At 42.9% G+C, this 288,358-nt stretch overlaps 9 protein-coding genes across 21 annotated transcripts; 6 read left to right on the forward strand and 3 right to left on the reverse strand.

The window, feature by feature from the left end:
- Positions 1-446: 446 nt before the first annotated feature.
- Positions 447-11,083, reverse strand: LOC139915225 (activin receptor type-2B-like). Of its 2 annotated transcripts, none has more exons than XM_071903752.2 (11): positions 11,032-11,083; positions 8,773-8,980; positions 7,581-7,684; positions 5,768-5,919; positions 4,753-4,896; positions 4,334-4,477; positions 3,207-3,355; positions 2,863-2,977; positions 2,184-2,322; positions 1,450-1,580; positions 447-641 (listed from the first exon to the last, which is right to left on the reverse strand). In XM_071903752.2, exons 1-11 carry the CDS (start codon positions 11,081-11,083, stop codon positions 447-449), a joined length of 1,533 nt encoding a protein of 510 aa, XP_071759853.1. The 2 variants fall into 2 exon arrangements, with proteins under 2 accessions (XP_071759853.1, XP_071759852.1); XM_071903751.2 differs by having other exon boundaries at positions 7,569-7,684.
- A 3,649-nt stretch (positions 11,084-14,732) lies between these two features.
- LOC139915232 (gamma-crystallin N-A-like) lies at positions 14,733-16,585 on the reverse strand. The gene is made up of 4 exons (XM_071903763.1): positions 16,565-16,585; positions 15,938-16,186; positions 15,257-15,402; positions 14,733-14,868 (listed from the first exon to the last, which is right to left on the reverse strand). The coding sequence occupies exons 1-4, from the start codon at positions 16,583-16,585 to the stop codon at positions 14,733-14,735; spliced, it is 552 nt and encodes a 183-aa protein (XP_071759864.1).
- Positions 16,586-20,853: 4,268 nt separating this feature from the next.
- ly97.3 (lymphocyte antigen 97, tandem duplicate 3) lies at positions 20,854-22,137 on the forward strand. Its single transcript, XM_071903749.1, has 3 exons — positions 20,854-20,902; positions 21,445-21,567; positions 22,031-22,137. Exons 1-3 carry the CDS (start codon positions 20,854-20,856, stop codon positions 22,135-22,137), a joined length of 279 nt encoding a protein of 92 aa, XP_071759850.1.
- A 171-nt stretch (positions 22,138-22,308) lies between these two features.
- On the reverse strand, positions 22,309-28,067 carry rheb (Ras homolog, mTORC1 binding). The gene is made up of 8 exons (XM_071903760.2): positions 27,780-28,067; positions 26,662-26,733; positions 25,634-25,701; positions 25,279-25,361; positions 25,089-25,145; positions 24,938-24,985; positions 23,974-24,055; positions 22,309-23,127 (listed from the first exon to the last, which is right to left on the reverse strand). Exons 1-8 carry the CDS (start codon positions 27,829-27,831, stop codon positions 23,035-23,037), a joined length of 555 nt encoding a protein of 184 aa, XP_071759861.1. The 5' UTR covers positions 27,832-28,067; the 3' UTR covers positions 22,309-23,034.
- Positions 28,068-36,079: 8,012 nt separating this feature from the next.
- LOC139915233 (uncharacterized) lies at positions 36,080-36,979 on the forward strand. 2 transcript variants are annotated; one of them, XM_071903765.2, is made up of 2 exons: positions 36,080-36,117; positions 36,148-36,979. In XM_071903765.2, the coding sequence occupies exons 1-2, from the start codon at positions 36,080-36,082 to the stop codon at positions 36,977-36,979; spliced, it is 870 nt and encodes a 289-aa protein (XP_071759866.1). The 2 variants fall into 2 exon arrangements, with proteins under 2 accessions (XP_071759866.1, XP_071759865.1); XM_071903764.2 differs by having other exon boundaries at positions 36,080-36,979.
- A 5,774-nt stretch (positions 36,980-42,753) lies between these two features.
- LOC139931005 (receptor-type tyrosine-protein phosphatase mu) lies at positions 42,754-184,180 on the forward strand. 11 transcript variants are annotated; one of them, XM_078287972.1, is made up of 36 exons: positions 42,754-42,826; positions 76,090-76,212; positions 86,627-86,901; positions 90,159-90,237; positions 91,845-91,960; positions 93,252-93,426; positions 100,499-100,792; positions 116,440-116,748; positions 118,511-118,620; positions 124,023-124,224; positions 125,083-125,185; positions 134,103-134,376; positions 136,889-136,925; positions 137,924-137,998; positions 139,629-139,764; positions 141,174-141,203; positions 149,179-149,396; positions 151,294-151,374; positions 152,291-152,317; positions 154,130-154,141; positions 155,397-155,590; positions 157,442-157,450; positions 160,328-160,415; positions 161,370-161,446; positions 164,707-164,743; positions 170,180-170,277; positions 172,692-172,808; positions 173,939-174,093; positions 174,696-174,831; positions 177,050-177,199; positions 178,024-178,197; positions 179,273-179,404; positions 181,787-181,912; positions 182,866-183,029; positions 183,366-183,501; positions 184,072-184,180. In XM_078287972.1, the coding sequence occupies exons 1-36, from the start codon at positions 42,754-42,756 to the stop codon at positions 184,123-184,125; spliced, it is 4,596 nt and encodes a 1,531-aa protein (XP_078144098.1). In that variant the 3' UTR covers positions 184,126-184,180. The 11 variants fall into 11 exon arrangements, with proteins under 11 accessions (XP_078144098.1, XP_078144097.1, XP_078144104.1 ...); XM_078287971.1 differs by lacking the exon at positions 157,442-157,450; XM_078287978.1 differs by lacking the exon at positions 42,754-42,826 and having other exon boundaries at positions 76,188-76,212; positions 149,179-149,336.
- Positions 184,181-206,721: 22,541 nt separating this feature from the next.
- On the forward strand, positions 206,722-208,311 carry LOC139930967 (transmembrane protein 200C-like). Its single transcript, XM_071924315.2, has one exon. It carries the CDS (start codon positions 206,722-206,724, stop codon positions 208,309-208,311), a length of 1,590 nt encoding a protein of 529 aa, XP_071780416.1.
- A 1,994-nt stretch (positions 208,312-210,305) lies between these two features.
- Positions 210,306-258,774, forward strand: LOC139931008 (band 4.1-like protein 3). Its single transcript, XM_078287953.1, has 28 exons — positions 210,306-210,374; positions 219,531-219,649; positions 225,774-225,973; positions 230,177-230,320; positions 235,277-235,381; positions 236,008-236,050; positions 236,166-236,241; positions 236,520-236,738; positions 238,353-238,440; positions 239,478-239,522; positions 240,173-240,325; positions 240,555-240,652; positions 241,277-241,452; positions 242,097-242,302; positions 242,823-243,407; positions 244,839-244,892; positions 245,412-245,447; positions 245,962-246,027; positions 247,131-247,316; positions 248,064-248,126; positions 248,666-249,352; positions 250,252-250,299; positions 250,516-250,586; positions 252,366-252,456; positions 253,027-253,125; positions 254,157-254,237; positions 254,681-254,796; positions 257,695-258,774. Exons 3-27 carry the CDS (start codon positions 225,785-225,787, stop codon positions 254,789-254,791), a joined length of 3,720 nt encoding a protein of 1,239 aa, XP_078144079.1. The 5' UTR covers positions 210,306-210,374; positions 219,531-219,649; positions 225,774-225,784; the 3' UTR covers positions 254,792-254,796; positions 257,695-258,774.
- Positions 258,775-261,387: 2,613 nt separating this feature from the next.
- LOC139930997 (zinc finger and BTB domain-containing protein 14-like) lies at positions 261,388-264,159 on the forward strand. Its single transcript, XM_071924360.2, has 2 exons — positions 261,388-261,479; positions 262,112-264,159. The coding sequence occupies exon 2, from the start codon at positions 262,135-262,137 to the stop codon at positions 263,305-263,307; it is 1,173 nt and encodes a 390-aa protein (XP_071780461.1). The 5' UTR covers positions 261,388-261,479; positions 262,112-262,134; the 3' UTR covers positions 263,308-264,159.
- The last annotated feature ends 24,199 nt before the right edge of the window (positions 264,160-288,358 follow it).

The raw sequence follows: 288,358 nt of genomic DNA on the forward strand, positions 1-288,358 counted from the left end.
CTCCGAGGTGTGCAGCGTGTCGTCCGAGGTCTGGAGCATGGTTCATTTCATTTGGCCGCAGACGATCATGACCAGATGGGAAAACAACAAAAACAACGACGACAACAACATATGAGGTAATAAAAAATAGACTAACGCAAAAGAAATACATGAGGTAATGACAGAATTTAAGATTTGACACGTGGGTGTTATCAGATGTGCCCATCGTATAGCTTATTACTACTTCTCCTTAACTACAGCAGATGGATGTGTTAGTAAGATCCGACTTAAAACACCGAAAACATGAAACAGAAAAACATAATACCAATATTGGGATAAAATAGCAGCTGCATTCAAGTTGCTAGTTTTTTTTTTTTTGTTTTGTTTTTAAATATTCACGGAGATCCGCTGAGTTTGGATTTGAAAAAGAAAAGTCAGGAGCTCGGGCGATGGATGGTGTCACCCGTTCAGGTACTGGACTCTTTGGGAGGTAGGTCCTCGTTGGTGAGCGACGTCACTATGGAGACGGGGCTGTCTGAGGTAGTGCTGTTGGTCGTCCTGGCGATCTGGCCGATGCGCTCCTCCACGCAGCCGGCCGACAGGCGGGCCTCCGCGTCGTGGTCCCAGCATTCCTCAATGGTCTCGCACATCTGGCCCAGACCCTGCAGCCACAAACAGGATGTTACACGAGAGCAAAAAACAAATATGCTATAAAATGTAAATGCTATAGACACCCAAGGGCCATTTGGGCACTTGTAGAGTGCAGCCAATTTACTACCGGTGCTACCAATACAAAGTTATTAAACATTACCACTGTTCCACTCTGTTGACGACAGAGACAGCCACATATTAAAAGTTAAGGCAAAATACTAAATAGACTAGATATTTAGACTTGGTTTACCGGCCTTTTAAAAATACATGGATGGGAATTGTCCATCTATGGTGGGTTTACAATTGTGGAAAAAGGAAATCCAATAAGATGCTGTACACTGATAAAAAAAGAAATCCAAAAGATGCAAAAAATAACTGACATTTATTTACAGAAAGTACAAAAAGTGCAAAAAAAAAAGTGCAAAAACTAGGCACCTTATGTAAATAAATGTCAGTCCTTTTTGGCATCATTTGGGCTTTTTTCCTATTTCTTCCTTTTTTCTCTTTAAAAAAATCAGTGTGTGAGTCCTTGTTAGATTCATTCTGTCTATCATTTTTTTAAACCCGTGCACCTATGATGTAGAAGACAAACCTACATCATAGGACTATTTAGTAGAGCCTACTTGCTCTATAGGCTTACAATAGTCAAGCTGCAGTTTAACCAGCTCTACACTGACAAAGACAAAATGTGGATCCACAGACAGAGGCACAGACCTCTGGCCTAGATCACCACAACTGTACACACTGGAAAAAAGGGGATGCTCGACATCCTGGCACTGCCGCCGTAAACACAGCAGCCATTCTTCCACTATTACTCACAGGATGTTTGAGCCAGCAGTCCTTGATGGCTGGACGCATCTTCTTGTGCACGACCACATCCTGCAGATCCTCCAGGGAGGGATGCTGGCCTATTTCATCCTCAAACGGCAGCATATATTCACCCACCGTGCCTGGAAGAAGGGCAGCAGCGCCAGCAGGATGGAAAGTGCATTAGGCAGCGATCGAGTCAAATAAGTGGTGCAGCATCAGGAGTTTGAAAAGACAAGGCAGCAAAAACAAAACTTACACTACCAGTCAAAAGTTTGGACACACCTGATTGAATGTACTATATTTTTCATTATCTTAAAGCCATTTTGATCTAAAGACTTGAAATGCTTGAAATGTGTTTTTTAGACAATTATAAATATTGAAGTTGATGCCTATGTATGAATTTCTTTCCAAAGCCTTTGCCTTTCCATCAAGGCAAAGGGCGGCTACTTTAAAGACTTTTTTGGTCACTGCATAATTCCATTTCTGCTATTTCATAGTTTTGATGTCTTTACTATTACTCTAAAATGTGAAAAATAGTAAAAATAAAGAAAAATGTGTGCCGAAACCATTGATTGGTAGTGTATTTTAACAGTAATTTCAACCCCACTGCTCTTTAAACTCGATTAAATGGCTTTCAAAAACAAAAACAGAAACAGAAACAGCCCTATGTTCATTAGATCAGCCTGACACAGAGTGACCTTTCACCTGTGGCCGAAGTGGCATTCCTGTGCCGTTTGACTCACCGTCCGTCTCTGTGCAGCGAGACACCAGCTCCCACAGCACCAGCCCCATGGCATACATGTCTATCCTCAGGAAGGAGTCTCGCTGGAAGTTGATGGCTCCCTCCAGCACCTCTGGAGCCATGTAACGCCTCGTACCCACCTGGCGGGACAAAGGAATCGACTCTATGTGAGTGTGTGTGCAAGAATGTTGTTTGTGGTCCAAAATTACCGCCCACCAAGCACCAAATGCCAGTAAAATCTGTCTGTTTCTCCACTGTCTGGATGGTTAATGAATGGTTCTGAGTTCTGTTGCATTTCATGATTAATTACAAACTTGATCCATAGCATAAGTAAGTGAGCAAGTTTTAATTGTTAATCTAGACACAAAATATCACTGGAAATGGGTACATTGATATATTTCTATGAAAATATATATTAATTATTTTGGCCAGTAAAACATATTCTAGGCAGGTAATTTATTTTAGTTTACAAGCCTTTGGCGCTGAGCCAAAAAGTTAACTTCAGACCCAGTGTGCAAGAAAATCTGTATACTGCCTGGCTGTGAATGAACAAAAACTGAAGTGATCGATACTGAAGTGAAAATGTGTTTTAGGGAACCAAGACCAAAACCACGACTGAGGTGACAGTGACCTGGCCCGCCTACGTAGAAGCTAAAACCAGAAGAGTGGGGAAACGATACCTGGCCGTGAGTATCTCCTGGAGGCTTTCCCGGCTCAAACCGCACAGCCAGCCCAAAGTCTCCGATGACCGCGCTCAGATCATCTCGAAGCATCACGTTCTTACTCTTGAAGTCCCTGGGAAATGAATGTCAGGACAAAGTGATTACACCGTCTCAATCATACAGAAGTTTAATCATTGGCGCTCGACTAAAACTCATTTTGCAATTTACATTTATTAGGCCATTAACTTCTAGGGTAAAATGACAAAATCAAGCACAGCCAGAAGAGGGCAGTACTAATTAAAGGTTTTAAAATTATAATCACAGGTTTTTAATATTCTGAGGACAAAAACAGGGAGGCCAACCTGTGTGCAATGGTGGGTTTGGGCCCCTCCCCCTTGTAGCTGGGGATATCCTCATGGAGGTAGGCCAAGCCGCGGGACATGGTCTCTGCTATGTGACACAGCTCACCCCAGGTCACAGGGTTGCCCTTCAGGTGGTCTGTCAGTGAGCCCTGCTCACACACAAACACAGCAGGACCGAGGATTAAGGATTGCATGAAAAACACGTGGCACAGAATGCGTGAAGGCACAGACGGTGATAAATGGGGCAGTTTTTTGAGCAACTCTCATGTTAATCAGTGCCCAAGGAGTTAACTAACGCAAACCCTGGGCATTGCTGCTTTAATCACACAGGAACAGGAGTAGATTTTTTTTTACCCAATGTGTCACTTTGTTGCCCAAAAGACTGTTTAGCATACCACCACTCTAACACATGGGGTGAAAGGCAATTTGGATCTAGTCTTCAGAGGATTAACCAAGTAAAAAGTTAAAACTAGATGCACTAACTATAACTGAGGAGTGTTGTGTGTCTGTGTAAATAAAGGCCAACCGCCATTAAAAGCCAGATAAAAAAAAAAATGGCAGAATTACCAGAAAGGAGTCTAAATTCATACAATATATATAGCCTAAACAATCATTAAAATAACTAAAATATCACAAAAACATATTACCAAAAAGAGACACTGCATGTAGTGGAACACGCTGACATGTTTATCATGTTGCCATGGATACAGCTACTGGCGTGAAAGCTTTGAAATTCATTACACAAACATAACTCCACTGCTTGGATCGCTATACAGCATTTGTCTTGTTTGTTAGCCAATACGTGACAGACAGCTTTTTTTAATTCACTGTTGTGGCTTTGGTAGTTTTTGTTTCACTCCAAACTTTTATGCATATGGAGTACTGTGAAACTGCGAAAATAAATAATAGCCTGTCTCCAATAAAGGCCTAGCTCACTTTAGGTGGAGGTAAATAAAATGCCCCAGCCATTATTGGAGATTTTCCAGCAAACCAGAACTTTTTTGGTCTATAATGTACAGCCCTACACCACACCATGAATGTATATACGGTTTGAATACAGGAACTGGGCAGCTATGATAAAGGGCTATATATATATATAAACAAACATGACTTGACTGTGCTCTCACCCTCTCATGAAACTCCATGATGAGCCACAGCTCCGTCTCCAGGTTGGTTCCATGTTTCTCTGCAGCGATGTAGCGCAGGATGTTTTCGTGTCGCATCCCAGGAGTCAAGAATATATCCCGCTCATTTTGCCACGACTGCTTGTCCTGCACACACAAACACACAACATAGAATCATGTTTACGTCATGTTTATTCATAAAGCACTTTTCATGTTTATTCATAAAGCACTTTTTTTTTTTAACAGGTTCATCATTAAGTGCTATATAGAGCAGCAAACACAAAGATAAAAATAGAATACAACTGATCGCAAATTCTGTGATATGAGGCTAGAGAGAGAGAGAGTGTGTGTATGTGTGTGTGTGTGTGTGTGTGTGTACTGTCTGCGCATGCAAGAGCAGAGAGTTGACAATGTTGGCACACCTGAATAGGGAAGATCTTCACAGCAACGTATTCGCTCATCAGCTGGGCTTTCCAAACACAACCGAAGCGCCCCCTAGCTTTGATCTCCAGCAGCTGCAGGGGCTTCAGACCCACCAGGGGGGATGGAGGAGCTGGACCAGGATCCTGAGAAAAAACAGTCACATCTCCAAGTTATACTTCTGCAAAATCTGTACAATGATTTCACAGTTTTAGAGCCTATATTACTACATTTTTATATAGGTTTGCTTAGGTAAGTATTAGAGTTTTACTGAGAACGATGGCTGTAAATTGAGTCATGAGAACTCTCGTTTTTACCTAGCATTTCTCAGTTTCTTCTTGCTGTGGGCTGTTTCTGATGTTGGCTATTTAGCAAATTAAGCTTTATCTACTTTTGCATTTAACATATATCACAGTGATTTGGTAAATGTTTTTATCTGAAGCACTTTACAATACCGTGAATGCATTTTTTGCATGGGTGGCATCAGTGGGAAAACCAAAATGGCTAAAATGTAAATTTAAAGTAATAATCCACAATATTTTCATGTAAATGTCTGTTTTGCTACTTTCTATCACTGATCAATAAAATACAAATGTGATTCAGCTTACACCCAGTTCATGAAAGCTTTTACATTTGATTCATTTGCTGTTCTAAACATCCAGTGTCAGGTAAGTCTTTCCAGGGAAAACAACTCGGGCGCACGCTCTGATGAGTTTTATGTTTCTGGCAGCAGCAAGAGAGTTTCTGTTTTTTTTAAATAAACAGAAGAAGAACTGGGTAGTTGGCATGAGTAGCGATAGCCACCATGGCTGAACAGACAAAGAAAAGTCTTGTACCTATAGAAACTCAAACTTCATCAGCAGAAAATCCAAGGAAAAGGATATCACAGTACTGCCTACACTGCTTGATCTCTGGGAAGTGCAGTGCAGAAACACCACCGAAATGACCACTTAGCACCAAAGATGTCGCAGATTACCACTTTAAATGAGAGTCAGACTGGTGTATGACCCTTCTCACCTCGCTCAGGTCTACATGGCCGTAGGGGGGTTTGCGGTGGCGGTACATCCACAGGGCGAGCACCAGGGCCAGGGACAGCACACAGAGCGGCAGCAGGGAGTACACCAGCACGTTGAGCAGGGACGGCACTCTGGGCGGAGGCCGGATTTTCACTGGCGAGGGAGAACAGAATAGTTAAGAGTCTCAATTTAATGACATTTAGGTTATTAGCAGCATTGCAATGTCTCTCACACATGGAATACGCAGGGAGGCCAGGGAGGGAGCGTGTCTTTTTAGGTCCAATACTGATACTCAACTTCCGTTCAAGTGACTCTAATGTGTCACTAAAAAGTCTACTGAGTTTCAGATGATTCTCACAATAGTGTGAAAAGTAGATATTCAGTGTCTGGGTTACTGTTAAATTGGGTTTAGGTTTAGAAATAGGCTCAGGGTCAGGGTCAGAGTTAGAGCTACATAGTCTGTATAGAAGTGACACTTTGTTGAACATCTACTTTTTGTCACCTGCTAGTTAGTGGAGAATCAAAATTGGACTATCCAAATAAAGTGTTAAAAATAATAATAAATATAGTCCAAATAAAGTATTTTGATACTTTAAAGAGGAGTTACCTTGGTCTCTACTTCATGTTCAGTGTTACCAAATGTTACAATACTACCAAGACCCAAAACGCACTAATGCAAATCTAATTCCAGTAAAAGTGCAAATTAGTGAGTCAATCATCTCATTTGTAATTTTTATAATTTGGATGTAATATATAGCCTTGATTCAATTTGGAGTTTTACGCTTTTTGTCTCAATTAAATAATCTAATAGTTCAAACTTGAACTGAGCAGGAGCCCGTATTCATAGCTGCGCCATCATCTTGGACAAAGCCATAATTGACTCGAACTAATAAATTCCTTCTGATTAGAGGAGCCGACTACGTGATCTTGACTTAATATGCCACCGGTGTGGCAGAACAGGCCACAGAAGAAAGGCTGCAAAAACACGGCAGTAACAGAAAGCGGCTTCAAGCTTCATTTCTGCACTGTGGGGGGAAACAACAAAGGCAGCCTTCATTTCTTATGTATATCAACGGGATCACGTAACATTGGCAGATTAATTTTTCTGTCAAAAAGGTAGCGGTTCAGGGCTGTTAGAAAATTACTTCCATTTACTCTTTTACATTCAGCAAATATCGCATTTAAGGCGCACGTCTTGCAGAATCTGTCACATCTTGTTAATCTTGCTGTCATGTAAAACCACGTCTTTAACAGTCGTTGACAGCTGAAGACAAATTTCTTGTTCTGCCCAGATGTTGAGGAGATCCTTGTTTAGGATCAGTCTAATTGGACTTTTTGCCATCATAACACATTAAAAGCCTAACTCACTTCACACAAACAAGCTTAAATCATAATCTACCAGCAAATAACGATCATACAACCTCCTCCTTTAAACCTATAGTTCTTTTTTCACTTTACCGCTGCAAATGACGAAACCGTTACGGTGATGGCTTTATTCTCTTCTATTCATATAGCTATATGGAGCTTTCAGGGAAATGCTACAATGTCTTGACACGGCCAATTAGACGACTTTTCAGAACCGCGGCTCTCATCCACACGAATCTAAATGGTAATGTTTTGCAACACTTACAGCAACGACTGCAACGTCTGTGAAAAAGGGGTCATGGCGTTGATCATAATGTGATGAACGCGATGGCTTCTACCGCTATATGCAAAGCCAAGCTCCACTCCTGCTAATTGGAGGGGAAGAGCAAAGGCCTATTTTTGCGTTGTATTGTATGACGGATGCGTTTGCCACTCACCTCGGTTGCCACTGCCAATCATGTCAGGAAGGTGGGTGAATCTCTCATTGCAGTAGTTGCCCTCGCAGCAGCAGAAGAAGACCTGAGGGTTTTCCTCCATGGAAACACACTCTTGCCTGTGACAATAGAAGACGCAGCTCCATTATTGCTTCATGATTGCTCTGATAACACACACACACACATACACATAATTATTTTACAAGAAACACAGAATTTTTAGGAAACATCATCTTTGGGAGCACCCAGTAAAAGGAGTCCTTTGAATTTGACTTTTCTTCACCAAACACACATTGGGACAAAAAAATAAACTACATTGGCTTATTAGCATTGTGGGCATTCCTTACTGAAACCAAGGGGCAAGACCAGCCAGATGTATGCAATATATTTTTAATAATAAACAATAGGACCTAAATAAGAGCATGATAAATCTAAATGTAAGGCACTTTATGCATTTGGTTCATTTAGCTTTCCATGCTGTAGAATTCAACTCGACCAATGAACCAGGTATCTTTCCTGTCTCTTCTGGCTATTCTCCTTCTACACCTGCCACTTCTCTGTTTTATATAAACCTTCTAGGGACAAAGCAATATTTGTCGCATCAATTCAACCCTTGCACTCCTTACTAAAATCACTGTATTACCTTGAAGCCTCAGAGAGTTTTACTCTCAGCAGGTCCTCAGGAAGGCCCAGGCAATATTAAATGACAGATCACACATACTATACAATGAATTCAACCTCCTCACGTCAGGTAGATGCTTTTTCCGGGACCCCAGTGAAAGATACATCAAAAGGAAAAATACCCATGTACCAGAAACAATAAAAACTTTATGAATCATGAGGTTTGTAACACTGGGTAACTGAATTATTATAATTTCAGCTATATGCATATGACTGCTGGCCTCTGCCTGTACTGAATTTTAATAGCACAAAAATGCAAATGACCGAATGTTAATCTGGTAATCTATCCTGTCTCTTCTCTGTTTGTTATGCAAGATGTTTATTCTTGCTTTTGAGGTTTGTTTACACTTCCTTTACATTGCCCCATGTGGGATACAAAAAGATCTATGGCACTGAACTGAAAGTGGGAACTGAAGCACACTTTTCTGTTGTACTACTCACTGCAAGTCGCTCTGGGTCTGTCAGCCAAAAGCCTAAAATATAAATGTAAATGCACAGTGGCAGTGACCCTGCTCGGTGACCCAACCTGTCATAACAGTTGAAGTCGTCCAGCCAGCAGCCTTTCTTCACCAGCTTGATGGTCCCTGAGGAGTTGAGCCAGGAGGCGTAACAGTGCAGCCGCTTGTCCTTCTCCCCCTCGCAGCGCTCGAAGCCGCTCTGGTTGGTCCTCTCCGTACGCCAGTTATCATTGTAGTACACACACTCCCGGGTCTCCGCTTCGCCCAGACTGTACCCTGAGACGGACAGGAGGACTCAATCAGCTCAACATCTTAATGAATTGAAAACTCAGCTGCGGATGCACAGACATATGGTGCAGGATCCGCTTGGTGCCACGAAGAAAAACATCTCCGAGCAGGGCTTCTATCATCAGTTTGGCGCGCGGCCAAGTTGGGGAGCCCTCTGTAGTAAAAGGGGGGTTCCTCTGGGCTAAGAAATTGTTCCTGAATGGCAGTTCAGCATAATCTCATTCACTACAAGATCAATTCGGAGCGTAACAACTAAATGGAGAAAAATGACGAGATTTAATTAGCTGGAGAAAAACAATGATATAGCCTGCACTATAGAAACACACCACACATTGGCATGCTACTTCTATAGATAAGGACTCTTGGATCCTCCTTGAGTAGGGCACATCTGGAAAGGCAGATAAGACGTTTGTCTTCTTTAAGGGCTTTTACTGTCATTTACATAGGGAAATAGTTTCTGCCTATTGAATGTTTTGGTAGCCGCAGCACTACCTAGTCGAAATGTAACAATAGCTGTCAATCTCCTAATGTTGCGGATGTCTTTATTCTAACGATTTTAATATTCCTCTAGGTGGATTTCATGTTGGACCATTGCTCCAGCAACAAGCATAATATACTGGTTTGATGAACATGTGGATGTCCTTCACAGTATCCCCTGGACATTCATGCCCAATCTTTGTTCACAGACAAAATAGTGCCTGTCTCTTTAAATCCCTGCCTATAGGAGGTTGCCCATCCCCCAGTGTTACCCCCACCCCACCCCCCAAAACCCATTACACACACACACACACACACAAATACATATATTTAGTTGTCCAACAGGATACAAAAGATTTCGTTATAGCATACAGACATGCATGCAATGACCCTACATGCTCGTTACTGAGGAAGGGAGTAGGAAGGTAGTAAGGACACACACACACACACACTGATGCTCGATGCTCCATTGAGCAGAGATGGCATTTCTGATATCTGTGGTCACATGATCCTGGAGGACTTTTACTACTAGATCATACCCCAACCCCCCTCCCTCTGTCACTTACTGAGGCTTACACCACAACAACATGGATTCTGGAGAAGCAGCTTACTATATATTCCTGCCCTAATCTATTAACCATAAAGGCATTAGCCCAGTGCAACTCCGCATACAACAAGGGACAGCTGTGCCTCAATGAAATTTGTATTGCAATTCGAGGAAATAGCAAAAGCATGTTGTGAGGGAGAGAAAGGACATATTGTTTCCACATACCTATTTAGCTATTATGGGGCAAAACTAAATGGGGAAAGAGGGTATTCATGCCAGGAAGGCACAATGAAATCTTCCATACGAGTTGTATAACCTGAAAAAATGCCAAACAAAAGAAAACAAACCTCATGCTCAATTTCACGTGGTACCAAGTCACAGGCTTAGAGCTGTGTGACAGTAACCTCAATTTGGGGTAAAGACCTGACTTCACGCAGCAACTGCTGTCTCTTCAAATCAAATATCATTAATTTTTGAAAATCCTTGAAGACGACAGTGTTTGTAAAGGCTCTTGTTCAGTCTGCAACCACAAACAAGAGTGCAGACCTGGGATGTAGCCTATAAGGTTTCAGGATGTTGATGCAGCTGCTGCCATCTATTCCTGCCACTGTTAAGAAAGACATGGGGGAACGCAACAGTTTCAATTTTGGACAAATTTTCCATTTGTCTAGTAAGCTGTTCGTAAGGACATGAACATGATACTTAATTTGAAAGTGACCAAAAAATATTGAGGACTATTTTCAAATAGTCTTTAGTATTTGAGTAGTCGAACTGGGGGTAAAACTGGGGTAAGGGCGATAATAGATACGAGAATATCCCGTTTCCAAACAGTTAAATGGTAGAATGGGTGTTAATAAACAACACAGCAAACAAAGTTTCACCACCAAAGAGCAGCAAACTCGTTCGCGGGTCCAAATTTCAAAAGCGAACAATTACACACAAAAAAAATGTGTTTGCCTCGGGATGAACGACTCGGAAAAACTGTTGCAATTTCAGACCAACAATAGCAGCTTACCTGCGCATAAAGTTCCCAGAAGAAGTGAACAAGTCAGCCATGAAAAAGACATGTTCCGTTTTAAATACAAGACAGAGATTTCCGCCTCTTTCCGTCGCGAACATTAAAACTCAGGTTGTCCAAAACATCAGTCCAGGATCAAAACGACCACAGGCCTCCGGTCCCTCCAGCAGCCTCACCACCACAACGCGTGTCAATAGCCGCGACGCTGCAACAATGTTGCAAGAAAAGATAGGAGCGATTAATTGGCTACGAGGCTGTTAGTCCGTTAATAGGTGCAGCATTTCGCATCGGAACTGAATCCAAAAACCGAATGGGAGTCTATTCCACCATCCGAGACGAAAGCTTAGGTCTCTTTTTTAAGGTTATTCACTTGAATAGTAGCACCGCTGCGTCGGGAGGTCGGTCGGGGTTTACATGCATGTTACTGATCTGTGTCCAAAATGGCTTCTAAATGGGGAATGGGCTGCAAACAGGGAAACCCGGATGTGTAAACACAAAGAGGGGAATTCAGGCAGCCAGCGAGTGACCTTAACACGACACTGGGGATACAGCTATGAAATGCCTTTATTTCAGCCCCGAATTGACTATAACCATACACGATGATAATATAAATGCTCTTAATAGACGACATAGGTGGTGTTTAGAGTAAGATGTGTGTTTGCACGTTTATTATTGTTCCAGTTCCAGCTGATATAACACTTGCACTTTCTGTGGTCAGAGTTGGTATTATAGTCTACCTTTCGGTTCGTATAATTTATCCCAGTCTTTAAATGCTACTTGCAGTTTCCCCACTGTGTTTATTCATGTGTGGTGTGAGTGCGGTGTGTTTAGCCACTTTTAACATGGTGTGTTTGTGAAATAATGTGTTCCTATAGGTTAGGATACTGTGAAAGCACTACTTTTCCCGCGGATGCTGTTAAGTAAAGAGCAGGCAGAGGTTGGTATTTTGGTTTATAGAATATCAACCAATATTAATGAAATCTATAATAAACTATAGGTTGAGGTAGGCTGACGGGTGTGATGTCACTTTGAAAAAAACAATATATTCCTTTTAGTTAGATGAATAATTGGACATTACTTGAACAAATAATTGCAAAGATTTTGGATGCAAATTGTTTTGCTATATGCATAAGTTGCAGTAGGCTAGATGACAGTATGTTAGACATCTCTTATGGCTCCACAAATAGCATGATAAATTTAGAGTTTTTTCATGGAAATAATCTTTTATGCAGTGGCAGAGCTAAAAATAGCTGACCCAATTTGACGTTATAGGATACAGTAAAAAATCATTTAAAATGTATTGGATGTAATGATTCACCTCACCTCCAGACAACGGTAAAAACACAATAAATCTCACATAGCAAAACCAAAATAGAACCAAACTCTGATGGTGCAAAATGCAACATTTTAAGCATTTTTATTCTTGTTGCAAAACAGGAACATTATGCCTGTGGAAAATTATCTCCAATTTAAAAATGTGCCAACATAAGATCCCTTTAATGTAGCCTTTTTGTTGAACAATGCCTCACTAATTTGATCTATAACTATATTTAGTGTTGCATTAATAATTCTCTGTTTTGTATCCAAAATATAAGGACTAGTCCAATTTACCCACAGGCTCAGCGTACCCACTCCTCCCAAACCCCCAAACCACAGACAATTCCTTTGAGGACTATTTTCATAAATTTATACAAGCTTGCTTTTTTTTCTGACAAATTGGGTAGTTATAATCTCTTTTGCAATCTCCTTAGTCAGTTAAAAAGACATAATTTACAGCATGTTATTGCAAATCATGACACAATAACCTATGGGCCCATTTATGAAATAGAATTGTTACCTAAAATAATTGACATGTTTTAGTTTAATTCATTTGTCTCATTGCACATAGTTTGCTTCATAGCAATGCAGAAAAAGAGTTTCACACATGAAGTCCTTTGTGAAAAATATGCACCATAACTCCTGTCATCACAGAAAATCAACAATGGCATGGCAATGTTAAAATGCCATTAAGCCTTAATTCCAGGTCCCTCTCTCCTTCATGGCTTTGACATTTAGACTAATGGCAAGTTGGTGACACCAAGCCAATCCATACAGCAAATGGCCCAGGAATAAGGTTAGGTATAGGTAATCGCTCTTAAACTAGTGCTGTAGAGCGTAACTCAAGACAAAGTATTTCCTCATTAAGCTATCCTATATTGACCCTGTAATTCAATAGAGGCTGTGAGGGAAACCGTGTAAAGATAGATGTGCTGTTGTCATGACAGTTGGAAGAGAAAGCACATGAGCGCTCGTTAAAGGTTCAACAGTCACGACCACGATGTGACATCCTCAGAAAACATGAAACAACAAAAAGCACAGGGGAAGTAATGTAGTGGCAAATAAAAAAGTGGGTAAACTACGATCTTATAGTCTGTTTTTAAAGCCCTATTTACTGAAATGTACACCAATTTGACACCACTTTCTATAATGCATACATATAGCTTACATAATACATATTACATACATATACATAATACATACATATGGCATGCATAATGCAATGAATTTATATTTAAAAAATGTATATAAGCTCAAAACGGTGAGCATTTATTTCACAAATAGAGAGGTGGGCAAACTGAATCTAGGTGCTTTGACCCTCCACTACATCTCTGCATAGGAGAAACCTAATGCCTCATAGATGGAGATACAGTAGTTGATTCAAAAATATTATCTCTGCTCTGTTTTCTTTTCATGTACAGTAGTATCTAAAGCATCCTGTTAAGATATTCTTTATGTGTGTGTGTGTGTGTGTGTGTGTGCTATAGCCATTGAAATTCCCCATCGGTATCATGCTGAAAACCCTGAGGTGAACATCATGATGTGGACTTCAGAGTAAAATAGATAAATGACACTAGGTGGTAGCAGCGCTCCCTGGGGCATGTGCACATATCTACCTGTGCAATATCTTTCTTTCTGTCTTGATTTATGTACTGTACATGTGGAGGGGACGTACAATTTCCATTGTTTATTGCTGACTGTGGCAAATGTTCACTTGCATGCGGGGAGGGTGATTTGGGGGTGGGGGAGGGGCACAGCGTTCATTGTGATTACTGTGTCATATGGTGATATGTCAATAGGTTGGGTGATTGTACAGCATGTTTATGTCGTTGTTAGCTTTTATTATAGCATTTTGTCATGTTGATTATCGTGTCCCCTGTTTGTTGCTGCTGTGACAATTTAATTTCCCTCCTGGATAAATAATATACTCATCTATTTATCTGGCTGTGTTCAGTTGTATCCAGAATCTAGAATATCTCTTGTACCTTGATAATGGATCCATTAGTATGAGGAAAAGCATGACACTTTTAAAGGTTCTGTAGTTATTGCATTCAATAGAAAGCAATGACCTGAATCATAGCCTTTAGCCATTTCTACAATGGACGTGGTAGCAGAGCAAGTTAAGAGATTTACACTCAGTGAGCATAAATGCAAATAAAAAATTGAATTTAGACTGAAAATAGTGTAATATCACTACTTTATTTCAGCCTTAAAATTATTCAGTACAACAATAAAACAACAAGCTTTGTAAAATATTTTCTTCATTTTTTATTATTTTACAGTTCCACGGAGTCAGTGTGAGGTTCCATGCCTAGTGTGTAAATGAACTTGGCAGTGTGGTGCGTTTCCTCTGTGAATGATCTGATCCTGTTCAACATGGTTTAAAAGTAGTTGGCCACCCTGCGGATGGACTGGATGTTGGGGTTCTCGGACTGCCACTCCATGTGGGAGCAGTAGTTTCCTCTCTCCACGATGTACATGCGCCCACGGAAGTTGGGCTCCTCATACATCGCCCAGCTGTTTGGCAGAGACACGGCAGGAGGGAAAAACAAAGCATTTACGAATATGTGCAATATCTACTGTAGGTTGGGGGTTAGAAGAAAGAGTGCTTTATAACAATATGACCTACATTGTATTAACAGTACACTGAACTCCAGATCTGACTGGGCTCTTATTGTATTTAAAAATAATTCTTAGTGTTTGTTTTGACCAACTTGAACACCAAGTGGGTGGGGTTTGCCACATTGGGACAAGTCAGATAGGGTCAGAAAAGTGTAACACATTGATGAAGTACAATAAGTTAAAATAGTCTAAACTTTCTGTCCCTTATGTGCTTCATGCTGCTTAAAACAAACACTAAGAACCCAATGGGACCTTTCAACCAGCTCGCTGCCCAGATACGTACGCTCCGTCTCCATAGACTCTGATGGAGTTGACGCAGTTCTTGGTCAGGCCGCGTCCCTGCAGGAACGGACAGTCGTCACACAGCTCCACGCACTGGCCGCTGAAGTTCGCCTCCTCGAACAGCTCCATCCTGTAGTGTTCTCCATGCTGGGGAGGAGAACGACACGAGCACGCGCTGAGTCATAGCAACAGCGATCACCTTCAGTCTCACTGGGAAGGACCAAGGCCTTTTTTACCTTGAGTGACAGGACCCATATTGTATGGCACGCTGCTCAAACACACATACCTATAGAATACTGAAGGTTGAATGCATGTGTGTAGAGGGATACATATAGGCCAGAGTCCATGTCCATACTATGTCTTGCACTGTCCTTTTACACTAGAGGTGTGGTCCTGTTGCCTTTGTACCGTGTGTGTCAAGATATAATGTGAAATCCAGGAAACTGCTAATATGTCTCTGCACTTCAAGGAAAAATCTTATGTGTTTAAGATACTTGGCAATTAAGTCGATTCTGATTCTGACTGAAAACAGATATGTGCAATGGGGACACCTACACACTCACGCACATACACACACACATGTAGACACACACACAATCCCTTATTTGCCAACCAAATGAAGTTAGTTTGCCTACCGTCAGTCCCAGGGGTCACACACACACACACACACATACACCCTTACCATCCTGATGGGCCTGCAGGAGCCCATGTGATCATTATGGGCGTTCCAGCGCTGGTACTCGGGGTACTCTCCGTGCTCCAGGATGTACTGCTGGCCCTTGAAGTCCGGGTGGTCGAAGCAGATGAAGGCGCCGCTCTCCACCCGGATGGAGTTCACCCTGTTCATGAAGCCGCGGTCCTGGAAGTTGTCGCAGTCACCGCAAATCTCCAGTTTCCTCCCCGTGAAACATTTTCCCTCGTAGAACACGATCTGTTTTTTGCCACAACAATGAAGATCGTATTGGGTTCCTATTTTGTCTCTTCTAACACGCCTTTGCCATTTGATTTTATTTGACACTACTTTGTACCTTTAAGGAAAGTGTGACACAAATATTTCTGACTGACAGAAGGCTGCAGATAGCCAGACAGCATTATAAATGAGAGTTATTACATGTTTACAGTGTATCACATGTTTCACAATAGTGCAATGAAGTACTGTACTATGAATAGTAGCTGTAAACCTACACTGAGGTCGGACCCGTCAGCTACAGCATTGTCATTGTATGAGGTATTTTGTTTGAGGTACACCTGCGTCGGTTTGGGAAGGCTGTACTGTATATGGCTGCATTGCACTCCTTGTGGTACTCACCTTTCCTGAGTACTGCGACATTTTCCAATGTTGGTTGTCCAAACTAGTCCCACTGTATAAGAGTGGAAAAATTTGGACACCCAGATATATATGGCCAATAGAGAGTGTGGCGGTATCGCGAGGCCGAGGCAACAAAAGCACAACAATGGGGGGTTTAGACGTTCTGCCACATGGACAGTTTCCCTTACATCTGGCAGTGCTGATATTGGAGTTTGGCTCAGGAGGGGGAAACAATAGAGTGGGAGAGATTTTGCTTTGATTGGGTTTTGAGAGTGGTGTTGGGTAGAGGTTGCAGAGTAATATTTGGGATGCGTCCAGACAAGGGGAGGTGAGGAAAAAAACAAACACAGTCCAGAGAGAGGGAAAGTTAAAGCAGAGTTGCAGCTGAGGTCAAAGGACATGAATGACCCCGTGGAAACAATGAATGGCTCTTAGTATGAGTTTGGCAAGTAACTGGGAAAATATAGAAATGATGAGGTGAGGGCCATCCATCTAGTCATCAATTTTCTAACTGCTTATGCGGTGGCAACAGAGCAAGCAGAGCAGCCAAGACTTTCTCTAGAGCAACTTCAAACAATATCGAACAATTTGAGTAAGTCTTGGCCCATCAAAAGCTATCAGCAACAGTTGCAACATCAAAGACCACCAGTTAAAGCCGGACAGGCGGAGCAGGACACAAGACAGATAAAACCTGTTTTTCAGGTATCATTCCAGCTCCACCTAACCGTGATCCATCCCTGCCCAAAAACTATAGGCCTATATCCAAGTTGCCTTTTATCTCAAAAATTTTAGAAAAAGTTGTTGCCAAACAGCTCACTGCTGTTCTGAATGCACACAACATTCTTGATAAGTTCCAGTCTGAAGCATTCCACTGAAACAGCTCTTCTCAGAGTCTCCAATGATATCATGATGTCTTCTGATGTGGGTGAATGCTCCGTTTTGGTGCTGCTGGATCTTAGCGCAGCTTTCGATACTGTAGATCACTGCATTCTGATCGAAAGGCTTAGGCAGTTTTTCTGTGTCGGTTGGTCCCTACATGTCTGCAACTGCTGCCCTATCCTGCGGTGTGCCCCAGGGTTCTATTTTGGGTCCTATCTTATTTGCTTTATATATGCTTCCCCTAGGACTGATTATTAGCAAATTTAAAGGTATTTCTTATCACTGCTACGCTGATGATATTCAGCTGTACATCTCTTTTAAGCCAGATAAGACTGTCTGTTTTGCATGATTGTCTGATTGTCATTAAGGACTGGATGGCCAACAACTTTCTACAGCTTAACACAGACAAGACTGAGGTTCTTATTATTGCTTCAGACAGTATCGTTTCCAAGGTTGCTCAGTGTATCGCGTCCCTTTCCTTAACTGTATGGTCTAACCTTAGAAATCTTGGTGTTATTTTTGATCAGGCTATGTACTTTGATCAACATACTAAGTCATTGTCCCGTACATGTTTTTTCCATCTTAGAAACATTGCCAAACTCAGGTCTGTTGTGTCACAAGCTGAGTTGGAGATGATTATTCATGCCTTTATATCATCCTGCCTGGACTACTGTAATTCCCTTTTCACCTGCCTCAGCAAGTCATCCCTGGACCGTCTACAAAAGGTCCAGAACGCTGCTGCAAGGCTGTTGACCAGGTCCAGCAGGACGTCTCACATCACACCCATCTTAGCTTCCTTACATTGGCTTCCCATCAAGTTTAGGATTCAGTTTAAGGTTCTTGTAATCACATATAGAGCCCTGCATGGTCAGGCACCTGTGTACATCTGCGACCTACTCCATCCCTACATTACCAGCAGGTCACTTAGGTCTTCTGACCAGGGCTTACTGGTTGTCCCTCGCTCTAGGCTCAAAACAAAAGGTGATAGAGCCTTTGAAATTGTGGCACCTAAACTGTGGAACGCTCTTCCACTGGACTTAAGATCTGCGGTCTCTGTTGACACTTTTAAAAAGCAGCTGAAGACTCATCTGTTCAGACTGGCCTTTGTCTAGCCTCTTGTGTCTGTATTTCTGTGTGTTTTTATGTCCTTTGTTTTTATGTTTTATTGTTTCTTACTATTTGATGGTCTTAATTTAACTATTTTACTCCTGTGAAGCATTTTGTGACTTTTCTTCCACTGGACTTAAGATCTGCGGTCTCTGTTGACACTTTTAAAAAGCAGCTGAAGACTCATCTGTTCAGACTGGCCTTTGTCTAGCCTCTTGTGTCTGTATTTCTGTGTGTTTTTATGTCCTTTGTTTTTATGTTTTATTGTTTCTTACTATTTGATGGTCTTAATTTAACTATTTTACTCCTGTGAAGCATTTTGTGACTTTTCTCTGTGAAAGGTGCTATATAAATAAACTTTACTTACTTACTTACTTACTTACTTACTTACCTCCTCCTCTCCCAGCGATAAAGAGCAACTATTTACAACAGTTCTACTTACAGCACTTGAGCAGATTTTTACAGTAATGCTTCATTTCTGAGTTACTTCTACCTGATTGCATTTTTTTTTTAGCTTTGGCGATGTAAGCTAAAACAGAGCCACCCCCCAAACCCTGGGCTGATAAAGATCCATCAAATGATCTGAGCAAGCGAGACATGTCTGCACTCTGGGAAAGACTCCTTTGATTTAGGAGGTTTGTCTCAGGTGTGTGGATTCAAAAATCATAGACAAAATAATGGAGAGAAGGTTCCCATTTTCCACCTTATATAAATAGATGTCAGTCCTTTTTTGCATCAGTTGGCCTCTGTTGGGATTTCTTCCTTTTTTATCAGTTTGTGACTTTCTTTTTTTCTTTATATCCAATTAATTGCAAGGGCCATTCCAAAGACATAATGCATTGATTTTCTAAGGGAAAAACACTCACAAATTCTTAATGATTTTTGCTCAAAAGTAATTACTGTAAGTCACCTGTTCTTATTCCTATACCTATAATGGACTTATGCCCTTGTGATTTCTGCTCTTGTTTCCTGTGTCCCCCCTCTGTAGGGCTTTGTTCTGTTTTTGTGACTGGCTCTGTGCCCCCCCATGTCTCTGTATTTGCTGGATGTTGTTTTCAATTGTTGTATGTGTACAGGCTGTGGAAACAAATTTCCTCTAAGAGGACAATAAAGAATCTATCTATCTATCTATCTATCTATCTATCTATCTATCTATCTATCTATCTATCTATCTATCAATCTATTCTTCCTATTTTTTTTGTATGTATTCTTAAGTAAAATTGCAATTGCATTAAAATACATTTCTATATTCTTTGCAGCACTTTTGTAACTGTTGCTGGTAGTTGATTTAGTGTCAGTCTGTCATTCTCTTTCAGTTAGTTTTACTTCAAGTGTTACTTACTTCAAGGTCTAGTCAATTCAGACTTGAGGCTTCACATACTGTATAGGCAGTGACTTGTGACAGCATATTCCAGTATAGTGCCAGTGTCACAGCTCGGTTAAAGAGTACTGACCCAAAGGTGTTAGCCCTCCTATGGGGCAGATATAATCCACCTAAAGCAAACATACCTTTGACTGCTCTCTTTCACAGACTCTTAAGATGTAAATCTCTCTAATTCACATCTTTATTTGAGTGTGTGACAAGAGCATACATTAACATTTACAATAGACATAAATTATAGAGGAGAATGGACAAAGGGTGTTCACCTGTTTGCATAATGCAGGACTTGTGCTTTGGGAAACTGCTACGTCTGAACACAGTGTACCCAGGGGGAGTGGGGTGCTAAGCATACACACTTAACAGATACACCGCTTCAGAGGAAGTTTCTGACAGGACAAAGTATGTGAGCAGGTATAAAAAGGGGGAAAGTCTGTGATTACATCCCATTTATCGACAGGGAACCTGAAAGGTATGTACACTTGAAGCATTGCTTCTCTTTGGTAATGTTGGTCACATTTTATTGTGTTCCTTTTTTATTGTCATTTGTGTTGTCTTATTCTTTTATTTGTATTTTGTTTGTTTTATAGCATTTTCAATGCTGTTTGAAATGAAATATTTTTTCATGATAATCAATACAATTTCATTATTAGCTGGAATTTGAACTATTTCCCCTTTTATCTGCTATTCAGTTTGTGCGTGTGCATGCTAATGAACTGTTGTTTTTGCTTAAAATTTCCATGACTCAAACTGAATTTCAAATCAGCTCTGAGGTACTCCCCTCATAGACTTTACAGTTGCATATCACACGGCAAAACACCATTCATATTGACATACCGCAAAGTCTGGAGTGGTGATAATACTCGCACATGTTGCCAAATCACTGCTTTTTCTCTCATGCCAGGTTGCAACACTGAACAGAACCATGAAGTTGTTGCTGTTGGCTTTGGCTGTTGCCCTCGTGTTTACAACTGGTGAGTCTGTCACTGATTCTCCAGTGAATAAACAGTAGCTGTTAACCCCTGGGCTGCTGTGCAACGGGAGCTCTGCTCTCTCCTTTAGTCGTCTGCATAGCAACTTACATCATCTCATCAGACCTGTGTCAAAAAGTCAAAGCCAGTTCTTTCCATTTTGCAACAGATGGGTGGGGTTTACTGCAGTAGGAGAAGTCCCATGAAGTTGTCAGTCACAGAAAAGTAAATTAAACTGACTTTCCTGTGATTGTCTAAACTTTATGGCAAGCATTGTATTGTGTTATGTGGTTACACCCACCCATTCAACACCTAAGTAGGCTAAAACAAACCATAAAGATGTTTGTAAACACTATTTGTCCCAGGTTAGAATTTAACACAGTCTAACACTGGATATGCATTGGCTGTGTCAAAAGCTTATTACACATGCTACAACATTGAAACTGGGTGGTGGTCAAAATGTAATCAGATCCACTGAAGCATCAAAGAAAAAAAACAACATTGACCAGAATGATTGTCCCATATAATGCTGTTTTCGTTCTTAGGTGAAGCCTTGAACTGTCACCGCTGCGTCCCCAGAAGGGCTGGAGGAGCCTGTGAGTTAAGTGTAGAGACCTGCAAACCAGAGAGGGATGGGTGTGCTGCTGTGAAGTTCCTCAGAGAACCACGTGAGTTTCACAACATACTCTGTTGAAGTCAGGATGGATCAAAAATCTAAATATTGAACTCCAGTTTAGGTTTGCATTTTGGATTGAGTGAATTGACCCCAGCCTTGATGCACGAACCACAGCAAAGTATAAACATCATCTTGGCTGTGTATCATAGTGGCATTAAAGAAAAGTGCATTTAAGTAAAGCATTCTACTATTTTGCATGGACACCTAGTCCATAATGTGATAAAACCAAGATATACATTTTATCTTATGAGTGACTAATTTCCCCTGAAATCCTGAATATCACTGACAAAACACTATCAGGACAGCTAATATGGAAAGTCAACTGTTTCTGAATGATTAATCATGTATGCATGTTAAAAAATAGACAGGTTCTACCACAGCGAGAGGTCACTTGGAGATTGAAGAGAGCAGGTTTTTGCTAAAAGCCAACCCATTTCCTTCTTTTCTCCTCTTAGATGGCCAATACCAGAAATGCATGGCTCTGTCAGACTGCCAGATGCTGCAGATGAACGCCTACATTGACATCAAGTGCTGTAATGATGACATGTGCAACACATTTTAAAATTTGCTAGTATATGTGTTTCCCTGGATAAAAAAAAAACAGTTTAAAAAAGAATCTGTGTGTGTTCCTAATGATCCGTAGTGATGTTTGGAAATGTGTTCTTACCGCCGACAAAAATCATGCATTGTCAGCCAATTACAGTGGGAGGAATAACACACACTCCAGCCCGCATTACATAACCACTTTTTGCTTTAATGATTACAATCAAAAACATTTGTACAACATTTTCAACATTAGAAAATGGATGCAGATTTTTGGCTGACAGAAACTGCTATGAAAACAAACTGAGGGACAGAGGAGTGGGTATTGCGTGGAGATGAAGTAGAAAAAGAGCTGTATATTTGAGGGGCCAAACAGCTGGTGATGTATCAGAAGAAACGTCCGTGTTTACTTAGCCATTTTCCGAGCATATGCATGGTAGATAATGACATTTCTCTTATCTCTTGTTGTTTCGACAGAGAGGGGGTCGTAGCCTATATGGGAACTGCATAATGAGAAGCTAGGATGCATACAGCCACTAATATCTCTGGCCTTAGATGCTGTAGTCATCATTACCTAGCACGATAAAACATTTTTTCTGATACACCCGAATGAATTTCTGTGTTTTGCATCAGTGCCGAGCACAGAGATGGCGGAGGGGTGGATTGTGGGTAATATCATACAGGGAATCACCACTCATCCTTTTTTTTTATCAAACGAACAGAGAAAAACAAGGATGACAAAAGGGAATAGGAAATACTGATAAATAACAGTGGAATCAGAGCCATAAATAGACAGTATTGGATATTTAGGACCCTGGGGGGGCGGTGGAGTCAGCTGAGGTGGAGGAGAACTGGCAGCTAGCCTTCAAGTAACGGGATATCCCAGTGCAGTGTCCTGTGTGTTGATTGGGCGGCTCTACATCATGGAGCAGGACGTCTTTCCTGGCTGCACGCCGCCGTCGATCTTCTCTGCCTCCAGGATCATCCTGCGGAAAACCTCCACGGCCGTCTGGGGGGGGGGGGGGGGGGGGGGGCGAACGAACGACACACACAAGACGCTGTGAGACGGCTCAACGTTTCAGAAGATACACAGAAACATACACTACACCCAGTGAGGCTACACCGTCTCTAGACACAACATGGAGACCGGATTGGGCTTACATGCATTCATATACAGTCATTCATGTTCAGTCACTCAAACGATAATCTTAACTTGCATTTAAACTAGATAGATGGATTGATAGATAGATAGATAGATAGATAGATAGATAGATGAGGAAGACTTTGTGAAATGATTAGCAGTATAGGATGCAGTACTGTATAGATAATAATACAATAGATAGATAAGCTATGATTCTTCTATGATACTTTTGAAATGTCGCATGTGATCTAAGTGTGTTTCCATCAGCTGGGTTGAAGAAAACACATCCACCAGAACATGGAAAGAGTGTTTGAAGAATTGACAGGACTGGGCAAGTTGCTATCGTTCCTTCGTGTCAGCTAATGTTGGCCATATTTTATGCTGTCTGACGACGGAAATAAAGAAAATCTACAGTGCCATATGACATATCTTGGAGGTTGTGATTTATTCAACATATGCGTTTCCATTGATATTTATTGGACTATTTTTTTTATCAACAGAAGTGAGCACAAATCTGATGTTTAGGCAATTTTAGCAAATTTTGCATCACATTTTCTAATTTGATGCATCATAATCTGCACAAAATTGAGATAGATAGATAGATAGATAGATAGATAGATAGATAGATAGATAGATAGATAGATAGATACTACCAAATATTACCAAGTGGATATGATCCCTGTACTAGAGGATTGTGGCTCTTATGGCTCTTACCTGGTTCTCTTTAGCGGAGGACTCCATGAAGGCAGCGTTCCAGGATTCAGCTAACGCTTTTCCCTCTTCACAACTGATTACTCTGAAAAACAGGGACGCCGGGCCACTCAGTCATGCTAAAAATGTACATAAATATTTCAGAGTATGGCCTGCAGTGTTGACTTTGACTAACCCATAGAGTTCAATTCCTAAAATTCAGTTATCACTTACAAACCGAATCATTGACTTGGTGCTGAGTATATTGTATTGTGAAGTGTATTTGCAGGGCTGCACAGACGCACAGAGACAGGTCAGAACATGCTAGCTTGCTACAAACTCTTTCCCCCGTCATCTCAAATATAAGCATCTATTCTGTGTTTTTATTTGCATGTCATGATGTCAGTCATATTGAGTTTTACATTTCTGCTATCAACAGACTGTAAAATGATTAGATGGTGATGCTAACAAATCTAAAGAGTGGAAGCAAAAAAAATTGGGAAAAAATCCACAGAATATGCATAGAAAGGGAATCTCAAAAAACATAGTCCAAGGCACTCTATCTCTTTCCAAAAGTTTAAAAAAAGCCATTATTGGTTACATGGCTAGGAATATTAAAAATATTGAACCAACATGCTGCCAGGAGGCCGTAACATGTTGGTTCAATATTTTCTTTCAGGCTTTTTAACTCTTGGAAAGAGATAGAGTGCCTTGGAGTGTTTTGGGGTTCTCTTTTGATTACCTTTCTATGCATATTCTGTGGATTTTTTTCCAGTTTTTCCAAAGAGCGCCTATCCTTCCCACACTGAGGACCCACTGCAGCACTCCTCACCTTCTGTATTTTTCTTTAAGTCTAAAGAGAGGTTGGTAGCATTGCTTGCGAGTTTGCTGCATCCTGTAAGTGCCCCGCTCGTGACCCATGTGTGCCTACAGCAAAGCTTTGTTTACATTACCGTATAATGTACAATGTGAGTGTGTTGCAACATACCGCTCCATATGTAGGTCGTTCTTGTTTCCGACCAACATAATTGGTACTCTGCGTTGGAAGGAAAATAAAAGGCACATTGTAGTTATGTATGATGATACTGTATCTTCGAATGCCCCTGAACAGCAAAATGGGAACAACAGGCAGTACTCACTGAACTTTCCCCACCATATCCAACAATTTTTCATGGATAACTTGTACAACTTCAAAACTGCAAAAGACAAGAGGAAGGCATCTTGTCAGCATTCAGGAATTTCATGCAGTCCAATCATTATATGGGAAGAGAACTGAAGAGTTATTCATTTGCTTTTAAAAAAAAAAAAAAAAGGAAAATAAAAAAGTACCTTTTATTAGATGTGACTGAGTAGACCAGAATGTAACCATTGATATCTATGGAGTAAGTCTGTGGGAAGATAGAATACTCATCCTGGAAAAGGAGAGAGAGTGTGGAAATTAGTAAGCAGTAAAATTAATGGAACAAAAAAAATCATATTGGCAAACTAAAGAATCATATTGGCAATTAAAGTAAAATGAAGACTTGCACTGCTGGCTCCATTAAGGCCTGCTCAACAGAATTAGCACCAGACTAACACAACAGGCTAATCTTTAAGTGCTAATGTTAATGTCATTAGATCTAACATGAGTCAAAGGACGAATGACTAAATGTGCGGTTAACAGGAATTTAGCATTGAGTCATACCTGTCCTGCTGTGTCTACCAGCTGGAGATGGTACTCTTGTCCGTTTATTGTGATCATTTTAGTGAACGCTGCAGGTAAGAGAGAAGACACATCAGAAATCCACTACTAGAAGATCTAAATTAAACATTCTTATAGATGGAGCTGGAGATTTCCTTTTCAATGAACGCTGACAAAAAAAGACAGAAAAGAAAGAGTCACGAGGCCTTGAATGCGGCCGATTGTATCCTCGTCACCCGTTTCCTCGTTTCAGTCTTGCAGATCTTTCTCAAGACATACAAGACACAACCGAGTGAGAGTTTTTTCCATGTTATGGATCCGTTTTGGGTTGCATGGTATCACTGAGTTCATTCAACACAGGAATGTCAATATCTGCCTGGAGATGGGTCATATTATCTACAGCGAGACTGAGGGATTGCTTCGCCTGCAGCATCTCGCCGAGAACGCTGACACTTCACTTTATGCTAACCATCCAGAGATTATTTATAGACACAGATACAGACCCCACACATGAAAAGTATACGGTGAGGTATGCGAGTGAACATGTTGGAGAAGAGACGCGGCCTACAGGTTAGGGAAGTTTAGACACGAATCCCTGGAGTGGCTGGGAGTATATGGGTGTAGGTTGATGAAAAACGTTTGCTCCAACTGCAAAAAACTACCTAAACTACTAAACTGAAGTGCCCTCGAGCAAGGCAGCCAACCCCTAACCGCTCCAGTAGAGCTGCTCAGTGGCAGAAAAGTAGAAGACTATGGATATGCTTTGTATATGAGCCTATATAAGCCTATATAGGCCTATATAGGCTCATATAGGTTAAAAAACGCTTTGAGTCTTTGGGGCTGAGGCTTGACCAACAGCATGATACCCAAACATGTTATTACACATGAATAACTGATAAAACACACAGTGGGCTAGATTTGTTGAGCAAGTAAAGTGTCAACAGATATTACAGCCTATACCTAACATTAACAATAGAAAACATTCAATTTTAAGATATTTGTATAGTTTGGATAACCAAATCTCCACTTACTGTTTTCTATCGTTGGGTCATAGGAGTCAACAAACTGGCCTTCCACAAACTGAATTGTCAAGGAGGACTTTCCTGCAAAATACATATGATTATTATACACATGGCTCTTGGATGTATGGAAAATCATTGCAAATGTGGAACTGAATTGTCAAATGCTGTGAGAGTTGAATAACGAGTTTCAGATGTGTGTGTATGGGGTCTCAGTCCTTCATTACACATCATCAGGTTCATCGTGTTCTGTGGCATATAGGCCTATTCAGCATCCAGGTGATACAAACCTATGGGATAATGGTCTAATAGCAACTGCATCTTCATTATGAAAAAGAATTATAGAAATCCTATAGTAACCATTCGGATACTAAACATATATCACAGCAAAACTTTAAATTAACACGCACATACTATAGATCAAAATAATGTATACCATGCAAAAATCCTAGGAATACCACTGGAGATTAAAAAATACTATACAGTACAATAAGATACTATTGAGTACCACAGAAAATGCAGGTCCCTATGTGAATATTAGCCTATAGTGATTTTTCGTTAGTGCTGGTATGCTGGCCAGGCCTCCAAGCGTGCTATCACCGTATGCCATCTTGGCATCCTGAACACGCATGCATTCATCGCATGCTAATTTTGCGTCCTTTCCTCCCGAAACGATCAAATAAAGTGTAATTGCATAAAAATGCGTCAAATGCGGTGTTCCTTTAGGCCTGATATGGCTGAACATGACATGGGTTAGGGGTGCGATTTCCTACTGGGGGTCACCCATGCCTGAAATGCAGCCTATGCACTGATGGAGCAGTATGGATAAAAGCGTCCACCCAAGGCCATACAGGTATAAAAATGTCCTTTACAAATGGCCCGTTGGTAGGCCGAGGTGTGTGCCAGAAACGGCAAGGCCACATCTCACCTGGTGGCGCTCATACGCTCTATTAAGATGTTGCGTGACAGATCCTACTCCCTATAATTTAAGTCTATTATAGGAGGCGTAAACCGCTCTCATAATGGGCTTAAAATGACCCGGAGGCCGCTGAAATCTAGCCCCTGCGTCGCATCCCGGGCCCCCCCGCCTATAGTGTCATTCCTGTGCGCGTCGTTTGATCGGGACTCACCTACGGATCTGTACCCGAGGATGGCGATTTTTCGTGATTTCGGCTGCGGCATATCTCGTACTGGTTATCGCATCTAGTCCTCGGGGTCTACCGCAACCTCCAACCGGAACGGCATCCAAATTCAAGGAGCACAGAGATTCGACATACAGCCTGGGACTGATAGCAGAAATCCCTATTTTTGTTAATGATTATAAGAAATTTGATGTCCACAGCGAGAAAAAAAATGCTATTTCAGGTCATATAAAAAAGCATGGAGTAGCCTATCTATAGTTCTATAATAACTGCGTCACTCCCCTTTGCAATGTAATGAATTAGTAATGACTGCTCCGTCCTGATTAGTTGCACGCGGAGCAAAGGCGGGGATTCTGGTCTCTTGTAAAACGGTGATTGGATGAAACAGCTGTTTGTCAAGCAGCAGTGCCCGGTCTCTGAAATGTGATTGGCTGTTACACATATTATGACGTGCTGGGTGGTCGGGGGCCGTGTCATTCATATCTTTAGGGTCAGGGAAACGGGCCAGGCTACTCGTCAGTGAAGACGTCATCAAATTTATATTTTACCTATATATTCCCCTTACTATAGTAGTCCTATAATGTCTTTTTGAAGGATGCAACACAAATATATCGTCAAAAGTATAACTCACTATATTCATATTATAGGAATATTATAGGAATGCTATAGTGATACTATAGGAGATTTTAAAAAAATGCCATAAAGTGCAATTAGGTCACTATAAACGCACTATTTAGTACCAGAGACACACCATAAGTTCCTATAGGTATAAGAATATTATAGTGCCATTTTATTTTATAATACCATATCATATTATAGTACCATAGGACCATATTATAGTAGGCTACCATAGGAGATTAAAAAAAAATAATACCGTAAGTAGGCTACAATAAACTCACTATTTGTTACTACAGATACACTATAAGTTCCTATAGGAATATTATAGAAATACTATACTGATGCCATAGGAGAAAAAAAAAATACCATGAAAAAAAAACATACCATAAAGTGCGATAAGATCAATATAAACGAACTCACTATTGAGTACCACGGACACACTATAAGTCCCTATTTGAATATTATAGGAAAATTATAGTAATACCAAAGGAGGGAAACAAATACAGTACAATAAGGTCACCATTAACTCATTCTTTAGTACCACAGTCACACTGTCAGTCCCTATAGGAAAATTATTATATAAGCCTATTACCATAGTAGATAAAAACAAAAGTACAATAAAGTCACCTTAAAGTCACTATTGAGCACCACAGACACAAAAAATCCCTACAGTAATATTATAGGAATTTTATAGAGGCACTGTAGGAGATTTAAATCAAAATGCATAAAATATGATAAGGTCACTTTAAACTCTCTATTGAGTACCACAGACACACTATACTGTAAAAGCCCTGTGGCAATCTCATAAGAATACTACAGTGATATCATATGAGAAAAAAAAAAAAGAAAAAAGAAAACAAAGTACAGATCACTCTCCTTCTGCTCTACTTCACATTGGCCAGTAGATGTCCCCACAACACCATTTATATCTTGCACAGGGCCTGCTTATATATACCTAAATACTCCATAAACTACTGTATGTTCCCTTGGATTCCACAATAACATCCCTATTTTCTTTTTGGGTTCAAACTCAATAAAACATATGCTAAACTGTGTCTAATTGCATACCAATATGATAAACTCTCTCAAAACCTCTAACCAAGGTTACCTCGATAACCTCATGCATACATAAACAAACACACTCCCATTGCGCCCATCCCTGATTATTTGAGACGATAGTGGTATTCCATTATAGACGCTAAAGTCCTCAGGTCTTAATATAACTGCGGTCTAAACCCAAACCTCAGGCATGCAACAATAGTAGAGGAACTTAGGCCACAATTAGTGGGTTAAGCCCACAGGCAGACACTGGAATCCCAGGCAGGCGTGACGAAGGGGGAGAGCTGATGAGAGGGAAACATGTCCTCATCGCCCAACAGACTTTCAATGAGCACCTAGAAATGAAGGGTTAAACTCTAAAATGTTCTGTATTTCTTTCTAGAAAAACAAATGCTGCTTGTGTATGTTAATCATTCTTCAATAGTTCAAAAATGTAAACAATTGTGTCCTGAAAAATGCATTTTGGAGGCAAAAGTCTTAAAAAAGCTGATAGTTTAAGATTTTTTTCATCCCGTGAATGTCACATTTTGGCACAAAACTCTTGAAATAATTATGTCCTTTGTCCAAAATAGCCCTAGGCCCACGGGTATCCAGTTTTATTGTCCCATGACCAATGAAATCCCCTGTTTCGCTGTCACGTCTTGGGCCATTACAAGTTAATCACAGAAATGTCCAACTCTCCGTCAGTAAGACCTAACTGTTTTGCTTCCACACACACTTCTGCTCAGCACCAGAGACCAGGGAATCACTGGTGTCAGCAATAAGTGATTTGTTCTGCATGACACCGGGTGTCAAAAAAAAGAAGAAAAAAAAAAAATAATTAAATAAAAAAAACGTAGAGTGAAATGGCTGAAGGGTGCCTGCAATTACTGGACACACACGCACACACACACACACACACACACACACATACGCACACACACACATACACAAATACACATTCACAGAGGCAAACACAACTGGGGGCACACACTCACACACGCACATGCACATTCTCTTTCTCTCTCTCTCTCTCTCTGTCTCTCTCTCTCTCTCTCTCCCTCTATATATATATATCTCCTCTCTCTCTCTCTCTCTCTCTCTCTATATATATATATATATATATATATATATATATATATCCTCTCTCTCTCTCTCTCTCTCTCTCTCTCCAGACACACTTACAGGAAATTATGATGACCAAGTATAGGTCACATTGGTAATACAGCCATGTTCTAGCCAGGGATTACAGTGTGCTGACATAGGCCAACAATAAATACCCCCTGCAAGAACAACAGGTGTCTGACAAGATTGTTTCACTTTAATAAAAGGCTTACGCAAGCCTTGGAGAAATAATACATTAAGCCCTTTTGGACATGTTGGCCTTTTTCTGCTTCATCCCTTGTGATTGGAAAATGTCTTTTTTTCTCCCCCAAATAATTAATTTCAGTGAATCTCGCATGCACCGGGAAAGAGACGTGTCAGAAAGGGATGATGCTTTGCGCAGTAGTTAATATCATGAGATCAATGTTCCCGTCATGAGCCATGTTGCAGAGAATATGCCCAAATATTCTCTTTAGATTTCCAGCCCTTAGTTCCTTCAGCTATGTGGGCTAGTGGACATGCAGCTGGAGCTCGTGTTTCTGAACCCGGGGTGTTTGGCACCGGCGCCAGTCTCTTTCAACTCACTGTGAAAGCACCCCTGGCTCTGTTAGTATGCCAGCCTGTGTGCCAGCAGAGCGAGTCGGCCACATCCTCCAGCTGGGCCCGCGCCACCAATGGGCACCTGGACCCACTCGCAAAAACCTCATGAAACGGAATGCATATTTAACTCAGTGGAATGCATTTGTGTGGCACCTTTCATCCGCGGGCTCCGAGTCTGTGTACCTGCGTGACGCCTGAAGGACACTCCAGTTCCACCTTTATCTCGCTCATCTTCATTCATCGGGCTTTTCACCTGCCTATGGGACGCGATGCAGCCGTTTTGACTGGCGGACTCACACTGCGGGCTGCGCCTCAGCCGTTGGACTGTGTCCAGAGTCACACAGGCCTGAAAGACAGCCATCGTTATCCAACTCTCACAAGGTGTCATTGTAGGAATCCAATGATTACCATATCAGCTCCACATGAAACATTTATGGCTTGTTGGCAGTGATGATCTGGCAAGCATCCTAATTTCTAGAACAGAGCTTATCAGATCCTTTTGTTTCGAGTTTTGGTGCCATGCACAGAAACATACTCAGTGCTGAAACTCCTGTGCTGTCACTTGCGGTCAAAATGAAAACTTTGCAATATGAATTTCTCCACCGCAACAGAAACACCACCGCACAACTCAAAACCTTTCAATAATTCAATCTCATTGTGGTCCCAAAACATTGCACAGTGTTCTCCTATATCTCATTATGATCGCAGTTTCCACCACAGTGCCAACTGTATTGTTTCTGTTAAGCAGTCAGTAGCCTATAGCAGTGGCAGTGTGCAGGTGAGACCCAGATAGGCTGCCCGGTGGTACTTCATCACCCTGCTTGTTGTTGTCACAGCCACAATTGGTTTGTGCTCTCATCTGCTGCCTCAGCAAAGTCAGGACTGATTTGGTCACTTTGGAGCCCAGTTAGCTTTGTTCACTGCACTTCCCCCTTGATTCCAGCCATCATTACAAATGGTGTCTTTATGCGGTGGAGTTAACCCGGATAGTGCTCTCCCCTGGGTGCCTTTATCATCTATTCATCATGTTGTCCCAGTTTATCTCAAGACGAATCTGGCTGCTGCACCACAGATCTAACTACAGATACCTGGAGTGTGGCCTATGGAGAGAGACTAGGAGATTAGGAGATACTCAATGGAGGTGTTTCAGTTACAGTTGATAAGGCTGTGAAAAAAATGTTTTAAGAAGGCGTAGAAGAGTTATGAAGTGGCGTTTGTGCTATTTTAGCAACAATTTATTCTCAAAGTAGGCTTGGATATAGTAAAACCTCCTTGGTATGATTTCCATGATGACAATTTGCACAACGAGCCACGGGCGAGCCAACTGTCTCCAACCTTGTGAATAAATGAACATTTGAAACATTGAAATGAAATGTTCTTGGCCTGGTATTCTTGCCTCAGAGCAGACTTGTTGGACACTCCCTCATATTTCCTCCTCGCTAATTTGCATTGCTGAGCAGATCTTTGTGTCACCTGGAGGTTTGAGCAGAGCAGCGTTGCAGCCAATTTCCAGATGGCGTTTCAAATGCGTGAGATATCCTCAATTTTTGACAAAATGCACGGCCACTTCCGCAGCCTCCATTAGCCGGGGGGTTGTGGACGCATGCACAAATGGAAGGTGGAAAGTGTCCAGTGGCGTGAATATTCACATCTGCACCTGCTGAATAATAGACGATTACCAGCTCAGGTGGCTCGGCATCCACCTCTGTTCACATGCTCTCCCCCATTTCATGGTGCTAATTTTGTCTGGAATACTCAATGGGCTTGCAAAATGCATATTTCTTGACACTCAGACCTGATCTTGTCTTGTATTCTGTCTAAAGAGGGAACAAAATCTTCAATAGGAGTGTTGGCTTCAGGGACTAATGTGTCTGAGATACAGACTCTAAAGAGCCTCAGGTCTTGGCAGGTTCTCCTTACATTTCAACAGGACAGAGACTCCTACGACAGAGTCTGTGGCAGCACGGCCCTATATCATCTGTCACTGCCTGAAGCCTCCGCAGTAATGAACAAGTAATAATGGTATATATCGTGAACTTGAGTCTCTAAAGGTAGCTCATCCAGAGTCATTATTGTGCCACATAACCAGATGAGCTTTTTCAAATGAGATCATTTTTGTCACCCAGAGGACTGGAGGGTGTTACTGTTCACAGAGTGAATAACTCATCCTCATTTGGTGCTAATGGGACTCCATATTAAGGTGTTGTGTGACTGCGAGAGGAATGGTAAACCCCATTTCCTTCTGATTTACACCTCAAGCTGTTGCCACACATCTGTTTCTCCGGTAGAGGAAGATCCGTTTGGAAAAAGCATGTACGGGATGAAAGAGAGGGATTTAATGATGATTCATGCCTCACAAGATGATGACAAAGTGTTAGACAATGGTATGTTATGGAGAGGTATGTCATGATGACATCTCTCTGTCACAGAAATGAGCATTATTCCCTCCGTCCATCCATCTATGTGTCCTCGCTGCCATCCCTCCCCCTCCCTCCCTCCCTCTGTCCATCCATCTCAGCTTCTCCAGGTATTTGCCATGCTACAGTTAACCCTTAATGAGGGATATGCATATGAAGCCAAGGTGTCTCTCCATATTTGACAGCATGCGTTCCAGGCCTCATGTTGGTTTCCACTCCAGGGGTGTGTTTGCACATAGGGGGGAATGCTCTGACGGTTACAGCCGAGGTGTCATTTTTCATGTAAATAGAGTATGGCAGGGCATAGCAGACTGCTGTTTGTGAAATTAGCCATGGCGCACACATAAACAAGATCAACAGTACAGCTTCTCGGATGAAAACTAAGTGCTGTATTTAAGATTCTATGATGAAGCGTTTGTAGCAAGTATATACAAGAAGTGTACCAGCCAGTACCTGCCAGCAGCCGGTTTCTATCAGCCAGCATCTAAGGTTACAGTGATATAAAGGTATTAACACTCACTAAAATATGTCCAGATGAGACATGCTGTACAAGCAGCTGCCTGAATGGGCAATACAGCCCTATCTCCAACGTCCAATTCAGCAAACACAAGACTCGACCTGTCATTCATAAATGCTGATCTAGCCTCGCTCAGTGCAGAGCCATTGAGTCCCCAGAGTTGGATATCACTGCTAACTGTCATCCAAGTACTTTGCTTGCTGGACTCGGACAAGAATGATGACTAAGGCTATACTCTAAGTCCTGGCCAGGCTCGGTGAGGCTGTCTAGGAAAATGGATCAAGTCCAAGGTCTATTTTACACCCCTCAAGGTATTAATGTGCTCACAGCTCACAAACGTGTACATTTATTAAAATGAGTTATGTGTCATTTTTGAAAAGTGAGGCCTCTTACAAAATGATTGATGCCATAAAATAAAAACAAATTACGATGCATTTTGAGGGATAGCAGGTCATTTCCGTCCTTGGTTGACAAAATGACAATTTTATTTACATGGTGGTTTATATTTTAGAGATAAATTTCAGATCATGATTTTTTTCACCCAAAGTCAATACGTAATGGTTTGGAATGAGAGTGTGCAATTAATCTTCATCACTCATTCAATTTGTTGGTCAGATCTAATCAACCTCACAGTTGCAAAGTCTGACTTTTAGCTGGTTAATTCAACAACAACAATGGAGCTATGATTTGAAGAAGTCACAGTAAACACTGAAACATTGTGAGACTTAAAAGAAGTTACTCTTAAGAACAAATTTAGGAACTTTAACATTTAGGAACAATTGTGTTAAGCGCTGGGGGATAAAAACAAAATTCTAAATGTAAATGTATGTATTCCTTTACATAATGACGGATGCTTTACTATAGGTCATGGATGAATGAGATGGAGATATTTGAAAGGTAGTAAAGCTTTCTAGGAACATGTTGGATGTGTTTCATGTCCTGTTGCACTTGAGATTAAGCCTGCAGCGGCTTAATCTCTTAATGTCTGTACATAACAGTTTCGCTAATACCTCTAAGAACTGTTTCTTTTTTGAGAAATGATTCAATGTTTTCATGGCTGACAGCTTGGTGCCATATTTAAGTTGAGACAAAAAAAAAACATGCACATAGGCACAGGCGCAGACACACACACACACATACACACACAAGTGGGGAGAGATTATGGTCAGCCAGAGATACATGAGGTGTTTAGTTGGTATGTTAAATATCCGAATAATTTTAAATGCAGAATTCAATACACTTACAAAGGATAACAGGTGTAGCTTACAACATATCCTCATATTAATGCTTCTCATGTACACTGTGTGTGTGTGTGTGTGTGTGTGTGTGCGCCTGCGTACACGTGTACTTGTGAATGTACGGGTGGATTCAAAAATGTATGTGTGCATGGCATGCGTATGTGTGGGTATGTGCGTCTGTGAGCATGTGTGTGCTTGTATATGGGCACATTGGTGTGTGTATGCGATTGTATGATTCTGGGTGTGTATGTGTGTCCATGCATTTGTGTGTAATGTATGTGGTGGGCTATGAGATCATGCCAGTGACATCAACTGATTGAGCTCACTCTGCATCCTATCCCCATGTGCTGCTCCTCCTATAGTGGGTGGGGGGCAGGGTGCTATCTGCGGCCTTGTAAAGTGACAGGACCAGCTGGGGAATGAAATCCAGTAAGACAGGCAGTTGGTCTGCGGGACACAGACCACGTTCCCCCCATAGTGCTCTGTTACAGCACACTGCAACACTGCTCTGCTAGAGGAAACCCACTCAGGATTCAGCCTGACCACTGCCAAACATCAGAAGCTCTACAACAACAACCAGATATCGCTCTGCCAGTGACACTGATCATGCTTTCAGTGGCTTGTTCAAGAACCCTGGAGATCAATCAGCAACCATTATCATTAGCGAACCTCTCCATGCTCCAAGTGTTGGTGATTCAGCTAATCGCATGCTGACATCTTTTTATAGCCGACAGAACCATCAGCACTGTGAGGACCATGGGCGGGAAGCAATCTCGTACTTTCTCCAAAGAAGAGTTGAACGAGGTGAGCGTGAGTCAAGGGAGGAGGAGTACCGGGAGAGACGACCACCCCAGCCTGTCCTCGGCCGCCGAGAGGATCCGCAGACACACCACCGTGCACTTTGGCTACAGCACCCTCAGCCTGGCCATGCGGGGGCTGGACGAGCCCCCCACCGAGCTGTGGGAGCTCAGAGAGCTGGATAAGCTAAACTTGTCCATGAACTGCCTGTGTTCTCTGCCCCCTGCCCTGGGAGCTCTAGACAATCTGGTAGTCCTCAACCTGTGGGGCAACAACCTGTCCAGCCTCCCTCCTGAGATCGGCCTCCTGAAGAAACTGCGCGTGCTCTTCGCCTACCGCAACCGTCTGAGCGAGGTCCCCGAGGAGCTGGGCTCCTGCACCCGCCTGGAGGTGCTCAGCCTGGCCAACAACCAGATCACAGGCCTCCCCGGCAGCTTGGCGGCCATGCGCAATCTGACCAAGCTCAACCTTAGCTACAACCGCATGCCGCACATCCCCACCTGCATCTACAGCATGAAGGGCCTGGTTTTCCTACACCTGGCCTGCAACCGACTGGAGACCATCGCGGACCAGATCCAGGACCTGGTCAACCTGAAGATCCTCATCGTGGAGGGAAACAGTATCCACACATTGCCTAAGACCCTGTGCTTCCTGGAGTCTCTGGAACTCCTTAATGTTGACTTCAATGACCTGCAGAGCGTGCCGGTGGAGATGTACCTGCTGAGCAAGCTGAGGAAGTTGGCCTGCCACCCACTGGATAAGGGACTCCATATCGTTCATAACCCCCTCCTTAAGCCCATTCAGGAGGTGCTGCAAGGAGGTCTCAGTGCCCTCTATAACTACCTCAGACCCTCGTGAGGGACACCTGCTGTGTGTGTGTGTGTGTGTGTGTGTGTGTGTGTGCGGGTGTGTGTGTGTGTCATAATATGTGATGTTGACACAATCTGGCTCTGGGCAGGTGGTAGTCACGCTGTGAGTCCTCTGTTGCCACAAGCTGACAAGATGCTATCACCCATTTCACCAAGACAGATGAACATTACTCAATATTAACATCACAGATGAGTATGTGTTATATGGGATTTTATGCTACACCATGTTTTGCATATCTTACAATATATGATCAATGATAATTTTATTATTTTAGAAAATGTAACATGAACTGTTGGTTATAAACAAACAAATATTAAGCGCCATGTCATGTTCAAAGTCATTTGTTAATCCACAGCAAAGGGTAAGGACAAGTCATTCAACTCACTCACAAATTCACAGGTCTACATTTGGGGGCCGATTACTGGCCAGTTGGTCTTGCTTGGCCCCTGGCAGTGAGGGGTATATGGGCTAAGTTCAGTTACAGCTCACCACTCTCTCTGTTGCAGCCAGGTCATGGGGATCAGGTGTGGAAAGTCAATGGAAAGAACAGTGGTGGGGGGCTTCAGATCTGCAACAGAACAGGGCCTTAGTCTCTGATTAAATGTTCCACTCCATCACATCGGAGCAATGCTGCTGGGTGGCAGCTCCTCTGAGGTTGTCATTGAAACGCCACCGATTTGAAACAGCAATGACAGGAGCTTTCTATGCTCGACATGCTCGACTTACAATTTCTCCACACAATAGTGTAAATGTAGACAGATCATTCAAATCAAACTTATGCGTGTTCAATTGCTTGCAAAAGTGGCCAATTTGCACCTGCGCTGACTGCGGCACCCAGAGTATTGTACCAAAATGCATAAAAAATAAAGCTGAATGGCAAATTCAGTAGAATACCCATGTTAACCCTTTAACTACTGTCATCCTGTCCCTGACTATAGGTTAGGGTTAGCCAGTTTAAGACTGTAGTTCTACTGAGCAAATTCCAGGTGTTAATGTGTGAAACTGTAAGGGTGTTGCTGAAAAATAACATGCATCTTCAGCAAACCTTTAAATGGATAAATACAGACAAATAAATGGATAAATAAAGATAAATAACTGGATATAAAATGGTTAAAAAAAAAAAGCATATATATATTAAAGTTTTTGCTTAATGACCCAGTTTCACACAAAGAAAATGGATAGACACAGTGCAAAATCGCACACCGACATCCTGTAGTGCTGGTTCAGCCGGTTCAAGACTTGAAGAACTCAGTTGTGAATGAGATATCATTCGATTAACCACTTTGACCCCTCACACAGCTGCAGTCATATCTGTTCTAGTGAATCTGGCTCTCAGTGAATAATTAGGATTCCACTATACATACTGTATATATAATATTCCTCTCACGGATAATCAAGTTACATTAACCCTCTCATCTTCCTATATCACTTCTCTGTAGTCATTGCTGTACAGAAGAAGATTTATTATGAATGGGGAATGATTAATCTCACACTTAAGTCTTGTTCCCTACAATCACACAACCTTTGTTCCATACAATATTGGTGAGAAAAGAAAGGTTTTCACTGTAAAGGTTGCTTGGTCAATTCCCTGGAAAATCTGGACTTTGTATTCCTCCAACAATTACTGCCGAGGTTTAATCAAGGCACTTCATCCTCAGCTGCTCCACTAGGTCAGCTCAGTAGCCTGCAGTAGTGCTGGGCAGATCCCCAGTGTAAATGTGTGTGTAACCCTAAATTCCTCTGTAACTACATCCCCATGTTGTTGCTGTAAATAAGTTTTCAGTCAACCTGGCTGCTCTAATAAGGGCGAATGAAGGTTGCATGTATCTCGTCACCTTAGAGAAGGTCATACACTTCAGGAGCCACACACAGGAAGGACTATGGATGACATAGAAAAGGCAAAAAAACGACCTCTGTTGGTATGTTCATGGTATTACATCCAAAATGTATGCTGAACTATCCAAGGATTTTCTCTCCCTCTCTCTCTCTCTCTGTGTCTCTCTCTCTCACACACACACACGCACACACACACACAACCCACACATTCATGATAGATGAACCGCTACTGAATAGGTCTTTGTCCTAGATAGTGATCATGGGACATGTTGTCAAGTAAAACCCCTATAAAGATATTGCCTCAGTCTGAGTCAGATGACCTGAATTCAGGTATTAGTGTCCTGCGGTGACGTTACTGGGCGTACAGTAACAATACGATGACTTTGTCTCCATGTGGATCACATGTAAGGTCAAGTCAACTAGTAAATTAAAACGCCCTTGTTATTCAAACACACAACGTGATGTTTGGGGACCAATTAAGAGATGCAAGATTTTTTGTGTACAGTCAAGAGAGAAAAAAAAAAAACACACGTTAACCACTATGACAATTAATTAAAATGATGCTTTGCTGGCTGGCAATCAACCTCATTGCAATGAATGGTGTTCACTCAGCTGGTGGTCAACTATACACTGGGGACGGGCGATGAGTGCAGCTAGCAGGCTATCGTGGGCCTAAGTTGATGTGAAGTATTTGTTGATGCTGTTTAATTGTGTTTCCTGTGGGCGCTGACATTGTTCAGATAACTTTGCTTTACAATGAGGCGCTGCACAAGGTGTAACAATTGGGTGAACACAGATTGGCACCCCTGTTCTCCAATTAAAGGTATTTTGCATTCATAAACCAGAGTGTAGAAAACAGTGTAGCATCACTAACAGCCAGTGACTTCCCGTAATGAAAGACTGCTAATCAATCTCATATTGAGCTTTTGACAATCAAGGCACGGGATAATCACAATGGAATTAAATGACAAAATCACTGTTGTCTGGCAGCCACACGAGGAGAGGTTTAATAAGTCTTTCTTGGGAGTGCAGTTGGAATTCTGTGATTTATTCAATCACGCTGAGACTCACCACATAGCGTGAGATGACTGGCATTTATTGACAAACAGCATGATACTGCCACTTATGCCAATTACTACAAAGTGTTATTTTACTCATCTTTCCAGTGTTTAATGGATTTCGGCTGTCCCTGAGGGGAGAAATATGGAGGAGAATAGATTTGCTGCAGGCCAACAGTTACTTCCTCTGCCGCACGACGAAATGTCAATATCAACTGTTCAATAACTCAAGGTGTTTTTCAGAAATCAACAGTAGTGAGTCACAGCATCCAAAGGCCACCATCATATTCTCTGTGCCCAAAAAAATATAATCTTTTGATCCTATCCTGCCGTCAATTTTGGAAGCACCTTGTCCAATCAGTGTAATGTCATGGCTTTTCTATGTCTTGTTTTCACAGCTCTATAAAAGTAAGCTCCCTAAAGGTTACTGGGTAAAAAAATGAAAATAAAAAAATAAAAAGTGGCAGCCCAACATGGGCCATGTTGTTTTCGCTGTCGCCATTCACTAGGAGGAGGACATCATTATGATATATTTGTAAAACATAACATAGGGCTATCTTTATGTACAACCACTGCAAACCACCCCTCATTCATATAAACACACACAACCACACACACACACACACGCACACACAAACACATTCAATCTTTCTCTCTCTGGGCATTTGTGAGTGTAAACAACGATGCTATCCATCCTTCCATCCTTCCATCCATCCATCTATCTGTCCAGTCAGAGCGGTTTACATTTACTCCAGTTCCCATGACAGCTTTACTCACACTGGTATTCATGCATTCCTGGCAACATAATTGTTATGGCCAAGACAATACCTAAATACCACAAAGAGACGCGTGACGTTTCTCAACCATGCTTCACCCATTGTGAAAACAACAACAACAACCAAAGAAAAACTAGAGCCTCATCCTTGACAACAGGAGGTCATTTTGAGGCTAAAAGTAGACCCATGTCAATCTCACTGCATTTTAATTAGGGATGGAAACTGCTGTTACAAGTGAAATTGCCATGTGTGTTTATGCATACTATAACAATAAGGGACTGACATTGGTTGACTTTGTCATTAGTTTGTTCACCACCCCTCTATTTGATATCGCTGTGAGACTATCCTGGTATTGTTTGCTCTTGCTGAGTCTCAGATGTGCTGTAGACTCATTTCAAACAAATATTTGCATATATATAAAAGCAAGGCGTGTCATTATTGATTCATCAGAAGTTAATAAAAAAATGTGTTTGATGATGCGGCCCTGTTTTTGCCGTGTCAACTAATGAGGCTCTCTTGAATGTCAGCCTGGTTCCCTGTTAATAGGATCAATGCATGAATTTGATCAGAGAGGACGCACAAGGTGAACTTTGATTAGGACTCCAGCAGGCAAAAGTTGGAAGGATACATGACTAAACTGAAAATCGAGATAAACTGATTCAATACTGGGTATATGGAAAGACTCAAATAAGAACAGTGACTTGGCTGATGTATGGCACTTGACTGAGTAATAATATGTCATGAAGCATGAAGACTGGGTGTCAAGCCGAGGGTGAAAATGCTTTATTTAGAGTGCTGGCAGGGTGGTCTAGTGGTTAGGATCTGGATTTGAGCCTTTGAGTGGCAAGTATCTGCCCTGCTGAAGTGTCCTTGAGCAAGACACTAAACCCTACTGACCCTACACTCTGACCTCCCTGGATCTTGGCGAACAAAAAGGGAATTTACCTACAGGAATCAATGTTATTTTATTACATTCTGGGAACATGTAGGACATGTAGTCAAGGGTTATCCAAATTTGTACTTGGGAAAAAGAGTTCAGCCACCTTTAAAGGCTGACATAAATCTGAATGACATAAACTCACAGTATCACATTGAGTTAGCATCAACTTGATGTTAGTTATATGAAGATATGGTTTGAAGTTATGTCTTTAAAAAAGCTCTTAAATGGTATGAAGATGTAGGGTCTTTAAAATAAATGAATACATAAATGAAAAATATAGCTGATTTTGGTTCATATTGGTGACTGAATATCTACCCCTGCTGTAGGTAATGCTGTAGGTTTTTATTTATCACAATATCACTGATGACTGATGAGACTGGTTGTAAAATAATAATGACAAAAAATTATAATACTAATACAAAGGCAGCCCACAGATTCTTGCATGTATCAATCTGATGTTAGTAAGTTAGTTATAGTTAGTGTTAGTTTGGGTCTTAAAAAGCTGAAATCAATGGTTTTCTAAAAACAGCTGATTTTGGTTCATATTGGTGGTTGAACATCTTATCATGATCACCATCTGGAGGTCACAGTTTTTATTTACCACTATATTACCACTATAATAAGAAAATTGATGACTGTTTTGGGTTAATAGGTGGAAAAAAAAATACAAAAGGCAACCCACAGGTTGTCTCATGGCCCGAGTTAGGCTGCGTCTCTATACCTAAATTCAATTTCCATACTCCCAAAACTGGCCAAATAAATTGCAATTAAGTCACGGAGGCAGGAGGAGGGGAAAAGCTCTTCAGTGTCGCCTCTCAGTCGGGGCCCACATGCGCCCTCTACCGGACAGACAGAGCGCACACAGCCGCTGCTCCTGGAGCTGCTGGACCACTCAAACAATCCACGCGTAATTCAGGAATCAGGACTCACTCACATTCCTCCTCCAAGTCTGGAGCAAGTCGGCAAGGAGCAGCAGTGTCGGCGACAGTGTCCTCTCACCCCGACAGCACGCACAGGGAAGGAGGGCAGGGCGCAGACTTAGATATAACACTTCTATCCTAAAAAGTAGAGGTAGGATTCAACTTGTAAATAGAAGAAGAGTTGCCAGTTAACCCCGCGGCTGGGGGTTAACGCTACGACGGCGCTGCCGACATGGATAAAGTTATCAATTGCTTGTTTGCTGCAATAACCCTGCTGCTGTCCGTCCGAGGGGAAGTTTATAAAGGTAAGGATTACCTGAAAATGTTTGGCACGTATATGCGCAGTCTTATTTTATGCCACAGCCGGGGATGTAGTGGATGGTAAAGCCGCCTAAACTCAGTTTGCCCACCTTTTCATTTGCGGAATAGAGTTTATTCATCTGTTTTTTAGGGCTGACATGAATCTGTGTGATGTAAATTCATAATACATATAATAGTTACTAGTGTCAAACTGCTGTAAGTTATATGAAGACGGCGTTCTTTAAAGGAAAAGCTTAAGTTCATGTTTTCTGGAAATATAATTGAGTTTTGGTGGTTGTTCGCTTTGTGATGATCACCGGCTGAAGGTCATAGCTTAATCGCCTTTTATTTCCCGCTGCATTACTGGCCATATTGCCATTCATCAGTAGTTTGTGTCTCACCTTTGGGAGTCTCACGGCGCTGCCGCGCGCCACGGCCAGGTGCGCCGTGGCACCGGGGCACCGACTGGTTTGTATGCCAAGCTTCGACCACGAGTGGAGACAGTTCCGTGTTTGTGTCTAACTTTATCTTGATAAGTTGCTGTCTAATGTGATTAACCTCAAGGGATTCACTCACCGTGGGCTGTCGGTTATACGGTGGTAAGCCTGTATTGGTCCGACCGTCATTATTTTGCCCTGAACTCTATTTGAACTTCATTTGAGTCCCAGTGACCAACTAGTTATTTACTACATTCACCTAAAAGTAAAGTTCCCAATATAATATGCCGTGGATTTATTTCTGGTGCGCATCAGAATCATCTTTGCCAGTCCAAGCTTTCGGTCTTTTTCAACCAATTAGGAAAACCATTTGTAGCTTATATGGATAATGCCATATGCCATAAATGCCATACACCTCTATAATATATAAGTACTGGACTAGGCTATGCACTTTACTTGCATATTGTCTCATTAGTCACTTCACTGAAAGAATTGACGCACAGGTTATTGTATTTTTTTTTTAATAGAATTTGCATTGTGTGTGGCCGTGTCCAGGTTCAAAAAGTTGTGAATTTAAATATTAAAGAGTTCATCTTTAATATTTAAATGCAATTTAGTCTTTCAAACCCTCATTGTTTTGAATGGAAATGTTTCACTTGTATATTCACGTGTATATTTTTAGAGGAGAACGCATGCATTAGGATGGCAGTGAAAAGTGTTTTATTATTGTTGTTATTATTATTGTGTTTATTTTTACATTTGAATCTATGCTTTTGCGTTCTACTTCAAATTTGATGGATTGATTGTTTCACTATCTGGTTGGTTGCTGTCGTTGCAAACTTTCCCTCATAGATAGGAACACAGTAATCTGTCTACTTAAATTAATGATATGCATTGCCACTCAATTACAGTATTCAATGCTATGACAGAACATTAAGTTACCTGGTAGTTAGAGTTATTAGAGTGAAATAATGGCTTTGCAGTCATCTACAATGTAATGGCCATAGATTGCCTGGGGGGACTTTACATAGTCTAAATCAATTCCTAAAAGGGGTCATTTCAGCTGCCTGGGCGATGGCATTATCTTGGTGTAAAGAGGGGCATTAGCCTATGTTCATGCCAATCAATACCTGAATAGACAGTGAATGTCCAGTCTGAGGTCGATGCTGTATTGCCAATACCATAAAAAACTGCATTCAAAAATCTCATAAAATATAGAATTGACTGGCTGTTTGTAGAAGGCGATGATTTCTTTTTCTGCTACTTAGACTGTGAGGTTAAGTTATAATGTGATGTGAGGTTTCAGTTAGTTGGGTGCTTTGGATTCAGCAGACCGTAGGTGCATTTCTCAGAGAGCCTGCTGGGGGCAGCATGGTACACTTATAATGTGATGCCTGGATTATGAAGTTAAACTGCTGAGAGTGGAAGAGCACAAGTCAGATACATGGATCAGAATTCAGATGCAGTATGGAAAGTATGTTTGCCTCTGTCTGTGTTGTGACAGAATTTCATTTACATTGCCTCTCCATATTTTGATCACAACTGTGGTTTAACCAAACAACTAAGCTACTTAAAAACTTGATTTTTATTTGATTTATGTTATCTAGGTTAGTCCTACTCACATTAAGGACCTCTTTTACAGGGGAGAACTGGCTGAGACAGCAGAGTCAAGCAGAACATGAATAAAAAACATTTCACAATAAATGAATAGTTTAATAGTTCAACTAGTCGGAGTCATACAGCAGAGTATTAATGCCATAAGGCGATTTTAGTGATTGAGAACTCTCTTACCCTGAAGCTCAAAGTATTCCCAGTCCATTTTTGTGGGAGGTTTATCAGTCTTGCCCGCTGGCAACCTTAGGATTGGGAGATTTATTGGAGTGGGTTGCACTGCGAGCTCCCAGTGGTGCTGAAACTATCGATAAATGTGGTCCTAATTGCATGAGTGTGTGTGTAAATATGTAAACCAGGAAGAAATCAATTGGATGTGTTTTAGTCTCCCCGGCTAGGTGACGGATTAGCCACACATGGCTGGAGAGGTAGAGGCTAAATATGAGACTCCAGCCATCATTTATTATGGAGAACATGTGATAACAGCTCAAGTGATGATTAGATCAGAGAAGCAACCGGAGTATCAGTCAACTTCGATACTCAACATCCTGCAGTGTTCACCCTCTGACTTTACAACCTCAATTGGATCATAGTGATCATCTTTTAATTTAAACAAAAAGAATAACACTGACTCCATAAGCATCAGTTTCATCTCCTCCCTTTGTGAACTTGCCTATGCACCTGCGTATCTGTTCACACTGGCATGCTAGAGATGAACTGTTCTTTTATTCTTTTCCCCCGTTGGACTCACAACGCCCACTGGGTGCTCTAAGTTCAGAAACCAAGTAAAAACAACACTATAAATCACTTGTTGTGTATGGCCAGCGCTTGTGTTTTCTACATTATGAGGACAGTGTTTTTTTCTGGCACGCCTGGCCTTTGATATCTATACTCTGTCTTTTGACCGAGCACATTAAATTCCAGGGAGCAGTGCGCTTTGTTATGTTTACCACCTTCTCCAACAGCCATAAAACCTGCCTTGTTTTCTGATAGGGGTTAGCCGTGTGTTGAGAATAATGCCCGTGCTCCGAGTGTAGAGCTGTACTTTGTCATTGCAGAGTGACTGCCGCTGATAGCGTCCTGGTTGACCGATCCTGATTGCCATCCAAGCTGTGACTAAGGAGTAAAACAACGCGTTGTCTGCTTGGGAAGATAAACAGCACTTCATTTGAAGTCTGGCAATAATTTAGATAGTTTTTCACTCATGAAATGTTTCTTTTTTCTTTTTTTTTTTTACCCCAGCTGACTCAGATTTAATAGAGACTTTCCCGAAAGGTGTCTTGAAGGGTGGCAGTTTCCTTTGTGTGAGCCAGTGGAGAATGAAATTAAATATGCATGTGATTTTTTTTTTTTTTTTTTTTTAAAGATGGCTTCAACCACGTTGGGAAAAAAGCTTCTCGGTGATTGATGATAGTACAAAGCAGAAATTGAGGTGTCTACGTTCTCCTGTAACTTTGCTTTCAGACGCTTTTTTATTATGATGATAATGAAGGCGGTGGAAACCCATGGATTTACTGAACCTGTTCAAACATTGTGTTACATGTAAAGTGTGACTTCCTGGGGATGGGTTGGCTGAGCTTGTCAGCAGAGCTGTCTCGGACTGATCATTGCTATTAGACATAGGGATGTGTCACTTTGAGTACTAAACTTGAAGAATTGGCAAATATCAAGTGCTGATCTGAACTCAACAACACAGACTGAGACCATTAGTGTGGAGTCACTAGATAAAAATGACTGGAATATTATCCATTTTTCACCATTAGAGAGGTCTAACACTTCTGTGTGTGAAAAAGGCAGAAATTGAAGTCACTTTGATCTCATTTCTAATGTGTTACATGCCTTTTGGTACAGGATTTTAGTATTTGGGAAATTCTTGACCAATACAGATACTCTATTTTAACATGGTATCTTCCCAGTATCTGATGCTAGTATTGGTATCTGCGCATCTTTGTCCTACACCTAATGATAGACAACAGTGCTAGTCAAAAAGGAAAAATCCATCCTAAAACACTTTAACACTGTTAAAAAAACAGCTATTGTCGATGAACCTTGCATTTCGGGGTCCATTTTGTTGTTTGGTGGTGTGTTTCTCTTATTCCTGTGGACAGCTGGCCAAACGTAGATGACATGACGTCACGTTGAGATATTTCCAGTGCAGCAACAATGGAGTATGATAGCAAAAACAAATTTGAGCTAGCTGTCCACCATTTTGCTCTGATGTTCAACAATCATACAGAAAGAAATCCATCGCAGAAGAGATAGAGATCCAATTTTTTTTCACCAACTATACCCTCAATAGACCAGAATGCAATGCAGCCACAAGACGTGTTGCTCCTACTATACTATCATCCTCACCTACGCATAAAACCAACAGCTGAATGCAACAAGTTCAGGTCCGTTCTCTGGGGGTTGTTAAAAGTCATTCTGGGACACGTAGGAAATCACTAACTGAAGCAGAAATAGAAAAGGAAGGTTGAGGGAAAGTGGGTGAAAATGTGAAAAAGTAAATTACAACACTTCATCACAAAGTAACTCCTGGAATGCATTTAACATCACAGATTTATGATACATGGCAGCGTAAGAGTATCTGAGGGTGGATTTGTCCTTTAATTCAGACAGAGAACAGCACAACTTGAGCCTGAGCAGCCAATAGTCTGGACATTGAATCAGACTTGGCTCCGTCCCATTCCAAGATTGAAACATGATGTGGACGCCATTGGCACAGTTGGTAAATAACACTCACCAGAACGTCAGCTGACATGGCTATTCTGTTACACAACACCAGGACATATTAACCCATGAGGCATCAGTGGGTTTACATCAGGGATGAATCAGTATGATTTCTATAGACGGGTAATTTCTTGTTCTAACTTTTTTTCTCCTCATGTGCCTTTTTTAATCACTTGCCTTATTGTATTCTATCATAGTGCAAAATAAACTAAAAACGAATAGAAGCAGTGTTACAGGTAGGCCTATGTGTTGGCCTATCACAAGCATCTTTAAGCAAAAGAAAGAGTAAAATCTCAGAATGTGAAGTCTACCAATACGGTTCATCATCTTCATATCCCCTGAGTGCCACTCCACATTCAATCATTAGCTGTTGATTTGCAAGTGATTTTATTTACATTCTTGAGAGGCGGTAATAGTTTGAAGTTCATTCTCGAGGCGGCTGATGTGGCGATGTTATCTGGGAGCTCTCCAGCGGAATGGTAATTGGCCTTGAGATGTGACTGTGTGAAGGATGCTGGACAAACAGAGATGCTCTAATTATACACAGCTCCTTCTTCAAATGAAGAGGATAAAAGCTAATGAATCGCACACAGGCCAGCACAGGGGCTGCCTAATGAAGAGAGAGTGAGAGACAGAGAGGGAAGTGTTTGTAAGGGAGAAAGAGAGAAGGAGTTAGAGAGAGAGAGAGAGGGAGAGAGAGAGACAGAGAGAGAGAGACAGAGAGAGAGAGAGACAGAGAGAGAGAGCTTGTTGGCCATGCACGAACAATTCTGTGATCTCATCACCATGTAAAAAAAAAAAAGAAAAAAAAAAACTTGGTAGAAAAACAACAACTTGTTATGCAGCGGATCATGTTTACAGAAGTCTGCATTCATTGTAGGTGGCTGAGAGAGTCCAGGCGCTCAGGAAAATTTCACTAATTAATGCTCCAAGGGTCTCAATTGTTATTAAAGTTGACGAGAAGGAGGAGGGGAAGAGGGGAGGAGTAGGAGAAGCGGTTGAAATCAGGACATTAAGGTGCGGCTGTTCACTTGATGGTTAGGCCCACACTCCGAATACCAGGGTGGGTGAAATAAAATAAAATATTATCTTGGATGATACAGCTGAGAATGAAATCTTTAGCATTAAGCCATGCCTAGCAGTTGCACCAATGGTTTTACATTCTGACTTGACTGAATTGACTGAATTAACACTGCACACACACACACCTCACTTATCTTGGAAACTGTCCGTTCTATCAGCTGGTTTCTATTCAGTTGTGTAGCCTATAACCCAGGGGTTATAATGTGAATTGAAATTGATTCTGATAGCGCACACTTTGATTGTGGTTCAGGTGAGCGCAGCCTTGACCTGAGCGCCTTGAAGCTTAATTTCAACTCTGTCAGATCAGCCTGGCACCGCGGCTTTGATGCCGGAGTAACGTACTTGAAAAACTGCCATTTGTGCCCCACGCAGGGCGAAGTTTCTCCTATAATTTCTTGAATAAGTTGAGTCGCCTCCTTCACGGGACAAATGCACTTGCAGACTTGGAAGGAGAGCCTTTTTCATGCCAAAAAGCTGTCTGCGTAGGCTGCTCGCACAACTGGTGGCAGTGTAGGTGGTGGCAGTGGGGGGGCTGCTGCTGTTTCACCTTGTCTCCTGTTATTTATTAGGCTCCTGTCAATGCTCAGGCAGTAGGCAGGTGTACATCCTTCCTCCTCCCCCCACCCAGGCCTTATGAGTATAACCAGGGGCGAAATTCTCCATTACTGTCAGTCTGAATCTGTCGCCGTCACATTAGCGCACGTCATGGAGTCATTAATGCATTAGGCCTTGTTTGAGCGCCAGTTATTTGCATTGGCTTTTACACTGTCTATTTGCCCTCGTGCTAAAAGCTGCCTGGGTTGAACCTATTGACCATTTAACTGTTCAATAATGATGCAATCCCTGAGGATGAATTAGGCCACAATGGTTCTGTTGAATGATGGTTATTTAGAGAGAAAAACATTATCCATCATATTTCATTGCTGAGATACATCACCACCTGAGATGTATAGGAACAAGTATAACACAATTAAAAAGAAATTATTATTATCATTATTATTATTTGTATTATTATTATTACTATTATTATTATTATTATCATCACAATTCTTATTATGATTATTGTTATCATTATTATTATTATGATATCTATTTTTATCCAGAGACACCCCTCTAGCATATGATCTTACCATTAACAGTGGAGTACACTGTTCTCCCCCCTTCTCCTCCACTTCTTCCTCCCAAAGCAGAATGTACCTGATTATGCTCCTATCGGTCACACTCTGGCGCCTATTTGGAGGCTGTTATCTGCTTGCGGTGGAGACTCCTCGGGGAAGCATACAGCCGATAAGAGACTGTTGTTCTGTAAACAGCCCTCTGACCTCCTCAGGCTGGGCTTGGCTCCTTTTCAAATGGGCCTCTTTTGTATTGCCCCTAAGCCCAAACCTCCGCGTGACTAATTCCCCAGGGGGGAGGTTTAATGGCATTACTGTACGCACTGCACCACGCAGGGTGGTCACATTGGAGCTGTCAGGGCCTGGTGGGAGGGGGGGGAGGATGAGACGGGGGAGGCACAACGCTGGAGAAAGGATGTGCTGTTTTCTCCTTCGCTCAACGTTCGGAAAATCGGGAAGATAATGTGGATGACCCCTTTATGCACCTAAACCAGAAGCAGCTTGGAGGGAATGGAGATATCTCTGCTGTGATGATACAGTGGTATCTTCCTTCAAAGTGTATCAAGTTTTTAACTTTTAACCTTGTAGCAGATGCTGTATCGTTTCATCTGAATCATATTCTCACCACAGTCCACTAACTCACTGAAATCTGACATGAGCCAAGTCCATTAGTAGTTCTTCTGGGGACAACTTGGCTAACTGCTGGACCGTCACACTACCAATGACCATCAGTGGGCACCGCTGATACCAACTCTCTCAGTTTCTAATACAGGCCTTGTTTAATGTGCCAGTGTGCTACTGCAAACAATGCATTGAAAATCAGTAGCCAAGGGCTGTACTGCGGTGCAGTGTTGTATTAAATCAGTCTGGTGTTAAACACTGCTTCATCTGTGTGGCTATTGAGACACACAGCTGCAGGGCCTGTGTTAAAGACAGAGCAAACACAAAACAATAACTGGAAAAGATGATGCTTGGCTTGAAGCTTGACTCTCACCCTGTAATCAGAGTTTGCCACACGCTAAAGAAATTACAGGGCACAGGAGTCATTAGAACTGTGAGCACAGCTCAGCGTCGCAAACGGAAACAAGGTTGAAAACACATGTTTTCGGGATAATGCACATCTGAATAAACAAAACGGTGAAAATCTGACATGTTGATTGTAATGATAGTACACTGCCGGCCGGGGGATATATTCAGTTGGATGTGATGTCTCAGAGACTTATTGCTGTCAGGGCAAAAGAGGGAGTAATTAATGTGGAAGGCCTGTAGCGTTAGTTGCTTTTTCAACAACATTATCATCAGTCCCAGTGCCTCAGCATCGCATCACTATCATGTCAAATAGTCTTCTGCACTAGCACTCCAACAACAAGTTAGAACAAAATTAAATAGACATGTTTGGTTGTCTAAGTTAATAAACAATCATATTCGAGTTGTTGTTTTTCGCCTGGAAAGCAGTTTGTGTCCAGTTACTTTATGTCTCTCTGCACATTATAGCCTCAAGAGCTACAACCTAAAACGCATTGAACACAGGCATAACTGTAAGTGGTGATGTGAATATATTTGTTCAGCTTGAATATCATTACCCACTGCTGAAGCGATGGTTTGACTAAAATGCAAACATATCTTTTTTTCCCTGTCCTACTAAGTCTCTGAGCAAGTCCCAGGGCTGACTGAGGATTTCCCTATTGCCCTTGCCAGATCTGAGTGGGGCATTATTCATAATAGGATCCCAGCTGAAGGTAAACAGCAGCTCCGGATACACAGAGAGAGGCAGGGCCAAGAAAAAAACAAAAAAAACACACATTCATCCTCGGCAACTGGATTCTCATGAAAAAATGTATTTTGTGAATTCCCCTATTTTTGTTGTCTTGTTGGTAAACCAAACTTAAACATCTCTTTATCTCTTTTATTGTTGGCTGCCTGTCATGGTTTTAGCTATTTCCACTTTAACATACTTGTCCCTCTCCGCTGTCAGCAGATTGTTAAAATGGTAATTAATATCTTTTGTAATGCTAACAGGCATAAAGAAAGACTGGTTGCACCATTAGTGAGTTAGCTGTGGTGATATATTGTCACATTCACCTCGATAATGCTAAATTAAGCAATCTAAATGTATTACAAACCATGCAAGGAAACATGCACACTTAACTACACTTAAGTGAATGTTTATTCGACAAATTAACATATTGCACATTTAAGAACTTTGTCGAATACTTGTCTAATGAAATAGGAACTAAAAGTGACTGTCTCACATCTCTTGTTTATTTCCAAAGTAAATAATGCCAGGGCTTGTCAGCTGCCGCATTTTTCTTTGCCATGCACTCATCATATTCAATGACCTGGTTGTATTTCAAGTGATGAAACAAATTGCTCGTGTTCACTTTCAGAGTTGGCGCTGTTTTCCAACAGTGTTTGCACTTAACTTTGCTATAATCTGCATCACATTTGCTGAAGCCAAAATATGCCAAAATGACCGATGTAGAATCTTTTTTCAGTAGCAGGTTGTCACTTATGATAATTCTCGCTAGTGTCTACAGTCAGGAATCGTAGGATACTGAGGCTATTTTATTTTATTTTTTTTAAACAGCCCCGGATGTGACTATATATTATAGTTTTTCTCAAGAGCACAGCACAAACAATGTGGAAAAACTTTTACTGAACTGTGAGAGATCCATAACGTCGGTATCTGTGAGTTTTCGGTATACCGCCCAGTCCCACCCTGCAAGTCCCTGGACAGCCTGTGTGGCTCATCTCAGCAGCTCCACAGGCTTATTTAGTCACTGGGAAGTTGAGGCAGCATCAAACAGCGGAGATCAGGATTGCGGTGGCTTGGTGAGGCAGAGGCACACAGGCTGGGTCCAGAGGATGAATAATTCACTCCCACGAGCCCAGACTTCTTGCCGTGAGACTAATATTCAGCAGCACCTGTGTGTCTAAAAAACCTCCCCCTCCGCCCCACCAGGTTCCTCTCCCCGGGGGAAACCTCACCCCGCTATCACCCCGGCTGTGCATTCTCCAGAGTGTCAGGATAGCGTCGGCGTGGCTGGAATGCAAGGCTGAGATGACAGATTGAACAGAGGAAACGTAGTTCGGCGTACAGTAGACCGCTGAGCGACTGGTGTCACAAATACTGAGGGAAAGTTTGAACACAATGCACACGCTGCTGCAGCTCACCTGCAGGTTGCCTGAGTTTTCAAATTATAAATATCGCTTCTCTGTCAGGTTTGTCAAGTGATTGTTTGCAGTGAGCTGCTAGCAGTCAGGTGTCACATTGTTATGATGTTATTGTTGTATGCGTAACAATGGCATATTGGCATGGCTGCTGTGATTGTGGTTTGACTGAAGTTTGACATCGCCACGCTGAATGTACTCCTCCTACCTCTGCCAGTTGTTTCCCCTCATCCTATCATTCCAACTTTCATCATTCAGCCTTCATTTCTATAATTATCTGAACAAAAGACACTCATGACTGCACAAAGACATAACAAGCATTGACAGATTGACTGTATCCAAGCATGAGTGTGTGTAGGCGTATGCGCACAAATACACGTGTGCATGCTTGTATTCATGGACTGCGCTTAGAGTGTGTGTGTGTGTGTCTGAGTGTGCACACTTTCTATCTGTGTGTATGTGTTTGCGCACACATGCCTGTGTGTATCCTGCGTGTGCATACCCAGTGTCTGTGTCTTGTGTGTGTGTGCTGTGTGTGTGTGTGTGTGTTTCCACCTTGTCCCTGTGTGTCAGGTAGTGGACCCATCTCAGGCTTATTATCAGGGATGTGACAGAAGGCGGCAGGCAGCAGCGGCGACGCCTTAATGAAACCTGGGCCCTGGCTAATTGGTGACACCGTGGCGCTGGGGAATGAGAGAGGCAGTAACCAGACTGGCAGGACGAACAGAGAGGACAGCAGGTCCGGCCCTCACACCGGTGAATTAAGCCCGTCATGTTCATTTGTAGAAGACACAGGAGGAGGGAACACCCACACTCTTCTTATCAAAATCCTGCAAAATGCAAACTCCCCGCTGATAGACCAAAGATAGCCCCCGTAACACCATTTTCTCCTCAATGGGTTTTTCCTTTTCAATCTTCTCCTTTTTCATTAGACCCTGTCAGTTCTTTCTCCTTTGCACTCACTTTCAAAGACCCAAGTTTTGCTGCGCTGAACTTTACCCCCTTGTCTTTAACCTCACCATGTCATGGTGCGTGGTTAGTAGGTGGTATTCAGCACTTCAGGGGAGAACTGGAATCAGCGGGGGGCATGCACTTAAGCAACAAAACCAAGTGGATTTTGTATTTGTAACAAAAGCCAATAGGCCTTAAGCTGGGACTGGATGGAAATGCCTGAGGTTGTCAGTAGTTCTGCCTGCCTGGCCTTGGGCCGGCTGTCTGACCCCTCCGCCTCACAGAGGAGGCAGCATGGCTCCCCGAGGTGCTCCAGGGCTCCAGGGCTCCATCCGGGGTGTCAGAGCTGACCTTTCACTGCTGGTGGGAGGGGCGATGTGCAGCTAGCCGCTATCTGCCATGCCCCCGGTAGTGTTTAATGCCTCAACATGGACCACTGGGGCCTACCCGAATGCTATCTTTGAATAATTGCAAATGAGGTTTAGTTGTGTTGCTCAGTTTGTCTAATATTGATAATGATGACTGCTGCTCGCCTCATTTATTTCTATCACCGATCATTATCTGTCACTGAAACTCAGAATCATCTCAGCCACCTCCAGTTTCATTGTGAAGAATGGCTTACTTAGAATGTCCATATGGTCAGCAATTCATTTACTAAAAGAACAAGTAAAGCAATTGCATGGCAGCTTAAGAAAAATTCAATCCTGAGGCTAAAAGGTGTCCAAATCCGTTTCTACCCGCCATCTTCATTTTCACTGGCTCACATCTGAGGCTGAGCGCGTTCATCCCAGATGATCAGGATGAAAGATCTGGATGGGGTGACGGTGTTGTTTTAGACCCTACATGTAATGACCTGATCAAACATCCTCCGTACACATGGGCTGACAAACATCACAACGAATCAGATTCCCTTCCACCTCACTTCTCTCCTTCTGACTCTCGTGACAGATCTAGCCCAAGTCTGTGATCTGGCTGTCCTCGACTACATGGGGAGATCAAAGAAGGCAAAAACATTTACATAAGAGATTATGTATGAGTTTTAATTAGTGCTGCCTCTGCAATGACAACAAAAAAAGATATGTGATTTTTGCATCATATGGCTAGAAGATGAAACGAAGGTGGAGTGATATTTATAATAACCAGGTCTCAGCTTTAGTGTCACATTTTTAATTGGAGAAATCCCTAAAGATCGTCCAACTTTTCCAGGAGCACCTGACTCCAAAAGATAGATTAGGATTAGTCTTATTAATTTTTGCTAATGCATTCATACACATTCATTTTCTCCAGGATAATTACATGTTTTGCTTTGATGGCTGGCCTCCTAATTCCGTATGCCCAAGTGTACTGCTGCAACCCCAGTAGTGCATATCTCTTCCACACCACCCCCAACTCCATCCTATACAAATTAGGTTACTTCACCCTCCTAATTCTTCTCAAAAGTATGTGTAGTTGTCATATTACATCAAGGTACTGCATTATAATGATTTAGAATGAATGCTGCAAGATTATCGCTATAGGGAAAAAGATGGATTTCTGCTATAGTCTTTACAGTTACCATGCTACAGTAGGTTATCATGTTTATTGCATGTGGAGAATTATTCTGGAGATGTGTCAATTGACAAGGCTGTGAGAGAAATCTTTTTAATAAGTCTGTCTGTGCTATACAGCATGTCATTAGAGGCAATTTCCCTGCCACAAAGAGGGTCAGCAGAGGGGTCACATTGTTTTGTGTGCTCATTGGACGATTATCTGGAATCTGGGGGAAAAAAAGACAATTTTTGAAATTTCATTCTAATCATTCTAAGTAGCTTGGCGAGGTGGAAGTTCATCTTGCATACTTGTGAAAGGGTACGTTTTTCAGAGATTAAATAGGACGCCCTCGGATGTGCGCACCTTATCTCACCCTAATACACTAGCACACACACTACTGAGCAGTCACAGTAGCGAGGCATAGAGGCTTATCCTCTTGTGGGAGGAGCTGACATTTACTCTGAAAACTCACCTTTGGTTTCTGCCTGTGGATTTATGATATCACTCTTATCTAGATTCCATCGCAATTTTTCATTACTGTTGTACTCTAGCAGTGCAGCTCGTGTGACTTTCTGTCATGCCCTGTAAGATTTGCCTTCACACAATTAAGATTGAGTTGTCTGAATAGTTTGGTCTTGCATCGGTGATGCGTCTTGAAATGTAAGTAATTTGTAATCATAGCAAAGATATGCATTGACATTTGGATGTGTGCATTAGGTCTGCATCGTGGCCTCATGCGATGATGTTGGACTGGATGCCAGACAGTCTTCTGGCTGCAGTGGTGGAACGTTCAAACACTGTGCTTAATTAATGTTTCGCCCGAGTTGCTCCAATTCTGTCAATCCCTAATTCCAGGAGGGATATTATCCTTTGCCCGTTAATAAGTTTTTAAACATCTTTTCAATTTACTTGGGAATATGTAGAGATTTGCTTAACATGTTTAATATATCTACACCACTGCTCTCTTAGGAAAAAGTCAACAGCAGCTGTCTCGTCAGGCGTGATTTGCGAAGGAAATTTTCTTAGCCATGAATCTCATTTCCCCTCATTTGTGTTCTCAAATCAAAAGGACTAAGGAACTTAGTCCTTATAGTTACAACTTGCTTTAACCAATTAGCTACATGGGGGTCTGAAAGCAAATTTGGTGCAGTGGAGAGCCATTCACCTGACCTAGCTCTGGGTTCTTATTTGTTTAAATGTCATGTAAAAAAGCCCCAGCTGTAGACAGGCTGTATTCCACCCCAGTGGGCATGCATGATGTTAATGCCCCCTAATATCTGGCAGCACACTGTCTGATACTCAGAATAATGAGGAAAACACTTGAAACCCGGATAATCTCTCAAAACATGCATGCTCTGCCCCGAAATTAGACAGATCACATTTCGTTGTTTTTTGGTGGCAGCCCTGGGCCAAACAAGTGATTTTTGGTGTCCAATCAACACATCAGCGCCACCATGAAAAAAAGCCACCATGGGAGCCCTTAATTACGAATTTGACCAGGGAGACCTCTGAAATGACACTAGGCCTCGCAAACAGGCAACAATAATAAAATCCATCTCTCTTGCCATTAACAACCCTAGAACACCGGGCTTCACTTCACACTGCTTTCAGTGAAGGAGGAAATTGAACACTAGCCAAGTTTGTCAACGCTATCAGCAACTTTTGCAGATAGCCAATTAATGTTTAGGGGTTCTTTTCAATTCTAAAAATGTTGGTTTATAAAATAGTGAAATTGGCTGTTGGATTTTAGAATCCATCAGTCACTGTGGCCGTTGGACAAAAAGGTTAGTCTCCTGCGCTGCATTCAATTGGATGTACCAACAATGCTACATTCACTTTTAGGGATGGGACGATATATATCGAAATTCAATATATCGCAATACAAAAATGTGACTATACTTATCATGGGGCAGAAAAATGAGTTGCGATATTATCTCCATTTTATTCTGCTGTAGTAATCACAAATGAGACGGCTTGCCTATCACTGTTTCACAAACTCTCCACTGAAATTATATTATTTGTACTTTCTAATGACATTTTTAAATTGTTGTTTACATTCTAGCAAGCCAATGCCATTGCTAGAACATAATCCTGCACAGTCATACTTTGTTGTCGTGGAACTTTTATTTACTTTTATTACATCGTATCGTGGTTGTATCGAATCGTGAACCCTATATCAAGCATATCCTCCCATCCCCATTCACTTTCCTATAGCTGCAGGTGAACTATAGGTTGCAGGTCCTATAGAGCTGATACCAGCAAGGATCCTGTGGCAGAAAAAAACAAAACAAGTTGTAGCCCACTGGTGCTCCCTGCATGTTCTCCTCACGCTGACGGTGCCGTCGCCCCAGGACACGGCGTGGGCCTCCGGAGGCAGGGCGTCTCCGGCGCGCAGACAGATCTGCGGAGACAGGGAACACTTGGGCAGACAGACACCTCGCCCGGGCGCCTGCTGCCATTTAACAGTCTCCCCCTGCTTTGAACTGACATTTCTGTTTTACCTTCTCTCGTCCGACTCATCGCCCCTGCTTTGCCGCTGCCGCTGTTGACTTGTCTACAGGAAAAAAAACATGGGGATCTAGGTGTGAGCGGGGAGAGGGGAGGCTTATTCCCAAGGACAAACAGAACCTATACCACATGTGGCACAGAGTATATCTGTCTTTGAATTGTCCTTCCTCGGCAGCCAACCGGACTTGGCAACACCATACTGTGGTAAGAGGGATACTGGCCTGCACCCGAGGGAGAGTGGTGAGGCTGATGAGCTCCCTGCGGCCGGGCCAGGTGCTTCTGCCGGAGTCAGAGAGGCGGTGTGGAGTGGCGGTACCACAGGAGGGATGTTTGACATGATAACATAGCCTGCCGACTCCTCGTTCCCTCGCCACCCGGCAGCACGACCACACAGCTTAATCCTCCTTCCACGAGGGCAGAGCTGAAACGCTCGCTCCCCTCCTCTCTCAATCCTCTGTCAAAACAAGGGGGTTTTGTCAGCCATAAGGGTGTTGCATCCCTCTCAGTCCCTGCCAACGGAAGCGCTATTACTGCCTGCCAATGCCCCGGGAAAAAAAAAAAAACCCAATATGCATATTATTCTAATACCAGCCGTCAGCGCCTGGAATTACTCGGCATGATAGCATAATGAATGCAGTGCCTTGTAGGTTTCTACATAAAGCTGTTTTGCCACTTGGATGAATAATTCATACTAGCCCAGAGGCAATAAATCAGCCAGGCAAGAACTAAGAAAATTAGCTACCAATTAGTGTTTATTTATGGTGATAGTCGTTTTTTATTCTCAGTCTTAGCACCGAAAATATATATATGCAAAGTAAAGTTTTGGTGACCTCTCTGACATTGGGAGTACAAATGAAGAGAGAGAAGGGGGGAACAGGAGGAAGAGGAGAAGAGGGTTTGACTGTAGGATGAATCAGACGACCCCCGCTCCTCTCTCTCTCAGCGGGGTTATTGGACTCTGTGACGCCTGGCTCACCCAGCTTCCAGACACATAGTATCAGAGTCAGCCTCTCAAAGCAGATTGATCACATCTCTCCGCAAATGATGTAAAGGGGACTTTGTTGACTGAAGGGATGCGACGTGAGGTTTGATGCTGCCGCTGGTGAGCTAAACCTCTGTCTCCTTGGAGCGAGCGCCCCCCCCCCCCCCCCCCCCCCCCCCCCCCCACCTCCACCACCCACCCCCACCTCCACCTCCACCACCCCCGGCTGTTCCCTACCCCGGCACACTGGCAGCCTGCCCACGTACATTGGTAGTCGTTAGTTGTCGCTGGAGCGAAGCGACATGTCGCTCTGATTCGCAGGCCCTGTTGTTGAAAGTGATCGCTCCTGCCAAGGAGAAACCCTCACCACGGATAAATGGACACTGAACAGCATGTGAACAGAGAGATAAAAATGGCAGAGAGAAAATAAACTAGTCAGCCTCGGAGTCCAGCCGGGCTTCTCAATACCAGAATCTTTGTGGCTGGTGAGCTTTGCAGAGCGGCTGTCAGAGAGAGAGGGAGATTTGGTACAGATGGGTTTGCTGAACTCCTCTTCACTCTTGATTTCCCATTTATTTCTCCTTTATGTTGATATTTGAAAAATAAAGATTTGCCTAAAGTTGAATCCATCACTCTTACAGTGTGTAAAATGCATTAAGTTTGAAAACTCTTACTATTCGGTTTCTCAAGGTCAATGAGCACACAAGATATCTCCAGCCAATGCAATGAAAGACAAACAGACATGAGTGAAGGGTGGGTTTTATAAGAATCAGACAAGCTGTCGACAGGAGGATAAGAAAAAAAAAAACACACACTGCCAAAGATTCATAAGGATAACTCTCCAGCGTCTACGCCCTCCTTTTCTTCCTTTGTAAAGCTTTGATTGTGAGGAAATATGCTGCTGTGGATGTCTCGTCTAAAGCGCCTTTCATAAGCTCCAAATGTGGAGTCCCAGAGCTGCAATGAGACAGACATTGTGTTGGCCATAAGATAAGGTAGGCCAGGTGACAGACAATGTCTTAGCTACCCAGAGGCGCTTCCTCCGACTTGTGGGATAAGCACTGTTCATGTCAAGCCATTTACTTTCGTTTTTACATGAATAGGCTTAAAAGAATAGAGACTCCTTTAAAGAATCCTTAGCGCAGTTTAGCTGAAAGGGAATTGGAAGAAGATGAATTTGGGAGTTGTATTCACTATATATACCTAGACCTACCACCCACTGTGGCTGACAGCCAAAGTGAATTGGTGTCACAGCTGTAGAAAGTTGAATGCAAATGCGGTGGGATATGTTAAGGCTGCTGTCCAGTTGAATATCTTGCACTGTCCCTTTGCACTGTATGTGAGATCCTGTTGTCCATGCACAAAGTCTGTCAGTGTGTTCCTGCTCTCCAAGTTGTAAACGGCTACGTTTACGCACACAAAGGATTCCTTTCTTAAAGTCACACTGAAATGAAAAATGACTTTTCTGCCTTTTTAGCTCATTCTAACTGTCATACCATAGCCCTATTTGACAATTTATGCCAAAAAGATGAAAAAAATATATATATTTTATTGTGTTTTTACATAAAAATCTCATTACTTTTACTTCCTGGAAAACAGAAAATCTTTAGTGGTGACTTCATCGTTAACCAGGAGGCGTACATAAAAATTCCAACCAACAGTCGTACCCCTCCGATCAAAGAAAACTGCCTTTCTCTCCCTAACTGTACTGATACCCCATTGGTTTACACGTTTGAATGATCCCTCCCCATCTGTTTTTGGGTCATCGCAAGTAAACATCATAACTTGGTTAGAATAACCTGGTTAAGCTCATTATAAGAAACCCAGTTAAAATGCCTGGCTTTCTCCTATATTAATCAGGTTACTGTGACATGTAAACATCAGAAAATTTAGACTCGCACAGCATCATGGTTACATTTCGATGTCAACAAAAAAAACATGCAGACAAGCAATAGTTTGTATTCCTATTACTGTAGTGATCTTCATTTCCTTCTCCTGTATTGGAAGCAGTGTCAGTTAAGGGGTTTAGCTGGCAGCTGCACCTTTTCATACTTTTTTTTCGTGGCAGACTGTTCTATCTACAGGACACCACAGGTAGACAGGGATATTCTGTTAATTGGTTTATTTATGGCAACAGGGAGACTCAATTGCAGGGTATCAAAGGCTCATGTAAACAGCTTAACCCAAATAAGACCTTAACCGGTGTATGGCCAGTAGCCAGGTTACTATGTTGCTGCACCGACGTCGCCGAGACAAATTGCTGTGCATTTATTGTACCTGGTGATTAAAGTAATTCTTATTCTGATCTTGACCTCTTTGAATCGCATCCGTCCTGTTTTAGCTATTTGCTGTCGGATTTGGTTTCTCACTTCAGCTGCAGTAAAGTTGTCGACTGATTTCAACGTCCCCGTGTCATCTTCCATGCTATGGAGATGATGTGATTCTGTTATGAGTCATGAATTACTGTGCTATCATGGCTTCTCCTGAAACTCCAGGGAGGACAGCACTTGTCACAAGCCATTGTGGTTTGTTCCATCAGTCTGATGTCTAAGTGCCTATGTTGTATCTCAGCCAGTAATTAGCCGCAGCCCTACAACCCGAATAACGCAATTATATCTGTGGGTGTTACTTTTCTCCACACCCACAGCAATAATGAATGAACTACAGGTTAATGAAATGTGTGTGTGAAATGGAAGATGCCTCTTGAAAAGTTTCACACATCTAATTCATCAAGAGCCGAAGCCTGAGGCACAATCCACGAAAACGATCCAGTACTAAATTTCCCGCTTACTGTGCAACTTCTCACCTTAATCATTAGAGAATGAAAGCTTGTGAATGTCAAAATGACGCACCGCTTGTTAATTTTATGCACAAGATGGATAATACATGTTCTGTATGTGTGTATCTTTTGGAAATACAGCTGACTGCCCACATTTTCTTCTCGAGGAGCAAATGCTTTTCCAGCCTCCTGTTATCATCATATTCTGATTTGTCGTGTAGAAGCCTTGGGAAGTTTGCCAACTTCCAATCTGTTAAATGAGTTTGCGCGACTTTGTATTGTTTGTTTGCGTATGCATATGATTTATCCCAAGTGCCAGAGCTTTAGTTAAAAGTTTCCGATGTTTGTGCTTCGCAGAATCCATATTTGTATTTGGAATAAGTGCCGTTTTAATTGCCGTAGATGCAAATTCAGCGGCTTTCGCAGTCGGCAGCCTTTTTTTTCCTAATGGCAGGTCAGCGTACAGATGGTCATAGTGTAAACTTCCATGTCAGCCCTTCACTTAAACATCTGGATGTCCAAGTTGAATCCATAGTGACCCTAGCTGACCATATTTTCTGTAATCAATATGGATACTTCATGTTGACATATGGTCGTGTGCTACTTAAAAGGTTCCTCATTACTCTATGTATGATTGGGAAACAACTTCCCCGTTTTCTTCCAGTCTCCGTCTTGAGTCAAAAGTCAATGTTAAAAATTGGTTCACAACTCATTATGCAGAAGTGTACGGAGGAAATTGTGAAAGCATCTCTCTTACCATTCTCTCGCTTTACTCATGTAAGGCCTTCTGAAGATTACCATCACTACTGTGTACCTGTGAAAGGTACATAGCAATACCTTTCTGTTGACATATTTAATTTTCCCTATTCGTAACTTACCAGTCTATGAGAAGGGGAAACTGAGTCAGACAACTCCCAAATTGGATCAAATGAAAGCATGAGACAGACCATTGCAGGCATTGTTTTTAGCAGGACTACTATACTTTTTTGCCTGCTTGCCTGTCATCACAATTAATTTCACATTCATCTAAAAATGAGGAAAATCCTGTGCATTGTGTCATTAGCTAAGCCCTTTTTTGTGCTGCTTTGTATTTCTTCGAAGACGATGCCCTGTGGTCGATTCTTCACTAGACCTGGAGCTGGCAGCTAGCAGCTTTGGAGAGAGGGGGAAATCCCCATCCACCCCCCACCCCTCTCTCTCTGTCTCTCTCTCTCTCTTTCTCCCTCTCGCTCTGTCGCTCTCTCTCTCTCTCACTAATCTCACATTGCCTGGAGGTACTTCAATGTGTTTTGCAGTGTAGTTCAATTTAGTGAACTATGCATCAATGAAATTCCATCAAATGGATCATTTCTTTCACCATTCTGGATTAGCCTATTTGATGTAAACTTATCTGAACCTAGCTGTTACACTATGATAAAAAAAATGCAAAAACGGCGCAGTAGTGTAGAGAAACTCTGCAGGTGAGGAAGGAAAGGGTATGGAACGATATTGATAAAATATGGACTAAAGCAACTCTTCTAGAATAACAAGCTACAAATCCAAACCATGTTTGTTTTTATTTCTTCTGTCACGAACTAGTCACGAAGGATTTGTAAGTTGTTTTCCTAAAAGAATTGCCTCGATCCACATGTTATAAAAAATGTATTCATACTAGCCCAGAGAAAAAATATTTTTTATCCTCTCGTGTACAAAATTCATGACAGTCATAGTCCATTCTCCCAATAAAGCCCTGCAGCATTTGCATTCTGGTCATGTTGATGTCAATGACATTTCTGAGACCATGTCAAAATAGCCTAAACATGGCAGTGAGCGCTGCAGTGTTGGGGTGTGAAAGAAGGCTTTGGCAGCTCTCCTTGTTTCATGATTGATTTAGCTCTTCCGGCCAAACCAATATAGGCCCAAAGGCCTGGGGGATGGTCAAGCAGACCAGGCGGCTCAAAGTGATGTTTGACTGGATGAGACATTTTCCTGAAATGTTAGAGTATTATGAGTATCATGACCTTTGTGGTCATTCAAATAATAACACCTTTTAGAAAGACCTCAGGGATCAGACAGATAGATTGACAGACATCACTGTTTTTAGGAATGACTAGCCTCAAGTTACTATGAAAAAAAGTTAATCCCAACAACTTTTCTGATGTAGTTCAGTCAAACTGTTTCAGCGTACACTTTTTTTTGGAACTGCTCCTTACTTGGGAAAATAACAACAACAAAAACAAGTGACAGTTCAAGCTGAAATAACTTAACAGTATTAAATATAAAGGTATTAAGTGACTGGAATTATAATGTCTGATTACACATTTTCATACAGCCAATTCTTTTAATCAGGTCTATGGTTGCTTTGCCTGCAGAAATCTATCAATGCTGGTTAGTCAACTAGATACACAATAGTGCATAATAATGGATATTGAGTCCTATACTGCATTTATTCACAAGATAATTTTCATGACATGTTGATCTGGTTCTATATTAATTTCACACAAACATGCCTATTGACTCACACAAGGTAGCTGGTTTACCTAGAAATTATAAAATAAATCATTTTAGTAATTTTCACAGTTTGGCAGACTGCACGCATGGCAGATTTTTAGTTATACATAGGTTACATTTCTCAGAGGAAGAGCTGCTCTGGAGGCAGAAATAACCTCAGTGGTTGAGTTAAACCTCAGTGAACGGAGCCAAAGAACCACAGTTTTTCTGGCTAAGTAATATTAGACCGAAACCCAGTGAAAGAAGCAAGAGGTAAGAGAGGAGAACGCTTATGAAGTTAATCACTCTTACTAATAACATAAAATACAATCTAACTGTATGTGTAAGTTGCAAAAACAGTCTGTCTAGGTTAGCTAGTTAGGCTAGATGTCCTTCGAAGTTCAAATGGTCATGCCATGGTCATGAATGAATGAAAAATAAGTAATTGCCATTTTTATATATATATATATATATATATATATATATATATATTTTGACCAGAGTTCCTTCTGTGCCATTCAAGTTTTCCAGTTAGATAACATGCGCTCTGAAAAACTGTGGTTCTTAACTCAACCAATAAGATTATTTCTGCTTCTAAGTAAAACCCCATTCTACACATTCAGTGCGCAGGGTTCAACTAAAACGGCTTTCTCTTAGCCTGACTTCCATTCACATTGGTCATCCTCCATCTTAAATCCCTTCTTCCTGTGCACCTAGAATGTCCTGGCTGTCTTTCTCTATATGGGTGTTTGTCACACTATTAATGAAAAACCCTACAGTGTAACGAGAGATCACAGAGGCGCTCTGCTTCAGAAGTTTTTGTGCTCCAGCCTAATCCCAGTGACCATTCAGCTGGATGCTACAGTAGCTAGACCATAGTATTGTCTTGCAGGGACACAACAGAAGGCTGCCAAGGTTGGAGCACCAAAATCTCCCAAGACAGCACCCTGCAGGAGCTAGACAGCCAACCAAGACCCTATAATGAAACAGAGGTTCCACTAGACTCTGTGATGTGTGAGGTTATGATAGGACAGTCAGTGGTAAAAAAAATAGGTCAAGAGCCTTTATACAATAATTGGATTTAATAATTCAAAATATTAATGAGGCATTAAGCGTCCTCTGTGAATTCTTTTGTTTCCTTGAAGACTTATTCATGCCACTTGACTGTTTGAATTGAGAACAAACCAGGTGAAAAGTGTAATTTGTCTTGTGGTCTTCTGTCACTCAGAGGTGAACTGAACATATTTTCTTATTGTGTTAAAAGTAGGTTAGCGACACAGAGCGCCGTACAGAGTAGATATTTTCACTGTTTTAACGTATTTGAAAGGTAAGATATGGTTTTTCTCCATACTGTAGTTGTGAGTAATTAGATTAGTCTTAATATTTTTCAACATAGATATTACCAGGGTGGAAAATTAGCACCAGCCAGATGCCGCTGTTAGTACATCACCAGACGCTTCCGCAGGCAACCGACCATCATTTAGAGGTTTAGATTCTATTCTAAAAATCTATATGAGTTTGGCGGGTGAATTATGGGCTATACAAGCAATTGTGGCTTGTGGACAAAACAATTTTCTACCCTGAACACTATACTGTTAACTGATGTCTTATTCCTACATCGCAGCCGTAGATTAGAAACAGCCTCACTGTCAAATACTCACTGATACTGGGCAACTTTTTGAGGCACTGGAGATGGACTGTAATGCCAGTTGCAGAAATGCCCATTGGTAACTGGGACAAAATTAATGTGGATAACGTAATGAGCTACATGGGAGAAAAGTATCATGGGAAAATACTGCTGGTGATCGTTGTTGGCAAAATTGTCCATCTACATTGTGTTAAAATGTCACCGGTGTGTCATAGCTGTAAGAACTGAGGAGGCTGTAATAAAACACGATAAGACATGAGTATGAATGCAGGAGCCATGCAACCTGTTTGGGATTTACAGTGACCAGTCTGCACACTCTCCTGTTGCCGAGCACAACAAGACCTCGGCATACACAGTGATTTTTAAAGTGGGCTTATATGCCTCTGCCTTCCACATCCGCTCCCCCTGACCCAGGAGGATTAAGTCTGGCCACAGGGTTTTCTTTCAGGTAGCTGATTTATGGGGCTTCAACATAGAAACAAAGGGTCTGAATGTGTTTGAAGTGTGCAGGGGAAGACCCTAAGACAGCTCTTTGAAAAAGCTCCCTCTGGGATTGAAATCTTTTCAGCCACACCTGTCAAGGCAACACTCAGATCCACACGGTAACCTTTCACCTGGGCCGTGCTCCACCTTCCTCCTGTGTGCTGCCTGTCCGTCCACCGGCCAGAAAAGCCATGCTCGACACAGCTGTGTGTGGTCAGGAATTATATTAAATGTACTGCAGATTGGATCGATGATAAGTCATGGCATGAAAGCAAAGTAATGATATTTCATCGAGCTGATAATTCTGCCTGAATGTACAAGCCTTGTGGCCTAGATTTCCTCCTCTTCTCAAGAGGGATTGATCCAACCTTTCTTCTATTCTTCTACATTTTCTAATTAGCTTTAGTGATTTCCTAATACTTTGACATTCAACCTTGAATTATTCCCTCCTCTACACATAAAAACAACCATTTGTTCCAGATCTGGAAAACCAACAAAGCATGTTAATGTTCTTGTTTATTCCATGATCAAACATAATCATTCTCTCCTCTGGAGGCGAACTCTCTTTGGGCTAATTTCTGGCATTGTTACTTGCGTGTTTGACAAATTAGACTCTGGGAAACTGAGGGAGAAAAGGGGGGAAAGCTACCGATACTGACATTAGCATTTCATCCCGTCTTTGTTACATGGTTCAGGCAGAAATCAAAGGCTTGTTGACTTAGCAGGTTTTGGAAGGATTGAAGGGGTTCAATCTAAAGGGTCATCCACTGTTGGATGGGGATGCTGTTTTCTATTGCAGTGAGCCAGGGGTTTTCATCATCGAGCACAGGCTGGGCTTTTTTCCTCTTCCTCTTTCAGAGGGCTCTCTGTCCAGGTGTGGATCTATTTTCCGAGGGAAACCAGGGAGTTTTCTCCTCTTACTGTCTTTCATTGAGCCTTTTTCATTTGTAGCTCAGGCCAGGTGGCCCATCACACCTGATCGAATGTGATACCAAGCCGGAGGAAGTTTTATTTCCAGCCTCGTAATATTGAGCTGGAACCTTGTTGTGAATCAATATGCTGGGTACCAATTCCACTGTAAACCATCATCATGGGTTGAGTCGGTGGGCTGGGTAAAGTTCAACAGTCTAGCAGACTGTATGGAGGGCATCCACACATGGTGAGAAAATTATATTTAGTAGAAATATCTATGCAGACTTAAGGTGTTTAAATTTATATTTTACTAGTAAAGCCTTAAAATTTGCACAGCTTTCCCTCAATCCAGTCACCAAAATGCATTTCCTCCTCAGTCACCATGGTCTGATACTGTGGTGGAAACATGGTTTTAACTTTTGTAACAAATAAACAGTGATTTTAATAGAGCGCCTTTTGTGCTCAGTCACCATATCATTTCTAGAGTATGTTGAACACAGGAAAATGGAGGGCCAAACAAGCCTATTTCACTCTGCCATTCAGTGTATCAACAGGCATTAAGCTGAATAGGAAACAGCCTAATTCTCTCTCTCTCTCTCTCTGGAGGGCAGAGGCAGCGAGACAGACAGCAGCTCTCTGCGGATAAAGAGAGGAATGATGATGCTGGGAACAATGGGAGGAGAGCCATTGTTAACCAGCCTTGTTGCTGTCAAGCCAGAGTCAGGATGCGCCTAAGCCGCCGCTCTGCAAACTAAACACTCCACTTACCGCTCGCTCGGCCTCCTCATACATTTACATGAGCACAGCAGGTGGTTGTCCTCAGTCTCCCAATCAGATTAAATCCGATCTTCAGCATTTGGAGGCTCTCCTGCTTTCTTTGGGTGTAAAAGAGCAATAGCCCACCCTCCCTTCTCCGAGCTGCATGATTTGAGTCCGGCCTTAACCTTCCTGAAGAGTTTTAGCAAGCTGCAATTCAAAATGGACCTCGACAAAATGAAAAATTAACATAGTGCTTGGTGTTATCTCCACAGGATCTGTCTATGCAGCCAGACCTTAAGTCCTCATTTTTATTACTTAGAGAATGATGACAATAAGGATCATCCATGTCTCTGAGTTGGATTCCATATTCATCTTAATTGGTGCCTGGCAGGTTGTACAAAATGGAGATGGATTTGAAGTCATTTACTGGAAGTTCTTGACAGGCACAGTGGAAGAAAACGTCAAGAGCCTTGTGCTGGCATACATCGCTTGAAAATCATCTGTCAAAATTTAGCATATCTAAGGAGAAGACTGCCTGTCATCTTCCATGTACATCTAACCATGCACAAGGGTGGGTTTGATCAGGAACTATGCTGTACTCCTGCTGTAAAACACATTCATCACGTCGATATTTGGTTGACAAGATAATAAGATGCCCGGCTAAGGCAAAGGTGTTCTTTAATGAGAGGGTTTGAGCTAAACATAGTGCCAGGGGTTGTTTTATACTAAATCTGTGTGCTATATTTTTAAACCAAAAATATTCATAGGTTCATACATTCTGCATCATCAGACATATTCCACCATCATACCTTAAAAATCTTATGTTGTCTTTCTGTCCTGTTTTTATACTGTCACACTGGATGTGGTTAGTCGGTTTTGCAAAACATTGCTGACAAGTGCATGGCTCAGCTAGGCAGATTATCAGTGGAAATCTCCACTCCAACTTCTTTATTTCCCCTTGAATCAATGTGGGGAACAGCAAGACGTGATTGATAATGATATTGAGATTGATTGTCTAAATCCCTTCCCAGAGTTCAAAGTCCCCAAACAGACAGTATATATACATGCAATTCAGTGCAGAGATAGGACTTGGCAGGAGCTGCCAATAGATAAGTGAAATAGGGCCAGAGTGAAAAGGCCTATCAGTCCCTAAGGGGCTTAGCTGCAGGATTCTGAAGCTCCAAACTGGCCGTGGTAGAGGGAGATAGTCGACATTGGTTTTAAATTACCCGAGATTGCCTTGTGGTTTCAGTCTTGGGGGATGCCAGCAGACAAGATGTTTGTTAAAACAAGTGCAGCCATTGAGGCAGATTGGGGCGAAGAGCAGACCTGCGATTTCCTCGCCAGACAGAACAGGTTGGAAGGCTGGTAATTGCAGAATTGGCAGAGGGGCTAAGGAGGTCTTGCAGCAATGATATCTGCCACAGGGACTGAAGCAATGCTGATGCTGGAAAGGGCTTGGTTCTCCCTGGGAGGGCAGTATCTAATGTCATACAAGCTACAGCGCACACCACACTAATGGCTCTGTTGTTCATTTGCCTACTATTGCCACTTGGCCTTTGTAACTTGCTCTCAAAATTACCGGTCTTGACTGCTAGATAATTATGCAATAATTACCATTATATAGGAGCATCCTGGTGTCTCAGTTGGCTAAGGTTCACACCATGTACCTGCAAAGTCCTGGGTTCAAATCCTGCCGCATGTCATCCCCCCTCTCTCTCCCAATCTTTCCTTTCTCTCTCCACTATGCCCTGTCAAATAAAGGCAACAATGCCCAAAATAATCTTTAACAGAAAAATTACCATCATATATCTTTGTGATCCACTGAGTCAAGCACTATTAAGTTCTGTTGGTAGCAGGTCAGTGTCAGTGCATTTCCCCATTAGATATTAACCATGTTTCCCTCCTTTTTTTTTAGTAATGAAGACAGTGAAATGAGGAACAATTTTTATTGCAGCTTTACAGATAATGGGTCCCATAAAAATGGGCACAAAAATAAAAGGGGCGCTCAACTGTAATCTTGAAAATAAGCAAGAAAGCTGTAAAACATGGTGGGAGGGAGCAATGTCAATTACAACCTCACCATGAAGCTGTATTTTTAACACTGACACTGTTGAGGATCAGCTTGTTCAAAAACACCCTTTTTCACTTTCTTATAATGCTTTAGCAGACAGAGATCTATTTTTTCAATATTCTGTTTTTCCCTCACAATCCCACCCAGGCTCATTCATTGGCATCCAGGGCCCTGTGTATATAGCACTCCACTCCCAGTGCCAAACTTTCACACACACATACACACACACGCACACACACAGCTTTTAATGCTGAAAGTTTACTTTTGTTACAGGTGCAATAACAAAAGGCCTTTTAAGTCTGACTTGAAAATCTTTAGGAGAAATTGGCTCCAGCATTGAGGGGTTGAGGTATTGATTCTGGCCTCTGGCTCAGTCCAGTAAAAGATGGATAGATTTCTTTGAAATGCACTCTGCGTGAGAATATAAAGACCATTGTGTGTTCTCACTCAGGAATAAATTGTTTAATGACATATCTAGGGCCACCTTTTTAGCTTCAAGCTGCCTGTTTCTCTTGAAAGGGGGATGTTGACAGGGTGGAGCACATTCATCTCCACTCCCAGACTCCCCACACCTCATAGAAGCTTTTATTGAAAGTTAAATCTCCTTCAGAGAGTTGGCAGTGTCTCGTTGGGATATCTATTTCAGCAGCTGTCGAGGCTGATTATATGTGGGTTGTGCCACACGCTGGCACAGATATAAACCTCCTACAGAGAGAAAGACTATTATGATGCTATTGATTGATTTGTTCATCTGCATGCATGTGTTCAATCTCTTGATTGAGAAATACCCATTTGTATGGATGCCATTCAACATATGATCGGTGATAATTTTTTTATTCGTGGCATTAATGGTGGAGTCACACTACAGTTATTTCAGGAAAGCTTCTAGTATCACATAATTTCAGTATAACAAGATGCTTTCATATTTCCCCGAGGACAGTTCAGTTCATCCTAGCACTGACACTATATCAGGTCAATAGCAAGTTATAATGGTTATTGGAGGATTTCCCAAGACTAAAATCGTATACCAAGAGCCATGTAACATGTAAGGAGTCAAAGGAATACTTGATTTACTGCTTGTTCATACATATGCTAGATCTCTCTAATGGAGAAAAATGGATTATATCTCAGTATTTTTGTGACCCTGTTTTAATGGCCAAAATTGCAATGAATGGGACTGTGTTGGCTGATATTTAAAGTTCAGTATTCGGAATCAGTATTGGCAGTGAAAAAGCGGTATTGGTCTTTCAGTGATTATTCCCTACTGTCCTGTTTAGCCAGAAACAAGAGAGAGAGTTCGTCCCACCCCCTAACCTCCGATGTCAGATCCATAGAGAATCAATTGGAAAAGATAGAAGAGCTTACTATGAGACTGCATAGGGTGGTTTTATGTGGATATACTGTAGGTGCATGTTCTCATGTAGAACATTTTATTATAATTACATTCTTACAAATGATGTCTCCTTTTCCTTATCAATTTCTGTCTTTTTCCCATGGCGCAACCGAGGGCATCACAAGCCAAATTCAGGTCAGGCAGTCAGGTAACTCTAGTGAGATGTGGCTTCACCATCATGACCTGTGTGTGCAGTCAACATCATCAGCGTGGTAGCAGTAGCTGTAGCTCCCGGCTCCAAAAAGCTTTGTTTTGTGAAAGCGGAGGACTTTGTTGAAACTTTTATGGTGGCGTGCACATGATACTAAGCCCAAGGACACTCAGTGTAAGTTTAAGCTACCAAGGACACGGAGCTTTTGATGTATTAAAAGGCGCATCAACCGGTGAGTAACTGAGTATCCAGTTGCATGAAAAACATTAGGTGTTAAACTTGTCCCTTTAGGCAAATAATTCCCGGTTTGTTTAGGAGCGTTGCACGAAGGCCCTAAAATGATCTCCTCAGCTAAGAGCTTGTATTTAGTGTTCACAGTAGTTTCAGCTGTAATACAGTTGAGTCCCTCGTTACCGTGGCAACCGCTCTAGCGTCCCTTTGGGGCTATACAAAACTCCCCTTGCAATTTCATCAAAGTTTATGTTTTTGTGACACCAAACCATGTCATAGATACTTATTTCATGTAGACTAGTATCATTTTTGTGTACTAGAAACGGACTGGCTGCAAGCTAGCTAATGGGGAAATGCATTGAACAAGCTGCTAGCTTGGTGGATTTCAGTCTTGCCAACAAGAACACCTAAAGCCTCCTACACATAAAACATCATTTTCTTTGACTGTAATATTAATTAATTTCAAAATAATTGCAATACAAAAATGGCACAGATACTTATGATGGAGGCCCCTTAACATTTAAGGAAAGGAAATTCCCTTAAGTGCAACCCATCAGCAATAATATAAGGATGACTTAAGGATCTTTATCGGCAGATGTATCTAAGGGTATTCCCTGAGGGGGGAGATAAGTGGGTTTTGTGCACCTCACTTGAGTTTACGGTTAACCTTAAAGAGAACTTAAGGTATAAAACTTAACTAAGAGTTTTTGTGCATCCGGGCACAAACTTCTAACTAGTTCTCGTTAACGGTGAGTTGGATAAAGATCTTTGGGACACTAGTAATGACATATCCATCTAGCGTCCCTTTGGGGCTAACGAGCCCCACTCTCAGCTGTTAATTTACATACATCCATGTCTAAGTGACATTAGTGGCATTATTTAACCGATAACCGTGTCATGATGCTTGAGTGCATTGGATTGAATTGAACACACGCGCCGTGGGTCTGTACAGGATCTGTGCTTGTTTTTAGTCTTGGCTCTGTGGTTTCTTGCTTTGGGATAATGTGGTTCATGTTCACAAATATGGATTGAACAGTATTAGGCCAACAGAATAGCATATTTGCATTCTTAGGTTGAGTGGTATTCCTCGTTAATCTCCTGTTTGAATGTTTTCGTAGCCTCCATCTGAAAATATATTAAATCCAAACTGAACAGTGGATTTTGCCTAATGTCTTTGGTGTTTTAAATGAGCTGAGCAACAAGAGAATCATTAATAGAGTAGAAGTGTTGATGATGTCTATGTGAAGTCTTGACGGGTGGAGGAAGTTTCAAACTGAGACCTCACCTCTCTCTCACTCTCCTGAGTTATTATTAAACACAGAGTTGACATTTAAAAAATTAAACCCCTCAAAATTAAACGAGGAATGGGCTCCGCTTTGTGCTTATTCTTTTTGATGGCTTTTCCCTTCAACGTTTCAAATTCTCCCTTCACCCCCATCACCCACTGACTCTGAATACATTTCTCTCCTCGGCAATGCCATCTATTTGAATATCAAACACCAATAAAAGCCACCTCTTTGGATTTGTTTGAGCTCCACCATGCTGTGAGAGGGAGGTGGGCGGCACGGGGGGAAGGATCTTGGAACTATTGAGTCCAAATATTGATGGAACTAAGCCAGTCCCTGTGACGCCAGAGCCAAAGATTCATGTAAATTTTCTCCATGTTACATCTTTGCAACACACACATTTCTATTTATTTATCCAGAGAAGGTTGACTGAGCGTACATGCTTTTTTCTCAGCTTTCTCCCCACATTCACACCAGGGAGCTGCCCAGTACAACCTTAGTTTCCTACTGTTGAACAGCTCCAGTTGGGGGTTAAGTGCCTTGCTCAAGGCCATGTCGGTGGTAGCTGATGAGGGTTTCTCATTCACTTTCCCCACCCAGAGTTTCTCAGCTGGCCTGGGAATAAACCGCTAAGCTTCCAGTCACAGGCCCACTGCTCCAACCTCTAAGATACTGCTGCCTCACGTCTAATCAAACATTCAGCATTAAATCACTGTTTTCATATGCTGCTGTAGGTGGATCCATGCAAGTTGAGGACAGTCTCAGCGGAATGAATGAAGAACTAATGTACAAAAAAAACTGATGAGATGGGCAATGATGAGCCAGTGGGAAAAAAAATATTTTCTGTAAGACATGGAGGTTCAAAGGGTAAAGAGTAAACATTTTAGACATGTCAAAATAATGTAAAGAGGTAGAGATTCTGTACAAACCCACTGTGCATTTGTGATTTTCATGGTGGAAATGTAAGAATAACATTGCAGTGGTTTTTTTTTTGTTTTTTGGGGGGGATTTTGCAAAGGCTTTACAGCAATAACAAATTGCTAGATGTGGAGTTATGTTTACATCAGCTATTGTTTGCTAGCTAGCTCCACATGTTTTGCAAGCTGCAGCTAGCTAGCTAAAAACAATTTCAAAACACACAGGGTTGAGAGTAATTATAAAAAAGAGATTTTTCCTCAGATATTGACATGAGTAATAAAAGGTAGAGTAGGCCTAAAGAGAGCAGTTCTTTCTGAATACATTAAGCGTATTGTAGGAGTTAGCTAAAGAGGTATGAAGATTGAGAGTGAAGGTTACATTTCACAACAGTCAAATTTTTACTTCCTTTATTACATACCTCTCAATAAATAACATATCATTTTCATTTAATGATTTTGTCAAGTGTTATAAACTGACACTTGATGGTGATACTGACGTGGGAATCTGTATTCTGAATTCTCCATAGTGATGATTACTGTGATGTGGCAACAGTGTCCTGGCATGCTTCAGTGAATGCCATTTGTGAATGAAAGCAAGAACTTCAGCATCACATTCTGAAAATTGCATTTGTGTGGAAGGAAACATCATTTACTATCAATTACCAGCCTCACAGCGAAGGCTCCTGCATACATAGTGGCAGGAATGGAGAAAAAGGATAGAAAGGTAACTGGATGATGTTGCGGGTGATTGACTCTCCGTCTGAGAGACTGGCATTCGCTGCTGTCGCCCACACATACAATCCTAACCAGTCACAGCTCTGGGTTCAGTGAAGTGTTAGCTACAAGCCAATGAATTTCCAGACAAGATCTTAACAAATCCTCAACCTTTTACCAATGTAATGATATATTGGCAATGGCTCCCCTCTCTATGTCCACCCCCTCAAAAACAGACAAAGCAGCAAATATATCATTAGCAGCTGCCCTATGGAGCTGGATATTAATTATCTTGTGTTCTCCTCGTTTGGCCACTCATTTGCACATGTACTGTAAATGTCACCACAGAGATAAATGGGAAAACAAAGACCCCAGCTCATAGCCTTTATGCGGCAGAATGTCACAGGGAGCTTGTAAGAGATGAGATATTGGTTTTGGCCTGGCATAGATTCTGGCTCAAAGGACGTTCCCGGAGGCAATAAAATCTGTATGTCATCTGTGCTTAGAGACTTATTACGGAATGTGCAAACAAATTGTTACAGTTTCAAAATTTGGAATTTCTTTTTTGTAAGATAGTAATGTGGAGTCTGTTATCAACAATGAACCAGTGTGATCCTGAATCTTCAACAGCATAAAATCATTTTATACAGTACTCCTTTAAGTCATCTGAAAGGATCTCCTGTGGTGTAAAAGCCACCTCAGAGCTTTTTTTCCCCCCTCAGTATGGACTCCTTTCCCGCCAGATATTGTTCTGACATGCCTTTCTTAGATTTATGAGTAGATTGAAAAGCACTTTGGGGGGGAAAAAAGCTCAACTTTCACATTCTCCGCATGGCCTTTAAGGTGTGAGGAATAAAGGGGTATTTGTATTAATCGATCACACGCCAAGCCTAGTTGAAGCCCGGCCCTAATGGTTGCTTGCTGTCATTTTGCTAGCAGCTTGTAAAAAGGATTAGAGCAGCTCTGTGGAGTAAGGGCCCATGAACAGCAAAGTTCTGTGGCCGGCAAAGAAAATAAATCAATTTATCCTAGATGGTGGTGCAGTTTGGGAACATAATGCCTAACGATGATGGAGTTTGGACACTTCATACTTGTCATTGTGAAATTGGACTGCCGTGTTGCTAATGACGGTAATGTATGTTGTGCCTCGCCTGCTACAGTAATCCTTCACTCTGTCTCACTTAAATGCATCTCATTGTCTGGCATATTGCATTATGAATACCGCCGGTAAAAAAAAAAAAAGGGGGGAGAATGTAATTTATGTGTTCATTCATTTGGGCACCAAGTTAATGGAAAAGCTGTATAACAATATAAATTTCTTCCTTTTGTCACAGGCGATTGTAACTTTGAGAAGCCGCTGGCGGCGTGCGGGTACAGCCAAGGCAGAGAAGATGACCTTGACTGGGAGCAGGCCAACACCAGAGAGAAGCCTTCATCAGATCCTTGGATGCCCTCAGGTAAGGAAGGTGACACCGGCTCGGCGGAGAGGAGAAATGACGACTCCATCGCCATACTGAGAGAGAATAGCTCATTGCAATAGTCTGCCCATTTCATGCTGTCAATGCTGTGTTGAAAGCAGTATGTTGCACTGAAAGATTCTCTCACATGGAAGGATTTTTGTAGAGCTAAACAATTCATCTAAAAAAAAAAAAAATCGAAATCGCAACATGAACTTTTGCAGTTTTCAAATTGTAGAGGCTGCAATTAATTGCTTAAGAGAGAGAAGCGTCCAAAATTGATTTCTGAACAATGTGTTTTAGAGCTCCAGGTAACCTTTGGTCCATGAATCAAGTACAATATTGGTGAAAACCTTTCATCAAACTCAAACTCAGTAAATCCTGTAAACTGACTTCAATTTTTTTTTAACAAAATCACTTTTCTTTAAACAGTTTTAAAGTTCTAAAAAATGTAGGCCTATGACAAGAAAAACATGATGATATGAATCGCAGTTTAAATCGCAATTGCAATATTCTGTCAAATAATCGGAATTAGATTTTTTTGTCAATATCTTTAAGCCCTCATTTTTGTCACAGGATATTATTTTCTAAACGGGAAGTTCCTACTTGTTAGAAAAGCATTTAAGCCAATAAAGGAACAATCTATCAAACTTAGACCCGCATCATACAACCTAGTATTAGAGACTAATTATTATTGATTTAACTTTATGTATTTTTTTTACTACTATGTAATCTTGAACATTATTAGCACATACTTTAAAGAGACAGTTCTATTTACACATTCTTCTCTCGAGTTCCAACACTATTTCCTTCTCTTTTGTCATTGATGTGGGATGTTGATAAAGTGTCGTTCCACATCAATATCCGCCTCACAGGTGACAACAGCACGAATTGAGACAAAAGCGACAGGAGCGCATTGGATATCAAAATACTCAAATCCATTTTAATTAAGGAATTCTTTCCATCAGCCACATATTGGAATTCATTAAAATGCTTTCCCCGCATTTTGTGTCTGCCGCACACAATTTGTCTCTTTAATGTTCCATTGATCGCTTTTCATTTGATTTGAAATGAGGAGATATCGCCGCCACCGAGCTGAAGGCACCTAAGGAATTAGACTAATGGAACGGCGCTTTTTTTCATGTTATAACAAAGGTAGCGTTGCAAACTAATGGATATTGTTTTCCTCTCCTATCTGACGCCTAATCTCACAAAGGCTGCATCACAGATAGATTGCGCTGGGCCCCCCCAGTGACAGAGCGGGAATTAATTAGCAGGCCCTCACTAATTTTAAGCAGCCGGTGCCCAGACCTGTTTGTGTGTGTGTCAGGGTGTGTGTTGAACCGCCCCGGAGAAATTACCTGCCATGGAGGGGGAAGTGTCTACTTTTTCCATTGCAATTGATTTATGTCGGGACACATGGAGGCTGGACAAAGGTTACAGCGGAATCTGGAAAAGCCTTGACCTACAAATTAACACCTCGCGCATGGTCTAAATTTAACATATCTGATTAAAATCCCATGTCTGGTTAAAAGGCGTCCCTGATTGTGCTTCCAGTCTGAGTACACTTCAGATAGGCTTGTTTTCTACCTGTGCATCTTGAATTGCGGGTAATTAACAGGTTGCAGCTCTTTCTCCATTTCTCAGCGTGAGCACTCACCCTGCCATACAAAATTGTAATCTCTCCTCTTTGACCGCGTTGAAAGGGATGTGAAATGTAGTGCACTTGACGGATGAAATTGTTTTAGGACTACCAGAGAGGGGGTTGATGGGTAGAAATGCATTTAGGTGAAAGCCACACCGCTGGAAAAGCTATCTCACCTCTGATTGCCGTCTCACTCTCAACCTGTACTTATGAATCTCCACAAAACGACCTTATCATGCTCACAGAACAGATTGTTATCCTACCTGGTGTGCCGGGATGGAAATGGAATTAGAGTGGCCACCGAACAGAAGGCATTACCAACTCAAACACGTTTAAAAGCAGTTGTACACACTATCTATCCAAATAGTGTTGTTTACCTCAAACAGAATATATGATCTGCACGATTATTAAAACCTCTTCTGCCCTGGCTGAATTCTCATAGTAAATCATTGAACTAGATAGAAGTTTAAACATCTAGCTCCCACATTAATTCAAATTTTAGCTATCAGCTAACTCTGTCAATCGACTGCTATAAAAAAAGCTCATCAACGTTCATTAAAAAGTTGGACTAACTGACTTTGATTGAATCATCAGTTAATCATTATCAGATGTAAAAAAAAAAATTTGCTGTGTTCATTATGGAATAATATAATTTGAAGTTTTATTCAAAGATCACAATAAAGTTAAGACATGAAAGCTGCACATTATCTATTATCTGTATCTAATAAGATACATCAAAGTCTTGTGAAACCAAGAGGAAGCATCCTGAATTAAGGTGGTTGTCACTGTGGTAGATTGGTGAAAAGTTATGTGCACCAGTGAGTCTAATGTAGAACTTGACATGTTGTGTGTGTGTGGAGCTCAGTGAGGACTCTCCTTCATCCTACCAGCTCATACTGCAACCAAAGACCAAACTGGCCCGCTTCCATCCCAACATGTAAATAAAAGAGTACCGAAACGCAAAAGAGGAATGAAACGCAATGAGGAAAACGAGCCCCGTGGCCACATGAAGGAGAGGAGACAAACTCAAGCAGGGCCTGAAACTCTGGGTTGTTTACGAGGATCCGCTCCCTACCTAATTGCTACGTCTGGACAGAGAGTAGCCTTGTTTATCCCGCCGCTCGGCTCTGATTGCATGCTTTGGCTCCTTTAGGGTGGCTCAGCCCAGTTCTGAGACTCTGCACGTCTGCTTGGGCACACCCCAGTATGTTCCCTCTCCCAAGCCAACTGGAGACACCCCCGGCAGAACTGTCACTGTCAGTCCCATCAATACCAACAAGCCTCATCTGTCCTGGATCTCGACAATAAAACCGTCTCAGCCAAGACGACACTCACTCAGCCTTGGAGACTGGAGTTGGACTCCGTTCCCCACTTCTGTTGAAAAGAATCAGACGTTGGGCTGGATTGCGCATTATTTGAAGAGAAAATTGCCACACTTGAATCGAAGACATTTGTATCATGTCAGCTAGAATGGACTGGCAGGCTGTTGAAAAGCGCGTTTTCGATATTCTACCCTCCTCTCTGTTGTTAAAAAGTTCCCCAGTGCAGCGCGGCGGTCTGGGAGAAGAATGGATGAGGTTGACTTGATGGGGAAGTTTGCAGTGTTGTGCTGCGGGGGGGCGTCCAGATGCCATTAAAAAGGAAGCTGTTTTTAGTGAGCCCCAGCTGGTGCAGAGGCTGCCTCCTCTCTGATGGTGTCATGGATGTTGCCAGCAGTAGGCTGCTGCTCCCTGGCTTTCCCCAGAGACTCGTTCTGGGGAATAATGGCAAGAGGAGGAGAATGAAGGTCCTCTAACTGAGATTAATTAGGGTTTTTGTATTATGCTAAGCACAATAGCAAACTCAGCTCCAGCTGAATGGCTTATTGTTTTATTCTTAATGTCTGCCTCTAAATATGTGGAGGGAAAGGAATTGCATGTGTTTTGTCTCACTGTTGCTCAGTGTCTTTGTTTTGATTGCTTGCCCTTGGTCGATAACGACACTTAGACAATAGTGAAGGATTGACAGAATGAGGTTCTTCTCTCATTCTGGTCCTTTCTTGTCACATGTTCATAATGCGTTCATGCAAATGCAACTCACTCTTGAACCCAGAAGGGTATCATTCTCACTGTGTGGCCAATGCATATGGATAAGACGGATCATTTTAAAAGACAGAACGTTCCCCTATGTTTACCGTGTCATCAGGAGGTAACGTCGTACCTGGGCCACTGATGTTGTTTACGCGCGGCTCAAACAAAAGAAGAGAAGGATAGCCACTTAAAATGTGCGAGGAGAGAACACCCACTGACTGAAGGACGTCAGAAATTTAATCAGAATTTAAATCACATCAGCAAAAGATGAGATTTGCTGTCGATGGGGTGGAGGAGGGAGGGGTCTGTGATGTGAAAATAAGCTAATTGCTTCTGAGGCATTCCCAACTTTGTGCGAAACTCGCAGCTCGCATGGTGTTGGCAAGGTCGCGAGGTTAAGGAGAAACCCCATTATATGATTAAGGGACAAAACAGAACAGCAAATTACCTCGTCTGATCAATTCGAGAATTAATTCCTGGGGGCGACAGTCTGAGATTTCCAATTTAGCATGTTTGTAGGGTGAGGATGCATTGTGCGCTGGTCTGACCAAATAGGATTGCACCCGTTACTATAAACAGGATTATGACGGCACGCTGTACTGTCATGATGGAGGACATATTTGCATACTGTATTTCACATTAGTGTGCATGGTATGTACCATTACAGCTAATGATCTAGCCAAGTGACTCACGTGAACAGTCTCTGTGGTTGTGTAATGTGTTTGTTGCAGGCAAATGGCTCATAAAGAGAATATTGCTATGGAGTGCCAATAGTATATTAAGATGACATATTAAGCCATTAAGAATTGCCGCTGATTGACGCCCGGCAACAAAGGATGTTGGAACATAATAAGGGTCACCTGCTGTTCCACCTGACTAAAGGGACTGGGCAGGAACGTGTTCAGCATGATGGATGGTTTTCGGGGTGAATCTGCTCGACATTGTCAAAGAAACCTGCCAGAACCTTCATATGGAAAGCCCAAACTTATTCAGTGTTATTTTATCAGGCCCCTTTCATGTTTCAAAGGACACAGGGAAAGTTCTGGAAAATTGAGTGGAGGCCACGGCTGTTCACATTAACAGCCTAACCCTCACAGCGAGAGCATTTTTGATTGGTGGCAGAAAGTGAGAATAGCCCTGTCTTCATTGACATTTCCGAAGCGGCTGCCGTGCTTTTCTGCGGGTGTGACCTCTGTGAATTTTATTAGCAAATGAGACCTGGAGGGTTTGGGTTTAAAGAGCGCCCCTTCATTCTGATTTCCCCCACATAATGATTTTCACAGAGTTCAGGACCTGAATGGAGGAGAAATAATGAGCACTAGTCATTATTGCAAATTATATCCTCTACTCAGACCATCACTCAACTCATAATGAATCTAAATACCTCCAACCTATAGACTTTGATGATTAGGATTAGACAGTTCCCTATTCGTATGAGCTAAATTACAAGAGACTATATTCCCATTTAGAATATTTTCCTCCCTTTTTATGAATACGAATTGAGGGAAAAAAGGAAACATACAATTGCAGCCATTTAACCAGCTCAAGGCATTTTGCTACATCTTGCCTTCTCCTGCCTGAAAAAGCACCGTAGAAACCAGTCTAACCAATTCACAGTGCGGTGCATTTTATTTGGTTGCTTTGTATATGTGATAGCTTTTTGTCATGCATTCCATGGGTCTTGAGAGAACATCACACAAACAACTAAACACACCGGAGGCTGCTTAGTCCTTTCAGAGTACTGGTGTTCACTCTTCCCAGTCTGACAACCTACAGACCAACAAAGGGGTATGAATGCAGTAGGAAAGGTTTAACAAGGTTCATCTACCACTTGTTGTTTCAGGTCACTGTTTGTTCTCTCTCTGCCTCTCCATTTATGCTCAACCCTCCTCCTGCTTGCCACACTGACTTTAAGTGTATTCAACTTGACAAAATGTAATCTTAAGAAAGATTAAGACAGAATCTATTTTAGGAAATAATGAAAATAATGAAAACATCACTACAGGTCAAGGATTCAGTCTTGCCTATTGAAGAGCAATCACTTGTAAATGGATTATTGTCTTCCGACAGATTATGCTCATTACTTGTTGCCTGTGCCTCAGGGTAATGTTTGTGTAGTTATGCTTCCTGCTCTCAAAAATGAGTTTCAATTTGCAAGACTCAGTGCTTTGGTAGACATGCAGGGGTTTGCCAAGAGTGGCACGGAAACCTAATGTCAAAGGATCTCCTTGCTATTTCTCTTATTGGAAGAGGTTAGCTGCTAGAAACTACCAAATGAAATTGCGTTTGTGTTGTCACATGAGACATTTAGTTTGTGATTGATCACCAATTTGCCACCGGGCCTCTACTCTGAGATGCCACTTTGAAAAATCTCTTAGCGGAGTGAATCCTCAGGAGGGAACTTCTCTGCCCATCACACATGACCAAAGTGTGAACAATTCCCAACTGGCCTGCCAGTACGAGTGAGTTGATGGGGCAAAGGATTAACTTGATTGAAGCCTTCTTTTGGAGTATGTCCATGGTGTTCTCTGTACGGCCTGTAATACCATTAAAGCCACTAAGGCTGTTATTTCGGATTACTTGATCACCAGCTGAACCTGTACATTTGTGGGTTTACACTGCTAGGTAAAGCCATTTTCATACTAGAAGGCACTTAGTAGAGCGCATTTAGACTTTCGGAGAAAATAGCGTGTGATTGCCATGATGTTTACGAGGCGAACTGAAAGTGCCGATGTCGGACTTTCCCACCAGCACATAACATACAGTAGTATAATAGTTATGGCTAAAAAATGAAAATCGTCTAATGGCAGAAATCCTAGACCCGGATCACCAAAAGCAACTGATCCTTGGGCCAAGAACTGTGTATCCACCAAATTTCAGCCAAATCAGCCATAACTTTTTGAGATATCTTGCTAATAAACAGACAAACAGGGGTGAAAAACATAGTGTGGTGGTGCCACACAAATCCATTGTCCTTATCTAGGGCAGGTGCTGGACCGAACAGAAGTCCAATTAACAGGTAAAGAATGGTCCGCACACTGCAGGGCTTCCTTAAATTCTTTTAATGCACCAGAGAAGTGATTTCAAGCACAGTCACTCTTCATCAGACTAGGGGTGGAAACATAACCTCTGTCTTCCCACTTCATTGGTAGAAGTAATACGTTTTGGGAATACCACATTCACTGCAAAATCAGAAAAAGTGATAATTTATAACAACTTCTCTGTAACAGTGGAACGGCTGGTTTATGGTTTATGGCTTCAGCCAACAACCAGTTTATCAATTAATGATGTTTTCTGTGTTAAATCCCTCATGTATACAGTTTCATTGTTAATAAATTGTAAAATATTGTATTCAAATCAAAGTCATACGTTACTATTTCAGCAGCATGCCACTAATTTCTGAAGAACAGTAACATGAATGCATGTAGCATCCGGAGCAGGGACACTCAATCTTTTGCTAATTCATTTTTCATACCAGCCTCCATGTTCTCTATGTTCAGCCATCATTGTAATGGAAGGTGAAAGTGGCCTACATTGGAATAATAATAAATCTGTTCTTCTGAATACCTCAGACAGTAGTAGAGCACTGGCCTTTATGGAGTTGCACTGACAGGCCTCAAGTGTGCAGAGAGCTCTCTATTTTTAATTGGTCCTGAACATGCCATTGTTAAGGCACTAGAGATAGAGAAAGAGGAAGAAAGAGGGAAAACACCCCTGTGCATCACTAGCACATTAGCACAGCACTAACACAATGTCATTATAATTTGCTCTTAGACTAGTTGGCTAATTAGCTTGTCGTGGTGCAGCAGGTCCTGCAGAGTATGTGGTCATTAGCCTTGAAGAGCATAGAAACTGAATGACAGTCAGCGTTCTCCTGTCATCTGCTTCAGTTCTGTTAGAGAGTGACAATGGCAGCATGATGAGGCGGCACAGTGTCACTTGAAATATTGTATTCTCCTTATGTTTTCTGGTGGTCGATAATGAGGAGAGAAGAGACTTTTTCCTCTTGTTGTGTTTGGCTTCACTGACCTAAAACAAGACAATTTGTAGTCTTTGAATTCAGTGACAAGCATTCAGGAGTCTCATTGCTACAGAGCTGCAGCCAGCCTGTCTGGACAGATTAGAGAAGTCATGTCTTAATATTTACATTTGTATTTCCGACGAGTAATTCCAAATTAATATTAACAGCCACTACAGTACATTAAGCCTTATCAAACAAGAAGTGACTTCTTACACAGTGTACCTATTGTTTTATTAATATTTCATTAACATAATGGTAAAAATGTACAAATGCTGCTTGAGGGATCTGAGATTTTCATCTCTAATTACCGACAGAGAGCACGACTGTGCATAAATGTCCTGTGCAGCATTGTCACAATGTGACTTTTTCAAATGAATAGTAAGCAACCTGTTTTAATCATAGAGGAAAGCAGTGGCGCCGGCATCTTTGTCTTTGTAACATGAGCTTCAATTGAACAATTCATCAACTGATTATTAGTGCTGGTTCGCATCACACCAAGGGTTGTTGATGCCTCTAAGGGGGAAAAACAAAATGTTGTGGGCACCTGAGCAGATGGTTGAGTGTTATTGAGGAGACCTCAAAGCCCTCATATGGAGCCGCCTGATTGAAGTTGGACAAACAAGTGCCTCAAAGTCAGTTCTCCTCCTGCCCTTCTTCATGTATCATACACAACCTCCTGCATATCCTCAAAAATAATTAGCGTGAATCACACTTGCATCAGAGACAGATTGAAAGTGAATAATACATTAAAAAGCACTGGAAGAACAGCAGTATCGTGGATTGTTGTTCACAACAGTGAATCAGAACACAGTGATCATGCGGTGTCCTGCATGAAAATCTGTAACCCAGAAAAGGCCACAATCATACATAGCTAATCACAACTTTCAACAGTGCCTTTTATACATTGCTGTAAGCACAGGGAGTTATGACACTCACATGATTCAAATGCTGTTAAGATCCTGCAAAACAACAACTAGCTACTACCTGACAAACAAAGCCAAGGAGCCTGACTCAGTGTCATCACAACCCAGTGCTCCACCTCCTCCTCCTCCTCTGCTCCTTCTCCTCCTGTTTCATTCTGTAAACATGACAGACCCCCCACTCGTTATCTGAAGCTGGAGACAGATGGAATTGGTGCGTGTTACAAGTGCAGCACAACAAGACAAGTGGGCAAGCTCATTGACGGAACAAATAGGGTTCTGTGAGAGGTTGTTTGGCTGCCGCACTCCGGGACCAAGCCCGCTGTGTAGCTGACGTTATTCACCCTGTTTAACACCGTATCTCGGTGAATCACCATACGTTAAATTTAGTGACAAGCACCTTTCTCCATTGCAGCTCAGCTCAGCCTCATGCGCAGGCGAGCAGAGCTTTTTACTTGCAGGTCGTTTGTTTCACCTCCAACCAAAATGTGCCGTCTAATCATCGCGACTTGTCGTACTTTCAAAGAAATTTCAACATCAACTCTTTTTGGCAGTGTCTCACATGCTGTTACGGTTTGTGCCATCTCATCGCTGAGCCAATCTAAATAGGATGATGACAAATAGAAAGTTCTGTGTCTCATTGAAAGCTTGCCAATAATATAATAATTCCCACTCATGTTTTATTGGCAAGAGGGGAAAGAATTAGATTAACCTTTAATATTGAATCCAAATGATAAAATCTAAATGGGTCTTGCTTGGCAAATTTATTTTAACTTATTGATTTCTCATCATCTCCCTCCCCTCTGTCATTGAGGAAAAACATTATTCTCAAACATCCAGCATTTTAGGATTTGTCTTTGCTCCTTCTTTGTATTTTGATGAACGATTATGATTAGAGAATGTCTATCCATCCAGAGATAAGGGCAATTCCACTTAGAGGGTCACAAGACTTCTCAGTGCTAATGGGAAAGGTCTCAACCCAGTCATTATTTACCGTCTTTCTGCACACTCTCATAAGATTATCCTTTTCATTTAAAACTTCTAATAAACACCTGGTCTCCAGTAAGAAGCTGATACTTGCCAAGGATATCTTCCTATTCAGCAAATAGCCACCTGTCTCTAATAACCAACTGAGCCAAGAAGTTATTGAAGCTGTGCTGCCAGATATAAAACAGCATCAGAGAATATATCAGACAGCATAATTTTACTGAATTTTTATTTTGTTGGCAAATTATTGCAGCTCCTAATAATGAAATATGTGACTCATGAAATATGTGCAGGTATTAATACAATATTTTACCATTAATTTGTGTTCTTAAAATACCACATAAAGCTTTGACATCTTACTTTAATGTTCATGTAAAATATATAATATATATTGATTTTGGTCCTTGAAACAAATAAACAATTGGGCTGCTAATACAATTTTTTAACCTGGGAGAAATAGCATTTGTAAACACCTTTTACCATTTATTTTAGCCTACTGAGGTGCCAGGTAGATGGGTTTGCTACTGTACATTGGATAATACAGTGTATAATGAGTACAGACAATCAGAGGAAGTATTTGAAAGTCATTTCGGTATGTTTTACTATGATTGTAAATCTACCTGACTCTCAGTTGTCATGGTGTGATAAAACCTTCCCATCTGGTACTCCAACCAGATTAACGCAAACAATTATTTGAACTACTATTTGACCCAGGTCTGATAAACAGTCATTTAAATGTTATTTTGTTATAATCATCTCCCCCGTGTTGCAGGCTCAGCTTTCATGATGGTGAACACGTCAGGACGCTTTGCAGGGCAGAAGGCCCTGCTGCTGACGCCCCAGCTGAAGGAGAACGACACCCACTGCGTCATCTTCCACTACTACATGGGAGGCCGAGACAGCAGCCACCCGGGCCAGCTCAACGTCTACATCAAAGAAAACAACAGTCCCCTGGGCATGCCCGTCTGGAACGTGTCTGGTCCCGCCACTCGGACCTGGGGACAGGTGGAGCTGGCCATCAGCACCTACTGGCCCAACTTCTACCAGGTGAGGAGACTTACTCTGAATCCAGCTCTCCCTCGCATATTGTCAAATGTAGGCTGCTCATTGTTGGGAGCCCACCCTCTCTAGTTCATCAGCCGATGCCATTATTGCCTGTACACTGGGAGGAGCAGGACGAATTTATTATTCGAGAAAGTCCAAACAGCCGCACAATGGCCCATTCAAAACTCCCAGGATTATTGATTTCTGGGGCTACCTCGGTATCCATGGTAATCTGTTCTCTCTCCCTCTCGTCTGAGCCGGTTCTCTTTTTCAATCCTGAAACTCATTTTCACTTACCAATGCACATGACTGCTGGCCAGGGCAGGGTGATTTCACACTTGCCTGGCTATTAGTCTTCGCCGGGCTTGTTCCAAGAGCCCACCAAATGTTAATTGATGCAGAGAGACCCCTTAACCTCCCAACGGGAGCTGGTCCCCCGGTGAATTATTTCATTATGGCCAGGCTGGCTGGTCCACAGTGGAGCTGAGGGGAGTCCTCCTGCCTGCTCATCACAGCCACCCTGATAACTTAGTTAACAAGGAACACTGCTGAGCTTCTCACCGCTGAATGCAACACAGGAGCCGGCCCTCTGCCTCCTTAATGAGGGCCACACGGACAAAAGAAACAGAAAAGAGGAAGGCAGCAGCTGAGGACAGACTGTGCTGCAACTACCAGCAATAGTCACCGCTCACTGTTGACATGATGGTGACCCCTGTATGACATAATGAAGTCTGGCCAATGTTTACTGTTTGGCTGAAGTCACTTTCAGATGGAAGAAGTCTGCCAGTAGTAGTGCTAGTAGCAGTTTCTTTCTAGGAAATGCTTGTTATGATCTAGATTTGAACTCAAATCCATAGAAAGAGCTGTAGAGACAGCAACATCTTACTTGACAAACACTGCTAAGCTTACCATTGTTTGGTTTTTAGCAGTGAATTGGGGAGACTCTGTAAATACTGCAGCATGCAGACAAAATCACCTAAATGTGAGAATTTTGGCATTCTGTTGGTAGCAGCAGCTATCAATTTTCTATCCTTTTTTTTTCAAACATGTTTTTGCCTTTTATCACGGAATTCAGCGGCATTTAATTAATTTTCCAGAGCATTTTTGCCCCTAGCCCCTGTTATGTTCCTATCCTGGAATGCATCAGGGCCAAACAGATGCATCACATCCTCGCACACATCTTTACCCATTTGTGAGTCCCTCATCTATTGTTGTGACATTCGAAAATGTGCGGCAGTTCTGAAGCATTTATTTGAATGCAGCTCTTTGGGTTTGAACCCAAAATGAAGTATAATACTTCTCAATGTGTTTGGGGAAATCCCCAGCATCTGTTGCCTTTCAAGCCCCAGTGGAAGGTCTGTCTCCGTTTATAATTGTTCCAGGCCCAAACTGACAACATGGGGAAACTTGTGAGGATGCTAATGATCTTTGCACCACTCTCTCAGTCAAGAAAAGAAAGAGCAATCCTTGAAATTGTCGCTAATTAGCAACATGGCACTAATTATAGGTATCTTTAATTGCATGGTAACCTAAGCAATTGTCAAAGGGAAGCCACCTGATACTTGGAAATTATTTTTTAATTACCGGTTAGGCTTTTTTAGTCGTCATGAGCCTTTGAGCCTTTGATAATTACTCTGCTGTCAGGTCATCCCTAAAACTTTTAATTGAGATTGTCATGCTTTTCCAAAACCGCTGAACATCATGCAAAACACTATAATTTTCACTAAATGGTATGTTGAATCTATAGCTCTTCTACATATTTTATGGGAAATATGTACTTTGTGCCCAAGATGGAAATCCATTATTTATGTGATATGCAGGAGCACCAACAAGAGAGAAAAACCCAAATGTCCTCATCCATCTTGATTTCGATACAGTAGAGCCTATGGCAGAACAAATCAATCCTGCTGTAATGTAGTACTTAGCAAAGTCCCTTAGAGATAGCCAGTCAGGTGATGTAGACGTTGAATGCTGGGTTCACTGTCTGCCACTCTGACAAATGAGGACAGTGAACTTTCCTGTGACATCAACTGCTTTTGTCCCCTGTGAATTTTTTCACTCTGCGGGTCAGGCCCAATTATGCACTGCACTATCATTGATGTTGGAATCAATTATATCATAGCTATTAGCCAGGCTGACTGATGTCTGTTGCACAAACAAAAGATTTCAATTAGAGAGTGGGGGCCAGTTCATTTGTCTGGTGGCGATATATGGAGTGGTTGGCCTTTTAATTTCCTTTAAATTAGCCTGTAATGAGGCCATAATTGGCACCCAAGACATTCACTTTCATATTTCATGAGACAAAAAAAGAAATTTATAATTAGAGAGCCTTATCTGAAGGCATCCTGCTTCCCTGATGACAATGTAGCTATCTCCGCCTCCACATTCCTAGGCTACAAAAGGAATCCCAGAGATGTGTGTGTGTGTGTGTGTGTGTGTGTGTGTGTGTGTGTGTGTGTAGCCTAGCTACGGCTAGCAGAGCAGGACATACGTTTCTGGGTGATGCTGTAAATGGAATACACCCATTAATATATACCATCCACTGGAAGATATAGGTTATATTTAGGGAATAATGGCATGTCAAACATGTGTAGTGTGTGTATGTGGTGATATGGGTCTCTGCACCACACCCTGGGTTTGGGAAGGACTGGCATTCCGTTTCCCTTTTTATCACACTGCAGACCAGGGAGCACATAACTCTGACATTCTGCCGGGACACGCCTCGCTGTCAGGGCTTAGGACATTTGTTTTGCTAGAGAACTTGGCCCTTAAAATAGGGTCATGTTAGTCTACACAGCACAGTTGTACTTGATTTTCGGTTTTCCGTTGTCAAAGATAGTGGCAAACACACCTGCCAAGTAATACTAGACACAGAGCAACTGTGAAATGTTGAATATGCAACAACAGTCCCTTTTCATGGAAATGATACCCTCTTTAAAGAAGCATTAGTTGCATTAATCATTGCTGTGATGTGTAGGTGTCTGACCCAGCGGTTCACATGGTGCTAAGTCCATGTGCTAATAGTCATAAGGCTCAAACCTGATTTAACACTTGCATGTCATAACACCTATCAACTGTGACATATTGTGGAAATAATGTCAGTGGCCTGCAGCATTGTAACCAGCTGCAGCCCAGCTAACAGTGGGTGGCATTAGCAAAAGCCGGACTTCATTGCACACGGGGGCAGCCTCTCCGGAGTGCCATTTGAAGACATGTGTCCATTTATCATTGCTGTTATGAGTCTCCTCTCTCCTCCTCAGATTGTGTTTGAAGTGGTAACCTCAGGGCAACGCGGCTTGCTGGCCATCAAAGATGTCGTGGTCCAGGGCCACCAGTGCAGTAAGTCCTTTTTCCTTCACCATAAAAAAATATCATCAAACAGTCATTGTCCTTTTCCTGACACCCTTCCAAATATCAATATCGTTGTTCTTTCCAAGGTGACAAGCCAGCTAGTCAAACAGGCCTTTGCAGAGTATAGTACAGTCAATCCAAAGTGTAAACCCTCCTCCTACCTCCCTTAAGATTTATAACAATGGAGTTGACACACTAAAGTCTGCTCAGGATATACTGCCGGAGTAGCTGTGTTAAATCTGTCCTTTGAGAGATGGGAAACATAGCGAAAGAGAAGAAAAAAAATGGGACGAAAAACAAATAGTGCCGCACAGTATGCTGCTGCCCGCCTTTGGATTCCACTATTTTTCTCCTCCCTTAAGGATATTCAGTACAGCATCTCATCTCTCAGATGCTTGGAGTTCTGCTACCCTCGCTGAATATAAGCACCAGCACTTCAGAGTGCATCGCAGAGCTAATGAACATAATCACTAGCGTATTTATAATTCTCCTGCTTTGCCTTTTGGAAAAGGCTGCTGCTGTGGGAGTACAAGCAGAAGGGCTCTTCAGGACTCTACATGTCTATGCTTTTGAGTACTTACATTCATGTTAGCCCATATGGCTCCTTAAGTCTATACTAGGAGGTTTCACACTCTGCAATCTAAGTCTGAATCAATATCATACGGCTTTTCATCAATTGATTAATACTCCTCCTAACTGAAATATCAAGGTCTGATTGTTAGACGCTAATGACCTGGTAACCATTTGAAAGCAGCTGAATTCCTACAAATGTTATGTCAATGAGATGGATTTATATGGCAATAGGCGCTGCATATAAATGTATTTGAGTAAATCAATGAAGACTAGCGACGTGATCAATGTTTAAATGTGTAAAAGTGCGAGTGGATCAATAACTCTCTGAGTGGCGATTGGGTTTCTTTGAGTGATAAGCAAGGTGATCAGAGCAACGCCTCGGTGGAAGACAGCCAATTCATTTTCTATTTATACGACCGTGTGGAAAATGTAGCTCAAAGGTGTGATTATGACACTGGGTGGTCTGCCTCTCCTTCCATCATTAAAAAAGACATTAGTGATGAGAAAAATAGGTTTGTCTCTTTTGGCATTGAATGGATTGACAGGACAAAGTTATAAAAGAGGTGTAGTTCAAAGGCATGGTTATGAAATATTAAGTAGAAGTGAAAGTCTTGATGATGAAAGTGATACAATTAGCTGTTGCCAAGTCTTTAGAGATTTGGTTATGTTTCGAATCAAGGTCGCTCCATTGAATTGCCCTATTTTTTCCATGCAGAATAGGGGTACTAATCAAAAATGCTCCACATAAGTTACTTTTTGTGGCTATCCCAACCAGTGAATGAACTGATAATGAGCACACTTAGAAAAGAGCATAATGCTTTTTGAAGAGTCCCCTCAATCCATGAAAGGATCCAGTTAAGAGACAGCAGAAAATGGATTTTGTTAGGTGCAAGTTCACCTTCTTGTGTCTCATGTTTCAAAGAATGGGCTAGAAGACTGATTCCTATTCATAATAGCTCCTTTGTAGCACAATCTCATGTAAACTTCCATGCCTCTGATAACTATTTGCCTTTATTTCTTAGTGAACACGCCTCACTTCCTGACTATAAAGGGAGTGGAGGTCAACGCTGGACAGACTGCGTCTTTTCACTGCACCGTCAACGGACGCAAGAGGGACAACTTCCACCTCTGGCTTCAGGTGAGAGTCATTTTTTTACCCTCCTCCTCAAATCCTTTTACCTGTGAGTATATTCTGCTGAATTTCCCCACAGCCGGGAAATTCTCTTTTTTGCGTCGGGTCAGCATCAGAACTTGGCTCCGGGAGATTCAGTGTCTTGCTCAAGAACTCTTCAGTAAGGTGGATGCTCGCTGTCAAAGGGGGCTTGAAGGGTCGAAGGGTGGCTTCCCTAATCGCTACACCACCCTGCTTCTCTAAACAGACCCTAACGTTGTTTGAACATGACACCTTCTGATCTGGAGTCAGACGCACTACTGCTGTGCCGACAGGTCTATGAAGCTATGCAAATCTAAGCCTTATTTGAATGGGAAACAGGAAACGTAGCATCTGCAATTATTCTAATCAGCCATGCTAAAAACATTTGATCAACCTCTGGCTTAAGGGGATAACAACTTTTTCCCTCCCTTGAATGGTCTCCAAATCATTCAACTGTATGAAAATCCTTTAAGCAGCCTTTTATCAAAGCGAAATAAATCATTTTAGGAATTCAAGCGAACACATGCATGCGTTGCTTTCTAGCGCCTCAGCGTTGAGGTCTCGCCAGATTTCCAGAGGCCTCTGCATCTGGGAGGCGGGGCATTACAGTTGTTTCAGATCACCGCAGTATGGTCTTAACCTATATAGATGTTGGCTCTGTGGATGCTGTGCACTATATCCGGCACGACTAAGCTGCACAGCAGTCTTGGATTGACCTTGTTCTGAGCAGCGAAGGTAGTGCATCTGGCAGACATAACCCTGCCGGCTCTGCTGCTAAGCACACTGTCACACGTGTGATCAGTGGGAGCATGACGCCGGGTAAAGGTCTTCTGCCAGGTACTCCATCATTTTAACAAACACGTCCTCATTAGCACAGGAGCTGGAAAACAAACATTAAGTGAAGTCCCCCGATGACAGTAATGAAGAAATATTTCTAATGAACAAATGTCCCCCATCTGCCTGCTGTGAGGGGTGACAGCTGGGGAGAGCCCACTGTGTGTGTGCGTGTGTGTGCGAGCGTGCGCGTTGTTTGTGTGTGTGCGTGTGTGTGTGTGTGTGTGTGATAAATGTATTCCTACCGTCAGCCACCGATGGGACACAAACAGACAAACACGCACACACAAACACACACACATACACACGTAAACAAGAACAGACAACAAGTACAAACACACACTTGCCCACAGTTTCTGAAACACACAAGGTCAAGCCACTTTGCTAATTAAACCTTTCCATTTTGGAGGCTCACTCGTGTGTTTGTCTCTGTTCCAAACAGGGCATCGGTGGACGGGAGGCCCCGATGAAAGCCACTAAACCTTGGAACAACCGACGCTTCATAGGCACTTTCGACGTGGAGAACACAACCAAGGGCGACTCGGGCCGCTACCGCTGCATAGTCCACTCAGACAAAGGGGTTGGAGTGTCCAATTATGGGGAACTAACCATAAAACGTGAGTATCGCTCCCCGAGCAGAGCAACATAAACGCGGCGTATCTGAGCGAGCGCAACGCAGGCAGCAGGAATGTTTTCTTCCCGCATGACCTCCATGCATACAACAAAGTCAACGGGAGATAAACAGGAAATGCTGTGTTTTCCTGGATGAAAATGTCCTCAAAGGCGATACTAAAAATACTAGCTTTTTTATGTTGATTTGTTACCCAGAGGACTTTAATACTTCCCCTGTAAAGGCTGCCCTTGACCGCGCACAATCCAACCTAAAAGAGCACAAAGGCAGGAGGCACCAGGGTTTACAGTAACCTCACTGATATTTCACTCCTGCAGTCATTTGATATGAATTTATGGAGTCGTCTGAAACTAAATCCTGCAAGGCCTCACTTTCCTATAGCCCTATAGCCCGGTAATGGCCTTCTATATTTCTTCACCTCAATTTTCTCCCTGCGCTCTCAATTGAATTTACTGCCCTGTTTTTTTTTTTGTCTCCCAGCTTTATGTGATTGATAGGTTTAATCCTGGCTGTCCAGATCGAGGTCTGTCAATCATGTGCGAATGGCCGGGCCCAGACACAGCGGAGTGGAGAGAGAGATAAAGTCTCTCTGCCCGAGTGTATCAGTGGGTTTCAGTGGTGTACTCAAAGAAAATTTACTGACACACTGGAAGCACTCAAAGCCACACTCGTGCATAAATTCAGCAACACAAACACTCGCACGTTCTTGTACACACACACACATACTCGCCAGCCAGCAATATGTTTGCTGATTGCTGCTTTCGATGTGTCAGTAGATATGTTTTACACAAGACAAACCAGTAAAGTGTAAAGTGCCTGCGTCATAAATATTTCACATACAGTAATTTTCGAGATTTAGGCATATATCATATCTTCGCTCTCTGTATCCTGTTTTGAATTCCGCAGAGATTTCACACCTCAATGACTTCAGCATAAGCCAACTTGTCAGAGAAAGAAAAGAGGCGTTTTCACGGTCATAAGTGTCACACATAAAAGGCCGATATCTCCTCTTATTGTACCAGTCGTAAAACAAGTGCTTAACCCCCCTAGTAATGCCTTCAAGTCGTAAATCCTCCTTAAATGTGTATTCACCACGTCCGTGACTCGTTTTTGGAGGAGTGACCACGGAGTAATTCTGTGGATTATGAGCCTGCTACAGTCCCGCTCCAACCCCCCCCCCCCCCCCCTCACCCCACCCCTCATTACCATACACTGCCTTTGCTTCAACATGAGGAGAGTGAATGCTTGATTATCCCGGATAATCACTTCTGCCTTTTCATGCCAATGTTCACTCAGATTTATGTGCCTGCGCGGAAGTGCACCGCGCGTACTTGCAGAGCGCCATACGGATCGGCCCGCCGTAGCCCCTTTCCCGCGTGCGCCCCCCCCCCCCCCGTGATGGGCTCTCCTGTAGTGCGGCCAGTGGTTCTGAAAGGGGGATAATTACTCCCCGTCTAAGTGCTGGCTGTTTCTCGGGCCTGGCCGGAATCACCTGGAGCTGCCGAGCGAGTCCCGAGCTCCGGCGTGGCATTCTGGGCCGCGCCGCTAACTGGAGGCTGATGTGGCGCGGCCGTGTCAGCGCTAATGAGAATAGCCGCTGAAAAATCGAAGGCGGCCCGGTCGAGCTCGTCATTTTCCCGTGGCCCACCCTTTCTCATATCAGCAGCGGATCAATTCTTTACTCGCAGCAGCCCAATTAGGAGAGTGGACGGCGTAATGAGGACCTCTTGCATCTTAACAAGAGAGGCTCAGTGGATGTTATGGAAGAATGAAAGAGGTCTACAGCTGACTAACAACAGGACAGAGTGGCATTTCTGATGATTGCTGCCTGTGTGGTGGATGGAAATGGGTGGCAAGATTAAATGTGTGTAGGTGTGTGTGTGAGTGTGTGTGTGTGCATGTGCATACGATTCTGTAAGCGTGTTAATGTATGTGTGTGTGCTACATGTGTGTATGTATGTTGGTCATTGTGTATATTGTGTGTCTGTCGTTGGCCATTGAGTGCGTGTGCATGCCAGTGTGTTTGTCTGTGTGTGTGTGTGTGTGTATGCTCAGGCAATTCTATAAGCGCGTTAATGTATGTGCTACATGTGTGTATGTTGGTCATTATGGTGTGTGTCATTGGGCACTGGGTGTGTGTGCATGCCAGTGTGTTTGTCATTATGTGTGTGTGTGTGTGTGCGTGTGTGTGTGTGTGTGTGTGTGTGTTCTGGCAGGCAGGTGCAGTGGTGGAGTAGGACACAGCTGTCTGCAGGCCGTCTGGCTGTCTGGTCAACATCATGACAGCAGCTGCTCGCTGACCCTTGCGTACGGCTGCCACTCTCATCTGCGCGCTGTCACCCATCTCCAGCGTGTCCGCGGCCCCTTCCAGCGCCCCGCTGCCGCAAAGCCGCCTCGCGAGGCTTAAACAGTGGGAAATGAGTTGTTAATATCCCAAAGTGTTCCAGCACTTGGGCGTATTTCACACCGGTAATCCGTTATTTTCAGCGCGTCTGCTATGGTTGTTGAACAGAGGATTACTGCACCTACAGGAGTTATTTCATCAGCGTAAGCCGCTGTTGCTTTTCTCCAGCAGTAACTTTTCAAAGTTAAATGAAACACTTATTGCCGTAATACATCATGCTGCTTAGTCTTAGTCCTATTGTTACGTAAATGGACCCAAGTGATATCAGCAGAAAAGGGTTTGCATGGCGGCGATGGTCCGTGTGTTACAGTGCATGAAAAAGCACGTACTCATGCACATGTTCTCCATGTTCTCCACTGTACATGAGGATTGATCAGATGCCTGTAGAGCTCTTGCTTGTTACATTTCTGTCAAATCCCACTAACATCCCACTAGTGACACAGACTCTATGGCAGTCAATAGATCTTCTCATAACACGAGTGAAAACTAGTTGGCTGGACTTTGCCTTGTGTTGCCAAAGCTCCTTATCCTGCGAACCAGTCATACTGTCTGAGTCACCAGTTAGATCCCTGTCATGCACTGACGGACATTTGGTCCTGTGTGTCAGAACAAGTGTCATCATAGACTGTGATGGCCAGTTTGTTGATCTGGTAACAACCCACATCACACTGGCCTCCTTTGAGGTTTAGACTGGGTATTGATTTGAACAATTTTTGATACGGATTCACATACTCAGGTTCCTTAATTGTACTTTTTATAAACTTCTTTGTTCAATAAAATGACTTTTATTATGCAGCGGAATAAATTACATCCACTCTTGAAATTGTACATGCCATCTGCTCTCCGCTTGTGTTCCTCAAAAAAATGGCCCATAAAATACAAGAAAGTTCTCTTTGTGAGAAACCAACATTGTGAAACTTTTTTGATATCTTTCAGTGCCATTTCATGCTTTAAAATATTGGTACCAGACATCATTACCATACCAATAGCTTTTTGTTTTTGATACACAGCCATACTGTGAGTGACGCTATTAGAAAGCAGCCTGTGCTGTCTTCTGTTGTTTAAATGAAACTGAGCATATTGCCACTTAACTTAGTTAAATCCCTTTTTAAGACATAACCACTGTTGAGAATGGAGGGTGGACAATAAAGGGGCCACCCAGATTAAATTAAAGGACCATCAAAACAAGCCCATGGGAGAAACCCACATTTTGGATCACCTCATTCTACTGTCTGGCTCCTACTTGCCAACTGGTGGACTGCGTGCATGTCCAGGAGAAGACCTGCTGGATAAGCTGGTTCGCTTTAGGTGATGTTTGACAGCGACACTGGAAGCTTGGATTAGAGGGAGTTTAGGGACCTGTGACGGAGGTCACCCTGGGGTAACCATCTGCTTAGCTAGCCACCAATTCTCTGTAGGACACCTCAGCCTGCTCCTAATACGCCTGGAGACCTCTCTCTCTCTCTCCATGACAACTCCATGAGAAGCAGCCAGGCGACTAATGGCATTATTCTGTTACATGCGTGTGCTCATTAGAGCTACTCACCGTGGCCTCTGGGACGTGTAACTATTGTAGTACGTGACAAGGGTAGATTCCTAAGCGGTGCCTTGGCTGCGGGTCATACCTCGCTGTTGACGATAGCTGTTTTTCGGTTGCACCAGGAGACGGCGTTTAAAGCACGAAACGCATGACGGTGATAGTGGAGGGGGCTAAAAAATCATTGTTTCCCCTACCACTTAATAGAGCAGCCATCTAAAAGAATTTCATGAATTGTAGTTTCAATGGAGTCCTTGTTGAGTCCTTTACACCCTGCTAAGAGTGTACAGTCCTCATACATCAAGTAAACTCTTATACAGAATGATGTAACTTGTCTGTAACAAACAGAATAGTACAGCTGCCCGATGTTGAGACAACAAGCATTCATTTAGCACCAAATAATTCACAAATCTGGGATTGTCACTGCAGGTACAGCATGTTCTACAGCATGTGTGCACCACATAGACATCACGCATGACAAAGTAGTTCATGTAAATATTGCTGAAATACTCAGGTATTCAGGGAACTTGTTTTGTTGTCACTTTGTCAGTGGTAACTGCTAAATTTAGGACTTGTAGAATGTAGCATTTTATTTGCACCTTGAATTAAGCATATTCAGGTAAAAACGACAACAACATGGAATACATGAATAGGTTAATTCTTAATGTTACTTCATAGCCTTTCAGGAGACCTTGCATATTGTTTAGCAAATCATTATGTGGCCCTCAATATGTGATTTGTAATATGTGTATCTTGAAAACCATAACCGTAACGTTATGCTATTATAAACTTTAAGGTCCCGAAAGAAACACCTCCCTAAAATGTTTCTGCAGGCCCCCTTACCTGCTTCAAAATAATAATATCCTGAAAATATTCCACAGTTGGAATAACTTGTCTGTGACATTTCAAGAGGCCTCATTAAACCAGAAAGAGCATAGGGTTTAAGCAAGAATAGACAAATATTGGCGACATAACAGATAAAAGGTCACCTGGGTTTCAGTGAACTCCTATTTCATCTGAAAGAGATAAACTTATATTGAAATGAAAGAACTGGAGATTATTTCTCCAGCAAATCGGAAGCATATACAGCTTGAAGGTTCATAAGGGTCCAGAAATGGATTCATTCCAACAAGTTATATATTCATTTTGGAGAAAAAATCTTATAAGCCAAGGACTTCAGTTACCTACTATCCTTTAAAAAGTATGATAGTTCATTTAAATGTTGTGTTATTAGTCATTTCATAAAGCCCCTTTCAGACGTCTTGAAGCTTGTGTTGTGGAGAGATATAATAGGCAGTCGATCTACGGCAGGCAGTCGTTTTTTGGCACAACACTTATTGGCGGCTTTGAGTTCTGTGAGAAAGGGTCAGACCAGCGTGTGAAAAGGAGAAAGTGTGAAAGGAGAACTTTAAAAAGCCGTCCTTCTTACGTGGTATACTTGTTATGAAGTGTTACGCTATATTGTGAAGATAACCAATCAGAAACTACCATATGTCATTGCATATATCTACTCATGCCCATAGAGCCGGTCCTGTTGAAGACTCCTTTTTGCGTGATATAGAGCTGAAATGACTTGTCGATTAAACGATTAGTCGATTGACAGAAAATTAATCGATTATAATTCTGATAATCGATTAATTGTTTTAGTCATTTATCAAATAAAGATACCAAAACATTTGCTATGCTAAGATTTACTTGCTTTTCTCTGTTCTGTGTTTATATCATTACAAAATGAATACTTTGGGTGTTTTGGCTGCTGGTCAGACTAAGTAAGTAATTTTAAGAATCACTTTGGGCTCTGGTAACTTATTATGGGCATTTATCATTATTTATTTTTACATTTTATAGGCTAAATGATTAATTCGATTAGTCTAAAAAATAATCAATAGATTAATTGATAATGTATGTAATCGTTAGTTGCAGCCCTAGCATGATATGTTCTCCTGGCAGTTTTTAGAAGACTGGTCTAGTAGATGTAAGTATAGCTTCTGCTGTCGTAGCGCACTAAAAATATTAAAAACATAAACAGAACTTCAACGTCAGTGGCATCTTTAACAGCTGATCAGTGTCAACAAATGCTTATACGTGTCTTGTGCATTGCGTTGCTTAGCAACAAAGGCAGTAGGGATTGTGTGTGAAAGGGTACAAGCTGGTAAATTGATGGCTTACTAAAGGCAGTGTGAATGGATTTAGCAATTGCTAATAACACACCTTTGTGTGCGTCTGAAGGGGCTTTAAGAGTCACTTTTCTTGTTCCTTATTGGTCCAAGGGGTGCCTGCATCATTCATGGGAGACAACATGTTTACTGTTGCCTTGTTTTTGAACAGGACTTAAGATCGGTTTAGTGATAATTTTATCGGTTGTCATTTTAGAGATTAGTGCACATAGAATGACTTTGTTCTTCACAAGGAGAATAAAAACTCCCATCCCAATCCAGCAGCAGGTGCTAGACAGGTCCAGCCAGTTGTCCATCACTTACTTGATAGCAATGCAGTGCATGTGAGTACCAAGATTACTGTAAACCAGTTCTCCATTCAGACAAGACAGATGACAACGACAGTAGTTGTCAATTACCAGAGGCTGTACTGTAGCTGTCCTCTGATTAAAATCAATATGTTGTTCAAGGGGCCAATACATTCGCCAAGGTCCAGGTGGCTTCATTTACACCTCCGTTAACTGCTGCAGTCGCTTTCAAAATGCGGTTGATTACATGACTCTGGCAGTTTACTGTTGATGATGAGATATTCCCATTGACCAAGTTGGAACTATTGATTCTTATGTGGTTCTTCTGAAATACCTTGCTTATTGGAAAACATAAAGACATTGTTCATGTGCTTGAAGGGGATTCGGCTTTGGTTGATTGTTTACAAGAGCAAATTGATCTTGAGCACTTATTTGCTCAATACTACCATTCATTCACAGGAAGTGTTATGTGGGAACCTGAGCGCTTTATAAACAAATCAAAGATACGCCATTGTACTCTGTTTGCTATTGTACAGTGAACACTTTACAAAGGCATTTCACCATAATAGTATGGTGATAATGTCCATTTAAAAAATAACAGGCTGTTTTCATCTAACTTCAAACAATAACGGTTTTCTGCTTGTTTTCGGCAGAGCCCCCCGTGCCGATCGCCCCGCCCCAGCTGACTGCAGTCGGCGCCACCTACCTGTGGATCCAGCTGAACGCCAACTCCATCAACGGGGACGGCCCCATCATCGACAGGGAGGTGGAGTACCGCACCGTGTCGGGCACCATGTACGACCTGCAGCCCGTAGACAAGACCACCCACAAGATCGGCCACCTGGACCCAGACACCGAGTACGAGATCAGCGTTCTGCTGACGAGGCCTCTGGAGGGCGGCACCGGAGCGCCCGGACCCCCGCTCAGGGCCAGGACCAGATGTGCTGGTGAGTCAAACGTGCAATTTACATATAACGCTCATGGGATTTTTACGAAATGATATAGTACGTGGTTTATTCAGGTGTCATGCGCTCTACTGTGGTCCATACGCACCATGCTGTACACTACCAGTCAAAAGTTTGGACACACACATTTTTCTTTATTTTTACTTATTTCATATATATTTTAGAATAATAGTAAAGACTATGAAATAACACAAATGGAATTATGCAGTGACCAAAAAAATGTTAAACAAATCAAAACTGTCTTTCTTTAAAGTAGCCGCCCTTTGCCTTGATGGAAAGGCAAAGGCTTTGGAAAGAAATTCATACATAAGCATCAACTTCACTATTTATATTTGTCTAAGAAACACATTTCAAGCATTTAAGCATAAGCCTTTAGATCAAAATGGCTTTAAGATACTGTAAAATATAGTACATTCAATCAGGTGTGTCCAAACAAACTAAGGTATCATACAAACAAAGTTCCCCAGCCTTTGCAGATTAACTGCTCCACATACACAGAATCTACCTTTTCTGAGACATGTCATTCAGTCATTCACCTATTCACTCATTCATTTTCTTTACCCGCTTATTCCTGTTCAGGGTCACGGGAGGCTGGAGCCTATCCCAGCATGCACTGGGCAGAAGTCAGGGAAACACAGGCTGGCATAACCTGTCTGTGACATTTCAAGAGGAAATGTCACAGACAGGTTGCCAGTCTGTCACGCGGCACGACACTGATGGACAATCACTTACATTCACATTCATCCCTCTGGCCAATGTAGAGTCCCCCATCCATCTGACTTGCGTGTCTTTGGACTGTGGGAGGAAACCGGCGCACCCGCAGGAAAACCATGCAAACACAAGAGAACATGCAAACTCTAGAGACATAGATCCCACTGTGGGGAATCTCTTAATCACTGAAACACAGCAAGTTTTACCGTGCACAGAACAAAGCACAGTCACATTTCTGCTGACATAGAGCAGGATGCATCGGTACCAAACAGAAACGTACAGTAAATAGCCATCAGTGCCTATATTGCTGGGAAGTTTCATTATGTTCTTTCTAAAGCCTTGCTGCATTAGGAACAAATAACTGCCAGTGCACAACTGCCCGACATTTATCATTGCCATTTTACTTGGGCACTTCTTTTGCTATTGCAGACAAGGCCCTCAGTGTTTTTGATTAATAGGTCTTCATTAAAGTTTTTGGCATTTGGACATTAAAAAGTCACTGAGCACCTGGAACAATTAAAACGTGTGCATACCTCTTAAGCATTATAGGTTCAAGAAAAATGCATACACCTGCAAACTGCATAAAGAATAGCAAGTTTAGGTAAACTCTCGTAACTCCCCTTGTTATTTTGAACAGCTGTGTGTGACAACAATAACTGATATGATTTATAGTTAGTTCCAGACCCAGTTAGAGCTGAAATCTGCACTGCCACATGGTTAACTCTGTAACTACTTGTTTATTCAGCTTAATTCTTATTTTAAAGGCCCAGCAAGCCTCTAATTCATCAGCAACACAGATTGATATCATGTTTGAAGCGCAGCGGCACTTTATATTTGGATGATTATATTGCTTCTTTACTGTGGGCATTACGGACTCACACATGTACATAAACACTTTGAGAACGCCTAATGATATTGTACAAATTGCCCTTCTCAGAACATTAACCAGCTAAATTCCCATGCTGTACTGGGATGCCAACTCGGAGAACAAAACAAACCTAGCCTCAGCATTTTCCCAGGCTAATGCTATTTGGTGTCCAGAGAAGTGCTGATGAAAATGGGATTTTTCTCCCCTCCTTACCAAGGGTGTAACCCCCCTCCCCACTGTGAAGGTCGTGGGCTTATTCATTTTTAGTCTGGCTGATAGGGATGGATGGCGCTACCTGTTCAGCCTTCAGAGCCGGGCCTGGCTTCTGCGGGGGTCCTGCCCCTCGGCCGCCCCGCCGGTCCCAGTCAGGGAGATTGATGGCGCCGGCTCCTGAAGTGTGTTTGAGGAAGCAGCTCTTGATCTTGTCCGGCTCTCTGCTGGTCGTTCCCACTGACAGGCCGGGCCTCAGCAGAGCTCCTAATTGAACGGTTAAGACTCACAGGGCTGTGCGATACATCACTGTGGATACAGACAGGCCCACAGACTCGCTCTCCCTCTGCCTGCACTGCTGTCTCAAGGCTCTAATGAAAATGTGTGGCCACTTTGGAGCACTGTCTCGCACATAATTATTCATAGCCATGTCTTGGTCACTTCGCAAACTGAGCAGTGTTTCTGATGACAAAGGATGTTTTAATTCAATCTTTTGTAAAATGGGGAATGTATAATGCAAGGACGCTAGCAATTGAATTGAGATGCAAGAGGAAGAAAGGGCCAGCCTTGAATGGTTTTCTTTCCCATGAAGCACTTCCATTACTTTCCTATTGAACATCAAAATAATGTCTTATCCAAGGCTCTATGATTGCTTTTGGGTGCTATTTGTGTGTCTCAAGGGCTTGCGGAATGATTCAGAAGACATTTTGCTCCTGTGTCCCCATGTCCCCATGTCTTTGGACTGTTTTCCCCTTTTCCCATTCTCCAAAATTACTCGCTAAACATTTTGTTGGGCTGAGAGGAAACAGAAAAGAGTAACTGCGCTCTTCATCCTTGTGAATTTGTGTCTGCGTCAAGTTGTTTACCACTTCGGCGTCCTCCACGCTCAGTAAGTGCTGCTTGAAGGAGGCCACTGCATTATCAGGTGGTGCCCTAGGATCACAGCAGGGGGCAAAGCATTTCAGCAACACTATTGAAAGACCGTCTCACACAGAGAAGCCATTTCCAGCCCACTCTAGGAAGGCAGATAAGCCGGCCTTAAACAAGTATACACCTCTGCAGAGTTTGACTGTTGAATAGACCTGTGTGAAAACACATTTGCAAATGATTTTTAAGTTTTTGTTGTTGTTGATGATTTGTTTGATGTGCTCAGAGTTTAGACAATCACAGAGCAGTGATTTTTAAGTCAATTTAGCATCATTTTTTAACTAAACTGACAACTCATCTCACAGTGAGTTGTCCAGATGTGGTAAACCCCCATCGCCCCCATGTGCTCCAAGCAGGTTAAAGCAAACAATCAAATAAGCTAAAAAATATTTCCAAATTGATCTATTGGACGCTCGTCTGCTGTTTACAATTTCTTTTGCCACCTCAACAGTGACTTATCAATCTCCTCCATTCCAAAGCAGAACTGTGTTGATTTCTAAAAACATGTGATGTCTATTCCGGCTTACTAAGGTCCACGCGTGGCCTGTGTTGGTCTGCAGACAGTTTCATACTAGTGTCCTGGGTAGAAGAACATTCTGTCCTGTGTGCCTCATCTCCACCCTCTGGCCCTCGCTGTCCCGTTGGCTGTGCAGCACTTTATAAATGGATGCATGATGATGTCCATGCTGGGTCCAAACACCTGCTCAGAGCCCGGTCTCTGCCAGCCCCACGTCTCCATCTATAAGTTGTCTCCATCTGCGCTCCAGCACCACGTGGGAGTAGTCTCATCTGTTTGTTTTACTTTGCCGTTCTGTTGCGCTCAGTGCTATTAAACACAGGGGAACCAGCGTTAATCAGGGATCAGCCCTCGCTTAAACACTCGTTTAGAACTGGGGAGAGTAGGGAGGAGCTGAGCAATTACGTTCACCCACACCAAGGTTGGTATTTGCATTTAGCCTCTCGGTTTATTTGTGAAAGACCAAGCATGTTTGGATGAGGCGAATGAGAACGAGGTCAGTGCCTGGCAACATGGACAAGGTAGCAGTGGGCAGGTTTGAAGTTGCAATCCGAAGCCAAATCAGAATCGCTTTGTTCACCAAGTACAATAATTTGTCTCGGCATTGGCACAGATACATATTGACAACTTAAAGGATACTTCTGACCACAGTGAATCTTAAGCCCATTTTCCAGCATGTCCTCTCTTCATTCTAAGATTCTGGAGTTTTACATGCTGTTAGTGAAACATTTATCATGTTACTAATTCCCCTATCTCTAGATAGCATTCAGTTTCATTCAACTCTAAACAATGTCAAAACAAAATTTCTGATATGGCAAACTAAAAGTAGAAACGTAATCCATGGAGGAGATGCTTGCTTTTACAAAATTTTTGCTAGGCCTCACCTAATGAAGCATTAAACAAACACTGTTTTGTGAATGAAAATTAGTTGCTATGCAAGTACCTTTGAATGTTTTTGAAATCACTCACCTTCAGAAAGCCCCCATTGCAAGAATGGGGCAAGAGTAGGCTTGTCTATGGCATTAGGTGAAAAACATTAGAACAAGGAAGTCAGCAAAACACTGGAGCAGCATACTGTAGCTGTATCACTGAAACAATGTCAGAATTTGAAAATATAAAATAAGACGGCACTCACCAAACACTAACATCTTTAGTCTTCAACATATAGACAAACAAATCAGTTGGACCTAATTATAATAAAGAGCTTGTTTTTTATTCGCTTTCAAAATGTAAAAAATATAGGTAAAATGTAGGACATCCACAAAATCCATCTAGCTACAGATTACCAGGAAAAATAAAAAACAGGTGTTTCATGAAGGAAAGAGGGCACTCTGGAAAATTGGCACAACATTCACCATTTAAAGGGTTCCTCAGTACATCCTGTTTCACTGACAGCAGGAGGTTGGAGCTGCAGAAGGAAGTGTAGGGAACGACCAGCCATGCACTGGTGCAGTGTACCATGAGGAAGTTCATCTGAATACAATGAGATGCATGAACTAAATTATGAAATAATCTCCAGACGTTGAAAAGTTTGGGAATCATGCACAAACTTTGAAAAACTATGTACAAATGTTTTTCAGTCCTGGTTTTATGTAGTTGTAGAACCACAATCATTTCTCATCATGACATTTGCTGTGAAGAACAGTCTAAATTTATAGAGAAATGTGGCCTAGTTAATACTCATGTTTCCCAGACAGAGCATTTTGAACACCAACCAAAATCTTCAAATCTTGTCAAGAAATCATGGTCTGAAAAAATGATAGAAATTTGAGGTGGAAAATTTGTAGGAACCCTGTTATATGAGCATGTGGGCATGATGGTCACATGGATAGAGTGCTAAGCCGTACAATTTTTTTATTTTCATTTTTTCATTTCGCCTTTATTTATTCAGGGAGGGCCAGTTGAGAGCAAGCTCTATTTCAATGACGATCTGATTACAAGAACATATAGCATATAACTACACACAGCTTAAAACAACTTAATGCGCACATAAGACACAAGTTACAACTGACAAATAAGACGACAGACATCAGCTCATAGGGCACATGTACATTCAGAATGCATAGTATCATACAGAAGACGTTTAAAACGATCAAATGGAATCAAGCTATTCAATTTTAGCAAGTTCTGCAGGCTATTCCACTTATGTGGGGCATAATAATCAAATGCAATTTTCCCTAATTCTGTGCTGACACGAGGAATGTTTAAAACCAGTTAATCTTGTGCACGAGTGTGGTACGTACATGTTTTGTAATTCAAAAAACTGGTAAGATAACCAGGTAATTTATTGAGAAATGCTTTGTAGATAAACAGAATGCAGTGCTGCTCCCTTCTCAAAGCCAATGAAGGCCAACCTACTTTCTGGTATAAATTGCAGTGATGTGTTCTGAATCCATCCCCAGTTATAAATCTAAGGGCAGAATGATAAACTGCATCAAGAGGCTTTAGTGTAGAGGCAGCAGTATGCATATAAATGACGTCCCCATAATCTAAAGTTGATAAAAATGATGCTTGAACAATCTGTTTTCTACAGTTGTGAGTAAAGCATGCTTTATTTCTATAAAATAATGCTATTTTTGTTTTCAATTTCTTAGTAAGTTCAACGATAGGCATTTTAAAAGACAACTTGTCATCTACCCAGATGCCCAGGTACTTGTATGAAGATACTTTTTCAATTGGTGTCCCACTAATAGTAGTAATGATTCCATCAGTTAGCATAGTAGTCGGTTTTCTTGAGAATAACATGTATTTTGTCTTGTCAGAATTTAACATTAGTTTAAGGTCAATAAGAGCTCTTTGAATGATACAGAAATCCGATTGTAAGTTTTGAAGAGCTTGATCAACAGAGGGGGCAGCTGAGTAGATAACTGTATCATCCGCATAGAGGTGAATTGTGCTGTTTGCAACTTCAGCACCACAATCATTTATAAAAAGTGTAAATAAAATAGGCCCCAAAATGGAACCCTGAGGAACCCCTTTACTGAAACATAAGAAGTCGGACTGATAACCGTCAGCCACAACAGCTTGTAATCTACCTGCTAAATAATCCTCAAACCATTTGCAGGACTTTTCATCAAATCCAATAGCTTCTAGACGCTTTAAAAGTATGAAATCGTCAACAGTATCAAAGGCCTTTGATAGGTCAATAAAAAGGACAACACAATCCAGTTTATTATCTAGGGCATGAGCAATATCATTCACAACCTTAGAAGCAGCTGACATGGTGCTATGACCAGGTCTGAAACCAGACAGCCACCAGCCACCTAAAAGCCAACTTTTTTCACCAGATCTATCATCTCTTTTAAACCTTACAAAGCAAGGAATAATGGTGAGACTGATTTAGGTAAGTTAATGTCATTCCTCTCTTTCTGCCATAGTTCAGCTGTCAAAGAGGGCTTTGAAAAGTGCAATCTACAGTATAAAAGACCTTTTCTGCTATGTATTTTTAGTTTGTCAAGAAATGTTACACTCTGATAGACAAGGAGTTAGACTTAATGACCTGTTAAAAAGGACAATTGCATTTTATTAACAAAAAAAACAGAATAATGAACCGCTGGCTCCAATACCAGGCTTTAACTGCTTTTTTCTTTAGCTTCATGCATTTTTAGAAGATGAATTGCTTCACAAAGGTCTTATCCTTTATGACGGTTGCTTTTTTTTGGGCCAAGGCTGAGATTGAGCACATCTGTCTCTGTGTTTTAAAAGGAAAGGAAATTGTTTGCTGGGTTTGACGTTTCTAATTAATGCTATTGTTGCCTTGAGGTATGAATAGAAAGCCACTTCACCTCACCATCTCAGATAACATTGGTCTGGTCTGGCACCAACAATTGTTAGCAGTCATGTGACCTATAGGGTTTGTATATTGTGTGTGGCAAGGTGAATGAGAAGCCTTGGTTTGAGGCACATTGAATTTGTGTTCTTTTGTCAGCCATAGAAAACAGGGTAGATTGAGTTTGTGTTGTGCAGGAAGGTTATGGGAGCACCACAATAAAAACCTGTTTATCACAGGGAGTTGGAAGTAGAATGGCGAATTGTGTTCTTCTCAAGGACACGTCTTCAAACAACTGCTGTTGCAAGGGAGAGAGGGAGAGGGTGAGAGGGAGAGAGAGCCTCTGCATTTATAGCTTTCATTATTATTATTTCCCACATCTCCATCACTCCATCTATCTATTCCCCAAACACCATGGAATTGAGGCTCTCAGAACAGATGTGCACAAACGATACTCTAGTGACATCTACATAAACTAAAAATCTCCTCCTACCTCTTCAACTCCTCACAAACAATTATCATTGTGGTTGTTTGTAACCTCAACTCCCAAACCCCAAGAGAATGTCAAATAGCGGTAGTTTAGTCATGCTTGGCAAGCTACTTTTTTCTCCTGTTTTTAAATTTGAACCGAAATGCTTTTCAAGGTCTTTAAATGTTGCTATTCTCTGTGTTTAATTATTCATGGTCTATCTGGTGTAATTTTTGTCACAGATTTTCTCCATCCTTTTGCTGAATTATAGATGTCCCATTCCCCTTGCCAGGCGTCCAGGAAGCACTCATTCAGTCTGGTTGTATAACTCTAACTGAAGAACATTTCTGCGTCTCCTCCTCAACTAAAGGACAGGAATGTCAGGAGTCTGGGATTTATTCCCTGTATTCACCCACCTGGATAGCTAGATCTTAGATCTCATATATCTCCTAAGTAGGTGGCTCAGAAAATGCAGCCACCATTTCACAAAGTCAAGCACTTCACTTTGATTTACACTCAGGGTAACACCCTGAGTCGAGTGCGACACATGCAGGCTTTTTGGCGACAAATGACAATGGCGCACGGGCCATCTGGGGAGCGGTGAAGTTGAAGAATCACCTTGGTAACCTCCCACTGCTCTTGTAGAGATTGCGTCCCTGTCGGTAAATGAGGGCTCGTGTTCCTCCTGTTTGTCAGCCCTAACCACAGGCGTTTTCCCCAGGAACCTCAACACAGAAGACTGAGCGTGGTCTCGAAGTGGAGATGGGTGTGTGGGCGTATGTGTGTGTGTGTGTGTTGGGATTGGAGGGGGGAGGGGGGGGGGGGGGTCATTCTACCTGTCACTCTGACCCCAATCACCGCACAGCATATTGGTGGAAACAAAATGAAAGATCGATTTTCCCAGTTCCACCTCCTCCGCCTCTGCTGTCTTCTCCCCATCAGCTGGCTGTCCATTTGTTTTCATCCGGACGGAGGACTGGCTCTTACCTTCACCTTTTGCCCCTGGGAGACACTTGCCATGTCTGTTCTTTTAATCTTTCTAAATGGTCAGCAGTGGAAAAGACTGCCCTACTACTACATTTTATTCACTATTATTTATTTATGCAAATTATTTACATATTATTTATTTATGCATACTATTTCCAGTTATTTATAGGATTTTTTTGGATACTGCAATCCGCGACTGGGGCTTTTAAAAATGACTTGCAACTGCATGTGTCAGAAATATGTAGGCAAGTGAAAAATAGCATATTTGCTATTGTAGAGGAGCCTCCAGAAATGGAAATATCACCTAAAGTACTTGAAAATTATACCCTGTAGCACAGTACTTGAGTAAATGTATTTAGTTCCTCTCCACCCCTCTGAACAGAACCATCATGATGGATGTCCTGTACAACCCCTTTTAGCAGTGAGCTTTAAGATGCTGCTGCTGCCCAGCATGTCGCAAAAGATGATGAGAGAAAGTCATGCGCTAACCATGATTAATTCATGAAATCACTGATTCCATGCGAACATATATATGGATTATCTGGCTGGCTAGCAGATGCATCACTAATGACTGGTGCCATACCATGCTGCCCTACTTTTTGTGTGTTTTAAAAGTCAATGGTCATGACTAGGGTTTAGCCATTTAGGCCATTTTGTTGCCACTCCATCATTCCGCCTGAGCTTGCCTCCTCGCTAGACGTTTTCTGTGACTGGGCGGGTTGATTTTCCCTGAACCAATCACTAGTGACTGACATATCCAGCCCCTCTGATGTTATTTTCAGTGACACTGATACTGAGCGTATTTAAAAATATCACCTTTGCGAAGACAATATGTTGGTGAAGAGGGTGATTTCAACAAATATTATTCTGCGGAAACGCCAATGAAAAAACGCTGCATGAACGATTCAAATTTTAGTCCCGCCTGCAAAGGCTCTGATTGGCTCGATTGTTTCTCGGAGCGAGAACAAGCCGTTGACTAGAGCAACACCAGACTCTCTGAATCGCTCGACAAAATCTGAAGAGTGGGCGGGACACGATTCAGGAGTCTGGAGCCAGGCTAGGGTTTAGATTTAATATCAATCAAAATTATACACAGTAAATGATAAACACTTTGAAGTAATTTTTCTCAGTTTCACTACTCACACAGTTACTGCTCTTTGGCTGTGTAGGGCAGCATCTAATGGCCTGCAGCAATGTCGATCATGAACAAAGACAAGCACTGACTTGGTCTGACTTGATAGTCTGAAGTCAGGTCATGTATCAACCTTTCCTACTGGTAGAGTGTGTCTTACTATCTCTCCCACTCTCTCTCTCTCTCTCTCCCTTTCTATCCAGTGCTGTGTAGGTATTCACCCATTCATCTCCACCCCTCCAGCTTCGGGGGGTTCATCAGACAAGGTGGCAGCCCGGCTCAGACTCGCCCGGCCCAGCCCAAGGCTCATTCTGCGGTTTCAATTCGATACAGCGCGTTGCGGGCCTCTCCGCCCCCCCATCCTCACCCATCGTGGCAGTCTCATTAATCACGGGGCCCATAAAGAAGGACTTGATAGAGTGAGGGGCGACCACCACCATTCAATAAATCCTTCTGATTATCCACGCCTCCAAGGTGTATGGGCAAGTGTGTGTGTGTGTGTTCTGCGCGTGTGGGCGTGCGGCTGTGACTTTGTAATGGGTATAGAGGGTGTTGTTGGAACACACAGGTCCATATACTGTGCCTTAAAGCGCTATCAATTATAACATGTGTACACGTGTCAACCACAAGGACTGGCTTGACTTGTTGCACGAGGGTCGTCATTTGATAGGGATGAAAAACCTTGGCACTACCACCCTTTCTCTTTGCTTTCTTTCTCTGCCCCCCCTCTCAACACACACACACACACACACACACACACATTGCCTCTGTCTCTCCCTCTCCGCCCCCTCCCTCCCTCCTCCCTCCCTTCCTCCAGAGGATTGCATAGAGGAGCACTCTAGGAGGGTGATGGAGCTTTGATTGTCGGTTATCAAAAGCTATCATTACGGCTCGCCTCTGCGCGATATGAAAATGATTTCATAAGTGTAAAACCCATGTCATTACCTCAATGGCCTTAGCGCTATCACCGAGATGTAATAGAAAGAGGCAAACAAATGTGCTCCCCTCCCAGCCCGCCCAGCTCAAACAGAACAGAGTGAATAACACACAGCAATAGAGAGATAAGTGACGGCAATGCCGGGCCTCGCTGCCAAGAATGGAACATTTTACATGAAAACACCCCTTCCGACCGGGATCTAATCTTCGCTGTTGTCATGTTGTTATGGTACTGTCTGCGGAGACGGCGCCTGCGTGTGACAAGCCCGCGCTGACATTCACATTCTCCGGCAGAGCATCCGACAGTCTACATGCCATGCTATGAAGTCGAGGCTTTTCTCTTTTTTTTCTCATCTCCCAACAACAAACGCTCCCCCTCCTCCTCCTCAACCTGAGCGCTGTTTCATCCTGATTAGATAGCGAGCGAGCTTAGGAGCCACATTGAGTTGACGGGGTTTCTAATCATTGGGGAAGTAGTCTTTTCCCCCTCCCGGTGCTGTTGGCTGAGGAGGGAGATGGAAGTCTTTGCCAACACCGGGCTTTTCTGCTCTTAATCGATGTGTATCTGATAAAGATCCCGGGCTCTCCGAATGACTCGCACGCTGCAAGCCTGAGGAAGATCTGATAAGTGAATCATTCTTCTGTACATGTAGTCGGCGAGATGCTGAGGCTCCAGACATGTGCTGGGCATGTGCATGGACACTCTTTCACTCACATAAGCCCGTAAACACTCCCCTGCACTGGAAAACACATATTTTACCCACGCACACACACACACACACACACTTGTCTCTCAGTAAAGTGGCTGTGCTCCAGACATGCCCAATTTGTTTCCTTTCATCCAGGACTAATGTCTCTCTCTACCCAGGGGCTAAGTGCACCATTTGAAGCCCCCTCTAGGACAGGAGGCTGCAACATGGGGTTATTTGTTGCTTTTCTCATGTTTGGGGAAATCATGTTATCAATTTGGATGCAAAAGGTTGGATGCAGGCCCCATTCAAATTAACAGGAGGCAATAATGTTCTGATAATTTCAAAAACATTATTTAAATGTCAAGCCATAATAATAAAAAACCCACTAATAGTTCTATGTAAATGTCAAATTCAAATTATTCAATTACATTGGCAAGTGTGGGGCAGGTAATAATTTGTCCACTGCTTGGAATACCAATCTAGCGCTCACTTGAGCTCATTCTTTGTGCCCTGGCATAAGATAGACCTCAGTAATTTCCTGCTCCAAGGGATGCTTTCATAGCCATTATTATAACTCTATTCCACTAGAAATATCTGCCATACTGGGAAGATATTACAGTCATATTTCCAGTACTTTCACCCCAGTCTAGTCTTCAGTGTGTGATAGCTTGTGCAAATTGTAAAAAAAAAAAAAAAATGGTATGGATTTCAAGAGATAGCCCCGTTATTCCTTGTTGTGATTTGTGCTTGTGCTTATGATATTGAGCCTCTTACTGCTCGGTCAATAAACCTAACCTAGCAGTCACAGTAGACTGGAGTAATAGGCTCATCTCATCAGCTGTCATTCACAGGCCTATGGGCCCATTTGAAAATGGCCGCATAGCTTCCCCCTACACACGAAAGGATTTATAAGGCATATCAGCCATTCAGTGCAACCCGTTCATTTCAGATTAAGGAGGGGTGAGGATGGGGTGTTTTTTTTTTCTTCTTTCTTTTCTTCAAAGTCAACCTTGACCCACTCTGCCAGGCTCTGAAATGCATGAGGCACCTTGTTGTTGATGCAAACAGATGATGTCATTCTGAGTCATGGAGTACGAGTTGTGATTGGGCGCCCGCCACAGATCCTCACATTTTACTGCCTCCCTCAGACAGCTGGCGTTTGCACCACAGGGAGCCAATGGGGCAACAAACAATTAGCCTTTTCTCAACTAAACTCCAGGGAGAGGCTATAGAATAGTCGTAAGGGCTCTCTACCAAATGGCCAGAACTCTTTTATGGTTTATAGGATCTTCACTGTCTTACTGTTGGCACCCTAGTGTTGGAAAAAACTGTGCAATGTGCTTAACGTGTGCCAACACAAGACCAAAAACCTACAAATTACTGTTTAAATTTGTGTATGACTGCATTATTGTTTCCTCTTATTCCGTTTTCTTCTTCTTCATGTGGTATGGACTTTTTCTCTGCACAATGACATTTTCCACAAGAGAAACTCATTCTTGTTGGCATCTCCCCATTGGCCAGAGTTAGAGTGCAGTGGACATTATCTGTGGCGTTCCACAAAGATGGGAGTGTGACATTCTCCTTGAACGCTCCAGAAATGAGACTTTCTCCCAGCCACTCGTGCACGTCTGCTTGAAATTCACACTTTAGTGCATTTGTCACTTTGCGAGCGTCTGGTTTAATTTGATTTCTGTGCCTGGCCACCCTGCAATTCTCTGTGCTTTTAGTGTAACCGTTGCTTACTGAGTGCGGCCAACAGATAGTTCCGCAAATAAAGGGGTTTAAACTTCTATTTTCTGGATGGCTTTCCCAAAACTGCAAGTGATTTAAAGAGGCCTATTTTTCCTCCATCAGCTCCTCCCGTTTCTGTTTTAGAATCTCTTTTTTGGCTGATAAAACTGTTTAAAAGGATGGCCCTTTGTGCCAGTTGTACATCTATCAGAGTAGCTTGCTAGTAGGGGGGATTTGGCTTTCTCATTGTTAACATTCATGCTGAATATTTGATTCTACAGCCGTTCCCTTTGAAGGTTGCAGATGTGTTAGATGCCAATGTCTGGAAGTTCACAAGGATTAACATTTTTCTTGACTTTTAACAATTATTGGAGGGCAATGCCGCTAGGAGACCATTTTTCAATGATGGCATGCAAATTCAAAGGAGGTACTCCTACACAGCATCACTAAAAGGTTTTTCAAAGAATCTTTAGAGGTTTTATATTGTGTTAGTAACTGAAAGCTGATGGACAACTCATTGCTTTTCCAAGGATTTTTAGTATTTTGTCCAATTCTGTTTCTTTAAGTTAGACTTAGCCATAAATGATTTTTAAACAGAATTGAATAACCAATTTCCCTCCTTGTGGGAAGATGTTTTCCAGTTTCCACTAATACTTTCTCATTTGACGTCCTCTGTGCATACCTCATGTATACTACACATTGATACCCCTTCCCCCATCTGTCTTCAATGGCTCTCTCTCTGCCTCCTTTGGGCTCTCCTAATGCTATTTCATCTGCTCTATTAAAGCACAGGAGAGATCACATCCGTCATTTCTCCTTGTGAAATCTGTGAAAAGTGCTCCATCTTTCATTCAACGAGCAGCCGCCTGTCTCTTCTCACTCTTTCGCTTTTTGCCTTACTCTCTCTTACTTGCTCAGGCTTCAGTCATGTCATGTGTCATGACCTAATTTACTGAAAACCATTGATTTCAATGAAGTAGCTTGAATTGTGCCTGCAAGAATTCTCATGTAGATTTTGATGAATTTGACATCATTATTCAGTGGATTTCCACTGGAGAAAGGAACAAAAATAAAAAAACATCTGTATGCCATATAGTTATACTGGGCATCACGTTAAAAGGTTGCCAAGGTGCTTAATACTTTTCTCTTTTCAGACAGTGTTGTTGTTCATAGATTCTTCTTTGCTGCGTGCTTGTTTGTTATGTCCATTGTACAGTCTGTAGAAATGAACAACATGCCGGAGCTCGAGTCCAGTCTCCCCTCATGCACCTCCAGAATGTTAAACATGGCTGCCGCCGCTGCCTCCGAATTGCTGGACTGTGTCTCCCGGGGAACGGGGAAATTGAGCCCTGGCTGTTCCTAATAGGTGGTAAAGTGTTAAGTTCCAGAGAAATGGACTGCGAATTTAACCTGGAATGGAAATTGATCCCATTACCTTGTGCTCGGCTTGCTCTCGTCCCGTAGGAAAGGAAAGAGAGAGAGAGAGAGAGCGAGAGAGAGAGAGGGGAAATAGTAGAAGGGGAAAGTAGAGAGACGAGATGGGGAGACAGAGAGAGCGGGAAACAGAGATGGGGAAGCCGAGGGAGACGAGATGGACAGAGAGAGAGGAAATAGAGAAGTGGGATGGAAGAAAAAAGATGGAGAGAGAGAGGAGCTGGGCGAGAGAGAGAGAGAGAGAAAGAGAGAGAGAGAGAGGGGAAATGGAGAGAGTAGGAGAGAAAAGGCGGGGAGACACAGAGTGTATGTGATTAGAGGTGATAGGATGGCGGTGGGGGTTGTGTCCTGCCTGGATGGACAGGCTGGCCGACTCTGTATCAGTGTGGAGCTAATAGCCGGCCGCCACTGGGCGAGATGGAAAAGGAAGAGGGGAAGGTAGAAGGAGCAGCAGAATGGCACGCTCTGAAGGGATGATATACCTCCCGCCGAGGGTTTCCACCAGCAGGCCGGCCGTGTCTCGGTGTGTGCAGCTGCTGCGAGGCCAAGTTGGCGATGGTGATAGCATGTGGCAAGCTTCACTGTCAGACTGTTGCTTTGAAAGTCTAAAATACTATCTGGAAATATTAACTCCAAAGAGAGAAAGAAAAGTATTTTACTTTGGAAAAAGATGTATTGACAGGGTCTCTGGGGTCATGGAAAATCTGGTAATGGATTTTCCATGACCCCCAGAAACCCCGTCACTGTATTCTACAGTGTGTGCCCCGGCATGAAATAGACCTCAGTCATTTCCTGCCCCAAGGGACGGTTGCATAGTCATTATTATAACTCTATTATAACTCTATGTATATTTTATGTGGTCAGGTGTCTAATGGAAATGGAAATGATAAACAAAATACAAGAAAATCCAGGTTATATGAATCCCAAGTGACAGTTGTAGCTGATCAAAACAAGACCTTGGACATTTAAATCAGCTTTTCAATTGTACTATATGTCATGGAATAGTCGCAGAAAAAACAAGGAATTTGCTTTGCAAAAATGTGTTGAAACTCTGTGTCGAATAAATGGGCAAGAAAATGTGTTATCTGTTCAATGAGATGCATTTGTCGTTGACAGTCACTACATGCTGTTCCACAGACTTCAGCTCAGTTTATTAAAACAATCTTGCACTACCTAGCGCTCCGTACGGCCTAATTGATTTTCGTTATGTATGCTCACGCTCCCCTCTCTCTGCCCGTCCCACCAGAGCCCATGCACGGCCCTCGGAGGCTGGAAGTGGTGGACATCCAGTCCAAGCAGGTGACGGTGCGCTGGGAGCCTCTGGGCTACAATGTCACCCGCTGCCACAGCTACAACCTGACGGTGCAGTACCGCTCCAGGGTGGCCGGCAAGGAGGAGACCCGCGAGGAAGTGTGCTACGACACCCAGAGCCGCGACCCCCAGCACACCATCCACAACCTGACGCCCTTCACCAACCTCAGTGTCAAGCTGGTGCTGCGCAACCCAGAGGGGGTCAAGGAGAGCACGGAGCTCGAGGTTCAGACGGATGAAGACGGTAAGCGCAATGCAGGGTTTCTCCTCATACACGTCTGGGAAGTATGGAACAGTGCTTTGACAAATACTAGGTCTTTGAACCCTAACCCTAACCCCAAGAATAGAGACTAAATAAATCAAAAAATCAAAAAAACAAAGAAATAACAAAATCAAAGAAAACAATTGTGAGTAAACTTTGAAAAAGTCTGGAAATTGACTTTATCACACTGCAAATTGCATGCCTTGGAGAGAGAGTATAATATTTCATATTCTATAATAGTATTAACATATAATCAGAGGTGTAAAGTAAATAAGAACCAAATTGCAATATTTCAACCTTGATCTACTTCACATAAAACAAAGTTTTGTGAAGTAGAATGGTGACATCAAGCTTATGAAAAGGTTTATAAATGGTTTACAATAACTAAATAATAATAAATGGACTACAATAAGCATCAAGTGGCATCAGGTGACCCCAAGCCAGTCAAATAAGCATTTAATATGAAGTCATTATAATCCAGACAGGAAACTTTTTCATCTCCAGTAGCAGTAACAGTGGCTGGTGGATTGCAAAATTCAAGAACCACTTCTTTATTTTACCAGACAAATTGCTTTTTCAAACAGAAAAGAGAGCGGCTGGTCACTCACTCTACCACAACCACAAATAACTAACATTGATCTGATGGGCGGTGTTAATTTCCCACCCTGATAACAAACTGCTTGCACTACGGAAGGGGCTGGGATCATCCAAATATTTTTCAGAAGAGCAGAGGAGTCAGAAAAGCAAACCTCTGTTTCCTGTGGTTGTTTCACCTCCTTCAAAGATGAAAGATCTACTGCGTTGCCTCAGCAGACACAGGAAATGAACTCCACAGAAGTCTCAAGGAACCCTGGCCGCCAGATAACAAACAGGCTCAGCTGACGAAAAGAGAGTCTTGTCATGTCTGGCTCAGATATTTCTGGTTGGAAACTTGAAAGAGGCAACTGTTTCCCACTATCTGACTGCTGTATGTGTGTGTGTGTGTGTGTGTGTGTGTATGTGTGTGTGTGTGTCTGAGAATCTATGAGTGTTTAAGGTCCCGTGGGAACAAGTGTACAGACAGGGTGAAGCTGTAGTTGTATTCTTTAAGATAAATCCTCTTTGTGAAAAAAAACAAAAAACCATCTCCATATCATTCTGTTTCGCTTACAAAATGAAAGCAATTCACATGAGGGGTTAAAGGACCAGATCTCTTTGGCAGTATCTCAAGTACAAGTAAACATTGCAGAGAGATTGAGATTCCCACTATTTCCCATGGGGTTGTCAGTTCATCTCAGCCACTTTGTTTGCAATACATTTTTATCTGTGAGCAAAGTGTTCTGTTTGGCTCCGAAACCTGTGTATCACCAAGCGTTGTTTTTGAGTGACAATGACTTGAAATAATAATCACACAGATTCATATTAAGATGTGTTTTACTTTGGCTCAAGGCCATTTGTTTTGGTCCTTGGAAAGCATTGTTTTGTCTGATGGTTATATGCACATCAAGAATAAACAATAGAAAAGAATAAAGCAGCTCACTATAGGAACTCCATTCATAAAACTTATATTGACTTGACGAACATCCACATCAGATGGAAATTATTGTCAATAAAGGTGCTCCAGTGGAAGTCCTGGTGTGCAGGCTTCTTTTTTTTTTTTTTTTTTTTACTATTTTCTAACTTTAAATTTATTGGCTGCCACCATCACGACTGCCGTACCACTACCAGTGTTGGGAAACAAATGTGTGTGATGCGTTTCCCACAGTGCCGGGGGCCGTTCCTCTGGAGTCTATTCAAGGCAGCGCGTATGAGGAGAAGATCATCCTGAAGTGGAGAGAGCCGGCGCAGACCTATGGGATCATCACTCAGTACGAGGTAAGAGACAGCGTTAGGAAAAGGCCGTGATATTAGAGATATTGATCACTCTTTAGAGTCGTAAACACTCCAATATTAAGCTATTTTTTTCTCCTCCAATGTTAGGCTATAGAATCCTGCTATATTGCCTGTGTCAACAGTTGGAAGTCTTAAGGTGGTGAACTTTTTTGTGCAACTGTGATGAGTACAGTAGTAGTATTATTCCTTTATTTGCATGGGTACACCTTATCGCCAGAAACCCTTCAAATAGATTTTTGACCCTGTGAATCACTGGAGTGCTGCCCATCTGCATTGCCCAAATAATTGCCTAGCGTACCGCCACCCTCACTGTGCGCTCACACTGCGAGCACCTTGGTTGATGCCTCGCTCCGTCCTGACCAGCTGTGGGCGGTGCGAGAGGAAACGCATCTATGCAGCTACACAGATTTGAACAGGCAAATCATGCATTTTCCCTGCTTTGGTATTGCCTTTCATAACATTACATTGATTTGATGAGTTAACATAGGTAGCTATCAAACGTAGCTATCAAATGCTAATTACAGTTACATTAATAAAAAATAAACAGAAAAAACTCAATAACTATATTTCAGAGCTTACTATTAACTCCAATGATGGATGCAACCATTTTTCAAGCATCGTTTTTGAACATCTATTCCTGCAATCTTTCAAATAGATCTTGTCCATTTTGCACTTGTCAGGCATAGCTATTGTTCATGAAGCAAAATCACACTGGCAGGGAAACAGGGAAATGCGGAAATATGATTGGCTGTTGACGGCCAAGGACCGCGTAAAGTTCAGCTGTGGCCAATTTCTCTCAGCTGATAAGCTTGTTGACCGTCCACACGTGCTGCTTGTTGCTCCCAGTGTGAACACGGGGTCAGATTGACAAGGGAATGTGGATGGGAAACACTCGACTGCAAGCTATCGTCCATCCTCTGTCCTTCGACACGTGTTCGACCTCTGAAGAAAATTCCATCTCCGAAACACCTAGAACGCATATCACGATTCAACAGTGAGCGAATGTTGACACACGGATCCACACGGCCTTCGCCAGTCGTGTCTGTGAGCTGTATTGAGTCTTGAATAATAGAAACAGTCTCCACACTCACAATATATGTACACATTCATCTTAACCAGCTTTAAGTGGAGAAGTAATCCTCCAACCTTTCCCCCAGATTGATTCTCCTCTGTTGATTCTCCCTTTTGTCGCCATTTGCCCATGCTTGGTATTTTGACTAGGTTAGCAATCATTGACAGGGCTGTTTCTCATATGAGGAGAGCAGATTGAATAGTAAAAGCAATACAATCAGGGCGGCCGCATAGGTCGCTCCATCCACTGCCATACCATCAGGTGAGTGAGGCGAATGAAATATGAAATAGATATTCTCTCGGCGGCACAGAGACATTTCAATCATAGCAGGAAAGACCCTTCCTTCGCCCAGTGTCAGAATCGTAACGAGCCTATATTTATTCAACTGTGTGGAGTGTAGTGCTGTGTCCTGTGCACAGCTGTAGCACTTAGAGGTGCTGGCAAAGTGCAGCAAAACAATGTCCATAAAAACTGTAGGTTTACCGCACACGTAATCACTCTTAGACGGATGTGTTTCAGCTGTTTATCTCTTTAATATTTCATGATACAAGTAAAACCATGCGGAGCGAGCGCCGTCTTTTGCATTGCTGCTTCGTCAGGTTCGCTCATATTTATGTTGAACCAAATGTGTTTCACTTCATAACATACCCACTCCAGGCAATTATATTCATATGCTGTAGCAATTAACTCTCCCACTCCGTCTCTGGAAAAAGACTTAAGAGTATAGTAATGTCTTGTTAAAGCGAGCAACGAAGGTCTCCAAGGATCCTGGTATTCCCTGATTTTAATACAAACCATCATTATAGATTTTCCAGCATCACCTAGAATCAGAACTCGTATTTAAGAGTGAGGTAGAATAATAATATTCAGATCACCCTGGCTGTGTGTCTGCTTCTGCAGGGGGATGGAGGAGGAAAGGGTAGCAAGCCGGCAGCTCGCTCCGGGTGTCTTCCTCTCACACCTCTACGGTCTGGCTCTCTGGTTCAGGAAAGCAACACGCCATGTATTCTGTCGGTATTCCCCAGACGTTGCTTCCTTTAAGTCAGGACCTCGCTTTGATTTGACACTATCAAAGGGCTCAAAGTGAAATACGTCTGACAAGCCCTGATATCAAAAGAGATTTCAGCTCCATTCCTTTCTGACCAAGATCTGTGACTGTGTCATTTCGTTGGCAACTCCTGAGCCAACTTCTGTTTAAAGGACATACCTTTTCCACGGAATCCCTTTTCATCAGCCATATCTAGCAATGTGAACGCATTGTGAAGTATGAACAATCAAAACTATTATTGTAGAGTTGCATTGTGTTTATATCAGTGATGTAGTGGTAAATAACAAAAGGTGGGTAAACCATGACCTCCAGTCAGTGATCATAACAAGGCCGGCGGTAGCTATGGAACGTGCGTCTTGCCCACCCAATCAAAAGTTAAGAAAATTGTTTTTTTTTGTTCAGCTAATGGAAAAATAGCACAGAAAATACCAGTACCGTTTCTAACTTCTGATTGGGTGGGCAGCCTACAGCCCGCTTCCAAAGTCGCCCACTGCCCCCCCCCCCTTCTCGTCGTGTTCAGGCACAAACACACAGAGCTCTGAAGCAGACCCGTCCGCTGCAGAGTGTGTGGCCGTATTCACACCAAATCATATGGAATCAGGCGTTGCGGCACTTCCTGCAGGGTTGTGCGGAGGTGTGCGGGAGTGTGGGCGTGTTTATTTGTGCTTTAGAACGTAACCGCTGTGAAACAATCAGAAAATAACGTTTTATTTCTCTGATTCACCGGCTTTCTCGCTACCACCGCTCCCTCTCTTCATTCACTCTCTAGCTCGCTCGACCACCGCTGCTCTCTCTCTCTCTCTCTCTCTCAATTTAATTCAATTCAATTCAATAGGCTGTATTGGCATGACATTTGGTGATCTTGGCCCATGAGAAATCAATAACAAATACCTTAGACATGGATGAATTTGTTAGAATTTTTGCCAAGGGAAACAGGAGACTGATGTTGTAGATAGATAGATAGATAGATAGATGGATGGATGGATGGATGGATGGATGGATGGATGGATGGATAGTTAGATAGATAGATAGATAGATAGATAGATAGATAGATAGATAGATAGATAGATAAAAAGAAATAAAGAAATGGATATATGACTGATATACTGTACATATGGATTTTCAGGTTGCTGTTGGATGTACCTAACAAAGTGAAAAAAAAGAGAAAAAAAAGTTTTATAAAATGTTCTGATTTTGCCCTGTTGGATTATATCTATATATATATATATATAGATATAGTTACATTGAAGTTTGAGTATAGGCTTGAGTTAGTTGATTTAGTTGTTTTCTTTGTCACTTTTCAGTTTGAGTTTGAATAAGACTACCTTCTATTTTTGTAAATATTGGCTATGGTGAGAAGTCTCACTGGATTAGGTTCTAATTGTATTTGAGAACTAAGCTCATCCAATGAAAAGAAATGTTATGGAGTTGATTATGTTAAAATTTGGATGAAGGAATTTTTTTATTTTAGGGTAAATCAATCTGCCCTCCACTGACTCAAATCATAGGGTATCAGCAAACTTAGAAATGCTGCTTCACTACCTCCCAATTTCCCTGATTCAAATTGTTCTTTATAAATTCGAATAGAATACTACTTTATTAATCCCCATGGGGAAATTAATCTTCTGCACTTAACCCATCCAAACACCCCATACACAAACACACAGCCATAAACTGGAGAGGCCTGAGGGCACGATGGCAGGAGCTTGCATCTGATCTTGACTCTGACAACCCTCCGGTTGCCAGCTGTCATTTTGCCAGATTTTTGTGCCATCTGGCCAGGGATTCGAACCGGCAACCTTCGGACTACTAGTCTGCTTCTCTAACCTCTGGGCTACCTACCGCCCAAGTTGCCCACCTATTATTTCTACCAGCCCACCCTAATATAGCAGGCTAAAACCGGCCCTGGGTCATAATAAGGCAGACAGCCACTATTATAAACAAAAATTAACTATATTTTCAGAAAAGCATTAATTAAAGCTTATTTCCCATCAAAAGACACTGTCCTTATATAACCTACAAGAGTTTGAAACCATTTAGTATGAAGTATACTATGAATTTAGATTATGGAGATTTATGTCAGTCTAAAAAGCTGTGTAAATTGTATTCTGCAAATAGAAAGGTGGGTAATCTGAATTTGGGTGGGTTTATGCTCCACTCCATCCCTGGTTTATATGATTCACAGTAATTCTGCATTGTATTTTATGACAGGAAAGTGTGAGTTTATGGCGCTCTCAAGCTATCTTGTTCTTTCAGTAACATTTATTTTGATTTGACAAGTGAAGGTATTGGAGAGATCAGTACTTTTTTTTAATTTGTATTTTATGCACGCGTCCTTATTTGTGACGCTTCATACTGTAAGGTACATATCTCTCATATAGAAAAATGTGAACTGAAATGAGTAAAAATCCTTAATATGTCAGCTCGATTTATAGTTACAAAGCGAGCCCAAATTCATTTCCACAATTAATCTCCTATTATTTTTGCCGTCAGTTCCATTATAATTGTAAAAACTTGTCCATGTGCCCAGTGTTGACAAGTCATTTCAAATTCCTCTCCCTGAAATGTTATGATATAGGATTTGGCATCACAGACTCATTTCACAGACAAAGACTAAATGAGAAGGCCTCGAAGCATTTCAAAACTTGATGGACACAAATTATGCAGCACTCCAAACTCCCTTTGTGTTCCTTAATTGGAATTATAATGGAGGCTTTCCGTTACAAGCAGAGGCATTTTCTTAAAGTGGGACTTTATAGATATTCAAAATGGATATTAGCAAAAACACTCACCTTAATGCTTCCCTCCAGAGCTCCTGTGTTTATTAATGGGGAAGGAATAGATTAACTGTTTTTTCTCTCTCCATGAAACCACAAGCTTGCATTGCATTGTGTTTAAAAAAAAAAAAAATCACCTCTGTTTATTCAGCGGATTCCCTTGATGAGGAATATTAAGGAGCTCATACGTGAAGTTACACAAAATAAGACGTTTTTTTAAAGATTGCATAATTTTGGGCATTTTGGGTTTATTGGGCAGTACACAGCGGTCAGAGACAGGAAAGCTGGAATAAGCTGCAACATGAGTGGGATGCAAAACTGTGACATGCGAGTACAGTAAACCACATGCTTTTTAGCTTGCCGAGCCACTTGGACGCATCCGACATAAAACGTTTTTATCCTATGAATACAAAATGCATGTCAGTGGAGAGCTGAACGCAGCTGTACCAGGGGCTACAATCAAAATATTGATTTTCTCCCAACCTAGATCTCCTACAAGGCGGTGAGCTCCTTTGACCCCGAGCTGGACCTCTCCAACCAGAGTGGGAAGGTGCTGAAGCCGGGCAACGAGACCACCCACATGTTCACCGGCCTCTACCCGGGCTCTACCTACTCCTTCACCCTGCGCGCCAGCACAGCCAAGGGCTACGGTCCCCCTGTCATCACCCAGTTCACCACCAAGATTTCAGGTCAGCGCGGTCAACAGCACGGCCAGTCAGATTGTGTGGATGATGTCTGATTAATAGCGTACCACTTTACCACAGCTGCAGGAAATATGATTGCTTATCGTTCAGACCTGGGTCAGATAGCACCGGCAGATAATTCTTAGTGTTTGTTTTAATCTGCATGGAGTACTAGATGTGTGGGATTTTATGCAGGTTCGTTTGGATCGCATTGATTTTCAAATACGTTCTTGTGATAGTCTAAACTCATTCTTAAAGTCACCATGAAATGAACTCCCATTACTTTTACTTCCTAGAAAACAGAGTATCTTTAATGCTGACCTCATGCTGCACCAACAGGCATAAATATACATTTCTAACCAATAAAGCCATCAGCTTTTTAAACAATCACGCCCCTCCGCACCCCTCCCATCAAATAAAATCGCCTTTCTCTCCCTGACTCATATTCCGTTGGTTTAGACTTTTGAATGATCCCTCACTGCATTATATCACACCTATATCCCTAAACCAGATGGGTGTTTTGGTGAATTCACTTCAGTGTTATTCATTCAGAGTATTATAGTAGTTTTAGCCTTTTAGCCATCTGATTGGAGGCATTCGAACTGTGCCTATAATTCCCATAAACCACAGCTAGCTGTGCTTAATGAAAAGTGGGATTGATTATAACCAGGAGGCTAGTTAGCATTTTCTTGCTATCTCCTGCATTTTATTCTGATATATGTACACTACTTTGAAGATTTTTCTTTTTCAGCCAGACATTATGGATACTTTGGTGGTGACGGTAAATAATTCACAGTAAAGTATCCCCCGCTGCAGTATTATTTCTATTAGTAAAACAGCTTTCCCACTTGGCGTCCTATCCAGCTCCCTCCATGCCGGCTTATGACCAGGAGACTTCTCTCAACCAGACCGACAGCACAGTCACCGTCCTGCTGAAGCCTGCCCAGAGCAGGGGTGCACCTGTGAGGTAGGCTTTAACATTAAAGACACACACACACACACACACACACACATGCACAGAAACAAACTACAAACAACAAAACAGCATATTAAAACACTGGGAACCACCATCAATAGCAGGCAATTATCAAAGAGCATGTTTTTATCAATACACCACCCTTAAGGAAAGTTGCCGTGGATTTCAGTACCTTTCTGTACATATCTCATTTTCTGAACTTTATTTGTTTGTGGATTTTGATCCCGTGAAGCCTTTGAAGACGAGAACAAAGCGCGGTGGAGACGAGGCTAGCTTCGGGATCTCTTGCCTTTACATGTCTTTTATGTAGCGGGCTGCTCACCCCGAGCCACCGCGGGCTTCTGGGGAACGGAGGAATTCTGCCCGCTTGATGGTGCATTTATTAGTCATTATTAGGCAAGCTGCACAACTGTTCAGCTTAAACACCAAATCGTTGGACGCAAGTCCAACATTTTGGTTCACCCCAAGCCACCACGGGCCTCTGGGAAACTCTGAATTCTGCTTGCTTGATCATTTCTTTGTCAGCCCTTAGATGTGTGTAAAGTTTTCTTTTGGCTGAGCAGCCCTGATTTAAAGGAAAACAGTTCTTTTGACGTCTTCAGTTTTCTTCCACTAGCACCAAAGACTTTCCTTTCCATCCATGTTTTATGGCACCTAAAGTATGTTGTGCCCTCAGGCTTTTGTGTGATGTGTTATGATTTTCGTTCCAAAATTAGATATTTCCAATTTGAAATATGTGACGCCAACTTGAATGATTGATAGCGACACATTAGCATCAAAGCAAGTTGAAGTAATAAGGTAAGTCATTCAGGTAATTGCCGTCCAATTTTAGAGCTGTTGAATGATAAACCTCAGGTCATGTTTTCTTTCAAAATGAGCATACAGTATCATGTGTCGGAGAACAAATCTTCATATTTTCCCATCATGTGAAGCATAACAGGACTTGTGCTAAATGTCTGTCCTATGAGTTGTATTAATTCGGATCCTTGGCCTATTACAGCATGTACCTTCCTCCAGAGAAACCCTGGGAGAGTGGGTTGACTTGTTCATCTGAGGAGGGATAAACAGTGGAGCTTGCTGTAAAACTCAATTTTACACTATCAACTCATCTGAGTCCTTTAAAGATTACAGCCTGGAGATCTTTAGTCAGGCTTGTCAGCTCATGTTTACCGTATGTGCAGCTGCCTAGATTAATGCCCCAGCGCCAAACGGAGAGGCCTGAGCAAAAAAGACAGAGTGATCTGTTTTTAATCTTCTCGCAGGTACGATTCAGAAGGCCTTACTGAGTCTGCCATTCTTTCACTGGGCTAATTACAAAGCGCTAATTATAATTAACAGAGCGCCGTGAATCAGAGCTTCCATTAATTAGCATGCTGGGTTCCTCTTTTGTTTACCGTTGGAAGGCATGCTCACCCCTGTACCAGATGAAAGACTGAGATTTGTCTTTGGAGATATAAACTTCCGTTTGAGCCCCACTTCATTCTATTTGACTGAGCTGAGATGTAACTGCGTGCTAATGCTTTACAACATAATCCTAAATATGGCTATTGTCATCTAATTAGCTTTACACAGGGATACAGAAATATCACACTCAGTTTTATGGTGCTTGTTAATCAAGAAATAACATGTTTTGATATGGAAATGTAGTATTTGGAGGAGCATATATGTATAGTGAGTCTCTTAAAAGTAATCCATTAAAACAATTTATCACCATTCATCAATGCAATTCAACACATGGCATAACTACGCCTCAAAACTAATTGAGTCATGCTTTGATCACAGCAGAGCCTCCCCGCATTCAAACTTTGGGGGTTTTCAGGTACACATTTCTTTTTCCACTTTCTCGCCTCTTTTAAATCTCTCAGGACATGAAGGCCAGTACGCCGCCTTCATGTGTGCACCCGATGTCTCCAAAATATGAATTGCAAAAGAAAGGAGGTGGTGGAGGGCAGCAAACAGGAGAGATTATGATGCAGGCCCAAAACGAGATACTGGCAGGCTTTTGAAGGTGTTTTCCACCTCCACCTCAAGTGACACCCGAAGCCTTTGAAACTTTAAGGTGACTATAAAGTAGCTCCTATTCACACGAGTTGAGTCAGTCAGTCTGTTGGGATCTGCTGTCTGGCCAATAATGATAATTTTAGGCATCTGAATTTCCCAAGCTCAAAAAATAACAACGTTCTCTAATCTCTTTTGGGTTGGAGCGTTGTGATGCATGACTAAGTTGACATTTTCACTTTAGGCACATATGAGGAGTTCTTTTCCAAAATGCTATATATCCATTTTGGAAATAACAGTACCTGAAGTTCATCATTCAACATCTTTGAAAGATAGCTGATGGGGTAAATTGCAAGACTTAGACAAGACTAAAAGACTTAAATTACATGCTGGCCTGTAAAAAGCACCATCATTTGTTTTAATTTTGTGCTTCCAATCATTTTGCAACAGTTGGTGTCACTTTTTTAGAGTGGTGGATATCTCATTTTGGAATGGAACTTGTTATGAAATCTCTTTTAAAATCCCTATGAAATAGGGCATTTGACAAGGGAGAACAGTGATCCACAGTGCTACAGAGGAGGGTAGCACAGCAGCATGGAGCTTGATTTGATAACGCAATCTTGCACACTGATTGGGTTTGGGAGGTAATATAGCTCCAGACGTTTGAATTTCAAATAGCAGATGTTTTGCTGTAATACAGGAAGGGGAGCACACATCAAACGATAGCATCGGCTCATGAAAAAAGCAACACTCGATACCACAAATGTCAGTTTCACTTCAGCATGCTGCAAGGCAGTCATATATTAGATATATCTAGCTAGACCTTGTCACTGCTGAAGGAGGCAGTCAATTTTTTCATATTTGTGTAATTGCTAATCTGTATAACATTTCCAACTTGGATTTGGCTACTAATCTCTGGGGACGACACGCGTAGCCGGGAACAATTTTTACCAGAGGGGACACTGTTCCTTTAAGAGGATTAGTGATCTGTCTATCAGTCATGTCGTGTTAAACTAATGTTTGCAATGGCCCCTCATCAGGGCCAGGAGACGCCTCCTCACTCCGTAGCATCAAAATAAATGTTTACATGCCTCTCCGGAAATAAATGATTTGAGATGCTTTCCTTATCATTCACACCACCAAATCAGCCCTTTTCTCTTTTCTGCCATAACCTTTGCCTTGGGCAAGCTCACACACATGCACATAAACAGAAAAAGCTATGAAATACCCCAGTTTCCGGCCTCGTAGGTAGCATATTGAGGAAAGTGAGTTCCAATGTAGTTTCTACCCTGTAGCGTCAGATTATCTTTACTCAGCCGTGGCCTGAAATCAGTTAAGTGATTTTCTACAGTCCCAAAATAAGCACTAACTTTCTTTGATCACGGCATAGCAGACACTAATAGCTGTGCATAAACGTGACACATCTCAATGCATTTTACGATTTAATGGCAAATGTAATCTATGGCACCGTCTAATTTGTTTGCTTTAATGGTTTATGGACACCAGGGAAAGATAAAGAGTGAGAAGACAGGAGCACAGAGGGAGGATGCTGGGTCAGGAGAAGTGCGTTACTTACAACCCCTCTTAAATCAGACAGATATAGGGCCACCATAGCACCGCACACCGGTTCAATAACGTGAACGAGCAGCTAGGTGAACCGATTAACATTAAAGAGAGAGAGAGAGATAGAGAGAGAGAGAGAGAGGACACAGTGATTGAAATGCTCCCCATACCCCTTCCTTCATCTGCTCAAACAGCCCGGAGTTCTTCCCCTATCAGCCCACATGAAAAATAAATCTGAGTTTCAGGTCACAATCCAGTCGATTCCAAGTCAATCCGCCATAATTGGTTGGCGTCACATGGCGGCAGGGCTGAAATCTATCGGGCAGCAAGGCTGGAGGAGGCCTAATTGGTGTCAGCTCAGGTTGCAGCGCTACTGCAGGAATACAGGTCTGCCCTGCTGGCCCCTCTGGCAGACCACTTTTAACAGCTTATTCCATTCTTCTCATACACCTTTTCCCTTTACTCCTCTCTCTCCTTCTCTTTCCATCCTCTGCTCAGCGAGAGCTGCTGAGGATTTCAGCAGTTTTGGAATTAACCGCAATTATGGATCTTTCATAGAGGCGCATGGTGTGAGCGGTGGGATTCCTCTCCTGAGGTCTCCTTTTAATCTGATATCTGTGTGTTTGTGAAGGTTGGTGGGCTGTTAGCAGGATGAGGAGCTAACACTGAGCTCAGGCCAACATCACTCTGCCTAGCAACATTGCTATACATGGCTGCAGAACATTGCTAATGGAACAAGCTTTGCTGTGCTGGGTATATTTATTACAACACACAGATGAATTATCATTAAAGTGAAATGGACGTAACTTGTGATGTGGATGGTATTAGATCACATGAAACATCAACTATTTTTTATTTTTTATTTTTTTAATTTTATGAAGAATGTGTGTTCTTGTGATCATGTCATTGTTGTTCATCTGTTGTTTGTTTTTTTTGTTGCTCATTCATGTTATGCTAAATCAAGCATGTGACTAAATGACTCTGGTCTGTCAAAATGACTCATAATGTAAATTGTGAACTCAGCATGAGGTGACAAGGTGTCAGCTGCTCAAAGGCACATTAACATGACAGCAGTAATTACACAAAAATAATCATGGCAATTTCAAATAGCCAACATTAAACTCATCAGTCAGTTTTGCATTGTATGAGCAGTTGACGTGAAAACATATTTCTCAAAAGATTGTGGAACTATACCTCTTTCATATTTATATTTCATAGGCATACATCGACTTACTGTACAGCAGAAGTATGTTTTAAGTGAAACCGGTAAAAGTGGATATCATTGTCTCTAACACTTACAAAGATGAACAAAACATTTTTGTTGAATTGCAAATTCGTTGTGAGCTAGGTGTTGTTACTTGCTGCAGTGAATATTGGGTGGAAGAGAAGCAGTATTTTAGATTTCCACATTACAAGAGTGCCTCAGCCTTGGAGCCTCATAGCCTTTGGCACTTGGTATTTTGCCTGAGGAAAGGAAACCAGTCCTATTCATACTGTGTCTATCATTAAGTCATGGCACAGCCACATCATCATATCATAAGGAGCCACCCAGGGGAAGGCAGCTTTTGTTCCTATTTCACTATCTGCAGATTGATTTGGAATATCAAGTACCAATATGGGCGAACTATAAAAGAGTGTACACAGCTACAGCAGAGCAAAAAGTAGCTGATTGGAAGTTTTGTTACCCAGCTGTAGTTAGGCCTAGTTTATTATGTCCATAACTCATACTGGTCATACAGTATAAAAATAGACATTGTCACTTCTTCTTATGTTATATCCTAAAAGATGATATTGTTATTGCCATGCTCACAAAGCATGCATTTTAGTATATCTGCATGATTCAAAATACTTTTTACATATTTAATAAACTGTTCAAACCTGATGGGTAAGTGGGATTGACAGGAGATATCATTGTAAATCCTGAATTGTCCCATCATGTAACTCACATCAGAGATCTATTTTGGCTTCAGTTTCCATCCTGCCTCATCGCTCATTTCTCGGCCGTTCGGCAGCTACTTAAGTGGCTCCGGTGTACCGACTCCGCCTGCCCTTTGACCTCTCTTCTCAATAGGGGACAGTAATTAAGGGCTGATTTCTCCTACAGACTCTCAGCAGGATTAAATATTTCATCACCTCCCATCCCAGCACTAAATAGGAGAGCTCTGAGGAATTGGGACACACCCACTAAGAGCAAAGGGGGATTCTCTAATGACACAGCGAGCACCTTATGATAAACTATAGGGTTAAAGAGCACATGCTGTACACACAAGGGGACACTTAATCATCCAACACCAACCACCCGTAACAATTGATCATCTCCAGGGCTGTTTTGTATCGCGACGATGGCTAAAGACTATACCCACGATGGTGCTGGTTTTTTTGGCAAAGATTTTTTTCTACTTTCTGTTTTAATAATGAGGACTGAGGGAGAAAGGCCAAGGAAGGCCGTGTTCTTAATGCAGGCTTCTGTAATTTAATCAGCTATATTTATATACACCGCATATTCTATTCCCAGATAACCTTTTCATATAGCTCCAGACAAATCCAGAATTTATTACAGATTAGCCAATTCAAAGGTCAGATTACCATTAGTCAACATTCATCTCCATGGTCGGGTTGTTGCACGTGTCAGCAGCTCACAGTCAGGCATGGGATCTGAATCATGTGCAAGTCATGCTTTTAAACACAGATTCTTGTAAAATATACTGAACAAATACAATACTAGAATACAAAAATATACTGAGATATAAACGCAATATGCAACAATTTTAAAGATGTGACCTGGTTTCACTTCGTATAAGAAAATCATTCAATTGAAAGAAATTCTGGGCAAAGGAGAAACGCTCAGCAACAGCGATGTTATGCAAAGTGCAAACAAAGTTATGCACAAGATTTGAGAGAAATAAATCATTTCATGGAAAAATTATGGGATATTTTAAACATCTCTTGCAACATGGGACTAAAACTTTACATGTTGTATTTATATTTATATTCACTATAGATATATTTTGACTCTGCTTCCATGTATTAGGGAATTACCTTTTACTGCATTGTGCGAAAAGAGAATAACAAAAGAAAGCCAGTCGGCCATGCTTAGGTGTGGTGTGACATTGTGAGGACTGTGAGGCTGTTGTGGTCTGTGCTTGGGAGTTGGGGGATAGCTTCTTAGATCGTTAGGGGCGACTTGGCATCGAGCGGACACATCAGTTAAGGCCTATCCCATCCTGCCTCGGTCATCCAAGCTCCCTGTCCTGCCAGACCTTACCCAATGCTTATTTTTCACACTTGTAATTCAAGATATCATATAATATGATGTGTAGTATTATGTGGAATGAAACAAATGTAAAATTTAGTCATTAATTCAGTCATTCATTTGTAAACAAACCATCTAACAATTATGAGGAAAAAATTGTGCTGAGTGCTAAAATCCAAAATAAGAAAAAAACAGATTACTTTCAAACATTTTGAGAGTCCTGTGCTCGTTCCATGCTTCACTGATGAGATTGCACGACATGTGAACAGACAACACTGTCTCATATTAGTAACAAGTAAGTAAAATAAGTAATAAGTAATGATGGTGCTTTTAACATCCCATCTCTGTTATCTCTTGGCAGTACAGCCTCCTGCCAAGCCGTATCTAATGCTCATTTTTATATTAATAATATAGTAAAACTAATCTCATGTGGGATGGACCAACATGTTTCACGGCATAAATATTTAAAAAAATATGCATTCATTAATTCATTCATTGAGTACTGTATCTTTCCTGCACCCTGTCACTGTGATAATTACTTGTTGTTTGCATGACTCTTTTGCAAACGAACAGAACACTAGTCTCCAATCATGGCTGGTTATTCTCCATGGCAGCTGTAAACAGCCTCTTTGTCAGTCAGTGACTCAATAGATTTAACAGGTGGATGCGAGGTGCATACTAACATGAGGGTCTATAAGACAGCCAGTCTCCCCCTCCAGCTAAGTGACCGGCTCAGAGACAATGTCATCTCTGTCAGAAGCACAGAGGGCTGCAGTTTTGATCTAGCTAAACACTAGGCTCGGATGGAGAGGAAATGGAAAGAACCGTTGACCTTTTGAGTTGTTGAATAATGAAAAAGCAAATAACGTCAGGCCCTGTCCTGTGTCACTGCTCATTTCTCTTGCACTGTATTTTTTCCTATTTACTGCTTGGATTAAAAAAAAAAAAAAAATCATAGAGGGTTTATTTGTTCATTTTAAACAAATGCATAATTTTTGACCACTGTTCAGATATACATGTGTAATGTGGGAATGTTGCATAATTAAGTCACTTCAAAACATCTTTTTCGGTTTTATTTTCTTTTTAAGTAATAACATTTTGAGTTTTAGTCCGTTTTAGTGAGCTCCTTTTGTCAGCAAGCACTTGTGAAATTATGGGTACTGTACTGCTCCTATAAAAACTGCTTGTCCCAATGTTCCTCAGGCTAATGGGTGCTGCTTGCTACAAGCTAACAAACAAGCTTGCAGCTAGCGCTAACCATTTGCAGTTAGGAAGGCTAACAATGCTAATTGTTTGGCCAGGAGAAATCACAGGCAAGTTTCAACATGTCAGGTATTATGTTAAGTAGGCTACATAGGACTTTTTTAGACAGTAATGCCAGTTCCCATCACTGACTCTGTAGAGAGGTTGTGCTAAAAGGGAAAAACATGCTAGGTGGCTACATATTCGCACACAATCCCCCAATGTGTCTATGTAAAATGTGTCCTCAGATGAGCACATATATTTTAAAATATCAGGAACTATATTCATTAATAATGTATCCTGGGATTATCTCAAAATATACTCTAATTTATTGTAAAAATGTGTAATTTATCATGGGATAAGATACATTTAGATATATTTGATGTCAAATATATTTCTTTACATAAATGCACGTAAATGCATGTAGAGCATTTGTGGCCATTTTGTAATATTAGCATACATTTCCACTATGTGTAGGCTACATTGTACATAGCCTACTGTATGTACGTGCATAGCTATAGTTCCATATATGTCAATACCTAGCATATATGTTGTTATAATGTATACAAATCGAATTTTGCACATGTGACATATTTTTTTATTGTTGGTTAACCAAATCTGAACATCAATTTTGTTTTCTTGCTTGCTTGTCATGATATTAGCAATGTATCCACTGTCACCAGACTGTAGAATGGCATAAGCAATAATCATAACAGGCATCAATATGAACTGGTGCATTGCCCGCAAGTTAGCGGTGCCCCACAAGCACCTGGTTGGCCCGTGTGTGTCTGCCATAGGTGTCTGCTAATGACTGCTCTTGAGGAAATCTCTCCCTGTGTTGTGTGTTTGCAGTGCGTACCAGGTGGTGGTGGAGGAGGAACGTCCTCGCAGAGCGCGAGGCACAGCCGAGATCCTGCGCTGCTACCCAGTTCCCATTCACTTCCAGAACGCCACGCTCCTGAACTCCCAGTACTACTTCACTGCTCAGTTCCCCGCCGCGGGCATCCACTCGCCCCAGCCCTTCACTGTGGGGGACAACAAGACCTACAATGGCTACTGGAACGCTCCTCTGCTGCCCCAGAAGAGCTACAGCATCTATTACCAGGCTGTCAGCACAGCCAACGGGGTGGGTGCCTCTGAGGTTTTTCATTTTATTTATGCTATTTTATTTAATGCTGCACTATAGGCAGCTTTGTACGTTGGTGGCTCCAAATGGCAGCAAGAGGTTACTGAAAAATTTGGCTGGTCTGTTATTGCTTTATATCAAAGGATACCAAAGGGAGGCAAAATATCAAGAACTAATCATGCATTCAGTGTGTTGAGGCAACTTCTTTGCCAACGTTCCCTTATAATAAACGTCTCCCAAAAAGTTAGTGTGGTGCAGCCTTTAGAATCATAATTAATCCAGTTATGTAGGGCATTGTTATTATTAGTATTATTAGGGGATTATTATTTCATTTAAATTAACAATTTACTGTGACATGTCGTGTGTTGTGTGGCTTGCAGTACAATGCCGTACTAATGAGTATATGCAGCACAGTTAACACAAATACAGTGTCTCAACTGAGCAACTAGATAATTTAATTGCCATAGTTGAGAAAATGACTATGCAGGCACTAATTAGTGTACTTCATTTAATGAACTACAGACACAGTGATCAGAAAAATACATTCAACTTAAAATTGAATGTGGATAGTGAAAGTAGACTTATTTTCAGCACAGTCAAAGCACCTCCTTTTAAAGCATGTGCACATCCACTTTAAAGTGCACATCAAACAACGCTAAATATTATGTTGGGCTTAAGAATGAATGACAGATTGACTGACTAGCTGCCTGGCTAAAGTGACTGAAGTGACTGAGTACAGAACTCCCTGAGCCCAGAGTATACACTAGCTGCTCGCACACACACATGCACGGCGGCGCGCACGTGCACGTGGCCTCTGATAGATGTGGCAGCGCTCTGGTGGGGCGCACCAGCGGCACTGTCTGCACTCTAATAGGCTGCAGCAGGGCCGGGCTTGGAATGCAGAGCCCTATGCCGTGACATGTTCTCCCCCTCCATTATCCCGGCCCTGTTGGCCTGCCTTTTCCAATGGAGCTTTATGCCAAATGCCAGGCAACGCTTTGATCAACTGCATTTAAGAGAGGAGGTCGTCCCGGCGGCGGGGAAGTGTGGGAGGCAGGCAACAACAACAGGGTTGCCGATCGTTCAGGTCGCAGCCTCTGTCATCAAGTGGCACTTGGCGAGGCCCTCCCTCCACGGAGCCGCAGCAGACAGTTCAATGGCGACTTCAAGAGCCCCTCCGATTGTGGTCCTGAATGAGAATCACCGTAAACAGGCTCCTTCAGCAACACCGGCACGTCTTTAAGGAGGCAATAGAAATAACACGTTAGGCAGGACTGAATACAATTAAAGAGTTCGCTCTTGAGAGGAAAGCACGTCAGTCTGAAACTTTTCAGGGTGAATTGGCGAGCGGTAAGAACTGGCTGATAGTACTCTTCCTTGAACAAACAAAATAAAAGAACATTGAGAGTCTCTTGTTGGCACGGTATAGACCTCCATCTCTGTGATAGACAGTTCTGACATTATTTTTTATATTCGGTGTTTTGATTTACAGTAGCTAAATGCACTCTCTCTCATTAAGCCATCACTGTCAATGGATACGGCAAGCTTTAATTAACGTCTAATGATGTGGGAGTGATTTGTTTGGACCTCTTAAACAAAATTAGCACTTAGGGAAGGTGAGTACCATCCATACCTAGTATTTTTTATTTTTTTAGTTCTCTATTCAAATAAAAGTCTGATATGACTTCTTGTAATGTCGTTGTTAACAAAAGGTCCATCTGACAGCTTAAAAGCCGCAGTACTGTGGATGCACATGCACCCGGGACCACGTGATGGCTATGATGTTTTTTTCTCTCTCTCTCTCTCTCCTCTCTTCATTATGCCTCTCATGGCCTCCAAACGCTCTATCTCTACATTCTGTTCTCATTGCTCATTGGACAGCTTGGTGAGGTCAAACACAGGGACACAGCACTCATGTCTTTTGTGTTCTATTACTCATTACCTCCCTGTTCCTCTCTCTGCCTCCTTTTCACAAGACCATTGTTGGCGGCAAACTTCTGCCAACAGCGAGTGCAGTGTTTTTTTTTTTTGTTTTGTTTGTTTTTTTCACATTGTTGAAGGCTGTTTGATATTTTTTTGTTATTGTTGAGCTGAAACTCTCCATTGCATATTCAGAAAGGCTCCCTGACGTGTCATTTTGGAGCGCAGCATGCTGTGTTGGTGTCGCTGTCACAGGGCTCTGGTTCCTCCACAGTGGCTGAACACCTTGAGCCGCAGGCTGCCGACAGATCAGCGTTGGCTGACAAATCAGCAGCTCAACGCCACTAATCTGTGCTGCGGTCTCTCTCGCCTCTTTCGTTTTGTGTCACAGTCGTTGAGCTCAACAGACGATAGGGGACAGCGTGGAACTGACCAGGGTGTTTTGGTGTAACCATGGGTTCTTAGATGGGTGTTGTTGGCGTACGTGCACGTGTGTTTGTGTGTGTTTGTGTATGTGTCATATTAATCTCTGACCCTCTTCTTTTTTCTTTCTCTCTCTCTCCTTCCTCCTTTTATTTATCTGTTTGTACAGGAGACCAAAATCGACTGTGTTCGAGTAGCCACCAAAGGTAGGAGTAGACGGTTTAAGTTAGATTAAGTGTGGTCCAATGAGGACATTTGCCAAACACCACATAAATCAATGCAGCTGTGTATCTTCCTAACATCACCTGCACAAGATTTCTGAGAACTAACAAAATTAACATGTTTTTAAATGAGGGACACCGGAACAGATACACACACACAATCACGTCAGCCCCACCCTCTATTAAGTACCACAGTGGAAATAAGACCGTTAGCCTTATCATATTACCTTTTGGAGATGTTTTGAAAGACAAAAATGTGCCATATAGTCTCTGGTAAGGAGAGGTATATTCCAGATATTGTGTTCACATCACATCAGTCAATAGATTGATGAGGAACAGTTGTTATTTCACGACTCAGACAGAGCCTGTGTGCCCAGCGAGGGCCGTGGGCACTTAGTTATGCTGCCTGTATGTCCTGCTCCAGACATTAAGGGTGAAGCAGCCTAAGCACTATTGATCCGGGAGCAGAATTGATAAGGCCAGAGGGAACCCTAGTCACACTCTGTTCTGGGCCGTGGGAGGTCCTATCACATGCCCCGACAATCTCATATATTGTGGAGTCACATGCAGCTCCACTATGGATTTCCTGTGGACTCCAGATATCTCCATCTGCATGGCTCAATAGGACGAAGTCAAATAGCACATACTAGAAGAATAAGGCTTCTGAGTCATTTATCACCTGAACTGGGACACGATGCTCGATACATTGTAATGCACTGCATCAGGCTCACAAAGATATGAACTTGTATTGTGTGAAACTGTTGCACTTTCTAACAACTTGATAATGCTCTCTAATACTGTAATGGGTCTCTTTCTGTGCTTCAATGTTGCATGATGATGGGAACTGTTTGTAAAGCTGTTTTCAGCTTCAGTGTGGCCTCTCTCTCTCTCTCTCTCTCTCTCTCTCTCTCTCTCTCTCTCTCTCTCTCTCTCTTCTTTCTCTCTCTACTGCATGCCATCCTGGATCCACTGACTATACTCAGCTGCCATACTCGTGACTCAGCTCACAACCCCCTACATCCGCATCGCCCCAGCGGCCGGGGACAACCAACTAACAGGTCAGACCCTTAGCTCTCCGCACATTCTCCGACCATCTCAATTATTCTCTCCACAACTTGGTTTACCTACTACATGTTTAGTGTAAGGGCCATACTGAAGTTTCCCCAAGGGGAAAAAAAAAGGAATGGGATTATTGCATGCGCGTGGTTTTGTTTGTTGTCTTGCCGTTGCATACAATCAGTGTGATTAAATCAAAGAGTTGCAGACATTGTCTTCTACCTTTTGATGCATCTTCTCAGCATTACTGTACATGAAAGACCTGTTTGAGGTGCGATCGTCATTTGATGTGTCAGTGTTGGAGATTTGTGACAGGAGTTAATCCCCTTTCATGAATATTTCTCATTATTTCTGGGAGATTAAGTGTCGGTTGCTGCAGTTGTGACAACTGTAAACACACTAAGGGATGGTGAAGTGCTCATCGTGTAGATCTGGTGAATTTTCTTGAGTGTAGCATCGTCTTAGAATATGCTCACTATTAAAATTCTGTTCAGTTTCTATTTGTTGTGTAGTCACTGTATGAATCGCTTTTCATCCCCGGTTCTCTCAGGCTAGAATGGAAAATATTGACTTGTGGCAGTGAACATACAAAACTCTCAACAAATAGGGATTTCTCACCCCCAGCGTCTCTGTAAGATTAGCCTGTAACAGTGTCTATATGGAGACGAAATCAGCTCTATCTGTCCAGACGTGATTGTTAATATGTCATCCGGTCTTGAATTCCTCTGCCACTCTGCCTTAAACACTTATATCTAAATAGAGGCCTGGTGGTTGATAACAGCACGGCAGAGCAAGAACAATATGTCACAACCAGCCCGGGATGGATATTTACCTTTTGATAGGGAGGGAAAATGGCAACACTGAGGAGAGGAGGAAGCCCAGTCTAACAGATTTGTCTGACATAACAATTTGTCATTCTAAATTTACCCCTGGTGACAAGGAATAATGGTGTTGTTCAGGTGGACAGTTGTGATTCCAGCAACGTTCCCCTCCTCAGAGTGCTTCTTATCACTTTCCAGGGAGCAGACGCTGTTAAAACAAGCTGCTTTCTTCCTTCTCCCTCTCTCTGTGTCTCCCGTTGTTGGCTATCTCCTCCTGAGCTGATATTTAATGTTTTGGTTATTTCGGGCTGTTTTATCTCCTTGGGTATTATCTTTCCCGCCTTGCAACCTACATTTTTCTGCAGCCCAGCAACCATTTGCCCCAAACATGATTAACCAAGGGTAAAGATGGTGCGTACTTATCTCCCACAGTACAGCCTGGTCCACAGAGCGTCCACTAAGTCCACTAAGGACGGAGCTGAAGGTGGAGTCCCGAGGGCAATAGGGAGTCACTTTCTCAGAGAATAAACATCGTAATTGCTCTGAACCACTACATCTGTATTGATATTTACGGCCCACAGAATACCTATATATTGATAATCAGCTTAAGTCTTCCATAAAGCTCAATCAAATCAATGAGAGTCAATACTGAACGCAACATAGATGTGTACTCTATGTGATGAATAACTGTTTTGGTTCATGTAGAACAATAGCGGACAGGTATTAGCTTTGACTCATGGCCCGTTGTATTATATTAATTCTACTTTTCTGGATTCTTTATATCTCTGTATGTGCTGTGATGTGTTTTCAGGAGCAGCCACTCACAAGCCTGACGCGGTGGAGCCAGAGAAACAAACGGACCACACAGTGAAGATCGCTGGGGTCATCGCCGGCATCCTCCTCTTCGTCATCATTTTCTTAGGAGTGGTACTCCTCATGAAGAAAAGGTAAGCCATTTTGGTACTACTCGAAATAATACTGCAGATTTGTGGAAGAGGTTGAAGTAACTTGCCCAGTGTTCACAGATAAGTAGTTTCTTTTTCATCATTTTGTATATTTCTCCCTCAAACGGTAGTATTGTCAGTGTCATAGTAAATAATTAATTTGATTATGTTGATACGCTCCATTAAGGCTGTTTACAGCCATGAAATACAGTGTGCCATGAAAAATTAATCCGTTTCCACGGCACCCTCAAACAAACGCACTGCGCTTCCAATGACATTGGAATGGGAATAGGAAAATGTTTTTGAGGCCTGTGGTACGGAGGAAGGCGGGGAGGAGATAAGAAAGAAAATATGATGAAAGGCTCAAAGGGAAAGAGGATGACCGTGTAGCTGGAGGCTAAGTTTACATTAGCCCTGGACCCCATACTGGAGAAAGGTCCTCAGTACATCTCCCAGCAATCAAGGGAGCTAAAGCTCAGCAAATATCAACCCCCCTTTGTCCACAGCAAGGACTGAAATAACACAATGTCAGTTTCTGTGCGTTTACTCAGGATTACTTTCGTGGGCGCAAGCTTACTTCCTTCAATATCTCAATTGAAAAGAGAGTGGACAAGAAAATACCTTGACAACATTTTCCAGTAAAACTTTATTAGTTGTACTTCTCACAATACTTTCTCCTCCTCTGATGTTAGATTGCTTGGCTTGCATTGGAGAGTTAAGGTCAATAGAGTAGATGAAGCTGAGTGGGAAGGCATAGTTGCCTGGTAATATAATCATTATGCTCCCTGTTTATTTTTGACAGTATTATAAGTATTCTCCATTTTCTACAGCAAGCCCTGTCTGTGTAGCACAATGATCAGTGGGCGGGTGTGATAATCAGCACACTGAGACAGTAGAAGTAATAGAATTGTTTTCAATTTGCCTTAATCAAACAAGAGAGGGAGATGACTTCATTGGTTATATTTGGTGTAATGTACTGTTTCAGACAGGGAATAAGAGTTGTGCTTAGACGTTCACACCACTCATTTAGCGTCAACCTTGGAGGTCAGATATGGTAATTTTTATATCTGTATAAAATGACATGTTCATAAAAGGGATGTAATGCCAGCGAGGTTGTGAACGGTGCCTCTGAATTGCCATTACATACTGTAGACCAGCTCGATATTGATAATATTTGAATGCAAAGTTAAAGAGTGTTTCTACTGTACAGAGGCCCCAAAGCATGACATGACTCCAAGCGATCACCTTTGCCCTCACGATCACTAGTTTACCTCCACGTATGCCACCATATCTGATTTTGTTCATTTCTACTCTTTTTTCAAACATTAATATATTTTTACTTTTTCTTTCCTTTTCATTCCATCCCCTCCCCTCCTCCACTGCTTAAATCCTACCACCACCCCACTCGGCAGAAGAACCTATCACTCCTACACTTACTACCTGTAAGTAACCACTTTGTGTAATGTTAGTGCCATGCTTCTCACCCACACACTGAGTGTTTCCCATGCATGCAAAGAGCCATGTCATCCTCCTCCTGCCCAGAGCTATTACAGAGGCCCATTGTAATCTCTGCCGGAGGAACGGAGGACGCCACTCCAATGTATCTCCACATGATGAGCACATCTTACTGTATGTCATATTGGCACGACTTCTGAGGAAAGGCAGACAAACTTGTAGCACAGAACCGCCCCCGTAACAGGAAAACTACTACTGAGATGTTACGGCAGACATCATTCCTGCCATGAGTTTGTTTATCAAATCATGAACTAAACTGCCTTAATGATAGCATGGCTGCCAAAATCATCTTGTGGAAGGGGGGGGGGGGAAATCAATGCTGCAGCTACTGCATTTTTACTGAGTGTGAATTTTTCATATCGCCTCCAATGATTTCATCTCTGTTGACTTGTCAGAGTTAGACTTTTTGAAGTGCCTATCACAATGCGATCAATGCTTTAGTTTTACTGAGGACCTGAATGAGCAAGTGCTATATATTTCACAGCTTATTGTATATCATTGGATATGCTCTGCAGATGCCTAAATTACAACTAATAACTTCATATTTGCTGTAATGCTATATGAGATTAACTACATTTATAGGTATTGCATTGAAAATTAAGCATGAGCTAATATGTTGACGTTACCAATTTGGCTCCAAATGCATGTGATGATTCTTAGCCTTTCTTCCACTCCCACCCATGCCCCACTCTCCATCCTCATCAAGCCATCTCAGCCCTCATGCTTTTTCTTCCCTTTTTCTCACGCATGGTTTTTGGGTTATTGCACGTCAATCCCATTCATGCAATGGTGATGGTGGAGTTGTGTCCTTAGCTGACAAGACTTTTGCATCACTATTGAACTAGATGATGTGATTACAGAATTGCCATTGTTCTATTTAGATGTCTCCTGCATTATAAAACAATAGCCCTGGCGCCGCCTTATGCATTCTTAGCAAATATTGCCGATTATTCCGAATCTGCACCTCTGAATGGTAAAGAAGCTTATTCTGCGGCTCTGCCTTCCTTGCTGTAGCTCATAGGCTGCATACTGTACAGTCTTTGTGACGGATGCCGGCTAATCTGTCTTGAGATGACTGTGATCAGAGGATACAATGGAGCCTGCCTCACATCAAAGAACATCTCAGAATACACCTTGAGATAATACTACTCTGAATACTCTGCATGTCACTCACATTGGATCTCAGCTGTCTTGAATGAAAAGCCCCAATGACTTAGAGGAGTGGTGCCATCAAAGCTCTGCATACACACGGTGAGGCAGGGCTAAGCAGGAAAAGATGAGATTGTCAGAGAGCCAAATCTAAATTTCTGTTTTGTATTTTTGTTATGTCAAGTTGTACATATGTTGCTGTCTTGCTGTTTATGCTAACAGGCATAAAGGGAAGCTGGTGGAAACGTTTGCCATGTAGTTGTACCCCATAAGTGCCAAGATGGCTTGTGTGTATGATGTTAGGATTTGAAAGGAAGGGAAGCGTGGGGGGGGCTGACGATAACCTAGTGGTGACTCCTCTCTAGTGTTGACAAGATAGCAACATAAGATAATACATAGTGAGATAAGTTGAAACTTTAATGATCCCTGTGGGGAACCTGGGCCATTGTAGCAGCAAATAGTAATAGGATACACTAAAGAAATATAGCAGAGCAAATGGGGATTATGTAAACAAATGAAAATAGTGTGGATTACAGCATTAAGAGGGTGTGCAGAATAGCAGCAGTAGTAGCAGTAGAATATACTGAGACAAAATATATAGAAATACATATGAAATATATAACAAATGAGAGAAATGTGAGACTATGAAGAAAGAGAGTGTGGACCATGGATATGTACAGCGTGTAAGCATGTAGACGTGGATTGTAAAACCCTATACATCTTTCAAATATGTATTCATTTTACAAATATAGATAACATGTACAGAACATTTGGATACGTATGTCAATTACTAGCTGTCAACCTTAAAAAAAACAGAGACGCCATATGTATACAGAAAAAGTGACAATGTGCTCAGAACATAATTGTGAATGGATTTAGCATATGTACAGAAGAAATGTCAAGAGATATGTACTGACTCAAATGCAAAGAATGTACCAACCTATGTACAGTGTATCATATACGTAATTATATACATAAATACTGAAACATGTGAACTGTGCATGCAAATGCCATGTAGATTAGTTCAGAGTGTAGGAATGCGAAGGTAGTCCAAGATATTTTGTATAGAGAGTTCAGGCTTCCTGCTTCAGCCGCCTCCTAGTTCGGTGAGACTGGGGCCGTTTGGACAGGAAGAATTGTGCAATCTGATGGTGGTCAGTGCAAAAGAGCACCTAAAAGAGCTCTTTGTTTGCACCTTTGAGTGCTGAGGCGGCGGCTGAAGACGTTTTGTTGCTGCATCAATCATTAGTCCTCATTCTCTCCTCTGGTACTGCCTCTCTGCTACACCTTTTCACCAGCATGTATACCCAGTATATTCTATATACCCAAAATGTATATGACCAAATAAGTTATGGATTGTATCCTTAAGAGGCTTCACTCTGGAGGGTTCAGCGTAGTGTTCATCTGCAATACTTACAACAGCCTTGTTGACAGCCTCGGAATCGCGACACCTCCATGATTGATGAATCCCATTAATGCTCTCATGCATTCATCAAATAAGTCTTTTAAAGGCAGGAGAACATCCCATGGCCGCCAAAATATGCACTTTAGGTGTGTTGCCAGAGGTGGCTGCCGGAGCTCGCACAACATCAGTCAGAGAGCTCATTAGGGATGCGGTAACATGTGTGATCAAATATGTGGACGTCCTTTAATCAGGTGGTCATACCGGCCGCTGTGCCTACCGCTGCTGCCGGGGACCAGGCAGGGATCAATGGGCGGGGGGCAGGGGTTGTGATTGGGTCTGTATCCCCAGGAGAGCTGGATTCATCCATCAAGCAGCAGGCATGTTAAATAGAAACACACTCATCACTATCTGACTTGTCAATCATGCTAAGTACTCCCCAATCCTCATGTATGTTATGTTACTGTATAGGTTTCTATAATATTAACCAATGTAGTTTTTTCATCATATAAGATAAGAGAAGATGAGATGAAACTGTAATGATCCCTGTGGAGAAATTGGACTGTTAAGCAACATAAGCAACCGATAATTTCAACACCAGAACATGTTAACTAGAAATGTAGGAATGAATACATGAAAAGGTATGGATTACAGCGGATTAAGAGATGTAACAGGCAAATAGTGGGTTTACCCTAGATACCAATAGACAATTGTGATGGACCCATGCAGGTTGCCAAGCAAATCTAGAAAATTACCTTTGGAGGTTCTGTACTGAGGATTGGATGGGAGGTCATGTTAACAGAAATTCAGACAGGTCAGACAGTGTTGTCAGATGTCATCAGCAATCCTTGTCATTGATACTCAATAGGATAACTCATTCAGAACTGCAGAGTAGGATTAGACCGGTATATCAGACTAATATTGGCCTTTTATTAGGCCATCAGCTATCAGCCAATCATATTGTCACTGCCGATATGATTGACAACAGATAAAGTACATGAAAACTGTCTGCAAATACTGCAATGGGATTTTATTTTCTTTGCACATTTTATGCATTCATTTATTTGTTCAATTATGTTCTTTGTTCAATTATGTTTTCTTTGGCTTAATGTATCCCAGACTGTCCAGTGGAGCGTTTTAGTGTCCCATGATGGTCTAAATGCTGTTTCAGAGGCTTTTCCACTCCACTCCAAGAATAAAATGCTAGGGGGAAAACTGAATACTATTGTCGAATTTAAAAAAGTTAAATATTAGCACCAAATATCGCCTATCAGTGACTTCAGTCTAAAAAGAGATCGTATTATATCGGCCCTCAAAAACCCATTTTAGTCAACCCCTATTCCAGAGTGACATATGCCATTTAAATCTTCCATTTGGTGAACGCTTCTATCCAAAGTGCCTTACAGTATGATGAGTGCATATATTGTTTTCCACCAGTGGCCCCAATGGGAAACAAACCCCTAACCCTGGCAGTGTTAGTGCCATAATTTACCCAATGTTCTTGTAATGTGAGCCAGGAAGAGTAGCAGAGGAAAGTCACTCTACAGTAAATAGTGGCAGCCACTGTTAACATTTAGCAACAAAAGGAGGTTATTCTTTTTCATTTCATTAATTACATTGTTTTCACTCTAGATTACACTATATGCAATGGGATACAAGTTAAGGTTTCCTTTTTCGTTGTTTAGTATTTCTCTATTATTTCTACTACACCCTCCACACACACACACACACACACACACACACACACACACATCATCATCATCATCCGCGTCTTGATAAATGTTACATTTCATAATCACCTCCATTCCACCCGTGTCAGAATGTGAGGCCTACTAAACGTACCATGTATAACACAATGTGCTCAGGGCAAACACCTTCATTAAACCTTACAAGTCAGCCTGAACATGCAGCAAGAATCACATTAATTGGTACAAGCCATGCACATTTTTGCACCTACAAGCTCTGCATTCTGATGAGGACGGGGAAAGAGGAGCTCGAGCAAGGCAAAGAGATGCCGCGCTCTGAATGTTGAAGTTTTGAATGCAGTCACGGCCCAGTTGCACTCTTGAAATGCATGTGTCATTTTCAACACATCTGTGTGTCATGTTTTGGGACACATGTCATCAACGACATACTTTAATAACTACACATGCTGACACAACATGCCATTGCTGTAGTGGAAAACCATATAAATGCAAGTTTTGGTGTGTGCTTCTTTTCATATGTGAATTGAAAGATGGCATGGGATGGCAGGTTAAAATACATTACATTTTAACGTTATGTTTTAATCAGAAGTACTCTAAATGTAATTATAGTTGGTAATTAATCACAGATAAAAAAAATAAAAATAGAGTATAATAACTTGGTCAATATGTATTACAGCTTACCAGGACCAAAGACCAATTCATAGTAGTTCTTCTCACGCTGTCAAACTGCAAAATTCAGAGGCATTACACCCAACAAAATATATTTAGGTTACTATATACACTGTACTGTCTATCCGGTCTTTTCCAAAACTGATATCAACCATTTGAAAAATGGTAACACCTATCATGACAAAATGATAGGTAGCATAAAAGTAATATTAAATATTACTGACATTGTTAGCTCTCTGGAGCCTTTTTCTACCAAAATACTAATACCCCCTCTGTGAGAGCATGGCAGTCCCCCTTTTCAGTCTTGTCTGTCTACGGGATCAAGGCTCCTCATGTTGCTGCTGTTTTTGTGTACAATTAATTCCCATCTTTGGTAGATAAGGAGCCAATGAACAGTGTTCTCAAGGATGCTCTTTATTTTATTGTTTGTTAAAAAAAAATAAAAAACACAAGATGTTGACAGAAGGAATGAGGCCATCGGGTCAGCAGATGTACTGCCACTGAATAGTGTTGTACCTCACTGAATAGAGTCTGCATTCAAATATACTTCCTTTTGGTTTTGTGGAGGCTGGATGATAAACAGGATGGATTGATTGAAGGACGGGTGGACGGATGGATGGATAGATGGACAACAACTAGAGAGAGAAGAAGAAGTTTGAAATGAGAGACAATGCAAACAACTACTGAAATTCCCCCACTGGGTTAATCAAAGACGCTTCTGTTGCCCCTCCCAGCTGGTTGTCAGTCATTCATCTAACACACACACACACGCACACACACACACTGTGGATGTGTGTGAATCGTCTAATGAAGCCTCCTTTGTCCCAGTGTCACAAGGTTTAGGTTGAGCTCCGGCGCTGAAATGAGGCCCACCATGCTGAGCTTGAGGTTTTGAAGCTCTTGTTTTAGAAGTTGCAGCAGCGTCACCTCCCACAGAACAGACATTCTGGCAAACACGCACAGACACACAATCCCTACAGCTTCCTTTTTGTTGTAGCTGAACTAGTAGAGTTAGGAGCTCGGCTCACGCGGATCCTAGATATGCCACGGCTGTCATGTACTGAACTGCAGACAATCCCTCTAATGAGAGTTGCCTGATATAGTTACCTGGAGTGTTAGCTCTGTCTTTTACGTCTACAAACACCTCTTCCATCTGTCTGTCTTCTCCCCTTCATATGCACATCCACAGTGTGACATCCAGTGCCGTTCAGAGAAATTTGTGATTTTATTGTCGGGCACGCCTGCAAGCAATCAGCCCTATAAATTGGTAGTGGAATCTTTCCGTGTGTGCAGCATTACGCTAACTATCGACTAATATGATAAATGGTCACATTCATCAACACGCACAAACACTCATACTGTACACACGCTTGCACTGTCTCTCTCAGCACATCAGACCCTGTAATACAGCCATCTATCATTACATTTTCCCTTACAAATGAGGAGAGAATAGCATGCCAATTAATCTTCATCTAACACCCACGGTGCCTAGCAAACATCCCCGTGTTGGTGGTGCTTTCCTCGCGTTGGCGCTGGTGTCTGCACAGCCCAGTTTATCTCCAACACTACTGCTTCAACTGTTCCACAGACCAGGAAAGCAGAAAACCAAGTCTTACCAGACCCAGAAATAAGAACCCTGATAAGTATTAAAACCTGGATTAAAGTGGTTTCAAATGGGCTTCTCCATGAGTGCACACAGTGCAGACCCAATCTTAATATTGCCTGGGGTACATACAGCTCCCTCTCCCTCCTCCCTCCTCCCTCTCCCTATTGCAATATGAAGCTATAACAAAAAAATAGAGACAAGATTGCCATTTTGTTCCCGGCTCTAATTGCAGATTAAAGACAAAAAGCGGGTCCAGCAGATGAAAATGTCACTACTTTGTCACTTGGCTTTCTGAAGAACGGTTCCACTATTAGCCTCACGTCGCGGCCTTCAGAGCAAATGACTGTTCGAAGGCAGCGGGGGCCTGTTGCCATATGGCACGAGACAGCGACAAAATTGAATAAACAGAGGAGATTTGCGAAAACAAAGCAGCAGGAGTGCGTCATTAGACCGCAGTTGTCCGTGAGAGAGACTGCAATTCAAATAGGCAGAGGGGTCACACAGAGAGTAACAAAGTGGTGGGATCAGTGTGAAGGCTGCCATAGTTAATTCTTACACCGCTCACTCCCCTCCAGCTACAGAGCAGCTAGACATCAGCTACGGCTATAGCTACAGTATGTTCCCTCTCAAGCTGTTTGCCATTTGTCAGCCGTACAACTTCTCGGGAAATATGAGGGTTTAACTCCTCAGAATAATGATGTGATGGTTTATTAATCGCCGTAGGGAAATTCTCTTTTCCGATTGGCTCCTTCCACAGGGAGGTCGGAGGTCAGGCTCAGCTGCAGAACAGCAGTCCTGGAGCTGGTAGGGATTCAGTGCCTTGCTCAAGGACATATGCACACGCAAGGACGCAAGGATGTGTGTGTGTGTGTGTGTGTGTGTGTGTGCGTGTGTGTGTGTGTGTGTGTGTGTGTGTGCCTGCATGCCTGTCTTTGTTTCTTGCGCAATGCTTTAATGTCGTTTGACCAAGCACAGATCACTCGTTTGGTTCCAGCACATTAACTCAAAGTAGGTCAATAAAAGCAGGTTGACTGTTTTAGTTCACTGTTCAAACTCTTGATTCCTCCGCCCCCAAATACTACGGCTAATTTTAAATCATCGGGGCCACTGATGTATTTGGGTTACGGTGTCACACCTTTCCACATTCTCAAGGAATTCTATATCTCACCGCTCGGAAACGCATCCCGCAACCTAATTATACAATGTGACCAGAATCCTCATGTGTCCCACATAATGCGCTGTCAGACATCTCAATCTCATTACAGGTATGAGTCATCCCTACCAGCATCATATCAGATCTGTTTCAGGCGCAGTCATTCTTGTTCTTTTGTTCTTTTGTTTTCTTTTCGGTTTCTTTTCCCCCAATGAAGGAAGTTGGCCAAGAAGCGCAAAGAGACGCTGAACAGCACCCGCCAGGAGATGACAGTGATGGTCAACTCCATGGACAAGAGCTACACGGAGCAGGGGACCAACTGTGACGAGGCGCTGTCCTTCATGGACACGCACAACCACACACTGAACACCCGCAGCGAATGTGCGCTGACGCTCAACGGCCGCAGCGAGTGCACCCTCACTCTCAATGGCAGAGGTAAGATGGCGTGGCCCCGCGTCGGACTACATGCTTTATGGAGTAACACACCGAGCATGTCTGGGGTGCTCTGCTGTTTCACTAGAGCGTTTAATCTTTTAGTTTGCTTTGTTTGGACAGGTGAGAACAATGCCATTCGAACCAAATAACGCCTGAAAATAAAGGTCTCAGTCTTTTTGCAAGGGAACTGTACTGCGGTTGGTTAGGGGTGAGAGCCTAATCTGAGCCAACTACAAGAAACGACCCCAAAACATGTTCTTAACTGATATGAACACCATTGATAAATCCATTATGCTTAGTTAAAGTTACAAGTACTGAAATTGGATTTGTCTTGACTCCCCCTCCTCCACCAAAACCTCTAACCTGGCAGGATGACAGGTTACCAAAACTCTGTCAAATAAACAGGCAACTTGTAAGTCCATTTTACTTTTGCTTACAAGCCCCGTTTCACTTGTAATTGGGCAGAGTGAACCTAAACGAATCAAATACAAAAATGCAACAAAGTAAACTTTTTCGCTATAGTTCGGACAAAAGAAAACAAACTGTAAGTGTGATCGCACCTTAGTAACCTTGAAAAACTTGTTCTTTTTCAACTGATGAGTTCCCACATCCAGTTGCATATATTGGTGTTGAAAGGGGATTTTTCAAGTGAGGACTGTTATTTTTTTGTCTCTTTGTTCTTTTGTTGGGTTTCTTTCTGTGTTCTGACCAAGACTTTTTTCAGTCCATGCAATGATTTGACGGCAATTTTTGTAGCTTCTGCTAGTGTAAGTCAATAGGGAACCAATTTCTCTCAAAGTCAAATTTGAGTCTTTCCAAACAGTTCTATTCACTGAAATGTAAAACTACATAGAACTGTATGAAAAGACTTTGATATGATTTTGAGAAAAAATTGTATAATTTTCCATTCACTTCTTCTACAAGAGATTCATCCTCCTTCACCAGCCCTCAAGGGTTTGTTCTACCCTTTTTACACATTCCTTTTTTTCCTTCGTTTCTCTAATTGATTTTTGTGTTAAATGAACTAAAACTAAACTTACATCAGCAATAATAATAATTTACTATCATGGAGCTGTTGCTGATATCTGCACTGCAGTTGTTCAGCTGTGTGAACATTCGTGTGAACGCTTTCTGGATAGCATGACGGGAGTCTCGTGCCGTGATCAATAATCTTGGTTTCTTGAAATCCCAAGCCTGCCCTCCAAGCTTATCAGTGAGCATTAACACTCTGAGAAGCCTAGACTCAACCCCATTATATTTCCAATTCATGGAGGAAGCATAGATGTCCTCTGGAGCGCTAACCTATTCATTTTCTCCATCCCAGGTTAAACTTAATGCTTTGTTGATGGACAGCTTGGCTAAATCTGCATCCGGGGCTTGACCTGGTATAATCCCAGTCAAAACCAAGAGATTACACCTCCGCAGCAGCTTCTGTCTCCCCGCCCCTGCAGGGGACGAGCCCCAAAGATGCTCTGACCTTGATTAACTGTCTGTTAGCGTGGATGTTTAAATCTGGCCTTATGTCTGTCAAATGTTTTAAATGCATTACCTTTTCCTCTGCCTATCGGTGCGATGTCTTAAATACTGTGTCTAAGCCCTCTCTCTCCCTGACCTTGTATAACTATCAATAGCGTCATTTTGATTTAAAACATCTTAGCTGACACATTGCGGTCCGTCTGAACATGCACGACTAACTCAGACCGTGTTAGCAAGGTCGTTGGCTCTGTCGACTCTGCATGAGGAGCCTTTATCCCATATTCTATTGAGAGACCAAGTGACCGCCAAGTGGTAACACAGACACTGACTGCATTGTGCCTTTGAGTGCTCCGTTGGCTAACAGCGCAACTAGACTAGACTATTGATGCCTTGTGTTCTTTTCTTTTTTTTCCACCTCTAGCCGGGTCCTCACCCTCTTCCTTCACACTGCCTAAAGCCAATACTCTCAGTACATCCATTCCCACCAACTCCTACTACCCAGGTAAACACGTTTCCTCACACTAATCCTGTATGTCAACATAGAGCTTATAACCAGCGATGTAGAGTTAAATGAAGAGGTGTGCAAACTCCTGTCAGTGATCACTAGAAGGCGAACAACCATCAAGGTAAATTAAAAGATAATATTTTCAAATACTCATAAATTTAGTTGTTTTTTTAAAAGACCCCTTTTTCATGTAAATTACATCATACTGGTACTACTTACTAAAATGTGTGCCACGAATTTACATCATAGAGATTAAATACCAGCTTAAAACGGTCGGTGGGGAAACTCTATTTCACAAATGAAAAGGTAGATAAACTGAGTTTACACACCGCTACATCCCTGGTTATAACTGACTTATTTCAGTCAGGCAAGATAGAATTTATTTGTTCAGTTAGGACTACAAACTTTTCCAAACTATATCTATAATTATATGTCTTAAATTATAAGATTGCAGCCCATTGATTGTGTGTTTCCCTTCAGTTCAATAGTGAAATGTACTGTATGTTTACTCTTACTCTCTGATGTTTTAATGTTTCTTATTTATTATGCATTTGGCATCTTTCCTCATTCGCATTAGTTGGTTTTTCTGGTCAGTCAGCAAAGTCAAAAATGTTTGAAAGTACTTATCAAGAGTGGGGGTTTTTTTTCATCCTAATTTAAAGTTAAGATTTGACATAAAGTCTCCAGTGAGGTGAAGTTTAGAGTCAAAGTGAGTTAGATTTATATTCAGCTTTTTTTTTGGTGAATTTCATAACGAGTTTCTGGCTTTGTTGCTTGGCCAGAAACAACCAAATAGTAAACATTATTTTGTTGTTATTATTGTTATTTTTTGTGGAGTTTTCTTGGCTTCTTTTATTTACTGCAATTCTCTTTCCTCCTCCAACCTCTGCACTTGTTATGGGGGTATGAGCAGATCCCTTTGTGCCAACCGCTATCTTAGGTGAGACACATCTTCTTTTCCCATTGCTGTTGATTATTTATCCTTTTTTCAACACTATAGAAAATGACATGAGTACATTACGTTCATGAGATGGCTATTTGAAGAATTAACTGTGAGGACAAACAAGCACAGATTGTTTCCCATTTTGGTTTGGTTGGCTCTTTTACTGAAGACGGCTTCCTCACCTTCATACCTGCCTGCTGCTTCTCTCCCCTCCCCCTCTTCCTCCTCCTCCTCTTCCTCCTCCTCCTCTTCTCCCCCCCCCCTCCCCCCCTCCCCTTCTTCTTCCTCCCCGTCCAACGAGGGGCTCTCCTGGGCTGAGGCTGGCTTCACTCCATCCCATCCGCATTGCGTGTCGTGCGTGTGATGTCACATACGTGTTTGACCTCTCATATGCATGGACAGACATGTGGACTGGATGTGGGGGAGTGTCTAGGGGGGCAATGGGGGCCAAGTTCGCCCCAGCGCCACGGCTACAGTGTGCTACAGCTATAGCGTCTGCACTGAGACACAAACAGAAATCAAACACAGACAAACGGCGTGAGAGGGAGACAGAAAACGCTCTCTCTTAGCCCCCCATCTCCAAAATTGTAAAAACGGGATGTGTTCGGTCTGAACGTCTAAAGTCTAGCATTAGCTGTGCTGCCCTCCCCTCCCTCCCCTCTCTCCTCACTACGCATTTAACTCCCCTCCCTCCCTCCAAAACAACAACCTTTTCTATTATTCTTTTTAATGTCGCTCCCCCCTGCCTTTGGCTAACTGCTACTGACCTACTTGTTTTTGTTTTGGTTTTGCCAGTGTTTACTCATCCTGTTCAGTGATAAAAAAGAATAATAAAGAGCATTTTGTTTTTCCGTTAATTATTACTGGCCTTTGTTGAACATGCAGAGCGGCCCAAAGTGCATCATCTTGTATCAGCCGATGCTTTTCTAGCAGAGGAACACATAGCTAGCTACTAAGTGGGGCACTAGCACTGTGATAATTAAAAACTCAAGGCCAAGAAGAAAGGCAATAAGCAACACAACTCCAGTTTCACCACAAGCACCATAACCACATTTATAAGTATAGAATATACTATTAAGTCTTATTTTTTCTCATTAGTGCAACATAAAGCAGTGTCTTTCATCATTACTGTTGTGACAGCTGCTTATGTTAGTTCCAGATTTAATGAACCATGGAACAATTAACATGAAATTAAGGCAGCCAGAAAAGGTTACATGCTTTCAGTTGTGACATATTCAGTCACAACGTTGTCTCATCAGTTGAGGTTAATGATCAAAACTGATTAGATCAGTGAGGATATGTAACGTTTTTGATTTCATCACAGGCTCATTTTTATATTGTTTGAGAAATACAGGTGTCACCACTTCTAGCACATGCAAATATAATTATGCCAATTAGAGAAAGAAATTCAAAATGTCAGAGATGCACCAAAATAATTGAAATCAACACCAGAATATGAAAGTCACAAATCTGAAACAATTACGGCTTGTTCCAAAGATGATCAGTATTTCACCATTATTTTCTCCCTTGAAATCCATGACTTTCTTGTTTTGTTCTTTTTACTTTTGTCTTGCGCTGTTGAAATTGCCCCATCCATCCACTCAACATCCCCCCCCCCCCCCCTGACTAGGCTTTCTACCTAGACACTTTGGACTGAGAAGGCATGTGATCTTGCCCTTTAGCTTAGCTCTAAACCACTCTACTGTAACAGGTTCTCATGCTGTATTGTTGCTTATCCCCTCTCTCCTCTCTCTTCTCCTCTCTTTCTCTTCACATACTTAACCTCTTATGTATCTGCTATCTAAAAAGTGCCCATTAATGGTAAGTTTTCCCAAGTGGGCCCTGGGTTGGGGGAAGGAGGTGGTGTTTTTGCTCAGAAAGCAGGCCGACAGTGAGAGGCTGCTTCTGACATGGACATTATGACATTATTGCATGGCCAGTGGACATGTTAGCATCTCACCACCCTCCGTGCCGTGCCACCAAGCCATTAGCTTAGCATGATCACAGTACAGTGCCCCATCGCAGCATCACCCCATGCATTCTCCTCCCATCTCCGCTTCCCTCCTGGGTTGGTTTCTTTAGGTTTCTTCTTTTTTTTTTTTTCATTTTCCGGGGAGGCGGGTTGGCGGGGTGGGGGTTGAATCCACGCTGTGTCTGTGTGATGCTTCTGACGGTGCCTGCTGCGACATGCTCACTGTGGCCCACCGCACCCCCTCACATCCTCCTCCTCCATGTTTCTGGACACCCTCCATCGTCCGCTGGCGCCCCACAGCATCTGTGCCTCATCTCTGCCACTGACTGGATTACAGTATGAAAGAGCTGGAATGGATTCTGACTCTCAGTAGGAGACGTAGCCAAAAATCAGCATACTGTATCGCCACTAAAAAGTAAACTTGTTGTTTTACAGCCTCTTCATGTATAATTTTTATGAGCACTCTCTATACTGTTTCTCGCAGTTGAGGGCCACTCTGACACACTTTTTCGCTTACAGTGCACTTTTTTTCCTGATGGTAGCCATATTGAGCCCCAGTGCTGTAAGTGCTATACTTTAAGGGCTTAGTTCTGTAAGGGCTATAGGATGCCATATCAAATGTTCTCCAGCCACACTTTGAGACAGATGGACCTGAACCTTCCCACCACATGACTCATCCTATTACTCAATGATGTTGTGTTGTTGTGACCATCCATAACAAACAGATTACTACTTGAGAGTTGTTTACCGCCATGTGTCAATCTGGAGGGTGGTGACATAATGCTTAACAGTAAATGAGATAACACGTGCCATCTGTGGACGGCAGCAGTTATAACTGAGATTTGAACTGGCGTAACGTTCTTATCCATGAGCGACAACATGATAGCAAGGCCTCCAGCTGCATATATGAAAACTGTATATGAGTAAATAAATCAACTGTCATAAAAAACTGTGAACATTTACTGCTTCAAGCATTATGTCACCCGTATGACACTGGCACACACATCTTATAACAATCTGTTGATAAGTCGAGCGCCACTAGATCGTACCTCTCCGTGCTGACCTGCCTTTGCTCCGGCCCGTCCCTGTGTTTGTGTCCCACAGATGAGAGCCAGAACATGGGCAGCGACACCAGCAGCCTGGTGCAGTCCCACACCCACTCCCTGAGGAAGCGGGAGCCGGTGGACGTGCCGTACCAGACGGGCCAGCTGCACCCGGCGATCCGCGTGGCCGACCTCCTGCAGCACATCACCCAGATGAAGTGCGCCGAGGGCTACGGCTTCAAGGAGGAGTACGAGGTAGGACGCATCCCCCCGCCACCGTCAGCTGTCATCCCCACTGTAGAGGTTGTGAACACAAATAAAGCCTGGGGAGAGACTCGAAACATCTCCATGGAGATTCTTCATTGGAAATGTTTATCAGTCTAATACTAGGCTTCATCTGTGTCATGGTGCAAAGCCCCATGTCTGTCTCTCACTCTCTCGCTCTCTCTCTCTCTCTTTCTCTGTCTGTCTCTCTCTGTCTCTCTCTCTCTCTGTCTCTGTCTCTGTCTCTCTCTCTCTCTCTCTGTTTCGCACAGCACAGCAGAACTGTTTTGTTTCTCCCCAGATGCACTTTTATGATAAATTGTTAATGTACCCTGTCTCAGTGTGTTTACGGTGTGATTTGTTTTGTTGTTCATCTGTTCCTTGTTGTTTGTAGCGATTGTGCATTTGCGCTTGTATTGTGTGTGTGTGTGTGTGCGTGCGTGCGTGTCAAGTCACGCTGTCCCAGGTCCCCTTGGAGACTTAGACGTATAGATGTGCTAGACTGACGTGAAATGCATCAGCTTAAAAGTTAAGCGCAAAAAAGTGTGAGGAGCGGCTAGCTGTGCATTAGTTCTGTCCCCTTCTTTATCTGAATCAGGTCCGATTAAGCTCCGGCGGTGGCGGCCCGCTGCTCTCTTAAGAAGACTGTTGTCACACAACAGCATCCGTAATCTGACACCATGCCTCTCGCTGACACCCAAACAAAAGATTTCGCCTCGGCAGAGCATCACTCTCATTTCCTCTCATTAGGGCAAGAGGCTGGCAGGGCTTGGCGGCGCTCCAGCCTCCTCTCACTGTCCCTGAGCACCAAACCAGCCAGCCAGCCTGCCAGCCTGCCACCATCACCGCTGCAGCACTCTGCACTCATCTCACCCAGACGCCACATTAAAACAGACTGGCTTCAAGCTATACTTTTTAAGTTTTTTTTTTTGTTTTTTTTCATGTCTCATCCGTTCTCTCATCACTTAACAATCGTTCTATCTGGCGTCACATTATCTTCTTTATCACTGATACTATCATCAATTCTTTGTTGCTTTTGTTTAACTTACATCATATATCTTTCTTCATCATCTTTCCCTATCCTCATCTTTTCTTTTTCATCCTCTGTTATTGACTTGCATCACATCTCTTTCTTCACCCTTTCTCCCTCCTTCTTACTATTCTTTGCATTCCTTATGCACTCTCATGTTTCTCTTGCTTCATCTTTTTCTCTACAATTTACTTATCTATACGTCAATCATGCTTCCTTGCTTTTCTTTTCTGTCTCTCTCCCCCATCTCCTTGCCTACTCAGTTTTAATGCGTGGGCCACATTTATCAGTAATTAACTCCCTGCCTCCTCCCTCATGAGTGAGGAGCTAAAAAATGTAGCCTCCCATCGCTACCTGCAGCATCAGATCATTGAGGAGCTGGAGTGCTTTGGGCTGCCCTCCGGGCCTAATCCATTATGGATAAAGGTGTTTTGGGCTCATGCGGCCGGCACTGCATGGATGCATAACAGTCAATCAAAAGAAGCGCGCCAGAGTGAACGATTGGCCCCTGTCCCTACCCTGCTGTCACCTAGCTGTCCACATCCCGCTTCAGTAAAGGCCTGTGGGATGCTTGAAGTGTGCAACGGAGCTCATTCTCACTTGGCTAGAGCGATTCATTTGTATGTTGTGTTCCGATGCTGTCTTCTCTATATCAATCTGTCTTAAGGTTAATGCCCTTTTTAACCGTTTTTCATTTTTTTTTACTTAATGAGATTGGAGCCTAGTGCACCTCTAAACCTGTTGACTTACACTGTACTATATCTCTCTCTGACCCATGCTTCTTGTTATTCTGTACGTTAACTTTGGATCAGATAAACGAGGTAAGCCAATACTTTTGGTTATTTGTGAGTTTTCTAGACGTGTAGATGATATCACTTTTGAGAAAAAAAAAAAAATCCAGACAGATTGATGGTGCTTGTTGGCTGTTTTTTTAAGGCCCTGTGGGATTACAACATCTCACTTAGATGATCTAGTCTGAAAAGGGCATTTACCAGCAGAAGTTATGCAATGTTACCAAAGCATTTGACAGTGCACAGATGTTCATGTCTGAAACAGAGACACCGTAACAGTTATCCACAGTCTTTTGTTGAACTACTGTCATGGCAAGGTCCTGAGACATTCATCCTCTTACCCTTGAGAATGTGACTGTGAAATGTTTTCCATATCGGGCATTGTGTCTTAACACACAGAGATGCACAGTACTCCACTTAATGCTGATGTTGCTTTACAAAGCTTTTCCAAAGCATACTCTCTAGCCAATCAGTGGAATTTCAAAATAAGAGCCAGAATAACAATGAGTTGTAAAATTCATATCATTTTGGAAGTAAGATAACTACAAAATGTGAGGAGTGGGTCAACAAATGTTTTAGCATGTATAATGATTTCATAACATGAGCATGGCATAACTCTTGTTGATAATGTAATTTGGACTACCAATGAGTTGAAGTGACTGGTAATTGGAAAACAATTGCTTTACCATAAAATAGGATGCTGCACATCACAAATTATCATCTGAAGTCACATTGTATGCTTTGTAAAAGCTTTCTAAAGCCACATTTGATATGAACCATGACAGTAAGTATTTGCATGTCCAAATTGTTCTGCACGTGTCACACAGTTTGAGTGAGCGAGCAGGGACTTTGTTTTACGAACAGGAAGCGGAAAACAAAAGTTTTGGGGCCACAGAGTTTTAACTGCATCTTGTTTATCATTGTGTTTGACTTTTTTTTCCAACTTCTTTTGTGTGAAGAGAAATGTGTTGCATCTAATGTGAAAAATTCTGAAATAACCAATTCCAGCAGCTCTTCGGAAACCACAAATGAACACTAGTCAATTTGAATGAGCCTCCTTTTCTCACATGGTGAATGATTAATTAATTCAGAGAAAGCTCACTAAATAATTCTGCTTCTTTGTGTTGCCATCCCTTTTTTTACTTTGCCATGGTGTGTATGTTCAAGTGCTCTTTTGCTGCTTTATGTAGGTTTTCCCATAGTGACTGTATGCAAAGAAAGTACTATGCGCTTCTGCAATTACCCACAAAGAAAAGACGGAATAGAAAAACTAAGTTGTGACTGGGATATTGCAAATAGCCTGCAATTAAAAATATTCTATCGCTGGCTGTAGACCACAGGGAATTTGAAGATGGTGAAAAACTAGCCGCAGATGCATTGTTTTGATCCATCACTTTGGGCTAATTCTGCCTCCTCATCAGGCTTTTCCCCCCAAAATGAGATAACCACTCTCACAGAATGATTTTTGACATGAAGTAAATCACATCATAGACCTTTGCTACAAAACAGTTATGTTTTTGGAGGTATTCATTATATTTCAAAGTTGCCTGATGAATTTCAGTTAGCAATTTTTTTTCCAGTATGTGGCATTTTAGAATGAAACCCTTCACATAATCCCCGCCTCTCCGAACACTAACTACTTTGTCATCATCATATTTTGTTATTCTGCATTCAGGATCCAAACAGTTGTGAGGAATGAGACTATTGTATCTCAGACAGGCAGGGTCATTCAGTTTAAGAAAGAACTATTATGAAGTTGCCAGGTAACGCCTTTCAGCTTGAAGATGATTTGTCTTCAGGTGCTTGATATTAGACCTGTATCCTTCAGAGTGACAGTGAGAATGACATTGGCCGGCGCATTTTCCCAAGACATACTGCCGGGGGAGGAGAGGCCCATACAATCCATCTCCGAGACACATTTCCATCTTTACTGAATGGAGGGGACATATTTTTAGTATATTAAAGCTGTTTCTCAGTGAAATCGCTAATCCTTAAGACTTAATACACAGAAGTATGTCCTTGTGTGCTGTCTGAAAGGCCTCCATTTGCTAGACAAACGGCCCGCCGCCTGCATAGTGCAGGGATGAATGACAGCAACAAGAACCGAAACATTGATGATTGAGGACTTTGCATCTTGCTTAGTCCTTAACAATCTGGCTCACTGCACAAAAAGGAACTCTCCTGACTAATTGCTTAACATCCACTGATGTTCTTGAATCTGTATTTACAGATGGTCACTTGGTCTGAATTCTAATGTATTAGTTGACTTTTTCAAATGTGCATTAGCTGATTACCAAAAAACCAGAACAATAACATGTTTTTGTCCAGGCTAGTCTGCTCGGAGCCGCCCCGCCCCGCCCCTGCTGAACAGCGGCGGACTGGCAGTGGAGATGTATTTTCATAATTTGGCTTAATTGTGCCTGGTGTGCCATCAGAATGGAAATCTCCCCAGCGAGAGATGATAAATATTTCATGAGGGTAATCTGAGCGGAGCGGTTTTGATCTGCAGACGATGAGCTGGCTTTATTTTTCCCCGCGCCGAGCTGAGTGAGTCCTTCAGATGAGGCAGACAGACAGCCGCTGTGGTGGCTCCGCCCCGGCAGAGCGGCGCAGGGGGAGCGGTTTGAGCGTGACACCCGCCGCCTCTGCCCTAATGGCACTCGCTGTTTGACACAGCTCTCAGGGACGCGCCATCCTCCCCGTGTTTCATGTCTAATAATGATGTGGATATATCTCTCTCTCTCTCTCTCTGTCCTCCTTTCTATTGCCAATGTTCCCTTCCTTTTTTGTAGAGCTGAAAGAGAAGACTGTGTTCTTTAGCCTGGTTATCATTTAGAGCGCTCACACATGACACCATATTTCATCTCCCCTCTCTCTGTTCTCTGTTTTCTCTTCCTCTCGTTTCAGAGCTTTTTTGAAGGACAGTCTGCACCGTGGGACTCGGCCAAGAAGGATGAGAACCGCATGAAGAACCGATATGGGAATATTATTGCATGTGTGTACAAAGCACCTCCTCAGCGCTCATGAATCTTTGTGTGCCATTCCCATTCTTCTGGCTGATTTATTGGCCAGGCTTGTGACTCTGGATAGCTATAAGCTGCTCAAACAGAGTTTTATCATCAGCCGACGAGAGCGACTTTGACCTTTCCACGCTACTTTTATCTTCATCTTAATACAGCGTCTTCTCGGTTCTGAGAAACAGGCAATACAGCATATGGCACCTAACATGTAGCCTCACCTCCTTGTTTCTGAAAGTGTTGAATTTGATTTCACTATTAATTCGTATTATCTGTACAAGCTCAAGCTGAGCAGCAATGCAAACATTCTAATTAACGCTGACTAGGGACTTCATTTCATCCCCTCCTCCTACTTTTATCGCTGCTGTCACAGAAAAAAACCTTGCAGATCCAGTTTTTGTGATTTTCATGTTATTACTTTAACTGAAGGTTTTCATGCTTCTATGTAGGTCGAGCAAGTTTCACAACCCTAAGGCCTATGAAAGCATGGTTTTCCTACAAAAACATTTCAAAAATGTGTCTGGCAATCAATGTTTTTTAATAATTCCTCATGAACTTTTTTAGATTTTTCGAAGGTTTTAAAACTGACAGCAGTGCTATGTTGTTTGTCATATAGGCTCAGCTCCATACTCAGTCAGACCTTCATCAGCCATGTTTACTTTCTAAATCTTCACTTTCTGTTGTAGTGTGATGCCAATCTGGCCATGCTTCCTCTCCTCCATCACGCCTCTCTCCATCTCCCCTTCTCTCTCTGTCTGTCTATCTGTCACACTCTCTCTCCTTCTCTCTTTGTCCCTCTGTTCACATGTCTGCCTCTGTCCCTTTCTCTCTGTCTTCCCCTCGCTCCGTCTCTCTGTCCCGTTCCCTCTCCCTGTGCCCTCGTTAATATGATTAATTCAACGCTGGTTTCTTCTTCTCTGCCTCTCTTCCAGATGATCACTCCCGTGTCAGGCTGCAGGCCCTGGAGGGGGAACAGAGCTCCGATTACATTAATGCAAATTATGTTGATGTAAGTACACACACCAGCCAGCGCCACCAACGCAAAGGTCACTGCGCTCCCTCTCGGGGAGAGAGAGGGCGCTGGTGCCGCCGTCGCAGGGGGCCTGAGGGGCAAAGCAGCCCCCTCTCCCTGCCCATCACATGCACACACACACACACACACACACAGACAAAAACACACATACACACACACAATGCCTTTATTTTCAACTTTAGAGGGCTGCTGTATTGCTCTATTCATTGGATATATTAAGAGGAATGAAGATCAGAGGCTGACAGCGCTGGGGATAGAGGAAAGGCAAACCAGCGCAAAGGGGAAACTGAGGTTATAGTTTTGGACTTTGCTTTGAAAAACAGGATGAACACACAGTCTGAAAACCAAAAATGACTCGCAGAATAGAAAGGAGAGAAATTGCTTGGATGATTAATTAGTGTAGTTATTGAGATGGGTAAAATTCAAGCAAGAAGACAAGATACTCAGTACAGTATGTAGGCTTGCATATCACAAATAGTATCAAAGTCAAAAACTATTAGTGTGGCTACTCTAATTCTTCTGTTGCTGTTTGTACTTACATCACTAGTATTTTGTCAACCTTTATCTATCAGATGAAAGTTTTCAGCATCCCTCTGCTTCACATTCACATAGTTACACACAATCACAACAGGCATCTGCCCACTCAGCAGCTCCACTGACAGACTAGTGAATCAAACTTACCACAGCGCTTACATACAGTAAGTACATACACCTACCGTACCTATACAGTAAGTAAAAGTCATTAAAAAGTGGCGTGAGACATGCTCCCCACTGAAAAACAGATCTGACTCACTTAGCTCACACAATATGGAATCTCCTTATCTGACCTGATTTGCTGTTAATAACAGTGTTAGTAGCAGGATGTGACCAATCACAGCAGCTCATTGGCCTCTTTTAGCAGATGCTTCCGCTCCGTGTGTAATGGTCTGGCGATGTACCTGACTCCCTAAGTGGCTTTCTGCTCAGGAGAGCTCTCTCTCTCTCTCTCTGTCTCCCATCTTCTCTCCCCCCCCCCCCCCCCCCCCCCCGCCCCTCTATAATGTGGTAATTTGTAATCTCTTGTTACGCCTTCAAACGTAAATTCATAATGCAAGGTGTGCCACGGCAAATGCAGGGGGCTTAAATTATTTACCTCTCCCGCTATTCAGTTTATGGCCCATTATGCTGTGAGAAGGAGTGCTGCAGAGAAGACTCTCACAATAGAGGGGGCCCCATTATAAGATAAGAATATACGCATATTAAAGAGGGCCTTGATTGAAAAGGATTTCCACCGCTCTGCCAGCTTCATTGGAAAAGTACTTAGTAGAAATGCAGGCAGATGGGTAATGATGTTTTTGCTCTTCAGAAAGCTTTTTAACCCATCTAAAAGCTTGTCCTGCCTAATAAACTCTTATGTATAGAACATTTCCCACAATGTTTGTTATTGTACTCTATTATTCTGCCGATTATTTCCAGTCATGTAAGAATAAGCAGAGCCAGTTGGGTATGTTTCCTTTCTCCGCAGCTGATTGAGTTTTCTCATAAGCTGTTAGAAGGCAGGGAAATGTAGTGTAATGGCCTGTTGTTTTGTGACTGTGCATGTAGGGCACATGGAGGGCTGCTAGGGCTGTGTGCTGTATCCTGAGTAGAGGCAGTAGACTAGACTTGTCAACACAGAAATCAAGTCACTCAGGTAGCCCAGATTTGCGAAAGTGGGCTATCTAACGATATGCAAACCAAATGAATACGAATACATGCCCACAGGCAAAAACATGTCGTGCTGCATATTTCAGAGATCCTACACCCCACTGTTATTAGAAAGAATTAATGTAACTTATCACTGCATGAAGCGAGCAGAATACAAAGAGCATACCGCAGTGTGCACATACTTAGTTCCTCTTTAGTAACTTATACATCCCTCGTCTCAACGCATGTTCAATTATTAATTTCAACATTGTCTTTACTCCATTTCTCTCTTTACGTTTATCATGAAGACACGTTCTTACCTGGTGTAACGTCCCTATAAAAAGGAGCGGGTCCGTTTATAGTAAGCACTTCCCAGCTGACAGTCACTGTCAGGGCCCCCCTTTCCTTCTGTCTCTCCCTCTCTAATCCGATGGTGTATTGGGCCTCCACTTTGCTTGACAGAACATACATGAAAGCACAAACAAATCTCTTCCTCAGTCCAGAGATAAAGAAGTCATTAAAAATGGAGGACAGTTGAATAGCTGAAGGAGCCCGGTGGATGAGAGAGAGCGAGAGAGGCAGAGGGAGAGAGAGGAAAATATCCTTTGTGTCTTTCTCCCTTCATTGGAGAAGCGTTAATCACAGTCCAAGTTAAATTGAATATGAGCGAGATAAGGGGAGCGGCAAGGAGGGGGGGGGGGGAGACAATCAAGGAGAGGCAGGGCCGGGGAAGAGCCTTTAAGTCCTAATGTTTTGTTTCCTGCCTCATATCTCCGGAGAGAAGACAAGGAATTGGACAAATAAAACTTGAAGGGATTAGAGTAATCCACAAGACTAGGGGCCTATTGTGAAGATCAGTGCTGCTAGTTGTATCTTGGGGATTATCAACACTTTGGCTGCTTACTCCAGAGGTGTGCTGCATATGGAGTGTGTGTGTGTGTGTGTGTGTCGGAGAGTGTTTACGCACACTGTATCCATTGGCAGCCATCGCAAGCCCTCCATCCCGCGTCTCCCCCTCTCAGACGGCGAAGTAAAGAGCTGAATGGGTGTACAGTAACACAAAACAAGCAGTTTTTCAAACAGCTGGCTGCCTGAACATTTTCACGTGCCTGAAAACGGAGCAGAATACAAATTTCCCAAACAATTCCTCTCGGGGTGGAGCAGAAGGGGTGCATGCAGAAAACGGGGGGACTTCTGAGACGGAAACAGCTGTTAACTGTAGGCATGCATACCCCAGGTCTCAGTTTAAATGTTTTATATGCGAAGTTGATGTGAAGTCTTTGAGCAGCGGCGATGTATGGGTATTGTTCGTTTGTGTATGTGTGTGTGTGTGCGCGTGTGGATTTGTGTGCATGCGCGTACGTGCGTGGGCATTCTGTGCGTGTCGTGTCGGCATGCACGAGTATGTTTTCGTATTTAAGGGTCAGCCTCCATTGTCAGAAAACAGACTAATATCAAACTCTCCTTGTGGTTTCTTAGAGGAAGAACCGCCGCAGCAGGCTGTCTTTAGTGAGTAGGAGGAAAGTCAAGTGATTCTCACATTCTCTTCTCTGGTTTTTTTTGCTTTTCAGGGCTACCACAGGCCAAATCACTACATCGCTACTCAAGGTAAGAATAAAACTTTCTAAAATTGTGGGGCGCTCTTGGTTGGAAATGTGTGGGCGGTGTGAATTTAAGGCTATCTGTCTGTTTGTTTGGAAATGAATGTGTGTGCAGGTGTGCGCAAATATCTCTCCGTACATCCCCATCGTTGTTTACATACGCTCTTGCAAACTACTCTTTGATGCTCAGTCAAGTGTGTGTTCAGGGAATCTGGTATCGTTCAGTGCACAAACACACACACACACACGCAGACACACACACATGCACACCTCTTAGCAAGCAGAGCAGCACTCTCTCGCTCCCTCACTCTCTTTTCCTCTCTCTCTCTCTCTCTCTCCCTCTCTCTCCTCTCCTTCCATCGGTGGTGTGGGAGCGATTAATCAGTCAGTCGGGGAGAAAGCTGAATAAATAAATGGATTAGCTGACATGTACAGGCACATTTTGTCACTGTGTTAATCTGGCCGGCAGATTCGCAGGGCGAGGAGCACTTACCGTGACCCCAGAGGTTAAGTCTGATTGATGGTTAATTGTTATGAATTTTGCGTCGAGAGCCTCACTCCCACACAACAGGGCTGCTTGCATGGGGATTTTGCGCGCCGCTTTAGGAAAAAAAAAAAAAAAAAAAGCAGTGGAGAAAAAAAAGGGAAGAGGCGTTTTTTGCGAAGAGGCCTTAATGGATTCACAATCTGCTTTGGCGGAGCTGGGAGTTGCATAATTACCTGTTTATTAGAGCATCGCCTCTCTTCCTCAGTGTCTCAATTAAAACAACCCTCTGTTTGCTCTTACTTCAGTAAGAGATAGCATACCAATCAGGCGGCGGCTCAGTTCGTCTGGCTGTCTGTATGCATTGCATGTGGTGTATACCGCCTTGTGCTGACCACCGAGTCAAACGCTCAGCCTAAGCCGTCTCAAATGGCGGCTTTCTCCGGCGGGTCCTCATTGTGCAAAAACAAGCAGCTGGATTATTAGGACTTCTATAATTGTCCTAGTCATTAAGAGCATCCCATATTTCTTCATTTTAAAATATGCATATGGAGAGCAGCAGTCAAAGAAATATTGCAAACGGAAACCCTCTCTTAGATGAAAAGCTTGAGAAGCTGTGCGCGTTTCCATTCAAGTTAATTAGCCCCTGTTTTCTCATTGAGTTTGCATAATAAGCCCTCACTTTACATCGACTGTATCGGGAACATGATAAGGACTTGCAGTGGGTAGAGCCATCCAGGAAGAAGAGGTGTGTGTGCGCGTGTGTGTGTGCGTGTGTGTGTGCGCGTGTGTTTGTGTGAAACATCTGTATTCTCCCGGAGAGCAGGTCCTTTTATAATTCATCATCATCCTCGGCAGACTGACAGGAAGGAAGGCTCAGTCTGCTGACACTGAGGCAGAGAGCAGCCAGAGATGATAGGAGCGCCAGACACAGACCTGTCTCTCTCAGTCAGACAAACTGCATACAGTAGCACCTGAAAAGTGCACCTGGGCATTGGCACAGTTGCTGAAAATGAGGAAGTAGTCTTTTTCCCCAGTAAAGTTTTTTAGCGAGTGACACTTCCACTAAAGCCCACTGGGACCAACGGCAGCTCAGGAAATGATGAGGCCCGCAATAGTGCTGGATAAGCTAAAAAATCTTTGTCATAAATTGGGGGAGGGGGTGCTCAATATGGCAGACGACGTGTGGGATAACGTTGTGCCCGTTCTCTTACGCTATAAACTACAATGACACTCATTAGTTTCTGGTTTATTGACGAGTCCCTTTGCTCTGTCAAGGTGACGACGGCAGGTAGAACAGCTGTCACTCCATAAAAGCCTCATCACCCGAGCTCTGCTCCTCATTATGTAGGTCATTCTCTCATCCAGGGCTTTTTGCTGCAGGAATGCAACAACCGACTGTTATTAATTCACCAGCACCCAACTGTAGCTCACCTACTAAGCTGATTGAGAGCGTGCGGCTCACGCAGCCCTCCCGGTTTTACCGCCTCGGCTCGGTCCGTTTCATGTCCTGCGGATCGTTCAGGTGCAGATCAGACATGAGCTTCTTCCTGGTGGAGGCTGTGGATTACATTGAGGTGGGTGTACAAACGCCTCCGAAAACTCCCCTGTATCCTCCTGGTGATGTGGAAAATATTCATGACACAGGAAAAGGCTCAATTTCATCAAGCTACCCCCTCCTCCGATCCTTCCTGCTCCCCCCCACCCCCACAAGTGCCAAATGTCACCGGCAGCGCACCGGTTTTATAATTTACAGGTAACATCTCTAAGCCCACCGGGGGAGAGGAAGAGAGAGAGAGAGAGAGAGAGAGCAAATCAATGATGAGTGAGTGTACATAATGCCGGAGTCTGCTCCATGTAATATTAATGGGCAAGGCAAGAGAGGAACGTAGCCTGTGTGTGTGTTTGTGTGTGAGTGTGTGTGTGAGTGTGTGTGTGTGTGTGTGTGTACCCACACGTGCCACACGTTGATCAGGAGTTTTGCGGCGTTGCTGGCTTGGGGATTTCTACAGCTGTCACACTCCTTGCTTCTGAGGAGGAACAGGCCTAGTCCCAAAACACAGTGTCGGCAGCAGCAGCATTAGCTCTCTGACAGCTGGATGTGAAGCTCCTAGTGGTGTTCTTCTCCTCTGAAGTGCCTCCTCCAAACTCCTCCAACTAGGCTCGGCGCACGCAGCACTGCAGACGTCGCTCTCACCTTGCGGTTAGATCCCGCAGCCGAGCTCTCAAACCGCTTTCCAGTTACTAATCTGCGGCTAAAGCGTTTGAGACCGTAAAGCACGCTCTCTGAAAAGCTCTTTATCGAGATTACTTGTGTGTTTGAGGCACGCTTTTTAGCATCTAGAGTGCTTGATTTGTGGCTAGATCCCTCTTTGATAAGTATCGCACTTCCTCGTGTCTCTCACCCCAAGTTCAGCAAAATCCCTCGACCAAGCTCTAAATCACTTCCACATGAAAGCCGCCAAACTAGGCTCTTTTTAAGATTTCAAATACCCTTTTTATTACCCTGTTAGATTGTTCTTCCATACTTATTTGATAAGTACAAATACTTTCTTCCTTGTGTCTGTCAATACAAGCTGAGCGCTGCCCAGCATCTCCTCCTCACCTATTTTTCTATCCTTAAATGCATATGGAATCATAACTTGGCTCCCTCTGGCTTGGCAGGAGCCTCCCATTGGATGGTTTACCATACAATGCCAAGTGTTATTGTGTTACTTAAGTCCTACACACCAGCTGTCCCGCCTGCCCAGACTCCTTCTTCCAAACTTCTCCACGGTGCGTCTCCTCCCCCGGGGACGAGTGTAGGAGGTAGCCGAGTGGGCGGTTCAATCAGGTTGGGTGCTTATTGGAGAGACCGCAGGAGATTGGAATTGGAGATTGAGTTCTTACAGTTGAAATCGAGGCCCACCACATGCAAAGCAAAGGAAACGTGAGAATCCAGGTGGAGGATATTGAGGAGTTTCATTCCAAATTTACTATATATCCATTTTGGGGTGGAAAAAAAGTCACCTGAAGTTTATTTCTCCATATTTCAAAAAAATACAAATGATCATACCCTCTGAAATGTTATTGTTTTCGAAGCAAAGTTTGTACAGATGAAGTAGAGAGACACACCATATGCAAACGCAGGCAGCGGAAACATGAGGATGGAGATGGCGTTTCGTTTCAAACCACTTTATATCCGTTTTGAGGAATAAAATGTCCTCCTGAGTTTCATTACACAGTTTTTTCAAAAATGTGTAATTTAAAAGTGATTTAAGCAATACATCACGAGAGGCTTTACTTCACAGTGATTTTAGAACAGCCAAGAAGCGTTAGGCTCAGCGCAAAGCGGGTCAAGTGGCTTATTGTTTTAGAAAACGGTGGCAAGATAAGATAAGATAAGATGAGATAAGATAAGATAACATTTTATTGATCCTCATGGGGAAATTAGGTGATTGCAGCAGACAAGGTGGTGCCGAGAAAAGTAGCAAAACTGGTGTCCACTAGCTCGGCGGCATTGTAATAAAAAAAATAATTCAATATATAAATAAATAAATAAACAATATAATAATAATTTCATAAGAAGTAGAATAAGAAATGTTTTCCTTCCGCCAAGCAGTGTCGTTCTCGAACCGGTATGAGTGCTGATTTTCATATTAATATTTAACTTAACTGTTATGTGGTCAAAGTTATTTATTGGATATTTTACAACAGCTTTGAACGTGACTCAGCCAATCAGAACTGAGGACTGGAAATATCAATTTTATAATATTTGTTTTAAAATGTTGCCATTTTCTAAGCAAAGGTCTCAAGACAACCGGTACCTTCAGTACTATTCAAGAGTTTTATTTAAATTACATCAATCGTTTTGTCAAAGTGGCCGTCAAATATTTTTAAATGGCGGATATCTCAGTATTGAATTAAACAGGTAACATCATAACTGAGATAGAGACTCACCACACAGTTGTCCGACAAAAACCATGTACCTACGAAAAGCAGATAATTCAGGAATAAAGAAAAGAATGCTTATTTTCTCATTGACGCCCATGGATAACAGGTTTTTTAACAGGTTTCTTAATGTTTTTTAACAGCCTAAGGGTCACATAAATGACAAACAAGGAAAGAAAAACACCAGTATTACTATTAAGTTTGTGTGTGCTTCTGCTTCTCTGTGTGTGTGTGTGTGTGTGTGTGTGTGTGTGTGTGTGTGTGTGTGTGTGTGTGTCAGTTTGAGTCCCTCTGCCTAATTCGGCGTGGCTCCAGGTAATTCACATTAACGACGTAGAATGCACAACTATCGAGATTTGCATTCACTAATTAATTTGTCAGAAGTAATTTTTTCTTTTTCCACTTGGCGCTTGATTAAAACCAATATTAATAATTTGAATTAACCAGAATAATAATTGAATTCCTATCAATTCACAATTATTGCTCAGTGAAGTTTTAAATATGGGACGGATTGAATGGGTCTCTGCTCATTTATTTTGATGTTCACCAGCCATATTCGGCTCTGCTTTGCTGGGAAGGCTGGTGCTGAGCAGATGAGGAGTAGTAGTAATTATAGTGAGCTTTGCGGCACACACACACACACACACACACACACAGAGGCACAAGCTATGGCCTCATCTTTAAATTTGTACTGTCTTGTTTTCATCTCTATTTAAGTCCTTTGTTGTAGAGTAAGCACGAAGCGACGAACCTGTTTTGTATAAAACACGACAAATAAATCTGACTTGACATGTTTTTCAATGCTCGATCCAAGGAGGAAAAATGGTGGGGAAAACGCTCCATAAACTGCATTGTTACTGTACGACCATAATACCTCCAAATCCCCTCTGTTTATATTGTGGGTAAGCTGATCTGACTCTCTCTCAATTTCTCTCTCTCTCTCTCTCTCTCTCTCTCTCTCTCTCTCTCTCTCTCTCTCTCTCTGTCTCTCTCTCTCTCTCTCTCTCTCTCTCTCTCTCTCTCTGTCAGGACCCATGCAGGAGACGGTCTTTGACTTCTGGAGGATGGTCTGGCAGGAGAACACAGCAGCCATCGTCATGGTGACCAACCTGGTGGAAGTGGGCAGGGTGGGTATTAATTAGAAGTTCACTCTAACTACAGATCTCGGATCAGATTACCTTGCCCCCAGTCGCATCGCTGTCAGACTGACAGCCGAACGGTCTGATTGCGTCTAGAGGCAGATCGGGCCAATTCTAGTTAGTTTGTGCGTGTGTGTGTGTTGGAGTATACATGCACAGATGTGTGTGTGTGTGTGTGTGTGTGTGTGTGTTCGGCACTGACTCAGTGAGGCATGGGTCTCGTGTGCCGGCAGCTCTTTCTCCATCTATCTGATCAGTGAGAAGTGAGAAGAAACTGATTGATGGCCTTCATTACCACAGAGGCATCCAGGCGACTGACTACTGTTTCATCTGAGTGGGTCTATAACAGGAGATTATACACCGCTCTAGCCGCCAGCTTCCACCAGGCTCCCCCGAGCAGAAACATCTCTTAATGTTGTCCTCGTTGGACATAGAAGGGCTGTTGTTATTGAGTAGAGAGGGGGGTTCATAATGTTCAAGCTAATGACAGGGCCTTGGCTTCTTCCCTCACTACGGTATGTGGCCTGACTAGAAAAAGCCCTACTTCAGTCCTAATTTGTTCCACTTAACTCGCACTGTAGTTCCTCCTGGTTAGGTTATAATCAAGAGAAAATGAAGGTCTTACGCACAGTGTAATGCTTTGACCGCCGAGGGATTTCTCTACGAATCTTAAACACATTCGCACAGAAAGCCCCTTAAACACCGGCACTCCTTGATTTCGCTGATGTGCATTTTTGGGGGGCTTAAATGTAGCAGAGCTGATAATGATTCATGGGCCCATCTCTAGGCACCTCATTAGGCCGTTCCTCCACAGTAGCTGAGCCCGCCCCGCCCCGCCCCACACCTTCTCCACACCTGCTTAGCTGCGATGCCGTCCTCAGCGGGCCCGGGCCCCCAAACCGTCTGTTATATGATCCTTGTCCAATGGCGGGCGGTAGGCACAGTTGGTCACAGTGACGGTGGCTCCACAGAGGGCCCCATAAAATCACTCCGCCATATCACAGCGGGCCATCTGCTCGGCTCAGCCGCTGATGAACTCTGGGAAATCCTGGCACACACACAGACGCGCACACACACACACACACGCAGCCTCCGTCCCGCCGGTTGCGCACACAGGGGCGGCGCTCGGCACACTTTGATGTACGAGAGGTTTGGATTGGGAGGTGGTGTGCCGACGTGATGAGGTGATGTGTGTGCATCTTTCCATCCATTTTGTCCGTATGAGCGAATGATTGTGAGTACTGTATACACACACATTCATGAGCGTGTCCATGCAAAAGAACATCTGTGTGTACGCCGGCATAATTTAGCCCAAAGGCTAATTCCCCCCAAACCAGGCGCCTGATTCAGAGTGATCTAATAAGGTAATGGCTTTTGCCTAATTCAATCTGGCTGGAAGCGGACGGTGGATTTGTGATTGTCATCGGGGATTAGTCATCAGGGGTGTGAGAGAGAGGGACCTGAAGTCCCCCCTCTGTCTGTGTCACTCCACAAACCCAAATCTCATTTCACTCCTAATCAGAGCATAGACTCCAGAAATGAAAATTGAATCTAGCTGTGGCTGATGTCGCGTTTATCCCTCATCAAAAATTATCATTCTCTGATATACCTCCGTGATCTCAATCGCTATTATCACCCTTACTCCCTCAGTATCAACAGTTTAATTGAACGGGGGGGAAGGAGGAGGAGGAGGGGGGCGGGGGGTAATTTTGCACTCTGATGATACCTAATACAAGTAATATTTCCAGTGGGGTGTTTTAGATTTCTGTTGGGAAATCTGTTTTAAACAGCTGATGGTTTATCATTTCATATCATTATTGGATTGTCATTATATCTCCCTCATCAAATTGTAGTACACTATTTTTTTTATGTTTTGTCCTATTTCTTCGCACTGACAGACAGAACTTAAGGTGGAGAAATCTTACAGCCCCAAGGTGCCTATTCTATTCTGTTCATGTTCCTGTTCTCTCTAGCAGTCTGGAGTTCAGTACAGTCTACCTTTAGACTCATTTTCACATTATCGATGTGCGAATGAAAAAGCAATAATGTGGGAATGAGCTCTCCATCGATACATAAGATTCCCATTTACAGCAGCTCCTTGACCGGGGGCCGAAACTAATACGAAGCGAACCTCATTTTGACTTGAAAGAAATGCTTTAGAAACTGAAATATCAGGTGGAAAATGGGAGGTAATGTTATGTGACAATTTTGTTTATTGGAAAAAATGGAGCCCTACCCATTTAGGTTGCAAACTTGAAACTAACTTGCGTGAGTGTGTGCACTGGAACAAACAATGTTGTGCGTGTGTGCCCAAGTATTCACGCACGTGTGTATATAAATACAGTTATCACTTCTATTACATACACGTGCGGTTACAGATGGCTTGCTTGTGTCACTCCCAGGTGAAGTGCTGTAAGTACTGGCCCGACGACACCGAGATCTACAGAGACATCAAGGTGACGCTGATAGAGACGCAGCTGCTGTCAGAGTACGTCATCAGGACCTTCGCCGTGGAGAAGGTACGATTTTTTAACCTTTTACTTTACCCAGGAGAGACTTGAAGAGCATTCATACTTCTTCACAGTCAGACATTCAGACCTCAGCTGGTGGCAATGAGCTGCTCCACTGAGGAAGTTAAGGTTAAGTTAAGAGACCAGTTGCTGAGCAGCGCTGGGGAAAGTTACTTTTACAAGTAATTAGTTGCTTTACTTTGTTACTTACTGTAAAAAGCAACTAGTAAAAGTCATTTTCAAAGTGTCTTTATTAAAAGTAACTCATTAGGGTACTTTTGTGTTTCCCCCTTCAAAAACATGCTTTAGCAATATGTCTTGTGCTGCCAAGTGTGTTGTTTATCATTGTCTTAAAATGCAATGCAAGACTGTTGCATTGTCAGTATCATTTATATCAAGCAGACTTAATTTTTTTTCAATTAGGAGCAGATTTTACAGGATTTTTTCTTTTTTTCTTTAACTATACACTAATAAAACACAAAACAATATGAAAGAAAATTAAAAGTAACAACATTCTTATTCTAAAAAGTAACTAATAATGGATTACAAGAATTGAAAAAGTAACACGTTACCCTCACCAAAGGGGAGTACGTCTTGTTCGCTTCCCCCACTAAAAGTTTTCCTGCCAGAAGAGGAAGTGACCCTCTAACCAGAAGGCTTTAACTTCAAATATCCTGTGATGGATACAGTCGGTCATTTACATTACGATCTCACTTTAGGCATTTCACTCACACTCCTGACAATCCAGCAGGCAGTAAGTCCAACTGTAGAATAAGCTTTAAATCCTAGTTCTCCAACATTGCAAGCAGTACAAGGGTCAAAGCCGCAGTGCCAACACAATAGATGTAACATGTTGTATTCCTGCGTCTCTACAGGGATCACACATGACAGAGAAGCGCTAGGTAAAGAAAATGTTCACGGTGGCTTTGCACATCCCGTTTGCCTAGAGATAACGGAATCTTTGTTCAACCCATCCTCTATTCTGTCCATGAAGTGTGTATTTATATTCAATCCAACGCCGTGTTTGCCTTCGAGGGAACTCTCACCTCGCCTATGCACTGAATCCTCCGTCTTCTCGCCACATCCCGCCCGTCCTCCGCTGTGCTTTGTGTGTCTAACATGATGACTCTGTTCCTCAGAGAGGGGCTCATGAGATACGGGAGATCCGACAGTTTCACTTCACGGGCTGGCCGGACCACGGCGTGCCCTACCACGCCACGGGCCTGCTGGGCTTCATTAGGAGAGTCAAGTCCAAGACCCTGACCAACGCCGGGCCCATGGTGGTTCACTGCAGGTCGGCGTGCGCTGGCATCGACCAGTTTCATACTTGTACTTTCTTTTGCTACTTTTATCCTGTCGTCCTTTCTCTGCAAAGATCTTTGAAACCTTGTTAAGGAAAAGTGCTATAGAAATAAAATGTATTGTTAGTCCACATATTATTACATATTATTCCACTCTGTTTCACTAGCCAATGTACAGTATATAGTCTATATAGTGGTCAGTATTCTGGAGGCAAGCCAGAATGTCAACATATCAGTCTATGCAAAGGACAATGCTAGTTCATTTGATATTTGTTTGTGGATCTCAGTGTGTGTAGTCGAAAATCCTTTTGTAGTCCAAAGTCCTTTTGCTCTTAAATTGTGGTTATTAGAAGAGAAACAAAAGCGTATCTTAAATAAATGTATCTTAAAAAACAAATGTCATCCTAGTTATAAATATTAAAAGATTGAACTTGATCATAGGAATAACACCTGTGCAATATATTTTATCATTTAAGTATGCTGTGGTTAAATCTTAAATTTCAAATGTCCTTTTCCCAGTAAAACCAAAGGTCTCTGTTGCCCCTCTGAGTTTTCTAATCTGCGTCTCTGACTGGTCTCTTATTGGCTCCTGCAGTGCCGGTGCTGGCCGGACAGGCTGCTTCATCGTCATCGACATCATGCTGGACATGGCGGAGCGAGAGGGAGTGGTGGACATTTACAACTGTGTGAGAGAGCTGCGCTCACGGAGGGTCAACATGGTCCAGACAGAGGTACGGCAGAGCTGTCCTGCCTCAGCTTCAGAGACTCATCAGTAAAATATGGGAGACTGAGGATTCAGCTTGACAGGCTGTTAGCATCAAAAGTGGATTAAATAGTATCTGCAAGTAATTCTTTATGTAAACCCCACCTATCTGCTGCTCCAAATAGATTAAAACAAACGCTAAGAATTACTTGCAAAGTAAGGAGCTCTATTCCAAAACACCATATATCATTTGTGGGAAATAAAATCATTACCAGACGTTTATTATTTTATATTTCTACAACACAGAGGATGCAGGCTGTGAAAGTTTAATTATTTTGTCAATCAATGAGTTGCCTACTATCCTTTAAATAGCAACATAATTAGCTTTAATTTTTTGCCATCAATCATTTTTTCAAGTCTAAGGTCAAGTGGCACATTTTTCAAGTGGTGGATATCTGGCAGGTATCTCATTTTGGAATTAAACTCTTCAGATGCTATTTGACCCATCTCTGGTGGGTGTGAAGCAAGTAATTTTTAGCGTTTGTTTTAAGCTGCTTGAAGCACCAGATGAGTGGTGTTTATATATACAGTAGAGATCTCCAGAATTCATCTCAGGAGCAGGTTTTATTGTACATGATCTGGTGTAGTCATTCATGCCACTTATACATTTTTAATGATCATTTCTCACAAAAGGTGTTTATTGAAGAGCACACCCTCACTGTTTCCAAGGCTGCTCAGCCCAATGCTTGGCAATACACGCTATAATAAAAGGGTTTAGAGGCTTGTAAACGAGAGCATTTAGCTCACATTGATGGGTGAAAACATCCCTGGCTCATCCTCCAGCTTTACGCCGGTCTGGGCTACCGAAGGACTTTGCGCTTTTCTGAACACCGGCCATCTGGAGGCGTCCATAGTCCCGCTGAATGCATCATTTCACCGTAATTCCTTTTAAATCACAAGCGTCATTGGACTTAATGGGCAAATGTTTCATCGTTGACGTGCGAATTGGGATTTGAGTAACTGGAGACCAAATGTTGTTCACCCTGAGTCACTCTCCTCAAGTTCAGTGACCTTCAGAGTGTGTGTGTGTGTGTGTGTGTGTGTGTGTGTGTTTTCCCTCGCAGGTGTTCGAGCTCGTTGGCACGGCTCCTCACCCCGCGGCCCGGGCACTAGCTCTCCGACGAGGCTTTATCTGTCCGCGGAAATGAAAAGCCTCGTTGTTGTTTGTAGTGTATTAGCCGGGATAAGATCTATCAATCTGCGCGTTCTGGTTTGAGCGCGATATCGCCGGCGGCCCGCTGACCCGGCCGAGGCTAGTCGAGCTCTCAGGTCAACAGTTCACGCTCCGCACTGCAGGAGAACAAGCCTTATCAGATGGCAGCACATACTGTATTTCTCTGTAAATCTGTAAATCAGTGACCCCTGTGCATGTGTGTGGATTTTGGTCCAAAGTGACAAGGGAGCGTCAGCTGAAAATGTCACTTCAGAATGGATTTACATCAAGCCCCGAGCCGTGTCACCCTGTCGGCCGGATGACTGACTGATGTGGAGAGGAGGAAATGTGTCGTGGTTTCCTGTTTCACTCTCCGTGACATTAAGGACAACAGGAGTCATTTTTGTTATTAAGAGCTTTAATTGAAACGTTGACCTCGATGATGATGATGATGATGATGATGATGACCTCGTTAGGGCCACCAGGGTTGATATGATCATGCAAAACCTGAAAAGGTCATGGATTTTTAAAATAGCGTCTTCCAGAACTGTAAAATTTTAACATACAAAAAGGTTTTTAAAATGTCAGGGAATTTCGTATTTATTTCCTGGTGCTAAATGATTTCTTGATTATTAAGTCCCAAGTGATAGCTGTACATGCAGCAGTAGTCAAAACAAGACTTGGGACAATTAAATCAGCTATTCAACAAAAAAAAATGCAAAAATATGTAATGTGACCTTTGAACATGGAAATTACATGATAGGGTGTAGAATAGTCTTGGCATAGTCATGGAAAGGTCATAGAATTAGTTAAGCAAAAATGTGGAGAAACCTGGGTCATGCATTTCTAATGATGATGATGATGATCATGATGATGGTGGTGGTGATAAAGATGATGAGAAATCAGTCATATGGGAGTTAACTATGAATGTTGTCCCTTAGGATTGTTGTGACTTACAAACCTGTCTGGTAGCATTTACTAATACACAGGATTTGATGATAGGGCCGTATTGATGATCTCGTTTTTTTTGCAGGAGCAGTACGTCTTCATCCATGACGCCATTTTGGAGGCGTGTCTCTGCGGGGACACCACCATTCCAGCCAATCAGCTCCGCTCTGTCTACTACGACATGAACCGCCTCGACCCCCAGACCAACTCCAGCCCCATTAAGGAGGAGTTTAGGGTGAGAATTGTTTCCAGTTACTGTATCAGTCACAGTCTATTATATGGCAGATTTTTCTTCAATTAGCAGCAGATTGCATGAGAGGCCACATATTTTCATTTTTTTCAACTTTTTTTAAATTTGCACTAACATGAAAACAATATGAGAGAAAATTGAAAGTAAAGACATTCTAATTTTAAAAAGTAACTAATAACGGATTACAAGAATTGAAAAACGACATGAAGTTGATAGTTACCACAAGAAAAGTAGAGTAGAGTAGAGTAAAAGTAGAGTACTCTAATGTGTTACAAAGTAGCGTGTTGCCCCCAAACAAAGGGGAGTATGTCTTGTTCGCTTCCCCCATCAAACGTTTTCCTGTCAGAATGGGAACCAGTGACCTTCTAACCAGTCTATTCTAGTATTGCATGATTTTTTAAACATAATAAGACACAGAAAATAGTGTGTGCAAATCCCTAATGGAGCATTATCTCAGGTGCAGGGTCAAAACAAAGCGTCAGTAAACACGCTCTCCCCGGTGAATGATGCAGTCCCCCTCTGGGCCAATCAGGAACAAATATGTCACCTTGTTTTGACCTGTAATTGCAGCACCCCTCCTTGCTCCAATCAGTGTTATTTTGAAAATGCTGGAACGCAGTGGTGAGATGCACCATTCCCCCATGTTTCCTCACAAATCCCATGTGTGGCGTCTGAGATATCGCTAATGTAATTAATTAAAGAATTGCATTGTTAATTACAATAATGGGGCACAATTAGCGCAGTGGAGACCCTTGTGCCTAGCCTCCTGCCTCAGTGTGACAGCATGTACCTCTGCTGCTGTCTGGCAGACTCTGAACATGGTGACTCCCACGCTGCGGGTGGAGGACTGCAGCATCGCCCTGCTGCCCAGGAACCACGAGAAGAACCGCTGCATGGACGTCCTGCCGCCAGACCGCTGCCTGCCCTTCCTCATCACCATCGACGGGGAGAGCTCCAATTACATCAACGCTGCCCTCATGGATGTAAGAGTCAGACACAGACGTTAACATTTCACATTTAAGCTGTTGCTCCTATACAGAGTGACTTAAAGCAAAGATCCACCCTTGGATACTCTGTTGGAATTTGCTTTTTTGGTGTACCCACTTTCCCTCAACCTGCCTCATCTATTTCTACTTCAGTTAGTAATTTCCTACATTTCCCAGAATGACTTTCAATAACCTGCAGAGTATACTTATTGCATTCAGTTGTTAGTTATAGGTGTAGGTGGACAGAGCAATAGCATAGTAACACCAAGAGCGTGAGTTTTCCATGCCCCTTACTCAAAACACAACACGTCTTGTGGCTGCATTGCATTCTGGTCTATTGAGGCTGCTGTCAGTGGAGAAATTTGTTTCGCTGCCTCTTCTACGATGGATTTCTCCCTGTATGATTGTTGAAAGTTTGTTCAAAATGGCGGCTCTAGAAAGAAGCCCTCGCTGTTTGAGTGGCTGACACCAAAACCAGACGTTTACCTTCGATGTTTTAGATCGCTGAAAGATTTTCTGCTCTTAAACTCAATTGTAGCTGCGCTGGAAATATCTCAACCTGACATGACATTGATATTTTGGCCAGTTATCCACAGCAAATACAAAACCAAACAACAAAACATGAAGCGAGAAATGCAAGGTACATCACCAGTAGCTGTGTTTTTAGGGTGGATTTGACAAAGAACATCTTGACAGGGCACTTTTGTGTTTATGGACACATTGGCTCTTGCATGGATCAAACCTTTCGGCTACAGGATGGTCTCACTAACCACTAGGCCACCCTGAGAGCCAGAAACCACACTGGAAACGCAGTGTCCTAATATAATCTCCCTAGACATGGAATCTCCATTACAAAACAGCACTCAGTAAGAGACAGGTCAAAGGATGGAGGTCATTTTAAGAATGGTTAAAGGTTTATTCTTAGTAAGCCGCTGGGCTTACATACCATATAATATACATGAGGTGCATTCAGAGACAAGTTATGAAACTCGTTCTCTTCCTTCTTGCTCTCACTCTCTCTTCCTCTCTCTCTCTCTCACTCTCTCCCTCTCTTCTCCTACCTCTCCTCCAGAGTTATAAGCAGCCGTCTGCATTCATAGTGACCCAGCACCCGTTGCCAAACACAGTGAAGGACTTCTGGAGATTGGTCCTGGACTACCACTGCACGTCCATAGTCATGCTCAACGATGTGGACCCAGCCCAGGTAAACCCGACCTGATACATGTGCACACACACACACACACACACACACACACAAAAGAATCCCCAAAGGATATTGTAAGAAATTGACTCACAAACAGATGCACTACCTTTCATCAGAACTCGTATCTCATAAAGTCACACAAAGGGACAGCATGGGAACTAGATTCAGGAAAACATTGCTTTGTCTGTTCCTGCATAAGCCCTCGTACTCGCTCGGAGAAAGAGAAAGACCCAGGATTGCAGCTGTGCTAGCAAACACAGATATACCGTATACGTATGTGTGTGTGTGTGTATATATATGTTCCGAAATGAGGTAGGCGCTGTGGAGTGGAAGAGGACTTGCCATGAAAGCGCAGGTAGATGGAAAGACAGGCCTGTGGAATAGACTCTCCAGGTTTCTCAGCCTGAGGCTCTGTCATAACACCCGGGGATCAAAGCCTGAAGCCAGGCTGCTCTCCCCCCTCCAAATCCCTTTTCCCTAGGTGACTGTCTGACTGTCTGACTGTCTGACTGTCTGACTGTCTGACTGTCTGACTGACTGGCTGGATAGATGGGCCTTTCATTCAATATTCTCACTGTAGCCAGCCAGTCAGCCAGCCAAGGCAGCAGCACAGGTGGGAAGGGAGGGAGGGAGCGAGGGAGGGAGGCATGGAGGCGAGGGAGGTGGAGGTATACCATCTCTCCATCAGCATCTTTGTTTTTGCATCTGTTGAATTTGTCAAGTTTTGATGGGCTCTCAAAGGAAGCTAAAAAGTAGTGTTTTTCCTGCCATGCGCGCAGTGTGTATGTGCGTGTGTGAGCCCCTGCATGTGTTTGTCTATGTGCTTGTTTGTGTGTGTGTGTGTGTGTGTGAGAGAGAGAGAGAGAGAGACAGAGAGAGAAAGTAAGTGAGTGCAAGCATCCATGAGCATGTATTTGTGTAATTGTGTGTGTCGGTCTGTATCTGTGTGTGCAATGTGCATGCGTGCGTGTACTCAGGCCTGTTTACGTATTTGCATTCTTCTCAGGTACTGTCTTTCTTCTTGTTTGTTCAAGAGTGTGTGACTCTGCATGTGGGCATATCTGTCAGTGCAGAATCTGTCCTTCTGTGTGTGTGTGTGTGTGTGTGTGTGTGTGCGAGCCTGATTTAGTGCCGTGAGGCTGGCGGTGCGCTCCGCAGGTGCATGTTCTTAACTGGGCTTTTTCTCCTGAGGAGGGGAAATAGGGGAGATTTTGCCGCTCTTACGAGGCTGTCCCAGGGGCTCATTTCTCCCTCTGTACTGTTCAAAACTGTTGCCGGAGCAAAGAGTCAATAACACTCTGTGGATGTCAATGAAAGCTTTCTTAAAGATGCTTTTGATTACATAGTCTTTCACGGAGAGGAGCCGCAGATTTTACCTCAGACTGAAAAATAAGTGAATACAGATTTTGAGAAGAAAGAATCTGTTTTTTTTTTCCTCTAAGAGGATGAAATAACAAGCAGCCAAGGTTCTTGAGGTGTTTCTGTTTGACATATTGAACAAAGCGTCCGTTGATTAGCAAAAGGCTTCTATACCTGCAGTATATCTGTGTTTGGTTTGTCTAGTAAAAATATATATCCTAGCCTTTATCCAGATGTTCTTCAGTGAGGACGCAATTCACTACATTTTAAAAAGAAAACACTTAACATTGAATTAACTCTTCTATCTCTGCACCTCTTGTTCCTTATGATTAATGCTCTTAAACTTTGTGATCCCATTAAATGGAATAGAGTAAAACTTTTAACATCATCTATCTACTAATTCGAGGAATCTCTTGTCTGTGAGTGAGTGAGTGTGTGTGTGTGTGTGTGTGTGTGTGTGTGTGTGTCCTTCGCATATCTCGAGAACCGTTTGTCCGATCGACTTCACACTTGGTGGGTGTATTGCTGGAGACCCAAGGACGTGCGGTGTCGGATTTGGTGCAATTTGGACACGCGACACGTTCAATATTAATAAACTTTGAATAAACAAGCGAACAGCGCTCTGTGCAGCAGCGGGGCGAATGGGCACTGTGCAGCAGCGGGGCGGGGCGAACAGCGCTCTGTGCAGCAGCGGGGCGAACAGCGCTCTGTGCAGCAGCGGGGCGGGGCGAACAGCGCTCTGTGCAGCAGCGGGGCGAACAGCGCTCTGTGCAGCAGCGGGGCAAACAGCACTGCACTAGTCTGTTTGAGTCCATCAGATAGACAAAGTAGTGATTGTAAGAAGTAAAATTTTGTTCATTCAGAGTTCCAAACTAATGAATCATCTTCCCTTTTCCTCGTTTTCTTTGTCTGTTCTTCTTCTTTGTGTGTGTGTGTGTGTCTGCATGTGGGTTTATGTGTGCCGGTGTACCTACATATGTGTGTGTGCGCATGTATGTGTGTGTCCCTGCCTGTTTGTCTTAGTTGTGCCCACAGTACTGGCCAGAGAACGGCGTTCACCGCCACGGACCCATCCAGGTGGAGTTTGTCTCCGCCGACCTGGAGGAGGACATCATCAGCAGAATATTCCGGATCTACAACGCAGCACGGGTACGGACACACACCATCAGGAAGCGAGCGGTTTGTTTGGGGAAAAAGAACATACGCTCCTTTTGTGCGAGCAGGTTGATATGTAGTTTTCCTGCTGTGCTGCACATGTACGTTTCTGTAACTTGTTCGCCTTCTCCCTGGTGATCACAGCGGCCATTTTTTTTTTTTTTACTGTGACTGCCCACCTCACACCTCCCACTCACTTCGATGCAAGCCTGTCCATTCAAGCTGTGCGGAAGGGAAGATCATTCTGTTCTTGAACTATGCCACTCTCCCAGTGATTGGACAAAGGTGTGATTGTCCAAGTCACGTATCTTGTAGTCTACTCGAGAAATTATCCCACGTAAAAAAAACAAGCATAACCCCAGCTGAACTGAGTGAACCCTCTTCCGACCAGTGACTTTGCAGGAAAGCATGAATCTGCCTTAATTTGAACTACTGGCCATGAGTGCACTGTAGGGTGAAAGGGTCCTGACCCGCTCCAGCTCCACCTGCAGTCACCTGCATAAGCTCCTTACCCCACCCGACCCGGCCGGCCCGGGGCCGTCGATAATCACTCCTCATACTGACGTGTTATAACTTCCTCTGGCCAGCAGAGGCACCAGCATGAAAAAACACAAGACTGTTAAGTGAAATACAATATTATCACACATGATCATTGGTAATGGTTACAGATCATTATGTCTGTGTGTGATGGATTTAGAGCCTGTATCTTTGATTGCCTCTCTGTCTGTCCCCAGCATTAACTATGGCCATCTATCAAACCGTCTATCAGTCCATCTATCTGTGCGTAAACTTGTCGCCTTTATCCATCGCTTGTCCTACTTGTGGCCATCTAGGCTTAGCCCTATATCTTTGCTGTCTGATTGCATCTTTGCGCAGCGATTAGCGATTAACCCCCCCCCCACCCCTCCATGTGTTACCCTGGGTTAACCGGTGTCCTTCCCTTCCAGCCCCAGGACGGCTACCGGATGGTGCAGCAGTTCCAGTTCCTGGGCTGGCCCATGTACAGAGACACGCCCATGTCCAAGCGCTCCTTCCTCAAGCTCATCCGACAGGTGGACAAGTGGCAGGAGGAGTACGACGGGGGCGAGGGACGCACCGTGGTCCACTGTCTGTAAGTTACCCCCCCCAACATTCAGTGCAGCAGCAAGCTCACTCTCTGCTGGCATTAAAGATGAAACATCTCCACCTACTGACTGAAAAGCTTTACTGCATCAGCAGAACTTGATCAGCATGCCTTGGCTCTCTGCAACTCCTCAAGCCCATTTTGAGCTTTTTTTATTAACCCTAACCCTTTTATATCAAACTCAATTTTATCTAGCTCAGTTTAAATTACATTTGACAGAATTGATTAAATGTTAAGCCTTAAAGATCAAGTCGATTTTAGTTTACTATTCTACTACATCTCCCCTCTATGTTCTAACACTTGGCTGCTGTGTGACAACTGCAGGAACGGAGGCGGCCGCAGCGGGACGTTCTGTGCCATCAGCATCGTGTGTGAGATGCTCCAACACCAGCGCTCTGTGGACGTTTTCCACGCCGTCAAAACACTGAGGAACAATAAACCCAACATGGTGGATCTACTGGTGAGGAGAACTTGCAGCAGTTGGACACTAGCATCAGACTTTGGTGAAATTGTATTTGCAAATCATTCTTAGAGTTTGTTTTAATCTGCTCAGCATGCCAGCTGGGTGGGGGTTCATCACATAGGACAACACAATGAGCGTCAGGGATTTTAGACTGTTTGAAAGTCACTGTAGAATACTTTTCTGTGGTTGATAGCCTCATCCAGATGTAGTAAACCCCAACCATCTGGTAGTCCAAGCAGATCAAAACAAACGCAAAGAAATATTTGCAAATACTATTTGAAACAGGTTTGACTTGAAGCTTCATGATGTTAGGTTGTACCCTTTTGTCCTATGGAGCTTTTAGGCCTTGATTCCCTTCATATTGTTTCATTTATTCTTAAAAAAGAAAGAAAAAAAATGCTGTTGCACTCAAACGACTGTAGTATAGCTGCAGGTGCGTAGAGAAATAAATCAGACTGAAAATAGCGATAAAAAGCCATCTGTGCATTGTCAAAAATCCTGTACAATTAATGTATAGCCAAAATTATTTCATTCCTTGTTCCCATTTTGTCTTGTTTTGTCTCCTAGGATCAGTACAAGTTCTGCTATGAAGTGGCGCTGGAGTACTTGAACTCTGGGTAACGGCGTCCGGAGCTTCCTACCAGAGACTTTACACGTTTGGGACATTACAGAAGACTGCAGATCACATGTGTGCGTTGTGTTGTGTTGTGTGTGTGTGACTGCCCCGACAGGAGGGAGGTACAGTACACACACAACCACACATGCAGCTCCCTCGACCGGCTCTCTTCTTCTGCTGATCTTCAGTTGATCTAGATGGGAAAGGTGGTAGAGTTGTACAGTGTTAATATTGCAGCCAGTTTCTGTCAGTACCAGCTAAGGAACCCAGCAGGAGCACAATGATTTTTTTCCACTGCAGTGAGTCGCCTCCTCTCTGGATCCCTCTCTCTCTCTCTCTCTTTCTCTCTCTATCACTCTCTCTGTCTCTCTCTCTCTATCTCAGTCGCCTGTGGTCCCGTGGTTGTTGCCTTGATCCTCATCGGACGACGAGCATTAAATACTCTCAAGTTTTCCGTGGAATGCGATACACTGTACGTAATGTAATGTGTTCATTTTATTCTCTCCGATCATGTTTTTTGCTCAGCGTTGAATAACGTCATTATTAAGGGTCATTAAATGCAGGAGTTCAAAGCCTAAATGTTACTAAATGTCCTGTAAAAGTATGACTTCTAGATTATTATTGCTTCATATGTTGGGGACAGCTGGCTCAGTCTACATTCGCTTACCTTATTTCCTGTACAGGGATCCAAAGCTTTATTTTGCACTTCCATTTGATTCTTGTTGTGCATATTGTACATATTTCTGTAGATTATTTATTCACGGTATGTACTTTTTTTGTGACTCGCAGTAAGTGACAATCATGTGTTTTATGGGTTTGTTTTATTGATTGTATCGTGTGCTTTTTTTTGGTCATCTTGTATGACAAATCAATTCCATTGTAAAAAGATATATAAATGTATCTACAATATAAACATTGTATTATGTATTTCTGCCTCTGTGCGTGGAGCTGTGGAAGTTGACATTAGGGGGACATCTGCTGGAGAGATGGGGAACAGCAGAATCATATAGAACCATATCTACAACATTTAAAGGTGCCATATTATTCTGTTTTCATGATTTTGTTTTCAAATATACCGTAGATATAGTTTATTTAAAAGGGTATTTATTGAATGAATTTGAAGACTGAATGGTGCATTCCATTGTACTCGGAACTCAGAGAAAAACGACTTCCAACACGGAAAAGTGCAACAGAACGGTCGTTCAAGTCGGAATTCGGGCTCCAACATCAACACAGCTGATGTCACAGCATCACTTTGTACTTAATAAAACTTGATTTTACTTGATATGTAGTTTTTGTGTTAGGAAAACTTGTTTTTGCAACATAATTCAGTTGACTTGTGCTTCGTTAGTAGATAGAAGTCTTTGCTAGTATTACTAGAGCATTAACAGCTACCGTTAACGTTAATGGGCAAAGGCTGTTGCGTCCATGTTTTCCCGAGAAGAGGCACTGGTACGCATTTAGATCGGAAGTCTGTAATTCCAACTCGGAACTATCGACCTCCGACTTCCAATGGAATGCACCATAAGTCCTCTCAGACAGAACGGTCACAATACTGGACCCTGATTGGCCGAAAACACCAGACCCTCTAATTCAAATGAGGTGAGTGAAGGCCTTCCAGTTAAAATGCTGCAAACTTGCCTGATTGGCGGAATTTTAGTAATTGCTTAGTGAGGAGAGCCAATCAGGACCAAGTCCAGTTGTGATGCGTTGACTGGAGTTAGACCAAAACTGCCTGTAAACACAAAGGATAGATTTTTGAAATATGAAACAACTTTGCAACAAATTCTAACAATGTCTTCATTTAACATCTTTGATCATACATGTATATAAATATAGGAATATTTTAATTTGAATCTAAAGCAAGGAGTGCAGGGGTGTAGAGGAGGATAAACCCACCTGAACTCCCATGTTACCCATGTTTTTTAGTTGCAGAATAGAGTTTACCTACTATTTTAGGCAGACATAAATCTTTATTATTTAAATTAATAGTGTACATCATCGTAAGTAAATTCAAAGTGATGTGATGTGTCTTTTAAGGAGGGGGGGGGGGAAAGCATACGTTTCTGAAAATATAGATTTCTCTTTATGCTGGTGGTTGTTTGCCTCATGATGATCAGCACCTTGGAGGTTATGGTTTACTACAACATCACTGGAGGAGTACTGTAGTTATTAAATAGTTGATAGACAGTGTCTGCAGGAGGCTCCTTTGTTCTGCCACTCACAAAGTGCCCTATTATGTTCATTCATGTAGTTATATTTGTTTTTATGTATTTATTTATCTATTACTGGAGCCTGCCAATGAAAATGTTTCCACGCAGACCTTTACAAAACAGTGAATTTACAAGACCAGGCTGTACGAGTTAATTGTGCAGTGACCTAGGAAAGATGGACACAAAACAAAACCGTCAATTCATCATAGGCCCGCACTGTATTCAATTTCAGAATGAACTGAACAAACACCTGGCTTTTTATCTGTGTACTGACATCAGCCGGGGTAGACCTGAGCCAGTTTCAGTACAAAACAAAGACCGGCCTCCAAAAGGCTTGGCAAGGACACGCTGTACAGAAGCAAATACTCTCACTGAACAGAGTCTTGATTAGCAAATTGGCTCCACCAGTCCACTGTTGAGTGAGGAGAAAAGCCAACTGACTGCTTTGTAATGGATTAGTAACTACAACATGGGCTAAGTACTGAGGATTCAGAGGAGTTTACATATCAGTTACACATATTTTACCCATTCCTTTCATACAAGAACTCATGCGTTGTGCGTTCAAAGAGAGCAAATTCATTGTAAACTGTGTCCATTTAACATTAGTATGTTCCCAAAGTCTCTCACACCAGCACAACTCTGTCAAAACCATTTTACAGCGGGGGCAGAATTGGCCACAGCTATCACAGCCGAGCAAGTGAAATGCTTATAACATTAAATACTAAAAGATTATTTCAGCAGTAAATGTCTTATTGGATGGTAGCTGCGTTTCCCAGCACAGTTATGAGGCTGGAAAGTCTATGTCAAGATCAAACTTAATTATGTGAGATTTCATCTAGGGACAGAAATATAATTATTAACTACTAGCCACCAGATATAATCATGTCAGTATTAAAAATGGCAGTATTTTTTGCACTATAATGTTTCTAATGTAATGTGTTCATATAGTCGTGCAATTTCTTTGCAGAAGAGCGATGAAACTAGCTCCCATTGTTTTCATTTATTCACTAACCCATGAAGACAGGCTTCTCCCAGAATGTTAAAAATGCAAAACTGCGGCTCTGTAAAAATGTAAATGCAGTCAAAGCTGTGTGTCACAGTATGATCATCACTTCTGTAAATTCCATTACATTTTGTTGTAACCTCTACGGGCAGGAACGGATGCAGTGTCAGTAATTAACTGCAGAATGATTTCTGTATGCCATTGTAGACTGCATTTGTTTAGCTACTATAGTAGTAACCATTATTCGGGAATCAGTTGTGTTTCTGTGAATGACATTGAATGGAAAAGACAGAAATTGTGTTACCTTGATCAAACAGGGCAAGCGTTTGTGTCTGGGCTCTGCAGCAAAACATCACCACTGAAGCTTTTTGTTGCTTTGACAGTCCATGGCATTCAACTGAATTAAATTTAACTTTTTAAATTACATCCTTAAGGAAAGAAACAACACACAATCATTATTTCCTGGCAGTGAGCTCCTCGTTGGCTTGAGAGAATATTGAAAACTACTTCTTTTGTGTCATGAACAGAACCATGACTTAAAGTTTCCATGATGAATTTACAGCCACATACTGGAATAACTGGCCAAAACAAAAGATCTGACTGAAAGTAAAGCCTCCTCCATATTACCTTCCACTGTCGATTCCCCTCCCCATATCATATCCCCATGTGGAGACAACAAATGGTAAGGTTTGAAATTTTGATGGCAATATAGCAATTCAAGGTTGTCCTTGAATTGTGATTTAATGTGATTTTTTTTTACTTTTATATACCCAGGGGCAATTTGCTGTGCGCATATGTTATTTTCACCCTCTTTCAGTTGTATACATTCCCACCTGGGAGCTGCCCAGAACAACCACAGGACTGTGCTGTTTGCCACTGACAGCCACTGCCACTCTAAAGCACTTGGGGATAAGCAACATTGCTCAAAGGCACATCAGCAGCAGCAGCGGTTGAGGGAGAGAAGAGAGAATTACTAACTCACCGGCCAGATTTTTCCCAGCCTGTCCAGGGATTCAAACCGGCGATCTTCCAGCCCCACCTTCTCCAACCTTCAGGCTGCCTCTCCCAAAATAGCTAGAGGCTGTCTGTCACACTCCTGTGGTGAGGATTGGTACTGCATGACTTTGACAGAGAACAGTCACATAGTAGAGAGCACAGTTAGTGGGGTTAGTGATGGTTAAAATAAAAAAAGAAAAGATTTCATAATTGAGTATATATTATGCAAACGCTATGCATCTCTTGGCAATTCCATTTCTATTAGCCTTGGAAATGCAGCCATCCACCGTGCAAATTAGCAACACACTATGGTAATAACCCAACACAATCGCCACATTTCCATGGATTACGTAGATTCATAAGGGAAGCAGCTAACAGCATCTTAATTCCTAAAACATGTGCTATTTGGCTTCCATCTTAATTCACTGCTTTGCCTCTGCGGCCTGCAGCAGCATCTTGAAGGAACTCTCTTGGACAGGAGGAAGAAATCTTTGGCACATCATCACCGGAGCTGAAGGTCTCATCTTATTCCTTTGCAGAAGTCTCCAGCTGGTCGGAGAGCCACAGGCACCGAGGCGCCAGGGACACTGGGTTTCATATTTCATTGCAGGACCGGTGGTGAATTATTCCTCTCCTCACACATGGAGGCCAGAGGAGCTGATGAGAAGGAGGGAGGCAGGCAGGCAGGGAGAGATGGGGGGGGGGGGAGATTGGGAGCTGGATGTGGGTTGATGTGGGTAGAGCCACTGGGAGTGTCCACACCAGATGTTCCATGAGCTAATGTCCAGACACACATGCACAGCGTATGTACACACACACACACACACACACGCACACACACACGTACACACAGCCACACACATATTTATGTCCTGAGCAAAACAGACACCCATGCAGCTGTCATGTGGTTGGGCTCAAGACATGAACATAGCAAAATTATAGCAAATTTACCTTTTGTTAATGATCATTTGTTTAGGTTTTTTACTATAAATAAAATAATTCTATAACTTGCTATATCAATAAATGAATGGTTTCATTACAATATGCTGTATAGGCCATCCATCTATTATGGAAAAGAAAATATTGAAGTTACTTGATGTTCATTGCTCAGTAACTTTATTCCATAACTTCAATAATACTTAATTGTGAGTTTTCTTTTCACGTCAGACATCACTTTGTTAAGAGTCAGGTTTCCCATTTTTCAGATGGTGGACAATTTCATTTGGGGAAATTAATTTTTTATGAGCTGCAATTGAGAAGAGGAAGGCTGCTTGCAAAAGCATCAGTCTGGAACACTGCTTTGGACACGAGGTACAATGACGTCACACGACCACGAGATGGCGCCGAAGAGCGGGCAGCCTCAGCCGTGCGGTGTCACTGTAGAGTCAACAACAGCCAGTGGAGAGCACTCGTCACTCTGTTATGGACTCTGCCATTTACATTTACCTTTTTGTCTCTCTTGCATACACACATTCAGTTGATGAGCATCATTTTCTCCCACGCTCAGTATTTTATACCTGGAAAAAAAATAAGAATCCAAATGTTATTTAATGTTCAGTGTGACAGGTGATGATGAAGGTAAGAGCAGATTAGTCATGTTTGAGCAGTATTATGAATTGAAGGTATTTATTGTATAGCCAATGATTCAGCACATTACTGATGGGCTGGTTCCTCCTCCATTCTTTACTATATTGTGTTTGTCTATTTATTTGCATTTACAGTTTTCTGGATAGCCTCCTCCACCCTTATGTATATAGTGTTACCACTGGTTTATAGTATTACATCTGTCTTTTTGTTTCATCTTGCATATGCACATTGAGTTTGCGAGCATAATATTTTCTCACACTCAGCCTTGTATGGCCTGATGTAACAATGTAATGAATGTGATAACCCAATGAATAATTGATCACAAAGGAATTGCCAATGAAACATTAACGGGCATGTTTTCCCATAACTGAGATGCTAGCTGAATTCCAGGCAAACAACCGTCAGCCAGTCTATACTACTGCAAATCCACACACACACACACACACACACACACAACACCACTGCAGATCCACACACACACACACACACAATCACACTGCAGATTCACGCACAGGTCAAAGGTTAGCCGAAGCAACTGGAGCACAACAGCTTGTTTCCTTCTCCAGGGACAGGATTATTCTCTCTCTCTCTCTCTCTTCTCTTCTCTCTCTCTCTCTCTCTCTCCCTCTCTCTCTCTCTCTCTGCCTCCATCCCTCACCCATCTACTCCCCCTCCCCTGTTTTTCTACACAAACAATTGCACAGACTGTAAATCTGCGTGAGACTGGGCGCAGGGGTGGAAATTGTCTTCACTTGCCTTGATAGCATCACTGTCTGTTGTGGCTTTTCCATTCTGCATTCTGCATATTGTTTCACCTGAGCTCACGCCAAGGACCAGCTTTTTTTGTCTGCAATCAGATTCGCCTCCTTTAAATCACCAATGACACATTTTGAAATCAGCAGAACCGCAGAAGGCTTAATGATAAAATATCTGAAGTTTCAGCATAACGCTTTTACAATTATTCCTACATCACCATCACTCTTTCGCTCTTAGAGAGGAGAGTGATGCAGCGGCTGGTTTTGAGCGGACTTCCAATAATTCAGTGTATTTGCTTTTGGCTGCAGCCCCACAATCGAGCGTTTGCCAAGGGGGAGCGAGAGATCAATCAATGGACCGGCTCAACATACAAGAGCGCCCCTGTCGAGCTCTCACATCAGAGGCAAATCCATATCTCATATTTCCTCCATCTTCATGCATATGGAAGGGAGAGGGAGAGTAAGATGTCTCTGCTCCTCTGACATTGTTCTTATCCCCCCAGACAGTCTGATGTGATTGCATTGTCAGCCCCTCTGTGTCCGCTGGTAGCACTCAAGCTTTTTTTTTTTTTTTTTTTGTCGTGAATGCAGAGCAACCTTTAAAAATTCAAGTGTGTGCTAATCGATAGAGACTGGATGTGAGGAGGCTTCAGAAACATTCTTCCTGGGCGCAGAAGTGGCATACATATTTAACCAGTTTCAAACTACATATTTTAAAAGTCGGTAGCCTTGTGTCAACCCACAAGTGGATAGCCTAGTTTGGTGTATGGCTGGCATATTGCATCACTCTCTACCTGTCTTTAGTTTTGCAGCTCCTACAAGCACTCATGCGTGCTCACACACACACACACACACACACACACACACCTCCCGCTGTCTTAACATCAATCTCCATCATGTCAAAAATCCTAGAAATGCAAACTGTCACTGGGAATCAGCCGGAGGTCAAGTTCTCATCAAAGTCAATCTAATTTCCTGCAACTCAGTGGAAACCGACGACTTGGCCCCCATGTTGCCGTGGCAGCCAACAGCCCCTCTCTGCATATGATCAGTCTGTTGCCATAGCAGCCCCGTGGAGCTTTCCTGCCAGTCAGTCTAGCAGAGAAGACGAGCGAACCAGCGGTGCCCCCATCCAGAGAGGCCCGCACGTCTTCATCTGTTGCCATGGCACCGTAATAGCGTTCTGGATGGATTTGGCATGGCAGGGAGTCAGTTCCTTTATCTCCCAACGCATTCTATTGAGCCGAGCTTGCCTGTGTTCACAACATGGCAAGCAGACAAAGGGAGCCAAAGGGGGAGAATGTACACGTCGAGATACAGTATCTATACTGAGATCTAGAGCTGTATTTAGGCAAGCGGTGTGCTCGTTGGGTGCTAATGAGGAGGTAGATACAGATGGCAGATGTTATGCTGAGGCATGTCTTGATAAAGTAACCAGGAGTGCAGGTTGGACTTCAAGCTGTCTCATTTTGTAATACAAGGAGTTCCTATTATGTACAGTCCCACAGCACATTCGTGGTGATGATGTAGGCTACTGACCCATTTCAAATGTTTGCAAACAACCAGGAAGTTAGGGAACCAGGCTTTTCCGAGTTCCACTTGACAGAGACGGCAAATGCTGCCAAATTGAGAACACTGTAAAACTGGAAAAAAAATGTTGTGTTTGGGATTGCAAGCTAAAGTCACCCAAAGGAAACAGATTGGGGTTCTTTTGGTTTTGATTTGGTAAATCTGACAAGGCAAAAAGCACAAAGACAAAGCACAAAGCCTGGATTATTAGCTTAAATTGAAAGAGGAGCTGTAACAAGTGATCCATTTACCTGACAGCAATAAAGTTGCTGCCAGTCATTGTGTTTTTGTGTTTTACAAGTGATGGAGAAAGCATTAAAGCTACATTATACAACTTTTCACCCCGAGGCAGGGAAGTGTGTTGTTAGTCCCGCCCTCTCCCTCCTCGGTCGGTCAGGTTCCCACCCGAACACTCGACGCTCACCTTGATGAGCTGTCGACTTTGAAACGGCTTGTAGCGCTGAGGTAAACAGAATCTGTAAAAAGGCTGTGATCACACAGAACATGTTTTTCTCCTGCCGAAAAGCAAAGTGCAGCTGTGGGCATAACTAGTAGCAGAGAGAGCAAGAACTCAAAGGGCACTCGGGGTGTTACATCACTCTCTCTGCTGTGCAACACAAAGCAACTTGCAAGTTATCCAGTTAGCCTGAGCTAGGTAACCTTGTTGAAAACACTGTTGAAAAGGGGATAACAAGGGGGTGACATTGTTGAAAATAGACGAGAGATAGCCCATTCTAAAACAGAGAATGTGGGTACATGACATCGTCCGATAGGGAGAACAGAGCACTGAGAGTTTTATCATTTTGTCCAAGGCTTGGACAAATGGAGGCCATTTCAAATTGCTGTAATGCAGCACAGCTTAAGTTCAGACATGTTTGGAGGCTCGTTCAAAAAAGCATCCTATCTGATCACAGCCTAAAGCCCACTGCAAGAGTTGAAGAAGCAAATGGTGAACTCATACAATCTGCATTTTAAACAAAAAGCAATGCCGATGTCATTGTGTTTTTGAACAGGATTTGTCTGCTGAACATTTAGCTTCACTGTTCCACCACCCAGCTCACCACTGACTACACCCATATGGTTTACGCCCCAAAACATCCCAAACATCATTGATAAGGACATAATAGTCTGCATCTGTTGTCACAGACAGACACAGACTGTTATGTCCTTTCAATTTCTTGTTATTTTAATGTAAAAAAAAGTTGCATATTGGAGTTTTAAGTCAACCTTACCTTGCTTTACTGACTGATAAGCTGCAACTCCCTCTTCCCCTCTCTCTACGCATACTGGAGTATTTTCTGTGCCACTGTAATAATTATAGACTAGTTCAATTATTAATTATTAGTAATTAATGAATACATTTAAAAGTGATTAATTACATTTATGTTTAAATGGCACAATTAATAAAACTGTTTAAGAAATCATTAATAAAATGGTAATTAAGGACAAAATGAAATGGCATTTTGAATGTCTTGCTTCCATAATTCAATGTATTTCTGGTTTAAAAACAGAATTTCGGGATGGGATATAACATGGGGAGGGATTATTCCAAAGTGAATAGGATGGACCATAGCAAACATGGAAAGTGAGTCAGAAGAACTGGATGCTAGCCTGCATTCCACTGTAGAGGACCACTCGCCTCCTCCGACACCTCCATCACTACTGTTGTTTCAGCAAAGCAGTGGAAGAAATGCTCCGAGTGCAGGAAGCGGAGGAGGAAGGGATAGAGGAGGAATATTTTGTCCCCGGTGTTGCCTTTTGTGTTAACTTGAAACTTGTGAAGTTGCAGGTTTTATATGATGAGGGAGGGGGGTTGTTCAAAAATCTATGATGATATTATTAATGTTAAAATCTTGGTACACCTCCCACTATGCAAACATCTCGCTCCTCCAGACTGTGAGTCACATACAGGATAAATAAATCAGTATAAAGCATGCAGACAGTGTCAAGAGGTTCAGTGACTGTTTGACCAAAAGTTAGAATGGGCAAGACAAGATTTAAGCAAAATTGAATGTGGTATATTCATTGGTACCAGATGCACCAATGGATTATGTACACCAGTGTGTACATAATCCAGTAGTGTTCAAGCTAACCGGCCAGCAACAAGTATGCAAACAACGGCTCAATGCAACAGTTGTGCAGATTGGGCATTGCAGGACAAATAAATCATCAAATCCTGAAGCGGATGGGCTACAGCAGCAGAAGATCATGCCAGGTTCCACTCCTGACAGGCACGATCAGAAGATGTCAGAAGGTGAAGCATCAGTGGGCATGTAATCACCAAAAAGAGTGTAAGAAAAATGTTGCCTGGTCCAATAAATCATGCTAATGGCAAGATGAGAATTTGTATCTGTGGAGTCAGTCTAGCTGCTGGTGGTGGTGTGGGGAATTTCTTGGCACACATCAGGCCCCTTAGTACCAAGTAAGCATAATTTGAACCTAAACATCATTGCTGATTGAGTGCATCCCTTTGTAGCCACAGTCTACCCTTTGTCAAATGAACATTTCAGGCAGGGTTACGCAGAATGTTACGAAGCATGCATCGTCTCAAGATGGTTACAGGAGCATGACAGTGACTTAGGTTTTCTCCAATGGTCTGTAAATCGCCCACATCTCAGCCCAACAGAGCACCTTTGGGATGAGGTGGAATGGGTTGTTTGCAGCATGAAGTTGCGGCTGAAAAATCGTTGAGAACTGAGTGATGCTATCGAGTCGGTATGATCCCTGTGGAGTGCTTCCTAAGCTTATTGAATCCATGCCTTGAAAAATTCAAGCTGTTCTGCAGAAAAAGGGGGTCCCACCTGGTACTATCTAGGTGTACCTAATAAAGAGGTTACTGAGTGTAAATTTGCCTCATGACACCTTCAATACGTGGCAACAGCACCATTTTGACAGTAATATATTAGACAAATTTGGAGTTTCAAAGAGCTTTACACACACTAAAATAACAGCACATAAAAACCAATAAGATAAGAAACAAAAACAAATCACAAACAGGGTTAAAGAGTATATAGGCCTACAGCACATCTAGCCATTGTCTCCAGCTGAGCTTGATACACAAAACCTCAGTAATGAACAGTTGATGGCAAATGGGTGAAAGACTGACCAGAGCCTATTCTCTCTCAAGTCAATGAACAGGATCAGCAGGTCACTCCCATTTGACTTCAGTGACTTCTAATAGGGCCAGTGTCAACGGTAAAGAGATGACAATGCACAGTAAACACACACCAGGCTGACGGGGGACGGGGGGGTGGGGTGGGGGGTATTGTAAATCTAAACTCTGCGACAAGGACGATGCGTGCATTAACACGGGAGCGCGGTCCCGCGGGGCGCATAAACAACGGGCCAAGCTCTCTTCTGCCTCTGTCGATAATGTGGTTATAACAAAGCAGCAGATCGGTCACTGTCCCGTCGCACTCCGCTGCTCCGAGAGTGTTTCACAGACAAGAGGAACGGGCTGAGTAAGCATTCTCACTGGCCACTTTGGTCTTAGGCCAGTGCACCCCCCAACCCCCCCCCCCCCCCCCCCCTCTCTCTCTCTCTCTCTCTCCTCTCCCTCACTTCCACTGTCTGTTTTTGTCACTCTCCCTCTCTTACTCTACATCTCTTTCTCTGCCCTCCATCTCTGTGTTCCACTCTCTGCCTCCATTTCTCTTTCCCTCTCTTACTTTCTCTTACTGTCTCTCTCGCTTCACATCTCTCTCTCTCTCTCTCTCTCTCTCTGTCTCTCTCTCTCCCTCACTTCCACTGTCTGTCTTTGTCTCACTCCCTCTCCTTCTCTCCATCTCTTTCTCTGCCCTACATCTCTGTCTCACACTCTCTCCCTCCATCTCTCTTTCTCTCTCGTACTTTCTCTTACTGTCTTTCTCGATTTACATCTCTCTGTCTTTCTCTGTCTCTCTCTCTTCCCTCTCTCTCTCTCCCTCTCTTTCTCTCTCATCTCTTTCACTGTCCACTCTTTTCTCTCTTCTCTTTCTCTGCCCTCCATCTCTGTCTCCCACTCTCTCCTTCCGTCTCCTCTTACTTTCTCTTACTGTCTCTCTCGATTCCCATCTGTATGGTTTTCTCTCTGTCTCTCTCTTTCTCTCTCTCTCTCTCTCTTCTCTCTCTCTATTTCTCTATCTCTATCCCTCTCTCTCTCTCATTCGCTCTTTCCCCAAGAGCACAAGGTGATAATGGCACAGTATAAGTGGTTTTACACAACATGTCCGGCTGCCTGCCAGTGCACGCTCATAATATTGTTAGGAAGCTTTTTGGCAGTGCATGATGTTTACTATAATGACCAGTACTGTGAGTAAATGGTTTGCTGGCTGTGTAAAGTTTACGGGAAATATGATGACGAGGCTTTTTCCATGCCATCTTTGACCAAAACTTTTCTTCTCTTTCCATTTTCTTTCATTTTCCCATCTTTTCGAGCCTTTTCCCATCCTTTCTTTTCCCTTTGTGTCTTCTTTTCCAAAAGGGAGACCAACGACAGGAGAGCATGTGAATCAATGTCAAGTCTGACCCTTCTCTGAACCTCACAGATACGAGGAAAACACATAATCAATAATTGTTAGATGACCATATTGCTGCCGATGTGTTCAAGTGAGGCCTCAATCATACTCTTTATGGTTCATTTATTTTATTATATGGTTTATTTATGGTTTGTGGTAAAACAGCTGCGGATGTAGGTCAGTTGTGTAATTGTAGCGCTAGAAAGAGACGGCCACAATACACTGCCAATGTGTCAGAACTCAGTTCAACCCATTTGGCTTGCACAAAGAAAAATACTATATTATGAATACAGTCAGACGGTCGGGATTCTGTCCTTCCAGCAGTAAAGGTTAATTTGCCAGATAACGCAAATGAGTCTGAGCCCTGCGAAGGCTTAATTCATTGGAAAATGTTGATTAAGACATTAGCATATGAAAAGATGAATGACCTCAAAGATGTTCCAGATAAAAGCAGTCAAAAGTGGTTGTGTTAGGTCGACTGCCTAGATGAAACCCTTTTGATAGAATATACATTTTCAAACTCTTGCTATTCCACCGGGAATGTAGCGATAAAGATGAGGTTTCACTTAATAATGTGCGGCATCTCTGCGGCACTGCATTATATATTATAGACTGCATTATAGGATGAATAGGCAAATCTGTCCATCAATTTTGGACGTAATCCCTGTCTTCAAATTTATGGCGTATTTCACTCACCAAAGTCAAAATAGCATAATGAAAGTCCCTCATCCCAGAAGTGATGCCTATCTTTCACTTACTGATCTTTTTGTGTCACTCACTCTGGTGACTCAGGGAGCCTTTTAACGTGATTAAACAGCTCATCAGGCGAAAAACACTTGAGGGAGTTTGTTTGTTGGTCTCTCATCACACTTCCAAGTCTCCATAACACCTGATACAAAGTCTAGATAACACCTTATGTGCCACACAACTGAAAATAGAAACGGGAGTGGAACTGTGAAAAAGATAAAATAGCCATATTAGCCTAAAATCCACTGATAGGATTGTGCTGAAATGATGAATTACTTTTTTTTGCCATAGCCTACATCCTTTTAAGACTGTGTGCTTGTTTTGTTCAGACTCTCCTCCACTCCTTTGAAGGCAAACATGGAAGAGATTGATTTTTTTGTATTTCTCCTTAAATCAAGGCAATTCGTAGCTATAAAGTATCAACACTACCAGTCAAAAGTTTGGACACACCTGATTGAATGTATTATGTTTTTCATTCTCTTAAAGCTACTTTGATCTAAAGGCTTATGCTTAAATGCTTGAAATTTGTTTCTTAGACAAATATAAATAGTGAAGTTGATGCCTATGTATGAATTTCTTTCCAGAGCCTTTGCCTTTCCATCAAGGCAAAGGGCGGCTACTTTAAAGAATCTAAAATATAAGATAGTTTTGATTTGTTGAACACTTTTTTGGTCACTGCATAATTCTATTTGTGTTATATGATAGTTTTGATGTCTTTACTATTACTCTAAAATGTGGAAAATAGTAAAAATAAAGAAAATGCATGTGTCCAAACTTTTGACTGGTAGTGATTATCCAAAAATACCCCTCAAAAAAAGCCAGCCGTCATCTGATGACAGACGATTTTACTTGCTTACTCTGTAGCCTTGGCATACCTGAAGGTCACAGAGCTTAGTGCAGCCAATGCTGGGAGAGATTCATTCCACTTGGTTTACCTGCGCAGGTAATACCGTGTGACTGCTGCTGTATCCATGGCGATGAACCCCTGCAGATGCCCTCGACCCGGGCTCCTCTGACCGGCTGATTAGCATGCATGGATGAGGCCTGAGCTCTTCCCTGATTGGTCCTGTCAGCTCCTGGCATGGGCTCCTGCTCTCTCCTGCAGAAGACCCAGCTGGCTACATGCCCTCCCCATCATGCTCACGCCTGCTGTATTCCACATGACTGGGTTCGTCCTCCAGGAGCCAGAGACCATGCTCCTGTACAGTGAATGGCAGCACAGCGCCAGAATGGCTCTCCGAGTCGCATACAGTCTCGTCCTTCTGTGTATTAGTAGCAAATGTTGATGTTATTGTGAACAGAATAAGTCGTTGCTAAACTAGAATCTCTAAATCCGCAATTGGAAGACGTCACATGGTTTTCCTTTCCCCCCCTATCCAATTTTCCTGGCCATATGTGTTCACTATGATGAACTCTGACAAGATCTTATATGTCATCATATTTCCCCAGGTCTTTGATGAAAAATATTCTATGCGGGAACAGTCAACCTTCACTTTAGCCCCCTCATTTGATTCTCAGCTGCCTCTGTCCCAGCCCTCCAGCCCAGATAAAAAGGAACCTCTTCTAAGGTGTTTCGCGAGGCATTATAAAACGGTTGCCATGGATACCCAGTCTGAACAGGCTCCACATACAGGCAGCAGAATAGGAAATGACAGATGCAATATTTCACATTTCAAAAATTCCCTTTTCTCTCTTCTCTGCAAGCTGACGGACTGTTGTGTTAAAAATGCCAAAGATCAAGACCCTGAGAAAAGGTCTGTAAGGCTATTTGCTGTGGTCCGTAAAGCCGCATTTGAGGGGCTATTTGCTTCTTGTTTGTGCTCCAGAGAGGTGGGTTGAATGGTATTTTCCGCCTCATTGGGTCTTTGTTGTTTCTCCCTGAAGAGATGACCTATATTATCTAGGATGGAAGATCAAAGAAGGCTTTCTCACTGTGATCCCATAGTTCTATGGAGCTCGCATCCTACAAGCCAGGAGAATCAGCGCCGGTTGCGCAACTGCCTGGCTGCTCTGGCAAAAATGGCCATGAAGCTAAACAGCGGAAAAAAACAGCTTCTTTGTTGCTGCTCAGCCCACGGGAATCATGATCCTGCAGTTTAGGAGAAACAGAGCTGTTTGATGTTGAGGATTGTAATTGCTTTCTTTTCTTGAGACGATGCACAATCCGCTCACCTCTGTTTTTCAGCCACTTCACAGCCACAGGGAGAGAAATTCACTGAATACAAATACATATCCTTTTGGCAAAGTTGTGGCACAACTAATAAAAGTCCAACCTTAAAAGAGTTGTTTGAGCTCTCTATCTAGGGCTATCCTCCATTAATGAAAGCAGTATAGCCTACATATTTTACCTATGAATTCCCATTAGTGCTACCAGCTGATATGAGAGCTAATACTGGCCTCTATTTGTGGTTGGAGCCCCAGCTGCCTATTCATCAGCCATTTATACTGTAGAAAAGAAACAAGGTCACCAGTGGGAACCAGCTACCTGCTGGGAACAAGTGTTCACCTGCTGCTCTCCACCGCTCCTCACCCCTCCTCACCCCTCCTCACCCCGCCTCCCTCGCGCTCTTCTGATCCTGTCTTCAGGAACCCAACTAGTGGTCTCTCTCTCTCTCTCTGTCTGCTACAGTTGGGCGTCTCGTTCCATTTCCTGTGTTCCAGATGATGTCAGAGACGCATGGCTGCCGAACATAGAAACGGAGGGACAAGAAATGCCCATATGTCTCCATGACCTGCATCAGTCGCTACGCTGTCACGCATCTCATTAGCCACAACCAAGAAGCAGCAGATGGACCCTAATGGTCATTCATCACTAGAGGGCCTTCTCCCTACTGTACCTGGACAGACAATAGTGCAGATGATTGTTACTGTGGGGAATCGTTTTGATTTATGAGGAGGTCTTCCTTTCCACTGTTTGAACTGCCATTGTGTAAGATAATGAACACGGTGTAGCTTCAGTCAAAACCCAAGGTCAAACCAGTTGATGTGTTTCAGTTTACTTAAAGGGTTAGTATTAATTTTGGTTAATAAAGAAGAATGCCTTGGGTTTCATACCAATTATTTCTTCTTGACCCTGTTTCATGAACTGGCACCACTTACTGTAGTATGAATTACTGCACATGTAGATGTTAAATACACATGGGGGTTTATAGTGTGTACATACAGGCAGTCCCTGTGGGAATGAGAGGAGTCATAATGTATAATCCAGGCTATAAAAAGTATCAGGTGTACAAAATGGGTATTTTTGACTTAAGCACTGATTGCATGCCTTTTAATGTCTAACCAGACAGGAGGCAGATATACACTATTTCAATAATTGAGACCAGAGTGGCTGTTTCTAAATGTTTAATTGATGACTCGTCATCTCCCTCAGATCCCTAAATACTCTCAGCTACCATGTCTTCCTTTCCAGCGTCTCAGAAGGAAACGTGGCTTTTATCTCTCTGATTGTGGAGCCCCATGACTTGTGCGGCAATTATAGCAGCGATGATGACAACATCTTCTCCAGGGAGTTGATCCCTCACTGGGGCCAACATACCAAGTTCCCACATTCCCAATTAGCCAATATATCCCAACCTCATGCGAGGGGCAGAAAACCCCTGCAGCTTTTTGATGCTGCTCCAGACAGATGGGAGCCGAATGTCTTAGCTGCTAACCAGCACAGTACAGACAGAAAGAATGTCTGACAAGCAAAGGACAAAGTGAAATGGCATGAAGGTGGTGCTGCGCTGTGGCTACACAGATAACAAAGCTGGTTGGGTTTCAGAATGAAAGAAGACCCACTGGAACTATTTTTGACACTGTGCGTGCCACCGTACCTTACAGTGCACCTTCTCCTGGGAAGCCTGGATAACTGATAGCTACAGCGTGAGGGGGGGGGGCGATCTATTTTTTGATAAGGAAGCATCAAAGAATGGTAGGAGCTGATCCAATATGGCTTCAGTAGGACAGAGTATATAGGAGCTTTATAATTCATGTGTGACTTCAGATACGAGGACAGACAGGAGGGGAGAGTGGTGTCTGAAATAACTGTGACAGAAGTGGAATAATCACTGAGAAATAAATTTAATTACTGAATTATTGCTGCTGCAGCCTGGATGGGAATGTCCCTCCCCGAGATGAAATCCACAGTATTATGGGAATGTGACATAACTAAGGCGAGAGCTAAAATCTCCCCCTCTCTCTCTGTCTCTCTCTCTCTCTCTCTCTCTCTCTCATACCCTCCTCATATTCTACCCCCTCCCTCTCTGGTATTTTCTCCCTCTCTCTCTCTCTCTCTCTGTGTGACAGTGAATCTCCAGTGAATGCCTAATTCATCACCATGCTGTAGGTGAGTTTAATTACCTGGGTATGTCTTGATAATAAATGATTAAGTATGTAAGGGTAAAGTCATTAAGGCAAGCTGGAAGTCTGCAGAAATAATGTAAATGCTTTTGCAGTTTCTGCAAGACTGCAGTCTGGTACTTTTTCACCCGCGGGTCACAGAAACTATTTTGTCTTTTTTCTTACACTTACACTCTCTCTCTCTCTCTCTCTCTCTCTCTCTCTCTCTCTCTCTCTCTCTCTCTCTCTCTCTTTCTCTCACTTTCCGTTCTACATCCCTCCTTCCTTTTCTCTTTGTCTAACACCCTATTCTTGGCCTTTCGGATGAGCAACACAAAAACAAAGCTGCACATTCTTTGTGTCCTCATCCACCCCCTTCCAACCCAACACACACACACACACACACACACACACACACACACACACACACACACACCACACACACACCAGTGAGATAGCATCATAGTCGATAACTTGAAGATTCCTCAGTGGCTCTACACTGTGTAAAGACTAATGAATTTAACTTTCCCCTCCTCTTCAATATATTGACTCAATTAAGCGGAACAGGTGCTGGCAAGCCTTTGCCACAGAACACATTTGCCAGAATCAACAGAGATCCATCGAGGGAGCGCACGGCTGGCCCCAGACCTCATTTGGGGGGTAGCAAAGTGAAACCACACTTTGTTTAAAATACAGACAAGACAAGGGGAGAGATGCGTCAATCTAAACTTGTTGTAAATCACTCTCACTGGGGTCAAGATCTCAGGCTGATTGCTGATTGGAATCAGCAGTTGTGGGGGAAAGTAATCTCTTGAACATGACTTATCACTGAGAGATGGAGAGACTGATGCTGATGATGTGGATGGGGTGAAAGGACAGCTGTGGGTTCCTGTTGGATTCTGAGACTGATTTTGAAGAGTTCCAAAACTCTACTAATCAATTTGGAAAAAGAAAAAAAGGCATTTAACTGATTCTGTCTATCCAGACACTTGGACAGGATGTACTGGCTGTTTTGAGGATTTAGCCTACACCCTTCTAGTAAAGAGACAGACTCTCCAACCACTAGGCCTTCCTAAGTTTAAGTTTAAGTTTAGGTTTATTCATTTAGCGCTTTAAAAACAAAGCAATGTTTGTACGAAAGTGCTTTACAAAACAACATATTGAATAAATAGTAGTACTACTATGTACTAAGGTGCTTTACAGAGAAACATGAATGTACACACACATACACACTGTGTATCATATTGCCTGATCATTCTGTAAAATAATTTTGTGAAGTTCATATTTACACTACTACTCTGTTACTCTGTTAAAAGCATCATTTCAACCAATGATTTTGTAAAAGTTGTTACCTTTCTCAAATGTTTGATTTCTCACTTTAGAATAATGCTGCATTTGCTCACAGTAACAGAGTTTTAAAAAGGTTGACTCAGCAGTACTGGTATTAAATGACGTGCCTGTATAAATCCTCTGGCAGAAGCTCAGAAACATCTGTTGTGTGCCGCTGACTTTTTCTATATTGCACAAGCTTAGATCTATAGGACGGGAAGCAATGGACCCTCTGGATGTACGCAGCACTGGTTAACACCATGGATTAAAAGACAGCTCTTCACATTAAGCATTCTGTAAAACCTCTGGATTACTTCCCATTTCCATGTACTTTGAGATGAACTGCAGCATGCATACTGGAGTGTTTTTTTCTCTGTTCCATCTGGTAATTTATGCCGTAAACAAAACACATTTCTGGGTCATAAATTCGCAGCCAACTCTCTGGAGCATCAGCACAAGGTTTTGTTATTTATGCTCCCCCTGTCCAGTGTAGCTGCCTCTGTCTCCAGTCTCCCATCAGTGAAACACATCTGGATTCTGTCACATTTCATTCTGTTTAACACTCATCTGGACACAGCATTCTTGCAATTACAGGGATGTAACCCAGGGGAAAGGTAGAGGGGAGGAAGAGTGAGGCAGAGTGATGTAAGAGCACCAGATTGTACATTTGGTATTTCTGAATCTGTCTCTAACCTCACCCACACCATCCTGACTAATGTACATTTTAAAATCTATATCTGACAGTTTCATTTCATCATTCCTCTGTTCATCCTATTTTTTTCACCTTTTCATCTAAGATATGCACATGTGGGCCCAAGTACATAACGTGCCACCTGCCTTTGCTGGCATATAAATAAAGATTTATGGCCCTTGACCAAAAACGCTGCTGACATCTGTATAACAGCCAGTAAAATTTAATCGTGCAGGTTACTGATCTGTGTGCTCAGACAGAAAATATGAAACAATACGAGAGTGTTGGAAGTATGAAAATGACATAAATGTCCTCAGCAGCTCTCGTTTTTCACGTTGCCCAATAATCACCTCCAATGTAGATGCGGTTGTCCCGCCCCTGCTGGTCTATTGTGAATACGCGTTCAATTGGAAACCACTCTTCCAGCCCTGGCACCGAAGTGGCGCACCACGACATGCACAGCTGAACGAGGAGTGCGCCTTTGAAGATGCGTGATTATCAAGGCACATTTTCTGGTAAGACACCCGCTGTCTGTGGTTTTTATTGTTATTACCCTCAATTCCTTTTGCCTTTACCTGCAGCAGACACTACATTATACAGAACAGCCGGGCTTCTTTTGTGTTGAATAGTCGGATCTCATGCCACATTGGCTACTAATAGCCTATATCAGGGTGGAACGGGGTTTTCAGAAGTATTTAGTGTTTGATATATGTTGTGTTACACTAGATAAGCCGAGTTGGAGAGTATATTTGATCTTGAATAAATAGACGAACAAGAGTTTTGATGTCAGGAAGGCGTTGGACTTGGAATAGCTCGCTCCTGTCCGTTTACCTAATCCGAGAAAAATGAATTTTGTTGCAATTTGATAGAGCTGTTTCGATTTGTCTTGCATGTTTGATGCTTTCCTTAAAAATTCGCGAGAGACTGAAAGTGAAAAGGTCGCGGAATATCCTACCTACAGCCGAAAGAAAAATATCTATATTTTAAAGCCTGCTGTATTTACAATCTAGTAAAACTTTTTATGGTTCTGATGTTGCCATATAATAATCATTCCTAATAAGCCAGTAAGACAAAGCAGACGGACTGGCATAGTATACAGTATAGTAGCTTTACAGCCACGCAGCTTTGAGTTGTAGGTGTTAGTTATGAAAGCATGGGCTTCGTCAGGCCGTGGAGGAGCCGTGGATGTTTGTCATCTGTCTGTACCCACTGAGCCCAGATATACTGTGTTGTGGTTTGTATTGGAGACAGATGTCTCGCTGTGGCTCTGGACATTTTCAGGACACCTCCAGCTTAACAGCAGCTCATATTTGCTTCACAGCCTTTCCAACAGAAGGGAAACAGATGCGTGGTAATATCAACAGTCGATTACTCATGCAACATTGCACGAAAATATTCGCCCCCGCATGTCGGACGAAGCGTTAACTATACGCTCCCTCCTGCCAGACGAGCAGCTTTTAGACCTGAGACGGTTTGAGGCGAAGCGACGAGTTGGCAGCCTGCGTTCAGCACCGCGGACAGAGACAAAAACCCGAGCTGCCCACACCCACTTCTGCTCCACATCAGCTGCCTCTCTGCCCCAAACATAGAGGTCCGCCCACGCTTTATCACTTTTAGTGCAGGTTGACTTGCTCTTGCCCAGGAGGCTTCTGAGTGCTTATTGGATGTGATATTCAGGGGAAAATCGCTATAAAAAGCAACTGAGCACCGATGTGTTGTTTGCTGAAGCTCAGGTGCGGCGCTCTGTGCTCTGCTCGCTGTGGGAATTGCCTGTAATAACTTCATCATGAAAGGATCTGCAAGCGCCTTCATCATTATTTTGACAGTTAAGGCTGTAAGATCAACACTGATGCGCAAAAGCAACCTTTGAAAACGTCTCCCTAATTGTTGCTCTGAAAATAATTTGTGGAATAAGTTATTCATGAATCTAAGCCCTAAGTCATACATAATTAGGCATGATTAGTCAAATTAAATACCTAGCTACCAGCAGATTCAAGGGGGAATGCACGAGTCTAATTAAGCCTTATCCTCACATTAATATTCAGCCCATGTGGTTGAAGCTCATCAGCAGACGCCTGTAATCATGATAGGTGTTGGTGGCTTCCGTGCCCTTTGGACCGCAGAAACCATCATGCAGCAATAACTGGCCTGTGCTGGCATAATCAGAGAACCAAAAACAAACGCAAACACCTCCCATGCCGCAGAGGCTGTGGTGTGTAAACAACTGGACCAATAGCTTGTGTTTGCCTATTTAATGCGCTGTATGCAAAAGACACGGTCATCTTTTAAAGAGTTGCGGTGGTTCGTGTTGAAATGGATTTGGGGAGAGAGGAGGAGGAAGAATGGAGGTGGGAGAGATTGGTGGGAGAAAGAAAAGAGAGAGAGAGAGAGAGAGAGAGAGAGGAGGAGAGAGGGAGGGCGAGCGAGGTGGAGAGCCATGCCTGCTGGCCTGCTGTCTGGACACATTACATTTTCATAGGCTGATATCGCACCGGCACGGCTGAATGTAGATAAATAGCACTCCTTGTTCTCGACTGTCAACTTAGGTATTTGTCTCTGTTTCGCTTACATCATAGTATTTATAGATCCAACAGCAGCAGATGGATGTTATCTGTTGGATTAGCGTCTACATGATGACTAATAATGTGTCTGCCTTTAGCTGATACTGCACAATACTCAGTGTATTACTCTACACCTAAAAACATACAGCATAATCTCTGGTGTGCGTACAATGTTCCTGGATTTCATATATGATCTCTCGGTGAAGTGAATGTAATTTCTATGTGGCTGTTCTAAATCTCTAAACCTTCTGCTCTCTTGTTCCTAATGCCCTCTCTCTTCTGGTTTTTGTTCTGCCAGGTTGAGTGACAAGCCTGCTGTCCAATCGCCGCCATGATAGCCACAGGTGGCCTGCTGCGCATGAACAGGCGCCAGGACTCGCTCCGCTCCAAAAACCGAGCGGAAAACAAGAGGAAGCGGAAAGCCAAGAAAAAGAAGAAGAACGACGTGGTGGTGGTGAAGGGGAAGCTCAATCTGTGTTCCCCAGCCGGCATGGTGGCCGCTGTCGGAGTTGTAGTTCTCATGGTGGGAATTTCCATGGCCGTTCTGGGCTACTGGCCCAGCCAGAACCAACAGGAGTACCAGGAGCGCCGCAGAACCGGAGCACACCGAGCCAACAGGATGAGCTACTCCAAAAGTCCACAACTTTCCCCTAACTTGACCAGTAATCACCCTCACTCCAACCGGGCAAACTTATTTAACCAGAGCCATGCTAACAGCAGCGCCCCTGACCCCTCCCCTTCCTGCGGCTTCCTCTGCGACTTCCTGGACACTTACCTGTACTCAGACAATCTGAAAGTCTTCGGCCCGCTGGTGATGGGAATCGGCATCTTCCTCTTCATTTGTGCCAATGCGGTCCTGCATGAAAACCGAGACAAGAAAACCAAAATCATCAACCTGAGGGATATCTATTCCACAGTTATCGATCTACACAGCATACGGTCAAAGGAGTACTCGCCCCTCAACGGCCTGGTGAACTACACTCAGTCAAGGAGCGCCGAGGGCCCGTCCGGCCCGTCCGGCCTGTCCGGCCCATCCGGCCCGTACAACGCTAGTGGAATGCTCTCTCGCAGCTCCTGGCCCTCCACTGGAATCGTTTTCCAGGGGGAGTCAGGCGGCGATGAGCTGTTCAGACGCCCATCGCTGGCCAGCAGGCCGCGCAGCTGGTCCAGAGACGTCCAGTCCTTCACAGAAACTGTCTACAGCATCTACAGAGACTACAGCAATAGCAGCGAGCAGACCCCACAGCCCCGACAGTGGGAGACCACCTCCATCGTCACCTCCTCCGTCAACGCTTTCACCTTACCTGTCATCAAACTGAATAACTGTGAGGTGGAGGAGTCTGACAGAGCGGACGCAGAGGGACGCTCAGAGGAAGGGGTCGTCAGCGAGGCCGCGGGTGAAAACAGCGCTGAGGATGTACAGGCGGACAGCGGCCACAGCGGGGAGACGGACGCCAAGGGGACGGATGCCGCGACGACCGACTCCCTCCCGCCTCAGCAGAGCCATGAGGCAGCACCCACAGACACAGGTGACCAGCAGGGAGCGCCGCAGCCTCAGCCCCAGCACCAGTGGACCCAGATGCAGCTGTTCCCCCCATCACCTGTCGCCCGGGCGATGGGTTCACGGCTGTCACTCAACTCCCTCACGGATCAGCCCAGGTCTGCGCGCCGCTGCAGCCTGTCTGTGTCTGCGTGTCGTCAAGGCGACAGAGCCAGGCGCTTCAGCTGCCCCCGTCTGGAGCGCTCCAACAGTAAGGGCTACATCAAACTGACTGACCTGGGGGGCGAGTCCTTCGAAGCCCCCGACACGGACACTTCCTTATTGGCCACCGACCAGGAAGTAGCAGCAGCAGCAGCAGCAGAAGAAGAAGCTCAGGGAGAGGAAGACCTGGTGACACCCAGCACCTCTGTAGAATCCTAGACTGATTTTATGCTGATGAGCCTCTGAAACTCTTTGATGTCTTGTTTTTCCTTGCTTCATACCTTCCTTCTCTGGTTGCTGCTGATGTGAGACTGACCGAGGAAAGGAAACATGGAAGGAAAGCAGCTAAGGACTATTGAAACATAGCCATGAACACTCAAGAGCAAGACTCTTTATAAATACCACATCCACAGCTCAATATTCAGATGTAACTTTTCTATTTTTTCAATGTAGCAAGAGCAATACTACAGACTTGTATGGAGATTTAGTAATGATTTGTAAAAAAAAAAAAAAAAATCCTAGCATAGGTCTGATTTGAAAACAAAGAGGAGTTTTAACTTTTCCTTTGTATAACAGTAGGGCAACTGCAGAAACTGTAGCTGTAGAATTGCCAAAAACAGTCACTGAAAACTTACTACTGTACGACATGGTGTACTGTAGCATAAATATATGCCGCAGCAAACATAATAGTTTAGATTTGTTTCTATACATTGTTATGTGAATACCACGTGAATAGGTGAACTGAATTGAATCTCAGGTAGACGTTTGGTTTAGGATCGGGACCTTCTGGGCGAGGTCTTCCCTATGTGCACACTTGTTTAAATGAAAATTCATGGTTGAATAAACTTGACTGTAACACCTCTGTTGACTCTAATAGGTGTCATTGTGTGATATTATATTATCGGCAGCAACGTGAAACGCCTTGTTCGCTCCAACTGGTTTTACTTGCATTCTGAAAAATTAAAAAGATAAATAACTGAAAGAAGCTGGCCTATGAGTGATTAAGTCTACAGTTTTTACGGATAATGTTTTCCTGCACTTTGTCAGCACCTTTCAGAGCTGAGAAGGATTACGCTCATATTGATATTACATTATCTGTGTTCACTGAACTGAGACCAGTAACCTATAAAAGCCAAGTGACCTTTTCAAGCATCTTTATTAATTGCTGTCGCTACTGAAAAGGTGAATTGGTATTGGCTCATCTGCTGATTCTATTATCCGCTTCCCATGCATAGGAAACCACATTTGTTTTTACATATTTCTCTTCACAGTAATGCAGATATTTTCTGCATGGCTCTCTACCTAGACTAATGGTTATCTAAGTGGGGTGCAGGGACCAGCAGGGAGCCTTGAGAGGGTCCAAGAGGGCCCCAAAAAATTGAGGAATAGTTGAGTTTCACTTTTATTTCAATCCTGAGAAATGAACACAATGAGAGAAACTACTCTTATGATCAGAGGTTTCACTTTCCCTGTTATTGTCACCCCATCTACAGTAGAGACAGTTATATAATTCTGTAAAGAGTCATATGTAACATGGAAAAAAAATTATATTGGGCTGATTGTGTTGCAGACCAATCAAACAGGGGTCTTAATGAGAGAAACATCCTGGACTAGACTAATATGGCCATCTAGTGGTCATACTACATACCCCCTTTTTTTCCTGTATGAACGACCATTAGGTGGCGGTGTGATTAAGCTGGTGAGGTTCCTTTTTTGTGGGCGTGCCGTTCTGTGGGAATGGGGCCGTTTTTTGAAGCCGGGAGGGGCGGGGTTAACTCTGTCCTGCCTGAAGCTGCCGCCCCGGGAAGGTTTGCCAAGGGAGACGCTCACAGGTGTCAGGTCCTTTCTGCCCGGACGACCCGTCTGTCGGGACTCCTGCTCCTCTGGGACACACACCGGTCACATCTGCTGTTTTTGGGGGCTTTGTTCTGGGACTTCCCTCCTCTCAAAAGAGTCAGGTAAAGTAGCCTGTAATGTTGTTTGTGCGCTCAACTGCTCCTCAGGATCGCAACACACTGATATTGTGCTACAGTTGCGCAGTAGTTGCACACTACAGCTCAATACTACTGGACAGCCTCAATGAATGAAGTGCGTTTTTCATAATTTAGGCACTATTACCCGTACTGTAAGGGGTTGTTTACATTTACAGAGGTTCATTTTGAGGAAAATGACACAAGTTGTATCCAATGACTCATTTTATTCCTTTGTTTCATTTTCTGTCTTGTCATTTTCTGTTTGGCCTCTCCAACACATCGGGACCTGCTGACTTGGGACTTGAAATGGTGAGTACCGAGAATTAATTTTCGAAAGGAGGAAGTAAAATAGAGACAGTACACAGACAGTGGTGAAGGACATGTCTGGTGTCCTTAGCAGTAAAGATATTTAATATGATGATTACAGCTTTTTCAGTTAACACTAGAAGGGCCAAAGGATTTGGTGCCAACAAGATGTCAATTTAATTATTATTTCCTGCTCACAATCTCACAATACTGGTTTGTACAGAAAGTTAGTGTAGCAAAAGTCATGGAGGGACATTTTGAAAGCTGAAATATTTAAAATCAGCTGTCTGCTTGTCAGCTTTCCCAGTGTTAAAAACTGCTAAATCAGATCTAGCCACAGACAAAGGCCTCCAGTAACCTCTGCAAATGTTTCTGTGACATTTGGTCTGATGGTCTTTAAGGTGCTGATTGTGTGCTGTGATAGTGGCATGTCCATATCAGCACTTTTCTTAAGCAGTTCCCTCACTTTGAGCACTTCTGTTCTCCAAACTGCTGATCAAGCACATCTTGTTTTCCTTGACGCACACACGCACACACACACACACCTGATCAAAAGTTTACTGGGCAGAGGCAGACAGTTCGGAAAGGGGAAGTTCTCACAGCATGTGTTTCCTCTTATATTCTCCAAAAAAATATGTCAAGGGATCAATGAACGAAGAACTGTGTGCTTTATTATTCTCCCTCATGCTCTCTCGACACATTTAGAATAAAGGTGACCACTGTTGTAATTTCTGTAATGTACCAAGGTCCTGATGGCTGTAATTAAGTTTTCCTTAGCATTTACTCTATTAGGGGTTTTAATCTTAGGAATCAGCCACTTCTTTTTATAGTGGCACATCGTCTCTCTTACTGTTCAGTAGTTTTTAATGGGTTTATGAGGCTGACTGATGAAGTTGAATGTTCAGCACTAGGAAGATAAGACCGGGCAAAGTCCGTGGGACATCACGTTCATTGGTCGGTGGAGGCCCGCACACTCCTGACATTGTGATTTTGTCAGGGCACATACCTGTGTAGGTGTTCATGAATGGGCAAACGCAAATATTGGCCGCACTGGAATCTCGTAGTCGCTGCCACTGTGTACTTTTAGTATGTAAATTCTGTCATACCGTATATGCAAACAAGGCAAGGTAGAATATTCCATGTCCGTGGTCCATGATTTGCAGTTGTTGATATTGAGAGCCAGGAAGAAAATCTTGAATACCAGTAATAAAAGACTTCCAGGTTTTTTCCAAGCTGGACCACTGGAACGCACGGAGGTTGTAATTACGACCTACCAGCTGGGAATTTCCGACTTCAAATTTTGACTGGAACACAGCATAAGAATAAAAAATGATGTCATCAGGTATAAAGTCTGGAGATGCTTTACAGGCATTATGAATGGGAAACTGATTTTGGGGACCTAAAGTGCAAGAGTTTTTATACACTTTTACCGTCTTCCCCACTCATTCATCAAGGAGCGCCTCTGGACTTTATACCTGATGACATCACAAGATTGAGTGTTATTTCTGTGGCTTCTGGCTTAAGGAAAGAGTTGCTCATGTTCACAAATATTGATTAGACTGTCCCAGACTATCAGAGGTAATAAACACAAACTGAGTGCAGTACCTCTTAAAGGCTTTTAGAGCCGGTGCAGAGGAGGAAAGATTACCTCCTGTTGTTGTTATGATGTAATGCTGCTAGTGCTATAGAGTCTCTATCCATGACTATTTATCTAGGGAATCTGACTCAGTAGTGCTCTCAGTTCAGTTCATGATCACTCTCATAGTACTGCAAGAAAGAGAAGCCATTATTTTCCCCCGGTGCTCTTTGCACATGATGAAGCGTCCCAGTGTGCGACAGAATGAAGGACATGGAAGAGCCATGTGTGAGAGTCAGAGAGAGGGGTTAAAGGTTAAATGAAATAGTCTGCAAATCTCTGCCATTATCGTGACTTAGCGATAAGACATGCAAAGGTTGGGATAAAGAATCATCTAGACATTCTTGGGAAAAGAGGGCAGAGCCAAGTGTTGGGATATTACAATATACCCCACCCACAGCCTTCCTACAGTAATACAACCAAGATGATGAGGCCTTGATTAAGGTCACAATCAACTTAAAATGACTTTTGAACTTTAGCTAATTATTCTCATATTTTTACATGAAAATCTCATTACTTTTACCTCCTGGACAGCAGCATATATTTAGTGGTTACTTCATGGCATACCAGTAAAGGCAAACATAAAAATTCCAACTAATAATACAATCACAGATTGGTAACACTTTACAATAAGGGTGCATTAATTAAGGGTTAGTTAATGCTTAATAAGCATTAACTAACCCTTAATTAACAGTTAACTAATGTGTCTGATAATCATTTACTAATGGTGTTCATGTTAACTAAGGTATTAATTTATACATTATTTTATAGTCATCTTTATAAACTATTAAATAATGTATAAATTAATACCTTAGTTAACATGAACACCATTAGTAAATTACACATTAGTTAACTGTTAATTAGGGTTAGTTAATGCTTATTAATTAACTAACCCTTAACTTAGTGTACCCTTATTGTAAAGTGTTACCCACAGATTTTTGAACAATCCCACCCAGCTCCGCCCCTCCCATCATACGTGGCAACGGAGCATTTTTGCAACACTGCTTCCTTTTCCTAAGACACCATGGCTGTGTCCCTGTGGCAGGAATTGCCTCATTTTGATAGATTATGCGCAAAGAATTTTTGAACTTTTGAACAGTCCCTCCCCCAGAAATACGTCAAATTATGGAAGCAAGACACTATCGAAATGCCCTTTCCTTGTGATTTTAAATACAGCAACAGGGTGGAGTAGCGCTAGGCGAAACCGTCTTGTAACCAGAAGTTCACAGGTTCGATTACAGCAACAACCGATGTGTCCATCAAAAGTCAGTTAATCCTCTCAAAATGTCCTGAAGGAAGACACTGAATCCCTGCCTGCTCACTCATTGTCAAATTGCTTTGACGTTATAAGCATCAGCCAAAAGTGTGAAAAGTAAATGGCAGCATCAACCCACTCTTTGCCCTCTGGCCCAGCTCTCTCTCTCTCTCTCTCTCTCTCTCTCTCGCTCTCTCTCTCTCTCTCTCTCTCTCTCTGCCAGGTGGGCAGTTGTTTGCAGTGGGCTTAGTTGGGTTGGACTCGACACGTGAGCGCAGCGCTGCGTACGTTCACCAAAGCCTCGGGGTTGGAAGAGATAACGCGTATGACTCAATCTCGGTGAGCGGAGAGATAAGCTTGTTGGGAGTCTTGTTATCTCCCCACATTGCCTGATCACTTGAGAGCGAGGTATGAGGTTGTCTTTGCCTTATAAAGCTGCAGCTGACTGAGATGGCACCTCCACAATCACGGAGTATTTATAGTGGCGAGTCGGGGGGTCAGCCTCGGCCCGGGCTTCCTTTGAAGACCACTTCAAGTGTGCTATTGTGCAGACACTTCTGTTTCCTGGCAAGACGCTTGTTGGACTTCTCTCAGTTTGTTTCTTTAGAGCATTGCTGTGGACAAGCGCTGGGCTGCCTTGTTCCTGTTTAAGTTAATCCTATCAACTATGTTCCTTCTTCTCTTTTGATTGTTAACTGAACATGGGACAGAAAAGACAGGCTCAGAAGACAGAAAAGAGGCTCACATACTGTAGATTAAAGCAATATTTCACTTAGGAAGAACACTTACTTTTTTAACATACATAAACAGTGTGTTGATTTGGGTTCATGTGCTCAAATCAACATTTATTCCTAACATATTTTTTTTTATAAAGCAAATTTGTTGCTTTCCATAGCAACAAAAGGACCCAATGTCTTCAATCAGGCTTTTTTTCTGACTCTTAGCTGCAAATGGGCATAAACCACAGAAAATATCCTGGACTGCGTTTTCAAAATGAAAGCAAGTGAGTGACATCACCACAAATACCAGGGGCAGGATACTGAATGTTAGAATATTCTACTGAGCCGAAGCACTGATTTCAGCAGCAAGCTCTGCCATGGAAAGGAAAGGGTAGTTCAAAATACTGTAGCTTTTTCCAGCCGCTGCACATGTGCTGCCCCTCCCTTGGTCTAAAAATGCCTCCTCTGCAATCACTTGAAGGGCACAATCATTAGCCTACCACTTTCCAAAGGTTAGAAATACTGACAGCATTTATGATTCCTCAAGATAAGATGTGCTTTATGCAAAAAAGAAAGAAGGGAGTGCTCCTCACCATCTTACTAAATACCCTTTTTCATGCATGCATATCCAGATCATTCAACAATCTGTGTACCACTAATGGCTTTACATGAAAGGGAGAGTTGAAAGCCTGGCTTTAAGATCTGGTTCCCAGTAGGAGGGGCATTGTGATGAGTGTGTGCTCAAGGTAGGGGGCTGATTTGGGAACTTTGGCCCAGTTCAGAGTGTCAAAATCAGACTCTAATTTGGCATATGTGCTTGCTGAACTGTAGCCCTCTAGGAGTCAAGTCGTTTACAACTGAGTAGAGCCAGCCAGCAGGGGAAAGCAGCTTTGGCAGGGGTGAAGGCACAAACTCGAGTTGGGGCCAATTTGCTTTAAGTTCACTCAGTTCAGAATATAAATTGCAAGTACGATTAGCATGATGAGGATAAAGTCTTCATTCTCAATAGTGTCTTCATAGAACATTTTAGATTGAAACATTTCCAGCTTTTTTGAATTTTGGACAAAAATCACTTCCTGAATTGATTGAACAATTAACCGTAACAAACAGCATAGGTCTGCATAAATGCAGCGTACGTCATCCAGTGGAAGGAGAGCCTGGTGAATTAAGTGATTATGGTCGCTCTATATGCGCTAATCAAAAGACAAAGTGGAAATTCAATGCTGTTTTTGAGCATGGCTTCTTTTGGACCAGCAATTATTTCCCACCAGGCCCCGGGGATGGGCAGGAATGCGGGCCTGGACCTGTGTTTTTAATTGGATCACATGGGTGATTTGCCATGTATTGTAAGGGACATGCTTCAATGTAATTACGTATTGATGAAGTGCCAGCTTGCTTGTTCTGACCGCAGCACTGGAAATTGGATTGCTGTAATGATGTTCATAAGGTTACTGATTTTAGAGAGTGGCTTTTACATGTTTTAATGAGTTTTTTGGAATAAGGCCTTGCGGTGTACATCAGCTGGTCTTGTCATTTTCTGTGTAATGATAATGTTGGAGGCGTTTTAAAGTCCTAATCAGGGTTTTTCTTGAGGGGATTGAGTGCATCATTTAGGGGCGTATACACAAAGATCCACGAGGGGCAGGACCTGCTGATGGAAATTTGAGGCAAATCTTATTTATTCCAAAGCGTAGGCATTGAAAATTACCTTCAAAGAAACTATTGATTTGAAATGAATTCATTATGTCCACGATAGATTTTAAGTTGTACTAATATAAATCAGTGAATGCCAAATTGCTATATCAACAGGAGAGAATCTCATTAAGTGTGACCAATTTTATCATAGCTTTCTTCCCACGTAAAGTTTCAAATCAAGTAAAATAAAACACCCACAAACAAAACAATAAAACACCCAATAGGGGTCAGAGCTTTTCATGTCACAGTGGCAGTATCTAGTTCATGTTGTTTGAGAAGGAAAACACAGCTTTATCTTGTCTAATTATGTTAATGTGAGAAAAGACAGTGGAGTCAGGGTCCTAGGGTCAAGCTAAGTTCAAGGTTAGGCATTATTACCAGTCAGAGCAGATGAGCCCCTACACAGGAACTAAGTGTCTGTACACAGCAGAAAAAAGTGAAGAGTCAAGCAGCCACATAGACCAAGTAGAGTCCAGAGATCACATGTTGTCTGTCTGGTCTGGTATGAATCATTCTGCTGACCGAGGCTTGTTCCAGAGACCCTGAGGAGTCACAGATCTGTCCTCACGGTATCTACACTTATCTGCACGTCACTATACATACAGAGACGGAGGATTAATAGAAACTCACAGCCTCAGATTTCCCAAATGGCAGGACTACCAAGAAGTGGCCATAAATATGCTACACTGTGGAAATAATACGCTAGTAATTCATTATTGCAATTAATTTGTTGCTGTGTTGAAATGAAAACATTTCAACCGCAAATCAGACAGTGCATTTTAAAAACTGTCTGTATAGAATTTTTGGCCTGATATTTCAGTCTTGTAAACATTTCCTTAAAGTGGTAATCTGTTTTTTTCTGCATTGATCAAAATAATTAAAAATAGAATTGCCTTAACATTTTTCAGAGTGCAGATGTTTTTTTTCTACTTTGACTGCCATGTTCCATTGGTTCTGCACACCAAAATACTTTTTCTAACTGGGTGAGAGAAGTGTTTTTCTCAGTACATATGGCAGCTTTAAGCCTAGCTATCATTTTATTGTGGTGTATGGGACAGATTATCAAGAGCAGATGTTACATGGACCCGGTTTTACGTATCGCTTCTATCTCAGCGGTGATTGATTCAAAGTTCAGTGATCCATTCCTCGTTTCTAGTTTAGCCGTAAAAGGAGACGAAGATACTTTTACACAACATGTTCACGTACAGTATCCAATCTACCTCATAACATGTGTAGGAATTTAATCTGATTTTCAAAACTTGATTCACTGGATTCAAACAGTGGCCCCGGCCTAATCAACATACTACATCAAGCATGTCAAGTGTCGACTTCAAACTGCCCTGAATGTTTTTAACCGCTATCCTACTGTGACCCCACTACACCACGTTATGTCAGCATTGTGAACTATACTAACCTGCACAAAGAGACTTATGGTATCTTAAAGGAAAATTCCACCTTCAGATACTCAGATTACACTATTAGATATCATCAATCTGTGATGTTCAACGTGTTCCAGGAGTTATTTCGTGCGAGATGTAAGTGATGTAATTTTCTTTTTTTGGTGTATCCGCTTTCCCTCAGCCTGCCTCATCCACTTCTACTTCAGTTAGTGATTTCCTACATTTCCCAGAATGCCTTTTGACAACCCCCAGAGAAAGTGCCTGAGCTTGTTGCATTCAGCTGTTGGCTATACGCGTGGGTGGAGAGAGCGATAGTGATAGTGATAGTAAAAGTGAGAGATTTGTCGGTGGAGAAAAAGTGAAAGTCACACTCCTTACAACATGTCTTGTAGCTGCATTGCATTCTGGTCTATTGAGGCTACTGTCGGTGGAGAAATTGGTCTCTCTGCCTCTTCTATGATGGATTTCTCCCTGTATGATTGTTGAGCGCTGGAAATATCTCAGCGTGACGTCCATGTTTGGCCAGTTGTCTGCAGGAATAAGAAAAATACACCACCAAACAACAAAATGGACCCAGAAATGCAAGATACATCACAAATAGCTATTTTTAACCGTATTTTAGCGTGGATTTTTCCTTTGGAGACAGGATAGTATCTAACCCCTCATGTCCACTTTAAGCTTGTTTATTGCATTGCAGGCACACAGTCACCGCCCACTGGCCAGACAGGCCCTGGTGAGCAATGTCTGAGACGAGTCAGTAGGGTCATGACAGCACTGTGCCAGACTCCACCTGGTCTAAATGGAGCTAACTATTGTTTGGCTGTACAGAGGACAGACATCTTAATCCCAGTTATTTGTTAGGGACGCTCTTGTGTGTCTTGTGAGCCTTTGTGTGGTACATGTCAATTTGCACTGGGTACCTATTAGCAAGGTTTATCAGCAAAATAATGTTTGTGCTTTAAAAAATACAGAAATCAAGGATGAAGTGAAAGTATGATATGCTTAGGAAAATGCAAGAATTATTAGTAGTAAATGGGTTTACTGGGCTTTAATCAGTGAGACTGCTTCTTGTTACTGAAAGAAAAACATGACCTTAGACCTATAGGTTTACGGAAGTATCGCATTAGGCTCACGATGACACAGCAATAACTTATTCCTGCGATCAATGTGCCAAAAACAATCCTTTCCACCGCTTTCCTCAGCTATTGTTTCTCTTATTTCTTCTCCTAGCTTCTAGGCTCACAGGAATATTTTGTTACATCTATTGTCAGGGTGTTGTGGCTCTGAAACTCGCTCTCCTTCCCTGCTGGTTGCTTGCAAAGGCAGTGTTTTAGGATTTTAAACTTATTCCACTGTTGCACGTGTAGTAAATCACTCTGGATTGGAATGTGAAGTAAATTCCTGAAATGTAAAGCATTTGATCATGTTGTCATATAGCTTGTTTTATAAGCTACAGCTAGCTTGAGGGTGAATGGAACGGTAATAATGTTCAAGATGTTCATAAAGGTAAATATGAAGATATAAGAGTTGTACAGTATGTTATTAGATGCACCTTCTACTATCAGCAAAGTATGCATGGTATGTCTAAGTCACTATTTAGGGAATATAAGTGCAACTGTGCCAAAGAATTCTATAGTGCTGATACGTGCATGCTGTTTGTTTATATTTGCACATGTGTGCACTTTATATACTACTAGAGTATAAATAGAAAGCAATTAGATGGAATAAAAGTCAAACGGGTGACTGAGCTGTGCCAGAAAAGTAGGGTCAAGTTCCCACTGGGAGGCGGGAGGCAAAACCCACAAATCCCTAGAGGGAACAACCCAGACACTAATTAAAAACATGCTCTTATGTGCGTATTTGTGTGCAAGCCCATATGTACTGCACCTTTATAGAGTATAGAGCAATGTGTGTGTGTGTGTGTGTGTGTGTGTGTGTGTGTGTGTGTGTGTGTGTCAGTATGTTCATGTGCACACTGCAGGCTGGTGTATAAGTGTTTTTGACTGTGTTTATGATGGGGAGAATATTAGACATAAGTGCTCCCGAGTCGGTGCATGCAGACAGGAATGCTGTGGTCAAAGCGTTACAGGAAAGAGAACAGTGTATTGGTCCGTGTGTCTGTGAGAGGTCTCTGTTTGAAATTCAGTCATAATAGCTCTAGTGTTTTAGTGTTTTTATCATAATCATTGTTCAGTTTCATTTAACGTTTTGATGATCATTTCCCTGTGAATGGAGATGGTTCATACCACCACAATGCCTTTCCCCCAGCACAACAACAAACCTCGTGTCATTAATTGCACTGCTGTGTGTGTGTGTGTGTGTGTGTGTGTGTGTGTGTGTGTGTGTGTGTGTGTCGTGGGCGGGGTGAGGGGTGGTGGGGGGGGGGGGGGGTTGTCTGCTAAAATAATGCCTTGGCTGTCCTGCTATCCCACAATTCTACTCTGAACTGCATAGTGGAGTTTGATAGGCTGGTGGAGAGGGGAACTGCAGCTGAGTAGCACCGCTGTCAGGAAACACAGAAGCCCACTACGAATGCAACTCGCATTTTCAGCTGAAGGAGGACGATTTACCTGGTAATAAGCTTTATTTTTGCAGGATTTCTCTCCTAATCTTACACGGCGGACATCTTATAAGAGATGCATGTAGCCTGCTGTGTACAATTCTCTGTATTATTCCCTTCGCTTGTCATGTTGGGGTCGTCTGACCACAACACCCGCGGTCGATGACAGATAATTGGCATTAAAATACACTTCTACTTTATCCAGTCAAGCGGAAAAGTCGAGTGGACGTGGCTAAACGTCTCTGACATATTGGCCGTAACCTTTTATTCTTCTGTGTGTCTGCAGTGTAACCTTTTAGTGCGCAACATCGTAGCGATGTTTTTTTTTTTTTTTGCTGAATGGGCTCCCTGCTGCAGCCGTTATTTTAATTTTATGAGTCGACGGTTGGACAAATACTGTAAAATCAAAACCGCTTAAGGTGTAGTGTGGTGTAACTTCGAGGTATAAGGTCGAAAACACGGGAAAACAACACGGTAAAGATGTTTTTTCCAACCTTTCATCGCGGCATTTCAAATCAATGAATGGCGACGCTGAGTCACTTGCACACGGTAACATTTGTAGCCAATTAAGGGATTAAAAATATTACATTGTTGGACGTTTAGACGACATATTTGGGTGTTTTTGATCTGCAGTGCGGTAGGCGTGGTTAGAGACAGGATGTCATGGTCTGTATCCTCTTTTAGCATCCTCACATCCTTTTAGCTATGGAATGTAATGGCCTGTGCCTGACTTGACAATTTAATTAAGATGCATAGTAAGCTCTTGTTGCAGTAGCACTGAAAGGCAACGACATTATGGGCCTGTTTGCATGTTTTGGTGGTTTATTCACTGATAATGCATCTTTGGTCACAGCTTTGATTTTCTTGAATCTGCTTTTGAGCTTGCATTAGACTGGAATCTGAGATATAGCCTACTTGTCTTTTTGTACCACCCGTAAGAAAAATAACTACTATAATCCGTTAGTATATATGTGTATATATAATGTAGGAGGATACTGTACAAATATGACAGCAAAGCATAAAGTCCCTTTAGGGATGATTAGGTCACTATAAACTCACTGTTGAGCACCACAGACTGCCATGCATTAACTACTCTTTGAGTGTTTTAAATGTCAAAGGTCAATACTAGTGTTTAGGTTTCATACCAACTACTATAAATGCTACTAAGTGATATACCATCCACTTCTGTACCAGTAATACTTTTGCCAGGAGAGAAGATCAACTTTGAAGTATTTTTTCTCAGTTTCACCACTCAAGCAGAGACTGCTCTTTGACTTTGGAGGGTAGAATAGGCCCCTATAGGAATATTATAGTGTTGTTGTTTTTCATTAGGGCATGGGAGCTAGGCAACAGTATTCTCCAGTGAGTAGACATTGTTTATTACAGCTTCAAAAGACAAGCGTGGTGCGCTGGTTGTCCCAACTGAGGTCAACGAACCCCAAGGTTGAAGTGCCATTTAATATCATGCTGGCTGGCAGACATTAGTGGGAATCGAGTCACAGCTGATTTACTGATTACCTATAGCTAATCTCATAAAATGGTTAATCCCATCTACATCCTATTAAATGGCCGTCTCAGCCTGTGTATAAGCATTAGCACTTCATCTAGCTACCATGATTTAGTACTAATCTTTTACACAAGCAGGCGGGTTCTCATATCTATTTGTCGTAGGAACAGGACAGTTGGATTGACAGTTAACCGACTCAAGCAGAGATGAGTTTCAGGAATTGTTTTCCCCTTCACTCACAGTGGTGATGTTTGTGCCAGGCTTTCAGGGAAGCCAACCCTGGCCTGAAGCTACTGGCCACAACAAAGACACACTGATCTTTTTGCATAATGAAGTGGACAATCAAGACAGTCCAGTTGAGAAAACAATCAGCTAGATGGTCTGTCTGTGCTGTATAGCTCTGACTGCCTTGGCTTTAGTGCTAGTGACGTTAAAGCTAAGATTGTAGACCCATCGAACTGCTCTCAGCTTGGTCTCACCTGCCTCTAAGCAGTCCTGCCTTCCTCACACAGCGGTGTGGAGTAAACATACAGAAATTTTCACGGCATTTACTGATGCACGTTGTTCTAAGGAGGACAGGACCTCACATACGGTGTAACAGAACAGAGCAAGACATACTGAGGGCAGCAGACTCTGCATGTCACTACACGTAACACCCAATAATTATCTCAGTCTTTGGAGGTCAGGACACTTGAAGGCACTTGGGGGCTCAAAGGTCTGCCTCCCGTTTGCAGAGGTGTCTCACTTGAGTGGACAGGCCAGCTACCCAGTATCCTGTTACAGTAGCTGTGTGTGTGTGTGTGTGTGACAGCTGTCAGCCCTGCAGCCGTGTAGAGAGGGGTGGGGGGGGAGTCATATACAGTAGTCCTGCCCAGTCAGGATGGGCCTGGACGTGTCAAAAAACGCTCAGCAGTCACCTCCATGTAACCTCCCCAAGCCCCTAGAGGTCTGGGGGTGGGGGTGGGAGGTGGTTTCAATATGGGCCCAGCTGTGGTTTATTCCGGCTAATGGCACTCAGCACAGATGGCAGCTCCTCATCCTGTATGTGTGTGTGTGTGTGTGTGTGTGTGTGTGTCGGTGTGCACATGCCCCTTTCCAGCAGTGTGCATTACAATCACAAATGGACCTTAAAATGGAGGTTGCAAGCACAGGGCAGCGCCAAAGTATTCAGCGCTAGTCATCAATTATGTAATCTAGCTACATACTGATACGCCGCCATTGAGCATTAATCATGGTTATGAATATCCACTGAACCGGGCCGTTATCTCTGAACGTGATTCGATACGGTTTTGATTTGTTTGTTCAGCACCCGTGGGTGTGTTTGCCTCTCTACAGGTTATTCTGGATTCGTATTGGGAAGAAGACACGGGAGTGTAGTGCAAGTTGTTGTTCTGCTGAGGCGAGGTTGTCTCTGCAGGAAGACACGGGTGCAGATGGTTTCTGCTCCTCCCACATGTTCACACCACTATTTATTTATATTAGTTTTATCTGTGTGAGTGTGTCTGAGAAGAATACATCTGCTTTCCATCAGGTGTCAGTTAAGTTGAGAGTCATTTTAAAGTGGTAATCTGGGAGACATCTTTGGTGCTAAGTGAGGTGCTGTGTTGTTTTTCCACTGCGTTTCCGAGAGATCAACTAGAAATCAAACAGTGCGTCCAGTACTGTGACGTCTTTTTCCTTGGATTTTCTACTGATTTTCTCTTCAGTGGCCCTCTTTTCTTTGTTCGTCCAGCCATAGTCGCTATCGCTGCTCATGCTAACTACCCAGTTCTTCTTCTGTTTATTCCAAACAAACAGTTGTTGCTGGAAACATAAAATGTATCACTTCCTCTGTCCTAGAGTGTTTTTTTTCTGGAATGACGCACCCAACACGGCACGGGGTCTTTAGAGCAGCAAATGTGAAAGGTTTCATGATCTGGGTATATAAATATATCAGTCAGCGATAGAGAGTAGCAAAAAAGACATTTATTTATATGAAAATGTCACAGATTATTACATTACTTTAAAATTTGCTTACTTTTGTTTTTTAATGGACAAACTCTGAATGCACCACACAGTTGAATCTCATGCTCAATATGATATATCGGCGCAGTCATCAGCTGCTGCTGTATACTAGCAGCCATCCAGTGCACTAAATCTTCTGAATACAGCTTTCTGAATGCATAATGTATGTGCCAGTCCATAGTGTTGACCGCACACAAGGCTACTGTGTTGGCTGTTGTGTAGCCCTGTGAAGAGTGCCTGTCACCAGTGACTGAACGTATTCTTCCTCCATTTCTATGGTGCTAAGATGTTCCTGTCCCCCCCCTCTCCCTCCTGCCATAGTTCCTGTTTCATAGCCCATTAAGAAAAGCAAAGGTTAGCTGTGCTGCCCTCATCGGTCAGTCGATTACTGAGCCGCTGCTCAACTCTGGCCCACATGACACAATAAAGTGGCGGGGAGGTTTTGACAGGTTTCTGGTCGAATTCACCTCAGTGATCTTTTAGAATTGCCTTTGCTTATCTTCCCTTGGAAAACATGTTCTTTAAAAGCCAGGGTTGCAATTTTGATCCTGTGAGTTCAACACTTCGTTTACGTTACTGCTTACAGGAAGTCAACCCTATAATCTAGAGTTGGTAATCTATACAGCCTTTTTATAGCACCTGAAGCTATATAAGTTGAAGGTTTGAGGGAGTTTGATCAGCATGCTGCGTTCAGTGACCCACCCTGCTTCAAACACATGCTCTTGACTGCTGCAAGAACATGGGCAGAAACACTGAATGAGCTGCTTGAGGCTCCCAATTGGTTTATTTCATTTCTAAGTCCAGATTTACCACTGCACCGAGTCAACATCATCCTGATCCATTTAAAAACGAATAACGCTCTGTTCTGAAGTGGTTTTTGTTACTTGGCAAAGCATGATTTGGCATTATATTCTAATCCTATTTGAAGCAGTTGCATAGAGATCCCAAGCAATGCTCATTAGCAGAGGAAAATTACCATTTGGTGTTCAAGCAGCAATCCCCTACTCAATAACTCTATCATTCTGCTTTATTATAATCGGTAATACCAAATGATATTGAATCAAGAGGGTTTTTTTCGTTTGAGGAGTTTGCACAGTGGAATCATTAATCTCACCTAAGGGGCTTGATTCAGGACAAAAAGCGCCTGATTCAACTCAAAGTATATTGTAGGCTAATTGAAGTAACGCCTCTCTTACAGAGTGTAACAAGAACATCAGTAAACAACATGGGGGCATGTTGGGGGGCATGGACTCCAGCTATTAATATTCCAGTTATGCGCCTGCCAATGCTGCTTAAAGAAGGGCCACTCAACAGAGGGCCCACGGGCCAAATCTGGCCTCCTGAAAAGCCTTGATGATCCTCCAAAGTTTTCCAGACAATGAGGATTTATTGTCTTTGGTCTATTTTGATCTAATTAAGTTACAATTGAGGAGTTATTCTGAGATAGTTTGCTTACTACAAAGCATACGAGCAAACACCTTGCTGACATCCGACCTAAAAAGCTAATGCCTGCTTGTTACATTCTAAATAATCAATGCCTTGTTGCATTTTTGTAGCCCACAGCTCCCCATTGTTGCTATGTTCCAGCACTTGGCCCTACATGTCAAAAGGTTTGGGACCTCCCCAGTCCACAGTGTTGGCTGTGTTGATCCAGAGGCTGCCGTCCTGGGCCACGGCTGGAAGTCAGAGATCCTCCCCTGAATCCTTCCACCCCAGAGTAAACACGGCCCTATAAATAGAGCTCAGGGAGAAGGAGGCCAACAGCAGAATGACAAGCATCCATACTATAAACCCCAGACTCTCCGCAGAGGCCCGCCGGCCCGCACGCACACCCTCCAAACCCCACATCCTAAAGCCAGAGCCTCTGGGTACGGTTAGCACTGGGGCCCCCGGCGCGAGTCGTCCTATCTGTCATCTTTGTTTGGCAAAACAGGCTATTAGACGTTTCCTCTCATTACCCAGTTTTAGGCCCTTGGGAGCGCGTCTGTCGCTGGTATGCTGCTATGCGCAGAGGGAGAAGGTCATGTTATGAAAGACGTGTGCTGCTGTAGTTCAGATGTTTGGGATGGCTGTGTAAATACTTGGAACAGAGAGGACGTCACATGGTTACAGAATTGGTTTTCCGTCACTGTTGCTGTTGATTGCATTGGTAGCCTCTCGGTTTGTAATGAATAAAATTACTCTCCTAACGCTTTACTCCTCTAACACATTGCATGTGTGTCGTCTTTTACTCAGTCCACTGTTGAATGTTGATACTTACTGCATACAACTGCAATACATACAGATATGCAGCGTTTTGGACCAGTTGAATTCAGCCCCCTAGGATATGTGAACAGACTTGTATTGTAGGATTTGTGAATGTCAAGGCACCATCAGACTTTAGTTACCAACTGCCGAGAGCCTTGAGATTGTTAAGAATAGGACTTGAGTGCACCTAAGCTGGTCATATTCATTTCACATTCATTCTACTGTGATGAATAATATCCGTGTCTTTGCGTCAGAGAGTTGTTGATCACTCACTGGGTTGAAAAACGACTGTAAATGAAGAGCTTTCAAAGCACGTCAGCTGACTCATCCAATTCTGCTCCTCCCCCTCTTCTTTACCCTCCTCTCTCCTCTACTCCAGCGTGATTTGCCATGACAACTGAATCAGGCGCAGACTCGGAGCCGCAGCAGCAGCAGCAGGACAATAAGGAGACGGAGAAGGGGAAGGCTGAAGCAGCGTCCCAGCCCAGCCAGGCAGCAGCCGAACCCGCCTCGCCCCAGGCCCAGCCGGAGTCGCTCCCTGCCGCCGCCGGACATAGCACCCCTGCCAGGAAGGAACAGGTGAGCCTCCGTCCGTACCACATTCACTCCCTCTACTGTGTGAATACGGCCTAGGACAGAGGTTTCCAACCATGTGTCATCCAGAGCCATAGGCAGTGTCCAAAAATACACCCCACCAAGCACCAAATGCCAGTAAAATTTGTGTTTGTCGGATAAATCAATAATAATTCCTCGGTTATATACAGTCTTTGGTCTTTGCCTGGTTCAACCTTTGACCCTGCTGACCACTATACACTCTCTGACCATGAGCAAATTAAATCAAGACTCCTGATTGGCTGCCTGTTATGCTGCTCTACACAAACCTGGAGCGTCTGAACTTCTGTTTCTCCGCTGCCTGGATGGTAAAGTAGCCTAACGTTAGTTGAAACTTCCCATTATTCCCATGTGATGATGCATACTAGGTGTGAGGCCACCAAAGAGAGAACATTAAGATGAAGACAAAGATCCGTTTTATAAATGAGTGAGTAAGTTTTAAATTGAAACTGTAAATCTTCTTTCGTCTCTTTATTGAATTTTTCGCACAGAACCTGAGGATTGAAAACGGGTACAGGGACATATTTCGATGAAAAATGTATATTAGATATTTTGGCCAGTAAAAAATATTCTTAAAATAATAATAATTTTTTTTGTAGCAGATAAGCCAGTTGATTTTGGACACTGGCTATTGGTGACAAATCAAATCCAAGAATGCAAAGTTGTCTTGGAGTGAAGGAACTTCTTAAGAACACAATAACAGAGAAAACATCATTACAGTTTGAGATGGGCGATGGGCGTGACGTCGCGCTACAAGTAAGAGGCTCTGTACTGTGCTTTATAGCACTGTTTGGACGTGATGCGTCATTTGCGCAATGAATCTTGGGGCTTCACATTCGTTCTCGTCGTCCAAGTCGTCATCCGATACGTCTCAATTGGCAAGTAAACTGTCGAGATTTTTATCCGTCCTCACATTCCTCTGTGTTGGAATGGTGCGCACAACAACACATATTGAGAAAGACCCTGTGTGTGTGTGTATGCCGGTTTTCATTCCAACCAAATACTACACCAGCTGATAATTTCATCCAGACATGAGGAACTAATAGTTAAAATGAGCTGCTGTTCTGTTTGTTTAGAAGGGAAACCTGCATACACGCATACACGCATACACGCATGGCACATGGTTAGAGATTACTGGTCTAGGACAAGGTGGGAAATGAACACCAGGCAAATGCCAGTAAATTTTGACTCTGCCTTATAAGGTTGTTGCCTCTATTGATCCCTGATAAAGGCCTTCTGTTGAAACACATTGTTTTTTCTGTACAACGAAAAATAGTTTTTAGACCTTCCACTAGTCTCCAGTAGTAGCTGAATTTGTTCTTTCTTTCTTCCTTTTTATAGTTCTTGCACCTTGGTTATATGGTGAGGCAGTGACATTTTTGTTTTTCTTATAAGGTTGTCGACTCTGCCAGCCACTCTGGCAGGTAACCAACCATGATTTGGTGATTGTTTTCTGTTCTTTTCTAGTTTAGTTTCTCTTATATTCTAGTTTGCTGGTAAATTAGTGAAAGAAAGAAAGTTTGGGATGAACCAGTCACTGTGGCCGGTGGACAAAAGAGTTTTTTTCATGCTCTGGTCTAGAACAGTGGAGAATCCCAGGGCTTTTTGGAATCAGCTCAGCGTTTTTTAAAACCGTTGCTCTCTGTTATGAGGAAGAGTGCAGCCTGCAGCCTGTCCATTTTGTGCCTGAGACAGCCCAGGTAGCTCACGATGTTATCTGAACACTAAGAGCTTGTCTGCGGATATTGGCCCAAACAAGCTTTTGGGCTCACTATCTGATCGATCTGCAGGTTAAATTTCCAGTGCTCCCAAACAGCTGGGGCACTGGCAGACTAAAGGCAGAATCCTGCTTTTCAGCTAAATCAGTCGTTTAAAGAAATACAATACAGTTAGCTTGGTTCAGCTGTTGATATATACAGATTTGCAACTGGTCCACAACATGTGACTTCCGCAATCACAAGTTTGTGATTGGCGTAGTTCAAGAACAGAGTAACCCAGTGGGTGTTTTGTTCACCAGGTAACAGACAAACCATTTCCCCAAACAAACATTTATATTTGAAGCTTGAATTCCCCGTACTACTCAAGATGGGAGCATCTTTCTGGTAGCACATGTTTACCCCACAAGCAGGAAGTCACACATTCAAATGTGTTAAATGATGATAGAAATAAGACATGGTTACGTATTACGTGTGATCTTAAATCCTTTTATGTGTGTTCCCTATCTGTAGAGGTCAGACAAATGAAAGGGTGAACTGATGATAGACCTGATCAGAGCATCTGCTCTGATCAGGTGAGGCTCACAGGTGGGAGGGGATTAGCTTAAGCAGTCCTGTTGTGCCAGTGTCTCAACTGGCTGATGGTCCTTTCTAAGAGGTTAGAATGAGTGCAACAGTGGATTAAGTTTAAATTTATAGAGTGCTGTCATTACAAGCAACCAATATGAAGGAGTGGACAGGTCAAAGTCACTGGACCCAGACAGAAGATGTGCAGGGAAAGAAAGGGCTTTGGCTTTAAGATATTTTGCCTTCTTATGTTCTGCACCATGTTTGAGCATGCAGCTGCAATTTGAGCATGCTCAAGCTCGCAACCCGATTGACCCAGCAGTGTGGCTTTTATCATAATGTGGAAAAATTAAGTATGGAAATGGGGTGTTTGATGAAGAGAGGAAATAGAGCATGAGTTGCTGGTGAATCATAATGGGCTGGAATGAGAGAGAGTAGTAGAAACGGGGAGGTGTGAGAGAGACATTCATTATGTCCTGTGTTGGGCAATAAGGGGGGAAAAAATGTGTTTTTGACACTATAATGTTATTTGACTATATACAAAGATACTTTTGCATGACTATAGGATGCCAACCAATGAGTTCACACAAGTTTCTCCTCTGTTTACTCTATACAGTGCCCACAAAAATAAGAAAAAGAAATCATCCCAGAGTTTAAAACTATTTTTTTTTTTTTACAATGTCATTCACAGCTGTGTCGTAAAAACACATACTATGGAGTGGATCCATACCGGTATACTGTAAAATCCAGTAGGCTATCACCCAGCCCTAGTTGTGTCATACTGTGGATGATGGATGATGCTCTGCTATTGTGATAAGTGTGAATTGGCAGGAACAAGGCTGAGAGAAAGCACAGCAGTCTGACATGACAGCGTCAGTGTTTCCTCTGAGACATGTGCTCAGGCTGAGATATTGTTCTGGCACAACAACGTGTACATGTGAATGAAGCGGCCTCCATTTACAGTTTTTCCTTCTCTGTTTTTATGCATCAGTGGTGCTTTTTTCATCATCAATAAATCATCAGTAAACACTGGAAAAAAAACATTCTTTATTTTACAATGGGAGATTTAACTAAATTACGCTGTCATTTTAATTCCCCATGTTCTAAAAGTGGTAGCAATTTTCTTGTATGGTTGCACACCACTGCTGAATGAATGCAGAGGAAGTACTGGTCTACAGTAGCTACAGTAGATAGTCACAATATGATGGATATAGCCTGGAGAGCAAGAAAAGACATTTCCAATATCAAAATGAAAAGAGGCAGTAAATCCACTTTCAGAGTAAGAAGTAAAATGTCTCGGAGCCAAGGCCTTTTTCTGCACAAAGTCACTCAGGAAGGGCTTTGTTTTCAGCGAAGTGGAAAATTGGATTTTCTCTGTTTAAGACAAAATGGCGGCACACCTCTAGCTCTTCTCAGTGGGACCTGATTACGTTCATTCAGGGTCCCAGTCTCTATTTTTAGGTTTTGGACATGTGACAGAACTGGTGGTTTTGTCAAAGACAACTGTGTTGAGTAACTGACATTTAGGGCAGTTTGAGGCGGTTTGGTAAGAGCGCAGTGTACAGGAGGTATTTTGTGTCATTCAGTATTGTTCAACTACGGCCTTTGGCCTTTTCATTCAGAGGGCCATTTCGCCTAAATGCTAGCGTTGTGTTCTTGATCAGACTCCCTTTTCTGTGGCCAAGCACAATAAATGTACAGGAATATAACTTCATGACATTGCAGAGACATCTGAGTAGCTTGCAGTATTGAATAAGGAAAACAAGTTCTCACATACAGTTCAAAGGGACAGTGCAAAGCATACAGAAGGCTACAGTTATCACTTTACATATATGAATTAAATATTCAACTCATTATGTGAAACTAACAGTTGTTGTTTTCCTCTTAGGAGTACCAGGAAGAGGACCAGGTATCCCACAGGTCTTCCACCAGTCGTCTGTCCAGGTCTCCTTTGAGAGGAGTGAAGAAGTTGAAAAACATGCAGTGTAAGGTCACCCTGCTGGACGGCTCTGACTACACACTCACTGTGGAGGTGAGACACTGGGGGGGTTTATTACTTTGCAAGTAATACACAACTTTATTCTAGTTCCACTATTCTAAGTGCATAATAATATGTAAGAAAAAAAAAAGATACATTCCTCCCTCCCAATTTTAAAGATCATAAAAGGAGAATTTTGTAAAAGAGCTGCGTAACTTGCCAGTCTGTGCTTCAGTCTTTTTTTCTGTACCCTGTAAGCTCTGCGCATTGAATGTTATCAATATTCTCCTGTGTGATGTGGTCACATGTCTTGGTATTGTGATACTTGGCCTGATATATTATCATTGGATAAAACTGCGGTATCATGACAACCCTACAGAGGGCTTGGAAGTTGGGCTTTGAAAGTTGGACTTTGGTTTCACTGCACATTTATGTGTGTACTTTGTCAAATTGCTGTGTGAGGATTAGTTTTTGTTTGTTTGTTGTTTCCCAAATCTGCACCATATAGTTTTGAGGGGGAAAAATGACTCGTATGATACTAATTTTTAAATGTTTAGCATTTTTTTCAAAGCTCATTCCATATCCAAAAATAAACCTTTTGAAGTGAGGAGAACTATCAGTCAAAAAGTTGCTCCTTTGTGTTGTAAATGCAACACCGCTTCTCTCTACCTTCAAACAGCCATTCTTTACCCTTGGAACCTTATTAATTCAGAAATAAATCTAAATAATGAACTTATTTAACATTTCAGACTTTCAAATCTCCTTCCTAACAATACAAAGTTGAGCCTCTTCTCAAAGCTGCATTTGAGAGTGCAACACTTCATCTTTGTACTTTGCCAAAATGTGTGCCGGCTGAGTGAGGAAGACCAGACCCAGCAAGGCAGTGACTCAGACCCTCCTTCCCAAATCTGCTCTAACCAGATTCCTTCCCACCAGGGGTTTGGACAGAGGGATTAGCTGGCTGTTTTTAGTGGGGGGGGGGGGGGGGTGACCATGAAATGGGGGCATTTGTTGGAGGGAATCAGCGTCACACACTCTGTGTCGGCATGATTACTTAGCAGCTTGATCTCCCACTGTGGCCCTGGAAGGATTCCTGAGGACATTGGTCTGGAAATGGTCAGTCTGGACCTGTGGCCCTCCAGACAGACTCCTAGCAGGTTTCTACAGTGATGTCATTTTAGAAACATTATGCTGCTGGAGACTCATGCTGTCTAACCTCTGGTGAATTGAATCTTGTGAAATTGAAAGTAGGGATGCACATTTTCAATTACCTGCACATGTTATACTTTCTTGTGCTTCTAAATTTTTCAGTGTCTAGGAAAACACGTTTCTCAGAAAATTACACTACCAGTCAAAAGTTTGGACACACCTGATTGAATGTGTTCTATGTTTTTCATTATCTTAAAGCCATTTTGATCTAAAGGCTTATGCTTAAATTCTTGAAATTTGTTTCTTAGACAAATATAAATAGTGAAGTTGAAGTCTATGTATGAAATTTGAAACTTTAAAGAATCGAAAATATAAGATAGTTTTGATTTGTTTATCACTTTTTGGTCACTGCATAATTCCATTCATGTTATTTCATAGTTTTGATGTCTTTACTATTATTCTAAAATGTGGAAAGTAGTAAAAATAAGAAAAATGTGGTGTGTCCAAACTTTTGACTGGTAGTGTATATTGCATGTGTCCAAACTGAGCTTATACTGTATTCATAACAACTTACCTAATTACCATTTAAATTTAATAAACTTAATAAGACACAGTGTAGAGACTAGGTTAGATCACTGTTTAGAGGGTGTGTGTGTGTCTCTGCACGTAGGGTGTTAGCATGCAAGTTTGGAGTGTGTATCAGACGGAGAGGCTCCAGAGGAATCACCCTGTCCCATCTGTTTACTATCCTCTAATCCCTCTGCCCTGCCTCCTGCCAGGGCTGCCTGGGTCAAGGCGGCCCTGGCACGGGTCTGGGCTCACCTCACCCCACCATCTTAACACTGACATCAGAGGAGGGATACTTACAGCTGACCTTGGACTACAGTGCATTAGAAGGGGTGTGAGCAGGAGGAACACAACAAGATAGAAGAAGAAAAAATGCAGGAAAACTGGAATGATTAGGAGTCGCCTGTCTGAAATCGTGAAAACTTTCTAGGATTAGGCAGGCTATACGTGTAACTGTATTCCTTTTCTTTCCCTAAAGCATCTCACACACATTTTACATTTTAGCTGCAGTCAGGCCCTGAGCTTTTTGGACCAGGCAGCTTTAAGAGATCAATAATACAAAAAGAGTGAGCTGTGATAATGGGTCCAGCGGTGATGCAATAGGCATGAAGCATAGCCGGGTACCTTCGGCAGCACGAAAATACCCATAATCACGGTAAAAACCGTTCTCTTGGGTATTATATATTTCATACGACAGTTACTAATGCATATATACCAACTAAAAAGTTTTCAAGTAGTTTACATTCATAAGAAAACACGAAAGATGGCTAATTAGATCCCTGGTCACTTCAAGAGTTGGCATAGCAACCAATAAATCATGATCATGACCAATCAGATTGCTTGCCTGAAACTACCAGTTGGAAAAAGCATCTTGACAGGCAAGGCTAAAACACAGGCCAGTTAAAGCTTGTGTTGTTTCACACGGTGATACAATTGAGGTCAGAGGATCCTCAGATAATTGCAGCGGGGAGTCCCCTTCCTCCTCCCGATCCCTTTAGAAACGAAACCAGAATGTTAAGATATTACATTTTTATCTCCCTGACCTCGCAGTTTTCTAGCTTGACTCATTTTTCTCCTGTGGGAAAAATGTCTTTTACGAGGAGTTTCTCATCGTTTTCTGTGCCACAGTAATACTCTGTTCTCCCCCTCACTGTCTTATGACTAGAAATCGTTGGTATACTTTCGCGTATCCTGCCAGTAAGTTAGATGTATTTTTTTTATCGTACCTCTAAGCTAGATGCATGCTAGATGTTATCTTTCAGTAAGTGGTTTAGTGGTGGTTTGGCCCACGTTCCAATCTCTTCAGTTAATCACCGTGAACCTCCATAACACACAGCTACTGTTTCTGTTCGCTCCCTAGGCAAAGATTGTTTTAGAAGAGATTATCATGAAATTGATCGTGGATAAGGTTTTTCACGTTTTCTCAGAATGTCAGGTATTTTGGCCCTACAGCTCCAATTCATTTATAATATGAGATCGATTTTCCCTCCATTTTTCTGCTTTTCTCATTCTTCTAAACAACTCCAGGAAAGGCAGATCGCAAGCTGGATTGGTTGCTTGTATGCGCTGTGCTCTAACACACACAGTTTGCTATCGACTGTCTGTTTTGGAGACAACTATTTGGCTAAACCCAAACAGAATAAACCTAGTTTTGCAGATCACGACCAGTTTGTTTGTTTTTTGTGAAAGCTCTGTCAGTAATGTTAGGGTTAAGTGTTGAGTTGAGAAGCCACAGTCACAGCAAGGCAGCGCCAGTCTGACACGATCCTGCTAATTCCCTCCGAGATGTTCCGGTAGGATTAACTATCTGCCACCGCCGGCTTTATAGCTCTGTTAAAATCACACACACACACACACTCCAGATCTCCCCTCGTGTAAAGGATGTGTGTGTCTGTGTCTAGTGACGGAAGTGTGTGTGTGTGTGTGTGTGTGTGTGTGTGTATGTACTGTATGTGTCTAAGACCAGTGTGCTCCTGCTGCTACTTCTACTGCGTACTTGCTGGAGCTGAACAATTAATCGAAAAAAAAAAATCTAAATAGCAATAACATATGCAATTTCCAAATCGCAGAGGCTGCAATTAATTAAGAGAGAGAGCTGTCCAAACTGCATTTCTAAACAAGGTGTTTTAGTGCTTCGGGTAATCTTTGGTCCATGAATCAAATTTTTTTTAACAAAATCACTTTTCTTCACAAGAAATCATCACAACAAAAACTTGTGATGACATGATAATCGCAATTACATTTTTTTGTCAATATCTTCCAGCCCTTATACTTAAATTTGTGTGTTCCTGAGTCTTCGTGCCATAGATTGTGTGTGTGCACTACTCTGCAGAAGCACGCGTGTGTGTGTGTGTGTGTGTTATGGCCAGACCCGTCCTGCTGGTGGAATAAGTGGTCACAGTGGCGCGGCGGAGCCAGACGTGGGGATCTGGCCGGGGCTCTGTGTGTACCGCGGAGGCTTGTGTGTCGTGGTAACACGGACCTTAAAATATCCTCTGGGAGCCGGCCAAATGAGCCGCTGAGCTGCAGCCTCCTCCTCTGGGGGAGATGAGGGAGCGGCAGCCAGTGACACCCGGCGCTCACTTAAAGACGTGTCATCGACCGGTGTTAGCCTTCAGAGGGATGATGTTGTTCACAGGATTGTTCACCTTGAGCCTCAGGAATTTGAAGGTGTATTTATTTGATGCTTTTTATAGAGGAATTGATCCAGTGAAGCTCAGTTGGTAGAGCGTGGCACAAACACTGGCAGGGTTAGGGGTTCAAGTCTCACTGAAAATGCTGAAAATGCACTACGGTACGGTACTGCCACGCGCTTTGGATTAAGCATGTATCGCATGTTAAGAATTCCACCAAAATTGACTTTTAGCTTGTTATTCTGCAAAAGTATAAATCTTCCTTAGATTTGCCCAGATTTGATCTCTGTTCTTTTATGAGTTTTGAGTTATTATTCCCTCAGGATAAAGGAAAATGTAATCCTATGACGTCATAAAATTGAATTTAAAATGCCTGAGATGGTCATCATTTTTTTATGGACAGTCACATTTGTTTTTGTTTTGTTTTTTGTTTGTTTTCATAATTGTAGATGCTGAATATATAGTAGAGGTACAGGAATGCAACCCCTTTCTTATGCAAAATAAGAGCCTAAGTCAATTTTTCTGGTACAATCCATTAAATATATTTTCCTCATGGTGAGATAATGCATCTTGCTTCCAGTATGACTCTGTCAGATGACTCTTGCTCTTTGACCCCCTGTTAAATCACCTGCTGTTTGTCTGTTTTTTTGTTTTTGCCCAGAAGCGAGCCAAGGGCCAAGTGCTGTTTGATAAAGTATGTGATCACCTCAACCTGCTGGAGAAGGACTACTTTGGCATCACATACAGAGACATAGAGAATCAGAAGGTAAAGCAGAAACCTATAATATCGCTGTTGCCATGGGAAAACCTTGTAAACTTGTTAACTAACTTAATTGAAGGATTACATCTCTCTGTGGGTTGAGAAAATTTGACCCTTGAGTTTATGAAACCCTTTCAAAACCCCATAAAATACACTAATAAATGCATGGTGTTCGATCTAAAAACATGCCTGTTTCTCATAGACATTTTGAAGATACACATTTTTTATCCATCAGCAACAATATGATACTAATCAGCTTTATTTGCAAAACACTTTTTATGAAGTTACAAAGTGGTTTACGGACAAGAAAATGCTGCACACAAATTAAAAGCAGGGTTACAGAAGAGTAAAATAAGCAAATCGGTGGATGAAATGGGTATAACTAAAAAATTTACAAAAGCTTGTCTATAAAAGTGCATTTGAAGAACTGTTTTATAAGATGGCACTGCCTCAGCTCCTCAGACAGGCCGTTCCAAAGCCTGAGGGTCTATGTGTAATTAATCTCTTGGTTTTTATGTCCTGGGGTCAGTGAAGTTGTCCTACTTCAGGAACTGGTCCTTAATAATTGATTTCACAATGATCGGGAATTGGGCAGTGATTAATGGTTTTGGTTTTGCGGTTGTCTGTTGCAGAATTGGCTAGACCCTTCCAAGGAGCTGAAGAAGCAGATCAGGAGTAAGTAAATCTAATAATACCACTCAAGTATTTCATCTTGATTTGAAATGGCCAAATGAGGCAGATGCAATTGTAAGATTGAGCTTTACTAATTTAATGTTCTGTTATGTCTCAGCTGGACCCTGGAACTTTGCTTTCAACGTAAAGTTTTACCCTCCGGACCCTTCCCAGTTGTCTGAGGATATTACAAGGTGAGTCAGCAGCTCATTTAAGCTGATTGCTATGCGTTCATTGGCAGGTATTTGATTCTGCAACAAAAATGATTAAAACGGGGGTGAAAAGAGGGGGGTAAATGACAGATTGTGCAGATGAGATTAGATGAAAAACCCAAAGGGCTTATAAAAACATCTCACCAAAAAAGGGATTGGATAACAAAAACTAAATTGATAAAAAAAAATTTTTTAAAAAAACAGAACTTGTCTCTTTCTGGTTCTCCCTCCTCCCTCGCCTCCTCCCTCTACTCTCCCAGGTACTACCTGTGCCTGCAGCTGAGGGATGACGTGGTTTCGGGCCGCCTGCCCTGCTCCTTCGCCACCCACACGGTCCTGGGCTCCTACACGGTGCAGTCTGAACTCGGAGACTACGACCCGGACGAACTGGGCAGCGACTACATCAGCGAGCTGCGCTTCGCCCCCAACCAGACCAAAGAGCTAGAGGAGAAGGTCATGGAGCTCCACAAGACCTACAAGTTAGTCTCAGCATCATTTCTAACACTCTTTTATATAATCCTGAACCTGACAAGAAGTACAAGTCAGTTTAGTCATTTCTACAGCTGTTTCTGACTAAAGAATATAATCCTTGATTGACAGAGGATTTTATCCTCTGTCAATAGACAGAGGATTTTATTGACTAATCAAATAGTCCATATAGACAACTTGCAAACTTGCTTCTCCCACAATATTAGGGCTATGTGATATTGACAATTTGCTTTTTGTTGACTTAATATTTACTTACTTGCAGTAGGTTTGCTGACAGGAATTCTGCTCAGAGCCAGTATACATAGTTTTGTGGGTCTGTGATTGAAAACCTTAGCCTGGTAAAACCATCCTGATCACGTGACCTCACATTCTGTTTCGTTCCACGGATCAGTCTGGACTTCTAGCCGCCCACATCGATTTCCTGAAATTACAATGTAACCGGGCCAATCAGGGACTGCGTCGTAGCTGATGATGTAACCGGGCCAATCAGGGACTGCGTTGTAGTTGATGACGTGAAATACAGGCCACCGCTGCGTCTCCCGAAGCAACGAGCGGTAACGTTAACGTTAGTAGAGTAAACACAGCCATAAGTGCCGTTATTGCAGAAATAGACTCAATAACAACAATTAAACAAGAACAAGAGTATGCACTAGCGGAGTTTCTCGGCGGAAAATACGTTTTCGCCGTTCTTCCGACTGGATTTGAATTTTGATTCGCTGATTGGCTGAAGAAGTTTGTCTGTCAAGGCAAGTACTCCCGCCCACTGAAATCGATGTGGGCGGCTAGAAGTCCAGACTGATCCGTGGAGTGAAACAGAATGTGAGGTCACGTGATCAGGATGGTCTTACCAGGTTATGAAAACCTGTGATTGAAAACCAAATTTGAGAAATTTAAAAAGAAAAAGAAACATAGGCAGCCTCTAAGAATTAGGAATTGTAATGCTCAGTATTGCAATTTCAGTTTTTTGTTCCAATTGTACAGCCTTACTGTAAAACTCTCTTGTTTAGTCCTGAATCTGACAACTTCAAGTCGATCAGTTAGACTGTCTGGGTGAATGTTTATAGCCTTGAATAATCAGTCATCTAACAAGCGACAAATCAACCCTAAGATGTCTTGTTTCTTTCTGCTCTGTTCCAAAATCCAATATCTCTACGGACATTGAGTATGTATTGTGCTATAAATGGATCTAGCTGGCTGTAGACCTTTGTCTGATGCTCCCATTCTCCCTGTATTATATTGATTTGGATGTAATTTGATGCGGTTCTGTGTAGCTCAATGGGTGGAGCACGGCAACAAGACTGCCAGGGTGATGGCTTCCATTTTCTCCACCTATGCTAAAAATGGATGCACTCATGATACTGAGCGGTGCCTTTGTTAAAATCACCCATAAAAACCGATAAAATACATTAAAACAAAACTGTACCCATTTGCAGATGCTTTTATGCAACAAGATTATGAATACTCCATTTTAGATCTCGCTGGATTCAATGCCATCGCACCATTGCTGCATATCCACATTGCTTAAAGAGGATCAGCACCTTTTCTGCTTTACCTGTACCTGTTGAACCAATATGATGATGATCTGTTTTGTCCCGTTCTGTCAGAGGGATGACACCAGCCGTAGCAGAGATGCACTTCCTGGAAAATGCCAAGAAGCTGTCGATGTACGGCGTGGACCTCCACCATGCCAAGGTAAGAAGAGCCTATAACATTTTAACTCAGAATTCAGTATTCAGATTTATTGTGTCTCTTTGAAGTCAAACAAATTTCTAAGGGATTACTAATCCGTATTAATACGCCATGAACGTCCATAGACCACTTGGCGAAATGAAATAGAAAATTGGAGACAGTCATCGCAGCTGGATACATCCTCAAGTGTCTGTTATCAACTTTGTAACTGTCACTTGTTGAAATGTAATGTTTGCTCTCCCCCTTGCAATTGTTACCTCCTTTACAAACAAGAAAATATTGAAGTGATCTTTAACAATTAAACAGTATACCAGAATGCCACCCAGGTCTCCATTCATGACAGTTGTCTCCAAGATGGATTAGGAAATACCCAAGTGACATGTCGACTTTTTGTATTCTGCACATGCAAGACAACAAATCTAACGCATTTCACTCCCGCAACTGGCAGTGTCGCTTGCCACCAGCACCACAACACCGCTGCTTCAGAAACATCACCGCTGCCACAGTAATGCCACAGCTTAACATGCCACCGCTGCGCCGCTGATTGACTGACATTGTCATTGCTGCCTCTGTGGATTGGGGGGGTAGGGGGGTATGGGGGGACGGGGGGTCTGGAGCCCAGCTTGACTTCAGTGATTTCTCTTGTTGTTTCTAATCCGCCTGCCAGATGGGATCAAACGCGTCACTAGAACGCAGGCAGCAGAGAGAGAGAGAGAGAGAGGGAAAGAGCTGGATTACCGCGGCAGGACTGCTGTTGTCAGCAAGGCAAATTACAAACATCACTCTTGATATGAATCTGTTGAATCTGTTATCAAAAGCGTTTTGAAAGTGAAAATGGAGCTAGATGTGAGCGATAAAGAGGATATTGCCTTCATAGATCTAGATCAAAATGAAGGAAATGGGGATTTCAAGAAGCGGCCTTGATCGTACCGAGTAGACGTTGGGATATGTGAGTGCCATAATTTTGCTAAACTGTAATGGAGAATAAATCAGACCAGCATTCCTCTTTTGTCTTCTCTCCTCTCTCATTAAATGCCTAGTTGGTAGGGAGTCTCTTTGAGTGCTTGGCTCCAGCTAAGGGAGAGGTAAGAGGCTGCATTCCATGTGCTTACCTGAGTGTGTGTGTGTGTGTGTTGGTGTGGTTTCTCCTCATGCATGGTTTTAGACACTAAGTGCGAGTTGTGGTTTACAACACGCACTGCACTCACTGTTATTTCAGACTGGTTGTTCCTGCTTTGGATCAACGCTTCCCTCTCAAAAAAGTCCTCGTTGGTTTCACTCGCTCATCTTATTCTTTGTGCAATAAAGAGCCTTGTGAACTCCGCAACCTCATTTCGTGCTTCATCCATATCCCGAGTCTTCACTGTTGCATTTGCCACTCAATGCCCCTTGAGTCATTATTCATGGTCACCCCTCACAACCTGCATAGAGAAGATTAGAATACCAAATGCCTGACTCCACTCTCCACCTGCCTGCTTTACCCTGTTTCCATCACAAACCTGCCGCTGTTTACATCTACTTTACCCTGCTGTGCTCCGGCTCCTATACATCTCCCATATATGCTGTAGAGTTTATAGAATAGGAGTTTATGTTTTGCAGAACGGAAAAAGAAAAGCATTGTTGTGGTCAGTGGCTTCTTTTTTAAAAACGTCACGGACCCTGATGCAGTTTAAAAGGGGTTTAATCTTCTCTTTTTTTTTTCTTTATTTCATGTGCATTCGTGTGTCTTCCCCAGGACTCTGAGGGTGTGGAGATAATGTTGGGGGTTTGCGCCAGCGGCCTCCTCATCTACAGAGACAGGTTGCGGATCAACAGGTTCGCCTGGCCCAAAGTGCTCAAGATCTCCTACAAGAGGAACAATTTCTACATCAAAATCCGGCCCGGCGAGGTGAGCAACAAAAAACGAGATACATAAATCTTAATAATTACAGTTGAGTTACACTTATCAAAAAGCAGAGTTAAACAAAAGTAAGGACTAGCAAAATATAAGAGGTGAAATTGGAAAACACATTCAAAAGAGAAGTGGTTAACAATAAATAGATAAATATGATCAGAATTGATGAGTAGAAGAGTGATGTGAGATTGTGATTTTTGCCGTGTTTTCACCTGTCTTGCAGTTTGAGCAGTTTGAAAGTACGATCGGTTTCAAGCTTCCAAATCATCGCGCCGCCAAGAGGCTCTGGAAGGTCTGCGTCGAGCACCACACCTTCTTCAGGTAAGAAATACCAGAAGGCCTATGACTTATATGAAACAGCTGTTCAAGCTGCACTAGGGAAGATTTTTTTATCTAAAAATACACCCGACTTATCAGCCTAAATCACAAAGTGGGGCTGCCCTATTTGTTGTGTCGCCCTATTTGCCAAATGGTCACTGGTGGGAAATCTTCTCTGCCCACAGGAATTGAAAATATGAAACTTAAGAGCAAAATACAAAACTATCTTCTTAACAGCAGAGAGCGCTCCATCCAGACAAAGCAGCTTGACTCACAAACATGAGACATTTTGCTTTCTCATCTCTTTAGTATCTTTTGGTATAAAGCATCACAGACCTCCCAGGTTGGTAAACATGAGTGTGCTGTGTGCAGTTTAGTGACATCACCTTACATGATTTCTATTTTTCAAGCAGTTACCTTTCATTGCCATTTGGAGCCCTAACCCAGTCTGCAAAGTTACCTAGTGCAGCTTTAAGCAAAAACGGTCCCCCTTGGGCTATTTCACGCAGCCAGCCCAACGGTAATAGATCTCCAGGGAGTCTTCCAATAAGGAGAAGCTTAGTGGCATACCTTAAATCTGTGTTTTATTCCTGGTTTGATTAATGTGAGCGCTTGTAACCGTGGCAGGCTCGTATCCCCCGAGGCTCCCCCGAAGAAGTTCCTGGGCCTCGGCTCCAAGTTCCGCTACAGCGGCAGAACACAGGCTCAGACCCGCAGGGCCAGCTCCCAGATCATCAGACCCGCTCCCTTCTTCGAACGCTCTTCCAGCAAACGCTACAACATGTCCCGCAGCTTAGATGGAGGTAAGGAGCGGACCTGTGTTTTGATGAATGGCCTTGGATTTAGTTTCTGTTGTCCAGTTTGTTTTGAGGTGGGATATTTTATCACCGTCAAAAATTCTTCATTTTACATATGCAAATTAAATTAAGCAGCCCACCTGTGCTAATAGAGACATACAGTATTGGAAGTGCTCTGCAAATTTTACTTGTTTTGTTTTGTTTGTCTTTTCTGAGCGGGTGAAAAAACTTGCTCTAATTGCAGTAAATCACCGGTAGTTTTTGTGAGTAGAAATTATGGCAAAATCCCTTTTTTAGGATTGCAAATTAGTTTATTGTTCTCTTGAATAACTAATTTCTTCTCAAAGGAAGAAAAATGTGTTTTCCACCTGAAAGCTGGCAAAGCTGAAAATTCTGGCACATTTATTCACATCTGCAGCGACATGGCCACAATAGGCATCATAATGGCAATGTGCCGTTGCTATTCAAAATCAAATCCTTTTGTCCCGAAAAATGAAAAGCTCAAATTTTTTATAGCATTTAGAATAACTCAAATTTTTTCTTGTTAGGTGTTGAAAACAGGCCATTTTGTTCTCTGTGAATGCCTGACTTTAAATAAATTCACACTGATTCCAGTTCATTGCATCTGCGTTTGTCTCTTGGTCCTCCAGCCCCCATCATGGAGAACCATGAGACCCTCATGAAGGACAGTGCTGCTGATGCGGCAGCTAAAGTCATTTCCAAGGGAGACCTCATCACCACGGTAACGCCAGAGAAGAAGGCAGAGGAAGAGAAGGCGGAGCAGGAGGACGCCCAGATGCCCGCTGAAGGGACATCAGAACCCGCCCCCTCCACCCCGCTCAGACACGACACCAAGGTAAACACTTTCAGCTCAGTCACCGCTGCTGTGTTTGAGTTGGATAAAAGAACCTTTCAGAGGCTTGGATGGGTGTTTTTTTTTATTTTGGTTCAAAGAACTTTGTATTTTGTACAAACATGCCTTGATTGTTGAAGATGCTTCTTGTTGGTGGTTACACACTCAGAGGGAATGGTGCATTTTTTTCTCAGTAGCTGCTGCGTGACTTGTCTTTTGCAAGTCCTTTTTAGAAGATTCTTTTCTTTTCTTTCTTTTTTTTCTCCCTTAATGGACTGTATTGCTGTTGAGAATAATATCCCAGATGCTTTCAGCTTACCCACTGCAGTAGACTAGGCCTAAGTGCTTCTCGTCTTGTGTGCGCTTTACTAATTAGCTTTTCTTTTCTTGTCCTTCCTTTGACCCCACACTATACTTGTGTGCACTCATGCGTATTCGCCCCCTGCCCCTTTGCTCCTCTCCATTTACACGCATCTCATCCCTTCCCTTCATCCCCGCTTCCCATCATCCCTCACCCCATCAGTGCTCACCTTGTGTATACTCGTCCGACCCCCTCCGCTCAGAGCTCTCGCTCCCCTCGTCCCCCGTTTCATCTACTAAAGTGCGTCGGCGGCGCAGGGAGAACGCGCGCAAACGGGCCTCGTCGGTCAGTCCGGCCAAGAGCAGCGCCGGGTGCCGCCGCCGGCAAGCTCGCGCCGACCGCAAGGCCGCGCTGCTGGAGGAGCAAGCCCTGCTGCTCTCAGCCCGCAAGCAGAGGCTGGAGCAGGGCAAAGGCCGCGGCGGCACCCTCTTCTCCTTCTCCCTGCACCTGCCCGACCTGTCCTCCATCCTGGATGAGGACGGCTACATCACCTTCCCCGACCTGTCAGAGATGCGCTTCCTCCCCGAATGTGCGCAGCACTTCCTGCCCATCAAGTCGCCTTCGCTCATCCCCTGCTTCCTCTTCATCTTCTTCTTCCTGCTCTCCACCTCCTTCTCTGTCCCCTACGCCCTCACCCTCTCCTTCCCCCTGGCGCTGTGCCTCTGCTACCTGGAGCCCAAGGCAGCCTCCCTGACCGCCTCCATAGCCCAGGGCTTCCATGACCATGACAGTTCAGAGGAAGAGGAGGTGTGTGTGCGCGTACGCCTGTGTGTTCCAATTCCCGCCTCTGGCTTAGAATGACAGTTCATTATAACAGTTAACCCCTTATCCTGTCCTGTATCTCGCTCTGCTGTTTCTACCAGTCCAGAGCCGACCTGGAGACTGTGTGTGTCCCAGTGTCTGTCAGTTCTCCTACTTTCAGAACCTCATCTCTGCCTGGTCACATTCTCATCCTGTAGACTGCATCCCCATCAGCATCACGAGTACACAGAGATGAACATGCAAGTCTCACCATTTCTTAATTGATGGATTGGCTTGTATCTGCTCCACCTTAACGAGAGGGTTAGACACAAACAATGAGTGCCACTGGGGAGTGATTTACTCACATTGAAGTCAAGTTCAGCTTCTTGTTGATAGTCTTTACCAGTTTAGTTTTTAGCAGCCTCACTAACAAATAGCTGTGGAACAATATCACCATCATGCTGCAATGGAAAAAAAATCCCTCATACAAATATTTAAATACTGTGCGTTTGTTAGAGATTATGGGGATTTGAAGAAGTCACCTATCCTCATTCAGTTACTAATCCTTCACCAAACCCCTTATTTAAGGACATTATAGCTTTGTGCCTAACCCATCTCAGTGTTATCATCTACATTCACAGCTTTATAGTGTAGACTGCTACAAGATCAACACCAGCTGCATGGAAACACTTCCACATACATCTGTGCCCTCATTCAGTCAGTCAGTCTCTCTGCGTTGCTATCTGCCTCAAGCAAAGCAGCACAAAGTACGATAAATCATTTAAATTGTACTTGTGCTCCAGAAAGCCCCTCAGCTTTTTAGGGAAGCAGCTTAGAGTGCTAAGTTGTGATTTTTCCCTCAAGCAACACTCTTTTGAATTACAAATGGCGGCAGTGTAATGTATATTGTAATGCAGAGAGACTGTGAAAGTTTAAAACATCCAGATCATCCTGTCATCCTGCATGGTGAAGAGGGGGGGCCTGAAAGTCAGGTTACTGTTCATCACCCAAATCAGCAAATCAAATTATTGTATATCCAGAGTTGTATGTTTACATAGTGACAACACAGCTAATGTGTTACCTACCTGGACTGGATTTCAATGAATATAGAACAGGATGTAGCCTTTCCAAATCCAAGGCGAACTCTATGATATTATGCTTAAATGTTAAAGTGACTGACCGAAGGTTTCAACTTCCTCTGAGTCTGTTTTGCTTGCTTACTATTCTTTTGCCTTTTTGTTCTTTTGCTAACCTTAATCTTTGGTGTTGTCTGATACTGTGAAGCTTACAAAAACAACCAGTACATTTCCATTCTTTCCATTTGTGGTTATGAGGAGTCTCTGTTGAGAAGTGATGCATTTTCAAACGTTCACAAGCTGGGTTCTCTCGTTTTCTTGCTTGCCGATCGGAATGGTTTTGGTCTGTTCGACAAAGCAGACTGACAGCGAACAAACTGACTTTGCCTTTGATGGAGAGACGACCGCCACAGAGGTTTGTACATCGAGGAAAGCCTCAAGAGTTTAAGGCATGAGAGAAGAAGTGGTGGAAAAGAGAAGTAAAGTGATGCTGAATCATAGGTGGAATGTTTATTTTAAAACATTTGAAAGGATTTATATATAATGAAGTCCTGCATGTGAAGCATGCAATGCATCTTGTTTGTACTGTTGACCCTTTAGTTTTTGGTCCCCTTAATATAAAGTGCATACACTTAAAACTTAATATACACAATGCTTTTCTCTCACAAGTTTTCTATTGTCACCCTGTCTCTGCAATTTCCTACATGTCACTACGTCTTTCCCACTGCCCACATTACATTTTCTTCTTATACTCCTCTCCTATACTGTTCTTCTCTTTTTCTACACACCACCCTTCCCCTCTCTTATCTCTGTTTCTTATTGCGCTCTCTCTCTCTCCCCCTTTGCCCGTCTTGCCCTCTGTGTCTTATCTCTTTTATCGGTGCTTCTCCTTGTCTCACGCCGTCTCTGTGCTCTCCTCTTTACTTGCTGTCAGTCGGAGGCAGAGGAAGACTCTGAGATGCGGACTCAGGTACGCTGGGCTCGCTTCATGGCCCAGCTCACTGCATCACACCACCGCCGGATGCACTGAGCTACCCAGACGCCATCAGTCACGTTGTGCCGTCATTCCGCTTTGCCTTTGCCTGCTGCTGTTGACACACACTCACACGCCACACACCGGACTGACCATCCAGTCACCCCTGAATTCACTTCACAGACTGCTGCAAAGCTGTCGCTGCTTCTAAACATACCATTCCAGCTCATTTCTCAAGTGCTTTTCTTTGTAAATGGTGGAATGATTTTAAGGTTTCTGTTGCTGCACCTTATGTTTAACAATCAAATGGATTGTACGGTATGCAGGGTTTTTCTTTTTTTTTTTATCCATTTGTGGTACAATAACTCTGCAGTGAGTTGACTTTTGACCATCATGTCATTCACAGCCATAGAAGACAAAGCTCCCGATCTCTCCCAATGAAACATAATCAATTTAACATGGCATAGCAAACTTAAACTGACAATTCCTCTCCCCTCTTTTGTCTTTACAGTATAGTTTCATAAGACGAGTAAAAGGGGAGAACGTTTTTATCAGGCATAGTAATCTGATGCTAGAGGTTGGTAAGAGAACGATGCATGATCTAAATATGCATGCAGGTACTTTGATATGAAGAATCCTAACTGGACTGCTGTCAAATAAGTCTAACTCACCAGTAGCTCTGTCAGTATTGGATACTTTTTCTGGACTTCCCGTGTGGATTGGAGATAATATCTACCATAACAGAGTGACTTTACTGTGAGCAACCAAACTCATTTGTGTGAGTGATAAAGAAATAACAAATGGATCGGATTAAGTCAAGGTTTGCAGAGGTTCTCAAATTCTAACAAGAATTGGGAGTGTTGTACTAAACATAAAACTATGCATGAAACCATTTATTTTCATTGAATTAAGCTCGTCCTAAATGCTGCCTTAGCATTTAAGCACAAGCTACTGTATTTGTTAACAGCCACCACATGGATGGACCTTTTGCCATTATTTTGCTGTATATGCAAGCCATAAATGTACACCGCTGCACAGGTAGCCTGCACAGCCTCTCAAAACAGGCCCACGAACTGTGTAAAGAATCAGGAGGTGTAGGATGCAGTTGATTTAGGTCTGCATCAGCTGACGTTTCAGGTTTAGACCTTTTCCTCAGAAATATACTACCAGTCAAAAGTTTGGACACACCTGATTGAATGTACTATGTTTTTCATTAACTTAAAGCCATTTTGATCTAAAGGCTTATGCTTAAATGCTTGAAATTTGTTTTTAGATAAATATAAATAGTGAAGTTGATGCCTATGTATGAATTTCTTTCCAAAGCCTTTGCCTTTCTATCAAGGAAAAGGGCGGCTACTTTAAAGAATCTAAAATATAAGAGTTTTTATTTGCTTAACACTTTTTTGGTCACTGCATAATTCAATTTGTGTTATTTCATAGTTTTGATGTCTTTACTATTATTTTAAAATGTGAAAATTAGTAAAATAAAGAATAATGCGTGTTTCCAAACTTTTGACTGGTAGTGTAGTATCAACTGCATTCTACGCCTCCCGACTTTTCCCCCCCACCATTATTCATTGGATGTGCAAGCTACCGTTGCATACTTAAAGCATGGCCGCCGTTCCCTCCGCGCCGCCCCTGGCCTCATCTCCCTGTATCGTGGTTGATCGGCTCCCGCAGGACACCGAGCCGCCCGACGAGCTGGTCAAGCACCAGAGCAACATCAGCGAACTGAAGCGCTCCTTCCTGGAGACGGGCGACAGCACCCCAGGCATGACGGAGTGGGAGAAGAGACTCTCCTCGTCTCCCGCCCGCTCACCGAAAGCAGACGAGGCACCCATGATAGAGCCGCTGCACCCGCAGGATGTAAGCTGCTTTCCACGGCAGGCTAATTAACGGCATGTGTGTGTGGAGCATGACATCACCGAGGAGTCTCATACACACACGCTAGCACATTCACACGCAGGATACACCAGAAGCATTTTTGTAATGAGAGATATTTTATATTCATTATGGGTCTAGGGCAGAATATTTTATATTCAGAATCAGCCTTGTGCGGTATATTTTATATTCCAGATGGGTCTTGTGCATATTATAAGAGAATATGGGCACTTTGATATAGGAAATTAATCTGTGTAAAGTCATTCAGAGTTTGTGCGTGAATAAAATTGCACATTTTAATCCAGTGAGTCTGTGTGTCTCTCTGCCAATATTGCTTTATGTCTTCACTGTATCTCATCAGCAGCTGATTGACATATTAATAATTTGTCTGGGTAATGGATGGTGCAGTCATTAATCAGTAATATGATTGTGTGCTGGAGTTAGGAGTAGTTTTATCAAACTTTCTCATCCTGTCCTTTGTGTGTGTTGTGCAACATAATCTGATGAGATCATGCAGGATGAATGAGCGGCACTAATTACAGTCTTTGAAGACGAGTCACTAACATCAAAAGAGTCTGACTGACTGAAATGAAAAAGATGCTGATTCTCTGGAGGAGCTTTGGGATACAGATCTCCTTCATGGGAACTTGCAGCCATGGCAACACTGGACATGTCCTTTCTATTATCTGTCTCGTTCTGAATGACACCTTTTTTTTTTTTTTTTTTCTGCAGACTAAAGATGAGCAGCCTATGGGAGATGAGACAAAGAAGGAACTGGAAGCTAATGCCACTGAGGTAAACTGCTGCTAATTTGTTTGTCACACTTAAACCTGAGCTTGTTTGTGTATCGCTGTGTGTTTCTCTTTGTATTTGTATCTACAGAGCTCCATACATATCTGGACATTGGCACAGTGTTTTTGATTTTTTGGATCTTATTACTTTGGATGTGAAAGAGCACAATTACTGAGGTAGAAGTTCAGATTTTCAGCTTTAATTTAAGTTGTATTCATGCATGTCAGGTAAAAAACTATACTCCTTTTTGGATATGGTTCCTCCTTTTGTAAAAGTCATATCTATGTAAAGTATCACACGTTGCACCATTCACAGTTCTATGAGAGGTAGTTCTGCAATCTGTGCAGGGAAAAGAGGTTAAGATGCATCAAACAGTGCATCTTTGTCCACATACATATCAAGCCCACTATAAGTGTGTGTCTTTTATATATGTAGTTTCTCTTGAGCTCAGTTATACTGTGTATTGGCTGTCTCTACCACTTAATCCCCTCTTGTGTATTAACTTGAACAACCTAGTGTCAATAAGCCAAGTGTCTCCCCAGGCGGCAGGATATGTGGTGAAATACGTGGTGGATAGTAACATAACAGACGGGGCCACCTCCTCCGGGCCGCACGGCATCAGTCTGTCCACCACCATGGACGACGATGTCTTCATGGACGGGACCCTCAGGGAGGAGGGGAAGACCCCCGACTCCCAGGACGAGCTGTCGGAGAGGTCTGTGGTAAAGATCAGCCCCGGAGCCGTCAGACAGGAGGTGTCCCAGGCCATCAGCGACAAGAGAGGGACGCTCATCATCCTGAAGGAGGCGGAGGACAAGATGGACACCGATGGTGGAGAGGTGGACACTCCTACTGAGAAAGGAGAGACTGTTGTCTCTGAGGAGTTCCTCTCTGCCTCTGAAGAGAAAGATGTACCAACCATCGTAGAAGACACAGCTGTTGGGATAGACGCCAAGACAAGTCCGAAGATGGAGACCAAAAAGTTTGACATGACAAAAGGGATTGGCTCGCCAAAGAAGGCCATGGCTCCATGGGTTTCTGAGGTGGTGCAGGGGTCAGAGGTCACCTGCGTGTCAACAAAGGAAGTGAAGGAGATGAAGACCTTTGAAGGGGTCCAACAGAAAGCCGAAATCTTCACCTTTGAGGACTTCCAGACTGAGCAATCAAAGTCGAGCCTGACCACATCTCAGATTACTGTTACTGAATCCTCAACTACATCCTTAGCAGTGGTACTGTATGACAAAAAAAAACCAACCTGGTTTTGGCTACCTCCCTCCACATCCCCACCACCACCACCACCACCCGCAGCCTAATCCCCATTACCTTCCCCTCCAGCAGTAGCCAAACCAGTTTAACAACAATGTAATCAACCGCTCTGCATGGCTAATGGTCCCCAAACACCAAGTGTTTACTCTTACACTTGCCAAACCGCAGGTTTCTGTTGCAGTCAAGCGCTCTGCTTCTTTTTGATACAAGTGTTTTGGGTTCTTTTTTTTTTGTTTTGTTTGTTGACAGCTAAAACAGCTTACCTTACCTTAGCAGCTGGCTCCAACAGTTGATAAGGAAGGAAAAGGGGGGGGGGGGGTGGGGTCTTGTTTGTTTTTACTGTTTTGCTCAGCAGCGCCATCCTTTCTTTCAGCTCTGTTATCAGTCCCCCCCTAAAGCAGTGACTTCATAGCCCTGGCTCGGTGCCACCGCTGCAGCTTTCCCCACCTCACTCTCCAAAATCCCCTGTGCCTCTGTAACAAGTCAGCTAACAGGAAAAAAAATTGTATGGGTCTAGTTGAAAAGAGATTTTCAAGTGTTCTTAACTAACAGTTTTTCAAATACAGATTTACTGGAAATTTGCTCTTGGTAGCTACAATAATTCTAAAACCGGATTTTCGTTTGAGGTTTTAGGATTTGTTCAACTTGGTATTAATGTCAATGGATTTAATAGGATTCTTAGTACACAATAGAATGTGTACCATACCCATACAATCCAATATTTATTTTTATTTTCCTCTCCATCTTTTTCCACATTCTCTCTATTTGCTCTTTGTCTGGTGTTCACTGTGTGTCTATTTTGACTGTCCTCTCTTTTTCTTCCTTTCTTTCTGTCTGTCCCTCCGTCCTTCTGTCTCATCAGTCTACACTGGGATGGGTCTCCTCTTCTCTGAGTCCCACCTCACAAAAGGTGACCACTCCCTTTCAGAATAAGGCACTGCAGTGGTGCTGGTTTACATGAAAATCTAAGTTGTTTTCTACCTATTACATGTAATTCTATCTGGTTGTTGTATACAGTAAAAGACATAACTGCTTTCCTCTTAACAGGTGTGATGTGAGGCTACCTTGTGCTGTATGATTTTTTTTTTTTTAATGCAAAAACTAATGGGACTATTATCATTCACAGACATCAGCTGAGCCAGAGGACGAGGCGGGGGTTGCCACGGCGACAGAGGCAGCGCCAGCCGAGTCGACAGGGCCTACGGTGAATATCCCGACCACAGAGGCTGCAAAGGCCGAGCCGCTGCACACTGCAGCGGAGGAGCTAGAGCTCACAGCCAAAACAGTGTCTGCAGAGGTGAAGCTAGGCTGCGCTGTAGTGTTCGAGATGGGAGTGAATGAACAGACGCCGGAGGGTATTAGTGAGAGTAGCATAGGAGATAGCCCAGCTGACTCTGTTGTTTGTGAAAGAATTGGTGTTCCAGGTGCGGCGCTATCAGGAGGGCGAGTTCAACAGTGTGCATCTGTGGAGTCGGCAGCGGAAATGCAGCTGATAGGAGCGACGGAGGAGGTAGATGATAGCCTGCCTGCTGATAATGCCTTGCCAGAGTCTGCAGTAAGGCAAAGTGAGGAGGTAGTGGATGAGGAGGGAAAGGATGCAGGTGCGGAGGGGGAGGCGGTGACAGTCAAAGACGAAGATGAATGTTCCAGATTCACCGTCGAGCCTGTATACACCACAAACACAGAAGATTGTGGAGGAGAAGAAGAGGAGCTGCCTTCACCAGAGGAGGAAGACTACCAAGAGGAAGCAGGGGAGAGCGGTTTGGATCGGGAAGTAGCATTATCCACAGATGTAAAAGTCACCAAAGAGAGAGAGCACACAGAGGTAGATGGCAAGAGAGTCCAGTTCTCCACTGAGGTGCAGTACTTCAAGGGAGAAATGTTTCCCACAGAGTTAGAAGATGCCATTGAGGAGGTGGAGGAAGAGGGAGAACATTGTTCACTGGCAGACCTTCAGCGTGCAGAGGATGAAGAACAAAGGAGCTTTCCAGACAGCTCAAAACGTTTGCCCTATGAAAAAGAGAAATACCACTATGCACAGGTAGACAGCTCAGAAGATGAACTGGAGAGAACAGAGGAGGAAGAGAGAGAGGGAAAGGAAGAAGAACAGATACAGGAGCAGGAGGAAGAACTGAATTTGAGACAAGCAGAAAACTGTGGCGGTGAAAAGATTGCGGAACAAGTGAGAGAAGAGCTTATGGCACCAGAGAAAGAAGAAGAAGCAGAGGAAGAAGAAGTAGACCAGACTGAAGTATTGAAGGAAGAGGAAGTAAACGAACACGACCAGAAGTCCAGCTTACAAGAAGTGCCTCAGACTGAGCCGAGCGCCCCAGAGGCCCCGCTCACCCACGCACCTCCAGCCCTGCCTCAGTCGGAGGTAACCCTACCCCAGCTCCAGGGCCTCAGCCTGGGCCGCGTAACCTCACCACTCCCTTCCCCTCTGGCCCCACGCAATCTGCCACTAATAATCAAGGGGCAAAACTCAAAACCAAAAGCATGGACTTCCGTCTCAACTTGCTAACTTCACTGTTTGTCGCTGAGCAGATCAGGGAGCCTATGAAATGGTGCACACACACTTGATGGAAACCTTGTGATTTGCATTCTCCTCATGGTCGTTTCCAGTACACTGCTTCAGTTTCCTCTCCTTCACTGGATTAGGGACCCTAATGCATGACTGCATGCTTGTTTAGAGATTTAAGCCCTTAAATGATTGTCATTGGCTTAGTTTATGAGCATGTGGCATTTATTTGTGTCAATTTGATTACATTTGCAAACGGTGCTGTGGAGGCGGGGGCTATTTTAAGAACAAAGCCGCACAACAGAGCACACCTACCACAAGGTTGTGATTTTCAGGCACACAACACCTAATTTATCTTTGGAGAACTAGAGCATCCATCGTTCTGGTAGTGCGGTTATGCTCTTGAACGCATTTTTTCACGCCCTTTTCGTTTCTTTTTGCACCCATCTGTCCCAGAGTCCTGAAGCCGTGCAACAGGACGAGCTGTGTACCAAAGAGGTGCCTGTGATCCACACAGAGACAAAAACCATCACCTATGAGTCTGCAGAGGTACATATGACCTATATACTTCAAGAAAATGTAATGTTACCACCAGACATCAAAACTATGAAATAACACAAATGGAATTATGCAGTGACCAAAAAAGTGTTAAACAAATCAAAACTATCTTATATTTTAGATTCTTTAAAGTAGCCGCCCTTTGCCTTGATGGAAAGGCAAAGGCTTTGGAAAGAAATTCATACATAGGCATCAACTTCACTATTTGTCTAAGAAACAAATTTCAAGCATTTAAGCATAAGCCTTTAGATCAAAATGGCTTCAAGATAATGAAAAACACAGTACATTCAATCAGGTGTGTCCAAACCTTTTGACTGGTAGTGTATATACTCCAAAAAATGTAATATCACCCTAACTTTGAGCCTTTTACTGCCTACTGGACAATTTTGAAAGATGCAAGAAAGTGCTTGAAGAAGGCTACGGCTGTTTGATTTGACCAGTAATGTTGAGATTAAAAAAAAAATCTATTTTAGTATGTAGTTTGATTGTTTTTCTATTATGTGCTTTTAAGTGTTCAAAACTTGAACGTCCTTTCACAACGGAGTGTCTGATTATCAACAGGTCGACACCAACGGTGACGCAGACCCCGGGGTGCTGCTGAGCGCTCAGACCATCACCTCGGAAACCACCAGCACCACCATGACCACACACATCACAAAGGTCAGGGTTCGTCAGCTGTCCCTCTCGCCTCTAAGCTCTTACAGCCTATACATGTCTACAGTAGAGTAATGCAGCTGTATAAATGTGTAATGTTCCCCCTCCCAGTTTGAACCTTTCTCTGCTTGCTGCCCAATTTGAAACATGTAAAGAAGTGGGGACAGGAACAGGAGTCTGTGTAGTACGGGGATACGCATCATTACACACTCCTGGCCCGGGGAAAATGGCAACGCGGTCTCATGTTGCTTTTGCCGCAAAGATATCATCCCCCTCTCTGACCTACATTTCTAGAGGTTTTCAGTAACATTTTATAGCTCACGACATGTATTAGCACAGAGGTCCTAGCAAACATGAAAGCAGCGCTGCACACGCTGCACACTAGGAGCACATTTCAACCAGCAGGAGGGGGGTGGATGGTGAACCAGATTTTAATGCCTGAAATACTAACGCTAGCACATTTGTGCAGAAATGTTAAAGCTGCACAAGGCAATTTCACATGTTTGCGGCTCCATGTCAGTGAGAGGTAACTGTTTTTAAAAAATTTACCTCAAAAAAGATAAAGAAACAAAATCACGTAATGTGATGTCAGTAAACTACACACAGCACGCTCTTGTTTACCAACCTGGCTGGTCTGTGATCAGTTTATACCAAAGGAAACCAAAGAGATGAGAGAGGCAAAAGATCAGAGTCCAGCTTTCTCTGGATGGAGTACTTTCTGCACTGCTGTTGAGGAGACAGTTTGTATTTCACTCGTTAGTTTCAATAAGTCCCTTCCTGTGGGTGGAGAACTGGACATACAAACACCAGATTTGGGCAAAACATGGCGAATCTGTGCGGTTTCAATTAGTGGGGATGGGAAACTCTTCTCTGTTGCAGCCCCACGTGATTTCGGCTGATAAGACGGTTGTGTTTTTACAGAAAATTGTGCTTAGTGTAGCTTTATGGTTATGACCAGAATTAATGTTTATTGCCATAGGCGAGGTTTGTGTGTATATATTAATTTAACAGTCGTCTTTCTGTTCTTTGTTGGTCAGACGGTGAAAGGAGGAATATCAGAGACGAGAATCGAGAAAAGGATTGTCATCACAGGAGATGCAGACATCGACCATGACCAGGTCTCTGCATAGTTTATCTTACAATCTTCCTCTATATTGTTTAATCTTGTTTTTCTCTCCACCCTCCTTCCTCCCGTCCCGTCTTTCTCTCTCTCTTTATACTGTCAATGATTGGATTTGTACAATGACCATGAAAAAGTAAAACGCTGAACAGTGACCTTGTCCCCCTGCAGGCCCTTCACTTATCTGTTCCCCGCACAATAATAGGCTCATAGCCATGTGATGCAGAGCGGCTTAGCATGTGACATTTTACAGAGTCTCTTTAACTTGTGGTGTGACTTTAACAAGTATTGCAAGTATTACAAATGTAACTAATAGTGGCTTCCGTGTTGGCATATTTACTTACAATCCGACATTCCCACTCCCCCACCTCCCTACCCACCTCCCACCCCGTTCTCTGTCTCCCCCTGGTGGCCCCTCCTGGCACTGCACCCTGTGTGTAGGCTCTGGCTCAGGCCATAAAGGAGGCTAAAGAACAGCATCCTGACATGTCAGTGACCAAAGTAGTGGTACATAAAGAGACAGAGATCACGCCAGAGGAGGGGGAGGACTGACCCAGGTAAGAGAATGAGGTCCCAGTCCCGGTCTGGTCTGGTCTGGTCTGGTCTGGTTTTGGTCGGGCTGAGCTTGCAAGCTGGTCTCCGTTCTCGGCATGCTGCTTTCCCATCAGTACTTCCTCTCACTGGTACAGACAGCTGTGCATCTGTAGCACTAACAGCCAATGCATCATGCTGTCATCATCCCAGCCCCGCTACCCCAGCAGGGAAAAGTCGACTTGTGCGTGTGTGTGTGTGCACAGACCAGATATTATAGTCTCCACTCATAATGACAAGGCTGAAAACCCTTTACAGTAATGCTTCTGGCAGTCTCATGCAATCACTTGTAATGTGGTTGCAACACTCCCCCCTGCTGGAGAGAGCAAGGCTGCTGTGTGTACTTGTAGCTCGATGTTAATGATGATGTCCCTAAATTACTTAACCCAGCACAGACCTTTCTAGTTTATTTAGATGACAGTTTATAATTAAGAAATCAAAACTGCAATACTGACTGACTGGCAATTTCCAAAAGATGTTTGAGACTGCCTCCTAAACTAGATAAACTGGAATGGAATTGGAAACAATCTTTCATTGTATTCAAATCAAGCAAATCTAAATCTAACCGAGCATTAGTATTTTCATTGCTCCCACTAAAGTTTGATTCTTAATTTCACAAGTACAGAAAAAGACATTACGGCGAAAAAGCTGTGTCCACATGTAGTGCGTATTACAATAGCAATATTCAGCAAGCAAAATTGCAAGAACAATGTTTTGTCAACATTGTGTAGCCTCACAATAGGCACCGTCAGTGACGAGTGATTAAATACCAGCTGAACCAGCTCTGCTTCTTGCTGCAGCTCTCTGTTTGTGGTTGCCAAGTCGCCCATATTGACTGAAATCTGATCTTGTGTATACACAGATGCGCTTTAGGCTATCTTTAAGGTCTATTTTCCACTTAACTCTTGCAATACAAATACCCTAACCTCTTTTTCTGGCTACTGTTATCCGGTGATGTACTGGTAAATAGAAAAGGCGGATAGAATATTACCTCCAATCTGATCATCATGAGGTATAAACACCAGTATAAAAAAAAATCTTAAGTTTTCAGAAAAACATTTATTTATACTGTGTTGCTCAAAAACCCCATGCTCAAACAACTTGCATCAGTTTGATACTAATTCCTCTTAATTTACACTCTGAATTTTACTCGGTAAAGATTTATCTCAGACTAAAAAGATTGGTAAACTCTATTTTCCTGCTGTGATCCAAAGCACCTTACATTACTATGAGTGCGTACATTTTCAGCCACAGTGGGAATCGAAACCCCTAATCCTGCCAGCAGTAGTCCCATGCTCTAGTGTAGAAGTATAGAAACCAATCATGTAATCGCTCTAGTAATGATAGCTGTGTAGCGGCCCAGCAGGACACATTCCATAGTAAGAAATGTTCGAGGACAAGTTACATCCTTGAAACCTAAGAACAATGTTTCCACGATATATATCTACACATTCTTTAAAACTATTTTCTATAATGAGACTTGCACACCAAGCATTCACTCCCAGTCTGTGTGTCTGTCTGTGTGTGGGGGGGGGGGAGGAAATAGGTCAGAGGTTCTTGTTGCAATGTTTTCTACCAACTTTGCAAACACAGCCATTTGTGTTTCAACTTGTCTGCTGTCAGTATCGTGAGGGTTATGACGGGCGCGGATCGAGCCTCTCATTCCATTCTGCTGGCCGCTTTAACCCCGCCTCCCTTTCCTCTCTCACTTTGTCCCTGGAAACTCTCTTTAGCTGAACTTTTTCTAAATCACCTTTTGGCGCTCTAGCTTATTATTTCATTAGCCCTTTGAATGAAATGGCCCCCCCGAGGCACAGGGTTTGGGATGAGTGTGCGTGCATGTGTGTACTTGCGTGACTCACCAGATGGGAATGGCTGGCTTTGTTTTCCGCGGCCTTGCCCTCAGCCCCGCGTGCAGCTCTGTCTTACGTCTGCCTGCCAGTACGGCTGCTTCTGAGTAGCACTATTAACCTTCTACTAAATGTTTTTTTTGTGGTCTTTTGGATGCTCGTCTCTTTCCACTGTAGATACACACAGAGCGGTGGGGCAAAGCTTGTGCAAAAGTAAGAAAAAATGTATGGGACTAGCTGTGTCCACAGTTTGGAGAATCCCATTCAAACCTCACCTTTTTAGATTGAGAGGGACTATTTTGTAGGGATGGGACGATATATCGAAATTCAATATATCGCAATACAAAAATGCGACAATACGTTTTATTCTGCTGTAGTAATCACAAATGAGACAGCTTGCCCAACACAATTTAACAAGCTCGCCATCCAAATTATATTATTTGTACTTTGTAATGGCATTTCTAAATTATTGTTTACATTCTAGCGAGCCAGTGCCATTGCTAGAAAGACTTGTGGCTCAGAAATAAACAGAATTCTGCACAGCCAGACTTTGTTGTCATTGAACTTTTATTTATTACATCCTAACGTATTGTATCAAATTGTGAAGCTCATATCGTGTATCGAATTGAATCGTGAGATAAGTATATCGTCCCATCCCTACTGTTTTGTATTTTTGTTAGCCAGCTATGACACTAGCCTTGTGGACTTTTATATATTGCTGGTCTTCGCTGTCAACAGAATGTAAAATGGCAGGAATTGATAACTTTGCAGTGCTAACAGGAGCATTGCTAGCAAGTTGGCTGTAGCCAGCAAATACCCAAGTAAGCCTGTGTGTATCTACATGCATTTTTGTAACTTGTGGTCCTCACTGCATCTGTTTCGGGGGGCAAAACACCGCCGTAAACCTTTTGGCCCCAGTGCTACACTGTAAGGCATGGTGTACTATGGCAGTGAAGGTTCAGAAGTGATGAAATATGCAGTATGTACTAGCTGCTGTTTTCTCTGCTCCTCTAGGAATAAGGCTGAGGGCTGTTTTCTATTCAAGGACTCAACCTCCCAACATCCGACACCCAGGACTCCACATGTACCGCCGGGACTCTCAGAAGACTAGACGGCTCCTACTCTCCAGATGCTGCAGCTCGCCACTAGTCCCACCCATCACCTGCGAAAAAAATGCATTTTGCATGAGAAGGACGCAATGTTGCATTATCAAATAATGGCAAGATTAAACAGAAAATTGTACGATTAAAAAAAAAAAACGGTTCTCGATCCATCTGCACGCTCAATCCCTGTGTGTGCAGCAAGCAAACCTTTTACTTTCACTGCCTTATGACTTTGATGCGTTTTTATGATTACCGAGAATAATTATTGTAGCAAACGTTTTATTTATGAAATAAAGCCATCACTCCAAAAACCTAAAATTGCTGTAGGCTGTATATGTTAGAGCAAACACTATTTAACCTTGCTGTAGAAGTGCCAACCTCATTGCCAGCAAGCATCGCCTCACTCACTCCAACAGCTCAATGATTTTCCGTCAGATGCCACTGCAGAAATCAATACGGCCCAGTACTGTACATACCTAAGCTTTACTAGAAGAAAAGCAAATTATATCTTTCACAAATGATTTTGTCATGTCTACTTGAATTGCTTTTTCCTTTATGATCATATCAGTATTTTATTTTTTTTTCTCACCAATTGATTCCACCACTGCAACATTTTTGTTTTTTTTGAGAAGGTGAAACGTAGTCTGTTTTGGGGAACTCCAAAGATTTCTGTGCAAGAAACTGGTTTTTGTGTGCCTGAGGCCTTGCAGGCCTTGAATGTTTCTGAGGGTTGATGATTGGCTGCAGCAGAAGCAGAAGTCCCAGGTTGTGTGACTGTGTCCAGACGAGATGCAAAGCCAAGAGCGATCTGTCAAACCCCTGAACATGTCAGCTACATGCCTCCCTCATCTGTTCAAACTGTATCTGAATAACCAAGTATCGTTCATGTACAGCGATGTTTCCTCAAAATGGTGAAATAAAAGTGGCAAATGCATTAATTTTAATTTTTGTCATTTTCTTTTCAAATAAAATATTGACCATATTACTGAAATTTGTGTGATTAGTGGACCTATTATTGAGATTTTACATCTTCAACACTGTTATGGAGTCAATATTTCAGTAAATACATTAGGTTGTAATGTTTGATAAAGAAAACTTTATTAATTTAACAAGAGGATGTTTGTGTTATAGGCTACTTCCCTGTTATTAATACACAGGATGCACTGTAACTATCCCTTGTGTTATATTTAATCAAAAATATTAATAAGCTTAATGATAATCTATCCGGCTTTAGTAGGCTATACGCAACACGACTGCACTCTGAACTCGTTAAACAAATTGGATCATAAACTTGATAGCCTCTGAACTACCATTAATGTGGAATGCCCAATTTAGGATTCCACATTCGGGTTTTAAACGTTAAATTCATTAAACTTTATTTATCCCCACAGGGCAATTTTCATTGCAAGCATGGAGACATAGGCTACATTAACAAATACGCTATACAGTAGGTTACATATCGGCCTAAGCAATAAAACCTATAACCGCGACAAAAACGGCAATTTCATCTACCCTCGAACCCTCAAATCGGGACTTGAGCGAGGTTTAATAAAAATCTTCTCTTGAAGGATAAATATTGGGAGGGAAAATACCTATTTGTACTGGGAGAGGGTTCAAACTGTAACGCCAATAGCCGATCTATTATTGAATAAGCTGTGACCCTAAATACTTAATTGATTCATTAAGAGGAGGACCCTAGGGCTAATTAAAGCCGCATTTTTATGGCTACAGATAATTAAGCTTGCATAGAGGCCTGTTTGTCCGAGGCCCCACCCCTTTAAATAAGTGCATGTGTGCCGAGAGAAGGAAAAGTGAAGAGCTCTCACTCTGTCACTATATTTGGGTACCAGAAACGTCAAAGCAAAGCTCGACGGATGTATTCACGTTATGTAAAATTTACAAGATGTAAATTATTGTTGCAGATAACTATCCTTAAAAACATCTAAAGTTTACCAAAGTACTGTTAACATTCAGAGCTAAAAAATGTGCATTTTGTGATGAGTTGTTGAGAATAATAACACGGTTTTAGGTCTATACCAGATCAGTCACTATGGCAACAGTGTTATGCATGGGGAAGAAGCTAGGATTTATTTAATTATTATTAATTTACAGCATTTAACTTATATGCTTACACCATCTCTTTTCTGAGGGAAAATTGCAGAACACATGCGAGTGTCAAACCTTGTGCAAATTAAGGTGGACCAACGTTGATTTATTTATTTTTATTTTTTTTTTTTTTTTTGCCACAGTGTTGTGGACATTAAGTGGCAGGTCTATCAGTCAATTAAAGGTAAGACGCTTCACTCCTCTGTACCTGAGCACAAGCAAACATCATCACGGTTTACAGCACTCATTTTCTACAAGTCATTTATGTTGTTTATTAAGCATTATCTAACTAATAAAAGGAAGTAATAGTTGTGGAAAAATTAAATGTATCTATCCTCTAACTTGTATGCAAATGGTTTCACATTACATCACAAAATGCAAGAGCTATCTCCAGTGTAATTAGAATGGACTGCTGCAATACATTAGATATAGAAAAAGAGCTGCATTTGTTTCCATAAAGCTGGCGGTATACTTTACTGCAGAAATTAAATTTGTCTGGTTCGAATAAAGAAAAAGGCATATTGCACAGAAAGCTAAGCATTGCATTGGCAATGCATTGACAGGCTTGCTGGCCAAACTAGTGGAAATTGCAACCATTTCCCAATCATCTGCAGTTGGTCTAAAATATTACATGATTGTGTTGCATTGCAGAAAAGCATCTCAATGGCTGACTGGCTCTGTCATGGCTGTAAACAAACAATACAAAGCCACAGCGAGTAGGTTATACCCACATTTGCATGCAGCGACAATTTTGGGCATACTTCATTTCAGATATAGCGCTGCCTTAACAATCAGCTATCAGCAATCAGTAGCCTACTTATGTCCACAGCACAGCCACTGTCCTCCATATGGTAACTAACTTTTTACTGGTTCTTTCTCTGTTTTCATTCTAGTTGTTGTTATGAATGTCTTGAATTGTCACCTGCCTACGTACCATGAACCCTCTGTTTTCCATCTTTGTTGTGTACTTTTTAAATGAAATCGTGAGTTTGGGAATAAAAATGTAAAATGATAATTGTTATTTTTTCATCCCAAACAACTGCATGATCATTGTAATTAAACTATCTGGAACTCACAAAATGCTAACATGGTTCTGTACAAGAAAGGAGTCATGTTAGCATTTTGAGACTTCAAGAAATAAACATTTCAATAACCATGCAGTTGTTTGACAGCTGTGAAAAGATTGTGAGCAATTAACAAAACCATATTGCACATAAATTACTAGAACTCAGAAAAAGCAACCACAGATTTTTGTTGTTGTTTTGTTTTGTAGCATGAGCCTTGACTTTGTGGGCGTGGCCATTTGAAAGTCACGCAATGTCATCGCCACGAAAGCGGCCGCGTGACTGCACAGACAGACTCTCTCTCTCTCTCTCGCTCTCTCCTCGTTTACTACCGAGTGATTCATCTTCTCGGACATAGACGATCTGTGGGCAGTGCGTGCTCCCGTGCTGTAGGTGGCAGCAGAACAATGCAGCATTTCCTGTGGAGTCCAACAGTCACAACAAGAGGAGGAAGAGGAAAAACGACAGCTCTGGATCGTCGTCGACTGCCTTGCGTGACAACACCAGGATCGCGTTCAGGCTTCGGGTATTAACATTTCTATTCACTATTTGTCGCTCGGAAAGGGCGTAGTTAGCGACACGATACGTTTTGGGCTTTTGTTCACTAGTGCAGCGCTGTCTTCTTTGCTATTTCTGAAGTGCTTAAAGACACCGAAACATGCCAATGGAGGCTTGCTGACCAAAATGGCTGGGCGCAGTGAAATGTGAAATATTCTTGCTAAGGTTATCCTTTCTGCACGCAACGCGACTGTCACGCAAACGCGGGGATAAAACCGCGTATCTGCGTGGCGGACAGCGAAGCGTTTTTGTACGTTTGTGTGTAATTTTTATGTCAGCATTATCGCGGGTTTTAACGCTGTAGGGCCTTTTTTTTTTCCAAAGGATTTCTGCATGAGTGATTTAGCCACTTTTGTTTACTTTATGTGTTTTCGACGCTTATCTGTCATCGGGTGTTTTAACAGTAACTAGTTTGCTTTATTTTTCTGTGTTTGCATTCTTCCTGAAAGTGACGGGGTGTTGCGTTGTCAATCTGTATAAATTATCATAATAAGCATGCAAATTGTGTCAGCGCTCCACCCCTCTGTTTTGCAGGTGACTAACATGCCCGATTTTGTTGTAAATCGAAACGCTTGACCATTCGCTGTTTTCTGCTCCCAGGTTGCTCCTATTTGACCTGCAACATGTCTGACTTACTGAGATATATCGACTATGACCACAAAGCCACCTTCCTGAAGATGCTGAACCAGCAGAGGATGGAGGGTGAGCACTGTGATGTGGTGGTGGTGGTGGAAAACATTGAATTCAGGGCTCACCGCTGTGTCTTGGCAGCCTGCAGCAACTACTTCAAAAAGCTCTTCAAGAAGCAGAGCGACGAGGACAACTCCATCGTGGAGCTGGACTTCATCCGCTCCGACATCTTCGAAGAGGTGCTCAACTACATGTACACGGCCAGGCTCGCCGTGAGGAAGAAGGACATCAACATGATGATGTCGTCCGGGCAAATCCTGGGCATCAACTTCCTGGACAACCTGTGCACCCAGAAACGCGAGCTGACCAACATGAAGACCCGGGAAAACCAGGCGCCGGGCGACCACGGCATGAGAGCCCAGGACGCCATCCTGAAGGAGCTGGCCATGGAGGAGGTGAGGAAGAACAGCTTCTACGACCAGGGGATGGACGGCATGGGCCCGGGCGGCTCGCACGTCTCCCAGCCCCACAACTACAGCACTAACATGGGCAAAGACCCGCACGGCCACGGCTGGGGCTCCTCCTCCTCCAGCGACATGAAGCTGGAGTACCTGCTGTACGGCCACCGCGACCACGGCTCCTGCCAGGGGCCCGGCGGGAAGCCCATGGACCACAACGCCAAAAAGGAGAGGCTGCTGACCGCCAACAGGCCCTACGGCTGCGAGCACTGCCCCAAAGCCTTCACCACCGCCGCCCACCTCAAGGAGCACCTGAAGATCCACTCCGGGTTCAAGCCGCACCGCTGCGTGGTGTGCGGCAAGGCCTTCATCAGAGGCCCCGACCTGAAGAGGCACGAGAGGGTCCACAGCAACGAGAGGCCCTTCGGGTGCCAAATGTGCGAAAAGGCCTTCAAGCACAAGTCCCACCTGAAAGACCACGAGCGGCAGCACCGGGGCGAGCGGCCGTTCAACTGCGGCTCCTGCGACAAAGCCTTCATCAAAGCGTCGGATCTGAAGCGCCACTGGAACACCATGCACAGCGGCAACCCGCGCAGACAGATGTCGCTGTCCCCCGCCGCCTCCCAGCAGGGCCAGGCGGACGCCACGGACCAGAGAGACTGGAAAATGGAGACCGGGCCACACTCGCATAACTCTGGGGACTGTTGAGCCTGCAAACACACCAAACATCAACACACACTGACATGGCAAACACACGACGACACGGTAAACACACACATAACGTGCACGACACTCACCCAGCCGCAGACATATGTATACACACCGACACAACCACAACCCTGTGACAGGCTGCGTAGCCGTAAATCACACGGACAATGATCGGAGTGAGTAACGAGAGATCATAGCATGTTCATAAGACTGTGGGGCTGTATTATTATTCTAAAGAGTTATGTCAAAACGATGTTTTCTTTTGCCTGTAAAATCATGTAAATGTTTAGTTCACTCTACTATACGTATATTTTTCACAAAGCATCGTTGCTATCTAGACTGGGGGTTCTCATAACATTATTCTCTTTTACTTTTATGGAATATGTAACATTTAAATGTTTTGTTTAACCTTTACTGGATTTTAAGGAGATAAAAGAGAGAGAAAGAGAGAGAGATGAGCGAGAGAGAGAGAGGAAAAAAAAAGATTTTCTGCATAACATTTGTTGCGTTGAGTATATTCATGTGGATGTTTTTAATGGATGTGTTTAGTTGTATTGATTGATATTACACTGTAAGAGTAAGAGTCACCATTTTGCATTTGACACAGATGATACCAAAGTCTTGGGCCTTTGATGGATTGTCTTTAAGAGGCTGTCCTGCCCAAGCAACCGGCCAACTAGATTTACTGTTATACAGTATAACTGTCATCCAGCTATCAACAGTTAATGATAGATGTCTGTATATACTGTAGCTTAGTTTGTTGCACAATTAGAGTACAGAATAATGAAATATGCACATATAACATTGTCCTACTCCTACACTTTGACAATAAACACCATTTGCTGTGTTTTATTGTTTTTTCCAAAGTTTGGTTTTGTTTGAGAGAGTTCGGTACTCAGGCTTTGTGTCCAGTAGACACATCATGTACTTATTATTATTATTCATCAGTGGAGTGAGGTGTGCCACGCCCAAATCAATCTCAAGCTGATCTGTGGGAATTACAGGGTTTCAAAGCTGTGATCAATACCATCAGCTGTTGCCACATAGATTAAACTGGTCAAATTCTGAGGATTTTGCTTGGCCTTGGATGAAGTGCATCTAAAAAAAACAAGATTATAGGCTGCAATTTCCATTTGAGCTCAGAATCCTATGTGACCTATAGTGGTAAGAAGTCCATTAGAATAAATCAGCTGCAAAACAGAAAGTAGGATTTTGTAGTGAGTTACCAACAGGAGCTTGGTTATCATGTAATTTATGTAGTTGTGTAGTTCGTCAAATGTTCACAATGACCTGTTAAGTTACTGTGAGAGAAATATTCACATAAATTGCAGTTAATCTTTTAATTTTGACAAGAGTTATCACCAACTAGCCCTACCTGTGTGTGCAGCACCACACCGTTACTCACTTTTGATTGATAGCTGCATGTGTCCAAGTCACTGACTGTATTACTGAAGCAGTTCAGAGAGATTTAGCTGGTGTCACCGATGGATTATGAAGCTGCTGTGTTTGGCCATGTGTTGTCTATTAAACTAATATATCACACAGCAAAGGTCTACCTGGAACAAAGATATAAAACATGTTCAGGACACTTTGAGAATGATGCATCTTTAGTTCATCCGAAGTTAAAAATGTCTTCTATCCAGGCTCAAGCAGCGGCTCAAGCTTTGGTTTGTTTATAAGCCCAGTCTATGCAAACAATCACATCTGCTGCCCAGCCCCCCTAAAGTCTGCTGCCCCTCGGGTTTACCGAGTCCGTCTCCGGTCCGTTTCGGCTCCGCAGTTTAACTGGGAGTAGAAACTGACCTCTCAGTGACCTGAGTGTTTCACATCAGAGGGTAAAGACATGTTGGACAGGACGTACAGGTAGCTCACACACTCTTGACACGGCTGTGCTGTGTCGTCGAGGGAAACTTTTCAACTCTCCCATACTCAGTATGCAACACTAGATGGTGCCCTGTTCATAGTGATTGACCTGTTGCTGGCCAATTTGACCCGCTCCTGTAGACAGTCCAAGTCTAAATGAGGCACTGATGACAGTGTTAGAACAGCAGCTTTAATTGAATTACAGATACTGGGTTTATTAAAGGGAGCTGAGCTCGCTCTAAAGCACATATGGTGCCGGTGTGAAATGTATGCGCCAGCACACCTTGATGTTTTCCATACATTTACATACATCTGACTCCAATGGCTGGAGTTAGGCCAGTGCAGTATCAAGGTTTCACAGTCACTGCTCTGTCTCCATTGACAGCAGGCTGCAGATATACGTATTTATGAGTGTGACCACACAGCCGGGTGGAAAGCGTCCTCACTACTGGTCCGTTCTCTGGCTCGTATGCTGTATGTACGTATGTAAGATTGATCTATTCTTAACTGTTAACAGAGGAAGGGTTTGATCGCCTATAATTTGGGGTGAAATGGCTTTGTGGAAAACTGACGTCAGCGTCTAATGGAAAAGGCGGGCCTTGCCTCACTGGTGTCAGTAGATGCCCAAGATCTGTTTTCTGCATTTCCTGGCCCTGCCGTGTGTGTGTGTGTGCATTAAACCCAGCGAATGATGCAGGATCTGGGTTTTGTATCACACTGTTGGACTGATTGGGCTGGTTATGCAGTGTGTTTATTCTATTGTGTGCCTTTGTGTCGTGACTGCCTGTGTGTGCGTGTTGTGTGTGAATGTGTGTGTGTGGTGGGTGGGGTGGGGGGGTGAAATGTGTGCATGAATTATGTTGGTGTGTATGTGCCAAGGGATTTGTGTGGTGAGGGGCTTATTGTGTGTGAGTATGTGTGTGCTCAAGCATGTGCCTAAGCGCATTTATATGTGTGCGCACGCATGTGTGCGTGTGTATGCATGTGTAATGATTGGGGGGTGGAAAGTGTGAGTGTGCATTCATGCATGTGCGTGTGTGCGTGCATGCATTCGTGAGTGTTTATATGTTTGTGTGCTATATGCATTTATAATGAGGCCTGTGTGTGCGCACGCACATCTGTGTGTGTCTGCATGCGAGTGATGGGCGGCGAGTGAGTGTGCATTCATGCATGTACCTATGTGCGTGTACTCATCCGTGCCTGTGCGTGTGGATTGTGCATCAGTATGGAGGAGGTTGTGTGTATGTGTGTGTGTGTGTGTGTGTGTGTGTGTGTGTGTGTCAGTCAGTATTTGTGTCAGTGCTTATTTGTTTATATGTATGCATGAGCTTGCATGCATGTATGTGCATGCAAATATGCACATCATCACTATTTAGGGAATTTAAATGTGAGCAGGCCACAGAGTCCTCTAATGCAGGTAGTCACATGAGACAGTATATGTGTTTGCGTGCATGTGTGTGTGTGTGTGTGTGTGTGTGTGCATACATTAGTATTGTGGGGGTTGTGCATTCAGGTTCGCTCTTCAGCTTGAGTTTAGTGGCTTTGTGTGTGTATGTGTGCACTCTTCAGCTTGAGTTTGTGTATGTGTGTGTGTGTGGGCGCGTGTGCATGTGTGACTCTGCGTATGTACGTGTGTATGTGTGTGTGTGTACGTGTGTGTATGTATGTGTATGGTGCACACCCGGTTTCCATTACCCTGGCCGGCGTGGTTCGCTCAGCCAGACCACAAACCTCCTGTCTCCACTCTGGCTCCACCCAGCGCTGCCACAGGCTTCCCAGAAAAGAGCAGCGTCTAATTAAAAAACTTTAATTACATTCATCTCATCTCTCTCTCACATACACACACACACACACACATACACTCGGGGAGAATAAAACAACTGTATACAAACAATTCCATGTGATATACGGGCATGAAAGGCAAACCCAGCACATTTTTTTTCCATGTGAAATGGCTTTTAATCAAAGTTGCTGACATTCGTAAGCCATATAGTCTCCCGTGATGTCGTCCTCACTCGAGCGCCATCTGGAATTGTACCGCTGCCTGCTTAAGGACTTCTGGATGATGGGCCCTCTCTATCCCCCGCTGCCTTTTCATGAGACGTTTTATGTCCCTGATTTTATCTCCAAGGCATCTTTAAACCGAGAAAAAAAACCCATAAATCATCATCTTGCAACTGCATATCTCCAGTTACTGTATAAACACCCACTTAGGCTATTACACTGATTTGATGGGGCACCACTTAAAGTATGACACCGGCTAAATTATGCTCAGATAGCAGTTAATCCTCTATCAAGTCATATTAATTGAAGGGGGGGGGGGCGCTGATCTCTGTGGAATGTTACCGGGAGGTTTCACTCGTCACCTGGAACACAGGAGCTCCTATCCGCCGAGCTTCCTCCTGTCCCGCCGGGCCGCGTGGGTTTATTAACCGCGACCGCGGACAAGGTGGGCCTTTGTCGACGGGCGCGGCGTTGACCTCGGCGGGTAAGAGACCTCCCTTCAGCCGGGCAGAGGGGGGTTATCAGGCCATCGCCGGGCTGCTGGCTGCTGGCTGCTGGCTGCTGGCTGCTGGCTGCTGGAGCCATTGTTCAGCACCGGAGCAGATGTTACAGCTGAGAGATTAGCATCGCATCACTCCTCCTCTGTGGGGAGCCGGGCCGCCCTCACTCACTCGCTCAGGCCTCCCTCCATTCCTCCTCTCTCCTCTCCTCCTCCCTTCTCCTCTCCTCTGTCCCCGTCTCCTTCTCCTCTCCTCCTCTTCTTTCCTCTCTGCTCTCTTCTCTTTCCTCATCTCCCCCTTCCTCTCCTCCTCCCTTCTCCTCTCCTCTTTCCCCGTCTCCTTCTCCCTTCTCCCTTCTCCTCTTCTTTCCTCTCTCCTCTCTTCTCTTTCCTCGTCTCCCCCTTCCTCCTCCCTCGTTTCCCTCTCCTCCCCTCCTCCCCCTCTTCCTTCCCCTTTACATTCCTCTCCTCCTCCCCTCCCTCTTTCCCCTCTCCTCTCCTGCCTTCCCCTCCTCTTCTTCCTTCTCCCGTGTCCTTCTCCCTCCTCCTCTTCTTTCCTCTCTCCTCTCTTCTCTTTCCTCGTCTCCCCCTTCCTCCTCCCTCGTTTCCCTCTCCTCCCCTCCTCCCCCTCTTCCTTCCCCTTTACATTCCTCTCCTCCTCCCCTCCCTCTTTCCCCTCTCCTCTCCTGCCTTCCCCTCCTCTTCTTCCTTCTCCCGTGTCCTTCTCCCTTCTCCTCTTCTTTCCTCTCTCCTCTCTTCTCTTTCCTCGTCTCCCCCTTCCTCCTCCCTCGTTTCCCTCTCCTCCCCTCCTCCCCCTCTTCCTTCCCCTTTACATTCCTCTCCTCCTCCCCTCCCTCTTTCCCCTCTCCTCTCCTGCCTTCCCCTCCTCTTCTTCCTTCTCCCGTGTCCTTCTCCCTTCTCCTCTTCTTTCCTCTCTCCTCTCTTCTCTTTCCTCGTCTCCCCCTTCCTCCTCCCTTGTTTCCCTCTCCTCCCCTCCTCCCCCTCTTCCTTCCCCTTTACATTCCTCTCCTCCTCCCCTCCCTCTTTCCCCTCTCCTCTCCTGCCTTCCCCTCCTCTACTTCCTTCTCCCTTCTCCTCTCTCTTCTCCCTTCTTCCCTTCACTCCTCTCCTCCACTCTCCTCTTTCCTCCCTTCTCCTCTCCTCTGTCTCCTTCTCCTCTCCTCTTCTTTCCTCTCTCCTCTCTTCTCTTTCCTCATCTCCCCCTTCCTCCTCCCTTGTTTCCCTCTCCTCTCCTGCCTTCCCCTCCTCTACTTCCTTCTCCCTTCTCCTCTCCTCCCTCCTCTCGCCGTGTCTCCACTCCTCTCCTCCACTCTCCTCTCTCCTCCTCAACTCTCCTCTGTCCCCTCCCGTCATCCCTGCACCCCTCCTTTCTCCCCTTCCCTCTCCTCTCCTCTCCTCTAGTGCCCACTCCTTCTCTTCCTTCTCCTCTCCCCCCCCCCCCCCTCCCCCCAAGTCCCCTCCCCTCCCTTCTCCCCGTCTCCTCTCCTCCCCTCCTTTCCTCCTCTCCTCCCCTCCTCACCACCCAGTAGAGATAACAACTGAAGGCTGTCTTTGGTCAAACACAGCACATGCTGTTCTCCTCCTCCCCTCCTCATCTCCTCCCTCCCTCTTCCCTCCCTCCTCCTTCCCTCCTTCGCTGTTATCAGCCTCAGCGTTGGAGGTCTCACTCTGCTAATGAAATTCCCCTGGTGATCATGCTGAGGGATCTGAACAGTGTTTGGAGTCCATGTTTGAGGAGTGACAGAATGGGAATACACAAAAATCTGATTTCAAAAAATGGTACCTGTTATTTTGACAATCTGTTACTGAGAAAGAAAGAAAAAAGGTGGATATTTGCATTATTCAAAAAACAGTTTATCTACCTGAGATTGTGGATAACACCATCTTTTTATGTGTCTTGAAATAATGGATTCTGGCTGTAGCTAACACTTCAGTTATTCAATAGATGGGGATAAATTAATTTGTTCATTTTATGGCATTTTCTGTCATTTTGAAAGCAAAGTAATCTAGTAGTCAAGCTATCTGCACACCTTCAAAATCTTCTTAGCAGGTACAAAAGGATGAAGGCAGAACTAAATAGAACAGAAAGACTCCATGCACACTGCCTTACAATAAAGCTCAGCATTAAATTGCTATGTATTGAAAGCAAAGTAATCAAAATACACTTGATTGTAGTCAGGTTACATTAATGTATCCGAGTAACTCTGTGGATTATGTTACTGATTACACATTAAACAGATAATCAGTAATCTGTAATAGATTATATTTTTAAAGTAACCTCCCTAACACACATGGCACCTTGGTACATGGACGATTTTACATTCATTCTGTATGAAACCTATACAAGTCTCTTAAAGACTTAAAGAAAGTATACAAATTCCAGACTGGATGTAGGTTGAATGGTAAGAACCACAAATAATTTGCAGTGTGAGTACCAGGTGGTTGGGTTTGCTGCATAGGATAAGTAACAGAGAGTTTGTAAAACCTTACACAGTATAATTTACACAGTATACAGAGTAGACACTGTACTTTTCTGTGATTGAAAACTTACAATCTGATTTGTCCTGATCTGATGAGGCAAAGCAAAGACACATGCACAACCAAAAGCAATTACCTACAAATGCAACACACATGAATACATTAGATATAGACCACACTGTCAGATTATATGTTTCTGTGTAGATTCATGTCTTAATATGTCAAGGTTAGTGTCAATTCACTTTCAATTCAATCAAACCAGCAAGTCAATTTTCTTCCAAATTCAAAACTTGTGTGTTGTCTATGTGCATTTGTCCTTTTCCATGTCTGCATTGACTTTGATATGTGTGCAACTGGCACACATATTAGAAATGAAGCTTGAAACACATCAGGGGGCGGATCCCCATTAGAACTTTTAAATGTCCAAAATAATAATTCACTTCTCATCGCTTTGTTTTTAAATGAACAAAGTCTCGGTAATGTGTCAGTGTGTTTTACTGTTTGTGTATTTAATGCTCTTCAAATAAAGATAGCGTAGTTAATAGTATTTCAGATGAAGTTTGGAAAGAATCAAGGATGAATCCCCATTGGAGCTTTTAACCCAACACATAAACACATTGAGTTTGACCTATGATGGGATTTGAGTGATTGGCCCTTCGACCTCACACTGCAGAGTCTGTTGCGAAAGATCCTCATGCTTTGTGTAGACAACCTTGATTTACTTGCATGACACACGAAATTATCCAAATTGCATTTCACTTAAAAGCTTCTTGGAAGAGTCAGATCCATTTCCAAATCATCTTTGTAATCATCTCCAGACGTACCCCGGGGTAAAGACAGCCCGCTTTCTGTCTTCTCCCCCTCAGGGATTATAACTCCATCACAAGTTATTCTGTGGTCTCTCCTTGAGGGGAAAAGGACACCGTTTTTTTCAGGGAGACTTCAACCTGTATATTATTTTAGGCTGGAAAAAAACAGGCTCTCCTCAGGGATGCTCTCTCTACTTGTGATTCAGACGAGGGTTTATCCGTCTCCGAGGGGCACGTCAACCTGGAAAACCTTGACATATTATTATCATAAAGGTCTGTCAAGCAGAGATGGAGGTGAACCAAACATCTCATTTGGCTGAATATTAAGTGAATCCTCTGTGTTTGCAATGCTGAGAACAATGGCTGCTGTGATCAGCCGCGCACTCCTCAGCAGACCTGTTGAAACATCGGAGTATGTGAGTTGGACTGGGGCCCAAAGTCGAGCGCCTCGCTGTCCTTCTTCCTCAGCAGGTGTTCAAATATCAATTATCGGCGGTTGTTTCCTCAGTCCGCGCCTCCAGGAGCGCGTGTTTAATCTGAGGACGTCCCTGTCTCTGTCCCCTGCTGAGGGAAAATAAATGATAAAAGGTATCGCTTCGATCTCTGTCCGCTTGGCCTCGCTCTGTCTTGTCTGCGTCTGAGCGCGGAGGGGAACTTTGATGTCAGCCAGCCAGACTGGGCTCTGGGTTCATGAGAGGGGCCTCTGTTCCCCTCTGCCAGACGCTGCGGACCGCAGGACCCTCAGTGGGCAACGCACAAGGCTGCCGGGGCGTCCCAGAAAATATTGACTCATCATTAGAGGCATGCGTCTGCGGGAATTTGATATGAAAACATGTGTGTTAGGTGCATACGTCTCATTTTTGCAATGTGGAACCAAATAGAATAGAACAGAACTGAACAGAAAAGAGTGGAGTAGAATAGAAAACTCTTTTGTCCACACATTTCCTTTGGTTAAATCAAAAGCAAACAAAGTAGAACAAATACTATTATCATATACGATAAAGCAACATAAGACACACGGACATCATGAAAGTCGATGAGTTAAAGTGAAAATCCGTGACATTTTGATATCAAGAAATTTCCATTTTGCTACTCTCTATTAATGATTAATAGGCTATAACACAATAGCGATACAACCTACATCCAGTTCATGAAAGCTTTTACATTTACTGTTGTAATCATGTCTGGTCGGTCTTTCCAGGGAAAAGTGATGAAGTGAAGTGAAGCGTTTTATGTCACCAGAAGCAGCGGTTTGTTTGGAGTAAACAGAAGAAGAACTGACAAAGAAAAGAGCGCCGCCTACAGAAACTCAAACTTCACCAACAGAAACGCGGGACACACTGTTTGATTCACAGGTGATCTCTGGGAACTGCAGCGCAAAAACGCCACAGCAATGACCGCTTCGCAACCAAAGACGTCACCAGAATCAAAACGTGACTCTCGCAGATTACCGCTTTAATCTTCGCCGTCAGTTCGTCTCCTTTCATCGTCTCGCACATGACTAAACCAGTCCGGAGCCAGCGTTATCAGCAGCCGGAGCCTCTGATCAGCAGAGTAGCTGGTCCAGGAACAGTGAGCGCCTTGTCCCAAAAACCATCACAAGTGGTCAACAGCACTGCAGCCAAAGGTTTTGAACTCGCAATCTGGCACCAACCGCCCGATGTAATGCGGTGGCGGAGCAGAGGCTGTTAAGCTGTTATTCAATCAAGCCAGTGTTGTGGTCAGTGTTTCAAAGGCGGCCTCTTAACTTTCCAGGTAGTGCGTGCCAACCCACTGAATGATTGAAATAGAACAAAGAGAGCTGCGGAGAGATACGGGACAGTCGGAACAGTTTGCAGTTGTCGGGCCCGCATGCTTCCTGGGAAATCGTCTGAAGCCGCGTTTATCTGCATCGGCCCAGAAGTGCCTTTGAGGTCTTTACACTTGAGCCGGGCCTCTCCGAAGACTCTTTAAACTCAAAGAGGGATGAAAAGCGGACATTTCTTCGCCGTATTCTCACAATCTAAGATTTCAAAACCGAGGCTTAGCGGCCGTAGGGGTCTCGGCGGGAGGAATGAGGAGTTTTTATATTCGAGTGCGAGGTCGTGGAGAAGCGGGGGCGGGGGGGGGGGGCGGGGGGGGGGGGGGGTCACATAGCTCAAGTGCCTAAAATCCAACCTGCCGTCATAAACACCTCGTAGGGAGAAGGTCAGCGGCCCGCTTTCAGAGGGATTTCAATCCACCGCCCGACCCGACAGTTGCTGTTTCGGCACAAAATGGAGGGACTGTGCAGCGGAGAACAGGTGTGCTTCGCGGCGCTGCGAGAGGAAGATACCATTACAGGAGGCCAAAGGGGGCGTCGTGCACTCAAGGGTTCTGACCTATTTCTCTATCCGTCCACGAGACACTAGAGCTAAAGATAATGGCGCTTAAGAGCAGCGAAGGCGAGGCAGGAGGGGACTTTAGCTCGACTTAATGCTCGCAACCGAGTAGAAAACGGTAACAGCTTATGGGAGTGGAGCGTGTGAATGTAAACAGGATATGGTGCGGAGTCTAATTCTATACACACACTCACTTAGCGCATGCCTTTCCCTGCAGTGTACACACACCTATGACACGGCCCTGTTGGCTGTCAGGCAGGCCTTTCTGAAAGGTTAAAGAAACTCGGATGATTAAACGATTCCCCCGGTGAATAATTCACCCGGCTTGATAAGCTGATGCGAGTTAAAGACTCGAAACTCAAAGCAAGTGGTGAAAAGAAAGTGGATAAACCTTGAATGTGCGCTTCCTGCCCGCCACCCTACCACCCCACACACACACACACACACTACATACACACTACATACACTCAGACATACACACATAAGTTAAACATGTGCGTAGGTGTTGTGCAAAGGATCTATATCTGAGGCGCTTTAAGCATACACACATGCGATAGCGAGCTTGTGATCTCAAGTGTTTCCTATCCGTCATCGACAGGAGGGCGTGTGTGTGTGTGTGTGTGTGTGTGTGCGTGGGGGGGGGGGGTGATTTATTAACGACCCCACCATGACTCTCCGCACCTACACTAGTTCAAATGTTAGACTGTTGTTTTTCCCAAGGTGAGGCAAAGGAAAATGCCGCTCCAGAGGTGAGAGCGCTCGATCATTTTTACTTTATCAAAGATGTTTCAGTCCCAAGGGAAGGCTAGTTTTTATTTTATTTGACTTCTGTTTACTTCTAATGTGAGGTGATACTAACCATTTAATGCGTTATGCTACTAACTGAAGCTAAAGAGTTCCAAACTGTCCAATGCTAGTCAATGATTAAATATTTTATCAACCTGCTCTCAACTGTCTCTGTCCATTAGCTGAGCCAGTTCTAAAGCCTTCAGAATAAGCGTTAATATTTAAAATGTTTTTTCCTCACACTTCCTCAAAGGACTTATTAAAGTGAGTGAAGAATTGATTGATTTAGTCGATTTTTAACTTCCGTTCACCGCGTAACAAAGCGTAATGTGATTTAAATCCTGTAACACATCCTGTTACATCCAGAGCAGAACCCACTCAGACACACTGAAAACATTACGGGGTTTGAACCCTGTTTTTCTTTTTTTTCTTTTTTTTTGTGTTTCATTTTTCTAAAGAGGCTGCGAAAGGCGAACGCCCACTCCAATCTGCATCTGCGGGTTGCTGGTTCACATCGAGGCGGTCGTCTAATGAGAAGCATTCCTGACTGAGAGAGGAAAAGATGGCTGGTCCGCAAGTCCTTTAATTTTCAAGATTTGTACCTTTGATTTTGGCTTCCCCCTAATCGCCCCTCTCCAACGACACCAGGTTGCCCGTGCATAGCGTGTGTGTGTGTGTGTGTGTGTGTGTGTGTGTGTACTTGAGGGGGTTGGGGGATTCACACATGTGGTTTTGGGTAGCCTTCAAGGGCAAGCCACATGTTGCTGGGCTGCTATCTGCCTGGCAAGGTGGTGCGGGAGATGAAACATGATAGGCGATGTTTTTCTCCCTCTGTCCCACTGCGAGGAATGCAGACGGTTTGGTCGGGGGAATCTGTCATTACACCAAATTGAGAGACATCTAATGTTGCCATGACAGAACTTAGTGATGTCTAGCTCCTGTGTGTCATATTGTACAATCACACACAAGTGGATCCAATGCACACTAACACTAACCAACATCTGGTGACAGTAAAATGACTCATATACCTATTCTGGGGTTTTAAACCTCAAAGGGAGATCAGAATCAGTTTGTTCAACAAGTATAATAAACATATAGGAATTTGTCTTGGTGGCATTAGTGTAGAGATACACTGACAACTTACATAGGTACAGTGCAAATGCATTACCACTTCAAAAGAAGCCCCGATATTAAACAAACAGGAGGCAAAAGGGGATATTGATTTCGCTTCCTGGAAGAAACTTGAAGAAGCAGGAAGCCCCGAAACGCGTCGTTCGCTCCTCAACTTTTTGTCTCATGTAAAATAAAGAAACTTTTTCTAGAGACTTGGTGTGCAGCAAGAATCAATATTTTGACATGACCTGGTATCAACTTGTCCCGGTATTCTGCTCTACAAATGCAAATAGCAGTAATCATGTGTTTTAGATTCAATGTCAACAAAAATGACACCTATAAATACTATCAAATGATATGCAGTCTACTTCTGTAACAAACATATATTTGTTAGAGCAGGAGACAAACTCTGAAGTCATTTAATCAGTTTCACTAATCAGTTAGTTCTGTGGCTTTGTGAGGCAGTATATGATTTACTTGGCCAAAAATATCTTGGTAAACAATATTATACCGGGATTACAATAGTATTAGCATAGAACTAGTAAAACTGGCCACAAACTGCTGTTAGTGCTAAAATCACTTCATTGTATGCTTTGCATGGCAAAAACACATTTTATTAAAAACATATTTTAGTAAACATTAAATCTTCCCAGATTTTTACACTCAGTCAGCATGTTGCAACATTTGTTCAATATTTAAAGATGAAGTGTTGTAATTTACTTGTTGTGGTGTACCCACTTTCCCTCAACCTGCCTCGTCTGCTTCTGCTTCAGTTTAGCGCTTTCCTACATTTCCCAGAATGCCTTTCAATCTCCCAGAGAACAGTCCTGAACTCGTTGCATTCAGCTGTTGGTGGAGAGAGCGATAGCGATAGCATAGTAAGAAAGACAGTGAGTTTTTCCAGCTGAGAAAAAGTGAACGTGAACACAACATGTAAATGCATTGCATTCTGGTCTATTGAGTCTACTGTCGGTGGAGAAATCGGTCTCTCTTCCTCTTCTACAATGGATTTCTCCCTGTATGACTGTTGAACATCGGTGCAAAATGGCGAGTCTAGAAAGAAGCTCAATGCTCTTTGATTCTGAGGGACTGACACCATGCCTGTATCACTGACCGGGCATGCAGGCCACATGCCCCACGGCCCCAGACCACCAGGGGCCCCAAAATATTCTAAGTCCCGTGTCCGTGTTCAATGCATTTTACAACATTTCAATTTCAACAATTGAAATGTGCAGTCAGGCGGGACCCTGACAGATATAGGCCCGTAGGCCACAGTTTATGATTATGGGGGCCCAATCACAGCCTCTAATAACATTTCCTTTGATGCGGAGGCCCCAATCACAATTATTAAACTGCCACCTCTTGCTTGTATGTTTATGAGCAGTGCATTTAGTGAGTATCATCCAGCTAAGATGCAGAGCACTAATTATATACTGGTGGGGCAAATAAATTTCAACATTTAACTGTTTTTTTTGGTCCTTCATTCTCTCCACCTGTCACCTCGCCTCCTTAAAGTCACAACCTACAATCCAAATGTAAACAAAGGGAAGCCCCACCACCTAAAACTAGGAACTAAAGCTTGCCTTGGGGTTGGACAAATGTTATCACTCTCAAATTGAATGAGCGAGCTCTAGATAGAAGGAATGGCAGTTTGTAATAGCTAAATCTGAGTTTCAGATTACTTTGAACCTGTGAAATGTTTACGTTTGTATTGTTTGTGCGTACCGAGAGGTGGGGGGGGGCCCAATAGGACATGTGTGCCCAGGGGCCCTGTGGTTGGTTAATCCGGCCCTGACTGACACCAAAACATGACGTTTACTGTTGATGTTTTAGATCGCTGAAAAATGTTCTGCTGTCAAACTCCATTGTACCTTCAAAATGGGCACAGAAGTACAAGGTACATCACCAATAGCTGTTTTGGAGTGGATTTTCCCTTTAACCTTTCAACGTTGCACACTGTATACTTATATTATCTGAAAAAGTCAGCGGTCACAGTAGATAGAAATGAGTGAGTGGCATTGTTATTGTTTTTTTGGTTGGTTGTTATTGTATATTAAGATATTGGTCCCATGTGGAGCCGTCCGGCCTCTTGCTCTGCAGCTGCCTGGAGAGAGAAGCAGCGTCAGGACGGATCTCTTCTCTCTGACCCACATTTACGTCACTTGGCAGAGGTACAAACAGCCTCAAAGATAGTTTGTGGTCTGACTTCTAAAAACTTTATCTGCCGCTTGTATTTCTCTTTTGTTTACCTGTGATTAAAGTATAAGGAACTGAGGCGTTTCAGGTCTGAACTTGTTTTGAAAGTTTGTGTGTGTGTGTTTATGAACAAATCCATTGAACTTGTTGCCTGCTTTAGAATGATCAAAGCCTGTTCAGACTATTTTGGTCTGAACTTGTTGGAGATGTGTGTGTGAATATGAAGCCACTGAATGGAGCTTTCTTCAGACTCTTTGTAGATGAATGGGAGCTGAACATAACTTGGGTTTGGGTTCAAATGAGATATCCGATGTGATTTACAATCTCACGAAATGATAAATAGCTCAAAATTGAAATAAATTCTGGTGGTTTTTTTTAAGGATTGGAGGTTAGTTCAGTCTTTGGTTGACAAAATGCTAACAGAAATATTGCTTGATGAAGTAATGATTTTCCTCCCCCAAAATGGACTTAAAAGTGTTTGCAAAATGGACTCTTTCATCGGGGTTGAAATGAAATATTCCACTGAGGTCAGGACATCAGCTTGATCGCGCTCTCATAAAATCGGACGAGGCTCTTTGGAAGGAACGTCGGCCTCCAAACAACCTCCATGCGGCTTCGTCAACAAAATGTAAAAGGAGAGGTTCTCCCTCGAAAAATGTAGTAGTAGTAATAACTTTACAGTGCTTTTCGGCGAGTATTTAGTGTTTACTGCATGGCGAGGCAGCCGGCGGAGCGAGGCTGCTGCGGGTCAGAAGCCCCGGAGCTGAGGAACAGATGCACACGATTAACTCAGGCTACTTCAGATTAGTCGCCTTTTGAAGTTCAAGTTCCTTTTTTGTGACATTTTCTTTTGGAGGCCAGCGATGCCTTGTAACCCGAGACGGGGGGAGGGGGGAGGTGGGCGGGGAGGCGTGGGGGGGCTTTTTGGGTGGTCCGTCCCAGAATGAGGAATGCTGGAAGTTTGCCTTTAAGCTCATACAGATCGCTCAGTATCTGATTTGGCGCTCCAAAGCCGAGCCTCTTACCACCTCCGAACACGCCGAGTTCTTTACATGTCGTTACAAAGGGCCACAAAGCTGCGTTACAATGCAGCAACGTACTGGTCAGTGAATACCGAGTGATTCAGTGTTGAGAACGGATACCAGAGCCTGTCCTCGCTTTATGATCCAGTAACTATTTTTAATATTGCTTGCAAAAAAAATGACGCTCATTGGAGTCAGGGGGGAAGATTCTGGGCAGCCACAGCAATAAGCAGTTTTTAAGATTTTAAAGCACATTTTTAAGCATATAAAAGAGTTCATTGGCTTCCTTTTCTTCTCTTCAAAATGACATAATTTCATTTTGATTTGAATTTACTAGTATTCTCCGTTATTACACAGAAAGTCAGTTGCACAGTAGCACTTTTCTTTTATTACAAGTGAAAACATTCATTTCCAAACTAAATCATTCTAATTTGAAAAACTGATACCTTGTCTTAGAAAATGATAGTTGGCATTTTGGGCAAAAATGAGATGTATATATCAAGTAAAAGCTCTTGATGAGATCTATTCAGTAGTGTAAGAATCTCTTTATTCGTGTATTTATGTGATGACGTTATAAGATATTTACAGCAGTCGATCAAAGTTAGATCCACTTTCTTGTTTTGGCTCACCTGTTTGCCAAAACCTATTTACACCCCTCTGGCTCCAAACCCTCAAACTGTTTATGGAGTGCTGTTGAAGTTATTAGCCAACATAAGGCCTTTTAACACTTCTGAAAATGAAAACATCCTTATTTAAGAAATACATATTCACAAATTTCAGGTGGAAATCATTGTTGTAACATTTTGGAAATAAACCCTTCGAGTGTGCCCTACCCCAGTGGACCCAGACCTCTACACAAGGGATTTTCCCCCTGGTTAATCCTCTCACTTACCACTTCCTTCACCGGAGACACTGGCACACACTGATGACAAACACTCCTGAAATATGACAGCTTTAATCCTGCTCCGGCCTCTATTCAGGATCAGGGGCCGTGCAGCAGCCAGTGTGTGTTTCCTCGGGCCTGGGCCTCTGCAGGCCGGTCTGGACAGAGAGGCCTTCACTACACTGTGATGCTATCGCTACCCTGTCAGCAGCAGTGTCACACACACACACACACACACACACACACACACACGGCTAAGATCCTTTAACTTTATGTGCCTACTTCAGTTCCTCCAAAGGGAAAAGACGAGGATGCTCATTGCACTGGTCATGATTCAGCAGAACTCTGTATAATGTTTTTACGATAAAATCCATCAACCTTTATTTCACACTCATACAGTTACACACTTTCACACCTGCTCAGTACAACCACAGTCTTCTACTGTTGGCCCCTGAGCAGCTCCATTGAAGCAGCTGGAGGTTAAGTATTGACCTTATTCACACGACGGACATTTTGAATTTACGTCAGACTCAGGGTTGGAAACTCTACCCAGAAGATACTACCGTTACTTCAGCACTTAAGTGAGGACTTCAGAAAGGGCTAACAGTTATCAAATTAGCTAGCAATCTCAGGAACAACAATCAACTGCTTAAAGGTCCCATATTCTCCACTTTCCAGTGTTTTATTTTATGTCGTGAGGTCCATTAAAAGCTGTGTGTGTGGTGTCATGTACCGAAAACACTCTCAATCCATTTTTACACGTTCATTTTCCAGCATCTCTCTGAGCCTTACCAAGAGAGGCTGTTTCTGTTGCTGTGTCTTTAAGGCTCATTAATATTAACGATCTCTGTTCTGATTGGCTAACCGTGAAACATGAGACGCCACAGCCAGGCAGCGACAGGTAGGGAAAACTCTCCAGTAATAAACAATGAGAACCGCTCAACCGCTTTGAAAAAAACACTTTGTCTTATTAATTCTTACAAAAATGATAATGAGCGAACCTTTGTGACGCCACAAATTTACGGATGTCCAAACGGCTCGTTTAGAGGCTCGCTTTTCTAATATGGATTGTGTGGATTTAGTTGGCGACCGTGCGTTTTGATACTTCCACGATGTTTAGATAGACCATCCAACTCCTTTCTAATCACAGAGGCAAGGGGAGTCCTGTTTTACACGATATGAGGCCTTTAAATTTAGAAGGGAAGAGGAGGAACGTAGGCTAATCTTAACATAATTTGGGTTCACAATAGGGCTGAACAATTAATCGAAATTGTATCTAAATCGCAATATGGCCTACTGCAATTTTCAAATCGCAGGAGGCGCAATATTTGTTAACGGCGAAATCTGCGTCAAAATACCATTTTAAATTAAATATTGTCGTGGTGCAGAGATGTCCTGGCCTACACATCATATTCTACAGATTTAAGAAAACATCTTTGTTTGGTACAGATCCCCGCAAAAATCACACCATAATCATTTTAATATGTTTTTTAATGAAAATGAGAATAATGATGTAAAAATTATCATTCCCTCTAATATCGCAAATCATATCGCAATTGCAATATTAGTCAAAATAATCGCAATTAGATATTTTTTCAAAATCGTTCAGCCCTAGTTCACAACACATAATCTGCATTTAAGAGTTTGTGCTCTTTTCACAAAAGTTTGAGGGATTGTGTTTTCCTTTTCTGTCAGTTCTAGAAATCTGTGTTTCTACACTGAGATGCACACACGACAGGAACTTCCTGTGAAGTGTGCCTCGACTCCAACCTCAACAGCGTTATGCCATATCTGTCCTGGATGATTAATGTGAGTGTAGCATAATGAGCATGGGGTCAAGTCCTTACAATACTACACTGCAAGTACATATACAGGAAAATGTCTGATATCATGACTCAGGGGGAACAGGACCCTCCCTTTAAGGAACGTGTCTTGGAGCCAATATTGCATCTCATTCTTAATTAATAAAGCATGCATTTGCAGAGGAAAAAAAGAAATACTTGGCTTGGAGAAACAAATCTCTGTTGAGAAAAGCTGAGGACTCATTTGTCCTTTACATAAATCTGATATGCATTTACAAAATGGAAAACAAATGTTTATAAATGATGAATTACTTGGCTAAACTTACCAGCTTGTGTCTCTCAGAATTAGATAAATACGATCCCTCTCCTGCACTGCGCAGCGAACAGCACATAACAAAAAAACAACACTAGATACTAAACACTTATGTCTGTATCTGCATGGTAGTGGATAAGCCTCATAAATTAAAGGGGAGAAACGAGAGGGATAATTGATAATGATGGAAAGCCACAAGAAAATAATGATGCCAGTTCTCTGAAAAACATGATGAAAACATGACTGCAGTAATCTAAAGCAGCCAAAGGGATTTTTCTCTTGGTGCCCAATAGTTTTGATGAGCCCTCTAAAAATAGCAGTAAATAGAGCTGGAAAAAAAAAGTGATGAGAGGATTGTTTTTGCTTTACAGTGATTATTATGTGGGTTAGTGGAGCTGAAACAGTATTATTCTGAATCAGCTCGGTCTTGAGGCAGTTATTTTAAGCCACTAAAGAGTTTTCTTCCAAAATGAGATTTCACCATTTGAAAAAGTGATGCCTAATAGCAACAATTTAAAGCAAATTACAGCCCTTTTTAAATTATAGTCGCTAACTTACTGTAAGTCACTGGATACCAGAATGATTTTACACACTTTAATCCTTTACAACAGTGGTTCTCAATGTGGGGTCCGGGGACCACCAGGGGTCCTTGAGGGGGTTCCAGGGGGTCCCCAGCAAATTGATGAATTGTTACACTTCATTATTTAATTTACAAGAAGAGAACACAATTAGAGAATGTAAAAGAATGACTATTTTGATCATAGTTTCACTGTTATCTCTCTACTTACAATACAGATTCTGGACAAAATCATATCTAACAATAAAAATGTTCTCAGATTTGGGTCTGAGAGACAAAATCTCATCAAATGGGGGTCTGTGGCCCTAATATTTATTAAATTAGGGGTCCTTGATATGAAAAAGGTTGCTCTACAACAGAAAAATAAAGGTGCCAAAAATGGTTCTTTGGATTGATGCCATAGAAGAACCGTTCCTGGTTCCACAAAGGTTCTTTAAAGAACCATTTCTGCACTCCTCTGCTTAGACACCTGCATTGTGTTTTTATTTATCTGCCCATTTGCCTCATTTGCAATTGCACAATATCTACTATGGAGGGGTTTGGTTATTTTCCACATTTATGCCATCACCCACCATCCAATAACTAAGAATTAAGAAGCCAAAGAATCTTAAAAAGGTTCTTGAAAGGTTCTTTGTGGATCTAAATGGTTCTTCTATGACATCACTCCGAAGAGCCATTTTCAGTTCCAGTTCATACTTATATTTTTCTGTGTGTATGTTCTAGAGATATCGAACGAAAACCCTCAGGTAATGTTTTTTGGTTTACAGGCTTTTGGAGCAGAACTCTTCACTTGTATCTGCAGTAGGGCTGCAGCTATCGATTATTTTAGTAATCGAGTATTCTACCGATTATTCCATCGATTAATCGAGTAATCGGATAAGAAATACTTTTGCTTTATTAAAGAGCAATAGTAAATATACAAAAGAGAAAAGCTGTCCGCACGAAGCTGTCCATACGACACTGTGATTTACTGAAAACGAGGTGAAATAATAATTATTATTGATATTTATTACTAGGCCTAAATATCATACAAGTTCATAAGACTGGCTAATGTACATTTATTTACTATGTTGAAGGGTTGCCCTACACCTGCTGACCCTACTCACTGCAATCAAACTAAACTGAATATACCTGCTGTATTGGACTGGTGCATTTTAGGCTCCAATTGCTACTTACACCACCTGATATTTTGCTTTCTGGGGTATTTTATGCATCACTGTGAGGGGAGTAGGTGTGTGTGTGTGTGTGTGTGTGTGTGTGTGTGTGTGTGTGTACGTGTGTGTGACTATCATAATAATAACATGAATGAAGCTCAGGCTTTCACAAATTGACTGCAGCATTTTATTTTCTGTGGTTATTTTCTTGAGCAAAACTTAGCTAACTTAGGGACATCATAACTAGCCACCATATTGATTTACGTTCTTAACTAGCCATTACATATAGCCATAATTAACGTGCATTCTTTGCTAGCCTTCATCTCATCCCATTTTAATATTAAGTGCTGACTCCGCCCACCCGGCCAGTTTCGGCGTACGCCGGTAGCAATTACAAGTGGACCCTATCCTACAGTCCCTGCTCTCAGCGGAGGGAGGGAGCTACGCTGTGTGGGAAGCGCTGTGACCGTCAGACCCCTCTGGATTAGACAAGCAAGTAGAGAAAACCGGCATCAGCCGAACCAATTTATTGCCAAATGCTTTGGGATTCAACACATTAACATTGCTTCCCATGGTCAGAAAAAGTCGGCAGATATGTCGCTAGTCGCTTTTGAGAAATAAAGTCGCCAGGGGGGTCTGAAAAGTCGCTAAGTCTAGCGACAAAGTCGCCAAGTTGGCAACACTGGATCCGAAACTTTGGACACTTTCTGTCGTTTTCTCTGGCCTGTCTCTTCTCTTCGCCCCTCGCTATTTTCTCTCTCTTTCTCCAACGCGTTGTGCAACAGTAATAATCATCCGTGCGAAACACTGAGCGTGTATATAGTTATATGGATTAAACGAAGCTTCGATGCAAAGAATTTGCATCGATGATTTTTAGTAATCGAGTTACTCGAGTTTCTCGAGGAATCGTTTCAGCCCTAATCTGCAGCTGCAGTGTTGAGCTTTCCTCGCAGACTGAGGACTGCGGGCGCTCTGACAGAATATGAGGGAAGTGTTCAGGAAAGTTTAGATAGTGTCCGACTTTTTCCTCCGCTCCGTTCCTCCCATCTGTTTCCAACCTGCTGCGGGGACCAGACAGAAACGGCCCCGCCAAGAGATGGAGTCAGTGAAATGTTTGAAAATCCGTTGCCTCACAACTCATCAGTAATGAAGTGTTTGAAACAGTGCGGGTGTGTGTGTGTGTGTGTGTGGGGGGGGGATGAGACGGCTCCGAGCGCGGTGACAAATCCTCCGCCGGCTCAAATGGTTCAAACCGTCATGCAACACTTTGTCTTGACCATTAATAAACTCAAGCTCAAGGCGGCTCTGCGATGGTTTTCTTAATCAGTTTCTTCTGAAGTGACACTCAGACTTTACTCAATACCTGGCTTTGGAAAGTGTTGTATTAAAGATCGGGGAATCACACCTGGACCGTCTGGTGGGCTGACACAAACATGTTAGACTGATGAACTAAACCACATGTTTTACAGTAGAAATTAAACCATCCCAGCCTTAGGTTAAATACTATTTCCACGTATTTCTTTGCATTCCTTTAGAATACCAGATGGGTGGAGTTTACCGTATCTGGACAATTCAGTCAGGTAAGTTCACAGAAACAATCACAGAAAGGTGGCAAATCTAAACCATCCCATAATAAGTATTTGTGAATACTGAACCTCACAAGAAGATGCTCATCTTTTACTCCTACCCTACATACCACACTACCTCTGCTTCACATTCAGTGCTGTATGCACAGAGTAACACAAGAGAATGTGAATTATCTCTTCAGTTTACCCAGGCCTTGATGTTATGCAAACAAAATGGAGTAAAAAAGACAAAATCCAGTTAGTTGGACACGATGGAATCTGCTGCCTGAGCCCAGAAGAGCAAGATCTGTCAGGCTTTAGTCCTAATGTGCTGCAGCTGATCCCCCCCCCCCCCCCCCCCCCCCCCCCGCCCCCCTTTCATAGGCTCATTCCATCTTTCCATCATAAGATTATAACAGATTCTTAATAGGACACAGACTTGACGTTCCCCATGTCCATAAAGGCCCACGGGCGTCCAAATCATATTGTTCACATTCAACTAGAAACATGCTGAAGATGACAAGAGCCTGTGACTGAGGGGAGCTGCTCTTGGATGCATACGTGTACACACACACACACACACACACACGCACACACACACTGTTCTCATCAAGCGATGGCCAGGAGGAGAGGGGGGTGATGACTTGTATATTGAGCTCACAGTTCCCCTGATAATTGTGCTCCTTTAGCAACACAAAAGAGTTTTGGGAATGAAGATTTGTTTATGATCTGTTGTTGGAAATGTACCCTGAGAATATTAAGTTACATCTTCAGAAACATTACTAATGAGGCTTTCGCTCATAGTTTCATTTTGAATCTGTGGAATAACTACCAGCTACCCAGCCAAACCTGGTTATGGTGCAAGAGGCAGCCCAGCCTACGATCTGTGCAGGTTTTGTTTTCATTACTCATGAGCTAAAAACTTCATCAAAGGCACCTGAAGATAGAAGATAGATAGAAGATAGATGTAAGAAGCCCATCACAGACATGGTTTCATTTTGCCAAAAAAAAAAAGAAAAAAACATTCCAGATTTGGTTATGATGTGGTAAAGCGTTACCCCAAGGAAAAAGCTATCGTGTTAGTTTCTAATCATGTGTTGGGCAAACAAGGGGGGCTCCTAGTGACCTGAGACTGTGGCATTTGAAGATGCTTTCTGGGTCACTGGAGCAGAACTCAACTCTCAAACACACACACACACTCACACACACACACACACACACACTCATACACACACACTCACACAGTGTGGGGGGGAGGAGGGAGATAGCAGATTGTCATTACAGAACTAAAAGACGTACACAAACATACCCGTGTGCACACACACACACGCACAGTGAAGAAAAATAGAAAAGCAATGTGCTTTGTGGAGTAGAATTACACACACACACGCACACGCACACACACACACACACACACACACACACACACACGCACATAAATGCACACAAAAAGCAGGCAGGCATGCACATACACAGTGACTTATGGGAGAGTCAGACACTGCTGAGTGGTTGCATTGTTGATGACAAGGGCCCATGAAGGAAGGACAGGCTTCCTGTCTATGATCTTGTTGTCGTGGAGACAGCCAGGCCCAGTCAGATAGATTAGCCAAGCTCCTTTGATCTTTAAGAGGGAAACCGAAGAGGATCCTTAAATTGGCACCGCTCTGCCACATAAAATAAACCACTGGCATAGTTTTGGACTTTTTCTGTCAACGACTCTCGTCTGACTTGATGTTCTCTGGAAAAATCAGTGTTTTAAAAAAACTCTTTGACTAACAGATTGTAGTTTTAGTTGTACAAACAGTTCTCAGAGGCAGAGCTGCTCTGCAGGCAGAAATAATCTTACTAGTCAAGTTAAACCTTAAATGGGTGGAGCCAATGAACCAGTTTTTAGAAGCACAACTTTAGTGTGTATGTGCCCAGTCTTTTCATAATCTGTTAGGATTTTGGAAGTTGTGTGGTGTATCCCCAGTTTAACTGACAAACTGGAATGGCCAAGAAGGAACTCTGGTCAGAATATAAATAAAAATATGACTCACAATGACTTTTTTTTTTTTCATTCACTCATGTCCATTACATTCATGATGTTGGATGTTCAGCAGCTAGCTAACTAGCTTACCTAGATAGCTATAGGCTAGTATGGCTAGTTTGACCTTGGAAGGTCAGCTAGGCTAACTAGCTAACCTAGATAACTTAGTATGATTAGACTGAATTTTTTCAGTTAGCAGCAGAGCACTACGCTTCATAATATTAGCTTTCTCCTCTCTTACCTCTTGACTTTTTCACTGGGCTTCAGTGTAATGTTACTTATCCAGAAAAAATGGTTCTTTAGTCCCACCCACTGATGAGATTATTTCTGCCTCCAGAGCCACTCTGCGTCCAAGAAATGTTTGTATAACTGAAATCTCCAATCTTCCATAACCATTGAAGGTATATAATGTATATGGACAGTGATATAGTCTAAGAGTCATAGTATGTCTTGTGCTGTCTTGTCGCACTGTAAGTGAAATCCTGCTGCCTGTACTGTGAATCTCTGTAAGATGTCAATACGTCACGGTCTCTGCACCAAGTTGTCATCGAGACAAATTCTGCTGTTTATTGTACTTGGCGATTAAACTGATTCTGATTCTGAAACCAATTTAAAACCTCTTGAAATTATTCATCAGCAGGCTCAAAGACTATCGCTCACAAAAACTGCTCTCCGTATTTGTCTTCGCCTTCAGTAAACAAAATCAGCTCTTAGTTGTTTTTGTTTATGGCCTGCCGGGTTCGACTGCCCTCCAACCAAAACAATTATATCATTCCAATGTACTTAGCATCCAGCATCCATTACCAAGACATTGTATTTGCTCCACTTTGGTTTACTGCATAAACAGTTTTCTGTCACGTAAGATAAACATTTCATGGCAGATCTACCTCACAGACGGAGAGAAAGAAAGAAAGAAAGAAAGAAAGAAAGTGACGCAGAGAAAGAAGGCAGGAGAGAGAGATGATGGAAAAAGTGACTCCCATACTCCTCCTCGTCTCCAGGCAGATAGCGATGGGACAGAAACTCTTTGAAGCGGACATCAGATTTCTCTCTCTTCGTCCGCAGCTCTCTCTTTCACAGCTTACTCTCCCTCTCCGTTAGCGGCACATTAACGTCCCCGGTGCGACCAGAAGGAAATTCCTAATGTACGCCTTTATGCTTATGCGGTCGAAGCCAGGGACGGAGCTCTCTAGGCTTCCTGCCAAACCCTACAGTGTCACATGAGGGTCATAAATCAAAACTATAATGAGGTTTGTGTAATGGTACAGTACCAGGGCGGCGGTTATGGAGGGAGAGTCGTGGAGGAGACAGATTTGATGCAGCATGTGTTCTGTCATGCTGCTGATGCTGTTGTTGTTGTTGGTGGCCTAGTGGTCAGACAGACTGTCCTTCAACCGGAGGACTCGGGTTCAAACCCCTGTGTCAGCAAGTATTCGTCCTGCTGAAGGAACAAATCCACCCAGAAGCTCTTTTTAAGAACATTTCTGGGTCCGTTATGTTGTTCGGTGGTGTGTGTTTCTTATTCCCACGGATAACAGGCCAAACATAGATGATTTCACGTCACACTGAGATATACA

This window comes from Centroberyx gerrardi, chromosome 13 (assembly GCF_048128805.1).
Source record: "Centroberyx gerrardi isolate f3 chromosome 13, fCenGer3.hap1.cur.20231027, whole genome shotgun sequence".
Lineage (NCBI taxonomy): Eukaryota > Metazoa > Chordata > Actinopteri > Beryciformes > Berycidae > Centroberyx > Centroberyx gerrardi.

Coding starts and splice junctions, on each gene's coding strand:
- LOC139915232 (XM_071903763.1), bottom strand. CDS start 16,585: ATGTCGCAGTACTCAGGAAAG. Junction 16,187..16,564: donor TGTCGCAGTACTCAGGAAAG/GTGAGTACCACA, acceptor GGCAAAAAACAG/ATCGTGTTCTACGAGGGAAA. Junction 14,869..15,256: donor AGAGTCTATGGAGACGGAGC/GTACGTATCTGG, acceptor TCTGCCAAACAG/CTGGGCGATGTATGAGGAGC.
- rheb (XM_071903760.2), bottom strand. CDS start 27,831: ATGCCGCAGCCGAAATCACGAAAAATCGCCATCCTCGGGTACAGATCC. Junction 25,702..26,661: donor TGACCCAACGATAGAAAACA/GTAAGTGGAGAT, acceptor TCTTACCTGCAG/CGTTCACTAAAATGATCACA. Junction 25,146..25,278: donor TCAGTCACATCTAATAAAAG/GTACTTTTTTAT, acceptor TGTCTTTTGCAG/TTTTGAAGTTGTACAAGTTA.
- LOC139915225 (XM_071903751.2), bottom strand. CDS start 11,083: ATGTCTTTTTCATGGCTGACTTGTTCACTTCTTCTGGGAACTTTATGC. Junction 8,981..11,031: donor TCTGGGAACTTTATGCGCAG/GTAAGCTGCTAT, acceptor TGTCCGTCTCAG/GGTACAGTCTGGGCGAAGCG. Junction 3,356..4,333: donor TCATGGAGTTTCATGAGAGG/GTGAGAGCACAG, acceptor GTGTGTGAGCAG/GGCTCACTGACAGACCACCT.
- LOC139915233 (XM_071903764.2), top strand. CDS start 36,080: ATGGGCGGGAAGCAATCTCGTACTTTCTCCAAAGAAGAGTTGAACGAG.
- LOC139931005 (XM_078287972.1), top strand. CDS start 42,754: ATGGATAAAGTTATCAATTGCTTGTTTGCTGCAATAACCCTGCTGCTG. Junction 100,793..116,439: donor GGCCAGGACCAGATGTGCTG/GTGAGTCAAACG, acceptor CCGTCCCACCAG/AGCCCATGCACGGCCCTCGG. Junction 136,926..137,923: donor TGTTCGAGTAGCCACCAAAG/GTAGGAGTAGAC, acceptor GACTATACTCAG/CTGCCATACTCGTGACTCAG.
- LOC139931008 (XM_078287953.1), top strand. CDS start 225,785: ATGACAACTGAATCAGGCGCAGACTCGGAGCCGCAGCAGCAGCAGCAG. Junction 240,326..240,554: donor TCAAAATCCGGCCCGGCGAG/GTGAGCAACAAA, acceptor CCTGTCTTGCAG/TTTGAGCAGTTTGAAAGTAC. Junction 247,317..248,063: donor AGCCGCTGCACCCGCAGGAT/GTAAGCTGCTTT, acceptor TTTTTTCTGCAG/ACTAAAGATGAGCAGCCTAT.
- LOC139930967 (XM_071924315.2), top strand. CDS start 206,722: ATGATAGCCACAGGTGGCCTGCTGCGCATGAACAGGCGCCAGGACTCG.
- ly97.3 (XM_071903749.1), top strand. CDS start 20,854: ATGAAGTTGTTGCTGTTGGCTTTGGCTGTTGCCCTCGTGTTTACAACT. Junction 20,903..21,444: donor TGCCCTCGTGTTTACAACTG/GTGAGTCTGTCA, acceptor TTTCGTTCTTAG/GTGAAGCCTTGAACTGTCAC. Junction 21,568..22,030: donor GAAGTTCCTCAGAGAACCAC/GTGAGTTTCACA, acceptor TTCTCCTCTTAG/ATGGCCAATACCAGAAATGC.
- LOC139930997 (XM_071924360.2), top strand. CDS start 262,135: ATGTCTGACTTACTGAGATATATCGACTATGACCACAAAGCCACCTTC.